Here is a 247,811-nt window from a genome sequence, read left to right on the forward strand (position 1 = left end):
GTAGGATCCACTGTGCATTATGGGGCACAGTCAAGGTCAAGGTCATGTCAGCATTTTTTAAGGATTTCAAGACAGTAGATAATGTTACTTGGCCTTGTTCTATTAAGTCCCGTGGCCGCCCTCCCCCTCCAAAAGTGCCGCCTGAGGCAGCCGCCTCACCTCGCCCCATTAGAGGTGTGGCCCTGATCACACTCCACAAGGATAACTATATGAAGGGAAGGAAGGCAAGTATAACTGTTAGTTAAATTTCTAAACCTCCCTTGGCTCTCCACCTATTATACTCGGAAAAGGCCCCGGAGTATAATTTCACTTCCTGTTTGTGGGTGGCAAACTCCCAAAGTTTTGGGTTTAGGTGAAACTAAAAACATTTTCAAAATTCAGGTCAAATCTGGTTTTCTCTTCTCTAGTTATAAGACTATACCCATTACCCCGTAGAGACCATTTTACAGTTTCCAAATATCTCTCTGTTATTCAGTTTCGGAGCCCCATACTGTTTTATTCATATGTAAATGAGGGGAAATTTTGCATTTATCAGATCAGAGAATCTTGTTTCTCACAGCCCGAGAGTCCTTTAGGTTCTGTTTTGCAAACTCTAGGCCAACGTTCATGTGTCTTACAATGAGGAGACACTATCCTTCTGGCCACTGCCATACAGTCCTGATTGGTGGAGTGTTGCAGAGTTGGTTGACCTTCTGGACGTTTCTCCTATCTGCACATAGGACCTTTGTAGTTGAGCCAGAGTGACCATTGGGTTCTTGGTAGCCTCTTCTTCCCCGATTATCTAGTTTGGTGGAAAAAATCCTGGTTGTTCCAAACCTCTTCCAAGAATTTTGGAGGCCTTTGTGATGCTGACCAAGCTAAAGGGGTGTAAACCTGTATCATGAGATTTGTAGAGAGCAAGTTACTTCTTTACTTGGTTGTAGAGAACAGCGATTGGATGATGGTCACAAGAACGGTGCCCCTCCCTTAGGGAGCGCTATATAACGGAACAAATTCCTATCTGGCGAATAGAAGTAACATTGTTATTGGCTGTTCTGTGCAAGATATATATACAAGTGCATCTTCACATGCGATAAGACATTTGTCCTCAACCACAGTGACACATTGTGACCATATAAGTTTTATCTGCCGAGTACACATTGACGGAACATTTTATAACTGCTGCAATAATATCACAACCGCTCAATGTTATTAAAGAGAACATTTCACCACCTCCACCAACTCCATCTCTGCACCATTTAATAGGCGCTGCTCCACTGATTCTGGCACAGTTGGGATTTTTTCTCTACCCCCTGGTGCCTGGTATGATAATTAGGCTCTCTACCGTCAGGTGGGCGGTGTCAGGCAGGAGCAGGCAAGGGGGCGTGATTTACACTATCCCAGCGGTGCAGCAGATTATTTGGACTGGCGCCCTACATGCCAGACTTAGTAACTCAGATCCTAAGTTAAAGGGCTTATTTTGGTCCAGAAATTTGCTCCAATTTTTTGGTGCATTTTGGATCACATAGTTGCATCTTAAAGGACCCAGTAGCCCCAAAACACCATGGCAGCCAAACTAAACACCCAGGCTCTAGGCCCCAGCACCACAGGAAGGGCAGACACCATGCAGCACCGCATCATCGAAAGAGCTCTGAAAAAGGTCACCTTACCATATGGGCTCAGTCAGAAAACTGAGAACTAGTAGTAGGCGCCCTTAGGGTACGTTCACACGGCGGAATTTGCATTCCGCGTGTGAACTATACACGTGACTAGCCGTGACAGGATGACGGTGCAGTGCTCCGGCATCCTGTTGCAGCATTCCATTTCGGATTAGGCCCAAATGAATGGGCCTAATTGGGAGGGAGCCTCGCACCACGGCTGACTCAGTCTCGAAATCTGTGGCAAGAAGGGTCATCTCGCTTCTTTTTTCCGCCACTAGCTAGTGGAAAAAAGAAGCGAGCGGCTCCCATTGAAGTCAATGGGAACCGGTTTTGGCAGTGGATTTTGAGGTGGATTCCGCGTCAAAATCCGCAGCTAAAAAACGCTGTGTGTCCTTATTTAGTCTTCAGCTACTTAAAAACACCTGGGCCTGACACAGAGAAGCGATAGTGACTTATACAGCTCGATCAATATGTAAACTAGAACCTTGTGCTCATTTTTGTAGATATTGCTGAGAAGGATAAGATCAATGTACAATATTGGGATGAGCTCATGTCTGGTTTTATTCTCCAAAATGTTACATGACAATTCTGTCTGCTTGTTGTGTCTTGGTACTGGCGATCCTCCCTTTCTGTCCAGATGTCTTTAATTAACAGGTATCTGCACAAAGAATCCATCTACTGACTCCAGTCCACCGACTTGCCCCCAGTGGCGTAACTAGAAATGACAGGGCCCCGTGGCGAACATTTGACATGCCCAACCGACACCGACGCTGAAGACCTCGACCGACCCCTTCCTCTGCAAAGACCCCCGAGTATAATGATAGTATTTGTGGGGCCCGCAGTGTCACTTACTGATCCCGGCCCAGCCAGGATCGGCAAGTAAATAGGGCCCGTAATGGCCTATTAAAAAAAAAACACACTGGTAGCGGCTGTCAGCGGGTCCCTAATGGCCCGGGCTCTGTGGCAGCTGCCTTCGCTGCCTCTGCGGTAGTTACGCCAATGCTTGCCCCTCTATTACGTCTGTGTTTGGTAATCCGTTCAGGAAAGTCTGCATAAAGACCCCCAAACAGAATACCAAACACATTGGCAAGCGGTGTGCAGTGAAAGTACACAGACCCTATAGATTATAATGGGGCCCATGTGCTCTTCGCACAGTGTCCGCATAGACCAGGTGGATAGCAAAGTACTATCAAAGTCACGTCCGCATGATTTGTGCAGACAGCACGCTGAAAGCACATGGACCTCATTATAGTCTATGGGGTCCATGTGCTTTCACTGCACACTGCTTGCCAGTGCATTCAGTAGACCATTTGGGGGGGTTCTCATGCGGACTCCCAGAAAGGATTACCAAACGCAGATGTGACTGAGGGGTGAGGCCATATGGTAAGCTGAACTTTTTGTGATCTGATCACATGGTGCGGTGTCTGCTGTTCCTGTGGTGGCGTGACCCAGAACCTTGGTGCTTAGTCTGGCAGCATGGCTGTTCCTGGGCAGCTCTCCTTACGGATACTGTGTTGCGGTGATGGTGGGCTTTGTGCAGCGCCGCACCCTGTATAGTAGGTACCCACAAAAAGAGGTTGCTGTGAAGTGAGTAGTGGGCTTATATACCTTGATCATTATATATGCTAAGAACCTCATGCTCATTTTCGGACATTTTGCTGAGCAGTAAATTTTGGTTTTTCATCTTTAAAATGTCTCTGTCTGAAGGTTCTTGTATAAATATAAACAATGACATTGCAAACTAATATTAATTAAAAAAAAATAATAAAAAAAAATCAACAAATTCTTAATTTTTAACATAAAAAAACTTAAAAAAAGCTAATTTTCTGGTGACATTCTCTTTAAATTCGACCTCAGTGATGTTGCCGGGGTTGTTTTTTTGCATTCTGGGATGTATTTTTATAGCCTCATTTTGTGGCACTTTAGAATTTAGCATTTTTTTATATTTTACAGTTTTCGTTGCATTAACGTCTCCCGTGTATAAAACTTTCCCATCTATAAATTACAACGTATGCCACATCTCGTCGCAACTTGACCCTAAACATAGTGTCCCCATGGATACATCGACGTATCTATAAATAATATACTGCGTCTATAATAATTCGCTCACGCACTCATCACGTCTGGCCACTGCGGCCATCCAGCTGTTCGCAGAACCCGGGCAGCTATTCTCTGGAAACCTCACTACATGGGCCGGATCTTATTAAGCAGGAAGCAGAACGTTTTTCTAGATACTGTCGACTCTGAAATAGAAAAGGAGGAAGTTGTTCTGAGCGCATTAAAGCAGCAGATTTCATTAGAGACAGAAGGACGGGATCCTGAGCCAGTTACGGGTCCACCCGGCTCTTGGTGACAGCTTTACATTTCTTTTTGATATCCCCCCGTGTCTCGCCCGCACATACAGCTTCTTAAAGGAAGAGCCTGCTACATCGTATTCTATTTTATAGCTGCTTACCATCATTGCTCATTGCTTAGGAGAAGATTTACAGACTACTATAGGAACTATTGGGAGATGTGAGTATTTTTGAAAATGGAATTTTTTGAAATTAAAATTCTAATGGATGGATTAATGATGGGGGTTAATTTAATAGAACCTGTCTTTGGTCATCTGACTCATTCTTTTATGGTGTTACCAACTGGGATTGATATCTGTGCCCCATGATGTGGACTTCTGGAGCTCACTGACCTCCAGTGATGAGAGCCATGTACGTATGTACGATTGGATACGAGCAGCTTGTCTTATAGCATTGTAGGTTCTTGGAGATTATGACAGGAGACAAATGGTGACTGTAGGGTGGAGCGCGACTGGTACAGGAAGAAATGAAAGCAATTGTCTAAGGGTTTACCGGGACTGTGAGAACAATTGTAACCTCAGATGATGAGATACTCGTAGAAATTTTCTACTTTGCTGCATTCAACCTACGACACTAGTCAGTGCATGTGGTCAAAAACGGTGATTTTAAGATCCCCCCCCACAAAATCACCGTTAACTAGCAAGACCACAAAGTTCTCACAAGATCCTATCATTGTTGGGTTTTCTTAGAAAGGCTTCTGATCGAAATGAAATGGCAAGTTCTGGTAGTTGTTCTGTATAAAAGGTAGAATCAAAATTTTTAACTTCTTAAGGACGTAATTCAGTTTAAGCTTCAGAACTGTTTTGCTGAATTCTGGGAGCTGTTATGTAACTGTTTAAAATTTTTTAATTCAAATATAACTGATTTAAATTTTTGAATTTTAAATGTAATTGTTTTCAATTTTTGAATTTGTTGTTATTGCACTTTGTTGTTGCTGAACATTGTCAGAGCATGATTTTATGGTTTCACGTGGTTATTTTTTTTTTACAATTTTTTTGCATGGAATGCAAAAAAAAATGTATTCATTTCATTTCTGACTATATGCTTTTTTTTTTTTTAAAAAAAAATTCTAATGCATGTGAAAACCTATTCAGATTCAGTGTGTCATAGCATGTGCATATAAATAGACAGCCATTTGGTAGGTTACACCTTTTACATGGGCAGATTTCCCTACTATTAGGCTGCATTCACACGGAGTAAACGCTGGCGTTTTTTGTGTGTTTTTTGCACATAGCGCCGCGTTTACGCCGCGTAGCGTCGCGTTAACGCCGCGTATACGCCGCGTTAACGCCGGGCAACGCCACCGCTAAATAGCGCGGCGTTAACGCGGCGTATACGCGGCGTTAACGCGACGCTACGCGGCGTAAACGCGGCGCTATGTGCAAAAAACACACAAAAAACGCCAGCGTTTACTCCGTGTGAATGCAGCCTTAATGTGCACCGAGATACAATATAACATTCCAACTGGTGGTTGTTAACTGGCATTTGCTGTTCATTGTTACGCTAGGTCACGCTATTGCTGGGCTCTTTGTTGTTCAGGTCCAAATGATTGAGGGCCAACAATGGTTACACACAGATATTATGTCTATGGGTCCACCGATTCAAAACTGGAAGCGACACACAAAAAAGTAAACCATGGAGGACTTTTAGCTCCGTTGATTATTGGTGGTCTATGTGACTGTCTTTAATGGAGGCACCAACGCATATATAAATCCAGCCTTAGCGTGGTGGTGAGTGACCTCTACCCCACTGTACCAGTCGGTCACTGTTATTATTATATCTACCTGTATATTTTGTGTATTGTATGTAACCCCCAAATGTAAAGCACCATGGAATTAATGGTGTTATATAATAGTTATTATGATTGTTTGACGTTTGACCCATACAACTTGCATTTGTTGGAAGGAATTTCCCTGATCACATGACAAGACATGCTGCCAACCAACGAGCATTTTTATGCCCACTTAAATAATCGGATCACATAAAAAATGAACGGTCATTTGTGAGATTATTAGGGTCACGTTTACCCCTGTAAGTTCTTTAGGTAAGTCATAACAGGTGCTATATTAGGAAAGCCCTGGAGCAATTGTTAGGTCCATGGCTGTCACTATTAAATGGACATCGTGATAATTGGAGTGACAAAGGAGAACGTCAGGGTATCCAATACCTAAGATCAGTTTTTATTGATCTTGACGCTTTCTGGTGACAGCTGTTAACCACAGACACCACCACCCATGTGATCATAGTGCCACAATTTCATGACATTGAATGTTAAAGAGAACTCTTCGCCGCCTCTTTGCATCATTTCATACACGCCTTGCCGCTCATTCTGGCACAGTTGGAATTTTTTCTGTAGCCCACACCATTCCTGAGCAATCACTTCAGTTAGGTTCAGCACCTGGTATGCTGACTAGGCATTCTACTCTCGGTAGGTGGTCTCAGACTCTATGGACCTCTTACCTGACAGTAGAGAGTCCAGTTAGCATATTGGGTGCTGAAACTAAGAGGATGGCATTCATATTCAATGTCTTCCAGTGGAAGGTATGTTATAGTCATAGGAAGGGGGATTTTGCTAAGCGGGTAAATGATTTGTATTCAGAAATTAGGAAGTACAAAAAAATAAACTAAATTTTTGATGACTAAATGGGACTTTTTGGATCAAGAATTACCATATATAATGTTTTTCAATGCTGCTCTGGTCATATTAAAAAATATTTTTAGATTTATATCTTGGGTATATTGGATAGATCTATGTAATTGTAAAATCCAGCACAACCCACAAGAAACAAGAAACCTTGAGTATCAAGAATCCAGTGTTTTTTTTCTGTATGGAGAAGTCATGATTTGAGGAGGCCACTTCTTTTAGGTATAGCTTTCTGAATTCATTTTCTATATGGCTCCTTTTTGGGCTGATAGGAACCAAAAGTATATACTGAATGTGTTACCCAAAGGAGGAAGCAACCTCAGAATTTTTCTGCACGAATGACTAACCTTCCATTTTACATATAGGACGTAAGGTCGAAGTATATTACTCAACCAAAACCAGCAAATTTCTCAATGACTTCTATAGTCATGAGGCCATATAAAAAAATTAGTTTCTTAGAGAAGCCCCAACCCTTCCTGCAAACTCCAAGATTACACTAACACCAATGTCTACATGATACATGGAATTCTCGTCATAAACAATATGTCATGCAGGGGCGTAACAACCGAGGTGGCAACAGTAGTTGCTGCCACTGGGCCTGGGACATTAGGGGGCCCGGGGGGCAGCCGCTACCACTGTGTTTTTTGTTTTTACCAGCAGGTAACAGGCCCTATTTACTTACCGATCCTGGCTCCTGATCATGGCCGCCTGCACCTACCTTTCTGCAGAGGCCGCTCTGAGCAGGAGCCGGGATCAGTAAGTAAGGCCGCGGGCCTGCAAACCCCACAAACACTATTATTATACTCGGCGGGGTCTTTTCAGACCCCTGAGTATATTGATCGGAGGGGTAGGAGAAGTGAGGGAACATAAAAAAACATTGTTACTTACCTGTCCTATGCTCTCGCAGGCTTTGGGCCTACTTGGTGATGTCACAAACATCACGTGGGTCAGGTCAGCATCATTATGCGTCGTGATGATGGCCTGAGCCCGTTCTTGATTATGGCCGGCATCATCTGGGAGTGCTCCGGAGCCAGGGAGAGGTAAGTAACATTGTTTTTTTATGTTTGTATCCTCCTCTGGGTCTCCAATTATTATACTCTGGGGTCTATGGCATAGTGGCCCCTGCACACAGTATTATGCCCCATAGTGGCCCCTGCACACAGTATTATGCCCCATAGTGGACCACCCATGAACAATTATTATACTCTCAGGTCTTTTCAGTTTCTGAGTATATAATTTTCTATTCTGTTTTCTGTACATTATTATAGGGCGGCCATCTTGCCTTAGCTTCTGCTCTGCTCTACTAACAGCAATTAGTGATATGCTTTATAGGATAGTCTTAGCCATAGGCAACAATAGACTGTATCCGATCCATTAAGGTAAATAGGAGAGGTTTTTTTTGGATACACTCTGTGCAGGGATGGGGAATAGATAAGCTGTAACATGATGCAATGATGGGTGTTATATGGCAATAAGTATAGAGCTGTTATTTTCCATTGTGATGCTTATACAGGTGTTATCTTCCATTGTGATGCTTATACAGGTGTTATCTTCCATTGTGATGCTTATACAGGTGTTATCTTCCATTGTGATGCTTAGAATGGTGTTATCTTCTATTGTTATACTATCTGTCTTCCCTGTGATGTCAATGAGGAGACTATGAAATGAAATGAAAACCCCCTACAGAATTAGCAAGTGTGAGTCTGTGAGTCTACTATTAGGCTTAGTGACCAAAGTAATAAATATAGTCCTTTACAAAGTACAGATCTTCACAGTCTTCTTCTTCTCTTATAGCTTTCTGGCTAGTAGGGCATCCCAGTTAGGAGACCACCTCTATACTGCCCACCATACCCTCATAATACTAGATGCAGTGCTCTCCATAAATGTATCATGTCTTCTTAATCTACTGTCGCTATAAATAAAGTATGACAATGTAAAATGCAAAATAATATTTTATAATCTAAGCCTTTTACGATACAGAAGACAATGCAGCATTGTTCTCAGTCACAGAATCTCTCGCAATAATCCAGAAATACCGCAGACCAGGAAACACATTTGCAAGAACTAAATGTGATCATTTGTCAGCGCTGCTCTCGATAAACCCAGAATATTTGCCGTGTGTACAGTAACTAATTCTACAATGTATTTTTGTGACCACCTCTAAACTGTTTGTGGTCATAATCCGGTATGCGTAGAAATTTATGGCCGTACTGTATTTCCAAATGCTTCTAAAACGGTCTCTAGCGTCACATTTCTATGATGCTTTTGGGACAATAAAGGAACTTTTTTCACACGATGATTTTGTATACATGAGTCTTTGTTGTTATCCTTATACTTTTTTTGGGTAGCATTAGGGGATCTCCTGTACTAGGACTCTATTCACACAAACGATAACAATATTAACGGCCGGAGCATGGCCACATCAAGATCAATTGATCTCAATTGTTCTATTCACGTGGCCGACTGTCAACAAATGACATGTTCTATTTTTGCTTGTTTTCACCGTTCCGTCAATACACTCAAGTCACCCCACAGAGTGTGGGCCCTGTACCCGCCCACACTCTCCTAAGCCACAAGCCCCGCCTTCCTAGCTCTTTAAACACTAACCTGGGAGGCGGCGGCAGCGAGGCGAGAAGAGCAGTGTGGAGCGGCAGCGAGGCGAAGAAGAACACCGGGACCGGAGCAGCCATCTCTGGAGGTAAGTAGCTACTAGAGATGTTAGTTTAGTCTCCCATTAGAATGAATGGAGGCAGCCGGCGCGCAGGGGGTTAAGGCTGTGTGCCGGCTGCTTCCATTCATTCCTATGGATCTGCAGTGGAGCCTTCACGCTGAATATACACTATATACTCAGTGTGAAGGCTAAGCAAAGCATTGTGGGAAATAGTACCGATCTCGATCCCACCTAAAAAGATTGTGTTCGGGATTCCGATCGCGATCGTGAATTTTTCTCGATCGCCGATCAGAATCCGTTTTTTTCCAAACATGATCGCTTAACCCTAGTGTTACTCCATTCTCCGTCGGTTCTTATCTCTATGTCTAAGGAGGAGAGCAGTATGGCATGGCCAAAGGATTATCTAATGGCTTTTCACTCACTGCTTTCAGTCTGAGAAGCAGAAGGAAAGGCTATGTCCAGCCTAAATGATATCCCAACTTCTTTCAATGAGGATACAGCAGAAGCTGTACTGTATTCTACTGAGCAGTTATGGCTGATAGAGCCTCACTAGAATGACATACATATGAAATATGTAACTCTGCTCAAGATTCAGTAAATTGTCGGAAACCTGGCGGACCCCATCATTGTCTATGTGGTCCCCGACTCAAAGGATGGAAACTGAGTGCTAGTGTGAACCCAGCTTTATAAAACTCCAAACAATTTGTGCATACAGTTTTATGCAGACCTGTATGACTACAAACTCTTCCGCAGTCATGTTTTACATCGTTCCCTTTCTGTGTAAGTTAGCAAGAAAAAGGGGATGTAGAAACCTATGACTACAGGGTTTGTAGTCTGCAGTACGGGACTCACGTCCTTAGCTGTTATAGGATTTTTATGCTCAGTACTATTAGTTTCTCCATTTATATGTCAGAGATACTCACCCTTTTGTTATACAGCGGTTTTTGTTTATTCTAAGTTGCTTCCTTAGAAGACTCTTATCATATTTACAAGGAAATGGTGACATCATTGCGGTTGCGGTTCTAGAGCTGAATACACGACTGTCTACAATATAATACATGTACTAGCTATAAATGAAGGCGTCTACTCTCTACAAGTGATTCTTGGCTGTGATCATAGATAGACCCCCACCAAAAGAGCATCATAAAACGCACTTTTCTCTGCTTGTCTGCCTTCTCTTTAAAGGGGCTTCTTAAGATTATAAAAATAGGTACCACCTCATTTGGGTTGTGTCTGCTATTACAGTTCAGCTACATTCACATGAATGAACAGGAGCTGCAATACCACCAGCAGCCTATGGAAAAGAGTGGCGCTGTTTATGTATAAGCAGATCACTGTGAAATGGGACACCTGCATTTGAGACCAACTAGAATAAAGCAAATTACCATTGTACCAGACATAGGGACCGCCTCCCCTATTCAAGGATTACCTATTCAGTGATGGGATTTTTTGGCTATGGCTGTAACGTTTCTTGGAAAAGTGAGATTTGGACATTGCCTCATTTGTCTGCAATTTTAATTTAGGTCAAGAACAGACACTGCAGCTATATAAATACTTTACCATCCACAGGGGAGATGGTCTGCTAGTAAATGGCATTGGCATAGAACAACTCCAAAAATGGCATAAACATCTTTATAGCTGTCGTTCCAGTCTGTATGGGACTGAACGATGATGCAAAGGGTTAAAATGTCGCTGAAATGAACATGTCATCAACTTCCCGAGAAACCTGGACATTTAGCATCTTATTACTTGGAAAGCCCCGCACCATGTTTGCTGTTTTCAATTTATAGTATAAAACCTTATAAATTTTGTTCTGGGAATTGATGTTTAGCGAAATAGCCGACGTAGAGTTAGTGTGGGCCAATGTATTGTGGTATCAGTGCTGCCAACTAGTGGCTGGTTTCTTTCTTACTACTTTCCGAACATATAGTAGGGGTCCTTGCACAAGAAATTGTCCCATGATGAGACGCAGTATAATGGTATGGACTACAATAGTCATTTGTGTCTTCCAGAGATGTCAGTCCAGGGAATTCCCTTCACATGGTGTTACCCAAGCAGGGCGTGGTGATAAAATGAGAAATGCCTCGAAATATATTCAGATCTCCTTACATTATATCAGGCCCCAAACCAAAACCTTTAAATATTTAGATCCCTATATTATCATACCCAAACCTGAAACTTAAATATATTCAGACCCAGCCCCTATATTAATATCAGTCCACAGACCATACCGCCTAAATATATTCAGACCCCACTCCACATCCTTAACTATAATAGGTGAACAGATTTGACCCCCTAAATATATGCAGACCATCCAAATTAGTATCGGCCTCCCAGACCAGACCCTTATAATAATAGGTATAGTCAGACCCCAATTGAGACGCTATAATAAAATAAGTTCACAGAATAGATCCCCTAAGTCTAAGCGATACTCATACCCCCAGGGCCTCTAAATTGATATTGGCCTCTCATACAAGACCCCTATATTAATATCGGTCCACAGACTAGACCTCAGCGCAGCACCTCCCATGAGGTGACCTGAAGCAATGTCAGGCGCTATGTCAGGGCCCCGGGGAGGGCGGCATTTTTGCTTACCTAAGCCAGTCCAGCACAAGCTGTCCTGGACTGGCTTAGCATCCCCGTCACTGAGCGGTGGATTGGGGAGGCCACTGAAGCAGCGCTACTCTAGCGGCCTCCCCTCCCGCTCAGGCAGAGAACAGGTCCTCTCCGTGCCTGCTCTCTGCCTGCTAACGCCACTCCGCCACGCCCCCTTCGCTCCACCCCACCCCCCTTCGCTCCGCTCCTTCCGCTCCGCCCCCTCCCGGGCAGGGGGGGGGGGCTTTCTGTCGTCCGCCTCGGGCGGTGAAGTCCACAGAATAGACCCTCTAAGTATTGTTCGAACCCAAACCCCCATTATTAATATTAGTCTCCCAAACCCCTATATTAATATCAGCCTCCCAGAACCCTATATTAATATCAGTCCACCAACCCTACCACCGAAATATATTCAGACTCAAGATGATAAAATACATCCAGAGACTAGACCCTCTAAAGATATTCAGATCCCATACCCCTGATATTAATATAAGTCCACTCTGACAATAGGGCACGCTAGGACTTGGTGGACCTCTTGGCCCCCATTGGTTTTGGATTCATTGTCTATGGAGTGAGCAGGACTAATAGAATGACTAGAATGGGATAGTCTAAACTTGGCCACCGTTCCTCCACCACTCCCATTCCCCTGCTTCTTGGTTCCCTGCTGGGCCTCCGTACTCCATGTTTTAGTGATGATGTCTACTCTCGACATGGAGATGTAACCATAGAAGCCAGTCATATGTTGGTCAATGTTGGAACATCAAGTTCAGAGACTTATTAGAGAATTGGAAGTTTTACAAGCAACACAATGGGGAAACTGTTTTTTGTCAATTATAAGCCATTTTCAAAAATTTTACAAATCAACGCCTTTAATTAAAGGTAATTGTTTCACGGTCCTTTCTACTTCCTTGCAATAATGAAGCCATGTCTGTGTAGCTTGATGAATGTCCCGGTTATCATATTGTGTAATGCTTGTGTAAACACTGAATCATAAATATGTCATCGTTACTGTGCCGGGGTGATTAATTCTCTTAGGAAATTGTATGTTTATAGGAATTATGAGAGGAGATAGAGGTGAAGAATTACAAGTTCATCTTGGTTCAACTGATAAGGAATTAATGAGCTCCGAGGGACAGATGGAGCTGGAATAATATTTCCTTTTGAGTTGCCATACTCTTTAGGGTTTTTCCATTCCTTCCAAGACATTGGATCTTGTCACGAGGCTCCTTTTAAATTTTGTTGCTCTAGCGTCCACTCCTTATAGACTTGTAGCAAAACTGAGCAGATAAGGTAAAGTAGAAATTACTTGAAGAACATAGTTGAAGACGTATAACACATAGGCCTTCTTCAGTGGCATAACTAGGGATGGCAGGGCTCCAAGGTGAACATTTGACGTGTCTCTACCCCCCCCCCCCTTCCCGAGACGCATAAGGACGCAAGCCCTGGCCCACATTGCTTCTGGGATGTCACCAAGTAGGCCTGAAACCTTACAGAGCCAGGAGAGGTAGGTAACAGTGTTTTTATGTTCCCTCACCTCTCCTAGCCCTCCAATCATTATACTCGGGGGTCTGAGTATAACGATAGCAGTGTTTGTGGGGTTCAAGGGCTAAAGTCCCTGATCAAAGCTGCCTCCACAGAACGGGAAGCACCGGCTGCCGTGAGCAGGAGCAAGGATCGGTATGTAACTAGGGCCTGTTACCTGATGAAGTTACTTCAGCAGGTAACAGCCTATTAAAAAACAATATCAGGGGCCCGCCGGGCCTCCTAATGTCCCGGGCCCTGTGGCAGCCGCTACCACTGCTACCCCCCTGATACCCCCATGGCCTTCTTGATTCAACAACAACAAGCTAAAAGGTCTTCTGGAAATGGACCACACCCACTTGTAGAATGATGGGTCATACTACATACTCTAAGGGTAGGTTCGCACAGGGTTTTTTTGATCGGAACCTGAGGCGGAGGCCAATCCAAAGACCAGGTAGCCACGACTGAAAGCCGATGCACTAATGGACCTAGTCCGGAGGAAGGTGTGTCTTCAGGCCGAATTGCGAGGCGAAACGGCCTGAAGAATGAGCATCTCGCTTCTTTTTTCCTGAGCGTCTCCTATTGATTTCAATGGAAGCTGTCTTTTTGGTCAGGATTTTGAGGTGGATACAGCCTCAAAATCCTGACCAAAAATCTCCATATGAACTTACTCTAATAGATAATAAAGACAATAAACTCCGACTTCGGAGCCATCTTGTTGCTACATTCTTATCTTTAGGTTGCTTGTAGAGACTGGAAGACTTCCTGAACCTTTCCCCGAACATAAAACACTTCATCAGACTGGTCATTACAAAGTTACCTTAAAAAAACTAATGTCATAACTCAATCTTATTTCTACTGAAGTAAAATTGCGAGATACCGTAGATCCTATATAGTGATGTAACTGAGGGATATGGCTACAGAAATAAAATTGTCCAACACTTCCCCCTTTATTCAGTCATCAGATTTAGACACCCAAAAGTGAACTCAGACCTTATGCTTAGATATATCTGATGGTTCTTCTTCATTGCACTTGTCGGGGGAAACACCCCTGGGAGCACATGCTGTCGGTTCCAAATTAAAAATAAAATGATTGCCCGCATGGGGAGAACACAAAGCCACACATACTCAGATGTATATCTAAATGTTCTGACATTTATTACATTACACTGTACATGTTACTTAGCTTTTATAGAGGAATAATGGCTGTATGCTAATTTAGGCGTAACAAACTACATCACATAGAAACATGAATTGGTCAGAGTACAAAATGGGCGTTTACAAATGATAAATACGTGTATAAGCAATACATGAGTTAACACATGGTTGTCCGTGTAATTCATTTTAGTTCTAATCTTGCTAGCACAGTGTTCTAAGATGGACGGTATGTCCTTGATCCTTAGAACTAGTTTAGACTATTCTCATATCTAATGGACATTCTGTGTCTTGTTAAGGAACGTGAGAAACTGAGTAATAGTTATGAAAAACTCAGAAATATTGCAACCTTTTCCCTAAATGTGATAAGAAAGCACAATTGTAAGTCTCTCATAGTAGCTGCGTGAGAGAGGACATGACATTTGTGAGAGCAATATGGAATATACGCAGACAAGATGGCGGAATGCTAGTCTCTCTCTTTACACAGGTATTTGTCCCCTCACACACTCTTCGGTGAAGGTTATCCAGTCCTCTCAGTCATTGACCACCGCACATGGCTCATAAGAGGATGCACCCAAATGAGGGGAGGGATAGGTTTATTTTGTGCTTGGTATAGGATCAGTGACTGCCAAAGGGGAAGAATGTAGACATCTTTACCTCTGGCCCTGTGACCTTCCAGGGATGTGTCAGCTTGCTTCCTAGGTGGAATGACCAATATGAGTGTCCATACTTGCAAAATAGGTGGAAAACTACAGGAGAACGGAAGGTCTGGCCTTTTTATATAAGGAAACTTTTGGGCTAATTTACATTCTTGTACACCTTGTCCATGGGAATATAAAAATGACAAGATGGCCCTGACGGGCTCAGACTGAGGTCAAGCTGTGGTGGGTCAATGTTTGTAAGGGGCCTTCAAGATTTAGGAGATCACACTAAGGTTGGTGTAAGAAGCTTCAAGGTGCATACAAGACTCTTGAAATGTTTTTTTTTTTTTTTTTTTTTTGGGGGGAGGAGGTTATTGTTTTTTTTACTATTCCCTACATGCTATGCAAATGTTTTAGGCAGGCGTGAAAAAATGCTGCAAAGTAAGAACGCTTTCAGAATAGAAGTATGAGTTTTTTTTTTTGTCAATTAATAAAATGAAGTAAATGAGGAAAAGTGAAAAAATCCCATCAATATTTGGTGCAACCTTTGCCCTTTGGAGGAGGAGTCTTGGAAGTGATGATATGGTCCCCACAGGCTCTTCTATATACTACATACAGTATACAATTTCATGCTAAAAATCTAATTTATTTTTAATGTGTTGCAGATTATAGACAATCCATAAAGAGAATATGAAGAAAAGCATCATCTTGTGGTGTGTGACCTGTTGTCTTCTTTCTGCATTTCAAGGAAATGAAGGTTTGAATTCTTCTGTATTCTTCATTCTTACAAGACGAAAGCTTCTTATGAACAAAATGTGGCTGCTTACATAATCTATTGCTACTGTGTAGATGATATCTGTGAGCTGGCGGTCTGTCACAATCTCTTGTAGAAGCAGGAAAACACTTGCAGACAAGTGCGTCTGATAAAAAGAATATTTACTTGTATGCCAATATAAAAAATGTCTTCAAAAGTTTCAAAAATTATGGCCAATGTTCAAAGTTTCTAAAACTACCACCAATTACCAACAAAACTGAAATGGCCCTTACTTTGACTTTGGCTGAAATTTACACACTCGAAGAAATGGAGACCCTGTGGCTATTTTATACATTCATTACTTTAGATGGATGAACCAATTTGTACCAAGCCAAGTTCATCCCGAATATTCCAAATTGTTTGTTTTTTACAAAAAAGGAGTCTAGTTTCCTAGGTGACCTAAGAGTATTCTACACTATGTTTTATAGAGAGGTTCCTAGGAGCCCTGACAGTGTTCTACACTATGTTTTATAGATAGGTTCCTAGGAGCCCTCACAGTGTTCTACACTATGTTTTATAGATAGGTTCCTAGGAGCCCTGACAGTGTCATACACTATGTTTTATAGATAGTTTCCTAGGAGCCCTGACAGTGTCATACACTATGTTTTATAGATAGGTTCTTAGGAGCCCTGACAGTGTTCTACACTATATTTTATAGATAGGTTCCTATGAGCCCTGACAGTATTCTACACTATGTTTTATAGATAGGTTCCTAGGAGTCCTGACAGTGTTCTACACTATGTTTTATAGATAGGTTCCTAGGAGCCCTGACAGTATTCTGCACTATGTTTCATAGATAGGTTCCTAGGGGTCCTGATAGTGTTCTACACTATGTTTTATAGATAGGTTCCTAGGAGCCCTGACAGTGTCATACACTATGTTTTATAGATAGGTTCTTAGGAGCCCTGACAGTGTTCTACACTATATTTTATAGAGAGGTTCCTATGAGCCCTGACAGTATTCTACACTATGTTTTATAGATAGGTTCCTAGGAGTCCTGACAGTGTTCTACACTATGTTTTATAGATAGGTTCCTAGGAGCCCTGACAGTGTTCTACACTATGTTTTATAGATAGGTTCCTAGGAGCCCTGACAGTATTCTGCACTATGTTTCATAGATAGGTTCCTAGGAGCCCTGACAGTGTTCTACACTATGTTTTATAGATAGGTTCCTAGGAGTCCTGACAGTGTTCTACACTATGTTTTATAGATAGGTTCCTAGGAGTCCTGACAGTGTTCTACACTATGTTTTATAGGTAGGTTCCTAGGAGCCCTGACATTGTTCTTTTTTAAATCAGATAATTTTTATTAACAAATTTTTCTTAACATAAAATCAAACAATCGACAAAACAACAGCAACACAATAACAATTCAAAGTAAATATGGAGACACAATCCGACACATAAAGAGGGAGGGGGGGAAGTCCATTAGGACCCCCCGCTAAATCTCCCAAACCTCCTTTGATTTCCATGTAAAGAATAGCATTCAGGGGATCAAGGAAACAGAGAAAGTTGAAGTGAGAGATCTGTTCCTAATCAGAGACGGGGAGGGAAGGCCAGGTGTGTCCAACCATGCTCCCCAAATTTTTTCAAATTTAGTTTGGGCCTTTCTCTGTATATATACTCCCCTCTCCAGCCTAATAGTATTATTAACTCTAGATATCAATTCCACTAGAGAAGGAGAACTCGAATCCAACCAATGATAATGAATCAATTTTCTTGCCTGGTATAAAACCCTGGACAACCCTATAAAATCCGGGCTCTCCGTGTCCACACCCTCCCCCAAAAGACCTAGGAGGCAAACTAATGGTGATTGCAGAAGTGCAATAGAATACACCCGGCCAAGCAAGGACAGTACCTGACTCCAGTAATTGGCTAACTCCCGACATTCCCACATCATATGCAGGAGATGTGAGGGTTCCATACTACAGCGGGGGCATTTGGCATCAGAACGGATATGCATACGAACAGTCTCTGTGGAGTCCTATAGACCCTATGCAAGAGATGAATATGAGACAGTCTCTGTGCTTCACTAGGGGACAGTGTTGGGGTTAGGGCTAACACATCTCGCCAGGTTTCCTCATCCACCGCACCAACATCCCCCTCCCACCTTTCCCTAGTCTTGTCCGGGAAATCCTCCAAGTATGCCATTAATAACTGTCGGTACAGTGTAGATATCATTCCCTTAGTAATAGATCCCATAAGAGTATGTTGCAGAGCGGGGTGTAGTCCAACTGTCAGGGGGGTACGTCTAGTCTGAACATGGAAGGCATGACGAAGCTGAAGATACTGATAAAACCACACCTGGCTGGGGTATAGAAAAATCACTCTGAAGGTCTGCAAAGGTCTTAAATATCCCGTTATCTAGGATATGACTAAAGGACAGGATACCCTTATCCCTCCACCCCTCGAAGCCCGTTAGCACAGTAAATTCAATCAAGCGATTATTATGCCAGAGAGGAGTAAATGTAGTAAAGCCACAAGTGACACTGTTCTACACTATGTTTTATAGATAGGTTCCTAGGAGCCCTGACAGTATTCTACACTATGTTATATAGATAGGTTCCTAGGAGCCCTGACAGTATTCTACACTATGTTTTATAGATAGGTTCCTAGGAGCCCTGGCAGTGTTATACACTATGTTTTATAGATAGGTTCCTAGGAGCCCTGGCAGTGTTATACACTATGTTTTATAGATAGGTTCCTAGGAGTCCTGATAGTATTCTACACTATGTTTTATAGTTATGTTCCTAGGGTTCCTTGGAGCCCTAAGAATCTTCTACTGTATATTTTAAGCCATTTTAAGGTGTGGTTTGTGCCAAGCTTGTTCGTTCTGAAACTAATCTTGGACCTAAGCCACATGAACTAGAAACAAAATGAGTCCTGAAAGGTTTACCTAGCTCTATTCATTGCTCAGAAGGTTCCTGTATCATTTCCAATACAGTAGGTTCAATATTTTTTCTTGATAAGATATGTTACAAATTCCTTATAATCTCCTGTACTATTATGCAAAGTATGTTGTAAATTTTGTGACCATTAGAGTGTATATCATGGATGAAACCCTGAGATTAGGGCATTATTAGAAGACTATTCCATTGTACTAGCACGGTATATCGGTAGCTTATTCTACCTGCACATGGCTTAAAAAATGGTGAGTGGAAGGTTCCCATCTCACCGGCATCAATTCTATGAAAAGCAGAACCTGAGAACACAAACCCACAAAGATCTTAGATGAGGATTAGGTGAACGTCGTGAGGATTGATTCTGATAAAATAATAACTCGCTGTACTTCTATACACCCACAAAGAACAAAAACTCAAATATTTTGCTGTGTAAAACCACATCCGAGCACATTCAGAGTCACGATGTACGTTACTCAGCAGCAGCCATGTAAATCACATATGGAGTTTTCTTTTTTACAACGATACAATAGTCCGCTCCTTGGTGTCAGAAATACACAAAATAACAGAGGGACAAAAAGTATAAAGGCAAATTACAAACAACTTTTCTTTAAAGGAACCCATTGGTTGTTGTGCATGGGGCTATAACAGGATCCTGGGGCTGGTCCATGGTCTATCATACACTAGTCTACATGATCTCATCTGGTTTTCAGTGGTCCCTCAGATAGTAAGATGTGGTTACATGGGATAAGAGCAGTTTCATGTCTCATACTGATTGAAGAGATAAATTGAAGCTCGTAGGCTTCAGATTATGTTGGAAATTGACCATGTTTATGTTCCCAAAAATGTTGCGATAAGACATCAAATGAGGGTTCGCTTGTTTGCTAGCTGCTCAGAGAATTTTATTACTTTGGGTACAAGACTGTATGTAAGGTTGAAAGTTGGAAATAACCTCTGGACACCAGGTAATTGGCTACAAAACCAAAAGACCACTAAACCGTAGGACATCACAGGCTAGTAGGTCTCTAAGGCTAGGGTTATATGGCCGAAGAGCATTGTATTGCTATGTGACTTCTTCATTAATGTAGTGAATGGAGTTGCATTGCGACCTCAACTATGACTGCGACTTCAATTAGTGTTTGTTCTTTTTGGGACTATAAGACACAATCCTTGGGGTGACAATTCAACTCCATTCGCTAATATTGATGAAAGAGTCACATAGGAACACAACAATCATTTGGCACATAGCCCTAGCCTTATGGACCTGTCTTCTAGCTCTCAGGCCTTTCAGACCATTTGCTGAACTTTTTGAGATCTATTCACATGGTGTAATGCTGCAATGTTGCGGTGATGTACCTGTGGGGTGGTATGGTCCAGACTCTGGTGACTTAGCCTAGCACCAGTGGCCCTATCAGTTTACTGAGTTCAGGGCCTGCTCCAGGTTTTTATGGGCCCTTGGGCGACAGAGCCTCAGTGGGCCCCCTTGTAAAGGAGGCGGGAAGTCGAGACACTATGCGTCGCAGATGAAGCGAGTGACGTCACGCAGGAGTTTGGTGTCACCAACGCCATACCTCCCAACTTTTAAAGAGTAGAAAGAGGGGTAAAATGTGTGGCGCGCTCTGCGTGCCACAGCAAATTTAGCTCCACCCACTTTTATGTTGACTCCGCCCATTCTCATTCATTTATCATGTGCTCCCACACAGTATAATCCTCCTACAGTCACCCGTAAATTATATGCCCCTCCTCCATCTCTCCCCCAGTTTCATATACACCCTTCCTCTGCCCCCAGTTTCATGTCCCCCCTCCATCTCTGTCCCCAGTTTCATGCCGTTCTCCCCCTTCATCTGCCCACAGTTTTATTTCCCCCCGTCTCTGCCCCAGTGTCATGCTGTTCCACCCCCCCATCTGCCCCAGTGTCATGCCGTTCCCCCCTTCATCTTCCCCAGTGTCATGCCGTTCCCCCCTCCCCTTCATTTGCCCCCCAGTTTCATTGGGCCCCCTCCATCTCTGTCCCCAGTTTCATGCCATTCTCCCCCCTTCATCTGCCCAGTTTCATGCCGTTCTCCCCCCCCTCATCTGCCCCAGTCTCATGCCGTTCTCCCCCCCCTCAACTGCTCCAGTGTCATGCCGTTCTCTCCCCACCCCCTTCATCTTCCCCAGTGTCATGCCGTTCCCCCCTCCCCTTCATTTGCCCCCCAGTTTCATGGGCCCCCTTAATTATGTTCCACCTTAATATTTAATACAAAACAAACACACTCACCTTCCATCACTCCCCCGCAGTTCTCTCCACTCTCTCACTCCATTCACATAGTTGTAGGCGCGGTGACATCATCACATCGCGCCTACACACGCAAGCCGGGCTGCAGCGTTAAAGCAGGAGCTGAGCTCACAGCTCCTGCTTTAATCGCCTATGTATTCAGCTCATCGGCGTCCGCAATTGCCCGACTATGCTGTGCGCTGACGCCAGCCCTGACTGAGTTTCTCCCCCTCCGCGCCCAGTAGAGGTCGATGTGAAGTAGCTTGTAGGCTTGATCAAAATGTATACTAAGAACCTCATGTTCATTTTTGTAGATTTTGGTGGGAAGGACTGGCCTGGTACCTGTTTGGTGTCAGTGATGAAACACGTATTGTCTATCAGTGCCTTTACTAGATCAGGAATACAGAAAGATTAGTACATGCTGCCATTTTCTTTTCAGGTTCCAAGGTAAATGACAGTCTGAACTGTGTCATGGAGTATCCAGAAGACATTCTAAACTGCTCGTGGTCAGAAAAACGAAGTTCTCGACAGTTTGTAAACATGACTTTGATGGAAGAAGGTACAAGGTAAGTCCTGCCATTCACTAGTTTTTCTATAATACTTTTTCTATGTTTACAATAATAATTCTACATGTTATTAAATGTTATATATCCTATCATTTATATTTTTAGCCTGGAACTCTACCAACCTTTTCTTAGAAGCTGATACACAATAGAGAATAGAGCAGGAAGCAGACAGCTCTGTTCTCTGAGTAGTGGTCAGACCAGGTACTGCAGATCAGTTCCCATTTACTTGAATAGAGGCTATTCTTCAGTGACTCACAACATAAAGAATGGAGTTGTCTGCTTCCTGCTCCATTCTCTTTGTATCAGCTGCTGATCTATGGGGTTTCCTGGAGTCAGACCCCCTCCCATCTGATTTTGATAGACTATTCCATACTTGCCAACTTGGTTGGAAACCCCTGAGAAGCTCCTTAAAAACAGGGGCAACCTCCCAGACTCCATAAAAAGAAGGGAAATCTGCTAGGAAAGTAATCATATTACATGTGACTTGGACAATTAATGTCCCAGCCACGTCCAAAAAAAGGTGCATGACCAGTACAGTTATTGTCCAAAGGGGCTATAGTAATATATAAAAGGGTGACATCCTTAAGGGACATAGCTTCACCTTTCGTTACCTCTTTTGGGCTTTCTTGTGGCACCCGACGCTCTCCTGTGACATCTCCTGTGACCTAGGGATACTGTAATTTGACCATCAGTGGTCACATGGGTGCACTGAGCATCATAACCTCATTAGAGACTCCTATTCTTGTAATAGTTGGCGCCACCCAGATCAGACCCCTTTAAGAGTATGTTCATACGGTGGAATTTGGAGAGTAATTTGAGGTCTTCTATCATGGATTCTTCTCCAAATGCTGGCCCTGTGTTACCCTGGGCTATTGTGGGTTTTTTCCCCTCAGACACAGTGGAGCTAAAGCAGCCTTGTGCCACGGGTTCTGCCACAGAATCCAAAGGGAATTGAGCAGGGTGCTTCTTTTGGAAGGGCGGCAATTTTCTCAGAGAAGTGAGGAGTCAAAGATGTCTGTGTTGCAAACTTTACAGAGACTAGTCACAGCTGGAAAAAGTGGTCATGGTGGCCCCAAGGGAGGAGACGGGAAATGTGAGCAGACGTCTCATATAAGTCCCAAAATGTTACTGCACTTTATGCAATGTAATGTTACCACTAGCACCCCCTCTCCCTCCGGTATTCAGTGTATTTCAATTGTCCGCCTCAGGCAGCAGACAGGCTAGGTTCACCACTGAGACCACCACAGACTCCCATTAGATTCCGGACGGATTTGGAGTTGAATTTGTCGTGGAAATAAAATGGATAAATGAAATGATAGTTTGGGAGAACAGAACAGAAGAATGACCCCTCTAAAGATATGCTACAAAATATGTTAGAAAATGTCAACCCAGTCTCACCACCCATTCACACAACCGAGTTCCAGCCTGTGAATTTGAGTTTTTTTCTATTTTTCAGGCCTTGGTGCGTAAAGATAGAACGGCAGGTTACACCAACTCATGTAATCTCGACCTGTCAGAAAAGTTTAAAAACCTATAGCCTTTACTACGGACTGAAATTCATATTCTTACCAGAGAGGAGTCTGGAGAGTTACCTTAATGTGTCCAGTGAAGGTAAGAGTCAAGAACATAGCGGCGTATTTTCTACAGGTCATGGGATTTAAAGAGGTTGTCCAAGAGATTTCAGAACCCCACTAATCTGATACTTAGAACCCTATCCTAAAGATAGGCCATCAAGGTCATCTCTTTGACAACCTCAATGTTATCCAGTAGAGATGAGCGAACACTAAAATGTCCGAGGTTCGAAATCCGATTCGAACAGCCGCTCACTGTTTGACTGTTCGAACGGATTTCTAACCCCATTATAGTTTATGGGGGGAAATGCTCGTTTCAGGGGTAGGCAAAATCGATAAAATTATACTTACCAAGTCCACGAGTGACGGTCGGGCTGGATTCTTCTCCCTGCGCAGTGTCCCTGCGTCTTCTTCCGGCTGGAATTCACTCTGCCTAGGCATCGAGGCCTAGGCAGAGCCGACTGCGCATGCGCGGTCGGCTCTGCCCGGCCTGACGCCTGAGCAGAGCCGACTGCGAATGCGAGGGCATGCCCGCACATGCGCAGTCGGCTCTGCCTAGGCCGGATGCCTAGGCAGAGTGAATTCCACCCGGAAGAAGACGCGGGGACGCAGCGTGGAGAAGACTTCGGAAAGGTAAGAGAAGAACCAGCGTTGATTGGCAGAATGTATAGCATTCGGCCAATCAACGCTGGTTCTGCATCGGACCTTAAACTTCGAACAGCTAGTAGTGTTCGATCGAGTACGAGTATTTAGAATACCGTAGTATTCGATCGAACATCTACTCGATCGAACACTACTCGCTCATCTATATTATCCAGCGTTCACCATAGTCCTTCATGCCAGGACTGCTACTTTTATCCAGGTTCTTCCTTGTTTTATGTGGGAACATTGACCTACAAAGGTTCCTTGAATGTTCTTCTAGGATATTTTGTGATATTATGGAGTTGATACTGTAATGATGTGCTCTTAGGGTGCATCAGGTGAACATTTTAGACCTCACAGAGACAAATTGGTTTGATTCACTGAGCTCACCTCAAAAATTTGATTCACCTGAAAATTTCACTGAGCATTGGATTTCTGGGATCCAATTCGGAGCCCTCTTTAATTTGCCTTTCTATAGCTATAAGGAATAGACTAATCTTGCTGTCCTCAGAAGATCTTCCCTTCTTTTCTACTTCCCGTCTGATCTTGCACTAGGATAATTTTTGGAGGGTTATTGATAACTTTTGTTTCCACCACTGGACCAAGGTCTCATATAATTCTGTATTATTCTGCCTGGCCGCAAAGACAAAGGGCACATTTATGAAGCCACTTGCACCTTTTTTAGTCTAACTGTCCACTTTTTTCATAAATTTTTCTGACTTGTACCAAATTTCCTATTCATTTGTGGCTGTTTTCTCAGCAAAATCACTCCCCTCAATTTTTTGTGGTACTCTCCAGTAAACAGGCAGCATAACCAAGCCCATCGTGTCGGGCAGCTGGGGAATCTCCTTCTGTAGTTTCCTTCTCATTTTCTTACTTTTAAGGGGATTCAATCATTGGAATCACATTTTTTCTCCCTAACACATAGGAATAGCTTTAAAGGGGTTGTCCCATCACAAGGATCCTATCTATACTGTTTGTTAATGTGAATGTAAGACAATGTAAAGCAATGTAAGCAATGTAAATACATTGCTTCAGCAAAACTGCTTTGTTTGTCCACTATCTTACTTTATTCATTTTTATGGGACACATCCCTTGACTTATCTGGTCATAAGTCAAGTGATGTATCTGCTGCTCTGAAGGGGGAGGGAGGAGGGGCTAAGTGCACGGGAGCGAGCCTGGAGGGGTGGGGGTAGTTTACTCTTTGGGGGGAAGGGGCCACCAATACAGACCCGGCATCCGCCATAATAGAGAGGCGGATGCCGGGGATGGTTAGATGCCAGCACAGATGCCAGCAACATCGCTATGCTTCTGCCCTGCATGAAGCCAGCAGCTGCAGGAGCGATGCTGCTATTCCAGGGAGGGGGGGGGGGGGGCGGAGGAGCGGAATAACAGCATCGCTTCTGCCGCTGCTGGCTTCATGCAGGGCGGAAGCATAGCGATGTTGCTGGCATCTTTACTGGCGTCTGTGCATCTGTGCCGGCGTCTACACTCCCCGGAATCCGCCTCTCTATTACAGCAGATGCCGGGTCTTTATTCACATATGCAAAGCCAAGCGGCGAGATGCCGCTGGCCCTGCGTGCACGCTCATAGATGGTGAGACCAGTCTAGCCTTCACAATGCGAATACAGACCCAGCGCCCGCTGTAATAGAGAGAGGCGGATGTCGGGTCTGTATTCGCATTGTGAAGGCTAGACTGGTCTATGAGCGCGCACGCAGGGCCAGCGGCATCTCGCCGCTTGGCTTTGCATATGTGACCCTGCCCACCAATGACGCAACAAAGCCGGAAGAAAGAAGATTTTACAACAACGAAGACTGGTGAGTATGCGACGTGGGACAACCCCTTTAAGAAAGGCGGAGGGGGCGGGGCGGAGCAGAGCGAGCGTCGTTAGCAGGCAGAGAGCAGGCAGGGAGAGGAGGACCTTCTCTCTGCTAAGCGTGAGGGGCGGCCGCTGGAGCAGCGCTGCATCCACAGGGCCGCCCCAATCCACCACTCGCTTCCCGTGCCGGGCTGCCGAGACGGTGACGCTAAGCCAGTCCAGGAAAGCTTGTTCTGGACTGGCTTAGGTCAGCAAAAATGCCGCCCTCCCCCGGGGCCCCGGCATAGCGCCGCCTGAAGCGGTCGCTTCAGGTCGCCTCATGGGAGGTGCGGCGCTGGTCTGAACGTTGCCTTAGGTTCAGTCTTTTATGCTACGATAAACTACAGCTCCATGAGTGCTGCACAAGTATATCTCAGAGCAATATAAGGTCTTTTTACGCCTGTACATCTGAACACCGCTGAGCCCAGCCCAGACTATTTCTGCTTAAAGCAGCAGAGTCTTTGTACGCTCATCCATCCATTTTGTGCTGAGCAGAATGCGGGGTATTACCACAAAGCTTTTATACTGGTATATTCACACACTGCTGAGCGCAGAGTAACAAAGAACCTTCTTACACTTCTATGTCCACTGAGCACGGTACAGAGTAAGGCTGGGTTCACATCAAATTTGGAGTCTGTGGAGACTCACAGTGACTGTTGACTGTGACTGTTGACAATGGGTCTGTCCGGCATCATTGGTGTCCGTGGTTTTAGTAGTCTGTTACCTGTCTCCAACAGATAAACAAACCCAAACCATTGGGGGACCACCGCCCTGTGGCAGCTGCTACCGCAGTAGTTACACCCCTGTGTATGACAGCGCAAAGTTGCTATATGGTTCCATACTGGAACGTAGTCACCCTTTGACTGTTGTCAGAGACATTGCTCATGTTAACATCCACGTTAGATCAGCAAGGACCTGACCTCCGCTGTTCTTCTAAGCCCATTTTTTTTCTAACAACCTAGAATGTGAGTGAATAGTAAAGCCACATGACAGATAAGAGTCCTTTCCTCCAACATACCGTGTTATGACTTAGCATAGTCATTATCAGTGTCTTGCAGACGTCTTGCTGCTCCCATTATCCCTGACAAGTTACCACATGGACTGTCTGACAACACGGTGGTTGTTTAGATGGTTTGTGTCAGTTCCATGCATCAATTTACCAAGATGTGCCCCCTGAATATTATGTTGTTATTTTTGTGGTGGGAACAATATTGTGGAATTTACTTGGACTGACGTCTGATGTCAGCGGACTAACCCTTGCAAACTGTTGGTTGTGCTAGATAGGTGACGTGTAAGCCAGATATAACATGGTCATACTAGGCATATATGTGAGACGTTGTATGACTGGTCTCTCTCAGAAGCATTGAAATCACTTTTCTTCATATATACATTGAAACTACAGATGTTATTGGTTTCAAAATTATGTACAGTATTGTGCAAAGGTTTCAGGCAGGCGGAGAAAAATGCTACAAAGTAAGAATGTTATCAGAAATAGTAGGGTTAATTGTTTATTTTTGCCAATTAACCAAATGAAGAAAATAGAAATGTAAATCCCATCAATATTTGGTGTGACCTTTGCCCTTTGCCTTCCATCAATTCTTATCGGAACACTTGCAGACAGTGTTTGAAGGAACTCAGCCGCCATCTTGGAAAACTAAGCACATATCTTCTTACTCCAATCCTTCTGTCTCTTCATATCATCCCAGACAGACTGGACAATGTTGAGATCTTTGGGGCCATATCATCCCTTCCAGGGCTCCTCCTCCAAAGGGGAAAGGTGACACCAAATATTGATGGGATTTACATTTCTCTTTTCTTCTTAATATATAAATATAAACTATTAACCCTTCTATTTATGAAAACATTACTTTGCAACATTTTCCCACACTTACCTATAAGGTTTGCACCATACTGTATATGGCAGGTCAGGACTGTTAGTTAAACAAAGACGTCTATTGCAACATTGTCGTTGCTATTTTTGTTTCTTACACTCCTTATCTACATTTGTAGGAGATGAGGCTAAACCAAAAAACTTGCAATGTCAAGTGTCTGATCATCGAATGATAAGTTGTTCCTGGGAGGTGAGACCAGAAGTCGCTGACTCTGTAGACTTCGCTCTGTATTACCAGAATAGTTCTCAAAGGTAAGTTTCAAAAACTATCCCATATGGTACAGGGCAAATGGGAATTTTTTTGCAAGGTTTCAATTCAACTATATCCTGGCATTTGTAGGATTTTAATATTGATTACCTACCTTTCGGATCAATGTTGAATTGAGATTCCTCGGGTCCACCATTTAGCATAATTCTAGGAGCCCACCCTCCAACAACGCCAAGGAAATAGACCATAGTACTCTTCGAGTCTTCTGCTGGCCCATTATTGAGTTAGAGCCTGGGTCCAATAAGGAGATGTCACCCATGAGGTGCACAGCCAGAACTTTTGGGAAACAAATATGCAAATACTCCTTGGTGGAAATGGAGAATTAGCTCTAGTGCAACCTTTGGAAGGGAGTTCCCTATAGGTCAATGCCTGGTTTTCCTCAAACCTAGTAGAATAATTTGAAAATAAATCCAAGAATACCCATCCGCTGACAGCTGTTTCAAGGTTGTCTCCCACCACTGTGAAGCATGGGACTGACTGGCTGGTTGAGAGGTCCAGATTATGCTACTAGGTTTCAGGAAAACAAGGCAGCTACCTTTCAAAAGGTGGCGCTAGAGCAAGGAATTATCTGCATATTTTGCTCCCAGAATTCTTAGCAAGGCATGCATGGCCTAATAAGTCCCTGTACATCTCATAGAGACAATGGTAGTATGTGACCCAGTGGCGTAACTACCGCCGTAGCAGCAGAGGCAGCTGCCACAGGGCCCGGGACATTAGGGGCCCGGCGACAGCCGCTACCGCTGTTTGTTTTTTTTTTAATAGGCTGTTACCGGCTGGAGTTACTCCATCCGGTAACGAACCCTATATACTTACCGATCCTGGCAGGGGCCGGGATCGGTAAGTGACGGTGCGGGCCCCACAAGCACTATTATACTCAGGGGTCTTTTTGGACCCCTGAGTATAATGATCGGAGGCTGGGGAGAGGTAAGATAACTTAAAAAACTGTGTTACTTACCTCTCCAGGCTCCGGGCAGGCTTTGGCCTACTTGCATGATGTCATATGACCCACGGCGCAGGGCCCCGGTCACATGATGTCCTGGAAGATGGCCGACAGTGACGGAGAGTGCAGGGGAGTCGGGATATAGGTAAGTAACAGTAGTTTGTTGTTTGTATCCCTCTGTGTCTCCAATTATTATACTCTGGGGTCTGAAAAGAGTATAATAATTGTTCATGTGTGTCCACAATGGGACATAATACTGTGTACTAGGGCCAGTATGGGGACATAATACTGTGTACTGGGGCCAGTATGGGGACATAATACTGTGTACTAGGGCCAGTATGGGGACATAATACTGTGTACTGGGGCCACTATGGGGACATAATACTGTGTACTGGCGCCACTATGGGGACATAATACTGTGTACTGGTGCCAGTATGGGGACATAATACTGTGTACTGGGGCCACTATGGGGACATAATACTGTGTACTGGCGCCACTATGGGGACATAATACTGTGTACTGGGGCCACTATGGGGACACAATACTGTGTGCAGGGGCCAATATAGGATATTATAGTGTGCGCAGAAATGCACGTGTCAAAAGTTTGCCACAGGGCCCCACCATTCCTAGTTACGCCACTGATGTGACCTTATTCTCAGTGTGTGATCTGTGGTAGCCCAACACCTGGACCCCACACAGAAGAAATGTTCTAGTAGCCTCTGAGTCCCGGAAGCTTTTAGTGGATAGGAAGCATGGACGGCACTGCTGCTATTCAAGTTATAGGAATGGCACAGCAGCCCTGTCCACTGCATCATGGCGAATTGCAGTGCCAATCCTATTACTTGAATAGAAGTGAGGCTACCTGAGCTTCCCACCCACTGCAGAAGTTTCCACAACTACTGATCTGTGTGGGGTCTAGGTGTCGCACTCTGACAGATTATAATATGCTGATTACCTATCCTGTGGAAACAGCATCAATATGAAAAATCAGTTTTGGTCCAGAAAACCCCTTTAACCTGAAATATTACGCCTTCTGTCCCATATCTAGTCCCTTACAAGAAGCTTGATGAAAGGCAATATCCTTGAGACAGCTGTCTGCAGATGGGACCCTCTTCTTTTTGTAGGAGATACTCCGGTTTGGCTTTATTCCCAGATTATGTCACTAGGTTTTAGGAAAACCAGGCATTGATCTATAGGGAGCTACCTTCCAAAAGGTGGCGCTAGAGCAAGTTTTCCTTTCCCACCAAAACATATTTTTTTCTCTGTATGGCTTGTCATGAAATATTTTAGATTTACTATCATTTCAATTTCTTCAGAGAGCAAGTTTGTCAGCCAAGATGTCAGCAGGGGAACTCTATGTACCTGTTCTGTTCCTGCAACTTCACAGCCAGTGATCCCAAAAATCCCATCCAGTTGCGCAATATCAGCGTTGGACCAGCAGACGTAAAAACCTCCTTTAAAATTTGCAAACACAGTAAGTTATAAAGTCAATTTGCTGATTTACATCATTCATTGAGTTTGTACAGGAAAGTATCATCAGAAGAAAATATTTTTTAAAAAAATATTTGCTGATTTTTTTTTATTATTTTGCATGTTACCATCTTTCCAAACGAAATGTTGTAATTTGCCCTCTGACCATGAGAGTATTCACAACAGTGTTTATTGACTTGAGGAATCACAAATAGTTCTCATGGGCTACTCAGATCCTACAAACATTCACTGATGTTAGGGTCACACTTGCGCTTTGGATTCGATTCTTTGGGGACCCGAAAATTGGAAACCCAATCCGCTTAAAAAGCGGCTATCTTTGGAAACCCTTGGCCATCATAGAATGTGGGTCGGATTTCCACCCAGTTTCCACCAGTAAAAAAACGGAATAGGGAATGGAATCCCTGAATGGAAACTGGGTGAATCCAACCACAATGAGAGAAAAAGATCTCTAACCCAGTATCCCACTATCGCTTAGATCTTGTTCTATTCACCAGCTAGACTATGAAGTCTTAGGGTAAGTTCACAAGGGTTTTTTTGGACCGGAACCTGAGGTCGCCTCAGGTTCAGGTACAAAATATGGGTGCAGTGGCTCGGCATCCAGTCATGCACTCCGCTCCGGGCCTAGTCGGGCCTAGTCAGGCCTACCCGGGAGGGAGTGTCTTCAGGTGGATGTCGCGAGGCGAATCTGTCTCAAAGAATGAGCATGTCGCTTCTTTTTTTTCCAGGAGAACTGACCGGTTTCCATTGATTTCAATGGGAGCCATCTTTTTAGTCAGGACCAAAAACTCGTGTGAACTTACCCTTAGACTATAAGGGTAAGTTCACATGCGGGGCAGTATAGCGGGTTTTTTCACCGAGAGTGACGCAGGGAGCTGCGCCACTCTCGGGTCAAAACCTGCCTGCCACGACTGTCGCGGTTGTGTCTTCTCCCCCGGTGTCGGCTCAAATGAACGGCTCAAATGAATGGGCCGAGTCCAGGGGTTGCTGCCGCCAGAAAGGGCAGCCCACTTTTTTTTTCCGTGAGTGGCAAAAAAGTAGCTTGGTAGTCTCCATAGACCACCATTGTGAGGGGGCGGACTATGATGTGGATTACGCGCCATAATCTGCCCCCTCAACTTAATATCAGCGGTAAAGAGAGATCCTATCTGCTGCAAATATGGGATCAAATTTATCCAAGAAGGACTAACAGCTCTCTATAGATATAGTTTACATATATTATATAATGGTCCATATATACATTTCCTCTTTCTCCTCAGTTAAACTGGGGCCCAGGATCCTCACTGTAGAAGAGACGAGTAAAGGAGATGCTTTTTTAATCAGCTGGAAAAATGAGACAAATGGAAAACCTGGATTTAACTATCACTATCAGCTGTGTTACTGGCGGGCGGAGGACCTGAAGCCAGAGAAGGTGGGTGTTGTAGACCTGAGAGTATGGCAGATGTGTATGGTATGGTTGCTCTTAGTGTTGGGTAGACCTCTTGGTTTTCACCAGTTCAGTCCCAAGATTTGTTTAGGTCAGAATAAATTTATTTTGAATCTAAAGCCCTAATACATTTTAGGGCCCCTATATTGTATCTGTATAGTGTGAGCACAATCCGCCCTAAGTATCACCGTATTGAAGTCCAAATTAATAAAGTTGGTTATTTTAAGCCAGGCTTAGAGAGACACACAAATGCACTCAGCTATGGTGTATATAGTGGGTTCTGCTTTAATGGAGGGAACGAGGTCGTTTTAATACATTGCATAGACAAACAACAGGTTGGACTAGTAGAATTAGCATAACAAAGTTGGCAAAGTTGCAAAATAGTTCTGGCACATGGCTACCGGAGAAGAAACTGGAGAGGAGTCCTATTCTATTAAGAGGAGTGTAAAATGGCTGCAGGCATGGCACCACATGGCCCTGGAATCCAAAATGGAAGTTACACAAGCTGACATCTTCCTCAATAGCAACCCTAATGAACATTTATTAGGGCCCCTTCACACGGCGTGAGCGCTCGGCTCATTCCGAGCCGTACACGCGAGCGCTTCTAAACACTTCCATTCACTTCAATGGGAGTGCTCGTAAAGCCGGCTTTAGGCAGCTGAGACTACTGCCCCCGTGGCCTATGTTCTACCATTCCGCTTTTTTAAAACACATTATATAATGCTACCATTGTGGGCCATCATGCCTCAAATTTCGGCACCCTGTACCTGAGGATCAGCTGTGGAAAGTATTCACCACCAACTCCTCAGGAGTCCTGCATTTCCATCAATTGCTGGTTGATAACCAAGAAGGGGTTAGTCATGGTCTTGATATGACTGCCATTAACCCTTTGGGCTAGGTTCACTTCTGCGCACAGGTCTCCGGAGAGCTGGATTGCTAAAACAGTGGTTAGTCATGGATTCAGGGAGGAGGAGAAGGCCTCTGGAACCAAGTGGATCTGGTTTGCCCCAAACAAATCTCGAAAGCCTTGGGTTAATTGGAAACAGAAGCATTTGAGGAATTCAGGACAAGTCCAGTTTGTAAGGAACCAGTTTGCTCATGTCTTGTCATTGTGAGATATTGAACACCAATCTTCATACCTCTGGCGCTGGTGGAAGAGCCACCATATTTATGACATGGCACATGCTTGTAGCTGGCATAGATTTCAGCGATCACCATTTTTATTCACTAACAGGTTCCTTTTGACTGCCCAGGTGTTAACAAAACACTGTCACCAAACCATGACCCCCGAGTGTACCTCACATTGGAAAATGGGCTCAGACCTAGTAGTATCTACTCTGTGAAGGTGCGAGTACGGTTGGGTGAAACAAATCCAGACTCCTGCTACAAGGGGCCCTGGAGTGAATGGAGCAATGTGGAAACCTTTCACACCAGATCAGGTACGGGCATTACGGCAATTTTTTCCTGATAGTATTCTTCATAGACACCCTTGACTTAAAGAATAATGTACTAGGACAAATTACTGGTGCAGAAAGAACAAACATGTATTGTATCATTATTGGCTTGACTATTGGGGTATTTTGCACCCCAGTTTTAAATGGAATGAGTGGTCAGACCGCTCCATTAATTTGAGATAGCAAAGTGCGTGCTCGATTCTCTGCCTCCTTCAAAAATGGTGCAAAACCCCAGTTCTCAAGATTTATGGCCATTCTTGCTTTGGAACAGTGGCGTAACTACAGGGGTAGTAGGAGTAGCGGCTGCCACAGGGCCCGGGACATCAGTTACTCCAGTCGGTAACGGGCCCTATTTACTTACCGATTTTGGCAAGGGCCGGGATCGGTAAGTGACACCGCGGGCCCCACAAACACTATCATTACTGTATACTCTGGGGTCTTTTCAGACATTCACGGAACCCTTCTTTAGTGATAAATCAAATATGATTTTTTTCCAAATTCAAGACATAGGTATATGTTTTTTTACTGGTACACAAAATGAACTGTGCATATGGCCTAGGGTTCGATCGAACCCTGGTTAAGAACCACTGCTATAGAGTATAATAATTGTTCATGGGTGTTCATTATGGGGCATAATACCGTGTGCAGGGACCACTATGGAGCATAGTACTGTGTACTGGGGCCACTATGGGTATAACATTGTGTGTAGGGGCCACTATGGAGCATAATACTGGATACAGGGGCCACAGTGGGCCATAATACTGTGTTCTGGGGCCACTATGGGGCATAATACTGTGTACTGGGGCCACTATGGGGCATAATACTGTGTGCAGGGGCTACTATGGGGCATAATACTGTGTGCAGGGGCCACTATGGGGCACAATAGAGCACGAAGAAATGCGGCGGGGGGGTCGGTCAAGATCTTCGGTGTCAGTCAGGAAGGGGGGAGGCCCAAGTCAAAAGTTCCCCACGGAACCCCGTCATTCCTAGTTACGCCACAGCTTTGGAACATCCACTGATCAGCAAATTACCCCATATACTGTGGTTAGGAGTAACTTGCCACAGCTGAACAACCCCTTTTAGGCCACCTAATGATCAATTTGGATGTCCTAGTGAAACTGGTGGACCACATCTTAGCTTTTGATAATTTTGTTTATATAAAATGATTTTGTCATTTTATAACTTCTGTTTCAGTCATTTTCATGATTTCTTTTTTATTTTCCAGTCCCGAATATTCTATTACTCTGCATTCTGGTTCTATCGGCTGTGGTTGTTCTTACAATTTGCTTGGTATGTGGATATAGAGCTTTAGTAAGGTGGGTGCATTTCATGAGCGATAACGCTCATCTTGCCATAATCCTAATTCCTGCACTTTCTTCTTCCGTCTATATCGTCTGTGTATTGTTTCCTATTAGTTACCCTGGCCATATTACAATGAAGGCTTTCAGTTCAGTTTATCTCTTCTTTCCCATGATAGGTATACGAAGCAATGGGATGATAGGATCCCAAGCCCCAGCAAAAGTTCCATCATTAAAAGTTTACATAAGGCAAAGGTAAGCAAATCCGTTTATGCACTGCAATGTGCTATGATGTTGACTCCTATCTAAATAGAAGCACATATTAAATGAGGATTTTCCATTAGAAATGAGCGAACATCGCAACATTCGTTTTGTGAACGTTCGCCCACCAATTTAACGTTGAATCAAAATTGTCTGGTCCAAATTGGAAGCGCCATTATTAGTCTGGAGCCTCTTCAGAGCACAGAGCATAATAAGCACAGGTCCCAGGGGGTGTTGAAACATAAAAAACCGTGATACTCACCTTCCCTTACCTCTCTTGTGCTTCTTGCGGTGGCCAGCGCTCCATCGCAGTCTTCTTTATTTGTCTTGGGTGACATCACAGGCCTGGGGAACAACTGAGGCATGTGATTGGACCTAAACTGTAACATGAGGAGTGCCAAGTGTCATAACATTGCACTCGTCACATTCCAACTGTTGAGGTCCAATCAAAGGCCTCAGAAGTCCTCAAGGGTCTGTGACATCATCCAGGAGGCCAGAAGAGGCCAGAAGTATACTGAAGAAGACTGCAGTGGAGCACTGTATACTGTGAAGGAGCCCAGGAAAGATGAGAGGAGAGTATTCACGTTTATTATGTTTCTGTACCTCCACTAAGGCTCTGCTTATTATACTGTGGGGTCTGAAGAGACCCCAGAATATAATAGAGACTCTTGAATGGCCAACCCTAAAATCTAAGATTTTTGGAAAATCTATATTGAACCCACCTTGTTATAAACTGGATTGCTCCTCTCAAGTGATTTCATAGTACTAGGGAAGCGGTGGGGATTTCACTTCCAATGGATCTGACCATAAATACGGGAACTTTCTTAAGTCAGAAACTCAGCCATGGTTTCCTTATTATGGCCCGATTATCTTCTCCCACATGTAGTGTCCCTGCCTATAAACCTGTCCACAAGAAGGAAATCATGGCTGACAAGTCCCAGACCATAGCAGGTTCTTGCGTTCATGGTTGTATCCATTGGCAAGTGATCCAGACAACAGACTGTCACCACTAAGATGGTTAAGGGAAATCTTAAAAATTCTAAAAATTTTGAATTGTTTATATTGGCAAAAATCTTTAACTTTTATTTGCCTACAAATTTAAATAGATTTATTTTTATCGTAAAATCCTTTTAAATAGAATTTCATTAATTGCTATTATACGGTCACATTTTTAATTCAATATGCATAAGGTTTTTTTTAATATGTGATATGTACAGTGTATAATACATTGCATAAATGTAAAAATTCTTAGATAATATAAATAATATAATTGAATAGTTAACGTAATAATATTCGTAAATTCACGGCACTTAAATAGAAGACTAAAGATGAGCAAGTAGTATTCGATCGAGTAGGTATTCGATCGAATGCTATGGTATTCGAAATACTCGTACTCGATTGAGTACCACTCGCTATTCGAATGGAAAAGTTTGATGCAGAACCAGCGTTGATTGGCAGAATGCTATACAGTCGGCCAATCAACGCTGGTTCTTCTCCTACCTTTAGAAGTCTTCTCCTTGCAGCTTCCCCGCGGCGTCTTCCGGCTCTGAATTCACTCTGCCAGGCATCGGGCCTGGGCAGAGCAGACTGTGCATGTCCGCTTGTAGTGGGGGCATGCGCAGTCGGCTCTGCCCAGGCCTGATGCCTGGCAGAGTGAATTCAGAGCCGGAAGATGCCGCGGGGACGCTAAACGGAGAAGACTTCTCGAAGGATCCAGCCCGACCCTCACTCGTGGACTTGGTAAGTATAATTTGATCGAATGTTGCCTACCCCTGAAATGAGCATTTTCCCCCCATAGACTATAATAGGGTTCGATATTCGATTCGAGTAGTCGAATATTGAGGGGCTACTCGAAACAAATATCGAATCTCGAACATTTTACTGTTTGCTCATCTCTATAGAAGACCTATCTCACAAAAGGTCATCAATTAAAGACCCATGGAGTTGACACCCGGGACCCCCACAGATTAGCTGTTTAAAGTGGCCAGGGTCCCCGCGTGCCAGACCCCAGATGATTTTTAAGGATAGGTCATCAATTTATTTAGCTTGGTAAACCCCTTTAAAGAGAATGCTCCCCCATAATTACAAGATTTTTTTGTGATGATTTCTTATTCCAACAGTTTTCTTATAGCTATTGGTGTGTCCATTAATAACATTATCTATGTACAGGACAGGTTAGTGATTCGCTATCTAACTTTACAGAATGGACCAAGTTTCCCTTGTGAAGAACATCTGTATGTGGAGCCCTGTAATAACGTAATGATGTAAGTATGCCATTGAATAATAACGCTACAGGCAGTAGTATAGTGGCGGCGGTGTGCATACCGCTCTAGTCATGTCAGAAATAGCCAAAGCACAGCATTCCCATTGAGGTGAATGGAGTGGCACACATTTCAACAAAGCTCCCCAACACTTCTGATCAGTGGGGGTCTGAGTAATCATACTCTCACCAATCTGCAAGTTATCCACTATCCTATGGATAAGGAAAAACTTGCTTAGATGGGAAATCCTTTCAGCGATCTCTTTAGACCAACGCCTTTAACCTTGACAAGGAGCATCCACTATGTGTAGAGGTATAGCCATAGGTGGAGGTTCTTTACGGTAAGAGCGGTGAGATCATGGAACTTGTTGCCACAGGATATGATGATGGCTGATATCTTGTAGAAGAGAGCCCTGGGTGCCTTTCTTGAAATTAAGAATGTCATAGCTATTGGGAGCCAGACATTTTTGGGATATGATGTTGGTCCAATCGCCATATTTAGAGTTGAAAAGGAATTTTCTCCTCTGATGGGACAATTTGTATCAAATAGATCAACTTGGTAGGTTTATCAACTTGGTTAGGCTCGATGGCCTTGTGTCTTTGTCCAAACTGATCTACTATGGAAAAGAGTTCTTGTAATGGAAATTTGTTTTCAAGGCTACTTCTAGGGAAATAACATTGGATAACACAGATCTACAGATGTGTTCCTTACCTTTCCACTTGGTTAGAGATTCTTCTGTATCTTCTAGAGATACATTCTTCTGCCTGGTGTTCCGTAGTGTTCTCAGTTGGGTGTTCAGTGACGCTGAAGCAAAATTCTTTTTCATAGCTGGTCATGTAGCATCTACCTTTTTGGTATTTTTTGAACCAAGACGAAATGTTGACTGATCTATCAAGTGGCTTTGTGGTCTGGCTTCCAAACATTCTATATTTTGTATCCTCTATCACAATTTTCCTATTTTCCTTAGGTGGGGATCATCAAAAAAAGATACAAACTTCATGAAACAAGATGTAGAGGAGTTTACCCGGCCATCTAGTGAATTGCTTCAAGATGATGATACCCAGTGTCTAGTTCTCTTCAACATGACCACCGAAGAGTACCCAACAGCGTACCCGACAGCTTCTGTAACAGATGGATACAAACCATTTGCGGAGCTAATCGACGAACAGGAGAATGAAAATATGGAGGACTCTCAATTCACAGTTTGTGCCTTTGATGGACCTTACTTGCTCTCTTGAAGTAATTCTCTTGCCGACAGCATATGGACTGAAATGTAATTTCTCAACAATTTCATAATGAGGAGTTATTTCTGAAGTTTATGGAAACACTAGACAACTGCAATGGGTGGCCATAATAGGTTTTGAAGGGGACATTACTAAAGGAATGCCTGTATGAAACATGTATTAGAACTGGGTTATGGATGGCTCAAACTGTGGACTACAGAAGATCTCATTTTTCCATGCATGTAATATCATCTGCATACTCTATGTTGGATGTCTCACCTGCTTGTCTTGGAGTGTTCGGATTCATTTCATACAACTGCCAAGCTTGGATGGTTCTGAGCTCTGACTATATGCTGCTGAAGGAATTGTCAGCCCTATAAATGAGGGTTAGCAATAGGACTGATGTCATCATCAGGCAAACATTGGCATCGGGCAGTGCCCACTGGGCTTAGGTGGGCCTAATGCAAACCATGTACGAATGCACTGTACTTGTAAAACTTAGGGTTGGCAGGACATTAAGTCCACGCGGACTCTGTAGCTCATGGATCCTCATACACCTTGAGATGGACGCTGTTTGACAGAGACCATTCAGTAAGGTTGACCTCTCGGTTGGAAGTGAATATATTATACCAACTATACAAATAGTTTGGACTGTGATAGAGAACAAAAGACAACATTTAGTGGCAACCATAGCACATAAATCTGTCCTGTTGGTTTTACTTGAGAATCATAACTAACTTCTTAATGGCCAAGTCATTGTTTATGTTTTTCTGTCGAGAGCAATAACTTTATTAACCAGTCCTGCAAAAAACAAACCCCCTTAAAGTTACACTGTCAGTGTAACTTTAAGAGGGCTTGTTTTTTGCAGGACAAGTCGTAATATTCAATGCCACCGGTTTTGATTACTTATATCTTATTGATACATTTATAATTAACTCTTTCTGGGAGGAAATTAAAAAAGACATCCATTCTACCATTGTCTTTTTACCATTTTCCTACCAATAGAATTGTGTGAGGGCTTTTTTTTGTGTGGGGTGACCTGAAGTATTTATTGGTGACATTTTGGGGATTGCTTTTATAAATTTTTTGGTGATGGATGGAGAACCCCCCCCCCCCCCTTCCCAGCAATTTAGGCATTTGAGTCTTTGAGGTCGTTTTATACGGTGCTCACTTTGTGGATGAATAATATATTGTACTAGCTGGTACCCGCGACTTCGTCTGTGGTGATTGTGAAAGTGGGTATATACAGGCGCGGGTAAGGTTTTCATATTGTGTATAAGGTATGGGATATGAAATGTAACTTTGAATCTTGTTTTCGCTGTAATTCTGAGAATACGTGAGACTTTTGTGATGAATGTAATTTGTATTTCAGCTGCTATACGGTGTTGGTATAAACTGTACATTGTGTCTTTGGGACAGAGGGATTTCAAGTGAATATACTTGGATATACGACATTGTATGATTTGTTATTTTCCGACAGTACATGTACATTTTGGGCACAGGATACTCTTGAGCAAGCAACATAAAGTCTGGCCCTGTGCATGACAGTTTACTAACTCCATGCGCCTCTTATTAATAGCAATTAACCCCATCATGTCCCTGACATTAACCCTTGTGTAAGAGTTACTGATATGTGAGAGACTTGGAGGTAATAATTAAGTATCTTCATTATTGAGGTCTTTTATTATTACCTCCATATGTCTCACATAGTAGTAACCTTTATATGAGGCACACAGGGGTTAATATGAGGGACATGATGGGGTTTATTCCTATTAATGTGAGGCACACAGGGGTTAATATGAGGGACATGATGGGGTTTATTCCTATTAATGTGAGGCACACAGGGGTTAATATGAGGGACATGATGGGGTTTATTCCTATTAATGTGAGGCACACAGGGGTTAATATGAGGGGCATGATGGGGTTTATTCCTATTAATGTGAGGCACATGGAGTTACTAAGACTAAACTAATAACCCCAAATGCCTGACATTAATGAGAACAGTAATCCTATGTACCTGTGTGTTTTTCAGTGTCACTTTGCTAGCAGCTTCCTCTCCTCCTCAGGGAATCTTTGCAGGATGCAGACCACTATAGCAGGCACAGACCTGAGCGATTAAGCTCCACCCCCTGAGTTTCCTACACCCCTCTCAAAGGGGAGTGGCCTTATGCCTCAGCTCTAGCAGCCCACTGAAGAGACTCGGACTTCATTTAACTCTTGCAGGTCCTGTGCTGCTGGTGTGCCAGTGAAATATGGCAGGAGTGCCACTCTTGGCATGCTGACCTCTGCTGTAGAGGGTAATATGAATTTTGTGGCTTGCTATGGTCCAAAGTGTGTGAGATTGCAGAGATAGTGATGTGAGTTTGGGTTTTGTGGGGGTCCTGGGAAAAACGTATGTGCGCTATTGTGACGAAAAGTAGCCTATTGCGCAATCGAGTGTAGTGACTATGTTTGTGGAAAATTTCAGCCAAATCGGTCGAGCGGGTTTTGCGTGATTGAGGAACAAACATCTAAACATCCAAACATCCAAACACACAAACCCACAAACATCCAAACTCACAAACTTTCACCTTTATAATATTAATAAGATTGGTCGGGTCTCTATGGATGAAGCAATATCCAATATTTGTATTTTTTCATTTTACCATTGTAACTTGTTTTTTTTTTTGTATTAAACTTTATTTAATTTTTTTTACACTATTTTAGTTCCCCTAGGGATCAGGATCTTGTGATATTTTAATCACTTACGTAATACATTGCACTGCTCATGTAGCGCACTGTATTACACTGTCAATACAAAATGGACAGTCAACGTATTACCAACTGATCTGTAATAGCATCATCACCTTATGATTGCATTTGTGGAAGTGCCAATGCCAGACAGATGGCGCCCCCTTCCTCTAAGACAATTTAAATGTCATCAAGGCATAAAAAGGGTTAAAGACTCAGGATCACAGCTTTAATGATCCTGGACATTAAGAGCAGGTACCTGGATGTGAGTACAGAGACAAGTACCAGCTAGACGTGACATGGAACTCCCGAGCTGGGCTCCAATACTTATATGACAAAATGGAGTATGTATCCGAAAAAGGCGTATTGATGGTCGCTAAGGGGTTATATATATATATATATATATATAATATATATATATATATATAGTATATATATATATATATATATATATATATATATACATACTATATATATATATATATATATATATATATATATATATATATATATATATATAGTATTCACTAAAATGTAGTATGTGTAAATAATAAAAAAAAATTATAAGTTATTCTTTACATATTGTCAAGAATGTGTGTGTCTCTAGTACTCATATTTGCAGCATCAGACGATGAAACTCAATGAATTTTTTAAGTTGACTTTGATATTTCTTTTGGGATCTTACTTGCTTAGGTCTAGTTCACATCTGCGTTCGGTATTCCGTTCAGGGAATCCGCATGGGAAACCCCCCAAATGGAATGCCGAATGCATTGACAAGTGGTGAGCATGGAAAGCAAAGGGACCCCATACACTATAATGGGGTCCGTGTGTTTTTCGAGCGGTCTCTGCACGAGTCATTTGGAGAGGAAAGTAGTTCATGAAGTACTTATCTCTCTGCACAGAAAACACATGGACCCCATTAAAGGGATGCTACTATTAATTTTTTTTTTTCTAGTTGACACGTTGGAATAGCCTTAAAGAGGACCTTTCATCAGATTGGGCACAGGCAGTTCTATAAACTGCTGGAAAGCCGACAGTGTGCTGAATTCAGCGCAATATCGGCTTTCCCGATCTATGTCCGGGTAAAGTGCTATCAGTCCCATACCGTAGGGCTTTACAGTCAGAAGGGCGTTTCTGGCAGTCAGTCAGGTACGTCCTTCACAGCAGCGCCTATCACGCTGTACAGTGTGAGTGGGGAGGAATGCCCCCTCCCTCTGCGCACAGTGCTCATCCATAGACGAGTATTATCAGGAGAGGAGGGGGCGTTCCTCCCCACTCACATTGTACAGCGCTATAGGCGCTGCTCTGTAGAAGGACATTCCTGACTGACTGTCAGAAACGTCCTTTCGACTGTAAAGCGCTACTGTACCGGGACCGATAGCACTTTACCCGGGGCACATATCGGGAAAGCCGATTTCAGCTCACTGTCGGCATTCCAGCAGTATATAGAACTGCCTGTGCCCAATCTGATGAAAGGTCCTCTTTAAGAGAGGCTATTGTTCTCCAACCGTTACATGTTTTCTTCGCCCCGCCATTCAGTTAAAAATCCGTTTCTCGTTGGTATGCAAATGAGTTCTCTCACAGCACTGGGGATGGGCCCAAGCGCTGAAACAGCACTGGAGACGTCCCCAAGGCTGCGAGAGAACTATCTCCAGTGCCGCCTCCATCTTCGTCAGCAATGGCCTCTCTATCTTCTTCTTCCTGTGCTGGGATCACAGTTGTACGACTGCGCAGTCGGCTCTGTCATCAGGGCGCAGGCAGAGCCAAGTGCACATGCCCGCGGCCATTTTTTGTGGTCGCTTACGCGAGCATGTGAAGTACGCTCTGTACTCCATAGAACTACAGGAGTGTACTGCGTACCAGCCACATCTCGGCTATGGAGGCTCCAATTCACAAGTGGGAAAAGATTGTCTGATTGAGGTGACCTGAACCTATCTCTCCTTGGAGCTAGGCTGAGAGGTTGGCTTCTGAGAGGTGACCGACTGCTCTTCCCCATGGTTGAAGAATCTTCTTGGATTTGCAGGAAGTAGACAAGAAATTTCATCTCCCGCCTGATTTTATCTTCCCTTTGCTTTGGATGGCTCCTATCTGCAACGTGGTGGATCCGCCTGTTGTAAAAAAGTGTAGTGAGACAAAAAGAAACCTCACATGAATTCCAGATGGTATGAATATACCTAGTCTCTGACCGGTTTCCATTTGCTTTCCAAGAAATGGAAGGCACTTATGGCAAGGGTACCTTGTTTCAGGTCTTACAGCGGTTCAGAACTGAGAGGCAGGGTTACCAGCCACGGCTTCAGCAGGGCCAGTGGCGCAATGGATAATGCGTCTGACTACAGATCAGAAGATTGTAGGTTCGACTCCTACCTGGCTCGGGAGTGTTGCCGTGATCGTATAGTGGTTAGTACTCTGCGTTGTGGCTGCAGCAACCCCGGTTCGAATCCGGATCCCGGCATCTTTTCTTTGCTTCCGTTTTGAACGGTTCTTTCCCAAGGTGGAAGAAAGTTTTTGGATTTGCAGGAAATAGACAAGAAATGTCATCTCCAGCGTGGTTTCGTCTTCTCCTTGCCTTCGATGGCCCCTGGCTGCAAAGTCATGGTTTCGCCTGTTGTAAAAATGTGTTGTGAGACAGATAGAAGCCTGACACGAGTTCCGGAACATCGTATGAAGATGTTTAGTTTCTGGCTGGTTCTCATTCGGTTGGCAAGAAATGGAACTTGTGGCCATTTCACCCTGTTGCAGGTTTTCCAGGGCTTAAGAAATGTGGGGCAGGATTAGCGGAGGCTGACTCGGCAGGGCCAGTGTCGCAATGGATAACGCGTCTGACTACGGATCAGAAGATTGTAGGTTCGACTCCTACCTGGCTCAGCAGCGTTGCCGTGATCGTGTAGTGGTTAGTACTCTGCGTTGTGGCCGCAGCAACCCCGGTTCAAATCCGGGTCACGGCATTTTCATTGTTAAAGGGAGTCTGTCAGCGGAACGCAGCATATCCGCCTGTTTCAAAGGGTGTGTTTTCCCCTTGTGGGTTTGATGCCAAGGTCCTGGTGGGGTTTGGTCAACGAGGGCCTCGCTCTTGCTCCAAAGAGCTAAGCGGCAACTCCATGGTTGATCCAAAAAGCTCATTTACACATTGATAAAAGCAGCCACATCTCGGCTATGGAGGCTCCGATTCACAAGTGGGAAAAGATTGTCTGATTGAGGTGACCTGAGCCTATCTCTCCTTGGAGCTAGGCTGAGAGGTTGGCTTCTGAGAGGTGACCGACTGCTCTTCCCCAAGGTTGAAGAATCTTCTTGGATTTGCAGGAAGTAGACAAGAAATTTCATCTCCCACCTGATTTTATCTTCCCTTTGCTTTGGATGGCTCCTATCTGAAACGTGGTGGATCCGCCTGTTGTAAAAAAGTGTAGTGAGACAAAAAGAAACCTCACATGAATTCCAGATGGTATGAATATACCTAGTCTCTGGCCGGTTTCCATTTGCTTTCCAAGAAATGGAAGGCACTTATGGCAAGGGTACCTTGTTTCAGGTCTTACAGCGGTTCAGAACTGAGAGGCAGGGTTACCAGCCTCGGCTTCAGCAGGGCCAGTGGCGCAATGGATAACGCGTCTGACTACGGATGCGTAGTATAACGCGTTGCCGTGATCGTATAGTGGTTAGTACTCTGCGTTGTGGCCGCAGCAACCCCTGATCGAATCCGGGTCACGGCATTTTCATTGTTAAAGGGAGTCTGTCACCGGAACTCAGCATATCCGCCTGTTTCAAAGGGTGTGTTTTCCCCTTGTGGGTTTGTTGCCAAGGTCCTGGTGGGGTTTGGTCAACGAGGGCCTCGCTCTTGCTCCAAAGAGCTAAGCGGCAACTCCATGGTTGATCCAAAAAGCTCATTTACACATTGACAAAAGCAGCCACACCTCGGCTATGGAGGCTCCGATTCACAAGTGGGAAAAGATTGTCTGATTGAGGTGACCTGAGCCTATCTCTCCTTGGAGCTACGCTGAGAGGTTGGCTTCTGAGAGGTGACCGACTGGTCTTCCCCAAGGTTGAAGAATCTTCTTGGATTTGCAGAAAGTAGACAAGAAATTTCATCTCCCGCCTGATTTTATCTTCCCTTTGCTTTGGATGGCTCCTATCTGAAACGTGGTGGATCCGCCTGTTGTAAAAAAGTGTAGTGAGACAAAAAGAAACCTCACATGAATTCCAGATGGTATGAATATACCTAGTCTCTGGCCGGTTTCCATTTGCTTTCCAAGAAATGGAAGGCACTTATGGCAAGGGTACCTTGTTTCAGGTCTTACAGCGGTTCAGAACTGAGAGGCAGGGTTACCAGCCGCGGCTTCAGCAGGGCCAGTGGCGCAATGGATAACGCGTCTGACTACGGATCAGAAGATTGTAGGTTCGACTCCTACCTGGCTCGGGAGTGTTTCCGTGATCGTATAGTGGTTAGTACTCTGCGTTGTGGCCGCAGCAACCCCGGTTCGAATCCGGGTCCTGGCATCTTTTCTTTGCTTCCGTTTTGAACGGTTCTTTCCCAAGGTGGAAGAAAGTTTTTGGATTTGCAGGAAATAGACAAGAAATGTCATCTCCAGCGTGATTTCGTCTTCTCCTTGCCTTCGATGGCCCCTGGCTGCAAAGTCATGGTTTCGCCTGTTGTAAAAATGTGTTGTGAGACAGATAGAAGCCTGACACGAGTTCCGGATCATCGTATGAAGATGTTTAGTTTCTGGCTGGTTCTCATTCGGTTGGCAAGAAATGGAAGGCACTTGTGGCCATTTCACCCTGTTGCAGGTTTTCCAGGGCTTAAGAAATGTAGGGCAGGATTAGCGGAGGCTGACTCGGCAGGGCCAGTGGCGCAATGGATAACGCGTCTGACTACGGATCAGAAGTTTGTAGGTTAAACTCCTACCTGGTTCGGCAGTGTTGCCAAGATCGTATAGTGGTTAGTACTCTGCGTTGTGGCCGCAGCTACCCCGGTTTGAATCCGGGTCACGGCATTTTCATTGTTAAAGGGAGTCTGTCACCGGAACTCAGCATATCTGCCTGTTTCAAAGGGTGTGTTTTCCCCTTGTGGGTTTGTTGCCAAGGTCCTGGTGGGGTTTGGTCAACGAGGGCCTCGCTCTTGCTCCAAAGAGCTAAGCGGCAACTCCATGGTTGATCCAAAAAGCTCATTTACTCATTGACAAAAGCAGCCACATCTCGGCTATGGAGGCTCCGATTCACAAGTGGGAAAAGATTGTCTGATTGAGGTGACCTGAGCCTATCTCTCCTTGGAGCTACGCTGAGAGGTTGGCTTCTGAGAGGTGACCGACTGGTCTTCCCCAAGGTTGAAGAATCTTCTTGGATTTGCAGGAAGTAGACAAGAAATTTCATCTCCTGCCTGATTTTATCTTCCCTTTGCTTTGGATGGCTCCTATCTGAAATGTGGTGGATCCGCCTGTTGTAAAAAAGTGTAGTGAGACAAAAAGAAACCTCACATGAATTCCAGATGGTATGAATATACCTAGTCTCTGGCCGGTTCCATTTGCTTTCCAGGAAATGGAAGGCACTTATGGCAAGGGTACCTTGTTTCAGGTCTTACAGCGGTTCAGAACTGAGAGGCAGGGTTACCAGCCGCGGCTTCAGCAGGGCCAGTGGCGCATTGGATAACGCGTCTGACTACGGATCAGAAGATTGTAGGTTCGACTCCTACTTGGCTCGGGAGTGTAGCCGTGATCGTATAGTGGTTAGTACTCTGCGTTGTGGCCGCAGCAACCCCGGTTCAAATCCGGGTCACGGCATCTTTTCTTTGCTTCCGTTTTGAACGGTTCTTTCCCAAGGTGGAAGAAAGTTTTTGGATTTGCAGGAAATAGACAAGAAATGTCATCTCCAGCGTGATTTCGTCTTCTCCTTGCCTTCGATGGCCCCTGGCTGCAAAGTCATGGTTTCGCCTGTTGTAAAAATGTGTTGTGAGACAGATAGAAGCCTGACACGAGTTCCGGATCATCATATGAAGATGTTTAGTTTCTGGCTGGTTCTCATTCGGTTGGCAAGAAATGGAAGGCACTTGTGGCCATTTCACCCTGTTGCAGGTTTTCCAGGGCTTAAGAAATGTGGGGCAGGATTAGCGGAGGCTGACTCGGCAGGGCCAGTGGCGCAATGGATAACGCGTCTGACTACGGATCAGAAGATTGTAGGTTCGACTCCTACCTGGCTCGGCAGCGCTGCTGTGATCGTATAGTGGTTAGTACTCTGCGTTGTGACCGCAGTTACCCCGGTTTGAATCCGGGTCATGGCATTTTCATTGTTAAAGGGAGTCTGTCACCGGAACTCAGCATATCCGCCTGTTTCAAAGGGTGTGTTTTCCCCTTGTGGGTTTGTTGCCAAGGTCCTGGTGGGGTTTGGTCAACGAGGGCCTCGCTCTTGCTCCAAAGAGCTAAGCGGCAACTCCATGGTTGATCCAAAAAGCTCATTTACACATTGACAAAAGCAGCCACATCTCGGCTATGGAGGCTCCGATTCACAAGTGGGAAAAGATTGTCTGATTGAGGTTACCTGAGCCTATCTCTCCTTGGAGCTAGGCTGAGAGGTTGGCTTCTGAGAGGTGACCGACTGCTCTTCCCCAAGGTTGAAGAATCTTCTTGGATTTGCAGGAAGTAGACAAGAAATTTCATCTCCCGCCTGATTTTATCTTCCCTTTGCTTTGGATGGCTCCTATCTGAAACGTGGTGGATCCGCCTGTTGTAAAAAAGTGTAGTGAGACAAAAAGAAACCTCACATGAATTCCAGATGGTATGAATATACCTAGTCTCTGGCCGGTTTCCATTTGCTTTCCAAGAAATGGAAGGCACTTATGGCAAGGGTACCTTATTTCAGGTCTTACAGCGGTTCAGAACTAAGAGGCAGGGTTACCGGCCACGGCTTCAGCAGGGCCAGTGGCGCAATGGATAACGCGTTTGACTACGGATCAGAAGATTGTAGGTTCGACTCCTACCTGGCTCGGGAGTGTTGCCGTGATCGTATAGTGGTTAGTACTCTGCGTTGTGGCCGCAGCAACCCCGGTTCAAATCCGGGTCACGGCATCTTTTCTTTGCTTCCGTTTTGAACGGTTCTTTCCCAAGGTGGAAGAAAGTTTTTGGATTTGCAGGAAATAGACAAGAAATGTCATCTCCAGCGTGATTTCGTCTTCTCCTTGCCTTCGATGGCCCCTGGCAGCAAAGTCATGGTTTCGCCTCTTGTAAAAATGTGTTGTGAGACAGATAGAAGCCTGACACGAGTTCCGGATCATCGTATGAAGATGTTTAGTTTCTGGCTGGTTCTCATTCGGTTGGCAAGAAATGGAAGGCACTTGTGGCCATTTCACCCTGTTGCAGGTTTTCCAGGGCTTAAGAAATGTGGGGCAGGATTAGCGGAGGCTGACTCGGCAGGGCCAGTGGCGCAATGGATAACGCGTCTGACTACGGATCAGAAGATTGTAGGTTCGACTCCTACCTGGCTCGGCAGCGTTGCCGTGATCGTATAGTGGTTAGTACTCTGCGTTGTGGCCGCAGCTACCCCGGTTTGAATCCGGGTCACGGCATTTTCATTGTTAAAGGGAGTCTGTCACCGGAACTCAGCATATCCGCCTGTTTCAAAGGGTGTGTTTTCCCCTTGTGGGTTTGTTGCCAAGGTCCTGGTGGGGTTTGGTCAACGAGGGCCTCGCTCTTGCTCCAAAGAGCTAAGCGGCAACTCCATGGTTGATCCAAAAAGCTCATTTACCCATTGACAAAAGCAGCCACATCTCGACTATGGAGGCTCCGATTCACAAGTGGGAAAAGATTGTCTGATTGAGGTGACCTGAGCCTATCTCTCCTTGGAGCTACGCTGAGAGGTTGGCTTCTGAGAGGTGACCGACTGGTCTTCCCCAAGGTTGAAGAATCTTCTTGGATTTGCAGGAAGTAGACAAGAAATTTCATCTCCTGCCTGATTTTATCTTCCCTTTGCTTTGGATGGCTCCTATCTGAAACGTGGTGGATCCGCCTGTTGTAAAAAAGTGTAGTGAGACAAAAAGAAACCTCACGTGAATTCCAGATGGTATGAATATACCTAGACTCTGGCCGGTTTCCATTTGCTTTCCAAGAAATGGAAGGCACTTATGGCAAGGGTACCTTGTTTCAGGTCTTACAGCTGTTCAGAACTGAGAGGCAGGGTTACCAGCCGCAGCTTCAGCAGGGCCAGTGGCGCAATGGATAACGCGTCTGACTACGGATCAGAAGATTGTAGGTTCGACTCCTACCTGGTTCGGGAGTGTTGCCATGATCGTATAGTGGTTAGTACTCTGCGTTGTGGCCGCAGCAACCCCTGTTCGAATCCGGGTCACGGCATCTTTTCTTTGCTTCCGTTTTGAACGGTTCTTTCCCAATGTAGAAGAAAGTTTTTGGATTTGCAGGAAATAGACAAGAAATGTCATCTCCAGCGTGATTTAGTCTTCTCCTTGCCTTCGATGGCCCCTGGCTGCAAAGTAATGGTTTCGCCTGTTGTAAAAATGTGTTGTGAGACAGATAGAAGCCTGACACGAGTTCCGGATCATCATATGAAGATGTTTAGTTTCTGGCTGGTTCTCATTCGGTTGGCAAGAAATGGAAGGCACTTGTGGCCATTTCACCCTGTTGCAGGTTTTCCAGGGCTTAAGAAATGTGGGGCAGGATTAGCGGAGGCTGACTCGGCAGGGCCAGTGGCGCAATGGATAACGCGTCTGACTACGGATCAGAAGATTGTAGGTTCGACTCCTACCTGGCTCGGCAGCGCTGCTGTGATCGTATAGTGGTTAGTACTCTGCGTTGTGACCGCAGTTACCCCGGTTTGAATCCGGGTCATGGCATTTTCATTGTTAAAGGGAGTCTGTCACCGGAACTCAGCATATCCGCCTGTTTCAAAGGGTGTGTTTTCCCCTTGTGGGTTTGTTGCCAAGGTCCTGGTGGGGTTTGGTCAACGAGGGCCTCGCTCTTGCTCCAAAGAGCTAAGCGGCAACTCCATGGTTGATCCAAAAAGCTCATTTACACATTGACAAAAGCAGCCACATCTCGGCTATGGAGGCTCCGATTCACAAGTGGGAAAAGATTGTCTGATTGAGGTGACCTGAGCCTATCTCTCCTTGGAGCTACGCTGAGAGGTTGGCTTCTGAGAGGTGACCGACTGCTCTTCCCCAAGGTTGAAGAATCTTCTTGGATTTGCAGGAAGTAGACAAGAAATTTCATCTCCCGCCTGATTTTATCTTCCCTTTGCTTTGGATGGCTCCTATCTGAAACGTGGTGGATCCGCCTGTTGTAAAAAAGTGTAGTGAGACAAAAAGAAACCTCACATGAATTCCAGATGGTATGAATATACCTAGTCTCTGGCCGGTTTCCATTTGCTTTCCAAGAAATGGAAGGCACTTATGGCAAGGGTACCTTATTTCAGGTCTTACAGCGGTTCAGAACTAAGAGGCAGGGTTACCGGCCACGGCTTCAGCAGGGCCAGTGGCGCAATGGATAACGCGTCTGACTACGGATCAGAAGATTGTAGGTTCGACTCCTACCTGGCTCGGGAGTGTTGCCGTGATCGTATAGTGGTTAGTACTCTGCGTTGTGGCCGCAGCAACCCCGGTTCGAATCCGGGTCACGGCATCTTTTCTTTGCTTCCGTTTTGAACGGTTCTTTCCCAAGGTGGAAGAAAGTTTTTGGATTTGCAGGAAATAGACAAAAAATGTCATCTCCAGCGTGATTTCGTCTTCTCCTTGCCTTCGATGGCCCCTGGCAGCAAAGTCATGGTTTCGCCTCTTGTAAAAATGTGTTGTGAGACAGATAGAAGCCTGACACGAGTTCCGGATCATCGTATGAAGATGTTTAGTTTCTGGCTGGTTCTCATTCGGTTGGCAAGAAATGGAAGGCACTTGTGGCCATTTCACCCTGTTGCAGGTTTTCCAGGGCTTAAGAAATGTGGGGCAGGATTAGCGGAGGCTGACTCGGCAGGGCCAGTGGCGCAATGGATAACGCGTCTGACTACGGATCAGAAGATTGTAGGTTCGACTCCTACCTGGCTCGGCAGCGTTGCCGTGATCGTATAGTGGTTAGTACTCTGCGTTGTGGCCGCAGCTACCCCGTTTTGAATCCGGGTCACGGCATTTTCATTGTTAAAGGGAGTCTGTCACCGGAACTCAGCATATCCGCCTGTTTCAAAGGGTGTGTTTTCCCCTTGTGGGTTTGTTGCCAAGGTCCTGGTGGGGTTTGGTCAACGAGGGCCTCGCTCTTGCTCCAAAGAGCTAAGCGGCAACTCCATGGTTGATCCAAAAAGCTCATTTACCCATTGACAAAAGCAGCCACATCTCGACTATGGAGGCTCCGATTCACAAGTGGGAAAAGATTGTCTGATTGAGGTGACCTGAGCCTATCTCTCCTTGGAGCTACGCTGAGAGGTTGGCTTCTGAGAGGTGACCGACTGGTCTTCCCCAAGGTTGAAGAATCTTCTTGGATTTGCAGGAAGTAGACAAGAAATTTCATCTCCCGCCTGATTTTATCTTCCCTTTGCTTTGGATGGCTCCTATCTGAAACGTGGTGGATCCGCCTGTTGTAAAAAAGTGTAGTGAGACAAAAAGAAACCTCACGTGAATTCCAGATGGTATGAATATATCTAGACTCTGGCCGGTTTCCATTTGCTTTCCAAGAAATGGAAGGCACTTATGGCAAGGGTACCTTGTTTCAGGTCTTACAGCTGTTCAGAACTGAGAGGCAGGGTTACCAGCCGCAGCTTCAGCAGGGCCAGTGGCGCAATGGATAACGCGTCTGACTACGGATCAGAAGATTGTAGGTTCGACTCCTACCTGGCTCGGGAGTGTTGCCGTGATCGTATAGTGGTTAGTACTCTGCGTTGTGGCCGCAGCAACCCCTGTTCGAATCCGGGTCACGGCATCTTTTCTTTGCTTCCGTTTTGAACGGTTCTTTCCCAATGTGGAAGAAAGTTTTTGGATTTGCAGGAAATAGACAAGAAATGTCATCTCCAGCGTGATTTCGTCTTCTCCTTGCCTTCGATGGCCCCTGGCTGCAAAGTCATGGTTTCGCCTGTTGTAAAAATGTGTTGTGAGACAGATAGAAGCCTGACACGAGTTCCGGATCATCGTATGAAGATGTTTAGTTTCTGGCTGGTTCTCATTCGGTTGGCAAGAAATGGAAGGCACTTGTGGCCATTTCACCCTGTTGCAGGTTTTCCAGGGCTTAAGAAATGTAGGGCAGGATTAGCGGAGGCTGACTCGGCAGGGCCAGTGGCGCAATGGATAACGCGTCTGACTACGGATCAGAAAATTGTAGGTTCGACTCCTACCTGGCTCGGCAGCGTTGCCGTGATCGTATAGTGGTTAGTACTCTGCGTTGTGGCCGCAGCTACCCCGGTTTGAACCCGGGTCACGGCATTTTCATTGTTAAAGGGAGTCTGTCACCGGAACTCAGCATATCCGCCTGTTTCAAAGGGTGTGTTTTCCCCTTGTGGGTTTGTTGCCAAGGTCCTGGTGGGGTTTGATCAACGAGGGCCTCGCTCTTGCTCCAAAGAGCTAAGCGGCAACTCCATGGTTGATCCAAAAAGCTCATTTACACATTGACAAAAGCAGCCACATCTCGGCTATGGAGGCTCCGATTCACAAGTGGGAAAAGATTGTCTGATTGAGGTGACCTGAGCCTATCTCTCCTTGGAGCTACGCTGAGAGGTTGGCTTCTGAGAGGTGACCGACTGGTCTTCCCCAAGGTTGAAGAATCTTCTTGGATTTGCAGGAAGTAGACAAGAAATTTCATCTCCTGCCTGATTTTATCTTCCCTTTGCTTTGGATGGCTCCTATCTGAAACGTGGTGGATCCGCCTGTTGTAAAAAAGTGTAGTGAGACAAAAAGAAACCTCACGTGAATTCCAGATGGTATGAATATACCTAGTCTCTGGCCGGTTTCCATTTGCTTTCCAAGAAATGGAAGGCACTTATGGCAAGGGTACCTTGTTTCAGGTCTTACAGCGGTTCAGAACTGAGAGGCAGGGTTACCAGCCACAGCTTCAGCAGGGCCAGTGGCGCAATGGATAACGTGTCTGACTACGGATCAGAAGATTGTAGGTTCGACTCCTACCTGGCTCGGGAGTGTTGCCGTGATCATATAGTGGTTAGTACTCTGCGTTGTGGCCGCAGCAACCCCTGTTCGAATCCGGGTCCTGGCATCTTTTCTTTGCTTCCGTTTTGAACGGTTCTTTCCCAATGTGGAAGAAAGTTTTTGGATTTGCAGGAAATAGACAAGAAATGTCATCTCCAGCGTGATTTCGTCTTCTCCTTGCCTTCGATGGCCCCTGGCTGCAAAGTCATGGTTTCGCCTGTTGTAAAAATGTGTTGTGAGACAGATAGAAGCCTGACACGAGTTCCGGATCATCGTATGAAGATGTTTAGTTTCTGGCTGGTTCTCATTCGGTTGGCAAGAAATGGAAGGCACTTGTGGCCATTTCACCCTGTTGCAGGTTTTCCAGGGCTTAAGAAATGTAGGGCAGGATTAGCGGAGGCTGACTCGGCAGGGCCAGTGGCGCAATGGATAACGCGTCTGACTACGGATCAGAAAATTGTAGGTTCGACTCCTACCTGGCTCGGCAGCGTTGCCGTGATCGTATAGTGGTTAGTACTCTGCGTTGTGGCCGCAGCTACCCCGGTTTGAACCCGGGTCACGGCATTTTCATTGTTAAAGGGAGTCTGTCACCGGAACTCAGCATATCCGCCTGTTTCAAAGGGTGTGTTTTCCCCTTGTGGGTTTGTTGCCAAGGTCCTGGTGGGGTTTGATCAACGAGGGCCTCGCTCTTGCTCCAAAGAGCTAAGCGGCAACTCCATGGTTGATCCAAAAAGCTCATTTACACATTGACAAAAGCAGCCACATCTCGGCTATGGAGGCTCCGATTCACAAGTGGGAAAAGATTGTCTGATTGAGGTGACCTGAGCCTATCTCTCCTTGGAGCTACGCTGAGAGGTTGGCTTCTGAGAGGTGACCGACTGATCTTCCCCAAGGTTGAAGAATCTTCTTGGATTTGCAGGAAGTAGACAAGAAATTTCATCTCCTGCCTGATTTTATCTTCCCTTTGCTTTGGATGGCTCCTATCTGAAACGTGGTGGATCCGCCTGTTGTAAAAAAGTGTAGTGAGACAAAAAGAAACCCCACATGAATTCCAGATGGTATGAATATACCTAGTCTCTGGCCGGTTTCCATTTGCTTTCCAAGAAATGGAAGGCACTTATGGCAAGGGTACCTTGTTTCAGGTCTTACAGCGGTTCAGAACTGAGAGGCAGGGTTACCAGCCACGGCTTCAGCAGGGCCAGTGGCGCAATGGATAACGCATCTGACTACGGATCAGAAGATTGTAGGTTCGACTCCTACCTGGCTCGGGAGTGTTGCCGTGATCGTATAGTGGTTAGTACTCTGCGTTGTGGCCGCAGCAACCCCGGTTCGAATCCGGGTCACGGCATCTTTTCTTTGCTTCCGTTTTGAACGGTTCTTTCCCAAGGTGGAAGAAAGTTTTTGGATTTGCAGGAAATAGACAAGAAATGTCATCTCCAGCGTGATTTCGTCTTCTCCTTGCCTTCGATGGCCCCTGGCAGCAAAGTCATGGTTTCGCCTCTTGTAAAAATGTGTTGTGAGACAGATAGAAGCCTGACACGAGTTCCGGATCATCGTATGAAGATGTTTAGTTTCTGGCTGGTTCTCATTCGGTTGGCAAGAAATGGAAGGCACTTGTGGCCATTTCACCCTGTTGCAGGTTTTCCAGGGCTTAAGAAATGTAGGGCAGGATAAGCAGAGACTGACTCGGCAGGGCCAGTGGCGCAATGGATAACGCGTCTGACTACGGATCAGAAGATTGTAGGTTCGACTCCTACCTGGCTCGGCAGCGTTGCCGTGATCGTATAGTGGTTAGTACTCTGCGTTGTGGCCGCAGCTACCCCGGTTTGAATCCGGGTCATGGCATTTTCATTGTTAAAGGGAGTCTGTCACCGAAACTCAGCATATCCGCCTGTTTCAAAGGGTGTGTTTTCCCCTTGTGGGTTTGTTGCCAAGGTCCTGGTGGGGTTTGGTCAACGAGGGCCTCGCTCTTGCTCCAAAGAGCTAAGCGGCAACTCCATGGTTGATCCAAAAAGCTCATTTACACATTGACAAAAGCAGCCACATCTCGGCTATGGAGGCTCCGATTCACAAGTGGGAAAAGATTGTCTGATTGAGGTGACCTGAGCCTATCTCTCCTTGGAGCTACGCTGAGAGGTTGGCTTCTGAGAGGTGACCGACTGCTCTTCCCCAAGGTTGAAGAATCTTCTTGGATTTGCAGGAAGTAGACAAGAAATTTCATCTCCCGCCTGATTTTATCTTCCCTTTGCTTTGGATGGCTCCTATCTGAAACGTGGTGGATCCGCCTGTTGTAAAAAAGTGTAGTGAGACAAAAAGAAACCTCACATGAATTCCAGATGGTATGAATATACCTAGTCTCTGGCCGGTTTCCATTTGCTTTCCAAGAAATGGAAGGCACTTATGGCAAGGGTACCTTGTTTCAGGTCTTACAGCGGTTCAGAACTGAGAGGCAGGGTTACCAGCCGCGGCTTCAGCGGGGCCAGTGGCGCATTGGATAACGCATCTGACTACAGATCAGAAGATTGTAGGTTCGACTCCTACCTGACTCGGGAGTGTTGCCGTGATCGTATAGTGGTTAGTACTCTGCGTTGTGGCCGCAGCAACCCTGGTTCGAATCCGGGTCACAGTATCTTTTCTTTGCTTCCGTTTTGAACGGTTCTTTCCCAAGGTGGAAGAAAGTTTTTGGATTTGCAGGAAATAGACAAGAAATGTCATCTCCAGCGTGATTTCGTCTTCTCCTTGCCTTCGATGGCCCCTGGCTGCAAAGTCATGGTTTCGCCTGTTGTAAAAATGTGTTGTGAGACAGATAGAAGCCTGACACGGGTTCCGGATCATCGTATGAAGATGTTTAGTTTCTGGCTGGTTCTCATTCGGTTGGCAAGAAATGGAAGGCACTTATGGCCATTTCACCCTGTTGCAGGTTTTCCAGGGCTTAAGAAATGTGGGGCAGGATTAGCGGAGGCTGACTCGGCAGGGCCAGTGGCTCAATGGATAACGCATCTGACTACGGATCAGAAGATTGTAGGTTTGACTGCTACCTGGCTCGGCAGCGTTGCTGTGATCGTATAGTGGTTAGTACTCTGCGTTGTGGCCGCAGCAACCCCGGTTCTAATCCGGGTCACGGCATTTTCATTGTTAAAGGGAGTCTGTCACCGGAACTCAGCATATCCGCCTGTTTCAAAGGGTGTGTTTTCCCCTTGTGGGTTTGTTGCCAAGGTCCTGGTGGGGTTTGGTCAACGAGGGCCTCGCTCTTGCTCCAAAGAGCTAAGCGGCAACTCCATGGTTGATCCAAAAAGCTCATTTACACATTGACAAAAGCAGCCACATCTCGGCTATGGAGGCTCCGATTCACAAGTGGGAAAAGATTGTCTGATTGAGGTGACCTGAGCCTATCTCTCCTTGGAGCTACGCTGAGAGGTTGGCTTCTGAGAGGTGACCGACTGCTCTTCCCCAAGGTTGAAGAATCTTCTTGGATTTGCAGGAAGTAGACAAGAAATTTCATCTCCCGCCTGATTTTATCTTCCCTTTGCTTTGGATGGCTCCTATCTGAAACGTGGTGGATCCGCCTGTTGTAAAAAAGTGTAGTGAGACAAAAAGAAACCCCACATGAATTCCAGATGGTATGAATATACCTAGTCTCTGGCCGGTTTCCATTTGCTTTCCAAGAAATGGAAGGCACTTATGGCAAGGGTACCTTGTTTCAGGTCTTACAGCGGTTCAGAACTGAGAGGCAGGGTTACCAGCCGCGGCTTCAGCAGGGCCAGTGGCGCAATGGATAACGCATCTGACTACGGATCAGAAGATTGTAGGTTCGACTCCTACCTTGCTCGGGAGTGTTGCCGTGATCGTATAGTGGTTAGTACTCTGCGTTGTGGCCGCAGCAACCCCGGTTCGAATCCGGGTCACGGCATCTTTTCTTTGCTTCCGTTTTGAACGGTTCTTTCCCAAGGTGGAAGAAAGTTTTTGGATTTGCAGGAAATAGACAAGAAATGTCATCTCCAGCGTGATTTCGTCTTCTCCTTGCCTATGAGGGCCCGTGGCAGCAAAGTCATGGTTTCGCCTCTTGTAAAAATGTGTTGTGAGACAGATAGAAGCCTGACACGAGTTCCGGATCATCGTATGAAGATGTTTAGTTTCTGGCTGGTTCTCATTCGGTTGGCAAGAAATGGAAGGCACTTGTGGCCATTTCACCCTGTTGCAGGTTTTCCAGGGCTTAAGAAATGTGGGGCAGGATAAGCAGAGACTGACTCGGCAGGGCCAGTGGCGCAATGGATAACGCGTCTGACTACGGATCAGAAGATTGTAGGTTCGACTCCTACCTGGCTCGGCAGCGTTGCCGTGATCATATAGTGGTTAGTACTCTGCGTTGTGGCCGCAGCTACCCCGGTTTGAATCCGGGTCATGGCATTTTCATTGTTAAAGGGAGTCTGTCACCGAAACTCAGCATATCCGCCTGTTTCAAAGGGTGTGTTTTCCCCTTGTGGGTTTGTTGCCAAGGTCCTGGTGGGGTTTGGTCAACGAGGGCCTCGCTCTTGCTCCAAAGAGCTAAGCGGCAACTCCATGGTTGATCCAAAAAGCTCATTTACACATTGACAAAAGCAGCCACAACTCGGCTATGGAGGCTCCGATTCACAAGTGGGAAAAGATTGTCTGATTGAGGTGACCTGAGCCTATCTCTCCTTGGAGCTACGCTGAGAGGTTGGCTTCTGAGAGGTGACCGACTGCTCTTCCCCAAGGTTGAAGAATCTTCTTGGATTTGCAGGAAGTAGACAAGAAATTTCATCTCCCGCCTGATTTTATCTTCCCTTTGCTTTGGATGGCTCCTATCTGAAACGTGGTGGATCCGCCTGTTGTAAAAAAGTGTAGTGAGACAAAAAGAAACCTCACATGAATTCCAGATGGTATGAATATACCTAGTCTCTGGCCGGTTTCCATTTGCTTTCCAAGAAATGGAAGGCACTTATGGCAAGGGTACCTTGTTTCAGGTCTTACAGCGGTTCAGAACTGAGAGGCAGGGTTACCAGCCACGGCTTCAGCAGGGCCAGTGGCGCATTGGATAACGCGTCTGACTACAGATCAGAAGATTGTAGGTTCGACTCCTACCTGGCTCGGGAGTGTAGCCGTGATCGTATAGTGGTTAGTACTCTGCGTTGTGGCCGCAGCAACCCCGGTTCGAATCCGGGTCACGGCATGCTTTCTTTGCTTCCGTTTTGAACGGTTCTTTCCCAATGTGGAAGAAAGTTTTTGGATTTGCAGGAAATAGACAAGAAATGTCATCTCCAGCGTGATTTCGTCTTCTCCTTGCCTTCGATGGCCCCTGGCTGCAAAGTCATGGTTTCGCCTCTTGTAAAAATGTGTTGTGAGACAGATAGAAGCCTGACACGAGTTCCGGATCATCATATGAAGATGTTTAGTTTCTGGCTGGTTCTCATTCGGTTGGCAAGAAATGGAAGGCACTTGTGGCCATTTCACCCTGTTGCAGGTTTTCCAGGGCTTAAGAAATGTGGGGCAGGATTAGCAGAGGCTGACTCAGCAGGGCCAGTGGCGCAATGGATAACGCGTCTGACTACGGATCAGAAGATTGTAGGTTCGACTCCTACCTGGCTCGGGAGTGTTTCCGTGATCGTATATTGGTTAGTACTTTGCGTTGTGGCCGCAGCAACCCCGGTTCGAATCCGGGTCACGGCATCTTTTCTTTGCTTCCGTTTTGAACGGTTCTTTCCCAAGGTGGAAGAAAGTTTTTGGATTTGCAGGAAATAGACAAGAAATGTCATCTCCAGCGTGATTTCGTCTTCTCCTTGCCTTCGATGGCCCCTGGCTGCAAAGTCATGGTTTCGCCTGTTGTAAAAATGTGTTGTGAGACAGATAGAAGCCTGACACGAGTTCCGGAACATCGTATGAAGATGTTTAGTTTCTGGCTGGTTCTCATTCGGTTGGCAAGAAATGGAAGGCACTTGTGGCCATTTCACCCTGTTGCAGGTTTTCCAGGGCTTAAGAAATGTGGGGCAGGATTAGCGGAGGCTGACTCGGCAGGGCCAGTGTCGCAATGGATAACGCGTCTGATTACGGATCAGAAGATTGTAAGTTCGACTCCTACCTGGCTCGGCAGCATTGCCGTGATCGTATAGTGGTTAGTACTCTGTGTTGTGGCCGCAGCAACCCCGGTTCGAATCCGGGTCACGGCATTTTCATTGTTAAAGGGAGTCTGTCACCGGAACGCAGCATATCCGCCTGTTTCAAAGGGTGTGTTTTCCCCTTGTGGGTTTGATGCCAAGGTCCTGGTGGGGTTTGGTCAACGAGGGCCTCGCTCTTGCTCCAAAGAGCTAAGCGGCAACTCCATGGTTGATCCAAAAAGCTCATTTACACATTGATAAAAGCAGCCACATCTCGGCTATGGAGGCTCCGATTCACAAGTGGGAAAAGATTGTCTGATTGAGGTGACCTGAGCCTATCTCTCCTTGGAGGTAGGCTGAGAGGTTGGCTTCTGAGAGGTGACCGACTGCTCTTCCCCAAGGTTGAAGAATCTTCTTGGATTTGCAGGAAGTAGACAAGAAATTTCATCTCCCGCCTGATTTTATCTTCCCTTTGCTTTGGATGGCTCCTATCTGAAACGTGGTGGATCCGCCTGTTGTAAAAAACGTGTAGTGAGACAAAAAGAAACCTCACATGAATTCCAGATGGTATGAATATACCTAGTCTCTGGCCGGTTTCCATTTGCTTTCCAAGAAATGAAAGGCACTTATGGCAAGGGTACCTTGTTTCAGGTCTTACAGCGGTTCAGAACTGAGAGGCAGGGTTACCAGCCGCAGCTTCAGCAGGGCCAGTGGCGCAATGGATAACGCGTCTGACTACGGATCAGAAGATTGTAGGTTCGACTCCTACCTGGCTCGGGAGTGTTGCCGTGATCGTATAGTGGTTAGTACTCTGCGTTGTGGCCGCAGCAACCCTGGTTCGAATCCGGGTCACGGCATCTTTTCTTTGCTTCCGTTTTGAATGGTTCTTTCCCAAGGTGGAAGAAAGTTTTTGGATTTGCAGGAAATAGACAAGAAATGTCATCTCCAGCGTGATTTCGTCTTCTCCTTGCCTTCGATGGCCCCTGGCTGCAAAGTCATGGTTTCGCCTGTTGTAAAAATATGTTATGAGACAGATAGAAGCCTGACACGAGTTCTGGATCATCATATGAAGATGTTTAGTTTCTGGCTGGTTCTCATTCGGTTGGAAAGAAATGGAAGGCACTTGTGGCCATTTCACCCTGTTGCAGGTTTTCCAGGGCTTAAGAAATGTGGGGCAGGATTAGCGGAGACTGACTCGGCAGGGCCAGTGGCGCAATGGATAACGCGTCTGACTACTGATCAGAAGTTTGTAGGTTCGACTCCTACCTGGCTCGGCAGCGTTGCTGTGATCGTATAATGGTTAGTACTCTGCGTTATGGCCGCAGTAACCCCGGTTTGAATCCGGGTCACGGCATTTTCATTGTTAAAGGGAGTCTGTCACCGGAACTCAGCATATCCGCCTGTTTCAAAGGGTGTGTTTTCCCCTTGTGGGTTTGTTGCCAAGGTCCTGGTGGGGTTTGGTCAACGAGGGCCTCGCTCTTGCTCCAAAGAGCTAAGCGGCAACTCCATGGTTGATCCAAAAAGCTCATTTACCCATTGACAAAAGCAGCCACATCTCGACTATGGAGGCTCCGATTCACAAGTGGGAAAAGATTGTCTGATTGAGGTGACCTGAGCCTATCTCTCCTTGGAGCTACGCTGAGAGGTTGGCTTCTGAGAGGTGACCGACTGGTCTTCCCCAAGGTTGAAGAATCTTCTTGGATTTGCAGGAAGTAGACAAGAAATTTCATCTCCTGCCTGATTTTATCTTCCCTTTGCTTTGGATGGCTCCTATCTGAAACGTGGTGGATCCGCCTGTTGTAAAAAAGTGTAGTGAGACAAAAAGAAACCTCACGTGAATTCCAGATGGTATGAATATACCTAGACTCTGGCCGGTTTCCATTTGCTTTCCAAGAAATGGAAGGCACTTATGGCAAGGGTACCTTGTTTCAGGTCTTACAGCTGTTCAGAACTGAGAGGCAGGGTTACCAGCCGCAGCTTCAGCAGGGCCAGTGGCGCAATGGATAACGCGTCTGACTACGGATCAGAAGATTGTAGGTTCGACTCCTACCTGGTTCGGGAGTGTTGCCGTGATCGTATAGTGGTTAGTACTCTGCGTTGTGGCCGCAGCAACCCCGGTTCGAATCCGGGTCACGGCATCTTTTCTTTGCTTCCGTTTTGAACGGTTCTTTCCCAATGTGGAAGAAAGTTTTTGGATTTGCAGGAAATAGACAAGAAATGTCATCTCCAGCGTGATTTCGTCTTCTCCTTGCCTTCGATGGCCCCTGGCTGCAAAGTCATGGTTTCGCCTGTTGTAAAAATGTGTTGTGAGACAGATAGAAGCCTGACACGAGTTCCGGATCATCGTATGAAGATGTTTAGTTTCTGGCTGGTTCTCATTCGGTTGGCAAGAAATGGAAGGCACTTGTGGCCATTTCACCCTGTTGCAGGTTTTCCAGGGCTTAAGAAATGTAGGGCAGGATTAGCGGAGGCTGACTCGGCAGGGCCAGTGGCGCAATGGATAACGCGTCTGACTACGGATCAGAAGATTGTAGGTTCGACTCCTACCTGGCTCGGGAGTGTTGCCGTGATCGTATAGTGGTTAGTACTCTGCGTTGTGGCCGCAGCAACCCCGGTTCGAATCCGGGTCACGGCATCTTTTCTTTGCTTCCGTTTTGAACGGTTCTTTCCCAAGGTGGAAGAAAGTTTTTGGATTTGCAGGAAATAGACAAGAAATGTCATCTCCAGCGTGATTTCGTCTTCTCCTTGCCTTCGATGGCCCCTGGCAGCAAAGTCATGGTTTCGCCTCTTGTAAAAATGTGTTGTGAGACAGATAGAAGCCTGACACGAGTTCTGGATCATCGTATGAAGATGTTTAGTTTCTGGCTGGTTCTCATTCGGTTGGCAAGAAATGGAAGGCACTTGTGGCCATTTCACCCTGTTGCAGGTTTTCCAGGGCTTAAGAAATGTGGGGCAGGATTAGCGGAGGCTGACTCGGCAGGGCCAGTGGCGCAATGGATAACGCGTCTGACTACGGATCAGAAGATTGTAGGTTCGACTCCTACCTGGCTCGGCAGCGTTGCCGTGATCGTATAGTGGTTAGTACTCTGCGTTGTGGCCGCAGCTACCCCGGTTTGAATCCGGGTCACGGCATTTTCATTGTTAAAGGGAGTCTGTCACCGGAACTCAGCATATCCGCCTGTTTCAAAGGGTGTGTTTTCCCCTTGTGGGTTTGTTGCCAAGGTCCTGGTGGGGTTTGGTCAACGAGGGCCTCGCTCTTGCTCCAAAGAGCTAAGCGGCTACTCCATGGTTGATCCAAAAAGCTCATTTACCCATTGACAAAAGCAGCCACATCTCGACTATGGAGGCTCCGATTCACAAGTGGGAAAAGATTGTCTGATTGAGGTGACCTGAGCCTATCTCTCCTTGGAGCTACGCTGAGAGGTTGGCTTCTGAGAGGTGACCGACTGGTCTTCCCCAAGGTTGAAGAATCTTCTTGGATTTGCAGGAAGTAGACAAGAAATTTCATCTCCTGCCTGATTTTATCTTCCCTTTGCTTTGGATGGCTCCTATCTGAAACGTGGTGGATCCGCCTGTTGTAAAAAAGTGTAGTGAGACAAAAAGAAACCTCACGTGAATTCCAGATGGTATGAATATATCTAGACTCTGGCCGGTTTCCATTTGCTTTCCAAGAAATGGAAGGCACTTATGGCAAGGGTACCTTGTTTCAGGTCTTACAGCGGTTCAGAACTGAGAGGCAGGGTTACCAGCCGCAGCTTCAGCAGGGCCAGTGGCGCAATGGATAACGCGTCTGACTACGGATCAGAAGATTGTAGGTTCGACTCCTACCTGGCTCGGGAGTGTTGCCGTGATCGTATAGTGGTTAGTACTCTGCGTTGTGGCCGCAGCAACCCCTGTTCGAATCCGGGTCACGGCATCTTTTCTTTGCTTCCGTTTTGAACGGTTCTTTCCCAATGTGGAAGAAAGTTTTTGGATTTGCAGGAAATAGACAAGAAATGTCATCTCCAGCGTGATTTCGTCTTCTCCTTGCCTTCGATGGCCCCTGGCTGCAAAGTCATGGTTTCGCCTGTTGTAAAAATGTGTTGTGAGACAGATAGAAGCCTGACACGAGTTCCGGATCATCGTATGAAGATGTTTAGTTTCTGGCTGGTTCTCATTCGGTTGGCAAGAAATGGAAGGCACTTGTGGCCATTTCACCCTGTTGCAGGTTTTCCAGGGCTTAAGAAATGTAGGGCAGGATTAGCGGAGGCTGACTCGGCAGGGCCAGTGGCGCAATGGATAACGCGTCTGACTACGGATCAGAAAATTGTAGGTTCGACTCCTACCTGGCTCGGCAGCGTTGCCGTGATCGTATAGTGGTTAGTACTCTGCGTTGTGGCCGCAGCTACCCCGGTTTGAACCCGGGTCACGGCATTTTCATTGTTAAAGGGAGTCTGTCACCGGAACTCAGCATATCCGCCTGTTTCAAAGGGTGTGTTTTCCCCTTGTGGGTTTGTTGCCAAGGTCCTGGTGGGGTTTGATCAACGAGGGCCTCGCTCTTGCTCCAAAGAGCTAAGCGGCAACTCCATGGTTGATCCAAAAAGCTCATTTACACATTGACAAAAGCAGCCACATCTCGGCTATGGAGGCTCCGATTCACAAGTGGGAAAAGATTGTCTGATTGAGGTGACCTGAGCCTATCTCTCCTTGGAGCTACGCTGAGAGGTTGGCTTCTGAGAGGTGACCGACTGGTCTTCCCCAAGGTTGAAGAATCTTCTTGGATTTGCAGGAAGTAGACAAGAAATTTCATCTCCTGCCTGATTTTATCTTCCCTTTGCTTTGGATGGCTCCTATCTGAAACGTGGTGGATCCGCCTGTTGTAAAAAAGTGTAGTGAGACAAAAAGAAACCTCACGTGAATTCCAGATGGTATGAATATACCTAGTCTCTGGCCGGTTTCCATTTGCTTTCCAAGAAATGGAAGGCACTTATGGCAAGGGTACCTTGTTTCAGGTCTTACAGCGGTTCAGAACTGAGAGGCAGGGTTACCAGCCGCAGCTTCAGCAGGGCCAGTGGCGCAATGGATAACGCGTCTGACTACGGATCAGAAGATTGTAGGTTCGACTCCTACCTGGCTCGGGAGTGTTGCCGTGATCATATAGTGGTTAGTACTCTGCGTTGTGGCCGCAGCAACCCCTGTTCGAATCCGGGTCACGGCATCTTTTCTTTGCTTCCGTTTTGAACGGTTCTTTCCCAATGTGGAAGAAAGTTTTTGGATTTGCAGGAAATAGACAAGAAATGTCATCTCCAGCGTGATTTCGTCTTCTCCTTGCCTTCGATGGCCCCTGGCTGCAAAGTCATGGTTTCGCCTGTTGTAAAAATGTGTTGTGAGACAGATAGAAGCCTGACACGAGTTCCGGATCATCGTATGAAGATGTTTAGTTTCTGGCTGGTTCTCATTCGGTTGGCAAGAAATGGAAGGCACTTGTGGCCATTTCACCCTGTTGCAGGTTTTCCAGGGCTTAAGAAATGTAGGGCAGGATTAGCGGAGGCTGACTCGGCAGGGCCAGTGGCGCAATGGATAACGCGTCTGACTACGGATCAGAAAATTGTAGGTTCGACTCCTACCTGGCTCGGCAGCGTTGCCGTGATCGTATAGTGGTTAGTACTCTGCGTTGTGGCCGCAGCTACCCCGGTTTGAACCCGGGTCACGGCATTTTCATTGTTAAAGGGAGTCTGTCACCGGAACTCAGCATATCCGCCTGTTTCAAAGGGTGTGTTTTCCCCTTGTGGGTTTGTTGCCAAGGTCCTGGTGGGGTTTGGTCAACGAGGGCCTCGCTCTTGCTCCAAAGAGCTAAGCGGCAACTCCATGGTTGATCCAAAAAGCTCATTTACACATTGACAAAAGCAGCCACATCTCGGCTATGGAGGCTCCGATTCACAAGTGGGAAAAGATTGTCTGATTGAGGTGACCTGAGCCTATCTCTCCTTGGAGCTACGCTGAGAGGTTGGCTTCTGAGAGGTGACCGACTGCTCTTCCCCAAGGTTGAAGAATCTTCTTGGATTTGCAGGAAGTAGACAAGAAATTTCATCTCCCGCCTGATTTTATCTTCCCTTTGCTTTGGATGGCTCCTATCTGAAACGTGGTGGATCCGCCTGTTGTAAAAAAGTGTAGTGAGACAAAAAGAAACCCCACATGAATTCCAGATGGTATGAATATACCTAGTCTCTGGCCGGTTTCCATTTGCTTTCCAAGAAATGGAAGGCACTTATGGCAAGGGTACCTTGTTTCAGGTCTTACAGCGGTTCAGAACTGAGAGGCAGGGTTACCAGCCACGGCTTCAGCAGGGCCAGTGGCGCAATGGATAACGCATCTGACTACGGATCAGAAGATTGTAGGTTCGACTCCTACCTGGCTCGGGAGTGTTGCCGTGATCGTATAGTGGTTAGTACTCTGCGTTGTGGCCGCAGCAACCCCGGTTCGAATCCGGGTCACGGCATCTTTTCTTTGCTTCCGTTTTGAACGGTTCTTTCCCAAGGTGGAAGAAAGTTTTTGGATTTGCAGGAAATAGACAAGAAATGTCATCTCCAGCGTGATTTCGTCTTCTCCTTGCCTTCGATGGCCCCTGGCAGCAAAGTCATGGTTTCGCCTCTTGTAAAAATGTGTTGTGAGACAGATAGAAGCCTGACACGAGTTCCGGATCATCGTATGAAGATGTTTAGTTTCTGGCTGGTTCTCATTCGGTTGGCAAGAAATGGAAGGCACTTGTGGCCATTTCACCCTGTTGCAGGTTTTCCAGGGCTTAAGAAATGTAGGGCAGGATAAGCAGAGACTGACTCGGCAGGGCCAGTGGCGCAATGGATAACGCGTCTGACTACGGATCAGAAGATTGTAGGTTCGACTCCTACCTGGCTCGGCAGCGTTGCCGTGATCGTATAGTGGTTAGTACTCTGCGTTGTGGCCGCAGCTACCCCGGTTTGAATCCGGGTCATGGCATTTTCATTGTTAAAGGGAGTCTGTCACCGAAACTCAGCATATCCGCCTGTTTCAAAGGGTGTGTTTTCCCCTTGTGGGTTTGTTGCCAAGGTCCTGGTGGGGTTTGGTCAACGAGGGCCTCGCTCTTGCTCCAAAGAGCTAAGCGGCAACTCCATGGTTGATCCAAAAAGCTCATTTACACATTGACAAAAGCAGCCACATCTCGGCTATGGAGGCTCCGATTCACAAGTGGGAAAAGATTGTCTGATTGAGGTGACCTGAGCCTATCTCTCCTTGGAGCTACGCTGAGAGGTTGGCTTCTGAGAGGTGACCGACTGCTCTTCCCCAAGGTTGAAGAATCTTCTTGGATTTGCAGGAAGTAGACAAGAAATTTCATCTCCCGCCTGATTTTATCTTCCCTTTGCTTTGGATGGCTCCTATCTGAAACGTGGTGGATCCGCCTGTTGTAAAAAAGTGTAGTGAGACAAAAAGAAACCTCACATGAATTCCAGATGGTATGAATATACCTAGTCTCTGGCCGGTTTCCATTTGCTTTCCAAGAAATGGAAGGCACTTATGGCAAGGGTACCTTGTTTCAGGTCTTACAGCGGTTCAGAACTGAGAGGCAGGGTTACCAGCCGCGGCTTCAGCGGGGCCAGTGGCGCATTGGATAACGCATCTGACTACAGATCAGAAGATTGTAGGTTCGACTCCTACCTGACTCGGGAGTGTTGCCGTGATCGTATAGTGGTTAGTACTCTGCGTTGTGGCCGCAGCAACCCTGGTTCGAATCCGGGTCACAGCATCTTTTCTTTGCTTCCGTTTTGAACGGTTCTTTCCCAAGGTGGAAGAAAGTTTTTGGATTTGCAGGAAATAGACAAGAAATGTCATCTCCAGCGTGATTTCGTCTTCTCCTTGCCTTCGATGGCCCCTGGCTGCAAAGTCATGGTTTCGCCTGTTGTAAAAATGTGTTGTGAGACAGATAGAAGCCTGACACGGGTTCCGGATCATCGTATGAAGATGTATAGTTTCTGGCTGGTTCTCATTCGGTTGGCAAGAAATGGAAGGCACTTATGGCCATTTCACCCTGTTGCAGGTTTTCCAGGGCTTAAGAAATGTGGGGCAGGATTAGCGGAGGCTGACTCGGCAGGGCCAGTGGCTCAATGGATAACGCGTCTGACTACGGATCAGAAGATTGTAGGTTTGACTGCTACCTGGCTCGGCAGCGTTGCTGTGATCGTATAGTGGTTAGTACTCTGCGTTGTGGCCGCAGCAACCCCGGTTCTAATCCGGGTCACGGCATTTTCATTGTTAAAGGGAGTCTGTCACCGGAACTCAGCATATCCGCCTGTTTCAAAGGGTGTGTTTTCCCCTTGTGGGTTTGTTGCCAAGGTCCTGGTGGGGTTTGGTCAACGAGGGCCTCGCTCTTGCTCCAAAGAGCTAAGCGGCAACTCCATGGTTGATCCAAAAAGCTCATTTACACATTGACAAAAGCAGCCACATCTCGGCTATGGAGGCTCCGATTCACAAGTGGGAAAAGATTGTCTGATTGAGGTGACCTGAGCCTATCTCTCCTTGGAGCTACGCTGAGAGGTTGGCTTCTGAGAGGTGACCGACTGCTCTTCCCCAAGGTTGAAGAATCTTCTTGGATTTGCAGGAAGTAGACAAGAAATTTAATCTCCCGCCTGATTTTATCTTCCCTTTGCTTTGGATGGCTCCTATCTGAAACGTGGTGGATCCGCCTGTTGTAAAAAAGTGTAGTGAGACAAAAAGAAACCCCACATGAATTCCAGATGGTATGAATATACCTAGTCTCTGGCCGGTTTCCATTTGCTTTCCAAGAAATGGAAGGCACTTATGGCAAGGGTACCTTGTTTCAGGTCTTACAGCGGTTCAGAACTGAGAGGCAGGGTTACCAGCCGCGGTTTCAGCAGGGCCAGTGGCGCAATGGATAACGCATCTGACTACGGATCAGAAGATTGTAGGTTCGACTCCTACCTTGCTCGGGAGTGTTGCCGTGATCGTATAGTGGTTAGTACTCTGCGTTGTGGCCGCAGCAACCCCGGTTCGAATCCGGGTCACGGCATCTTTTCTTTGCTTCCGTTTTGATCGGTTCTTTCCCAAGGTGGAAGAAAGTTTTTGGATTTGCAGGAAATAGACAAGAAATGTCATCTCCAGCGTGATTTCGTCTTCTCCTTGCCTATGAGGGCCCCTGGCAGCAAAGTCATGGTTTCGCCTCTTGTAAAAATGTGTTGTGAGACAGATAGAAGCCTGACACGAGTTCCGGATCATCGTATGAAGATGTTTAGTTTCTGGCTGGTTCTCATTCGGTTGGCAAGAAATGGAAGGCACTTGTGGCCATTTCACCCTGTTGCAGGTTTTCCAGGGCTTAAGAAATGTGGGGCAGGATAAGCAGAGACTGACTCGGCAGGGCCAGTGGCGCAATGGATAACGCGTCTGACTACGGATCAGAAGATTGTAGGTTCGACTCCTACCTGGCTCGGCAGCGTTGCCGTGATCATATAGTGGTTAGTACTCTGCGTTGTGGCCGCAGCTACCCCGGTTTGAATCCGGGTCATGGCATTTTCATTGTTAAAGGGAGTCTGTCACCGAAACTCAGCATATCCGCCTGTTTCAAAGGGTGTGTTTTCCCCTTGTGGGTTTGATGCCAAGGTCCTGGTGGGGTTTGGTCAACGAGGGCCTCGCTCTTGCTCCAAAGAGCTAAGCGGCAACTCCATGGTTGATCCAAAAAGCTCATTTACACATTGATAAAAGCAGCCACATCTCGGCTATGGAGGCTCCGATTCACAAGTGGGAAAAGATTGTCTGATTGAGGTGACCTGAGCCTATCTCTCCTTGGAGCTAGGCTGAGAGGTTGGCTTCTGAGAGGTGACCGACTGCTCTTCCCCAAGGTTGAAGAATCTTCTTGGATTTGCAGGAAGTAGACAAGAAATTTCATCTCCCGCCTGATTTTATCTTCCCTTTGCTTTGGATGGCTCCTATCTGAAACGTGGTGGATCCGCCTGTTGTAAAAAAGTGTAGTGAGACAAAAAGAAACCTCACATGAATTCCAGATGGTATGAATATACCTAGTCTCTGGCCGGTTTCCATTTGCTTTCCAAGAAATGAAAGGCACTTATGGCAAGGGTACCTTGTTTCAGGTCTTACAGCGGTTCAGAACTGAGAGGCAGGGTTACCAGCCGCAGCTTCAGCAGGGCCAGTGGCGCAATGGATAACGCGTCTGACTACGGATCAGAAGATTGTAGGTTTGACTCCTACCTGGCTCGGGAGTGTTGCCGTGATCGTATAGTGGTTAGTACTCTGCGTTGTGGCCGCAGCAACCCTGGTTCGAATCCGGGTCACGGCATCTTTTCTTTGCTTCCGTTTTGAATGGTTCTTTCCCAAGGTGGAAGAAAGTTTTTGGATTTGCAGGAAATGGACAAGAAATGTCATCTCCAGCGTGATTTCGTCTTCTCCTTGCCTTCGATGGCCCCTGGCTGCAAAGTCATGGTTTCGCCTGTTGTAAAAATATGTTATGAGACAGATAGAAGCCTGACACGAGTTCTGGATCATCATATGAAGATGTTTAGTTTCTGGCTGGTTCTCATTCGGTTGGCAAGAAATGGAAGGCACTTGTGGCCATTTCACCCTGTTGCAGGTTTTCCAGGGCTTAAGAAATGTGGGGCAGGATTAGCGGAGACTGACTCGGCAGGGCCAGTGGCGCAATGGATAACGCGTCTGACTACTGATCAGAAGATTGTAGGTTCGACTCCTACCTGGCTCGGCAACGTTGCCGTGATCGTATAGTGGTTAGTACTCTGCGTTGTGGCCGCAGTTACCCCGGTTTGAATCCGGGTCATGGCATTTTCATTGTTAAAGGGAGTCTGTCACCGGAACTCAGCATATCCGCCTGTTTCAAAGGGTGTGTTTTCCCCTTGTGGGTTTGTTGCCAAGGTCCTGGTGGGGTTTGGTCAACGAGGGCCTCGCTCTTGCTCCAAAGAGCTAAGCGGCAACTCCATGGTTGATCCAAAAAGCTCATTTACACATTGACAAAAGCAGCCACATCTCGGCTATGGAGGCTCCGATTCACAAGTGGGAAAAGATTGTCTGATTGAGGTGACCTGAGCCTATCTCTCCTTGGAGCTACGCTGAGAGGTTGGCTTCTGAGAGGTGACCGACTGGTCTTCCCCAAGGTTGAAGAATCTTCTTGGATTTGCAGGAAGTAGACAAGAAATTTCATCTCCCGCCTGATTTTATCTTCCCTTTGCTTTGGATGGCTCCTATCTGAAACGTGGCGGATCCGCCTGTTGTAAAAAAGTGTAGTGAGACAAAAAGAAACCTCACATGAATTCCAGATGGTATGAATATACCTAGTCTTTGGCCGGTTTCCATTTGCTTTCCAAGAAATGGAAGGCACTTATGGCAAGGGTACCTTGTTTCAGGTCTTACAGCGGTTCAGAACTGAGAGGCAGGGTTACCAGCCGCAGCTTCAGCAGGGCCAGTGGCGCAATGGATAACGCGTATGACTACGGATCAGAAGATTGTAGGTTTGACTCCTACCTGGCTCGGGAGTGTTGCCGTGATCGTATAGTGGTTAGTACTCTGCGTTGTGGCCGCAGCAACCCCGGTTCGAATCCGGGTCACGGCATCTTTTCTTTGCTTCCGTTTTGAACGGTTCTTTCCCAATGTGGAAGAAAGTTATTGGATTTGCAGGAAATAGACAAGAAATGTCATCTCCAGCGTGATTTCGTCTTCTCCTTGCCTTCGATGGCCCCTGGCAGCAAAGTCATGGTTTCGCCTCTTGTAAAAATGTGTTGTGAGACAGATAGAAGCCTGACACGAGTTCCGGATCATCATATGAAGATGTTTAGTTTCTGGCTGGTTCTCATTCGGTTGGCAAGAAATGGAAGGCACTTGTGGCCATTTCACCCTGTTGCAGGTTTTCCAGGGCTTAAGAAATGTAGGGCAGGATTAGCGGAGGCTGACTCGGCAGGGCCAGTGGTGCAATGGATAACGCGTCTGACTACGGATCAGAAGATTGTAGGTTCGACTCCTACCTGGCTCGGCAGCGTTGCCGTGATCGTATAGTGGTTAGTACTCTGCGTTGTGGCCACAGCTACCCCGGTTTGAATCCGGGTCATGGCATTTTCATTGTTAAAGGGAGTCTGTCACCGGAACTCAGCATATCCGCCTGTTTCAAAGGGTGTGTTTTCCCCTTGTGGGTTTGATGCCAAGGTCCTGGTGGGGTTTGGTCAACGAGGGCCTCGCTCTTGCTCCAAAGAGCTAAGCGGCAACTCCATGGTTGATCCAAAAAGCTCATTTACACATTGACAAAAGCAGCCACATCTCGGCTATGGAGGCTCCGATTCACAAGTGGGAAAAGATTGTCTGATTGAGGTGACCTGAGCCTATCTCTCCTTGGAGCTAGGCTGAGAGGTTGGCTTCTGAGAGGTGACCGACTGCTCTTCCCCAAGGTTGAAGAATCTTCTTGGATTTGCAGGAAGTAGACAAGAAATTTCATCTCCCGCCTGATTTTATCTTCCCTTTGCTTTGGATGGCTCCTATCTGAAACGTGGTGGATCCGCCTGTTGTAAAAAAGTGTAGTGAGACAAAAAGAAACCCCACATGAATTCCAGATGGTATGAATATACCTAGACTCTGGCCGGTTTCCATTTGCTTTCCAAGAAATGGAAGGCACTTATGGCAAGGGTACCTTGTTTCAGGTCTTACAGCGGTTCAGAACTGAGAGGCAGGGTTACCAGCCGCAGCTTCAGCAGGGCCAGTGGCGCAATGGGTAACGCGTCTGACTACGGATCAGAAGATTGTAGGTTCGACTCCTACCTGGCTCGGGAGTGTTGCCGTGATCGTATAGTGGTTAGTACTCTGCGTTGTGGCCACAGCAACCCCGGTTCGAATCCGGGTCACGGCATCTTTTCTTTGCTTCCGTTTTGAACGGTTCTTTCCCAAGGTGAAAGAAAGTTTTTGGATTTGCAGGAAATAGACAAGAAATGTCATCTCCAGCGTGATTTCGTCTTCTCCTTGCTTTCGATGGCCCCTGGCTGCAAAGTCATGGTTTCGCCTGTTGTAAAAATGTGTTGTGAGACAGATAGAAGCCTGACACGAGTTCCGGATCATCGTATGAAGATGTTTAGTTTCTGGCTGGTTCTCATTCGGTTGGCAAGAAATGGAAGGCACTTGTGGCCATTTCACCCTGTTGCAGGTTTTCCAGGGCTTAAGAAATGTGGGGCAGGATTAGCAGAAGCTGACTCATCAGGGCCAGTGGCGCAATGGATAACGCGTCTGACTACGGATCAGAAGATTGTAGGTTCGACTCCTACCTGGCTCGGCAGCGTTGCCGTGATCGTATAGTAGTTAGTACTCTGCGTTGTGGCCGCAGCAACCCCGGTTCGAATCCGGGTCACGGCATTTCACGGCATTTTCATTGTTAAAGGGAGTCTGTCACCGGAACTCAGCATATCCGCCTGTTTCAAAGGGTGTGTTTTCCCCTTGTGGGTTTGTTGCCAAGGTCCTGGTGGGGTTTGGTCAACGAGGGCCTCGCTCTTGCTCCAAAGAGCTAAGCGGCAACTCCATGGTTGATCCAAAAATCTCATTTACACATTGACAAAAGCAGCCACATCTCGGCTATGGAGGCTCCGATTCACAAGTGGGAAAAGATTGTCTGATTGAGGTGACCTGAGCCTATCTCTCCTTGGAGCTAGGTTGAGAGGTTGGCTTCTGAGAGGTGACCGACTGCTCTTCCCCAAGGTTGAAGAATCTTCTTGGATTTGCAGGATGTAGACAAGAAATTTCATCTCCCGCCTGATTTTATCTTCCCTTTGCTTTGGATGGCTCCTATCTGAAACGTGGTGGATCCGCCTGTTGTAAAAAAGTGTAGTGAGACAAAAAGAAACCTCACATGAATTCCAGATGGTATGAATATACCTAGTCTCTGGCCGGTTTCCATTTGCTTTCCAAGAAATGGAAGGCACTTATGGCAAGGGCACCTTGTTTCAGGTCTTACAGCGGTTTAGAACTGAGAGGCAGGGTTACCAGCCGCGGCTTCAGCAGGGCTAGTGGCGCAATGGATAACGCGTCTGACTACGGATCAGAAGATTGTAGGTTCGACTCCTACCTGGCTCGGGAGTGTTGCCGTGATCGTATAGCGGTTAGTATTCTGCGTTGTGGCCGCAGCAACCCCGGTTCGAATCCGGGTCCCGGCATCTTTTCTTTGCTTCCGTTTTGAACGGTTCTTTCCCAAGGTGGAAGAAAGTTTTTGGATTTGCAGGAAATAGACAAGAAATGTCATCTCCAGCGTGATTTCGTCTTCTCCTTGCCTTCGATGGCCCCTGGCTGCAAAGTCATGGTTTCGCCTGTTGTAAAAATGTGTTGTGAGACAGATAGAAGCCTGACACGAGTTCCGGAACATCGTATGAAGATGTTTAGTTTCTGGCTGGTTCTCATTCGGTTGGCAAGAAATGGAACTTGTGGCCATTTCACCCTGTTGCAGGTTTTCCAGGGCTTAAGAAATGTGGGGCAGGATTAGCGGAGGCTGACTCGGCAGGGCCAGTGTCGCAATGGATAACGCGTCTGACTACGGATCAGAAGATTGTAGGTTCGACTCCTACCTGGCTCGGCAGCGTTGCCGTGATCGTGTAGTGGTTAGTGTAGCGCCCCACAGAGTGGGTCACTACAAATGTCATCTTATGTGATCTATACTGTGTACTGTGAAGGTATAGTGAGATCCAGTCAACCTGTTAGCACACACAAAGTTCCACAGACACTGTCCCTTTAGGAAAAGGGGTGGAGCTACAGACTGAAAGAGGGTCTCTCTTTTTTTCAGTTCCAGTTCAGAGTGTGCAAGAGAGAGGAGCAGGTGTGTTGAGGTGCAGGGTATGCTGCAAGCCTCATGGTGTGATAGCACAGGAGGCCGGAGACCTGCAGAGGTGAGATGAGACCTCGCAGGCACGGAGCTGCAGTTATAGGACCATCAATTCCTAACTAGTGTGAGAAACACTAAGAACATTGAGAGACTCACTGGATCGAGGCCTAGTGATTGCAAGATTCCTGGAGGCTCAGTAACATACAGAGTTGGGGTGAGTGTCTGCATCCAGCATCCCAAAGAACTCGCGTTACCTGCTGTCCAGAAGGGGGATCTACCCAGTTGTAATTAACCTCTGAGCTCCTGGAACCCAGGACCAGAGGAAATCTATTAGAGAGTTTGAGCAGCAGTGGAAGGCTGAATCATACTGGTGGTAAAAGGGAAGACTGGCATCTCACTATACTGGAGCAAGGTGAATCCTCCTGTAACATCTGTTATCTCCTGCTGACTACAGAAGTAAACTGTAAGTGTTTGGTTAACCCCTGTCTGGACTGTATTCTTTCATCGATCCTCTGTTACTCCTCCTGGAAATCATCCCTTCCTCACCTATATCATCTGGCCCTGGGACCTGCCCTGGTTGGGGAGGGTATAACATCTGGCACTGCATCACCACCTATTCCCAGAGGCCCTATCTACAGTGCCCGGCTTCACCTCAAGCCGAAACCCCAACTGGCGTCACGACAAACTTTTATTTTTCTTTAATCCATTTTTGCTTAAAACTCCCCTTTTTCAAGGCGCGCCCCCCCCGGTGTCGGGCCTGCTCGCACCGTGAATCTACATAGGCCGAGCTGGGGCGACTCTCCTTTTTGGCGTCACGAACAGGATAGCGAAAGTGCGCAAAACTTTTATTTTTGTTGAAAAAGACTTGCATTTTTCAAAATTTGTCCTGCTTTCCAAAATAGCCACCAGCAGCAGTTGCATGATTCAAGTTACACTGAGCCGCAGGGTTGGTGTCTTTTTCTTGCAAGCCACACTGAGTGCAGAACATGTGACATGCCTGTGCAAGGAGCAGTGAAAGATACAGATTGCATCATCCTCAATTGCAGTCTACCCCTGACAACTGTAGGAGTCTCTGTAGCAGCCGGACCAGCATCCCCTGCAGTGATAAGTGATCCATCCATCCGTCCCTCCGGATCAACGCTTCACAGTATCAAGTCTGGTGAGTGTGGCCTTGCTGGGGTTAACAAGGGGGGGGTGATGTATCAAGCAAGTGGATCCTCATCCCCAGGCCCCTCTGAATCCCCCATAGACTCTAACCGTAGTCATAACCAAGTAACTATGGCACCTATATTACCGCTAACAATGCCGTACATTCCAGGTGCATCCTGGCTGCCCCAGTATACAGGCGAGTCCCATAGCCTCAGAGACTTTAAAGAAAAGCTGAGTAGCCTGTTTGACCTATACCCTATGACAGAGGAGCAAAAGGTTGGAATATTAATAAGTCAACTTGGTGGTGCAGCACAAAGGGAAGTTAAATCCTGGCCATTGAATGATAAAAGATCTGTAAAGGACATTTTTACCAAACTCAGGATCACCTTTGACACCCGCACCACATCAGAGATAAAGATGCGGTTTTTCAGCTGTAAGCAAAAACCGCAGGACACTGTGAGAGATTTTGCCCTTAATCTGCAAGAAGCCTTGTGGGTTATTAAACAAGTAGATCCAGATAGTATTCAGGATGAGGACAGGATGCTAAAAGAACAGTTTGTAGAAGGCCTATTGTCAGAATCCGGTAAGGCCCAACTGCGCATGATGGCCCTGCAGAATCCTGATATGAGCTTTATTGAATTCAAGGACAGATCCATCCGTATCCTGAGGGAACCTGTCTATCCATGCGGACAGACGGAGGAGCAACAAGTTGCTCTCCACAGGCAAACACCTGTGAGCCCTGCAAATGCTGCACCTTTTCCATCTACTGTACAGTGTGCACAGATCCAATCTGATGATGCTGCAGAGCTGCGGTTACAAATGACTGAGCTAACTAAACATGTAGCTGCATTAACCAAAACTGTTCAAGATCTCCAAGTTTCTTCTCCAGCAAAGATCCAGCTTGCTTCCAGCCCAGAGGATCTACCTTGGAGACGTTCAAGAAGAACATTGTTTCCTCAACAGCGACTGACGCGCAACGGCAGGAGGACCACTGACAAGTTTGACCCCTCTGGCCGACCCATCTGCAGACGGTGTGATAAGGTTGGTCATGTTGAGAGAGAGTGTCCTTTAAATGGGCAACTCCTGGAGTAGAGGACCAACCTTCAGGAGTAAGACGATTTGGTCCAACTAGCTGGAAAAGCAGGTATGTAGGTGGACGTCCTATAATTCCAGTTACAATTGATGGTGTCCCTTTCACAGCGCTACTGGACACTGGTTCACAGGTAACCACTATTCCTCAGACTTTGTTTCGCAGGTACTGGACTGATGCTGATATTACCCAGCATCCAAATGGGGACTTAGTACTAATTGCTAGTAATGGACAGCCCCTGTCCCAGGTGGGATATAAAGAGGTCACCCTGAGAGTAGGTGGCACGGATCTTAAATCCCAAGGTCTAATAATTGTTGATGTGGATGAAGGGGAATTTGCTAATGTGTTAACATTGGGGACTAATGTGTTGGAGAATTGTCTAGATGAGGTAATTGCCATCTTACAGGACGCATTGAGATCTACCCCCTACCAAGAAAGATATGCTCTGAATAAGGAGATTAAAGCCCTTGTCCAGCGTCAACAAGTGGAGTTAGCAGGTGGAGAGATTGGCAGTATGAGGGTAAGTGACCCCAATTCCATCATGCTTCCCCCCAGGAGTGAAATCATTGTCTGGTGCAGAGCAGCAATAGGCATCAAAGGGCAAGACTACCAGGCCCTGATGGAACCTGTCTATTCTGACTGTAGACCCACTGTTATGATAGCTAGAGGGATAGTTAATGTGAAGAAGGGCAGAGTACCAGTGCGCATATTGAACTGTGGGGAGGAGGAGGCTTGCTTACCCAGGTATGCCACAGTAGCTAAACTGTTCACTGTCAGTAACAATGACATCCAGCCAACAGAGCCCTTGACTTCCTCTGATCAGACAGATGTTAATGATTCCCCAAAACAGTTAGAGGACTGGTGTCAAGCAATACACATTGGCACTGACAGCACTCCTCAATACCAAAGGAATGGGGTTGTGCGGTTAGCACAAGAGTATGCAAGGGTATTCAGTAAGACTCCCTTGGACTTTGGGCAGGTGAAGGTAATACAACATACCATCCCCACAGGAGACCATCCACCAATTAAAGAAAGGTATAGGCCCATTCCACCCGCACATTATCAGTGTACTAAGGACATGATTAAGGACATGAAGAGTGCTGGGGTAATCAGGGAAAGCCATAGCCCCTGGGCAGCACCCTTAGTGTTAGTTCGCAAGAAAGATGGGACAATGCGCATGTGTGTGGATTATAGAAAAATTAATAATATCACGCACAAGGATGCTTACCCTTTGCCGCGCATAGAGGAGTCACTAGCAGCGCTCAGGACGGCTAAGTACTTTTCTACCCTGGACCTAACCAGCGGGTATTGGCAGGTTCCTGTAGCAGAGGCTGATAAGGAGAAGACTGCCTTTACGACTCCCATGGGTCTTTACGAATTTAATGTCATGCCCTTCGGCCTATGCAATGCGCCAGGAACCTTTCAAAGGCTGATGGAGTGCTGCCTAGGACACAAGAATTTTGAGACAGTCTTATTGTACCTAGACGATGTGATTGTTTATTCCGGAACATATGAGGATCACTTGCAACACCTGGCTGAAGTCTTTGAGGCCTTGTCCAACTTTGGCCTGAAGGTCAAGCCTTCCAAATGCCACCTCCTGAAACCAAAGGTACAGTACCTAGGACATGTGGTCAGTGCAGAAGGAGTTGCCCCAGACCCAGACAAGGTGACTGTGATCAAGGACTGGAAAGCCCCAACTACCATCAGAGAGATCCGCCAATTTCTAGGGTTAGTTGGCTACTACAGACGATTTATCAAGGACTTCACTACCCTAGCAGCCCCCTTGCAGGATCTCCTTGTCGGCCAATCCAACAAGTCTAAAGGCAAGAGCCCCCTAGTGGAGTGGAACCCCCAATTGGAAGACTCTTTCCAGAAGCTAAAGCAAGCCCTCACTGGAGAAGAGATCCTAGCCTATCCTGACTACAGTCAGCCCTTCATACTGTACACAGATGCAAGCAACAATGGACTTGGAGCTGTCCTCTCTCAAGAACAGCAAGGCAAAGAGAAAGTCATTGCTTATGCAAGTAGGAAGCTTTGTCCTTCTGAGAGGAATCCAGTCAACTATAGCTCCTTCAAGTTGGAACTTCTAGCAATAGTATGGGCAGTGACAGAGAGGTTCAAGCATTACCTGGCTTCTTCAAGATTCACAATCTACACCGATAACAATCCCTTGACACACCTGGACACTGCTAAGCTTGGAGCTCTGGAGCAGAGATGGCTTGCCCGCCTATCCAATTTTGAATTTGTCATCAAGTACCGAGCTGGCAAGAAGAACCTGAATGCAGATGCCTTGTCCCGCATGCCCAACCCTCCTGATCCAGAGGAATCTGATGACTTAGAGGAGGTAGAAATGCCAGCCTTCTACAACAATCGAATGGTCCATAACTCTGGCTGTATGACTGGAAGAAGTCTAGCAACTCAAGAGATCTCCCTGAATCCATTACCTCATCATGGCTGGGCCAAAACACAAGAGAGTGATCCAGCTGTGCACCTTGTCAAAGAACTTCTTGGAGTAGAAAACACCTCTTTACCTGTGGATGCACCACCAGAAGCTCAACAGCTCTGGAAAGAGAGGAAGAAGCTCTTTGTTTTTGAAGGGAAGTTGGTTCGAAGAGCTATCAATCCAAGAACCCATGAACTACTTTGGCAGATCGTAGTACCCCAAAAGGACATACCTATGGTGCTAGGAGCTTATCACAACCAAGCAGGACACTTCGGGTGGAAAAAACTAGAAGTGGTGATCCGAGACCGTTTCTTCTGGACGGGTATGAGAAAATCCATTGAGCAGTGGTGCAGAGAATGTGGTACGTGCAATCTCAGGAGAAAAGACACTACTACTCAAAAGGCCCCCCTGCAACCTATCCAGACAAAGCAACCCTTGGAGATAGTGGCCTTAGACCATGTGCAGCTGACTCCCAGTAGATCGGGATACACCTATGCCCTTACCATTGTGGATCATTACTCCCGCTTCCTGGTCGTTGTTCCAGTTAAAGACCAGACTGCAAAAACAGCTGCAAAAGCATTCCAAGAGCATTTCTGTCGGCCCCATGGTTATCCTGACCAAGTCTTGACTGACAGAGGTCCAGCATTTGAAGCGGAGGTATTCAAAGAGTTCTGCTTCCTCTATGGATGTAAGAAGATCAGAACAACCCCATACCACCCTCAAGGGAACGGACTTTGTGAGAAAATGAATCACCTGGTCATCAGTTTGTTGCAGACCTTGCCTTTGGAAGAGAGAAACCAATGGCCTGAAAACTTGCCTGACTTAATTGAAATGTACAACCATGTCCCGACTAGCTCCACAGGGTATTCTCCAGCATACCTAATGCGTGCCAGACCAGGTAAACTTCCTATTGACTTGGAGATGGGAGTCCTAAATCCTGAGGAAGTGCCCAACTCACCTCATCTTGATTGGATTGCTGAAAGACAGTTGCAGTATACAAAGGTTCAGCAGTGTGTAGAGCAAAGCCTTGACCAAGCTAGGCAAAGACAAGAGAAAAGCTACAACCAACATGCCCCAGCTTCCCCTTTACCAGTTGGTGAGCAAGTATTGAAAAGAAAGAGAAGGCACCACAAACTAGATGATCAATGGGAATCTGAACCCTATACTGTCCAACCATCTAATAGCGATAACAGCAAAGTATGTAAGATTTCCAAAGATGGCGGAAAGACTTGTATAACTGTATCCAGAGACAATCTGAAACTATGTCCGTCTCAATTACGTGAGGAAGCAGGAAACAAAGTGGAAGAAAATCCTCAACAATCAGGAAAATCTGAGACAGAAGTTCAGACCATACTTGGGCCGTTTCCTAGTTCTTGGCCGCAAATTGAAGGTGCTTTAGTAGTACCAGTAATGCTGTTCCCACAAACATCCTCTCAGGAGATAACGGATTCTCAAGAACAGCCAATCCCAGTTCCTGATGATGTACCAGCGCAAATTCCAGTAAGCCCGATTCCTAGTGAAAGTATGTCTACCGTTTCCCTGGTGACTCCAGTAAGTAGGAGAAGACTGCCAGGAATCCCATTTTTGCGTAGATCTCAGCGCAATACACAGGGACAACTCCCCATACGTTACAGGGACAATAAGTAGAGGCATACTAACCCAATATGTTTACAGATAGTTGTGTTGTATTTGTATATGTTCAATTCAGTTTATGCAATGTTAAAGGTTTAATTTAAGTGCTGGCTCCCTAACGGATTGCACTAATAGGTGAGTCAGAAATATGAACTGTGCATTAATACTTACTCTCCTGAGCATGGCTGTACCAAGAGAGAATGGACTAAAGGAACTGTGCCAGTGTTTAACATGTTTAGTTTTTCAGGGTTCCTGCCACAATAACTTTCTTGTGGTACTGAAACTTTTAAAACTTCCATTTGCCTACCAACCTCTTCAAGTGCATGGAATGCAATTTATGCAGGTGCACCAACGCTCCCGGGGGTTGGGGGATGTTTCAAATATGGCGGCCTGTCGGATAGGAGCCATCAAAACAGCCTGTGCAGTGAAGAATTTTGAATGTTCCAAAATACTCCGCAGCTGCACTCGGAGTTAAGGAGGTGGACTAAGCGGTTTGGGGCTGTAATCCGCAAGGAAAGCAACCGTGAATGTTGCTGGGTTGTAAGGAATACACAACCAGAGACTGTTACAGAAATTGTGTTTCCTTGAACATTTTTGTGACAGTTTAAAATGGTCTTAAATAAGTTGCACTTTTCTCCTTAGGGAATTTACTTACATATGAAGTTTACACTTGTATGTAATGTTCTTCAAACACTATGGTGTTCATGTTACCGTCTACCAACCCTCTTCTTAGTTCATCGGAAGGGTAGCCCGAGACGTGCTACTTTTAACAAGGGGGGAATGTAGCGCCCCACAGAGTGGGTCACTACAAATGTCATCTTATGTGATCTATACTGTGTACTGTGAAGGTATAGTGAGATCCAGTCAACCTGTTAGCACACACAAAGTTCCACAGACACTGTCCCTTTAGGAAAAGGGGTGGAGCTACAGACTGAAAGAGGGTCTCTCTTTTTTTCAGTTCCAGTTCAGAGTGTGCAAGAGAGAGGAGCAGGTGTGTTGAGGTGCAGGGTATGCTGCAGCCTCATGGTATGATAGCACAGGAGGCCGGAGACCTGCAGAGGTGAGATGAGACCTCGCAGGCACGGAGCTGCAGTTATAGGACCATCAATTCCTAACTAGTGTGAGAAACACTAAGAACATTGAGAGACTCACTGGATCGAGGCCTAGTGATTGCAAGATTCCTGGAGGCTCAGTAACATACAGAGTTGGGGTGAGTGTCTGCATCCAGCATCCCAAAGAACTCGCGTTACCTGCTGTCCAGAAGGGGGATCTACCCAGTTGTAATTAACCTCTGAGCTCCTGGAACCCAGGACCAGAGGAAATCTATTAGAGAGTTTGAGCAGCAGTGGAAGGCTGAATCATACTGGTGGTAAAAGGGAAGACTGGCATCTCACTATACTGGAGCAAGGTGAATCCTCCTGTAACATCTGTTATCTCCTGCTGACTACAGAAGTAAACTGTAAGTGTTTGGTTAACCCCTGTCTGGACTGTATTCTTTCATCGATCCTCTGTTACTCCTCCTGGAAATCATCCCTTCCTCACCTATATCATCTGGCCCTGGGACCTGCCCTGGTTGGGGAGGGTATAACATCTGGCACTGCATCACCACCTATTCCCAGAGGCCCTATCTACAGTGCCCGGCTTCACCTCAAGCCGAAACCCCAACTGGCGTCACGACAAACTTTTATTTTTCTTTAATCCATTTTTGCTTAAAACTCCCCTTTTTCAAGGCGCGGCCCCCCCGGTGTCGGGCCTGCTCGCACCGTGAATCTACATAGGCCGAGCTGGGGCGACTCATTAGTACTCTGCGTTGTGGCCGCAGCAACCCCGGTTCGAATCCGGGTCACGGCATTTTCATTGTTAAAGGGAGTCTGTCAGCGGAACGCAGCATATCCGCCTGTTTCAAAGGGTGTGTTTTCCCCTTGTGGGTTTGATGCCAAGGTCCTGGTGGGGTTTGGTCAACGAGGGCCTCGCTCTTGCTCCAAAGAGCTAAGCGGCAACTCCATGGTTGATCCAAAAAGCTCATTTACACATTGATAAAAGCAGCCACATCTCGGCTATGGAGGCTCCGATTCACAAGTGGGAAAAGATTGTCTGATTGACGTGACCTGAGCCTATCTCTCCTTGGAGCTACGCTGAGAGGTTGGCTTCTGAGAGGTGACCGACTGCTCTACCCCAAGGTTGAAGAATCTTCTTGGATTTGCAGGAAGTAGACAAGAAATTTCATCTCCCGCCTGATTTTATCTTCCCTTTGCTTTGGATGGCTCCTATCTGAAACGTGGTGGATCCGCCTGTTGTAAAAAAGTGTAGTGAGACAAAAAGAAACCTCACATGAATTCCAGATGGTATGAATATACCTAGTCTCTGGCCGGTTTCCATTTGCTTTCCAAGAAATGGAAGGCACTTATGGCAAGGGTACCTTGTTTCAGGTCTTACAGCGGTTCAGAACTGAGAAGCAGGGTTACCAACCGCGGCTTCAGCAGCGCCAGTGGCGCAATGGATAACGCGTCTGACTACGGATCAGAAGATTGTAGGTTTGACTCCTAACTGGCTCGGGAGTGTTGCCGTGATCGTATAGTGGTTAGTACTCTGCGTTGTGGCCGCAGCAACCCCGTTTCGAATCGGGGTCACGGCATCATTTCTTTGCTTCCGTTTTGAACGGTTCTTTCCCAAGGTGGAAGAAAGTTTTTGGATTTGCAGGAAATAGACAAGAAATGTCATCTCCAGCGTGATTTCGTCTTCTCCTTGCCTTCGATGGCCCCTGGCTGCAAAGTCATGGTTTCGCCTGTTGTAAAAATGTGTTGTGAGACAGATAGAAGCCTGACACGAGTTCCAGATCATCGTATGAAGATGTTTAGTTTCTGGCTGGTTCTCATTCGGTTGGCAAGAAATGGAAGGCACTTGTGGCCATTTCACCCTGTTGCAGGTTTTCCAGGGCTTAAGAAATGTAGGGCAGGATTAGCGGAGGCTGACTCGGCAGGGCCAGTGGCGCAATGGATAACGCGTCTGACTACGGATCAGAAGTTTGTAGATTCGACTCCTACCTGGCTCGGCAGCGTTGCCGTGATCGTATAGTGGTTAGTACTCTGCGTTGTGGCCGCAGCTACCCCGGTTTGAATCCGGGTCACGGCATTTTCATTGTTAAAGGGAGTCTGTCACCGGAACTCAGCATATCCGCCTGTTTCAAAGGGTGTGTTTTCCCCTTGTGGGTTTGTTGCCAAGGTCCTGGTGGGGTTTGGTCAACGAGGGCCTCGCTCTTGCTCCAAAGAGCTAAGCGGCAACTCCATGGTTGATCCAAAAAGCTCATTTACTCATTGACAAAAGCAGCCACATCTCGGCTATGGAGGCTCCGATTCACAAGTGGGAAAAGATTGTCTGATTGAGGTGACCTGAGCCTATCTCTCCTTGGAGCTACACTGAGAGGTTGGCTTCTGAGAGGTGACCGACTGGTCTTCCCCAAGGTTGAAGAATATTCTTGGATTTGCAGGAAGTAGACAAGAAATTTCATCTCCTGCCTGATTTTATCTTCCCTTTGCTTTGGATGGCTCCTATCTGAAACGTGGTGGATCCGCCTGTTGTAAAAAAGTGTAGTGAGACAAAAAGAAACCTCACATGAATTCCAGATGGTATGAATATACCTAGTCTCTGGCCGGTTTCCATTTGCTTTCCAAGAAATGGAAGGCACTTATGGCAAGGGTACCTTGTTTCAGGTCTTACAGCGGTTCAGAACTGAGAGGCAGGGTTACCAGCTGCGGCTTCAGCAGGGCCAGTGGCGCATTGGATAACGCGTCTGACTACGGATCAGACGATTGTAGGTTCGACTCCTACTTGGCTCGGGAGTGTAGCCGTGATCGTATAGTGGTTAGTACTCTGCGTTGTGGCCGCAGCAACCCCGGTTCGAATCCGGGTCACGGCATCTTTTCTTTGCTTCCGTTTTGAACGGTTCTTTCCCAATGTAGAAGAAAGTTTTTGGATTTGCAGGAAATAGACAAGAAATGTCATCTCCAGCGTGATTTAGTCTTCTCCTTGCCTTCGATGGCCCCTGGCTGCAAAGTCATGGTTTCGCCTGTTGTAAAAATGTGTTGTGAGACAGATAGAAGCCTGACACGAGTTCCGGATCATCATATGAAGATGTTTAGTTTCTGGCTGGTTCTCATTCGGTTGGCAAGAAATGGAAGGCACTTGTGGCCATTTCACCCTGTTGCAGGTTTTCCAGGGCTTAAGAAATGTGGGGCAGGATTAGCGGAGGCTGACTCGGCAGGGCCAGTGGCGCAATGGATAACGCGTCTGACTACGGATCAGAAGATTGTAGGTTCGACTCCTACCTTGCTCGGCAGCGCTGCTGTGATCGTATAGTGGTTAGTACTCTGCGTTGTGACCGCAGTTACCCCGGTTTGAATCCGGGTCATGGCATTTTCATTGTTAAAGGGAGTCTGTCACCGGAACTCAGCATATCCGCCTGTTTCAAAGGGTGTGTTTTCCCCTTGTGGGTTTGTTGCCAAGGTCCTGGTGGGGTTTGGTCAACGAGGGCCTCGCTCTTGCTCCAAAGAGCTAAGCGGCAACTCCATGGTTGATCCAAAAAGCTCATTTACACATTGACAAAAGCAGCCACATCTCGGCTATGGAGGTTCCGATTCACAAGTGGGAAAAGATTGTCTGATTGAGGTGACCTGAGCCTATCTCTCCTTGGAGCTACGCTGAGAGGTTGGCTTCTGAGAGGTGACCGACTGCTCTTCCCCAAGGTTGAAGAATCTTCTTGGATTTGCAGGAAGTAGACAAGAAATTTCATCTCCCGCCTGATTTTATCTTCCCTTTGCTTTGGATGGCTCCTATCTGAAACGTGGTGGATCCGCCTGTTGTAAAAAAGTGTAGTGAGACAAAAAGAAACCTCACATGAATTCCAGATGGTATGAATATACCTAGTCTCTGGCCGGTTTCCATTTGCTTTCCAAGAAATGGAAGGCACTTATGGCAAGGGTACCTTATTTCAGGTCTTACAGCGGTTCAGAACTAAGAGGCAGGGTTACCGGCCACGGCTTCAGCAGGGCCAGTGGAGCAATGGATAACGCGTCTGACTACGGATCAGAAGATTGTAGGTTCGACTCCTACCTGGCTCGGGAGTGTTGCCGTGATCGTATAGTGGTTAGTACTCTGCGTTGTGGCCGCAGCAACCCCGGGTCACGGCATCTTTTCTTTGCTTCCGTTTTGAACGGTTCTTTCCCAAGGTGGAAGAAAGTTTTTGGATTTGCAGGAAATAGACAAGAAATGTCATCTCCAGCGTGATTTCGTCTTCTCCTTGCCTTCGATGGCCCCTGGCAGCAAAGTCATGGTTTCGCCTGTTGTAAAAATGTGTTGTGAGACAGATAGAAGCCTGACACGAGTTCCGGATCATCGTATGAAGATGTTTAGTTTCTGGCTGGTTCTCATTCGGTTGGCAAGAAATGGAAGGCACTTGTGGCCATTTCACCCTGTTGCAGGTTTTCCAGGGCTTAAGAAAAGTGGGGCAGGATTAGCGGAGGCTGACTCGGCAGGGCCAGTGGCGCAATGGATAACGCGTCTGATTACGGACGCGTAGTATAACGCGTTGCCGTGATCGTATAGTGGTTAGTACTCTGCGTTGTGGCCGCAGCAACCCCTGATCGAATCCGGGTCACGGCATTTTCATTGTTAAAGGGAGTCTGTCACCGGAACTCAGCATATCCGCCTGTTTCAAAGGGTGTGTTTTCCCCTTGTGGGTTTGTTGCCAAGGTCCTGGTGGGGTTTGGTCAACGAGGGCCTCGCTCTTGCTCCAAAGAGCTAAGCGGCAACTCCATGGTTGATCCAAAAAGCTCATTTACCCATTGACAAAAGCAGCCACATCTCGGCTATGGAGGCTCCGATTCACAAGTGGGAAAAGATTGTCTGATTGAGGTGACCTGAGCCTATCTCTCCTTGGAGCTAGGCTGAGAGGTTGGCTTCTGAGAGGTGACCGACTGCTCTTCCCCAAGGTTGAAGAATCTTCTTGGATTTGCAGGAAGTAGACAAGAAATTTCATCTCCCGCCTGATTTTATCTTCCCTTTGCTTTGGATGGCTCCTATCTGAAACGTGGTGGATCCGCCTGTTGTAAAAAAGTGTAGTGAGACAAAAAGAAACCTCACATGAATTCCAGATGGTATGAATATACCTAGTCTCTGGCCGGTTTCCATTTGCTTTCCAAGAAATGGAAGGCACTTATGGCAAGGGTACCTTATTTCAGGTCTTACAGCGGTTCAGAACTAAGAGGCAGGGTTACCGGCCGCGGCTTCAGCAGGGCCAGTGGCGCAATGGATAATGCGTCTGACTACGGATCAGAAGATTGTAGGTTCGACTTCTACCTGGCTCGGGAGTGTTGCCGTGATCGTATAGTGGTTAGTACTCTTCGTTGTGGCCGCAGCAATCCCGGTTCGAATCCGGGTCACGGCATCTTTTCTTTGCTTCCGTTTTGAACGGTTCTTTCCCAAGGTGGAAGAAAGTTTTTGGATTTGCAGGAAATAGACAAGAAATGTCATCTCCAGCGTGATTTCGTCTTCTCCTTGCCTTCGATGGCCCCTGGCAGCAAAGTCATGGTTTCGCCTCTTGTAAAAATGTGTTGTGAGACAGATAGAAGCCTGACACGAGTTCCGGATCATCATATGAAGATGTTTAGTTTCTGGCTGGTTCTCATTCGGTTGGCAAGAAATGGAAGGCACTTGTGGCCATTTCACCCTGTTGCAGGTTTTCCAGGGCTTAAGAAATGTGGGGCAGGATTAGCGGAGGCTGACTCGGCAGGGCCAGTGGCGCAATGGATAACGCGTCTGACTACGGACGCGTAGTATAACGTGTTGCCGTGATCGTATACTGGTTAGTACTCTGCGTTGTGGCCGCAGCAACCTCTGATCGAATCCGGGTCACGGCATTTTCATTGTTAAAGGGAGTCTGTCACCGGAACTCAGCATATCCGCCTGTTTCAAAGGGTGTGTTTTCCCCTTGTGGGTTTGTTGCCAAGGTCCTGGTGGGGTTTGGTCAACGAGGGCCTCGCTCTTGCTCCAAAGAGCTAAGCGGCAACTCCATGGTTGATCCAAAAAGCTCATTTACACATTGACAAAAGCAGCCACATCTCGGCTATGGAGGCTCCGATTCACAAGTGGGAAAAGATTGTCTGATTGAGGTGACCTGAGCCTATCTCTCCTTGGAGCTACGCTGAGAGGTTGGCTTCTGAGAGGTGACCGACTGGTCTTCCCCAAGGTTGAAGAATCTTCTTGGATTTGCAGGAAGTAGACAAGAAATTTCATCTCCCGCCTGATTTTATCTTCCCTTTGCTTTGGATGGCTCCTATCTGAAACGTGGTGGATCCGCCTGTTGTAAAAAATTGTAGTGAGACAAAAAGAAACCTCACATGAATTCCAGATGGTATGAATATACCTAGTCTCTGGCCGGTTTCCATTTGCTTTCCAAGAAATGGAAGGCACTTATGGCAAGGGTACCTTGTTTCAGGTCTTACAGCGGTTCAGAACTGAGAGGCAGGGTTACCAGCCGCGGCTTCAGCAGGGCCAGTGGCGCAATGGATAACGCGTCTGTACTACGGATCAGAAGATTGTAGGTTCGACTCCTACCTGGTTCGGGAGTGTTGCTGTGATCGTATAGTGGTTATTACTCTGCGTTGTGGCCGCAGCAACCCCGGTTCGAATCCGGGTCACGGCATCTTTTCTTTGCTTCCGTTTTGAACGGTTCTTTCCCAATGTGGAAGAAAGTTTTTGGATTTGCAGGAAATAGACAAGAAATGTCATCTCCAGCATGATTTCGTCTTCTCCTTGCCTTCGATGGCCCCTGGCTGCAAAGTCATGGTTTCGCCTGTTGTAAAAATGTGTTGTGAGACAGATAGAAGCCTGACACGAGTTCCGGATCATCGTATGAAGATGTTTAGTTTCTGGCTGGTTCTCATTCGGTTGGCAAGAAATGGAAGGCACTTGTGGAAAATTTCACCCTGTTGCAGGTTTTCCAGGGCTTAAGAAATGTAGGGCAGGATTAGCGGAGGCTGACTCGGCAGGGCCAGTGGCGCAATGGGTAACGCGTCTGACTACGGATCAGAAGATTGTAGGTTTGACTCCTACCTGGCTCGGCAGCGCTGCCGTGATCGTATAGTGGTTAGTACTCTGCGTTGTGGCCGCAGCTACCCCGGTTTGAATCCGGGTCACGGCATTTTCATTGTTAAAGGGAGTCTGTCACCGGAACTCAGCATATCCGCCTGTTTCAAAGGGTGTGTTTTCCCCTTGTGGGTTTGTTGCCAAGGTCCTGGTGGGGTTTGGTTAACGAGGGCCTCGCTCTTGCTCCAAAGAGCTAAGCGGCAACTCCATGGTTGATCCAAAAAGCTCATTTACCCATTGACAAAAGCAGCCACATCTCGGCTATGGAGGCTCCGATTCACAAGTGGGAAAAGATTGTCTGATTGAGGTGACCTGAGCCTATCTCTCCTTGGAGCTACGCTGAGAGGTTGGCTTCTGAGAGGTGACCGACTGGTCTTCCCCAAGGTTGAAGAATCTTCTTGGATTTGCAGGAAGTAGACAAGAAATTTCATCTCCTGCCTGATTTTATCTTCCCTTTGCTTTGGATGGCTCCTATCTGAAACGTGGTGGATCCGCCTGTTGTAAAAAAGTGTAGTGAGACAAAAATAAACCTCACGTGAATTCCAGATGGTATGAATATACCTAGTCTCTGGCCGGTTTCCATTTGCTTTCCAAGAAATGGAAGGCACTTATGGCAAGGGTACCTTGTTTCAGGTCTTACAGCGGTTCAGAACTGAGAGGCAGGGTTACCAGCCGCGGCTTCAGCAGGGCCAGTGGCGCAATGGATAACGCGTCTGACTACGGATCAGAAGATTGTAGGTTCGACTCCTACCTGGCTCGGGAGTGTTTCCGTGATCGTATAGTGGTTAGTACTCTGCGTTGTGGCCGCAGCAACCCCGGTTCAAATCCGGGTCACAGCATCTTTTCTTTGCTTCCGTTTTGAACGGTTCTTTCCCAATGTGGAAGAAAGTTTTTGGATTTGCAGGAAATAGACAAGAAATGTCATCTCCAGCGTGATTTCGTCTTCTCCTTGCCTTCGATGGCCCCTGGCTGCAAAGTCATGGTTTCGCCTGTTGTAAAAATGTGTTGTGAGACAGAGAGAAGCCTGACACGAGTTCCGGATCATCGTATGAAGATGTTTAGTTTCTGGCTGGTTCTCATTCGGTTGGCAAGAAATGGAAGGCACTTGTGGCCATTTCACCCTGTTGCAGGTTTTCCAGGGCTTAAGAAATGTGGGGCAGTATTAGCAGTGGCTGACTCGGCAGGGCCAGTGGCGCAATGGATAACGCGTGTGACTACAGATCAGAAGATTGTAAGTTCGACTCCTACCTGGCTCGGCAGCGTTGCCGCGATCGTATAGTGGTTAGTACTCTGCGTTGTGGCTGCAGTAACCCCTGTTCGAATCCGGGTCACGGCATTTTCATTGTTAAAGGGAGTCTGTCACCGGAACGCAGCATATCCGCCTGTTTCAAAGGGTGTGTTTTCCCCTTGTGGGTTTGTTGCCAAGGTCCTGGTGGGGTTTGGTCAACGAGGGCCTCGCTCTTGCTCCAAAGAGCTAAGCGGCAACTCCATGGTTGATCCAAAAAGCTCATTTACACATTGACAAAAGCAGCCACATCTCGGCTATGGAGGCTCCGATTCACAAGTGGGAAAAGATTGTCTGATTGAGGTGACCTGAGCCTATCTCTCCTTGGAGCTACGCTGAGAGGTTGGCTTCTGAGAGGTGACCGACTGGTCTTCCCCAAGGTTGAAGAATCTTCTTGGATTTGCAGGAAGTAGACAAGAAATTTCATCTCCCGCCTGATTTTATCTTCCCTTTGCTTTGGATGGCTCCTATCTGAAACGTGGTGGATCCGCCTGTTGTAAAAAAGTGTAGTGAGAAAAAAAGAAACCTCACATGAATTCCAGATGGTATGAATATACCTAGTCTCTGGCCGGTTTCCATTTGCTTTCCAAGAAATGGAAGGCACTTATGGCAAGGGTACCTTGTTTCAGGTCTTACAGCGGTTCAGAACTAAGAGACAGGGTTACCAGCCACAGCTTCAGCAGGGCCAGTGGCGCAATGGATAACGCGTCTGACTACGGATCAGAAGATTGTAGGTTCGACTCCTACCTGGCTCGGGAGTGTTGCCGTGATCGTATAGTGGTTAGTACTCTGCGTTGTGGCCGCAGCAACCCCGGTTCAAATCCGGGTCACGGCATCTTTTCTTTGCTTCCGTTTTGAACGGTTCTTTCCCAATGTGGAAGAAAGTTTTTGGATTTGCAGGAAATAGACAAGAAATGTCATCTCCAGCGTGATTTCGTCTTCTCCTTGCCTTCGATGGCCCCTGGCTGCAAAGTCATGGTTTCGCCTGTTGTAAAAATGTGTTGTGAGACAGAGAGAAGCCTGACACGAGTTCCGGATCATCGTATGAAGATGTTTAGTTTCTGGCTGGTTGTCATTCGGTTGGCAAGAAATGGAAGGCACTTGTGGCCATTTCACCCTGTTGCAGGTTTTCCAGGGCTTAAGAAATGTGGGGCAGTATTAGCGGTGGCTGACTCGGCAGGGCCAGTGGCGCAATGGATAACGCGTCTGACTACGGATCAGAAGATTGTAAGTTCAACTCCTACCTGGCTCGGCAGCGTTGCCGCGATCGTATAGTGGTTAGTACTCTGCGTTGTGGCTGCAGCAACCCCTGTTCGAATCCGGGTCACGGCATTTTCATTGTTAAAGGGAGTCTGTCACCGGAACTCAGCATATCCGCCTGTTTCAAAGGGTGTGTTTTCCCCTTGTGGGTTTGTTGCCAAGGTCCTGGTGGGGTTTGGTCAACGAGGGCCTCGCTCTTGCTCCAAAGAGCTAAGCGGCAACTCCATGGTTGATCCAAAAAGCTCATTTACACATTGACAAAAGCAGCCACATCTCGGCTATGGAGGCTCCGATTCACAAGTGGGAAAAGATTGTCTGATTGAGGTGACCTGAGCCTATCTCTCCTTGGAGCTACGCTGAGAGGTTGGCTTCTGAGAGGTGACCGACTGGTCTTCCCCAAGGTTGAAGAATCTTCTTGGATTTGCAGGAAGTAGACAAGAAATTTCATCTCCCGCCTGATTTTATCTTCCCTTTGCTTTGGATGGCTCCTATCTGAAACGTGGTGGATCCGCCTGTTGTAAAAAAGTGTAGTGAGACAAAAAGAAACCTCACATGAATTCCAGATGGTATGAATATACCTAGTCTCTGGCCGGTTCCATTTGCTTTCCAGGAAATGGAAGGCACTTATGGCAAGGGTACCTTGTTTCAGGTCTTACAGCGGTTCAGAACTGAGAGGCAGGGTTACCAGCCGCGGCTTCAGCAGGGCCAGTGGCGCATTGGATAACGCGTCTGACTACGGATCAGAAGATTGTAGGTTCGACTCCTACTTGGCTCGGGAGTGTAGCCGTGATCGTATAGTGGTTAGTACTCTGCGTTGTGGCCGCAGCAACCCCTGTTCGAATCCGGGTCACGGCATCTTTTCTTTGCTTCCGTTTTGAACGGTTCTTTCCCAAGGTGGAAGAAAGTTTTTGGATTTGCAGGAAATAGACAAGAAATGTCATCTCCAGCGTGATTTCGTCTTCTCCTTGCCTTCGATGGCCCCTGGCTGCAAAGTCATGGTTTCGCCTGTTGTAAAAATGTGTTGTGAGACAGATAGAAGCCTGACACGAGTTCCGGATCATCGTATGAAGATGTTTAGTTTCTGGCTGGTTCTCATTCGATTGGCAAGAAATGGAAGGCACTTGTGGCCATTTCACCCTGTTGCACGTTTTCCAGGGCTTAAGAAATGTGGGGCAGGATTAGCGGAGACTGACTCGGCAGGGCCAGTGGCGCAATGGATAACGCGTCTGACTACGGATCAGAAGATTGTAGGTTCGACTCCTACCTGGCTCGGCAGCGTTGCCGTGATCGTATAGTGGTTAGTACTCTGCGTTGTGGCCGCAGCTACCCCGGTTTGAATCCGGGTCATGGCATTTTCATTGTTAAAGGGAGTCTGTCACCGGAACTCAGCATATCCGCCTGTTTCAAAGGGTGTGTTTTCCCCTTGTGGGTTTGTTGCCAAGGTCCTGGTGGGGTTTGGTCAACGAGGGCCTCGCTCTTGCTCCAAAGAGCTAAGCGGCAACTCCATGGTTGATCCAAAAAGCTCATTTACACATTGACAAAAGCAGCCACATCTCGGCTATGGAGGCTCCGATTCACAAGTGGGAAAAGATTGTCTGATTGAGGTGACCTGAGCCTATCTCTCCTTAGAGCTACGCTGAGAGGTTGGCTTCTGAGAGGTGACCGACTGGTCTTCCCCAAGGTTGAAGAATCTTCTTGGATTTGCAGGAAGTAGACAAGAAATTTCATCTCCCGCCTGATTTTATCTTCCCTTTGCTTTGGATGGCTCCTATCTGAAACGTGGTGGATCCGCCTGTTGTAAAAAAGTGTAGTGAGACAAAAAGAAACCTCACATGAATTCCAGATGGTATGAATATACCTAGTCTCTGGCCGGTTTCCATTTGCTTTCCAAGAAATGGAAGGCACTTATGGCAAGGGTACCTTGTTTCAGGTCTTACAGCGGTTCAGAACTGAGAGGCAGGGTTACCAGCCACGGCTTCAGCAGGGCCAGTGGCGCATTGGATAACGCGTCTGACTACGGATCAGAAGATTGTAGGTTCGACTCCTACCTGGCTAGGGAGTGTAGCCGTGATCGTATAGTGGTTAGTACTCTGCGTTGTGGCCGCAGCAACCCCGGTTCGAATCCGGCTCACGGCATCCTTTCTTTGCTTCCGTTTTGAACGGTTCTTTCCCAAGGTGGAAGAAAGTTTTTGGATTTGCAGGAAATAGACAAGAAATGTCATCTCCAGCGTGATTTCGTCTTCTCCTTGCCTTCGATGGCCCCTGGCTGCAAAGTCATGGTTTCGCCTCTTGTAAAAATGTGTTGTGAGACAGATAGAAGCCTGACACGAGTTCTGGATCATCATATGAAGATGTTTAGTTTCTGGCTGGTTCTCATTCGGTTGGCAAGAAATGGAAGGCACTTGTGGCCATTTCACCCTGTTGCAGGTTTTCCAGGGCTTAAGAAATGTGGGGCAGGATTAGCGGAGGCTGACTCGGCAGGGCCAGTGGCGCAATGGATAATGCGTCTGACTACAGATCTGAAGATTGTAGGTTCGACTCCTACCTGACTTGGCAGCGCTGCCGTGATCGTATAGTGGTTAGTACTCTGCGTTGTGGCCGCAGTTACCCCGGTTTGAATCCGGGTCATGGCATTTTCATTGTTAAAGGGAGTCTATCACCGGAACTCAGCATATCCGCCTGTTTCAAAGGGTGTGTTTTCCCCTTGTGGGTTTGTTGCCAAGGTCCTGGTGGGGTTTGGTCAACGAGGGCCTCGCTCTTGCTCCAAAGAGCTAAGCGGCAACTCCATGGTTGATCCAAAAAGCTCATTTACACATTGACAAAAGCAGCCACATCTTGGCTATGGAGGCTCCGATTCACAAGTGGGAAAAGATTGTCTGATTGAGGTGACCTGAGCCTATCTCTCCTTGGAGCTACGCTGAGAGGTTGGCTTCTGAGAGGTGACCGACTGCTCTTCCCCAAGGTTGAAGAATCTTCTTGGATTTGCAGGAAGTAGACAAGAAATTTCATCTCCCGCCTGATTTTATCTTCCCTTTGCTTTGGATGGCTCCTATCTGAAACGTGGCGGATCCGCCTGTTGTAAAAAAGTGTAGTGAGACAAAAAGAAACCTCACATGAATTCCAGATGGTATGAATATACCTAGTCTCTGGCCGGTTTCCATTTGCTTTCCAAGAAATGGAAGGCACTTATGGCAAGGGTACCTTGTTTCAGGTCTTACAGCGGTTCAGAACTGAGAGGCAGGGTTACCAGCCGCAGCTTCAGCAGGGCCAGTGGCGCAATGGATAACGCGTCTGACTACGGATCAGAAGATTGTAGGTTCGACTCCTACCTGGCTCGGGAGTGTTGCCGTGATCGTATAGTGGTTAGTACTCTGCATTGTGGCCGCAGCAACCCTGGTTCGAATCCGGGTCACGGCATCTTTTCTTTGCTTCCGTTTTGAACGGTTCTTTCCCAAGGTGGAAGAAAGTTTTTGGATTTGCAGGAAATAGACAAGAAATGTCATCTCCAGCGTGATTTCGTCTTCTCCTTGCCTTCGATGGCCCCTGGCTGCAAAGTCATGGTTTCGCCTGTTGTAAAAATGTGTTGTGAGACAGATAGAAGCCTGACACGAGTTCCGGATCATCGTATGAAGATGTTTAGTTTCTGGCTGGTTCTCATTCGGTTGGCAAGAAATGGAAGGCACTTGTGGCCATTTCACCCTGTTGCAGGTTTTCCAGGGCTTAAGAAATGTAGGGCAGGATTAGCGGAGACTGACTCGGCAGGGCCAGTGGTGCAATGGATAACGCGTCTGACTACGGATCAGAAGATTGTAGGTTCGACTCCTACCTGGCTCGGGAGTGTTGCCGTGATCGTATAGTGGTTAGTACTCTGCGTTGTGGCCGCAGCAACCCCGGTTCGAATCCGGGTCACGGCATCTTTTCTTTGCTTCCGTTTTGAACGGTTCTTTCCCAATGTGGAAGAAAGTTTTTGGATTTGCAGGAAATAGACAAGAAATGTCATCTCCAGCGTGATTTCGTCTTCTCCTTGCCTTCGATGGCCCCTGGCTGCAAAGTCATGGTTTCGCCTGTTGTAAAAATGTGTTGTGAGACAGATAGAAGCCTGACACGAGTTCCGGATCATCGTATGAAGATGTTTAGTTTCTGGCTGGTTCTCATTCGGTTGGCAAGAAATGGAAGGCACTTGTGGCCATTTCACCCTGTTGCAGGTTTTCCAGGGCTTAAGAAATGTGGGGCAGGATTAGCAGAGACTGACTCGGCAGGGCCAGTGGCGCAATGGATAACGCCTCTGACTACGGATCAGAAGTTTGTAGGTTCGACTCCTACCTGGCTCGGCAGCGTTACCGTGATAGTATAGTGGTTAGTACTCTGCGTTGTGGCCGCAGCAACCCCGGTTTGAATCCGGGTCACGGCATTTTCATTGTTAAAGGGAGTCTGTCACCGGAACTCAGCATATCCGCCTGTTTCAAAGGGTGTGTTTTCCCCTTGTGGGTTTGTTGCCAAGGTCCTGGTGGGGTTTGGTCAACGAGGGCCTCGCTCTTGCTCCAAAGAGCTAAGCGGCAACTCCATGGTTGATCCAAAAAGCTCATTTACACATTGACAAAAGCAGCCACATCTCGGCTATGGAGGCTCCGATTCACAAGTGGGAAAAGATTGTCTGATTGAGGTGACCTGAGCCTATCTCTCCTTGGAGCTACGCTGAGAGGTTGGCTTCTGAGAGGTGACCGACTGCTCTTCCCCAAGGTTGAAGAATCTTCTTGGATTTGCAGGAAGTAGACAAGAAATTTCATCTCCCGCCTGATTTTATCTTCCCTTTGCTTTGGATGGCTCCTATCTGAAACGTGGTGGATCCGCCTGTTGTAAAAAAGTGTAGTGAGACAAAAAGAAACCTCACATGAATTCCAGATGGTATGAATATACCTAGTCTCTGGCCGGTTTCCATTTGCTTTCCAAGAAATGGAAGGCACTTATGGCAAGGGTACCTTGTTTCAGGTCTTACAGCGGTTCAGAACTGAGAGGCAGGGTTACCAGCCGCGGCTTCAGCAGGGCCATTGGCGCATTGGATAACGCGTCTGACTACGGATCAGAAGATTGTAGGTTCGACTTCTACCTGGCTCGGGAGTGTAGCCGTGATCGTATAGTGGTTAGTACTCTGCGTTGTGGCCGCAGAAACCCCGGTTCGAATCCGGGTCACGGCATCCTTTCTTTGCTTCCGTTTTGAACGGTTCTTTCCCAATGTGGAAGAAAGTTTTTGGATTTGCAGGAAATAGACAAGAAATGTCATCTCCAGCGTGATTTCGTCTTCTCCTTGCCTTCGATGGCCCCTGGCAGCAAAGTCATGGTTTCGCCTGTTGTAAAAATGTGTTGTGAGACAGATAGAAGCCTGACACGAGTTCCGGATCATCATATGAAGATGTTTAGTTTCTGGCTGGTTCTCATTCGGTTGGCAAGAAATGGAAGGCACTTGTGGCCATTTCACCCTGTTGCAGGTTTTCCAGGGCTTAAGAAATGTGGGGCAGGATTAGCAGAGGCTGACTCAGCAGGGCCAGTGGCGCAATGGATAACGCGTCTGACTACGGATCAGAAGATTGTAGGTTCGACTCCTACCTGGCTCGGCAGCGCTGCCGTGATCGTATAGTGGCTAGTACTCTGCGTTGTGGCCGCAGTTACCCCGGGTTGAATCCGGGTCATGGCATTTTCATTGTTAAAGGGAGTCTGTCACCGGAACTCAGCATATCCGCCGGTTTCAAAGGGTGTGTTTTCCCCTTGTGGGTTTGTTGCCAAGGTCCTGGTGGGGTTTGGTCAACGAGGGCCTCGCTCTTGCTCCAAAGAGCTAAGCGGCAACTCCATGGTTGATCCAAAAAGCTCATTTACACATTGACAAAAGCAGCCACATCTCGGCTATGGAGGCTCCGATTCACAAGTGGGAAAAGATTGTCTGATTGAGGTGACCTGAGCCTATCTCTCCTTGGAGCTACGCTGAGAGGTTGGCTTCTGAGAGGTGACCGACTGCTCTTCCCCAAGGTTGAAGAATCTTCTTGGATTTGCAGGAAGTAGACAAGAAATTTCATCTCCCGCCTGATTTTATCTTCCCTTTGCTTTGGATGGCTCCTATCTGAAACGTGGTGGATCCGCCTGTTGTAAAAAAGTGTAGTGAGACAAAAAGAAACCTCACGTGAATTCCAGATGGTATGAATATACCTAGTCTCTGGCCGGTTTCCATTTGCTTTCCAAGAAATGGAAGGCACTTATGGCAAGGGTACCTTGTTTCAGGTCTTACAGCGGTTCAGAACTGAGAGGCAGGGTTACCAGCCGCAGCTTCAGCAGGGCCAATGGCGCAATGGATAACGCGTCTGACTACGGATCAGAAGATTGTAGGTTCAACTCCTACCTGGCTCGGGAGTGTTGCCGTGATCGTATAGTGGTTAGTACTCTGCGTTGTGGCCGCAGCAACCCCGATTCGACTCCGGGTCACGGCATCTTTTCTTTGCTTCCGTTTTGAACGGTTCTTTCCCAATGTGGAAGAAAGTTTTTGGATTTGCAGGAAATAGACAAGAAATGTCATCTCCAGCGTGATTTCGTCTTCTCCTTGCCTTCGATGGCCCCTGGCTGCAAAGTCATGGTTTCGCCTGTTGTAAAAATGTGTTGTGAGACAGATAGAAGCCTGACACGAGTTCCGGATCATCGTATGAAGATGTTTAGTTTCTGGCTGGTTCTCATTCGGTTGGCAAGAAATGGAAGGCACTTGTGGCCATTTCACCCTGTTGCAGGTTTTCCAGGGCTTAAGAAATGTGGGGCAGGATTAGCAGAGACTGACTCGGCAGGGCCAGTGGCGCAATGGATAACGCGTCTGACTACGGATCAGAAGATTGTAGGTTCGACTCCTACCTGGCTCGGCAGCGTTGCCGTGATCGTATAGTGCTTAGCACTCTGCGTTGTGGCCGCAGCTACCCCGGTTTGAATCCGGGTCATGGCATTTTCATTGTTAAAGGGAGTCTGTCACCGGAACTCAGCATATCCGCCTGTTTCAAAGGGTGTGTTTTCCCCTTGTGGGTTTGTTGCCAAGGTCCTGGTGGGGTTTGGTCAACGAGGGCCTCGCTCTTGCTCCAAAGAGCTAAGCGGCAACTCCATGGTTGATCCAAAAAGCTCAATTACACATTGACAAAAGCAGCCACATCTCGGCTATGGAGGCTCCGATTCACAAGTGGGAAAAGATTGTCTGATTGAGGTGACCTGAGCCTATCTCTCCTTGGAGCTACGCTGAGAGGTTGGCTTCTGAGAGGTGACCGACTGCTCTTCCCCAAGGTTGAAGAATCTTCTTGGATTTGCAGGAAGTAGACAAGAAATTTCATCTCCCGCTTAATTTTATCTTCCTTTTGCTTTGGATGGCTCCTATCTGAAACGTGGTGGATCCGCCTGTTGTAAAAAAGTGTAGTGAGACAAAAAGAAACCTCACATGAATTCCAGATGGTATGAATATACCTAGACTCTGGCCGGTTTCCATTTGCTTTCCAAGAAATGGAAGGCACTTATGGCAAGGGTACCTTGTTTCAGGTCTTACAGCGGTTCAGAACTGAGAGGCAGGGTTACCAGCCGAAGCTTCAGCAGGGCCAGTGGCGCAATGGATAACGCGTCTGACTACGGATCAGAAGATTGTAGGTTCGACTCCTACCTGGCTCGGAAGTGTTGCCGTGATCGTATAGTGGTTAGTACTCTGCGTTGTGGCCGCAGCAACCCCGGTTCGAATCCGGGTCACGGCATCTTTTCTTTGCTTCCGTTTTGAACGGTTCTTTCCCAAGGTGGAAGAAAGTTTTTGGATTTGCAGGAAATAGACAAGAAATGTCATCTCCAGCGTGATTTCGTCTTCTCCTTGCCTTCGATGGCCCCTGGCTGCAAAGTCATGGTTTCGCCTGTTGTAAAAATGTGTTGTGAGACAGATAGAAGCCTGACACGAGTTCCGGATCATCAAATGAAGATGTTTAGTTTCTGGCTGGTTCTCATTCGGTTGGCAAGAAATGGAAGGCACTTGTGGCCATTTCACCCTGTTGCACGTTTTCCAGGGCTTAAGAAATGTGGGGCAGGATTAGCGGAGGCTAACTCGGCAAGGCCAGTGGCGCAATGGATAACGCGTCTGACTACGGATCAGAAGATTGTAGGTTCGACTCCTACCTGGTTCGGCAGTGTTGCCGTGATTGTATAGTGGTTAGTACTCTGCGTTGTGGCCGCAGCAACCCCGGTTCGAATCCGGGTCACGGCATTTTCATTGTTAAAGGGAGTCTGTCACCGGAACTCAGCATATCCGCCTGTTTCAAAGGGTGTGTTTTCCCCTTGTGGGTTTGTTGCCAAGGTCCTGGTGGGGTTTGGTCAACGAGGGCCTTGCTCTTGCTCCAAAGAGCTAAGCGGCAACTCCATGGTTGATCCAAAAAGCTCATTTACACATTGACAAAAGCAGCCACATCTCGGCTATGGAGGCTCCGATTCACAAGTGGGAAAAGATTGTCTGATTGAGGTGACCTGAGCCTATCTCTCCTTGGAGCTAGGCTGAGAGGTTGGCTTCTGAGAGGTGACCGACTGCTCTTCCCCAAGGTTGAAGAATCTTCTTGGATTTGCAGGAAGTAGACAAGAAATTTTATCTCCCGCCTGATTTTATCTTCCCTTTGCTTTGGATGGCTCCTATCTGAAACATGGTGGATCCGCCTGTTGTAAAAAAGTGTAGTGAGACAAAAAGAAACCTCACATGAATTCCAGATGGTATGAATATACCTAGTCTCTGGCCGGTTTCCATTTGCTTTCCAAGAAATGGAAGGCACTTATGGCAAGGGTACCTTGTTTCAGGTCTTACAGCGGTTCAGAACTGAGAGGCAGGGTTACCAACCGCGGCTTCAGCAGGGCCAGTGGTGCAATGGATAAAGCGTCTGACTACGGATCAGAAGATTGTAGGTTCGACTCCTACCTGGCTCGGGAGTATTTCCGTGATCGTATAGTGGTTAGTACTCTGCATTGTGGCCGCAGCAACCCCGGTTCGAATCCGGGTCACGGCATTTTCCTTGTTAAAGGGAGTCTGTCACCGGAACTCAGCATATCCGCCTTTTTCAAATGGTGTGTTTTCCCCTTGTGGGTTTGTTGCCAAGGTCCTGGTGGGATTTGGTCAACGAGGGCCTCGCTCTTGCTCCAAAGAGCTAAGCGGCAACTCCATGGTTGATCCAAAAAGCTCATTTACACATTGACAAAAGCAGCCACACCTCGGCTATGGAGGCTCCGATTCACAAGTGGGAAAAGATTGTCTGATTGAGGTGACCTGAGCCTATCTCTCCTTGGAGCTAGGCTGAGAGGTTGGCTTCTGAGAGGTGACCGACTGCTCTTCCCCAAGGTTGAAGAATCTTCTTGGATTTGCAGGAAGTAGACAAGAAATTTCATCTCCCGCCTGATTTTATCTTCCCTTTGCTTTGGATGGCTCCTATCTGAAACGTGGTGGATCCGCCTGTTGTAAAAAAGTGTAGTGAGACAAAAAGAAACCTCACATGAATTCCAGATGGTATGAATATACCTAGACTCTGGCCGGTTTCCATTTGCTTTCCAAGAAATGGAAGGCACTTATGGCAAGGGTACCTTGTTTCAGGTCTTACAGCGGTTCAGACCTGAGAGGCAGGGTTACCAGCCGCAGCTTCAGCAGGGCCAGTGGCGCAATGGATAACGCGTCTGACTACGGATCAGAAGATTGTGGGTTCGACTCCTACCTGGCTCGGAAGTGTTGCTGTGATCGTATAGTGGTTAGTACTCTGCGTTGTGGCCGCAGCAACCCCGGTTCGAATCCGGGTCACGGCATCTTTTCTTTGCTTCCGTTTTGAACGGTTCTTTCCCAAGGTGGAAGAAAGTTTTTGGATTTGCAGGAAATAGACAAGAAATGTCATCTCCAGCGTGATTTCGTCTTCTCCTTGCCTTCGATGGCCCCTGGCTGCAAAGTCATGGTTTCGCCTGTTGTAAAAATGTGTTGTGAGACAGATAGAAGCCTGACACGAGTTCCGGATCATCGTATGAAGATGTTTAGTTTCTGGCTGGTTCTCATTCGGTTGGCAAGAAATGGAAGGCACTTGTGGCCATTTCACCCTGTTGCACGTTTTCCAGGGCTTAAGAAATGTGGGGCAGGATTAGCGGAGGCTATCTCGGCAAGGCCAGTGGCGCAATGGATAACGCGTCTGACTACGGATCAGAAGATTGTAGGTTCGACTCCTACCTGGTTTGGCAGTGTTGCCGTGATCGTATAGTGGTTAGTACTCTGCGTTGTGGCCGCAGCTTCCCCGGTTTGAATCCGGGTCACGGCATTTTCATTGTTAAAGGGAGTCTGTCACCGGAACTCAGCATATCCGCCTGTTTCAAAGGGTGTGTTTTCCCCTTGTGGGTTTGTTGCCAAGGTCCTGGTGGGGTTTGGTCAACGAGGGCCTCGCTCTTGCTCCAAAGAGCTAAGCGGCAACTCCATGGTTGATCCAAAAAGCTCATTTACACATTGACAAAAGCAGCCACAACTCGGCTATGGAGGCTCCGATTCACAAGTGGGAAAAGATTGTCTGATTGAGGTGACCTGAGCCTATCTCTCCTTGGAGCTAGGCTGAGAGGTTGGCTTCTGAGAGGTGACCGACTGCTCTTCCCCAAGGTTGAAGAATCTTCTTGGATTTGCAGGAAGTAGACAAGAAATTTCATCTCCCGCCTGATTTTATCTTCCCTTTGCTTTGGATGGCTCCTATCTGAAACGTGGTGGATCCGCCTGTTGTAAAAAAGTGTAGTGAGACAAAAAGAAACCTCACATGAATTCCAGATGGTATGAATATACCTAGACTCTGGCCGGTTTCCATTTGCTTTCCAAGAAATGGAAGGCACTTATGGCAAGGGTACCTTGTTTCAGGTCTTACAGCGGTTCAGAACTGAGAGGCAGGGTTACAGCTTCAGCAGGGCCAGTGGCGCAATGGATAACGCGTCTGACTACGGATCAGAAGATTGTAGGTTCGACTCCTACCTGGCTCGGAAGTGTTGCCGTGATCGTATAGTGGTTAGTACTCTGCGTTGTGGCCGCAGCAACCCCGGTTCGAATCCGGGTCACGGCATCTTTTCTTTGCTTCCGTTTTGAACGGTTCTTTCCCAAGGTGGAAGAAAGTTTTTGGATTTGCAGGAAATAGACAAGAAATGTCATCTCCAGCGTGATTTCGTCTTCTCCTTGCCTTCGATGGCCCCTGGCTGCAAAGTCATGGTTTCGCCTGTTGTAAAAATGTGTTGTGAGACAGATAGAAGCCTGACACGAGTTCCGGATCATCAAATGAAGATGTTTAGTTTCTGGCTGGTTCTCATTCGGTTGGCAAGAAATGGAAGGCACTTGTGGCCATTTCACCCTGTTGCACGTTTTCCAGGGCTTAAGAAATGTGGGGCAGGATTAGCGGAGGCTAACTCGGCAAGGCCAGTGGCGCAATGGATAACGCGTCTGACTACGGATCAGAAGATTGTAGGTTCGACTCCTACCTGGTTTGGCAGTGTTGCCGTGATCGTATAGTGGTTAGTACTCTGCGTTGTGGCCGCAGCAACCCCGGTTCGAATCCGGGTCACGGCATTTTCATTGTTAAAGGGAGTCTGTCACCGGAACTCACCATATCCGCCTGTTTCAAAGGGTGTGTTTTCCCCTTGTGGGTTTGTTGCCAAGGTCCTGGTGGGGTTTGGTCAACGAGGGCCTCGCTCTTGCTCCAAAGAGCTAAGCGGCAACTCCATGGTTGATCCAAAAAGCTCATTTACACATTGACAAAAGCAGCCACATCTCGGCTATGGAGGCTCCGATTCACAAGTGGGAAAAGATTGTCTGATTGAGGTGACCTGAGCCTATCTCTCCTTGGAGCTAGGCTGAGAGGTTGGCTTCTGAGAGGTGACCGACTGCTCTTCCCCAAGGTTGAAGAATCTTCTTGGATTTGCAGGAAGTAGACAAGAAATTTCATCTCCCGCCTGATTTTATCTTCCCTTTGCTTTGGATGGCTCCTATCTGAAACGTGGTGGATCCGCCTGTTGTAAAAAAGTGTAGTGAGACAAAAAGAAACCTCACATGAATTCCAGATGGTATGAATATACCTAGACTCTGGCCGGTTTCCATTTGCTTTCCAAGAAATGGAAGGCACTTATGGCAAGGGTACCTTGTTTCAGGTCTTACAGCGGTTCAGAACTGAGAGGCAGGGTTACCAGCCACGGCTTCAGCAGGGCCAGTGGCGCAATGGATAACGCGTCTGACTACGGATCAGAAGATTGTAGGTTCGACTCCTACCTGGCTCGGAAGTGTTGCCGTGATCGTATAGTGGTTAGTACTCTGCGTTGTGGCCGCAGCAACCCCGGTTCGAATCCGGGTCACGGCATCTTTTCTTTGCTTCCGTTTTGAACGGTTCTTTCCCAAGGTGGAAGAAAGTTTTTGGATTTGCAGGAAATAGACAAGAAATGTCATCTCCAGCGTGATTTCGTCTTCTCCTTGCCTTCGATGGCCCCTGGCTGCAAAGTCATGGTTTCGCCTGTTGTAAAAATGTGTTGTGAGACAGAGAAGCCTGACACGAGTTCCGGATCATCAAATGAAGATGTTTAGTTTCTGGCTGGTTCTCATTCGGTTGGCAAGAAATGGAAGGCACTTGTGGCCATTTCACCCTGTTGCACGTTTTCCAGGGCTTAAGAAATGTGGGGCAGGATTAGCGGAGGCTAACTTGGCAAGGCCAGTGGCGCAATGGATAACGCGTCTGACTATGGATCAGAAGATTGTAGGTTCGACTCCTACCTGGTTTGGCAGTGTTGCCGTGATCGTATAGTGGTTAGTACTCTGCGTTGTGGCCGCAGCAACCCCGGTTTGAATCCGGGTCACGGCATTTTCATTGTTAAAGGGAGTCTGTCACCGGAACTCAGCATATCCGGCTGTTTCAAAGGGTGTGTTTTCCCCTTGTGGGTTTGTTGCCAAGGTCCTGGTGGGGTTTGGTCAACGAGGGCCTCGCTCTTGCTCCAAAGAGCTAAGCGGCAACTCCATGGTTGATCCAAAAAGCTCATTTACACATTGACAAAAGCAGCCACAACTCGGCTATGGAGGCTCCGATTCACAAGTGGGAAAAGATTGTCTGATTGAGGTGACCTGAGCCTATCTCTCCTTGGAGCTAGGCTGAGAGGTTGGCTTCTGAGAGGTGACCGACTGCTCTTCCCCAAGGTTGAAGAATCTTCTTGGATTTGCAGGAAGTAGACAAGAAATTTCATCTCCCGCCTGATTTTATCTTCCCTTTGCTTTGCATGGCTCCTATCTGAAACGTGGTGGATCCGCCTGTTGTAAAAAAGTGTAGTGAGACAAAAAGAAACCTCACATGAATTCCAGATGGTATGAATATACCTAGTCTCTGGCCGGTTTCCATTTGCTTTCCAAGAAATGGAAGGCACTTATGGCAAGGGTACCTTGTTTCAGGTCTTACAGCGGTTCAGAACTGAGAGGCAGGGTTACCAGCCGCAGCTTCAGCAGGGCCAGTGGCGCAATGGATAACGCGTCTGACTACGGATCAGAAGATTGTAGGTTCGACTCCTACCTGGCTCGGGAGTGTTGCCGTGATCGTATAGTGGTTAGTACTCTGCATTGTGGCCGCAGCAACCCCGGTTCAAATCCGGGTCACGGCATTTTCCTTGTTAAAGGGAGTCTGTCACCGGAACTCAGCATATCCGCCTGTTTCAAATGGTGTGTTTTCCCCTTGTGGGTTTGTTGCCAAGGTCCTGGTGGGATTTGGTCAACGAGGGCCTCGCTCTTGCTCCAAAGAGCTAAGCGGCAACTCCATGGTTGATCCAAAAAGCTCATTTACACATTGACAAAAGCAGCCACAACTCGGCTATGGAGGCTCCGATTCACAAGTGGGAAAAGATTGTCTGATTGAGGTGACCTGAGCCTATCTCTCCTTGGAGCTAGGCTGAGAGGTTGGCTTCTGAGAGGTGACCGACTGCTCTTCCCCAAGGTTGAAGAATCTTCTTGGATTTGCAGGAAGTAGACAAGAAATTTCATCTCCCGCCTGATTTTATCTTCCCTTTGCTTTGGATGGCTCCTATCTGAAACGTGGTGGATCCGCCTGTTGTAAAAAAGTGTAGTGAGACAAAAAGAAACCTCACATGAATTCCAGATGGTATGAATATACCTAGACTCTGGCCGGTTTCCATTTGCTTTCCAAGAAATGGAAGGCACTTATGGCAAGGGTACCTTATTTCAGGTCTTACAGCGGTTCAGAACTGAGAGGCAGGGTTACCAGCCGCAGCTTCAGCAGGGCCAGTGGCGCAATGGATAACGCGTCTGACTACGGATCAGAAGATTGTAGGTTCGACTCCTACCTGGCTCGGAAGTGTTGCCGTGATCGTATAGTGGTTAGTACTCTGCGTTGTGGCCGCAGCAACCCCGGTTCGAATCCGGGTCACGGCATCTTTTCTTTGCTTCCGTTTTGAACGGTTCTTTCCCAAGGTGGAAGAAAGTTTTTGGATTTGCAGGAAATAGACAAGAAATGTCATCTCCAGCGTGATTTCGTCTTCTCCTTGCCTTCGATGGCCCCTGGCTGCAAAGTCATGGTTTCGCCTGTTGTAAAAATGTGTTGTGAGACAGATAGAAGCCTGACACGAGTTCCGGATCATCAAATGAAGATGTTTAGTTTCTGGCTGGTTCTCATTCGGTTGGCAAGAAATGGAAGGCACTTGTGGCCATTTCACCCTGTTGCACGTTTTCCAGGGCTTAAGAAATGTGGGGCAGGATTAGCGGAGGCTAACTCGGCAAGGCCAGTGGCGCAATGGATAACGCGTCTGACTACGGATCAGAAGATTGTAGGTTCAACTCCTACCTGGTTTGGCAGTGTTGCCGTGATCGTATAGTGGTTAGTACTCTGCGTTGTGGCCGTAGCAACCCCGGTTCGAATCCGGGTCACGGCATTTTCATTGTTAAAGGGAGTCTGTCACCGGAACTCACCATATCCGCCTGTTTCAAAGGGTGTGTTTTCCCCTTGTGGGTTTGTTGCCAAGGTCCTGGTGGGGTTTGGTCAACGAGGGCCTCGCTCTTGCTCCAAAGAGCTAAGCGGCAACTCCATGGTTGATCCAAAAAGCTCATTTACACATTGACAAAAGCAGCCACAACTCGGCTATGGAGGCTCCGATTCACAAGTGGGAAAAGATTGTCTGATTGAGGTGACCTGAGCCTATCTCTCCTTGGAGCTAGGCTGAGAGGTTGGCTTCTGAGAGGTGACCGACTGCTCTTCCCCAAGGTTGAAGAATCTTCTTGGATTTGCAGGAAGTAGACAAGAAATTTCATCTCCCGCCTGATTTTATCTTCCCTTTGCTTTGGATGGCTCCTATCTGAAACGTGGTGGATCCGCCTGTTGTAAAAAAGTGTAGTGAGACAAAAAGAAACCTCACATGAATTCCAGATGGTATGAATATACCTAGACTCTGGCCGGTTTCCATTTGCTTTCCAAGAAATGGAAGGCACTTATGGCAAGGGTACCTTGTTTCAGGTCTTACAGCGGTTCAGAACTGAGAGGCAGGGTTACCAGCTGCAGCTTCAGCAGGGCCAGTGGCGCAATGGATAACGCGTCTGACTACGGATCAGAAGATTGTAGGTTCGACTCCTACCTGGCTCGGAAGTGTTGCCGTGATCGTATAGTGGTTAGTACTCTGCGTTGTGGCCGCAGCAACCCCGGTTCGAATCCGGGTCACGGCATCTTTTCTTTGCTTCCGTTTTGAACGGTTCTTTCCCAATGTGGAAGAAAGTTTTTGGATTTGCAGGAAATAGACAAGAAATGTCATCTCCAGCGTGATTTCGTCTTCTCCTTGCCTTCGATGGCCCCTGGCTGCAAAGTCATGGTTTCGCCTGTTGTAAAAATGTGTTGTGAGACAGATAGAAGCCTGACACGAGTTCCGGATCATCGTATGAAGATGTTTAGTTTCTGGCTGGTTCTCATTCGGTTGGCAAGAAATGGAAGGCACTTGTGGCCATTTCACCCTGTTGCAGGTTTTCCAGGGCTTAAGAAATGTAGGGCAGGATTAGCGGAGGCTGAGTCGGCAGGGCCAGTGGCGCAATGGATAACGCGTCTGACTACGGATCAGAAGATTGTAGGTTCGACTCCTACCTGGTTTGGCAGTGTTGCCGTGATCGTATAGTGGTTAGTACTCTGCGTTGTGGCCGCAGCAACCCCGGTTTGAATCCGGGTCACGGCATTTTCATTGTTAAAGCGAGTCTGTCACCGGAACTCAGCATATCCGGCTGTTTCAAAGGGTGTGTTTTCCCCTTGTGGGTTTGTTGCCAAGGTCCTGGTGGGGTTTGGTCAACGAGGGCCTCGCTCTTGCTCCAAAGAGCTAAGCGGCAACTCCATGGTTGATCCAAAAAGCTCATTTACACATTGACAAAAGCAGCCACACCTTGGCTATGGAGGCTCCGATTCACAAGTGGGAAAAGATTGTCTGATTGAGGTGACCTGAGCCTATCTCTCCTTGGAGCTAGGCTGAGAGGTTGGCTTCTGAGAGGTGACCGACTGCTCTTCCCCAAGGTTGAAGAATCTTCTTGGATTTGCAGGAAGTAGACAAGAAATTTCATCTCCCGCCTGATTTTATCTTCCCTTTGCTTTGGATGGCTCCTATCTGAAACGTGGTGGATCCGCCTGTTGTAAAAAAGTGTAGTGAGACAAAAAGAAACCTCACATGAATTCCAGATGGTATGAATATACCTAGACTCTGGCCGGTTTCCATTTGCTTTCCAAGAAATGGAAGGCACTTATGGCAAGGGTACCTTGTTTCAGGTCTTACAGCGGTTCAGAACTGAGAGGCAGGGTTACCAGCCGCAGCTTCAGCAGGGCCAGTGGCGCAATGGATAACGCGTCTGACTACGGATCAGAAGATTGTAGGTTCGACTCCTACCTGGCTCGGAAGTGTTGCCGTGATCGTATAGTGGTTAGTACTCTGCGTTGTGGCCGCAGCAACCCCGGTTCGAATCCGGGTCACGGCATCTTTTCTTTGCTTCCGTTTTGAACGGTTCTTTCCCAATGTGGAAGAAAGTTTTTGGATTTGCAGGAAATAGACAAGAAATGTCATCTCCAGCGTGATTTCGTCTTCTCCTTGCCTTCGATGGCCCCTGGCTGCAAAGTCATGGTTTCGCCTGTTGTAAAAATGTGTTGTGAGACAGATAGAAGCCTGACACGAGTTCCGGATCATCGTATGAAGATGTTTAGTTTCTGGCTGGTTCTCATTCGGTTGGCAAGAAATGGAAGGCACTTGTGGCCATTTCACCCTGTTGCAGGTTTTCCAGGGCTTAAGAAATGTAGGGCAGGATTAGCGGAGGCTGAGTCGGCAGGGCCAGTGGCGCAATGGATAACGCGTCTGACTACGGATCAGAAGATTGTAGGTTCGACTCCTACCTGGTTTGGCAGTGTTGCCGTGATCGTATAGTGGTTAGTACTCTGCGTTGTGGCCGCAGCAACCCCGGTTTGAATCCGGGTCACGGCATTTTCATTGTTAAAGGGAGTCTGTCACCGGAACTCAGCATATCCGGCTGTTTCAAAGGGTGTGTTTTCCCCTTGTGGGTTTGTTGCCAAGGTCCTGGTGGGGTTTGGTCAACGAGGGCCTCGCTCTTGCTCCAAAGAGCTAAGCGGCAACTCCATGGTTGATCCAAAAAGCTCATTTACACATTGACAAAAGCAGCCACAACTCGGCTATGGAGGCTCCGATTCACAAGTGGGAAAAGATTGTCTGATTGAGGTGACCTGAGCCTATCTCTCCTTGGAGCTAGGCTGAGAGGTTGGCTTCTGAGAGGTGACCGACTGCTCTTCCCCAAGGTTGAAGAATCTTCTTGGATTTGCAGGAAGTAGACAAGAAATTTCATCTCCCGCCTGATTTTATCTTCCCTTTGCTTTGGATGGCTCCTATCTGAAACGTGGTGGATCCGCCTGTTGTAAAAAAGTGTAGTGAGACAAAAAGAAACCTCACATGAATTCCAGATGGTATGAATATACCTAGACTCTGGCCGGTTTCCATTTGCTTTCCAAGAAATGGAAGGCACTTATGGCAAGGGTACCTTGTTTCAGGTCTTACAGCGGTTCAGAACTGAGAGGCAGGGTTACCAGCCGCAGCTTCAGCAGGGCCAGTGGCGCAATGGATAACGCGTCTGACTACGGATCAGAAGATTGTAGGTTCGACTCCTACCTGGCTCGGAAGTGTTGCCGTGATCGTATAGTGGTTAGTACTCTGCGTTGTGGCCGCAGCAACCCCGGTTCGAATCCGGGTCACGGCATCTTTTCTTTGCTTCCGTTTTGAACGGTTCTTTCCCAATGTGGAAGAAAGTTTTTGGATTTGCAGGAAATAGACAAGAAATGTCATCTCCAGCGTGATTTCGTCTTCTCCTTGCCTTCGATGGCCCCTGGCTGCAAAGTCATGGTTTCGCCTGTTGTAAAAATGTGTTGTGAGACAGATAGAAGCCTGACACGAGTTCCGGATCATCGTATGAAGATGTTTAGTTTCTGGCTGGTTCTCATTCGGTTGGCAAGAAATGGAAGGCACTTGTGGCCATTTCACCCTGTTGCAGGTTTTCCAGGGCTTAAGAAATGTAGGGCAGGATTAGCGGAGGCTGAGTCGGCAGGGCCAGTGGCGCAATGGATAACGCGTCTGACTACGGATCAGAAGATTGTAGGTTCGACTCCTACCTGGTTTGGCAGTGTTGCCGTGATCGTATAGTGGTTAGTACTCTGCGTTGTGGCCGCAGCAACCCCGGTTTGAATCCGGGTCACGGCATTTTCATTGTTAAAGGGAGTCTGTCACCGGAACTCAGCATATCCGGCTGTTTCAAAGGGTGTGTTTTCCCCTTGTGGGTTTGTTGCCAAGGTCCTGGTGGGGTTTGGTCAACGAGGGCCTCGCTCTTGCTCCAAAGAGCTAAGCGGCAACTCCATGGTTGATCCAAAAAGCTCATTTACACATTGACAAAAGCAGCCACAACTCGGCTATGGAGGCTCCGATTCACAAGTGGGAAAAGATTGTCTGATTGAGGTGACCTGAGCCTATCTCTCCTTGGAGCTAGGCTGAGAGGTTGGCTTCTGAGAGGTGACCGACTGCTCTTCCCCAAGGTTGAAGAATCTTCTTGGATTTGCAGGAAGTAGACAAGAAATTTCATCTCCCGCCTGATTTTATCTTCCCTTTGCTTTGGATGGCTCCTATCTGAAACGTGGTGGATCCGCCTGTTGTAAAAAAGTGTAGTGAGACAAAAAGAAACCTCACATGAATTCCAGATGGTATGAATATACCTAGACTCTGGCCGGTTTCCATTTGCTTTCCAAGAAATGGAAGGCACTTATGGCAAGGGTACCTTGTTTCAGGTCTTACAGCGGTTCAGAACTGAGAGGCAGGGTTACCAGCCGCAGCTTCAGCAGGGCCAGTGGCGCAATGGATAACGCGTCTGACTACGGATCAGAAGATTGTAGGTTCGACTCCTACCTGGCTCGGAAGTGTTGCCGTGATCGTATAGTGGTTAGTACTCTGCGTTGTGGCCGCAGCAACCCCGGTTCGAATCCGGGTCACGGCATCTTTTCTTTGCTTCCGTTTTGAACGGTTCTTTCCCAATGTGGAAGAAAGTTTTTGGATTTGCAGGAAATAGACAAGAAATGTCATCTCCAGCGTGATTTCGTCTTCTCCTTGCCTTCGATGGCCCCTGGCTGCAAAGTCATGGTTTCGCCTGTTGTAAAAATGTGTTGTGAGACAGATAGAAGCCTGACACGAGTTCCGGATCATCGTATGAAGATGTTTAGTTTCTGGCTGGTTCTCATTCGGTTGGCAAGAAATGGAAGGCACTTGTGGCCATTTCACCCTGTTGCAGGTTTTCCAGGGCTTAAGAAATGTAGGGCAGGATTAGCGGAGGCTGAGTCGGCAGGGCCAGTGGCGCAATGGATAACGCGTCTGACTACGGATCAGAAGATTGTAGGTTCGACTCCTACCTGGTTTGTCAGTGTTGCCGTGATCGTATAGTGGTTAGTACTCTGCGTTGTGGCCGCAGCAACCCCGGTTTGAATCCGGGTCACGGCATTTTCATTGTTAAAGGGAGTCTGTCACCGGAACTCAGCATATCCGGCTGTTTCAAAGGGTGTGTTTTCCCCTTGTGGGTTTGTTGCCAAGGTCCTGGTGGGGTTTGGTCAACGAGGGCCTCGCTCTTGCTCCAAAGAGCTAAGCGGCAACTCCATGGTTGATCCAAAAAGCTCATTTACACATTGACAAAAGCAGCCACAACTCGGCTATGGAGGCTCCGATTCACAAGTGGGAAAAGATTGTCTGATTGAGGTGACCTGAGCCTATCTCTCCTTGGAGCTAGGCTGAGAGGTTGGCTTCTGAGAGGTGACCGACTGCTCTTCCCCAAGGTTGAAGAATCTTCTTGGATTTGCAGGAAGTAGACAAGAAATTTCATCTCCCGCCTGATTTTATCTTCCCTTTGCTTTGGATGGCTCCTATCTGAAACGTGGTGGATCCGCCTGTTGTAAAAAAGTGTAGTGAGACAAAAAGAAACCTCACATGAATTCCAGATGGTATGAATATACCTAGACTCTGGCCGGTTTCCATTTGCTTTCCAAGAAATGGAAGGCACTTATGGCAAGGGTACCTTGTTTCAGGTCTTACAGCGGTTCAGAACTGAGAGGCAGGGTTACCGGCCGCAGCTTCAGCAGGGCCAGTGGCGCAATGGATAACGCGTCTGACTACGGATCAGAAGATTGTAGGTTCGACTCCTACCTGGCTCGGAAGTGTTGCCGTGATCGTATAGTGGTTAGTACTCTGCGTTGTGGCTGCAGCAACCCCGGTTCGAATCCGGGTCACGGCATCTTTTCTTTGCTTCCGTTTTGAACGGTTCTTTCCCAATGTGGAAGAAAGTTTTTGGATTTGCAGGAAATAGACAAGAAATGTCATCTCCAGCGTGATTTCGTCTTCTCCTTGCCTTCGATGGCCCCTGGCTGCAAAGTCATGGTTTCGCCTGTTGTAAAAATGTGTTGTGAGACAGATAGAAGCCTGACACGAGTTCCGGATCATCGTATGAAGATGTTTAGTTTCTGGCTGGTTCTCATTCGGTTGGCAAGAAATGGAAGGCACTTGTGGCCATTTCACCCTGTTGCAGGTTTTCCAGGGCTTAAGAAATGTGGGGCAGGATTAGCGGAGGCTATCTTGGCAAGGCCAGTGGCGCAATGGATAACGCGTCTGACTATGGATCAGAAGATTGTAGGTTCGACTCCTACCTGGTTTGGCAGTGTTGCCGTGATCGTATAGTGGTTAGTACTCTGCGTTGTGGCCGCAGCAACCCCGGTTTGAATCCGGGTCACGGCATTTTCATTGTTAAAGGGAGTCTGTCACCGGAACTCAGCATATCCGGCTGTTTCAAAGGGTGTGTTTTCCCCTTGTGGGTTTGTTGCCAAGGTCCTGGTGGGGTTTGGTCAACGAGGGCCTCGCTCTTGCTCCAAAGAGCTAAGCGGCAACTCCATGGTTGATCCAAAAAGCTCATTTACACATTGACAAAAGCAGCCACAACTCGGCTATGGAGGCTCCGATTCACAAGTGGGAAAAGATTGTCTGATTGAGGTGACCTGAGCCTATCTCTCCTTGGAGCTACGCTGAGAGGTTGGCTTCTGAGAGGTGACCGACTGCTCTTCCCCAAGGTTGAAGAATCTTCTTGGATTTGCAGGAAGTAGACAAGAAATTTCATCTCCCGCCTGATTTTATCTTCCCTTTGCTTTGGATGGCTCCTATCTGAAACGTGGTGGATCCGCCTGTTGTAAAAAAGTGTAGTGAGACAAAAAGAAACCTCACATGAATTCCAGATGGTATGAATATACCTAGTCTCTGGCCGGTTTCCATTTGCTTTCCAAGAAATGGAAGGCACTTATGGCAAGGGTACCTTGTTTCAGGTCTTACAGCGGTTCAGAACTGAGAGGCAGGGTTACCAGCCGCGGCTTCAGCAGGGCCAGTGGCGCAATGGATAACGCGTCTGACTACGGATCAGAAGATTGTAGGTTCGACTCCTACCTGGCTCGGGAGTGTTGCCGTGATCGTATAGTGGTTAGTACTCTGCATTGTGGCCGCAGCAACCCCGGTTCAAATCCGGGTCACGGCATTTTCCTTGTTAAAGGGAGTCTGTCACCGGAACTCAGCATATCCGGCTGTTTCAAAGGGTGTGTTTTCCCCTTGTGGGTTTGTTGCCAAGGTCCTGGTGGGGTTTGGTCAACGAGGGCCTCGCTCTTGCTCCAAAGAGCTAAGCGGCAACTCCATGGTTGATCCAAAAAGCTCATTTACACATTGACAAAAGCAGCCACAACTCGGCTATGGAGGCTCCGATTCACAAGTGGGAAAAGATTGTCTGATTGAGGTGACCTGAGCCTATCTCTCCTTGGAGCTAGGCTGAGAGGTTGGCTTCTGAGAGGTGACCGACTGCTCTTCCCCAAGGTTGAAGAATCTTCTTGGATTTGCAGGAAGTAGACAAGAAATTTCATCTCCCGCCTGATTTTATCTTCCCTTTGCTTTGGATGGCTCCTATCTGAAACGTGGTGGATCCGCCTGTTGTAAAAAAGTGTAGTGAGACAAAAAGAAACCTCACATGAATTCCAGATGGTATGAATATACCTAGACTCTGGCCGGTTTCCATTTGCTTTCCAAGAAATGGAAGGCACTTATGGCAAGGGTACCTTGTTTCAGGTCTTACAGCGGTTCAGAACTGAGAGGCAGGGTTACCAGCCGCAGCTTCAGCAGGGCCAGTGGCGCAATGGATAACGCGTCTGACTACGGATCAGAAGATTGTAGGTTCGACTCCTACCTGGCTCGGAAGTGTTGCCGTGATCGTATAGTGGTTAGTACTCTGCGTTGTGGCCGCAGCAACCCCGGTTCGAATCCGGGTCACGGCATCTTTTCTTTGCTTCCGTTTTGAACGGTTCTTTCCCAAGGTGGAAGAAAGTTTTTGGATTTGCAGGAAATAGACAAGAAATGTCATCTCCAGCGTGATTTCGTCTTCTCCTTGCCTTCGATGGCCCCTGGCTGCAAAGTCATGGTTTCGCCTGTTGTAAAAATGTGTTGTGAGACAGATAGAAGCCTGACACGAGTTTCGGATCATCAAATGAAGATGTTTAGTTTCTGGCTGGTTCTCATTCGGTTGGCAAGAAATGGAAGGCACTTGTGGCCATTTCACCCTGTTGCACGTTTTCCAGGGCTTAAGAAATGTGGGGCAGGATTAGCGGAGGCTAACTCGGCAAGGCCAGTGGCGCAATGGATAACGCGTCTGACTACGGATCAGAAGATTGTAGGTTCAACTCCTACCTGGTTTGGCAGTGTTGCCGTGATCGTATAGTGGTTAGTACTCTGCGTTGTGGCTGCAGCAACCCCGGTTCGAATCCGGGTCACGGCATTTTCATTGTTAAAGGGAGTCTGTCACCGGAACTCACCATATCCGCCTGTTTCAAAGGGTGTGTTTTCCCCTTGTGGGTTTGTTGCCAAGGTCCTGGTGGGGTTTGGTCAACGAGGGCCTCGCTCTTGCTCCAAAGAGCTAAGCGGCAACTCCATGGTTGATCCAAAAAGCTCATTTACACATTGACAAAAGCAGCCACATCTCGGCTATGGAGGCTCCGATTCACAAGTGGGAAAAGATTGTCTGATTGAGGTGACCTGAGCCTATCTCTCCTTGGAGCTAGGCTGAGAGGTTGGCTTCTGAGAGGTGACCGACTGCTCTTCCCCAAGGTTGAAGAATCTTCTTGGATTTGCAGGAAGTAGACAAGAAATTTCATCTCCCGCCTGATTTTATCTTCCCTTTGCTTTGGATGGCTCCTATCTGAAACGTGGTGGATCCGCCTGTTGTAAAAAAGTGTAGTGAGACAAAAAGAAACCTCACATGAATTCCAGATGGTATGAATATACCTAGACTCTGGCCGGTTTCCATTTGCTTTCCAAGAAATGGAAGGCACTTATGGCAAGGGTACCTTGTTTCAGGTCTTACAGCGGTTCAGACCTGAGAGGCAGGGTTACCAGCCACGGCTTCAGCAGGGCCAGTGGCGCAATGGATAACGCGTCTGACTACGGATCAGAAGATTGTAGATTCGACTCGTACCTGGCTCAGGTGTGTTGCCGTGATCGTATAGTGGTTAGTACTCTGCGTTGTGGCTGCAGCAACCCCGGTTCGAATCCGGGTCACGGCATTTTCCTTGTTAAAGGGAGTCTGTCACCGGAACTCAGCATATCCACCTGTTTCAAATGGTGTGTTTTCCCCTTGTGGGTTTGTTGCCAAGGTCCTGGTGGGATTTGGTCAACGAGGGCCTCGCTCTTGCTCCAAAGAGCTAAGCGGCAACTCCATGGTTGATCCAAAAAGCTCATTTACACATTGACAAAAGCAGCCACACCTCGGCTATGGAGGCTCCGATTCACAAGTGGGAAAAGATTGTCTGATTGAGGTGACCTGAGCCTATCTCTCCTTGGAGCTAGGCTGAGAGGTTGGCTTCTGAGAGGTGACCGACTGCTCTTCCCCAAGGTTGAAGAATCTTCTTGGATTTGCAGGAAGTAGACAAGAAATTTCATCTCCCGCCTGATTTTATCTTCCCTTTGCTTTGGATGGCTCCTATCTGAAACGTGGTGGATCCGCCTGTTGTAAAAAAGTGTAGTGAGACAAAAAGAAACCTCACATGAATTCCAGATGGTATGAATATACCTAGACTCTGGCCGGTTTCCATTTGCTTTCCAAGAAATAGAAGGCACTTATGGCAAGGGTACCTTGTTTCAGGTCTTACAGCGGTTCAGACCTGAGAGGCAGGGTTACCAGCCGCAGCTTCAGCAGGGCCAGTGGCGCAAAGGATAACGCGTCTGACTACGGATCAGAAGATTGTAGGTTCGACTCCTACCTGGCTCGGAAGTGTTGCCGTGATCGTATAGTGGTTAGTACTCTGCGTTGTGGCCGCAGCAACCCCGGTTCGAATCCGGGTCACGGCATCTTTTCTTTGCTTCCGTTTTGAACGGTTCTTTCCCAAGGTGGAAGAAAGTTTTTGGATTTGCAGGAAATAGACAAGAAATGTCATCTCCAGCGTGATTTCGTCTTCTCCTTGCCTTCGATGGCCCCTGGCTGCAAAGTCATGGTTTCGCCTGTTGTAAAAATGTGTTGTGAGACAGATAGAAGCCTGACACGAGTTCCGGATCATCAAATGAAGATGTTTAGTTTCTGGCTGGTTCTCATTCGGTTGGCAAGAAATGGAAGGCACTTGTGGCCATTTCACCCTGTTGCACGTTTTCCAGGGCTTAAGAAATGTGGGGCAGGATTAGCGGAGGCTAACTCGGCAAGGCCAGTGGCGCAATGGATAACGCGTCTGACTACGGATCAGAAGATTGTAGGTTCAACTCCTACCTGGTTTGGCAGTGTTGCCGTGATCGTATAGTGGTTAGTACTCTGCGTTGTGGCTGCAGCAACCCCGGTTCGAATCCGGGTCACGGCATTTTCATTGTTAAAGGGAGTCTGTCACCGGAACTCACCATATCCGCCTGTTTCAAAGGGTGTGTTTTCCCCTTGTGGGTTTGTTGCCAAGGTCCTGGTGGGGTTTGGTCAACGAGGGCCTCGCTCTTGCTCCAAAGAGCTAAGCGGCAACTCCATGGTTGATCCAAAAAGCTCATTTACACATTGACAAAAGCAGCCACATCTCGGCTATGGAGGCTCCGATTCACAAGTGGGAAAAGATTGTCTGATTGAGGTGACCTGAGCCTATCTCTCCTTGGAGCTAGGCTGAGAGGTTGGCTTCTGAGAGGTGACCGACTGCTCTTCCCCAAGGTTGAAGAATCTTCTTGGATTTGCAGGAAGTAGACAAGAAATTTCATCTCCCGCCTGATTTTATCTTCCCTTTGCTTTGGATGGCTCCTATCTGAAACGTGGTGGATCCGCCTGTTGTAAAAAAGTGTAGTGAGACAAAAAGAAACCTCACATGAATTCCAGATGGTATGAATATACCTAGACTCTGGCCGGTTTCCATTTGCTTTCCAAGAAATGGAAGGCACTTATGGCAAGGGTACCTTGTTTCAGGTCTTACAGCGGTTCAGAACTGAGAGGCAGGGTTACCAGCCACGGCTTCAGCAGGGCCAGTGGCGCAATGGATAACGCGTCTGACTACGGATCAGAAGATTGTAGATTCGACTCGTACCTGGCTCAGGTGTGTTGCCGTGATCGTATAGTGGTTAGTACTCTGCGTTGTGGCTGCAGCAACCCCGGTTCGAATCCGGGTCACGGCATTTTCCTTGTTAAAGGGAGTCTGTCACCGGAACTCAGCATATCCACCTGTTTCAAATGGTGTGTTTTCCCCTTGTGGGTTTGTTGCCAAGGTCCTGGTGGGATTTGGTCAACGAGGGCCTCGCTCTTGCTCCAAAGAGCTAAGCGGCAACTCCATGGTTGATCCAAAAAGCTCATTTACACATTGACAAAAGCAGCCACACCTCGGCTATGGAGGCTCCGATTCACAAGTGGGAAAAGATTGTCTGATTGAGGTGACCTGAGCCTATCTCTCCTTGGAGCTAGGCTGAGAGGTTGGCTTCTGAGAGGTGACCGACTGCTCTTCCCCAAGGTTGAAGAATCTTCTTGGATTTGCAGGAAGTAGACAAGAAATTTCATCTCCCGCCTGATTTTATCTTCCCTTTGCTTTGGATGGCTCCTATCTGAAACGTGGTGGATCCGCCTGTTGTAAAAAAGTGTAGTGAGACAAAAAGAAACCTCACATGAATTCCAGATGGTATGAATATACCTAGACTCTGGCCGGTTTCCATTTGCTTTCCAAGAAATGGAAGGCACTTATGGCAAGGGTACCTTGTTTCAGGTCTTACAGCGGTTCAGACCTGAGAGGCAGGGTTACCAGCCGCAGCTTCAGCAGGGCCAGTGGCGCAAAGGATAACGCGTCTGACTACGGATCAGAAGATTGTAGGTTCGACTCCTACCTGGCTCGGAAGTGTTGCCGTGATCGTATAGTGGTTAGTACTCTGCGTTGTGGCCGCAGCAACCCCGGTTCGAATCCGGGTCACGGCATCTTTTCTTTGCTTCCGTTTTGAACGGTTCTTTCCCAAGGTGGAAGAAAGTTTTTGGATTTGCAGGAAATAGACAAGAAATGTCATCTCCAGCGTGATTTCGTCTTCTCCTTGCCTTCGATGGCCCCTGGCTGCAAAGTCATGGTTTGCCTGTTGTAAAAATGTGTTGTGAGACAGATAGAAGCCTGACACGAGTTCCGGATCATCAAATGAAGATGTTTAGTTTCTGGCTGGTTCTCATTCGGTTGGCAAGAAATGGAAGGCACTTGTGGCCATTTCACCCTGTTGCACGTTTTCCAGGGCTTAAGAAATGTGGGGCAGGATTAGCGGAGGCTAACTTGGCAAGGCCAGTGGCGCAATGGATAACGCGTCTGACTATGGATCAGAAGATTGTAGGTTCGACTCCTACCTGGTTTGGCAGTGTTGCCGTGATCGTATAGTGGTTAGTACTCTGCGTTGTGGCCGCAGCAACCCCGGTTTGAATCCGGGTCACGGCATTTTCATTGTTAAAGGGAGTCTGTCACCGGAACTCAGCATATCCGGCTGTTTCAAAGGGTGTGTTTTCCCCTTGTGGGTTTGTTGCCAAGGTCCTGGTGGGGTTTGGTCAACGAGGGCCTCGCTCTTGCTCCAAAGAGCTAAGCGGCAACTCCATGGTTGATCCAAAAAGCTCATTTACACATTGACAAAAGCAGCCACAACTCGGCTATGGAGGCTCCGATTCACAAGTGGGAAAAGATTGTCTGATTGAGGTGACCTGAGCCTATCTCTCCTTGGAGCTACGCTGAGAGGTTGGCTTCTGAGAGGTGACCGACTGCTCTTCCCCAAGGTTGAAGAATCTTCTTGGATTTGCAGGAAGTAGACAAGAAATTTCATCTCCCGCCTGATTTTATCTTCCCTTTGCTTTGCATGGCTCCTATCTGAAACGTGGTGGATCCGCCTGTTGTAAAAAAGTGTAGTGAGACAAAAAGAAACCTCACATGAATTCCAGATGGTATGAATATACCTAGTCTCTGGCCGGTTTCCATTTGCTTTCCAAGAAATGGAAGGCACTTATGGCAAGGGTACCTTGTTTCAGGTCTTACAGCGGTTCAGAACTGAGAGGCAGGGTTACCAGCCGCAGCTTCAGCAGGGCCAGTGGCGCAATGGATAACGCGTCTGACTACGGATCAGAAGATTGTAGGTTCGACTCCTACCTGGCTCGGGAGTGTTGCCGTGATCGTATAGTGGTTAGTACTCTGCATTGTGGCCGCAGCAACCCCGGTTCAAATCCGGGTCACGGCATTTTCCTTGTTAAAGGGAGTCTGTCACCGGAACTCAGCATATCCGCCTGTTTCAAATGGTGTGTTTTCCCCTTGTGGGTTTGTTGCCAAGGTCCTGGTGGGATTTGGTCAACGAGGGCCTCGCTCTTGCTCCAAAGAGCTAAGCGGCAACTCCATGGTTGATCCAAAAAGCTCATTTACACATTGACAAAAGCAGCCACACCTCGGCTATGGAGGCTCCGATTCACAAGTGGGAAAAGATTGTCTGATTGAGGTGACCTGAGCCTATCTCTCCTTGGAGCTACGCTGAGAGGTTGGCTTCTGAGAGGTGACCGACTGCTCTTCCCCAAGGTTGAAGAATCTTCTTGGATTTGCAGGAAGTAGACAAGAAATTTCATCTCCCGCCTGATTTTATCTTCCCTTTGCTTTGGATGGCTCCTATCTGAAACGTGGTGGATCCGCCTGTTGTAAAAAAGTGTAGTGAGACAAAAAGAAACCTCACATGAATTCCAGATGGTATGAATATACCTAGACTCTGGCCGGTTTCCATTTGCTTTCCAAGAAATGGAAGGCACTTATGGCAAGGGTACCTTGTTTCAGGTCTTACAGCGGTTCAGAACTGAGAGGCAGGGTTACCAGCCGCAGCTTCAGCAGGGCCAGTGGCGCAATGGATAACGCGTCTGACTACGGATCAGAAGATTGTAGGTTCGACTCCTACCTGGCTCGGAAGTGTTGCCGTGATCGTATAGTGGTTAGTACTCTGCGTTGTGGCCGCAGCAACCCCGGTTCGAATCCGGGTCACGGCATCTTTTCTTTGCTTCCGTTTTGAACGGTTCTTTCCCAATGTGGAAGAAAGTTTTTGGATTTGCAGGAAATAGACAAGAAATGTCATCTCCAGCGTGATTTCGTCTTCTCCTTGCCTTCGATGGCCCCTGGCTGCAAAGTCATGGTTTCGCCTGTTGTAAAAATGTGTTGTGAGACAGATAGAAGCCTGACACGAGTTCCGGATCATCGTATGAAGATGTTTAGTTTCTGGCTGGTTCTCATTCGGTTGGCAAGAAATGGAAGGCACTTGTGGCCATTTCACCCTGTTGCAGGTTTTCCAGGGCTTAAGAAATGTAGGGCAGGATTAGCGGAGGCTGAGTCGGCAGGGCCAGTGGCGCAATGGATAACGCGTCTGACTACGGATCAGAAGATTGTAGGTTTGACTCCTACCTGGTTTGGCAGTGTTGCCGTGATCGTATAGTGGTTAGTACTCTGCATTGTGGCCGCAGCAACCCCGGTTTGAATCCGGGTCACGGCATTTTCATTGTTAAAGGGAGTCTGTCACCGGAACTCAGCATATCCGGCTGTTTCAAAGGGTGTGTTTTCCCCTTGTGGGTTTGTTGCCAAGGTCCTGGTGGGGTTTGGTCAACGAGGGCCTCGCTCTTGCTCCAAAGAGCTAAGCGGCAACTCCATGGTTGATCCAAAAAGCTCATTTACACATTGACAAAAGCAGCCACATCTCGGCTATGGAGGCTCCGATTCACAAGTGGGAAAAGATTGTCTGATTGAGGTGACCTGAGCCTATCTCTCCTTGGAGCTAGGCTGAGAGGTTGGCTTCTGAGAGGTGACCGACTGCTCTTCCCCAAGGTTGAAGAATCTTCTTGGATTTGCAGGAAGTAGACAAGAAATTTCATCTCCCGCCTGATTTTATCTTCCCTTTGCTTTGGATGGCTCCTATCTGAAACGTGGTGGATCCGCCTGTTGTAAAAAAGTGTAGTGAGACAAAAAGAAACCTCACATGAATTCCAGATGGTATGAATATACCTAGACTCTGGCCGGTTTCCATTTGCTTTCCAAGAAATGGAAGGCACTTATGGCAAGGGTACCTTGTTTCAGGTCTTACAGCGGTTCAGAACTGAGAGGCAGGGTTACCAGCCACGGCTTCAGCAGGGCCAGTGGCGCAATGGATAACGCGTCTGACTACGGATCAGAAGATTGTAGGTTCGACTCATACCTGGCTCGGGAGTGTTGCCGTGATCGTATAGTGGTTAGTACTCTGCGTTGTGGCCGCAGCAACCCCGGTTCGAATCCGGGTCACGGCATCTTTTCTTTGCTTCCGTTTTGAACGGTTCTTTCCCAAGGTGGAAGAAAGTTTTTGGATTTGCAGGAAATAGACAAGAAATGTCATCTCCAGCGTGATTTCGTCTTCTCCTTGCCTTCGATGGCCCCTGGCTGCAAAGTCATGGTTTCGCCTGTTGTAAAAATGTGTTGTGAGACAGATAGAAGCCTGACACGAGTTCCGGATCATCGTATGAAGATGTTTAGTTTCTGGCTGGTTCTCATTCGGTTGGCAAGAAATGGAAGGCACTTGTGGCCATTTCACCCTGTTGCAGGTTTTCCAGGGCTTAAGAAATGTAGGGCAGGATTAGCGGAGGCTGACTCGGCAGGGCCAGTGGCGCAATGGATAACGTGTCTGACTACGGATCAGAAGATTGTAGGTTCGACTCCTACCTGGCTCGGCAGCGTTGCCGTGATCGTATAGTGGTTAGTACTCTGCGTTGTGGCTGCAGCTACCACGGTTTGAATCCGGGTCATGGCAAATTCATTGTTAAATGTAGTCTGTCACCGGAACTCAGCATATCCGGCTGTTTCAAAGGGTGTGTTTTCCCCTTGTGGGTTTGTTGCCAAGGTCCTGGTGGGGTTTGGTCAACGAGGGCCTCGCTCTTGCTCCAAAGAGCTAAGCGGCAACTCCATGGTTGATCCAAAAAGCTCATTTACACATTGACAAAAGCAGCCACATCTCGGCTATGGAGGCTCCGATTCACAAGTGGGAAAAGATTGTCTGATTGAGGTGACCTGAGCCTATCTCTCCTTGGAGCTAGGCTGAGAGGTTGGCTTCTGAGAGGTGACCGACTGCTCTTCCCCAAGGTTGAAGAATCTTCTTGGATTTGCAGGAAGTAGACAAGAAATTTCATCTCCCGCCTGATTTTATCTTCCCTTTGCTTCGGATGGCTCCTATCTGAAACGTGGTGGATCCGCCTGTTGTAAAAAAGTGTAGTGAGACAAAAAGAAACCTCACATGAATTCCAGATGGTATGAATATACCTAGACTCTGGCCGGTTTCCATTTGCTTTCCAAGAAATGGAAGGCACTTATGGCAAGGGTACCTTGTTTCAGGTCTTACAGCGGTTCAGAACTGAGAGGCAGGGTTACCAGCCGCAGCTTCAGCAGGGCCAGTGGCGCAATGGATAACGCGTCTGACTACGGATCAGAAGATTGTAGGTTCGACTCGTACCTGGCTCAGGTGTGTTGCCGTGATCGTATAGTGGTTAGTACTCTGCGTTGTGGCTGCAGCAACCCCGGTTCGAATCCGGGTCACGGCATTTTCCTTGTTAAAGGGAGTCTGTCACCGGAACTCAGCATATCTACCTGTTTCAAATGGTGTGTTTTCCCCTTGTGGGTTTGTTGCCAAGGTCCTGGTGGGATTTGGTCAACGAGGGCCTCGCTCTTGCTCCAAAGAGCTAAGCGGCAACTCCATGGTTGATCCAAAAAGCTCATTTACACATTGACAAAAGCAGCCACACCTCGGCTATGGAGGCTCCGATTCACAAGTGGGAAAAGATTGTCTGATTGAGGTGACCTGAGCCTATCTCTCCTTGGAGCTAGGCTGAGAGGTTGGCTTCTGAGAGGTGACCGACTGCTCTTCCCCAAGGTTGAAGAATCTTCTTGGATTTGCAGGAAGTAGACAAGAAATTTCATCTCCCGCCTGATTTTATCTTCCCTTTGCTTTGGATGGCTCCTATCTGAAACGTGGTGGATCCGCCTGTTGTAAAAAAGTGTAGTGAGACAAAAAGAAACCTCACATGAATTCCAGATGGTATGAATATACCTAGACTCTGGCCGGTTTCCATTTGCTTTCCAAGAAATGGAAGGCACTTATGGCAAGGGTACCTTGTTTCAGGTCTTACAGCGGTTCAGACCTGAGAGGCAGGGTTACCAGCCGCAGCTTCAGCAGGGCCAGTGGCGCAATGGATAACGCGTCTGACTACGGATCAGAAGATTGTAGGTTCGACTCCTACCTGGCTCGGAAGTGTTGCCGTGATCGTATAGTGGTTAGTACTCTGCGTTGTGGCCGCAGCAACCCCGGTTCGAATCCGGGTCACGGCATCTTTTCTTTGCTTCCGTTTTGAACGGTTCTTTCCCAAGGTGGAAGAAAGTTTTTGGATTTGCAGGAAATAGACAAGAAATGTCATCTCCAGCGTGATTTCGTCTTCTCCTTGCCTTCGATGGCCCCTGGCTGCAAAGTCATGGTTTCGCCTGTTGTAAAAATGTGTTGTGAGACAGATAGAAGCCTGACACGAGTTCCGGATCATCAAATGAAGATGTTTAGTTTCTGGCTGGTTCTCATTCGGTTGGCAAGAAATGGAAGGCACTTGTGGCCATTTCACCCTGTTGCACGTTTTCCAGGGCTTAAGAAATGTGGGGCAGGATTAGCAGAGGCTAACTTGGCAAGGCCAGTGGCGCAATGGATAACGTGTCTGACTACGGATCAGAAGATTGTAGGTTCGACTCCTACCTGGCTCGGCAGTGTTGCCGTGATCGTATAGTGGTTAGTACTCTGCGTTGTGGCCGCAGCAACCCCGGTTTGAATCCGGGTCACGGCATTTTCATTGTTAAAGAGAGTCTGTCACCGGAACTCAGCATATCCGGCTGTTTCAAAGGGTGTGTTTTCCCCTTGTGGGTTTGTTGCCAAGGTCCTGGTGGGGTTTGGTCAACGAGGGCCTCGCTCTTGCTCCAAAGAGCTAAGCGGCAACTCCATGGTTGATCCAAAAAGCTCATTTACACATTGACAAAAGCAGCCACAACTCGGCTATGGAGGCTCCGATTCACAAGTGGGAAAAGATTGTCTGATTGAGGTGACCTGAGCCTATCTCTCCTTGGAGCTAGGCTGAGAGGTTGGCTTCTGAGAGGTGACCGACTGCTCTTCCCCAAGGTTGAAGAATCTTCTTGGATTTGCAGGAAGTAGACAAGAAATTTCATCTCCCGCCTGATTTTATCTTCCCTTTGCTTTGGATGGCTCCTATCTGAAACGTGGTGGATCCGCCTGTTGTAAAAAAGTGTAGTGAGACAAAAAGAAACCTCACATGAATTCCAGATGGTATGAATATACCTAGACTCTGGCCGGTTTCCATTTGCTTTCCAAGAAATGGAAGGCACTTATGGCAAGGGTACCTTGTTTCAGGTCTTACAGCGGTTCAGAACTGAGAGGCAGGGTTACCAGCCGCAGCTTCAGCAGGGCCAGTGGCGCAATGGATAACGCGTCTGACTACGGATCAGAAGATTGTAGGTTCGACTCCTACCTGGCTCGGAAGTGTTGCCGTGATTGTATAGTGGTTAGTACTCTGCGTTGTGGCCGCAGCAACCCCGGTTCGAATCCGGGTCACGGCATCTTTTCTTTGCTTCCGTTTTGAACGGTTCTTTCCCAAGGTGGAAGAAAGTTTTTGGATTTGCAGGAAATAGACAAGAAATGTCATCTCCAGCGTGATTTCGTCTTCTCCTTGCCTTCGATGGCCCCTGGCTGCAAAGTCATGGTTTCGCCTGTTGTAAAAATGTGTTGTGAGACAGGTAGAAGCCTGACACGAGTTCCGGATCATCGTATGAAGATGTTTAGTTTCTGGCTGGTTCTCATTCGGTTGGCAAGAAATGGAAGGCACTTGTGGCCATTTCACCCTGTTGCAGGTTTTCCAGGGCTTAAGAAATGTAGGGCAGGATTAGCGGAGGCTGAGTCGGCAGGGCCAGTGGCGCAATGGATAACGCGTCTGACTACGGATCAGAAGATTGTAGGTTCGACTCCTACCTGGTTTGGCAGTGTTGCCGTGATCGTATAGTGGTTAGTACTCTGCGTTGTGGCCGCAGCAACCCCGGTTTGAATCCGGGTCACGGCATTTTCATTGTTAAAGGGAGTCTGTCACCGGAACTCAGCATATCCGGCTGTTTCAAAGGGTGTGTTTTCCCCTTGTGGGTTTGTTGCCAAGGTCCTGGTGGGGTTTGGTCAACGAGGGCCTCGCTCTTGCTCCAAAGAGCTAAGCGGCAACTCCATGGTTGATCCAAAAAGCTCATTTACACATTGACAAAAGCAGCCACAACTCGGCTATGGAGGCTCCGATTCACAAGTGGGAAAAGATTGTCTGATTGAGGTGACCTGAGCCTATCTCTCCTTGGAGCTAGGCTGAGAGGTTGGCTTCTGAGAGGTGACCGACTGCTCTTCCCCAAGGTTGAAGAATCTTCTTGGATTTGCAGGAAGTAGACAAGAAATTTCATCTCCCGCCTGATTTTATCTTCCCTTTGCTTTGGATGGCTCCTATCTGAAACGTGGTGGATCCGCCTGTTGTAAAAAAGTGTAGTGAGACAAAAAGAAACCTCACATGAATTCCAGATGGTATGAATATACCTAGACTCTGGCCGGTTTCCATTTGCTTTCCAAGAAATGGAAGGCACTTATGGCAAGGGTACCTTGTTTCAGGTCTTACAGCGGTTCAGAACTGAGAGGCAGGGTTACCAGCCGCAGCTTCAGCAGGGCCAGTGGCGCAATGGATAACGCGTCTGACTACGGATCAGAAGATTGTAGGTTCGACTCCTACCTGGCTCGGAAGTGTTGCCGTGATCGTATAGTGGTTAGTACTCTGCGTTGTGGCCGCAGCAACCCCGGTTCGAATCCGGGTCACGGCATCTTTTCTTTGCTTCCGTTTTGAACGGTTCTTTCCCAAGGTGGAAGAAAGTTTTTGGATTTGCAGGAAATAGACAAGAAATGTCATCTCCAGCGTGATTTCGTCTTCTCCTTGCCTTCGATGGCCCCTGGCTGCAAAGTCATGGTTTCGCCTGTTGTAAAAATGTGTTGTGAGACAGATAGAAGCCTGACACGAGTTCCGGATCATCAAATGAAGATGTTTAGTTTCTGGCTGGTTCTCATTCGGTTGGCAAGAAATGGAAGGCACTTGTGGCCATTTCACCCTGTTGCACGTTTTCCAGGGCTTAAGAAATGTGGGGCAGGATTAGCGGAGGCTAACTCGGCAAGGCCAGTGGCGCAATGGATAACGCATCTGACTACGGATCAGAAGATTGTAGGTTCAACTCCTACCTGGTTTGGCAGTGTTGCCGTGATCGTATAGTGGTTAGTACTCTGCGTTGTGGCCGCGGCAACCCCGGTTCGAATCCGGGTCACGGCATTTTCATTGTTAAAGGGAGTCTGTCACCGGAACTCAGCATATCCGCCTGTTTCAAAGGGTGTGTTTTCCCCTTGTGGGTTTGTTGCCAAGGTCCTGGTGGGGTTTGGTCAACGAGGGCCTCGCTCTTGCTCCAAAGAGCTAAGCGGCAACTCCATGGTTGATCCAAAAAGCTCATTTACACATTGACAAAAGCAGCCACATCTCGGCTATGGAGGCTCCGATTCACAAGTGGGAAAAGATTGTCTGATTGAGGTGACCTGAGCCTATCTCTCCTTGGAGCTAGGCTGAGAGGTTGGCTTCTGAGAGGTGACCGACTGCTCTTCCCCAAGGTTGAAGAATCTTCTTGGATTTGCAGGAAGTAGACAAGAAATTTCATCTTCCGCCTGATTTTATCTTCCCTTTGCTTTGGATGGCTCCTATCTGAAACGTGGTGGATCCGCCTGTTGTAAAAAAGTGTAGTGAGACAAAAAGAAACCTCACATGAATTCCAGATGGTATGAATATACCTAGACTCTGGCCGGTTTCCATTTGCTTTCCAAGAAATGGAAGGCACTTATGGCAAGGGTACCTTGTTTCAGGTCTTACAGCGGTTCAGAACTGAGAGGCAGGGTTACCAGCCACAGCTTCAGCAGGGCCAGTGGCGCAATGGATAACGCGTCTGACTACGGAGCAGAAGATTGTAGGTTCGACTCGTACCTGGCTCAGGAGTATTGCCGTGATCGTATAGTGGTTAGTACTCTGCGTTGTGGCCGCAGCAACCCCGGTTCGAATCCGGGTCACAGCATCTTTTCTTTGCTTCCGTTTTGAACGGTTCTTTCCCAAGGTGGAAGAAAGTTTTTGGATTTGCAGGAAATAGACAAGAAATGTCATCTCCAGCGTGATTTCGTCTTCTCCTTGCCTTCGATGGCCCCTGGCTGCAAAGTCATGGTTTCGCCTGTTGTAAAAATGTGTTGTGAGACAGATAGAAGCCTGACACGAGTTCCGGATCATCAAATGAAGATGTTTAGTTTCTGGCTGGTTCTCATTCGGTTGGCAAGAAATGGAAGGCACTTGTGGCCATTTCACCCTGTTGCACGTTTTCCAGGGCTTAAGAAATGTGGGGCAGGATTAGCGGAGGCTAACTCGGCAAGGCCAGTGGCGCAATGGATAACGCGTCTGACTACGGATCAGAAGATTATAGGTTCGACTCCTACCTGGCTCGGGAGTGTTGCCGTGATCGTGTAGTGGTTAGTACTCTGCATTGTGGCCGCAGCAACCCCGGTTCGAATCCGGGTCACGGCATTTTCCTTGTTAAAGGGAGTCTGTCACCGGAACTCAGCATATCCGCCTGTTTTAAATGGTGTGTTTTCCCCTTGTGGGTTTGTTGCCAAGGTCCTGGTGGGATTTGGTCAACGAGGGCCTCGCTCTTGCTCCAAAGAGCTAAGCGGCAACTCCATGGTTGATCCAAAAAGCTCATTTACACATTGACAAAAGCAGCCACACCTCGGCTATGGAGGCTCCGATTCACAAGTGGGAAAAGATTGTCTGATTGAGGTGACCTGAGCCTATCTCTCCTTGGAGCTAGGCTGAGAGGTTGGCTTCTGAGAGGTGACCGACTGCTCTTCCCCAAGGTTGAAGAATCTTCTTGGATTTGCAGGAAGTAGACAAGAAATTTCATCTCCCGCCTGATTTTATCTTCCCTTTGCTTTGGATGGCTCCTATCTGAAACGTGGTGGATCCGCCTGTTGTAAAAAAGTGTAGTGAGACAAAAAGAAACCTCACATGAATTCCAGATGGTATGAATATACCTAGACTCTGGCCGGTTTCCATTTGCTTTCCAAGAAATGGAAGGCACTTATGGCAAGGGTACCTTGTTTCAGGTCTTACAGCGGTTCAGAACTGAGAGGCAGGGTTACCAGCCGCAGCTTCAGCAGGGCCAGTGGCGCAATGGATAACGCGTCTGACTACGGATCAGAAGATTGTAGGTTCGACTCCTACCTGGCTCGGAAGTGTTGCCGTGATCGTATAATGGTTAGTACTCTGCGTTGTGGCCGCAGCAACCCCGGTTCGAATCCGGGTCACGGCATCTTTTCTTTGCTTCCGTTTTGAACGGTTCTTTCCCAATGTGGAAGAAAGTTTTTGGATTTGCAGGAAATAGACAAGAAATGTCATCTCCAGCGTGATTTCGTCTTCTCCTTGCCTTCGATGGCCCCTGGCTGCAAAGTCATGGTTTCGCCTGTTGTAAAAATGTGTTGTGAGACAGATAGAAGCCTGACACGAGTTCCGGATCATCGTATGAAGATGTTTAGTTTCTGGCTGGTTCTCATTCGGTTGGCAAGAAATGGAAGGCACTTGTGGCCATTTCACCCTGTTGCAGGTTTTCCAGGGCTTAAGAAATGTAGGGCAGGATTAGCGGAGGCTGACTCGGCAGGGCCAGTGGCGCAATGGATAACTCGTCTGACTACGGATCAGAAGATTGTAGGTTCGACTCCTACCTGGCTCGGCAGCGTTGCCGTGATCGTATAGTGGTTAGTACTCTGCGTTGTGGCCGCAGTAACCCCGGTTTGAATCCGGGTCACGGTATTTTCATTGTTAAAGGGAGTCTGTCACCGGAACTCAGCATATCCGCCTGTTTCAAAGGGTGTGTTTTCCCCTTGTGGGTTTGTTGCCAAGGTCCTGGTGGGGTTTGGTCAACGAGGGCCTCGCTCTTGCTCCAAAGAGCTAAGCGGCAACTCCATGGTTGATCCAAAAAGCTCATTTACACATTGACAAAAGCAGCCACAACTCGGCTATGGAGGCTCCGATTCACAAGTGGGAAAAGATTGTCTGATTGAGGTGACCTGAGCCTATCTCTCCTTGGAGCTACGCTGAGAGGTTGGCTTCTGAGAGGTGACCGACTGCTCTTCCCCAAGGTTGAAGAATCTTCTTGGATTTGCAGGAAGTAGACAAGAAATTTCATCTCCCGCCTGATTTTATCTTCCCTTTGCTTTGGATGGCTCCTATCTGAAACGTGGTGGATCCGTCTGTTGTAAAAAAGTGTAGTGAGACAAAAAGAAACCCCACATGAAGTCCAGATCATATGAATATACCTAGTCTCTTGCCGGTTTCCATTTGCTTTCCAAGAAATGGAAGGCACTTATGGCAAGGGCACCTTGTTTCAGGTCTTACAGCGGTTCAAAACTGAGAGGCAGGGTTACCAGCCACAGCTTCAGCAGGGCCAGAGGCGCAATGGATAACGCGTCTGACTACGGATCAGATGATTGTAGGTTCGACTCCTACCTGGCTCGGGAGTGTTTCCGTGATCGTATAGTGGTTAGTACTCTGCGTTGTGGCTGCAGCAACCCCGGTTCGAATCCGGGTCACGGCATCTTTTCATTGCTTCCGTTTTGAACGGTTCTTTCCCAAGGTGAAAGAAAGTTTTTGGATTTGCAGGAAATAGACAAGAAATGTCATCTCCAGCGTGATTTCGTCTTCTCCTTGCCTTCGATGGCCCCTGGCTGCAAAGTCATGGTTTCGCCTGTTGTAAAAATGTGTTGTGAGACAGATAGAAGCCTGACACGAGTTCCGGATCATCGTATGAAGATGTTTAGTTTCTGGCTGGTTCTCATTCGGTTGGCAAGAAATGGAAGGCACTTGTGGCCATTTCACCCTGTTGCAGGTTTTCCAGGGCTTAAGAAATGTGGGGCAGGATTAGCGGAGGCTGACTCAGCAGGGCCAGTGGCGCAATGGATAACGCGTCTGACTACGGATCAGAAGATTATAGGTTCGACTCCTACCTGGCTCGGTAGAGTTGCCGTGATAGTATAGTGGTTAGTACTCTGCGTTGTGGCCGTAGCAACCCCTGTTCGAATCCGGGTCATGGCATTTTCATTGTTAAAGGGAGTCTGTCACCGGAACTCAGCATATCCGCCTGTTTCAAAGGGTGTGTTTTCCCCTTGTGGGTTTGTTGCCAAGGTCCTGGTGGGGTTTGGTCAACGAGGGCCTCGCTCTTGCTCCAAAGAGCTAAGCGGCAACTCCATGGTTGATCCAAAAAGCTCATTTACACATTGACAAAAGCAGCCACATCTCGGCAATGCAGGCTCCGATTCACAAGTGGGAAAAGATTGTCTGATTGAGGTGACCTGAGCCTATCTCTCCTTGGAGCTACGCTGAGAGGTTGGCTTCTGAGAGGTGACCAACTGGTCTTCCCCAAGGTTGAAAAATCTTCTTGGATTTGCAGGAAATAGACAAGAAATTTCATCTCCTGCCTGATTTTATCTTCCCTTTGCTTTGGATGGCTCCTATCTGAAACGTGGTGGATCCGCCTGTTGTAAAAAAGTGTAGTGAGACAAAAAGAAACCTCACGTGAATTCCAGATGGTATGAATATACCTAGTCTCTGGCCGGTTTCCATTTGCTTTCCAAGAAATGGAAGGCACTTATGGCAAGGGTACCTTGTTTCAGGTCTTACAGCGGTTCAGAACTGAGAGGCAGGGTTACCAGCCGCGGCTTCAGCAGGGCCAGTGGCGCAATGGATAACGCGTCTGACTACGGATCAGAAGATTGTAGGTTCGACTCCTACCTGGCTCGGGAGTGTTGCCGTGATCGTATAGTGGTTAGTACTCTGCGTTGTGGCCGCAGCAACCCCGGTTCGAATCCGGGTCACGGCATCTTTTCTTTGCTTCCGTTTTGAACGGTTCTTTCCCAATGTGGAAGAAAGTTTTTGGATTTGCAGGAAATAGACAAGAAATGTCATCTCCAGCGTGATTTCGTCTTCTCCTTGCCTTCGATGGCCCCTGGCTGCAAAGTCATGGTTTCGCCTGTTGTAAAAATGTGTTGTGAGACAGATAGAAGCCTGACACGAGTTCCGGATCATCGTATGAAGATGTTTAGTTTCTGGCTGGTTCTCATTCGGTTGGCAAGAAATGGAAGGCACTTGTGGCCATTTCACCCTGTTGCAGGTTTTCCAGGGCTTAAGAAATGTGGGGCAGGATTAGCGGAGGCTGACTCGGCAGGGCCAGTGGCGCAATGGATAACGCGTCTGACTACGGATCAGAAGATTGTAGGTTCGACTCCTACCTGGCTCGGAAGTGTTGCCGTGATCGTATAGTGGTTAGTACTCTGCGTTGTGGCCGCAGCAACCCCGGTTCGAATTCGGGTCACGGCATCTTTTCTTTGCTTCCGTTTTGAACGGTTCTTTCCCAAGGTGGAAGAAAGTTTTTGGATTTGCAGGAAATAGACAAGAAATGTCATCTCCAGCGTGATTTCGTCTTCTCCTTGCCTTCGATGGCCCCTGGCTGCAAAGTCATGGTTTCGCCTGTTGTAAAAATGTGTTGTGAGACAGATAGAAGCCTGACACGAGTTCCGGATCATCAAATGAAGATGTTTAGTTTCTGGCTGGTTCTCATTCGGTTGGCAAGAAATGGAAGGCACTTGTGGCCATTTCACCCTGTTGCAGGTTTTCCAGGGCTTAAGAAATGTGGGGTAGGATTAGCGGAGGCTAACTCGGCAAGGCCAGTGGCGCAATGGATAACGCGTCTGACTACGGATCAGAAGATTGTAGGTTCGACTCCTACCTGGTTTGGCAGTGTTGCCGTGATCGTATAGTGGTTAGTACTCTGCGTTGTGGCCGCAGCAACCCCGGTTTGAATCCGGGTCACGGCATTTTCATTGTTAAAGGGAGTCTGTCACCGGAACTCAGCATATCCGCCTGTTTCAAAGGGTGTGTTTTCCCCTTGTGGGTTTGTTGCCAAGGTCCTGGTGGGGTTTGGTCAACGAGGGCCTCGCTCTTGCTCCAAAGAGCTAAGCGGCAACTCCATGGTTGTTCCAAAAAGCTCATTTACACATTGACAAAAGCAGCCACAACTCGGCTATGGAGGCTCCGATTCACAAGTGGGAAAAGATTGTCTGATTGAGGTGACCTGAGCCTATCTCTCCTTGGAGCTACGCTGAGAGGTTGGCTTCTGAGAGGTGACCAACTGGTCTTCCCCAAGGTTGAAGAATCTTCTTGGATTTGCAGGAAATAGACAAGAAATTTCATCTCCTGCCTGATTTTATCTTCCCTTTGCTTTGGATGGCTCCTATCTGAAACGTGGTGGATCCGCCTGTTGTAAAAAAGTGTAGTGAGACAAAAAGAAACCTCACGTGAATTCCAGATGGTATGAATATACCTAGTCTCTGGCCGGTTTCCATTTGCTTTCCAAGAAATGGAAGGCACTTATGGCAAGGGTACCTTGTTTCAGGTCTTACAGCGGTTCAGAACTGAGAGGCAGGGTTACCAGCCGCGGCTTCAGCAGGGCCAGTGGCGCAATGGATAACGCGTCTGACTACGGATCAGAAGATTGTAGGTTCGACTCCTACCTGGCTCGGGAGTGTTGCCGTGATCGTATAGTGGTTAGTACTCTGCATTGTGGCCGCAGCAACCCCGGTTCGAATCCGGGTCACGGCATCTTTTCTTTGCTTCCGTTTTGAACGGTTCTTTCCCAATGTGGAAGAAAGTTTTTGGATTTGCAGGAAATAGACAAGAAATGTCATCTCCAGCGTGATTTCGTCTTCTCCTTGCCTTCGATGGCCCCTGGCTGCAAAGTCATGGTTTCGCCTGTTGTAAAAATGTGTTGTGAGACAGATAGAAGCCTGACACGAGTTCCGGATCATCGTATGAAGATGTTTAGTTTCTGGCTGGTTCTCATTCGGTTGGCAAGAAATGGAAGGCACTTGTGGCCATTTCACCCTGTTGCAGGTTTTCCAGGGCTTAAGAAATGTGGGGCAGGATTAGCGGAGGCTGACTCGGCAGGGCCAGTGGCGCAATGGATAACGCGTCTGACTACGGATCAGAAGATTGTAGGTTCGACTCCTACCTGGCTCGGCAGCGTTGCCGTGATCGTATAGTGGTTAGTACTCTGCGTTGTGGCCGCAGTAACCCTGGTTTGAATCCAGGTCACGACATTTTCATTGTTAAAGGGAGTCTGTCACTGGAACTCAGCATATCCGCCTGTTTCAAAGGGTGTGTTTTCCCCTTGTGGGTTTGTTGCCAAGGTCCTGGTGGAGTTTGGTCAACGAGGGCCTCGCTCTTGCTCCAAAGAGCTAAGCGGCAACTCCATGGTTGATCCAAAAAGCTCATTTACACATTGACAAAAGCAGCCACATCTCGGCTATGGAGGCTCCGATTCACAAGTGGGAAAAGATTGTCTGATTGAGGTGACCTGAGCCTATCTCTCCTTGGAGCTACGCTGAGAGGTTGGCTTCTGAGAGGTGACCGACTGCTCTTCCCCAAGGTTGAAGAATCTTCTTGGATTTGCAGGAAGTAGACAAGAAATTTCATCTCCTGCCTGATTTTATCTTCCCTTTGCTTTGGATGGCTCCTATCTGAAACGTGGTGGATCCGCCTGTTGTAAAAAAGTGTAGTGAGACAAAAAGAAACCTCACGTGAATTCCAGATGGTATGAATATACCTAGTCTCTGGCCGGTTTCCATTTGCTTTCCAAGAAATGGAAGGCACTTATGGCAAGGGTACCTTGTTTCAGGTCTTACAGCGGTTCAGAACTGAGAGGCAGGGTTACCAGCCGCAGCTTCAGCAGGGCCAGTGGCGCAATGGATAATGCGTCTGACTACGGATCAGAAGATTGTAGGTTCGACTCCTACCTGGCTCGGGAGTGTTGCCGTGATCGTATAGTGGTTAGTACTCTGCGTTGTGGCTGCAGCAACCTCGCTTCGAATCCGGGTCACGGCATCTTTTCTTTGCTTCCGTTTTGAACGGTTCTTTCCCAAGGTGGAAGAAAGTTTTTGGATTTGCAGGAAATAGACAAGAAATGTCATCTCCAGCGTGATTTCGTCTTCTCCTTGCCTTCGATGGCCCCTGGCTGCAAAGTCATGGTTTCGCCTGTTGTAAAAATGTGTTGTGAGACAGATAGAAGCCTGACACGAGTTCCGGATCATCGTATGAAGATGTTTAGTTTGTGTCTGGTTCTCATTCGGTTGGCAAGAAATGGAAGGCACTTGTGGCCATTTCACCCTGTTGCAGGTTTTCCAGGGCTTAAGAAATGTGGGGCAGGATTAGCGGTGGCTGATTCGGCAGGGCCAGTGGCGCAATGGATAACGCGTCTGACTACGGATCAGAAGATTGTAGGTTCGACTCCTACCTGGCTCGGCAGCGTTGCCGTGATCGTATAGTGGTTAGTACTCTGCGTTGTGGCCGCAGCAACCCCTGTTCGAATCCGGGTCACGGCATTTTCCTTGTTAAAGGGAGTCTGTCACCGGAACTCAGCATATCCGCCTGTTTCAAATGGTGTGTTTTCCCCTTGTGGGTTTGTTGCCAAGGTCCTGGTGGGATTTGGTCAACGAGGGCCTCGCTCTTGCTCCAAAGAGCTAAGCGGCAACTCCATGGTTGATCCAAAAAGCTCATTTACACATTGACAAAAGCAGCCACACCTCGGCTATGGAGGCTCCGATTCACAAGTGGGAAAAGATTGTCTGATTGAGGTGACCTGAGCCTATCTCTCCTTGGAGCTAGGCTGAGAGGTTGGCTTCTGAGAGGTGACCGACTGCTCTTCCCCAAGGTTGAAGAATCTTCTTGGATTTGCAGGAAGTAGACAAGAAATTTCATCTCCCGCCTGATTTTATCTTCCCTTTGCTTTGGATGGCTCCTATCTGAAACGTGGTGGATCCGCCTGTTGTAAAAAAGTGTAGTGAGACAAAAAGAAACCTCACATGAATTCCAAATGGTATGAATATACCTAGACTCTGGCCGGTTTCCATTTGCTTTCCAAGAAATGGAAGGCACTTATGGCAAGGGTACCTTGTTTCAGGTCTTACAGCGGTTCAGACCTGAGAGGCAGGGTTACCAGCCGCGGCTTCAGCAGGGCCAGTGGCGCAATGGATAACGCGTCTGACTACGGATCAGAAGATTGTAGGTTCGACTCCTACCTGGCTCGGGAGTGTTCTCGTGATCGTATAGTGGTTAGTACTCTGCGTTGTGGCCGCAGCAACCCTGGTTCGAATCCGCGTCACGGCATCTTTTCTTTGCTTCCGTTTTGAACGGTTCTTTCCCAAGGTGGAAGAAAGTTTTTGGATTTGCAGGAAATAAACAAGAAATGTCATCTCCAGCATGATTTCGTCTTCTCCTTGCCTTCGATGGCCCCTGGCTGCAAAGTCATGGTTTCGCCTGTTGTAAAAATGTGTTGTGAGACAGATAGAAGCCTGACACGAGTTCCGGATCATCAAATGAAGATGTTTAGTTTCTGGCTGGTTCTCATTCGGTTGGCAAGAAATGGAAGGCACTTGTGGCCATTTCACCCTGTTGCAGGTTTTCCAGGGCTTAAGAAATGTGGGGCAGGATTAGCGGAGGCTGACTCGGCAGGGCCAGTGGCGCAATGGATAACGCGTCTGACTACGGATCAGAAGATTGTAGGTTCGACTCCTACCTGGCTCGGCAGCGTTGCCGTGATCGTATAGTGGTTAGTACTCTGCGTTGTGGCCGCAGCTACCCCGGTTTGAATCCGGGTCATGGCATTTTCATTGTTAAAGGGAGTCTGTCACCGGAACTCAGCATATCCGCCTGTTTCAAAGGGTGTGTTTTCCCCTTGTGGGTTTGTTGCCAAGGTCCTGGTGGGGTTTGGTCAACGAGGGCCTCGCTCTTGCTCCAAAGAGCTAAGCGGCAACTCCATGGTTGATCCAAAAAGCTCATTTACACATTGACAAAAGCAGCCACAACTCGGCTATGGAGGCTCCGATTCACAAGTGGGAAAAGATTGTCTGATTGAGGTGACCTGAGCCTATCTCTCCTTGGAGCTACGCTGAGAGGTTGGCTTCTGAGAGGTGACCAACTGGTCTTCCCCAAGGTTGAAGAATCTTCTTGGATTTGCAGGAAGTAGACAAGAAATTTCATCTCCTGCCTGATTTTATCTTCCCTTTGCTTTGGATGGCTCCTATCTGAAAAGTGGTGGATCCGCCTGTTGTAAAAAAGTGTAGTGAGACAAAAAGAAACCTCACGTGAATTCCAGATGGTATGAATATACCTAGTCTCTGGCCGGTTTCCATTTGCTTTCCAAGAAATGGAAGGCACTTATGGCAAGGGTACCTTGTTTCAGGTCTTACAGCGGTTCAGAACTGAGAGGCAGGGTTACCAACCGCAGCTTCAGCAGGGCCAGTGGCGCAATGGATAACGCGTCTGACTACGGATCAGAAGATTGTAGGTTCGACTCCTACCTGGCTCGGGAGTGTTGCCGTGATCGTATAGTGGTTAGTACTCTGCGTTGTGGCCGCAGCAACCCCGGTTCGAATCCGGATCACGGCATCTTTTCTTTGCTTCCGTTTTGAACGGTTCTTTCCCAATGTGGAAGAAAGTTTTTGGACTTGCAGGAAATAGACAAGAAATGTCATCTCCAGCGTGATTTCGTCTTCTCCTTGCCTTCGATGGCCCCTGGCTGCAAAGTCATGGTTTCGCCTGTTGTAAAAATGTGTTGTGAGACAGATAGAAGCCTGACACGAGTTCCGGATCATCGTATTATCATGTTTAGTTTCTGGCTGGTTCTCATTCGGTTGGCAAGAAATGGAAGGCACTTGTGGCCATTTCACCCTGTTGCAGGTTTTCCAGGGCTTAAGAAATGTGGGGCAGGATTAGCAGAGACTGACTCGGCAGGGCCAGTGGCGCAATGGATAACGCGTCTGACTACGGATCAGAAGATTGTAGGTTCGACTCCTACCTGGTTTGGCAGTGTTGCCGTGATCGTATAGTGGTTAGTACTCTGCGTTGTGGCCGCAGCAACCCCGGTTTGAATCCGGGTCACGGCATTTTCATTGTTAAAGGGAGTCTGTCACCGGAACTCAGCATATCCGCCTGTTTCAAAGGGTGTGTTTTCCCCTTGTGGGTTTGTTGCCAAGGTCCTGGTGGGGTTTGGTCAACGAGGGCCTCGCTCTTGCTCCAAAGAGCTAAGCGGCAACTCCATGGTTGATCCAAAAAGCTCATTTACACATTGACAAAAGCAGCCACATCTCGGCTATGGAGGCTCCGATTCACAAGTGGGAAAAGATTGTCTGATTGAGGTGACCTGAGCCTATCTCTCCTTGGAGCTAGGCTGAGAGGTTGGCTTCTGAGAGGTGACCGACTGCTCTTCCCCAAGGTTGAAGAATCTTCTTGGATTTGCAGGAAGTAGACAAGAAATTTCATCTCCCGCCTGATTTTATCTTCCCTTTGCTTTGGATGGCTCCTATCTGAAACGTGGTGGATCCGCCTGTTGTAAAAAAGTGTAGTGAGACAAAAAGAAACCTCACATGAATTCCAGATGGTATGAATATACCTAGTCTCTGGCCGGTTTCCATTTGCTTTCCAAGAAATGGAAGGCACTTATGGCAAGGGTACCTTGTTTCAGGTCTTACAGCGGTTCAGAACTGAGAGGCAGGGTTACCAGCCGCGGCTTCAGCAGGGCCATTGGCGCATTGGATAACGCATCTGACTACGGATCAGAAGATTGTAGGTTCGACTCCTACCTGGCTCGGGAGTGTAGCCGTGATCGTATAGTGGTTAGTACTCTGCGTTGTGGCCGCAGCATCCCCGGTTCGAATCCGGGTCACGGCATCCTTTCTTTGCTTCCGTTTTGAACGGTTCTTTCCCAATGTGGAAGAAAGTTTTTGGATTTGCAGGAAATAGACAAGAAATGTCATCTCCAGCGTGATTTCGTCTTCTCCTTGCCTTCGATGGCCCCTGGCTGCAAAGTCATGGTTTCGCCTGTTGTAAAAATGTGTTGTGAGACAGATAGAAGCCTGACACGAGTTCCGGATCATCATATGAAGATGTTTAGTTTCTGGCTGGTTCTCATTCGGTTGGCAAGAAATGGAAGGCACTTGTGGCCATTTCACCCTGTTGCAGGTTTTCCAGGGCTTAAGAAATGTGGGGCAGGATTAGCGGAGGCTGACTCAGCAGGGCCAGTGGCGCAATGGATAACGCGTCTGACTACGGATCAGAAGATTGTAGGTTCGACTCCTACCTGGCTCGGCAGCGCTGCCGTGATCGTATAGTGGTTAGTACTCTGCGTTGTGGCCGCAGTTACCCCGGTTTGAATCCGGGTCATGGCATTTTCATTGTTAAAGGGAGTCTGTCACCGGAACTCAGCATATCCGCCTGTTTCAAAGGGTGTGTTTTCCCCTTGTGGGTTTGTTGCCAAGGTCCTGGTGGGGTTTGGTCAACGAGGGCCTCGCTCTTGCTCCAAAGAGCTAAGCGGCAACTCCATGGTTGATCCAAAAAGCTCATTTACACATTGACAAAAGCAGCCACATCTCGGCTATGGAGGCTCCGATTCACAAGTGGGAAAAGATTGTCTGATTGAGGTGACCTGAGCCTATCTCTCCTTGGAGCTACGCTGAGAGGTTGGCTTCTGAGAGGTGACCGACTGCTCTTCCCCAAGGTTGAAGAATCTTCTTGGATTTGCAGGAAGTAGACAAGAAATTTCATCTCCCGCCTGATTTTATCTTCCCTTTGCTTTGGATGGCTCCTATCTGAAACGTGGTGGATCCGCCTGTTGTAAAAAAGTGTAGTGAGACAAAAAGAAACCTCACATGAATTCCAGATGGTATGAATATACCTAGTCTCTGGCCGGTTTCCATTTGCTTTCCAAGAAATGGAAGGCACTTATGGCAAGGGTACCTTGTTTCAGATCTTACAGCGGTTCAGAACTGAGAGGCAGGGTTACCAGCCACGGCTTCAGCAGGGCCAGTGGCGCATTGGATAACGCGTCTGACTACGGATCAGAAGATTGTAGGTTCGACTCCTACCTGGCTCGGGAGTGTAGCCGTGATCGTATAGTGGTTAGTACTCTGCGTTGTGGCCGCGGCAACCCCGGTTCGAATCCGGGTCACGGCATCTTTTCTTTGCTTCCGTTTTGAACGGTTCTTTCCCAATGTGGAAGAAAGTTTTTGGATTTGCAGGAAATAGACAAGAAATGTCATCTCCAGCGTGATTTAGTCTTCTCCTTGCCTTCGATGGCCCCTGGCTGCAAAGTCATGGTTTCGCCTGTTGTAAAAATGTGTTGTGAGACAGATAGAAGCCTGACACGAGTTCCGGATCATCGTATGAAGATATTTAGTTTCTGGCTGGTTCTCATTCGGTTGGCAAGAAATGGAAGGCACTTGTGGCCATTTCACCCTGTTGCAGGTTTTCCAGGGCTTAAGAAATGTGGGGCAGGATTAGCAGAGACTGACTCGGCAGGGCCAGTGGTGCAATGGATAACGCGTCTGACTACGGATCAGAAGATTGTAGGTTCGACTCCTACCTGGCTCGGCAGCGTTGCCGTGATCGTATAGTGCTTAGTACTCTGCGTTGTGGCCGCAGCTACCCCGGTTTGAATCCGGGTCATGGCATTTTCATTGTTAAAGGGAGTCTGTCACCGGAACTCAGCATATCCGCCTGTTTCAAAGGGTGTGTTTTCCCCTTGTGGGTTTGTTGCCAAGGTCCTGGTGGGGTTTGGTCAACGAGGGCCTCGCTCTTGCTCCAAAGAGCTAAGCGGCAACTCCATGGTTGATCCAAAAAGCTCATTTACACATTGACAAAAGCAGCCACATCTCGGCTATGGAGGCTCCGATTCACAAGTGGGAAAAGATTGTTTGATTGAGGTGACCTGAGCCTATCTCTCCTTGGAGCTACGCTGAGAGGTTGGCTTCTGAGAGGTGACTGACTGCTCTTCCCCAAGGTTGAAGAATCTTCTTGGATTTGCAGGAAGTAGACAAGAAATTTCATCTCCCGCCTGATTTTATCTTCCCTTTGCTTTGGATGGCTCCTATCTGAAACGTGGTGGATCCGCCTGTTGTAAAAAAGTGTAGTGAGACAAAAAGAAACCCCACATGAATTCCAGATGGTATGAATATACCTAGTCTCTGGCCGGTTTCCATTTGCTTTCCAAGAAATGGAAAGCACTTATGGCAAGGGTACCTTGTTTCAGGTCTTACAGCGGTTCAGAACTGAGAGGCAGGGTTACCAGCCGCGGCTTCAGCAGGGCCAGTGGCGCATTGGATAACCCATCTGACTACGGATCAGAAGATTGTAGGTTCGACTCCTACCTGGCTCGGGAGTGTAGCCGTGATCGTATAGTGGTTAGTACTCTGCGTTGTGGCCGCAGCAACCCCGGTTCGAATCCGGGTCACGGCATCTTTTCTTTGCTTCCCTTTTGAACGGTTCTTTCCCAATGTGGAAGAAAGTTTTTGGATTTGCAGGAAATAGACAAGAAATGTCATCTCCAGCGTGATTTAGTCTTCTCCTTGCCTTCGATGGCCCCTGGCTGCAAAGTCATGGTTTCGCCTGTTGTAAAAATGTGTTGTGAGACAGATAGAAGCCTGACACGAGTTCCGGATCATCATATGAAGATGTTTAGTTTCTGGCTGGTTCTCATTCGGTTGGCAAGAAATGGAAGGCACTTGTGGCCATTTCACCCTGTTGCAGGTTTTCCAGGGCTTAAGAAATGTGGGGCAGGATTAGCGGAGGCTGACTCGGCAGGGCCAGTGGCGCAATGGATAATGCGTCTGACTACGGATCAGAAGTTTGTAGGTTCGACTCCTACCTGGCTCGGCAGCGCTGCCGTGATCGTATAGTGGTTAGTACTCTGCGTTGTGGCCGCAGTTACCCCGGTTTGAATCCGGGTCATCGCATTTTCATTGTTAAAGGGAGTCTGTCACCGGAACTCAGCATATCCGCCTGTTTCAAAGGGTGTGTTTTCCCCTTGTGGGTTTGTTGCCAAGGTCCTGGTGGGGTTTGATCAACGAGGGCCTCGCTCTTGCTCCAAAGAGCTAAGCGGCAACTCCATGGTTGATCCAAAAAGCTCATTTACACATTGACAAAAGCAGCCACATCTCGGCTATGGAGGCTCCGATTCACAAGTGGGAAAAGATTGTCTGATTGAGGTGACCTGAGCCTATCTCTCCTTGGAGCTATGCTGAGAGGTTGGCTTCTGAGAGGTGACCGACTGCTCTTCCCCAAGGTTGAAGAATCTTCTTGGATTTGCAGGAAGTAGACAAGAAATTTCATCTCCCGCCTGATTTTATCTTCCCTTTGCTTTGGATGGCTCCTATCTGAAACGTGGTGGATCCGCCTGTTGTAAAAAAGTGTAGTGAGACAAAAAGAAACCTCACATGAATTCCAGATGGTATGAATATACCTAGTCTCTGGCCGGTTTCCATTTGCTTTCCAAGAAATGGAAAGCACTTATGGCAAGGGTACCTTATTTCAGGTCTTACAGCGGTTCAGAACTAAGAGGCAGGGTTACCGGCCGCGGCTTCAGCAGGGCCAGTGGCGCAATGGATAACGCGTCTGACTACGGATCAGAAGATTGTAGGTTCCACTCCTACCTGGCTCGGGAGTGTAGCCGTGATCGTATAGTGGTTAGTACTCTGCGTTGTGGCCGCAGCAACCCCGGTTCGAATCCGGGTCACGGCATCTTTTCTTTGCTTCCGTTTTGAACGGTTCTTTCCCAATGTGGAAGAAAGTTTTTGGATTTGCAGGAAATAGACAAGAAATGTCATCTCCAGCGTGATTTAGTCTTCTCCTTGCCTTCGATGGCCCCTGGCTGCAAAGTCATGGTTTCGCCTGTTGTAAAAATGTGTTGTGAGACAGATAGAAGCCTGACACGAGTTCCGGATCATCATATGAAGATGTTTAGTTTCTGGCTGGTTCTCATTCGGTTGGCAAGAAATGGAAGGCACTTGTGGCCATTTCACCCTGTTGCAGGTTTTCCAGGGCTTAAGAAATGTGGGGCAGGATTAGCGGAGGCTGACTCGGCAGGGCCAGTGGCGCAATGGATAATGCGTCTGACTACGGATCAGAAGATTGTAGGTTCGACTCCTACCTGGCTCGGCAGCGCTGCCGTGATCGTATAGTGGTTAGTACTCTGCGTTGTGGCCGCAGTTACCCCGGTTTGAATCCGGGTCATGGCATTTTCATTGTTAAAGGGAGTCTGTCACCGGAACTCAGCATATCCGCCTGTTTCAAAGGGTGTGTTTTCCGCTTGTGGGTTTGTTGCCAAGGTCCTGGTGGGGTTTGATCAACGAGGGCCTCGCTCTTGCTCCAAAGAGCTAAGCGGCAACTCCATGGTTGATCCAAAAAGCTCATTTACACATTGACAAAAGCAGCCACATCTCGGCTATGGAGGCTCCGATTCACAAGTGGGAAAAGATTGTCTGATTGAGGGGACCTGAGCCTATCTCTCCTTGGAGCTATGCTGAGAGGTTGGCTTCTGAGAGGTGACCGACTGCTCTTCCCCAAGGTTGAAGAACCTTCTTGGATTTGCAGGAAGTAGACAAGAAATTTCATCTCCCGCCTGATTTTATCTTCCCTTTGCTTTGGATGGCTCCTATCTGAAACGTGGTGGATCCGCCTGTTGTAAAAAAGTGTAGTGAGACAAAAAGAAACCTCACATGAATTCCAGATGGTATGAATATACCTAGACTCTGGCCGGTTTCCATTTGCTTTCCAAGAAATGGAAGGCACTTATGGCAAGGGTACCTTGTTTCAGGTCTTACAGCGGTTCAGAACTGAGAGGCAGGGTTACCAGCCGCAGCTTCAGCAGGGCCAGTGGCGCAATGGATAACGCGTCTGACTACGGATCAGAAGATTGTAGGTTCGACTCCTACCTGGCTCGGAAGTGTTGCCGTGATCGTATAGTGGTTAGTACTCTGCGTTGTGGCCGCAGCAACCCCGGTTCGAATCCGGGTCACGGCATCTTTTCTTTGCTTCCGTTTTGAACAGTTCTTTCCCAAGGTGGAAGAAAGTTTTTGGATTTGCAGGAAATAGACAAGAAATGTCATCTCCAGCGTGATTTCGTCTTCTCCTTGCCTTCGATGGCCCCTGGCTGCAAAGTCATGGTTTCGCCTGTTGTAAAAATGTGTTGTGAGACAGATAGAAGCCTGACACGAGTTCCGGATCATCAAATGAAGATGTTTAGTTTCTGGCTGGTTCTCATTCGGTTGGCAAGAAATGGAAGGCACTTGTGGCCATTTCACCCTGTTGCAGGTTTTCCAGGGCTTAAGAAATGTGGGGCAGGATTAGCGGAGGCTAACTCGGCAAGGCCAGTGGCGCAATGGATAACGCGTCTGACTACGGATCAGAAGATTGTAGGTTCGACTCCTACCTGGTTCGGCAGTGTTGCTGTGATTGTATAGTGGTTAGTACTCTGCGTTGTGGCCGCAGCAACCCCGGTTCGAATCCGGGTCACGGCATTTTCATTGTTAAAGGGAGTCTGTCACCGGAACTCAGCATATCCGCCTGTTTCAAAGGGTGTGTTTTCCCCTTGTGGGTTTGTTGCCAAGGTCCTGGTGGGGTTTGGTCAACGAGGGCCTTGCTCTTGCTCCAAAGAGCTAAGCGGCAACTCCATGGTTGATCCAAAAAGCTCATTTACACATTGACAAAAGCAGCCACATCTCGGCTATGGAGGCTCCGATTCACAAGTGGGAAAAGATTGTCTGATTGAGGTGACCTGAGCCTATCTCTCCTTGGAGCTTGGCTGAGAGGTTGGCTTCTGAGAGGTGACCGACTGCTCTTCCCCAAGGTTGAAGAATCTTCTTGGATTTGCAGGAAGTAGACAAGAAATTTCATCTCCCGCCTGATTTTATCTTCCCTTTGCTTTGGATGGCTCCTATCTGAAACGTGGTGGATCCGCCTGTTGTAAAAAAGTGTAGTGAGACAAAAAGAAACCTCACATGAATTCCAGATGGTATGAATATACCTAGTCTCTGGCCGGTTTCCATTTGCTTTCCAAGAAATGGAAGGCACTTATGGCAAGGGTACCTTGTTTCAGGTCTTACAGCGGTTCAGAACTGAGAGGCAGGGTTACCAGCCGCGGCTTCAGCAGGGCCAGTGGCACAATGGATAACGCGTCTGACTACGGATCAGAAGATTGTAGGTTCGACTCCTACCTGGCTCGGGAGTGTTTCCGTGATCGTATAGTGGTTAGTACTCTGCATTGTGGCCGCAGCAACCCCGGTTCGAATCCGGGTCACGGCATTTTCCTTGTTAAAGGGAGTCTGTCACCGGAACTCAGCATATCCGCCTGTTTCAAATGGTGTGTTTTCCCCTTGTGGGTTTGTTGCCAAGGTCCTGGTGGGATTTGGTCAACGAGGGCCTCGCTCTTGCTCCAAAGAGCTAAGCGGCAACTCCATGGTTGATCCAAAAAGCTCATTTACACATTGACAAAAGCAGCCACACCTCGGCTATGGAGGCTCCGATTCACAAGTGGGAAAAGATTGTCTGATTGAGGTGACCTGAGCCTATCTCTCCTTGGAGCTAGGCTGAGAGGTTGGCTTCTGAGAGGTGACCGACTGCTCTTCCCCAAGGTTGAAGAATCTTCTTGGATTTGCAGGAAGTAGACAAGAAATTTCATCTCCCGCCTGATTTTATCTTCCCTTTGCTTTGGATGGCTCCTATCTGAAACGTGGTGGATCCGCCTGTTGTAAAAAAGTGTAGTGAGACAAAAAGAAACCTCACATGAATTCCAGATGGTATGAATATACCTAGACTCTGGCCGGTTTCCATTTGCTTTCCAAGAAATGGAAGGCACTTATGGCAAGGGTACCTTGTTTCAGGTCTTACAGCGGTTCAGACCTGAGAGGCAGGGTTACCAGCCGCAGCTTCAGCAGGGCCAGTGGCGCAATGGATAACGCGTCTGACTACGGATCAGAAGATTGTAGGTTCGACTCCTACCTGGCTCGGAAGTGTTGCTGTGATCGTATAGTGGTTAGTACTCTGCGTTGTGGCCGCAGCAACCCCGGTTCGAATCCGGGTCACGGCATCTTTTCTTTGCTTCCGCTTTGAACGGTTCTTTCCCAAGGTGGAAGAAAGTTATTGGATTTGCAGGAAATAGACAAGAAATGTCATCTCCAGCGTGATTTCGTCTTCTCCTTGCCTTCGATGGCCCCTGGCTGCAAAGTCATGGTTTCGCCTGTTGTAAAAATGTGTTGTGAGACAGATAGAAGCCTGACACGAGTTCCGGATCATCAAATGAAGATGTTTAGTTTCTGGCTGGTTCTCATTCGGTTGGCAAGAAATGGAAGGCACTTGTGGCCATTTCACCCTGTTGCACGTTTTCCAGGGCTTAAGAAATGTGGGGCAGGATTAGCGGAGGCTAACTCGGCAAGGCCAGTGGCGCAATGGATAACGCGTCTGACTACGGATCAGAAGATTGTAGGTTCGACTCCTACCTGGTTTGGCAGTGTTGCCGTGATCGTATAGTGGTTAGTACTCTGCGTTGTGGCCGCAGCAACCCCGGTTCGAATCCGGGTCAAGGCATTTTCATTGTTAAAGGGAGTCTGTCACCGGAACTCACCATATCCGCCTGTTTCAAAGGGTGTGTTTTCCCCTTGTGGGTTTGTTGCCAAGGTCCTGGTGGGGTTTGGTCAACGAGGGCCTCGCTCTTGCTCCAAAGAGCTAAGCGGCAACTCCATGGTTGATCCAAAAAGCTCATTTACACATTGACAAAAGCAGCCACATCTCGGCTATGGAGGCTCCTGATAAGGAAGTCCTTAAGTCAGACTAATAGGTATATTGGGTGGATTCCAAATTACGTCGCACTCCGGAGCGTCAGTGATGCAATGACACAGAAACAAGTTGAATCTGAGCAAAAGCATACTTTATTGAACAAATCATCTCTTCTTATACCCACAGAAGTGGGCGTACATCTGAATAAGCAATTTTAATATCCAATGACAATTCTGGAAATAGGTAAATTCCCATCACACCACATGAAATAATTTAGCTGAAATCATCATGTTACAAGGCAAAGTCCCAATGACTTGCTGCAGGTAATTTTATCTGAACTGTATTAATAGAAGTTTATGACTTTATTATGATCTGGTTTATTATAGGGTGCAGCAATATGTCTGCACATAGTCCACTTTATTATGGACGATGGGTCAAGCTGACCCAGCTTAAGTCATTGGAAAGCAAGTATAAAGTATATGTATAAATGCATATTCATTTCCCTATCATAGAAATGAATATTCTGACTACTGTTCCTACTGAATATGGTTGATCCGGCGTATATTAGTCACCCAACCGTGTGTTATATCAAGGTTTATTCAATGTTATATTTTTCCCATCTCCCAGCATCTCATATCTAATCACCCGCTTATCAATTTTATTCCAGTCACTTTATTACTCTGATTCAGCTAAATGGGTCCATGGGTCATGGAAAACTTTAGAAAACAACAAGTTAGAGATTTTAGTATTTCAAGAAGGAAACTTATATTTCTAGCTTAAAGGGACAGGGCAGATGAATATACCTTAACATATATGGATTTCATATTGATTTCCTTATCAATCCCCCCTTTTGAGAACAGATATGAGTCTTCCCCCTCTATCCTCAAGTACTTCAATAGCCAGACACTATTGTCGGGATACCCCGAATTCCCTGAGAGTATAGAAAGGGTCATATCTTTTCCTCAATCTTATATCAAATTAAGATAATCATCCTGATGAGGCCTTAAATCAATGTATGCAGTTCTAGAAATAGCAGTGTCAATCAGTTTTTGCAAAAGTCCTCGGAGGCATGGAACCAAACAGCATCCACAGACGACCAGAATTGCTGCTGCAACGGCAAAGGCGATGAGGAAGTTTGATGCAAGGACACTCCATTTCCCGAACCAAGTTTGTAACCAATCAGTGAAGGGGTTGGTGACACCAGCGTTATCGGCCATCTCTTCGGATAAGGATGTAAGCCCCTCTAGAGCCCTGGTGACACTTCCATCTGGGGCTGTATTATTTGGGATAAAAGTACAACAGTAAGTGCCAAACATTTTACACACGCCCCCCTTTTCAGCTAGAATCATATCCAAAGCCAACCTGTTTTGCCATGCCATTAAAGAAGTAGGCCCCAATTGCTCAGCAATTCCCTTGATTGCATCCCTAGTGTAATTTATAAATCTCTGTTGATTATAGTAAATGTAATTTATCCAATCTACATTTTTATTTACTGTAACCCACCAGAACAACAATGATTCAAACCCAGCGGCTATCTGATTTCTTGCTTTGAATTCATCTGGCACTCCCCTTGGGACCCCAATGTCATCTATGTAGACCCTGGAGTCAAAGGATCCACTCGGGGTTTCCCTCTTTTCCCTGTGTCTGGTAGGACCACTCCGTCTTGTTGTCAGTAAACTGAGAGTCTGGGGCGTGCTCATTCCCTCTGCAGAAACTATCTGAAAGGGCATGAGTACCTGTATTAGGGTGCAGCTCCCACTCCAGCTTATGGGTAACCTGGGTCTTAGTTTCATGTCCCCACATAACCACCATATATCAGTCCGGGCCACACTCTGGTTCTGGAACCATCCTGCCTTATACCCATCCTTGTCTTCATTCACAAGGATTTCCTGTTTGCAGAATTCTGAAGTTAGGTTTTCCAGGACCCTCCCACCTGCTATCCTTTTGAAACAAGTGTAATTCCCCGGATATGTGGCTACTCTAGGGGGCAACTGATCTACTTTTACCGGAGGATACCGTTGAGATAAGGCATGACATGGGTCATCTGCTGTAGGCTCATATGACACATTATACAGGGCTACTAAGCATTTCAAATCCTCATGCTCTTTTCCTGAGAACCTAAATGGAATAGTTCCCAGACTGGGCCTAGCAGTGGCACAGGCAATACAATCAACTTTACTGTTTTGCTGTGCTGTGTATCTCATCCAATTGAGCCACTCATTCCTCTCAGTGTACCCAGTTTCTATAGCTATTTTCTCCTCATAACTGGTGTCCTTTTCACTAACTAGTTCCGGTTGTAGAGTAACCAATGAAGTTTCCCCAGTATCTCTTACAGGGAGATTAGGTTCTGGAATAGGCCGTAACCAAAAATTTCCTTGTTGGACGTTGCGACCTGGGAAATATAGTCCCAAGACGTAAAGGCCCTCATCCCCAAGTGATGGCTCATGAATGGTTATAACAACGGGATTACATGTCCGTACCCATACTAGAGTGCTTGGCTCACAGTCTATTCTGGGAGTTGTTTTTAAGACGGACATCCTTTTAAGGAGTGGCCTCCCTGACTTGCTAACCCGTTCCCTGGCTTCGTATGGACTATATCCCCATGGGTTCCCCGTATTCCATGCTGCGTCTGACCAAGAATTACAATTTTCATTCCCCTGTCTGGTCACACAGATGTATACAACAGCTGCTTTTCCCCTTATCACTGAGTTACCACTGAATTCTCGATACGGTTCATTATCCCACTGGCAATCCACAACTCTACAAAAGTCAAATTTAAACGTTACAAAGGGTGCTGTGGCATTGTACCACAGAACTGCCAGTTCATCATCAGACCTGTAGGACATCCAACTTCTGGCCTGGTGTTGGAGGGATATTACCAATATTACCAGAGGTAGAATCATTTTTCCCCTCCACAGCCTTGCAATGGCTGGCATGGATCCAATTGGGTTTTCCTTCTAATTTCACCGAGGTTGCCGTAGTCAGGAGAACCTGGAATGGACCATCAAATCTTGGCTCTAGCGGTTTCCTGGTATGCATTTTTACCACCACCCAGTCTCCTGGTTGGAGGGAATGAGTCCCTTCTCGGCTCTCTGGATCTGGAATGGAATCATAGACTTGTTTATGCACCTTTGAGAGTTTCTTTTGGAGACTCTGGACATAGCCAGTGAGGCTATCACATTGCAATTGTAGAGTTTGTGGAAAATACAGGCCCAGCCTAGGTGCTGATCCAAACAGAATCTCATAAGGGGACAGTTTTGTTTTCTGATTGGGCGTATACCTAACAGAGAATAGAGCCAAAGGCAAGCACTCTGTCCAGGGCTTCCCTAACTCTTCACTTGCTTTCTGAATTTTCAATTTCAGGGTACCATTTAGCCTCTCTACTTTCCCACTAGCCTGGGGATGGTAAGGTGTATGAAAAGCCTGTGTGACTCCCAGCATTTGCATTGCGTGTTGCATTACTTCTCCTGTGAAATGAGTACCTCTGTCAGACTCAATGACCTCAGGTATTCCAAACCTGCAAAAAACTTCTGACATCAGTTTTTTAGCGGTGGCACGAGCCGTCGCGTTACATATTGCGAAACATTCAGGCCAACCTGAAAAGACGTCCACACATACAAGGACATATTCATACACGCCCACCTTTGGTAGTTGTATGAAGTCAATCTGCAGTCGTTGAAATGGGTAGAGGGGCCTTGGTGTGTGTTTCTGAGGCACTTTAACTACATGACCTGGGTTGTGTTGTGCACAGGTAAGGCATGCTTGTGTGTATCTAGCAGCAGCCATTGTAAAGCCAGGAGCAAACCATTGCTTATCTACCACAGCGCACATGGCATTTTTAGACAGATGAGTCGGACCGTGAGCAGCTTGGGCCATCATGGGGTACAAGGATCTTGGCAGGCACACCCGCAGTCCCACCTTCCACAGACCTTCGTGTTCCTGAGCTCCAGCCTTCGTCCAGCTCCTTTTCTCCTCCTCAGCAGATTGCTGAGTTAGAGTTTTTAGGATGCCAAGATCCAGCTGGTTACACCCAGTACTCACCATAATCAGCGGAGGTGTTCCTGGGGCCTCCTCCTTTCTTGGTTTCCTTGCTGCCTCCTTTGCTGTTTTATCTGCCTTGTGGTTGCCCTGTGCCTCCCTGGTGTCAAGCTTGGCGTGCCCCTTTACCTTCACTATGGCTACTTCTGTTGGAAGCATCAAGGCCTCCATTAATTGTTTAACAAGATTCCCATGTTTGATAGGGGTACCAGCTGATGTAAGGAAATCCCTTGCCCGCCATATGGGACCATAGTCATGTGTCACCCCAAAAGCATACCTGGAGTCAGTGTATATGTTGCAACGTTTACCTTCAGACCCTCTAAGCGATTCAATGAGTGCCACCAGCTCCGCCTCTTGTGCAGACATATGAGGAGGGAGTGGTTCTGCTTTTACTACCTCGTGTTGTGTGACCACTGCATACCCAGTACAGAACCGTCCATCTTCGCCAATGCTCCTCGAACCATCTACAAAAAACTCAACATCTGGATTAGGGAGAGGTACATCAAACACATGAGAGAATCCTGCTGTTTCCTGGGCCATGAGTGCCACGCAGTCATGTTTACCCAGTATTTCCTCATTTGTCATGCTCTGGAGACACAATGGCTTTTCCTGCTGGTCCCCACCCCCTCCCCCTTCCCCTCCCCCCTTTTGATCCAGCTCGTCAATGGGAATCAAAGTAGCTGGATTCAAAGTTGTACATCTTTTTAGGGTCACATTCGGTGGCATTAGCAATGTACATTGAAGCCTAATTTGTCTGGCCACCGAGATGTGCTTAGCTTTTACCTGGGAGAGGATGCTGTGCAAGTCATGGGGAGTATACACTGTGATTGGATAGTCCAGAGCTATTTCTGATGCTTTGTGGAGCAGGAGAGAGACAGCTGCCACTGCCCGGACACATGATGGGGCACCTCTAGCCACTGCGTCTAATCTGGCTGAATAGTATGCCACAGGCCTGTTTTGTTGACCATGTTTTTGAGCTAGAACTCCTGTAGCATGTCCTTTCATCTCTGTGCAATACAGAAGAAACAGTTTTGTGTAATCTGGGGTGCCTAGAGCTGGTGCGGAGACAATAGCCAGTCTGAGTGAGTAGAAGCTATCCAAGGCTTCTTGAGTCAGTTGGAAAGGCTGTGTGCCCAAGCAGTCATACAATGGTTGCATGAGCATGGACGCAGAGCGGATCCAAGGCCTGCAGTAGGACACCAACCCCAAAAAGGTTCGGAGTTGTTGAATCCCTGTAGGTGGGTTTAGGGATTCAATTGCCTTTTTCCTGTCCTCAGTCAGATGGCGTGCTCCAGCTGATATGCAGTGACCCAGAAACACAACTTTCAGTTGACAAAACTGCAGCTTCTCCTTGGACACTTTACACCCTTTCTCAGCAAGGTGTATGAGTAAAGAGACAGTGGCTTCACAGCACACATCTCTAGTTGGGGCACAGAGGAGTAGATCATCCACATACTGTAGTAGGACAACCTCAGCATGCGAGATGATCCAGTCCTGCAAGACAAACTGAAGGGCAGCAGTATACAAGGTTGGAGAGTTGTGGGCCCCTTGTGGCAGTACGGTCCATGTATACTGCTGACCTTTGAAGGTGAAAGCAAACAAATATTGACATTTGGGGTCAATTTTTACTGAAAAATAGGCATTTGCAATGTCTATGAGTGAAAAATAATTTGCTGTTACCGGGATTTGTGCCAGGATGGTGTGTGGATTGGGTACCACAGGTGTAAGCATTTCAGTGACTGCATTCACTGCCCTTAAGTCATGCACCATCCTGTAAGTAACTGGTTCTCCTTTTTTGCCTTTCTTTTTAATAGGAAACAAAGGAGTGTTGGCCACTGATTTGGTGGGCTTCAGTGCCTTTGCAGCCACCAAAGCTGTGACATTCTTCCCAATGGCTTCCTCCTGCGCTGTACTGAGTGGATATTGCTTAACACGAGGGGGCTGGGCACCTGGTTTAAGGTGTATCATCGCTGGAGGAACTGGCATACACCCAACGTCTGTTTTGGACTTTGCCCACAGTATGTCTGGGACTTGGGCCAATGCTGGATCAATTGAAGAAGAAGTAGAATCAGATATTTGCAAACATGCCAGTATTTTGCACAAATCGGACTCTGGAATCCCAGCTGTCAATTTAACTGTTCCATCAGGCATATACATTATATGTGCTTCGATTGCTTTCAGTATATCTGACCCCAGCAGATTAACAGGGGTCCTGTCACTAACTAGTAGTCTAGTTACACATGTATGATCAGCCAGTTGGAGCGTCAAAGGTTTTGTCAGTTGGCATTCTTGAATTAACCCTTCAAACCCTTGGGTGTACTGAGTGTCATCTGACATGTCTAAAGGATTAATATGTCTCCCCTTAATCACACTTTTGGCAGCCCCTGTGTCTAATAAGAAGTCAATTTTGTTACCGTCAGGGAGGCGTACTGGAACCACCCCTTGGGGACCTTGCTGTGAAGATACCATCAAAGGGTAGATCCCTACAGGGTTGCCTATTTCCTATTGTGAGTCTTGGGGAGGTGGTCGTTCCGTCTTTTCCTGACCATCCTGTCTCCTTGGCTCTTTGCAATGAACCCGCAGATGTCCTATTCTCCCACAATTGTAACATTTCCTCTTTTCTTGGCGAGCTAGCTTGGGGTTTTCAGGGTTTCTAGCAACATATTGTATCTGTATGGGTTTTGCCTTTTGGTCTAACTCCACCCCTTTTGCAACACGCACCAAGTCCTCAATTGTACAAGTCCTCCAATCAGGTCTTGCTGTCTGAACCTTCTGTCTGAGTTGTGGCTTAAGTCCCGTCATGAATGCCCCATGAAACAACTTACTCCCCACGTCCCCCATCTCCTCATAACCCAAATCCATGTATCTCAGTTTTAGATTACCCCAAAATTGGTCAACTGTATCTTTTGGTCCCTGAGTCACATCTAAAAGGGAGAGAGTGGATTCTCTTACCTTTTCCTGGCACCATGCCTGCAGCCCCTTTAAGAAATGGATTCCTGACTCTACAGTGCGCACATACTGATTCCCTAGCTGCATAGCTGAATAATAGGACCTGCCTACTTTTGTTATTGTATCCATTACAGACTGCATCCTAGCTTCCCCAATTTTCCCCCTCAGGACCCCTTCTAGATCTGTCCACGTACAGTTGTAGGTGTCATTTAACCCTGCCATCCATCTATAATAAGCCATCGGAAGTTCATGCGGATCTGGCGCATCTTTTAATAGCGCCATGTGGTCATTTGGGGACCATGGTCTGTATTGGGATATGGTGGCTCCAGGTGTTGCTGGGAATCTGGGAGTAGAGGAACCCCCACTAGGAGCCCCTGTTGCCCCTCCTGTCTGGAAAGTGGAAGGAAAGGAACCTTCATCCAAGGTAATTAAAGTATCACTATCTTCGGGTTTCATCTGGGGTTCAGCTGGCCTAGTCTGGGAGTACACCACAGGATACAATCCCGTGACTCTGTGTGGCTTTGGTCTCCCACAAGCCGCACATTGTTCCCGCCAGTCTGGATTTTGCTGTCCACACACACAAGTCCACACTCCTGGCTCAGTTACAACTGTAGCCATGAGATGGGGTTGATATGGTGGAGGAATTTTCTCTTTCTTCCTGTATCTAATCCCATTTGGGGTCTCTTCCTTAATCCAGTCCCCCTCCTTCTTCATATCACGGGCCACCTCAGACCATGCTCTTGCCTGTCTTACCAATTTATTGTCAGTGATCCAACCTGCACTGGTCACCAGGGCAGACTGCCAAAGTGAGTCATCCAGTGGATCATTAACCATTCCTAATCCTTCCAACAACTTACGTGAATCCTTCACTGCCAACTTTCCTTTCCTTTTTATCACTATCTCACAAGCCTTAACCCCTTCAGGTTCCTGCTGGCTAGGTACATTTCCCATGTTTGCAATTTCCCCTATGCCCACCTCTGGTCGAAATGTAAACCTCTATGTCTCCCAGTACTGTATACTACTACCGTACTCAATAGGATGCCACAGATACTGTACCCTCCTGATCCAACTCCCACTCCAGGCCTTTTCTCCCACCCAGTAGCTCACAAAGTGCTTGCTGGGCCCGAGAACAGTTCAGCGACCCCTTTGGCCAAAATCGTGACTTCCTAAATTTCAGTCACCTTCCAGTCGCTGATCACCGCCAGGGGAGTTAGATACGGTACAGATATCAGGCTACCTTTCGCATAACAATAGATTCTATAGATCAACCAGAGGGTGAAGCAAACTAATGCTAAACAAATAAGAATGACCCAAACCCTTTCAAATTCTCCTGAAATCACGTGAGATAGTTCTACTGCGTGTCCTGGATCACCAATCTTGCAGACAGACAAAAACCAGACTTTTGTTTGTACACTGTAACAGTCTCCCAGAGGAGGTATCTGGTATGCAAGGCCAACCGTCAGGGGCGCTCCTCCCTGATCCACCGGACACGCCAGTCTGATCGCAGGAAGAGTTAGTCTTTACGGCAGACCCCAACAGACCATTCCATACCCTCTAAGTAGAATCACACACAATCACACACCACTCACTTCACATACAACAATAATAGCAGCATAGAAATATCCAACCCAATATACTCTCCAGAATCATGAATGATATACTACAGTTCTTTGCCACAAAAATGGACCAGATATGCAAAAAAGACAGTCTATAACGTACCCTCCAGACCCGGAAGTTAACAGAGGACAGCGGAAGCACAGAGGTCAAAGGTCGTAAGAATCGAATCGTTCTTACCGTTTATACACCGGTGTTTTAGACGTCTGTGGTTCCTCCTGTCTGCTGTCTGCGGTGCCGGATCTGCAGGTACTGGCGTCCTTCTGCGTTATCTTGGCCCCACGTTGGGCGCCACTTGATAAGGAAGTCCTTAAGTCAGACTAATAGGTATATTGGGTGGATTCCAAATTACGTCGCACTCCGGAGCGTCAGTGATGCAATGACACAGAAACAAGTTGAATCTGAGCAAAAGCATACTTTATTGAACAAATCATCTCTTCTTATACCCACAGAAGTGGGCGTACATCTGAATAAGCAATTTTAATATCCAATGACAATTCTGGAAATAGGTAAATTCCCATCACACCACATGAAATAATTTAGCTGAAATCATCATGTTACAAGGCAAAGTCCCAATGACTTGCTGCAGGTAATTTTATCTGAACTGTATTAATAGAAGTTTATGACTTTATTATGATCTGGTTTATTATAGGGTGCAGCAATATGTCTGCACATAGTCCACTTTATTATGGACGATGGGTCAAGCTGACCCAGCTTAAGTCATTGGAAAGCAAGTATAAAGTATATGTATAAATGCATATTCATTTCCCTATCATAGAAATGAATATTCTGACTACTGTTCCTACTGAATATGGTTGATCCGGCGTATATTAGTCACCCAACCGTGTGTTATATCAAGGTTTATTCAATGTTATATTTTTCCCATCTCCCAGCAGTATTTACTCCTAATCATATCTAATCACCCGCTTATCAATTTTATTCCAGTCACTTTATTACTCTGATTCAGCTAAATGGGTCCATGGGTCATGGAAAACTTTAGAAAACAACAAGTTAGAGATTTTAGTATTTCAAGAAGGAAACTTATATTTCTAGCTTAAAGGGACAGGGCAGATGAATATACCTTAACATATATGGATTTCATATTGATTTCCTTATCACTCCGATTCACAAGTGGGAAAAGATTGTCTGATTGAGGTGACCTGAGCCTATCTCTCCTTGGAGCTAGGCTGAGAGGTTGGCTTCTGAGAGGTGACCGACTGCTCTTCCCCAAGGTTGAAGAATCTTCTTGGATTTGCAGGAAGTAGACAAGAAATTTCATCTCCCGCCTGATTTTATCTTCCCTTTGCTTTGGATGGCTCCTATCTGAAACGTGGTGGATCCGCCTGTTGTAAAAAAGTGTAGTGAGACAAAAAGAAACCTCACATGAATTCCAGATGGTATGAATATACCTAGACTCTGGCCGGTTTCCATTTGCTTTCCAAGAAATGGAAGGCACTTATGGCAAGGGTACCTTGTTTCAGGTCTTACAGCGGTTCAGACCTGAGAGGCAGGGTTACCAACCACGGCTTCAGCAGGGCCAGTGGCGCAATGGATAACGCGTCTGACTACGGATCAGAAGATTGTAGGTTCGACTCCTACCTGGCTCGGAAGTGTTGCCGTGATCGTATAGTGGTTAGTACTCTGCGTTGTGGCTGCAGCAACCCCGGTTCGAATCCGGGTCACGGCATCTTTTCTTTGCTTCCGTTTTGAACGGTTCTTTCCCAAGGTGGAAGAAAGTTTTTGGATTTGCAGGAAATAGACAAGAAATGTCATCTCCAGCGTGATTTCGTCTTCTCCTTGCCTTCGATGGCCCCTGGCTGCAAAGTCATGGTTTCGCCTGTTGTAAAAATGTGTTGTGAGACAGATAGAAGCCTGACACGAGTTCCGGATCATCAAATGAAGATGTTTAGTTTCTGGCTGGTTCTCATTCGGTTGGCAAGAAATGGAAGGCACTTGTGGCCATTTCACCCTGTTGCACGTTTTCCAGGGCTTAAGAAATGTGGGGCAGGATTAGCGGAGGCTAACTCAGCAAGGCCAGTGGCGCAATGGATAACGCGTCAGACTACGGATCAGAAGATTGTAGGTTCGACTCCTACCTGGTTTGGCAGTGTTGCCGTGATCGTATAGTGGTTAGTACTCTGCGTTGTGGCCGCAGCAACCCCGGTTCGAATCCGGGTCACGGCATTTTCATTGTTAAAGGGAGTCTGTCACCGGAACTCAGCATATCCGCCTGTTTCAAAGGGTGTGTTTTCCCCTTGTGGGTTTGTTGCCAAGGTCCTGGTGGGGTTTGGTCAACGAGGGCCTCGCTCTTGCTCCAAAGAGCTAAGCGGCAACTCCATGGTTGATCCAAAAAGCTCATTTACACATTGACAAAAGCAGCCACAACTCGGCTATGGAGGCTCCGATTCACAAGTGGGAAAAGATTGTCTGATTGAGGTGACCTGAGCCTATCTCTCCTTGGAGCTAGGCTGAGAGGTTGGCTTCTGAGAGGTGACCGACTGCTCTTCCCCAAGGTTGAAGAATCTTCTTGGATTTGCAGGAAGTAGACAAGAAATTTCATCTCCCGCCTGATTTTATCTTCCCTTTGCTTTGGATGGCTCCTATCTGAAACGTGGTGGATCCGCCTGTTGTAAAAAAGTGTAGTGAGACAAAAAGAAACCTCACATGAATTCCAGATGGTATGAATATACCTAGACTCTGGCCGGTTTCCATTTGCTTTCCAAGAAATGGAAGGCACTTATGGCAAGGGTACCTTGTTTCAGGTCTTACAGCGGTTCAGAACTGAGAGGCAGGGTTACCAGCCGCAGCTTCAGCAGGGCCAGTGGCGCAATGGATAACGCGTCTGACTACGGATCAGATGATTGTAGGTTCGACTCCTACCTGGCTCGGAAGTGTTGCCGTGATCGTATAGTGGTTAGTACTCTGCGTTGTGGCCGCAGCAACCCCGGTTCGAATCCGGGTCACGGCATCTTTTCTTTGCTTCCGTTTTGAACGGTTCTTTCCCAAGGTGGAAGAAAGTTTTTGGATTTGCAGGAAATAGACAAGAAATGTCATCTCCAGCGTGATTTCGTCTTTTCCTTGCCTTCGATGGCCCCTGGCTGCAAAGTCATGGTTTCGCCTGTTGTAAAAATGTGTTGTGAGACAGATAGAAGACTGACACGAGTTCCGGATCATCGTATGAAGATGTTTAGTTTGTGGCTGGTTCTCATTCGGTTGGCAAGAAATGGAAGGCACTTGTGGCCATTTCACCCTGTTGCATGTTTTCCAGGGCTTAAGAAATGTGGGGCAGGATTAGCGGAGGCTGACTCGGCAGGGCCAGTGGCGCAATGGATAACGCGTCTGACTACGGATCGGAAGATTGTAGGTTCAACTCCTACCTGGCTCGGCAGCGTTGCCGTGATCGTATAGTGGTTAGTACTCTGCGTTGTGGCTGCAGCTACCACGGTTTGAATCCGGGTCATGGCAAATTCATTGTTAAATGTAGTCTGTCACCGGAACTCAGCATATCTGCCTGTTTCAAAGGGTGTGTTTTCCCCTTGTGGGTTTGTTGCCAAGGTCCTGGTGGGGTTTGGTCAACGAGGGCCTCGCTCTTGCTCCAAAGAGCTAAGCGGCAACTCCATGGTTGATCCAAAAAGCTCATTTACACATTGACAAAAGCAGCCACATCTCGGCTATGGAGGCTCCGATTCACAAGTGGGAAAAGATTGTCTGATTGAGGTGACCTGAGCCTATCTCTCCTTGGAGCTAGGCTGAGAGGTTGGCTTCTGAGAGGTGACCGACTGCTCTTCCCCAAGGTTGAAGAATCTTCTTGGATTTGCAGGAAGTAGACAAGAAATTTCATCTCCCGCCTGATTTTATCTTCCCTTTGCTTTGGATGGCTCCTATCTGAAACGTGGTGGATCCGCCTGTTGTAAAAAAGTGTAGTGAGACAAAAAGAAACCCCACATGAAGTCCAGATGGTATGAATATACCTAGTCTCTGGCCGGTTTCCATTTGCTTTCCAAGAAATGGAAGGCACTTATGGCAAGGGTACCTTGTTTCAGGTCTTACAGCGGTTCAGAACTGAGAGGCAGGGTTACCAGCCACGGCTTCAGCAGGGCCAGTGGCGCAATGGATAACGCGTCTGACTACGGATCAGAAGATTGTAGATTCGACTCGTACCTGGCTCAGGTGTGTTGCCGTGATCGTATAGTGGTTAGTACTCTGCGTTGTGGCCGCAGCAACCCCGGTTCGAATCCGGGTCACGGCATCTTTTCTTTGCTTCCGTTTTGAACGGTTCTTTCCCAAGGTGGAAGAAAGTTTTTGGATTTGCAGGAAATAGACAAGAAATGTCATCTCCAGCGTGATTTCGTCTTCTCCTTGCCTTCGATGGCCCCTGGCTGCAAAGTCATGGTTTCGCCTGTTGTAGAAATGTGTTGTGAGACAGATAGAAGCCTGACACAAGTTCCGGATCATCAAATGAAGATGTTTAGTTTCTGGCTGGTTCTCATTCGGTTGGCAAGAAATGGAAGGCACTTGTGGCCATTTCACCCTGTTGCACGTTTTCCAGGGCTTAAGAAATGTGGGGCAGGATTAGCGGAGGCTAACTCGGCAAGGCCAGTGGCGCAATGGATAACGCGTCTGACTACGTATCAGAAGATTATAGGTTTGACTCCTACCTGGTTTGGCAGTGTTGCCGTGATCGTATAGTGGTTAGTACTCTGCTTTGTGGCCGCAGCAACCCCGGTTCGAATCCGGGTCACGGCATTTTCCTTGTTAAAGGGAGTCTGTCACCGGAACTCAGCATATCCGCCTGTTTCAAATGGTGTGTTTTCCCCTTGTGGGTTTGTTGCCAAGGTCCTGGTGGGATTTGGTCAACGAGGGCCTCGCTCTTGCTCCAAAGAGCTAAGCGGCAACTCCATGGTTGATCCAAAAAGCTCATTTACACATTGACAAAAGCAGCCACAACTCGGCTATGGAGGCTCCGATTCACAAGTGGGAAAAGATTGTCTGATTGAGGTGACCTGAGCCTATCTCTCCTTGGAGCTAGGCTGAGAGGTTGGCTTCTGAGAGGTGACCGACTGCTCTTCCCCAAGGTTGAAGAATCTTCTTGGATTTGCAGGAAGTAGACAAGAAATTTCATCTCCCGCCTGATTTTATCTTCCCTTTGCTTTGGATGGCTCCTATCTGAAACGTGGTGGATCCGCCTGTTGTAAAAAAGTGTAGTGAGACAAAAAGAAACCTCACATGAATTCCAGATGGTATGAATATACCTAGACTCTGGCCGGTTTCCATTTGCTTTCCAAGAAATGGAAGGCACTTATGGCAAGGGTACCTTGTTTCAGGTCTTACAGCGGTTCAGAACTGAGAGGCAGGGTTACCAGCCGTAGCTTCAGCAGGGCCAGTGGCGCAATGGATAACGCGTCTGACTACGGATCAGAAGATTGTAGGTTCGACTCCTACCTGGCTCGGAAGTGTTGCCGTGATCGTATAGTGGTTAGTACTCTGCGTTGTGGCCGCAGCAACCCCGGTTCGAATCCGGGTCACGGCATCTTTTCTTTGCTTCCGTTTTGAACGGTTCTTTCCCAAGGTGGAAGAAAGTTTTTGGATTTGCAGGAAATAGACAAGAAATGTCATCTCCAGCGTGATTTCGTCTTCTCCTTGCCTTCGATGGCCCCTGGCTGCAAAGTCATGGTTTCGCCTGTTGTAAAAATGTGTTGTGAGACAGATAGAAGCCTGACACGAGTTCCGGATCATCAAATGAAGATGTTTAGTTTCTGGCTGGTTCTCATTCGGTTGGCAAGAAATGGAAGGCACTTGTGGCCATTTCACCCTGTTGCACGTTTTCCAGGGCTTAAGAAATGTGGGGCAGGATTAGCGGAGGCTAACTCGGCAAGGCCAGTGGCGCAATGGATAACGCGTCTGACTACGGATCAGAAGATTGTAGGTTCAACTCCTACCTGGTTTGGCAGTGTTGCCGTGATCGTATAGTGGTTAGTACTCTGCGTTGTCGCCGCAGCAACCCCGGTTCGAATCCGGGTCACGGCATTTTCATTGTTAAAGGGAGTCTGTCACCGGAACTCACCATATCCGCCTGTTTCAAAGGGTGTGTTTTCCCCTTGTGGGTTTGTTGCCAAGGTCCTGGTGGGGTTTGGTCAACGAGGGCCTCGCTCTTGCTCCAAAGAGCTAAGCGGCAACTCCATGGTTGATCCAAAAAGCTCATTTACACATTGACAAAAGCAGCCACAACTCGGCTATGGAGGCTCCGATTCACAAGTGGGAAAAGATTGTCTGATTGAGGTGACCTGAGCCTATCTCTCCTTGGAGCTAGGCTGAGAGGTTGGCTTCTGAGAGGTGACCGACTGCTCTTCCCCAAGGTTGAAGAATCTTCTTGGATTTGCAGGAAGTAGACAAGAAATTTCATCTCCCGCCTGATTTTATCTTCCCTTTGCTTTGGATGGCTCCTATCTGAAACGTGGTGGATCCGCCTGTTGTAAAAAAGTGTAGTGAGACAAAAAGAAACCTCACATGAATTCCAGATGGTATGAATATACCTAGACTCTGGCCGGTTTCCATTTGCTTTCCAAGAAATGGAAGGCACTTATGGCAAGGGTACCTTGTTTCAGGTCTTACAGCGGTTCAGAACTGAGAGGCAGGGTTACCAGCCGCAGCTTCAGCAGGGCCAGTGGCGCAATGGATAACGCGTCTGACTACGGATCAGAAGATTGTAGGTTCGACTCCTACCTGGCTCGGGAGTGTTGCCGTGATCGTATAGTGGTTAGTACTCTGCATTGTGGCCGCAGCAACCCCGGTTCAAATCCGGGTCACGGCATTTTCCTTGTTAAAGGGAGTCTGTCACCGGAACTCAGCATATCCGCCTGTTTCAAATGGTGTGTTTTCCCCTTGTGGGTTTGTTGCCAAGGTCCTGGTGGGATTTGGTCAACGAGGGCCTCGCTCTTGCTCCAAAGAGCTAAGCGGCAACTCCATGGTTGATCCAAAAAGCTCATTTACACATTGACAAAAGCAGCCACACCTCGGCTATGGAGGCTCCGATTCACAAGTGGGAAAAGATTGTCTGATTGAGGTGACCTGAGCCTATCTCTCCTTGGAGCTAGGCTGAGAGGTTGGCTTCTGAGAGGTGACCGACTGCTCTTCCCCAAGGTTGAAGAATCTTCTTGGATTTGCAGGAAGTAGACAAGAAATTTCATCTTCCGCCTGATTTTATCTTCCCTTTGCTTTGGATGGCTCCTATCTGAAACGTGGTGGATCCGCCTGTTGTAAAAAAGTGTAGTGAGACAAAAAGAAACCCCACATGAAGTCCAGATGGTATGAATATACCTAGTCTCTGGCCGGTTTCCATTTGCTTTCCAAGAAATGGAAGGCACTTATGGCAAGGGTACCTTGTTTCAGGTCTTACAGCGGTTCAGAACTGAGAGGCAGGGTTACCAGCCACGGCTTCAGCAGGGCCAGTGGCGCAATGGATAACGCGTCTGACTACGGATCAGAAGATTGTAGATTCGACTCGTACCTGGCTCAGGTGTGTTGCCGTGATCGTATAGTGGTTAGTACTCTGCGTTGTGGCCGCAGCAACCCCGGTTCGAATCCGGGTCACAGCATCTTTTCTTTGCTTCCGTTTTGAACGGTTCTTTCCCAAGGTGGAAGAAAGTTTTTGGATTTGCAGGAAATAGACAAGAAATGTCATCTCCAGCGTGATTTCGTCTTCTCCTTGCCTTCGATGGCCCCTGGCTGCAAAGTCATGGTTTCGCCTGTTGTAGAAATGTGTTGTGAGACAGATAGAAGCCTGACACAAGTTCCGGATCATCAAATGAAGATGTTTAGTTTCTGGCTGGTTCTCATTCGGTTGGCAAGAAATGGAAGGCACTTGTGGCCATTTCACCCTGTTGCACGTTTTCCAGGGCTTAAGAAATGTGGGGCAGGATTAGCAGAGGCTAACTCGGCAAGGCCAGTGGCGCAATGGATAACGCGTCTGACTACGTATCAGAAGATTGTAGGTTTGACTCCTACCTGGTTTGGCAGTGTTGCTGTGATCGTATAGTGGTTAGTACTCTGCGTTGTGGCCGCAGCAACCCCGGTTCGAATCCGGGTCACGGCATTTTCATTGTTAAAGGGAGTCTGTCACCGGAACTCAGCATATCCGCCTGTTTCAAAGGGTGTGTTTTCCCCTTGTGGGTTTGTTGCCAAGGTCCTGGTGGGGTTTGGTCAACGAGGGCCTCGCTCTTGCTCCAAAGAGCTAAGCGGCAACTCCATGGTTGATCCAAAAAGCTCATTTACACATTGACAAAAGCAGCCACATCTCGGCTATGGAGGCTCCGATTCACAAGTGGGAAAAGATTGTCTGATTGAGGTGACCTGAGCCTATCTCTCCTTGGAGCTAGGCTGAGAGGTTGGCTTCTGAGAGGTGACCGACTGCTCTTCCCCAAGGTTGAAGAATCTTCTTGGATTTGCAGGAAGTAGACAAGAAATTTCATCTCCCGCCTGATTTTATCTTCCCTTTGCTTTGGATGGCTCCTATCTGAAACGTGGTGGATCCGCCTGTTGTAAAAAAGTGTAGTGAGACAAAAAGAAACCTCACATGAATTCCAGATGGTATGAATATACCTAGTCTCTGGCCGGTTTCCATTTGCTTTCCAAGAAATGGAAGGCACTTATGGCAAGGGTACCTTGTTTCAGGTCTTACAGCGGTTCAGAACTGAGAGGCAGGGTTACCAGCCGCGGCTTCAGCAGGGCCAGTGGCGCAATGGATAACGCGTCTGACTACGGATCAGAAGATTGTAGGTTCGACTCCTACCTGGCTCGGGAGTGTTGCCGTGATCGTATAGTGGTTAGTACTCTGCTTTGTGGCCGCAGCAACCCCGGTTCGAACCCGGGTCACTGCATTTTCCTTGTTAAAGGGAGTCTGTCACCGGAACTCAGCATATCCGCCTGTTTCAAATGGTGTGTTTTCCCCTTGTGGGTTTGTTGCCAAGGTCCTGGTGGGATTTGGTCAACGAGGGCCTCGCTCTTGCTCCAAAGAGCTAAGCGGCAACTCCATGGTTGATCCAAAAAGCTCATTTACACATTGACAAAAGCAGCCACACCTCGGCTATGGAGGCTCCGATTCACAAGTGGGAAAAGATTGTCTGATTGAGGTGACCTGAGCCTATCTCTCCTTGGAGCTAGGCTGAGAGGTTGGCTTCTGAGAGGTGACCGACTGCTCTTCCCCAAGGTTGAAGAATCTTCTTGGATTTGCAGGAAGTAGACAAGAAATTTCATCTCCCGCCTGATTTTATCTTCCCTTTGCTTTGGATGGCTCCTATCTGAAACGTGGTGGATCCGCCTGTTGTAAAAAAGTGTAGTGAGACAAAAAGAAACCTCACATGAATTCCAGATGGTATGAATATACCTAGTCTCTGGCCGGTTTCCATTTGCTTTCCAAGAAATGGAAGGCACTTATGGCAAGGGTACCTTGTTTCAGGTCTTACAGCGGTTCAGAACTGAGAGGCAGGGTTACCAGCCGCGGCTTCAGCAGGGCCAGTGGCGCAATGGATAACGCGTCTGACTACGGATCAGAAGATTGTAGGTTCGACTCCTACCTGGCTCGGGAGTGTTGCCGTGATCGTATAGTGGTTAGTACTCTGCATTGTGGCCGCAGCAACCCCGGTTCAAATCCGGGTCACGGCATTTTCCTTGTTAAAGGGAGTCTGTCACCGGAACTCAGCATATCCGCCTGTTTCAAATGGTGTGTTTTCCCCTTGTGGGTTTGTTGCCAAGGTCCTGGTGGGATTTGGTCAACGAGGGCCTCGCTCTTGCTCCAAAGAGCTAAGCGGCAACTCCATGGTTGATCCAAAAAGCTCATTTACACATTGACAAAAGCAGCCACACCTCGGCTATGGAGGCTCCGATTCACAAGTGGGAAAAGATTGTCTGATTGAGGTGACCTGAGCCTATCTCTCCTTGGAGCTAGGCTGAGAGGTTGGCTTCTGAGAGGTGACCGACTGCTCTTCCCCAAGGTTGAAGAATCTTCTTGGATTTGCAGGAAGTAGACAAGAAATTTCATCTTCCGCCTGATTTTATCTTCCCTTTGCTTTGGATGGCTCCTATCTGAAACGTGGTGGATCCGCCTGTTGTAAAAAAGTGTAGTGAGACAAAAAGAAACCCCACATGAAGTCCAGATGGTATGAATATACCTAGTCTCTGGCCGGTTTCCATTTGCTTTCCAAGAAATGGAAGGCACTTATGGCAAGGGTACCTTGTTTCAGGTCTTACAGCGGTTCAGAACTGAGAGGCAGGGTTACCAGCCACGGCTTCAGCAGGTCCAGTGGCGCAATGGATAACGCGTCTGACTACGGATCAGAAGATTGTAGATTCGACTCGTACCTGGCTCAGGTGTGTTGCCGTGATCGTATAGTGGTTAGTACTCTGCGTTGTGGCCGCAGCAACCCCGGTTCGAATCCGGGTCACGGCATCTTTTCTTTGCTTCCGTTTTGAACGGTTCTTTCCCAAGGTGGAAGAAAGTTTTTGGATTTGCAGGAAATAGACAAGAAATGTCATCTCCAGCGTGATTTCGTCTTCTCCTTGCCTTCGATGGCCCCTGGCTGCAAAGTCATGGTTTCGCCTGTTGTAGAAATGTGTTGTGAGACAGATAGAAGCCTGACACAAGTTCCGGATCATCAAATGAAGATGTTTAGTTTCTGGCTGGTTCTCATTCGGTTGGCAAGAAATGGAAGGCACTTGTGGCCATTTCACCCTGTTGCACGTTTTCCAGGGCTTAAGAAATGTGGGGCAGGATTAGCAGAGGCTAACTCGGCAAGGCCAGTGGCGCAATGGATAACGCGTCTGACTACGTATCAGAAGATTGTAGGTTTGACTCCTACCTGGTTTGGCAGTGTTGCTGTGATCGTATAGTGGTTAGTACTCTGCGTTGTGGCCGCAGCAACCCCGGTTCGAATCCGGGTCACGGCATTTTCATTGTTAAAGGGAGTCTGTCACCGGAACTCAGCATATCCGCCTGTTTCAAAGGGTGTGTTTTCCCCTTGTGGGTTTGTTGCCAAGGTCCTGGTGGGGTTTGGTCAACGAGGGCCTCGCTCTTGCTCCAAAGAGCTAAGCGGCAACTCCATGGTTGATCCAAAAAGCTCATTTACACATTGACAAAAGCAGCCACATCTCGGCTATGGAGGCTCCGATTCACAAGTGGGAAAAGATTGTCTGATTGAGGTGACCTGAGCCTATCTCTCCTTGGAGCTAGGCTGAGAGGTTGGCTTCTGAGAGGTGACCGACTGCTCTTCCCCAAGGTTGAAGAATCTTCTTGGATTTGCAGGAAGTAGACAAGAAATTTCATCTCCCGCCTGATTTTATCTTCCCTTTGCTTTGGATGGCTCCTATCTGAAACGTGGTGGATCCGCCTGTTGTAAAAAAGTGTAGTGAGACAAAAAGAAACCTCACATGAATTCCAGATGGTATGAATATACCTAGTCTCTGGCCGGTTTCCATTTGCTTTCCAAGAAATGGAAGGCACTTATGGCAAGGGTACCTTGTTTCAGGTCTTACAGCGGTTCAGAACTGAGAGGCAGGGTTACCAGCCGCAGCTTCAGCAGGGCCAGTGGCGCAATGGATAACGCGTCTGACTACGGATCAGAAGATTGTAGGTTCGACTCCTACCTGGCTCGGAAGTGTTGCCGTGATCGTATAGTGGTTAGTACTCTGCGTTGTGGCCGCAGCAACCCCGGTTCGAATCCGGGTCACGGCATCTTTTCTTTGCTTCCGTTTTGAACGGTTCTTTCCCAAGGTGGAAGAAAGTTTTTGGATTTGCAGGAAATAGACAAGAAATGTCATCTCCAGCGTGATTTCGTCTTCTCCTTGCCTTCGATGGCCCCTGGCTGCAAAGTCATGGTTTCGCCTGTTGTAAAAATGTGTTGTGAGACAGATAGAAGCCTGACACGAGTTCCGGATCATCAAATGAAGATGTTTAGTTTCTGGCTGGTTCTCATTCGGTTGGCAAGAAATGGAAGGCACTTGTGGCCATTTCACCCTGTTGCACGTTTTCCAGGGCTTAAGAAATGTGGGGCAGGATTAGCGGAGGCTAACTCGGCAAGGCCAGTGGCGCAATGGATAACGCGTCTGACTACGGATCAGAAGATTGTAGATTCAACTCCTAGCTGGTTTGGCAGTGTTGCCGTGATCGTATAGTGGTTAGTACTCTGCGTTGTGGCCGCAGCAACCCCGGTTCGAATCCGGGTCACGGCATTTTCATTGTTAAAGGGAGTCTGTCACCGGAACTCACCATATCCGCCTGTTTCAAAGGGTGTGTTTTCCCCTTGTGGGTTTGTTGCCAAGGTCCTGGTGGGGTTTGGTCAACGAGGGCCTCGCTCTTGCTCCAAAGAGCTAAGCGGCAACTCCATGGTTGATCCAAAAAGCTCATTTACACATTGACAAAAGCAGCCACAACTCGGCTATGGAGGCTCCGATTCACAAGTGGGAAAAGATTGTCTGATTGAGGTCACCTGAGCCTATCTCTCCTTGGAGCTACGCTGAGAGGTTGGCTTCTGCGAGGTGACCGACTGCTCTTCCCCAAGGTTGAAGAATCTTCTTGGATTTGCAGGAAGTAGACAAGAAATTTCATCTCCCGCCTGATTTTATCTTCCCTTTGCTTTGGATGGCTCCTATCTGAAACGTGGTGGATCCGCCTGTTGTAAAAAAGTGTAGTGAGACAAAAAGAAACCTCACATGAATTCCAGATGGTATGAATATACCTAGTCTCTGGCCGGTTTCCATTTGCTTTCCAAGAAATGGAAGGCACTTATGGCAAGGGTACCTTGTTTCAGGTCTTACAGCGGTTCAGAACTGAGAGGCAGGGTTACCAGCCACGGCTTCAGCAGGGCCAGTGGCGCAATGGATAACGCGTCTGACTACGGATCAGAAGATTGTAGATTCGACTCGTACCTGGCTCAGGTGTGTTGCCGTGATCGTATAGTGGTTAGTACTCTGCGTTGTGGCCGCAGCAACCCCGGTTCGAATCCGGGTCACGGCATCTTTTCTTTGCTTCCGTTTTGAACGGTTCTTTCCCAAGGTGGAAGAAAGTTTTTGGATTTGCAGGAAATAGACAAGAAATGTCATCTCCAGCGTGATTTCGTCTTCTCCTTGCCTTCGATGGCCCCTGGCTGCAAAGTCATGGTTTCGCCTGTTGTAGAAATGTGTTGTGAGACAGATAGAAGCCTGACACAAGTTCCGGATCATCAAATGAAGATGTTTAGTTTCTGGCTGGTTCTCATTCGGTTGGCAAGAAATGGAAGGCACTTGTGGCCATTTCACCCTGTTGCACGTTTTCCAGGGCTTAAGAAATGTGGGGCAGGATTAGCGGAGGCTAACTCGGCAAGGCCAGTGGCGCAATGGATAACGCGTCTGACTACGTATCAGAAGATTATAGGTTTGACTCCTACCTGGTTTGGCAGTGTTGCCGTGATCGCATAGTGGTTAGTACTCTGCGTTGTGGCCGCAGCAACCCCGGTTCGAATCCGGGTCACGGCATTTTCATTGTTAAAGGGAGTCTGTCACCGGAACTCAGCATATCCGCCTGTTTCAAAGGGTGTGTTTTCCCCTTGTGGGTTTGTTGCCAAGGTCCTGGTGGGGTTTGGTCAACGAGGGCCTCGCTCTTGCTCCAAAGAGCTAAGCGGCAACTCCATGGTTGATCTAAAAAGCTCATTTACACATTGACAAAAGCAGCCACATCTCGGCTATGGAGGCTCCGATTCACAAGTGGGAAAAGATTGTCTGATTGAGGTGACCTGAGCCTATCTCTCCTTGGAGCTAGGCTGAGAGGTTGGCTTCTGAGAGGTGACCGACTGCTCTTCCCCAAGGTTGAAGAATCTTCTTGGATTTGCAGGAAGTAGACAAGAAATTTCATCTCCCGCCTGATTTTATCTTCCCTTTGCTTTGGATGGCTCCTATCTGAAACGTGGTGGATCCGCCTGTTGTAAAAAAGTGTAGTGAGACAAAAAGAAACCTCACATGAATTCCAGATGTTATGAATATACCTAGTCTCTGGCCGGTTTCCATTTGCTTTCCAAGAAATGGAAGGCACTTATGGCAAGGGTACCTTGTTTCAGGTCTTACAGCGGTTCAGAACTAAGAGGCAGGGTTACCGGCCACGGCTTCAGCAGGGCCAGTGGCGCAATGGATAACGCGTCTGACTACGGATCAGAAGATTGTAGGTTCAACTCCTACCTGGCTCGGGAGTGTTGCCGTGATCGTATAGTGGTTAGTACTCTGCTTTGTGGCCGCAGCAACCCCGGTTCGAATCCGGGTCACGGCATTTTCCTTGTTAAAGGGAGTCTGTCACCGGAACTCAGCATATCCGCCTGTTTCAAATGGTGTGTTTTCCCCTTGTGGGTTTGTTGCCAAGGTCCTGGTGGGATTTGGTCAACGAGGGCCTCGCTCTTGCTCCAAAGAGCTAAGCGGCAACTCCATGGTTGATCCAAAAAGCTCATTTACACATTGACAAAAGCAGCCACAACTCGGCTATGGAGGCTCCGATTCACAAGTGGGAAAAGATTGTCTGATTGAGGTGACCTGAGCCTATCTCTCCTTGGAGCTAGGCTGAGAGGTTGGCTTCTGAGAGGTGACCGACTGCTCTTCCCCAAGGTTGAAGAATCTTCTTGGATTTGCAGGAAGTAGACAAGAAATTTCATCTCCCGCCTGATTTTATCTTCCCTTTGCTTTGGATGGCTCCTATCTGAAACGTGGTGGATCCGCCTGTTGTAAAAAAGTGTAGTGAGACAAAAAGAAACCTCACATGAATTCCAGATGGTATGAATATACCTAGACTCTGGCCGGTTTCCATTTGCTTTCCAAGAAATGGAAGGCACTTATGGCAAGGGTACCTTGTTTCAGGTCTTACAGCGGTTCAGAACTGAGAGGCAGGGTTACCAGCCGTAGCTTCAGCAGGGCCAGTGGCGCAATGGATAACGCGTCTGACTACGGATCAGAAGATTGTAGGTTCGACTCCTACCTGGCTCGGAAGTGTTGCCGTGATCGTATAGTGGTTAGTACTCTGCGTTGTGGCCGCAGCAACCCCGGTTCGAATCCGGGTCACGGCATCTTTTCTTTGCTTCCGTTTTGAACGGTTCTTTCCCAAGGTGGAAGAAAGTTTTTGGATTTGCAGGAAATAGACAAGAAATGTCATCTCCAGCGTGATTTCGTCTTCTCCTTGCCTTCGATGGCCCCTGGCTGCAAAGTCATGGTTTCGTCTGTTGTAAAAATGTGTTGTGAGACAGATAGAAGCCTGACACGAGTTCCGGATCATCAAATGAAGAGGTTTAGTTTCTGGCTGGTTCTCATTCGGTTGGCAAGAAATGGAAGGCACTTGTGGCCATTTCACCCTGTTGCACGTTTTCCAGGGCTTAAGAAATGTGGGGCAGGATTAGCGGAGGCTAACTCGGCAAGGCCAGTGGCGCAATGGATAACGCGTCTGACTACGGATCAGAAGATTGTAGGTTCAACTCCTACCTGGGTTGGCAGTGTTGCCGTGATCGTATAGTGGTTAGTACTCTGCGTTGTCGCCGCAGCAACCCCGGTTCGAATCCGGGTCACGGCATTTTCCTTGTTAAAGGGAGTCTGTCACCGGAACTCAGCATTTCCGCCTGTTTCAAAGGGTGTGTTTTCCCCTTGTGGGTTTGTTGCCAAGGTCCTGGTGGGATTTGGTCAACGAGGGCCTCGCTCTTGCTCCAAAGAGCTAAGCGGCAACTCCATGGTTGATCCAAAAAGCTCATTTACACATTGACAAAAGCAGCCACACCTCGGCTATGGAGGCTCCGATTCACAAGTGGGAAAAGATTGTCTGATTGAGGTGACCTGAGCCTATCTCTCCTTGGAGCTAGGCTGAGAGGTTGGCTTCTGAGAGGTGACCGACTGCTCTTCCCCAAGGTTGAAGAATCTTCTTGGATTTGCAGGAAGTAGACAAGAAATTTCATCTCCCGCCTGATTTTATCTTCCCTTTGCTTTGGATGGCTCCTATCTGAAACGTGGTGGATCCGCCTGTTGTAAAAAAGTGTAGTGAGACAAAAAGAAACCTCACATGAATTCCAGATGGTATGAATATACCTAGTCTCTGGCCGGTTTCCATTTGCTTTCCAAGAAATGGAAGGCACTTATGGCAAGGGTACCTTGTTTCAGGTCTTACAGCGGTTCAGAACTGAGAGGCAGGGTTACCAGCCGCGGCTTCAGCAGGGCCAGTGGCGCAATGGATAACGCGTCTGACTACGGATCAGAAGATTGTAGGTTCGACTCCTACCTGGCTCGGGAGTGTTGCCGTGATCGTATAGTGGTTAGTACTCTGCATTGTGGCCGCAGCAACCCCGGTTCAAATCCGGGTCACGGCATTTTCCTTGTTAAAGGGAGTCTGTCACCGGAACTTAGCATATCCGCCTGTTTCAAATGGTGTGTTTTCCCCTTGTGGGTTTGTTGCCAAGGTCCTGGTGGGATTTGGTCAACGAGGGCCTCGCTCTTGCTCCAAAGAGCTAAGCGGCAACTCCATGGTTGATCCAAAAAGCTCATTTACACATTGACAAAAGCAGCCACACCTCGGCTATGGAGGCTCCGATTCACAAGTGGGAAAAGATTGTCTGATTGAGGTGACCTGAGCCTATCTCTCCTTGGAGCTAGGCTGAGAGGTTGGCTTCTGAGAGGTGACCGACTGCTCTTCCCCAAGGTTGAAGAATCTTCTTGGATTTGCAGGAAGTAGACAAGAAATTTCATCTTCCGCCTGATTTTATCTTCCCTTTGCTTTGGATGGCTCCTATCTGAAACGTGGTGGATCCGCCTGTTGTAAAAAAGTGTAGTGAGACAAAAAGAAACCCCACATGAAGTCCAGATGGTATGAATATACCTAGTCTCTGGCCGGTTTCCATTTGCTTTCCAAGAAATGGAAGGCACTTATGGCAAGGGTACCTTGTTTCAGGTCTTACAGCGGTTCAGAACTGAGAGGCAGGGTTACCAGCCACGGCTTCAGCAGGGCCAGTGGCGCAATGGATAACGCGTCTGACTACGGATCAGAAGATTGTAGATTCGACTCGTACCTGGCTCAGGTGTGTTGCCGTGATCGTATAGTGGTTAGTACTCTGCGTTGTGGCCGCAGCAACCCCGGTTCGAATCCGGGTCACGGCATCTTTTCTTTGCTTCCGTTTTGAACGGTTCTTTCCCAAGGTGGAAGAAAGTTTTTGGATTTGCAGGAAATAGACAAGAAATGTCATCTCCAGCGTGATTTCGTCTTCTCCTTGCCTTCGATGGCCCCTGGCTGCAAAGTCATGGTTTCGCCTGTTGTAGAAATGTGTTGTGAGACAGATAGAAGCCTGACACAAGTTCCGGATCATCAAATGAAGATGTTTAGTTTCTGGCTGGTTCTCATTCGGTTGGCAAGAAATGGAAGGCACTTGTGGCCATTTCACCCTGTTGCACGTTTTCCAGGGCTTAAGAAATGTGGGGCAGGATTAGCAGAGGCTAACTCGGCAAGGCCAGTGGCGCAATGGATAACGCGTCTGACTACGTATCAGAAGATTGTAGGTTTGACTCCTACCTGGTTTGGCAGTTTTGCTGTGATCGTATAGTGGTTAGTACTCTGCGTTGTGGCCGCAGCAACCCCAGTTCGAATCCGGGTCACGGCATTTTCATTGTTAAAGGGAGTCTGTCACCGGAACTCAGCATATCCGCCTGTTTCAAAGGGTGTGTTTTCCCCTTGTGGGTTTGTTGCCAAGGTCCTGGTGGGGTTTGGTCAACGAGGGCCTCGCTCTTGCTCCAAAGAGCTAAGCGGCAACTCCATGGTTGATCCAAAAAGCTCATTTACACATTGACAAAAGCAGCCACATCTCGGCTATGGAGGCTCCGATTCACAAGTGGGAAAAGATTGTCTGATTGAGGTGACCTGAGCCTATCTCTCCTTGGAGCTAGGCTGAGAGGTTGGCTTCTGAGAGGTGACCGACTGCTCTTCCCCAAGGTTGAAGAATCTTCTTGGATTTGCAGGAAGTAGACAAGAAATTTCATCTCCCGCCTGATTTTATCTTCCCTTTGCTTTGGATGGCTCCTATCTGAAACGTGGTGGATCCGCCTGTTGTAAAAAAGTGTAGTGAGACAAAAAGAAACCTCACATGAATTCCAGATGGTATGAATATACCTAGTCTCTGGCCGGTTTCCATTTGCTTTCCAAGAAATGGAAGGCACTTATGGCAAGGGTACCTTGTTTCAGGTCTTACAGCGGTTCAGAACTGAGAGGCAGGGTTACCAGCCACAGCTTCAGCAGGGCCAGTGGCGCAATGGATAACGCGTCTGACTACGGATCAGAAGATTGTAGGTTCGACTCCTACCTGGCTCGGAAGTGTTGCCGTGATCGTATAGTGGTTAGTACTCTGCGTTGTGGCCGCAGCAACCCCGGTTCGAATCCGGGTCACGGCATCTTTTCTTTGCTTCCGTTTTGAACGGTTCTTTCCCAAGGTGGAAGAAAGTTTTTGGATTTGCAGGAAATAGACAAGAAATGTCATCTCCAGCGTGATTTCGTCTTCTCCTTGCCTTCGATGGCCCCTGGCTGCAAAGTCATGGTTTCGCCTGTTGTAAAAATGTGTTGTGAGACAGATAGAAGCCTGACACGAGTTCCGGATCATCAAATGAAGATGTTTAGTTTCTGGCTGGTTCTCATTCGGTTGGCAAGAAATGGAAGGCACTTATGGCCATTTCACCCTGTTGCACGTTTTCCAGGGCTTAAGAAATGTGGGGCAGGATTAGCGGAGGCTAACTCGGCAAGGCCAGTGGCGCAATGGATAACGCGTCTGACTACGGATCAGAAGATTGTAGATTCAACTCCTACCTGGTTTGGCAGTGTTGCCGTGATCGTATAGTGGTTAGTACTCTGCGTTGTGGCCGCAGCAACCCCGGTTCGAATCCGGGTCACGGCATTTTCATTGTTAAAGGGAGTCTGTCACCGGAACTCACCATATCCGCCTGTTTCAAAGGGTGTGTTTTCCCCTTGTGGGTTTGTTGCCAAGGTCCTGGTGGGGTTTGGTCAACGAGGGCCTCGCTCTTGCTCCAAAGAGCTAAGCGGCAACTCCATGGTTGATCCAAAAAGCTCATTTACACATTGACAAAAGCAGCCACAACTCGGCTATGGAGGCTCCGATTCACAAGTGGGAAAAGATTGTCTGATTGAGGTCACCTGAGCCTATCTCTCCTTGGAGCTACGCTGAGAGGTTGGCTTCTGAGAGGTGACCGACTGCTCTTCCCCAAGGTTGAAGAATCTTCTTGGATTTGCAGGAAGTAGACAAGAAATTTCATCTCCCGCCTGATTTTATCTTCCCTTTGCTTTGGATGGCTCCTATCTGAAACGTGGTGGATCCGCCTGTTGTAAAAAAGTGTAGTGAGACAAAAAGAAACCTCACATGAATTCCAGATGGTATGAATATACCTAGTCTCTGGCCGGTTTCCATTTGCTTTCCAAGAAATGGAAGGCACTTATGGCAAGGGTACCTTGTTTCAGGTCTTACAGCGGTTCAGAACTGAGAGGCAGGGTTACCAGCCACGGCTTCAGCAGGGCCAGTGGCGCAATGGATAACGCGTCTGACTACGGATCAGAAGATTGTAGGTTCGACTCCTACCTGGCTCGGGAGTGTTGCCGTGATCGTATAGTGGTTAGTACTCTGCATTGTGGCCGCAGCAACCCCGGTTCAAATCCGGGTCACGGCATTTTCCTTGTTAAAGGGAGTCTGTCACCGGAACTCAGCATATCCGCCTGTTTCAAATGGTGTGTTTTCCCCTTGTGGGTTTGTTGCCAAGGTCCTGGTGGGATTTGGTCAACGAGGGCCTCGCTCTTGCTCCAAAGAGCTAAGCGGCAACTCCATGGTTGATCCAAAAAGCTCATTTACACATTGACAAAAGCAGCCACACCTCGGCTATGGAGGCTCCGATTCACAAGTGGGAAAAGATTGTCTGATTGAGGTGACCTGAGCCTATCTCTCCTTGGAGCTAGGCTGAGAGGTTGGCTTCTGAGAGGTGACCGACTGCTCTTCCCCAAGGTTGAAGAATCTTCTTGGATTTGCAGGAAGTAGACAAGAAATTTCATCTCCCGCCTGATTTTATCTTCCCTTTGCTTTGGATGGCTCCTATCTGAAACGTGGTGGATCCGCCTGTTGTAAAAAAGTGTAGTGAGACAAAAAGAAACCTCACATGAATTCCAGATGGTATGAATATACCTAGACTCTGGCCGGTTTCCATTTGCTTTCCAAGAAATGGAAGGCACTTATGGCAAGGGTACCTTGTTTCAGGTCTTACAGCGGTTCAGAACTGAGAGGCAGGGTTACCAGCCGCAGCTTCAGCAGGGCCAGTGGCGCAATGGATAACGCGTCTGACTACGGATCAGAAGATTGTAGGTTCGACTCCTACCTGGCTCGGAAGTGTTGCCGTGATCGTATAGTGGTTAGTACTCTGCGTTGTGGCCGCAGCAACCCCGGTTCGAATCCGTGTCACGGCATCTTTTCTTTGCTTCCGTTTTGAACGGTTCTTTCCCAAGGTGGAAGAAAGTTTTTGGATTTGCAGGAAATAGACAAGAAATGTCATCTCCAGCGTGATTTCGTCTTCTCCTTGCCTTCGATGGCCCCTGGCTGCAAAGTCATGGTTTCGCCTGTTGTAAAAATGTGTTGTGAGACAGATAGAAGCCTGACACGAGTTCCGGATCATCAAATGAAGATGTTTAGTTTCTGGCTGGTTCTCATTCGGTTGGCAAGAAATGGAAGGCACTTGTGGCCATTTCACCCTGTTGCACGTTTTCCAGGGCTTAAGAAATGTGGGGCATGATTAGCGGAGGCTAACTCGGCAAGGCCAGTGGCGCAATGGATAACGCGTCTGACTACGGATCAGAAGATTGTAGGTTCGACTCCTACCTGGTTTGGCAGTGTTTCTGTGATCGTATAGTGGTTAGTACTCTGCGTTGTGGCCGCAGCAACCCCGGTTTGAATCCGGGTCACGGCATTTTCATTGTTAAAGGGAGTCTGTCACCGGAACTCAGCATATCCGGCTGTTTCAAAGGGTGTGTTTTCCCCTTGTGGGTTTGTTGCCAAGGTCCTGGTGGGGTTTGGTCAACGAGGGCCTCGCTCTTGCTCCAAAGAGCTAAGCGGCAACTCCATGGTTGATCCAAAAAGCTCATTTACACATTGACAAAAGCAGCCACATCTCGGCAATGGAGGCTCCGATTCACAAGTGGGAAAAGATTGTCTGATTGAGGTGACCTGAGCCTATCTCTCCTTGGAGCTACGCTGAGAGGTTGGCTTCTGAGAGGTGACCAACTGGTCTTCCCCAAGGTTGAAGAATCTTCTTGGATTTGCAGGAAATAGACAAGAAATTTCATCTCCTGCCTGATTTTATCTTCCCTTTGCTTTGGATGGCTCCTATCTGAAACGTGGTGGATCCGCCTGTTGTAAAAAAGTGTAGTGAGACAAAAAGAAACCTCACGTGAATTCCAGATGGTATGAATATACCTAGTCTCTGGCCGGTTTCCATTTGCTTTCCAAGAAATGGAAGGCACTTATGGCAAGGGTACCTTGTTTCAGGTCTTACAGCGGTTCAGAACTGAGAGGCAAAGTTACCAGCCGCAGCTTCAGCAGGGCCAGTGGCGCAATGCATAACGCGTCTGACTACGGATCAGAAGATTGTAGGTTCGACTCCTACCTGGCTCGGGAGTGTTGCCGTGATCGTATAGTGGTTAGTACTCTGCGTTGTGGCCGCAGCAACCCCGGTTCGAATCCGGGTCACGGCATCTTTTCTTTGCTTCCGTTTTGAACGGTTCTTTCCCAAGGTGGAAGAAAGTTTTTGGATTTGCAGGAAATAGACAAGAAATGTCATCTCCAGCGTGATTTCGTCTTCTCCTTGCCTTCGATGGCCCCTGGCTGCAAAGTCATGGTTTCGCCTGTTGTAAAAATGTGTTGTGAGACAGATAGAAGCCTGACACGAGTTCCGGATCATCAAATGAAGATGTTTAGTTTCTGGCTGGTTCTCATTCGGTTGGCAAGAAATGGAAGGCACTTGTGGCCATTTCACCCTGTTGCACGTTTTCCAGGGCTTAAGAAATGTGGGGCAGGATTAGCGGAGGCTAACTCAGTAAGGCCAGTGGCGCAATGGATAACGCGTCTGACTACGGGTCAGAAGATTGTAGGTTCGACTCGTACCTGGTTCGGCAGTGTTGCCGAGATCGTATAGTGGTTAGTACTCTGCGTTGTGGCCGCAGCAACCCCGGTTTGAATCCGGGTCACGGCATTTTCATTGTTAAAGGGAGTCTGTCACCGGAACTCAGCATATCCGCCTGTTTCAAAGGGTGTGTTTTCCCCTTGTGGGTTTGTTGCCAAGGTCCTGGTGGGGTTTGGTCAACGAGGGCCTCGCTCTTGCTCCAAAGAGCTAAGCGGCAACTCCATGGTTGATCCAAAAAGCTCATTTACACATTGACAAAAGCAGCCACAACTCGGCTATGGAGGCTCCGATTCACAAGTGGGAAAAGATTGTCTGATTGAGGTGACCTGAGCCTATCTCTCCTTGGAGCTAGGCTGAGAGGTTGGCTTCTGAGAGGTGACCGACTGCTCTTCCCCAAGGTTGAAGAATCTTCTTGGATTTGCAGGAAGTAGACAAGAAATTTCATCTCCCGCCTGATTTTATCTTCCCTTTGCTTTGGATGGCTCCTATCTGAAACGTGGTGGATCCGCCTGTTGTAAAAAAGTGTAGTGAGACAAAAAGAAACCTCACATGAATTCCAGATGGTATGAATATACCTAGACTCTGGCCGGTTTCCATTTGCTTTCCAAGAAATGGAAGGCACTTATGGCAAGGGTACCTTGTTTCAGGTCTTACAGCGGTTCAGAACTGAGAGGCAGGGTTACCAGCCGCAGCTTCAGCAGGGCCAGTGGCGCAATGGATAACGCGTCTGACTACGGATCAGAAGATTGTAGGTTCGACTCCTACCTGGCTCGGAAGTGTTGCCGTGATCGTATAGTGGTTAGTACTCTGCGTTGTGGCCGCAGCAACCCCGGTTCGAATCCGGGTCACGGCATCTTTTCTTTGCTTCCGTTTTGAACGGTTCTTTCCCAAGGTGGAAGAAAGTTTTTGGATTTGCAGGAAATAGACAAGAAATGTCATCTCCAGCGTGATTTCGTCTTCTCCTTGCCTTCGATGGCCCCTGGCTGCAAAGTCATGGTTTCGCCTGTTGTAAAAATGTGTTGTGAGACAGATAGAAGCCTGACACGAGTTCCGGATCATCAAATGAAGATGTTTAGTTTCTGGCTGGTTCTCATTCGGTTGGCAAGAAATGGAAGGCACTTGTGGCCATTTCACCCTGTTGCACGTTTTCCAGGGCTTAAAAAATGTGGGGCAGGATTAGCGGAGGCTGACTCGGCAAGGCCAGTGGCGCAATGGATAACGCGTCTGACTACGGATCAGAAGATTGTAGGTTCGACTCCTACCTGGTTTGGCAGTGTTGCCGTGATCGTATAGTGGTTAGTACTCTGCGTTGTGGCCGCAGCAACCCCGGTTCGAATCCGGGTCACGGCATTTTCATTGTTAAAGGGAGTCTGTCACCGGAACTCACCATATCCGCCTGTTTCAAAGGGTGTGTTTTCCCCTTGTGGGTTTGTTGCCAAGGTCCTGGTGGGGTTTGGTCAACGAGGGCCTCGCTCTTGCTCCAAAGAGCTAAGCGGCAACTCGATGGTTGATCCAAAAAGCTCATTTACACATTGACAAAAGCAGCCACATCTCGGCTATGGAGGCTCCGATTCACAAGTGGGAAAAGATTGTCTGATTGAGGTGACCTGAGCCTATCTCTCCTTGGAGCTAGGCTGAGAGGTTGGCTTCTGAGAGGTGACCGACTGCTCTTCCCCAAGGTTGAAGAATCTTCTTGGATTTGCAGGAAGTAGACAAGAAATTTCATCTCCCGCCTGATTTTATCTTCCCTTTGCTTTGGATGGCTCCTATCTGAAACGTGGTGGATCCGCCTGTTGTAAAAAAGTGTAGTGAGACAAAAAGAAACCTCACATGAATTCCAGATGGTATGAATATACCTAGACTCTGGCCGGTTTCCATTTGCTTTCCAAGAAATGGAAGGCACTTATGGCAAGGGTACCTTGTTTCAGGTCTTACAGCGGTTCAGAACTGAGAGGCAGGGTTACCAGCCGCGGCTTCAGCAGGGCCAGTGGCGCAATGGATAACGCGTCTGACTACGGATCAGAAGATTGTAGGTTCGACTCCTACCTGACTCGGAAGTGTTGCCGTGATCGTATAGTGGTTAGTACTCTGCGTTGTGGCCGCAGCAACCCCGGGTCGAATCCGGGTCACGGCATCTTTTCTTTGCTTCCGTTTTGAACGGTTCTTTCCCAAGGTGGAAGAAAGTTTTTGGATTTGCAGGAAATAGACAAGAAATGTCATCTCCAGCGTGATTTCGTCTTCTCCTTGCCTTCGATGGCCCCTGGCTGCAAAGTCATGGTTTCGCCTGTTGTAAAAATGTGTTGTGAGACAGACAGAAGCCTGACACGAGTTCCGGATCATCAAATGAAGATGTTTAGTTTCTGGCTGGTTCTCATTCGGTTGGCAAGAAATGGAAGGCACTTGTGGCCATTTCACCCTGTTGCACGTTTTCCAGGGCTTAAGAAATGTGGGGCAGGATTAGCGGAGGCTAACTCAGTAAGGCCAGTGGCGCAATGGATAACGCGACTGACTACGGGTCAGAAGATTGTAGGTTCGACTCGTACCTGGTTCGGCAGTGTTGCCGAGATCGTATAGTGGTTAGTACTCTGCGTTGTGGCCGCAGCAACCCCGGTTTGAATCCGGGTCATGGCATTTTCATTGTTAAAGGGAGTCTGTCACCGGAACTCAGCATATCCGCCTGTTTCAAAGGGTGTGTTTTCCCCTTGTGGGTTTGTTGCCAAGGTCCTGGTGGGGTTTGGTCAACGAGGGCCTCGCTCTTGCTCCAAAGAGCTAAGCGGCAACTCCATGGTTGATCCAAAAAGCTCATTTACACATTGACAAAAGCAGCCACATCTCGGCTATGGAGGCTCCGATTCACAAGTGGGAAAAGATTGTCTGATTGAGGTGACCTGAGCCTATCTCTCCTTGGAGCTATGCTGAGAGGTTGGCTTCTGAGAGGTGACCGACTGCTCTTCCCCAAGGTTGAAGAATCTTCTTGTATTTGCAGGAAGTAGACAAGAAATTTCATCTCCCGCCTGATTTTATCTTCCCTTTGCTTTGGATGGCTCCTATCTGAAACGTGGTGGATCCGCCTGTTGTAAAAAAGTGTAGTGAGACAAAAAGAAACCTCACATGAATTCCAGATGGTATGAATATACCTAGACTCTGGCCGGTTTCCATTTGCTTTCCAAGAAATGGAAAGCACTTATGGCAAGGGTACCTTATTTCAGGTCTTACAGCGGTTCAGAACTAAGAGGCAGGGTTACCGGCCGCGGCTTCAGCAGGGCCAGTGGCGCAATGGATAACGCGTCTGACTACGGATCAGAAGATTGTAGGTTCGACTCCTACCTGGCTCGGGAGTGTTGCCGTGATCGTATAGTGGTTAGTACTCTGCGTTGTGGCCGCAGCAACCCCGGTTCGAATCCGGGTCACGGCATCTTTTCTTTGCTTCCGTTTTGAACGGTTCTTTCCCAATGTGGAAGAAAGTTTTTGGATTTGCAGGAAATAGACAAGAAATGTCATCTCCAGCGTGATTTCGTCTTCTCCTTGCCTTCGATGTCCCCTGGCTGCAAAGTCATGGTTTCGCCTGTTGTAAAAATGTGTTGTGAGACAGATAGAAGCCTGACACGAGTTCCGGATCATCGTATGAAGATGTTTAGTTTCTGGCTGGTTCTCATTCAGTTGGCAAGAAATGGAAGGCACTTGTGGCCATTTCACCCTGTTGCAGGTTTTCTAGGGCTTAAGAAATGTAGGGCAGGATTAGCGGAGGCTGACTCAGCAGGGCCAGTGGCGCAATGGATAACGCGTCTGACTACGGATCAGAAGGTTGTTGGTTCGACTCCTACCTGGCTCGGCAGCGTTGCCGTGATCGTATAGTGGTTAGTACTCAGCGTTGTGGCCGCAGTAACCCCGGTTTGAATCCGGGTCACGGCATTTTCATTGTTAAAGGGAGTCTGTCACCGGAACTCAGCATATCCGCCTGCTTCAAAGGGTGTGTTTTCCCAGTGTGGGTTTGTTGCCAAGGTCCTGGTGGGGTTTGGTCAACGAGGGCCTCGCTCTTGCTCCAAAGAGCTAAGCGGCAACTCCATGGTTGATCCAAAAAGCTCATTTACACATTGACAAAAGCAGCCACATCTCGGCAATGGAGGCTCCGATTCACAAGTGGGAAAAGATTGTCTGATTGAGGTGACCTGAGCCTATCTCTCCTTGGAGCTACGCTGAGAGGTTGGCTTCTGAGAGGTGACAGACTGGTCTTCCCCAAGGTTGAAGAATCTTCTTGGATTTGCAGGAAGTAGACAAGAAATTTCATCTCCTGCCTGATTTTATCTTCCCTTTGCTTTGGATGGCTCCTATCTGAAACGTGGTGGATCCGCCTGTTGTAAAAAAGTGTAGTGAGACAAAAAGAAACCTCACGTGAATTCCAGATGGTATGAATATACCTAGTCTCTGGCCGGTTTCCATTTGCTTTCCAAGAAATGGAAGGCACTTATGGCAAGGGTACCTTGTTTCAGGTCTTACAGCGGTTCAGAACTGAGAGGCAGGGTTACCAGCCGCAGCTTCAGCAGGGCCAGTGGCGCAATGGATAATGCGTCTGACTACGGATCAGAAGATTGTAGGTTCGACTCCTACCTGGCTCGGGAGTGTTGCCGTGATCGTATAGTGGTTAGTACTCTGCGTTGTGGCTGCAGCAACCCCGCTTCGAATCCAGGTCACGGCATCTTTTCTTTGCTTCCATTTTGAACGGTTCTTTCCCAAGGTGGAAGAAAGTTTTTGGATTTGCAGGAAATAGACAAGAAATGTCATCTCCAGCGTGATTTCGTCTTCTCCTTGCCTTCGATGGCCCCTGGCTGCAAAGTCATGGTTTCGCCTGTTGTAAAAATGTGTTGTGAGACAGATAGAAGCCTGACACGAGTTCCGGATCATCGTATGAAGATGTTTAGTTTGTGTCTGGTTCTCATTCGGTTGGCAAGAAATGGAAGGCACTTGTGGCCATTTCACCCTGTTGCAGGTTTTCCAGGGCTTAAGAAATGTGGGGCAGGATTAGCGGTGGCTGATTCGGCAGGGCCAGTGGCGCAATGGATAACGCGTCTGACTACGGATCAGAAGATAGTAGGTTCGACTCCTACCTGGCTCGGCAGCGTTGCCGTGATCGTATAGTGGTTAGTACTCTGCGTTGTGGCTGCAGCAACCCCTGTTCGAATCTGGGTCACGGCATTTTCATTGTTAAAGGGAGTCTGTCACCGGAACTCAGCATATCCGCCTGTTTCAAAGGGTGTGTTTTCCCCTTGTGGGTTTGTTGCCAAGGTCCTGGTGGGGTTTGGTCAACGAGGGCCTCGCTCTTGCTCCAAAGAGCTAAGCGGCAACTCCATGGTTGATCCAAAAAGCTCATTTACACATTGACAAAAGCAGCCACATCTCGGCTATGGAGGCTCCGATTCACAAGTGGGAAAAGATTGTCTGATTGAGGTGACCTGAGCCTATCTCTCCTTGGAGCTACGCTGAGAGGTTGGCTTCTGAGAGGTGACCGACTGCTCTTCCCCAAGGTTGAAGAATCTTCTTGGATTTGCAGGAAGTAGACAAGAAATTTCATCTCCCGCCTGATTTTATCTTCCCTTTGCTTTGGATGGCTCCTATCTGAAACGTGGTGGATCCGCCTGTTGTAAAAAAGTGTAGTGAGACAAAAAGAAACCTCACATGAATTCCAGATGGTATGAATATACCTAGTCTATGGCCGGTTTCCATTTGCTTTCCAAGAAATGGAAGGCACTTATGGCAAGGGTACCTTGTTTCAGGTCTTACAGCGGTTCAGAACTGAGAGGCAGGGTTACCAGCCGCGGCTTCAGCAGGGCCAGAGGCGCAATGGATAACGCGTCTGACTACGGATCAGAAGATTGTAGGTTCGACTCCTACCTGGCTTGGGAGTGTTGCCGTGATCGTATAGGGGTTAGTACTCTGCGTTGTGGCCGCAGCAACCCCGGTTCGAATCCGGGTCACGGCATCTTTTCTTTGCTTCCGTTTTGAACGGTTCTTTCCCAAGGTGGAAGAAAGTTTTTGGATTTGCAGGAAATAGACAAGAAATGTCATCTCCAGCGTGATTTCGTCTTCTCCTTGCCTTCGATGGCCCCTGGCTGCAAAGTCATGGTTTCGCCTGTTGTAAAAATGTGTTGTGAGACAGATAGAAGCCTGACACGAGTTCCGGATCATCGTATGAAGATGTTTAGTTTCTGGCTGGTTCTCATTCGGTTGGCAAGAAATGGAAGGCACTTGTGGCCATTTCACCCTGTTGCAGGTTTTCCAGGGCTTAAGAAATGTGGGGCAGGATTAGCGGAGACTGACTTGGCAGGGCCAGTGGTGCAATGGATAACGCGTCTGACTTACAGATCAGAAAATTGTGGGTTTGACTCCTACCTGGCTCGGCAGCGTTGCCGTGATCGTATAGTGGTTAGTACTCTGCGTTGTGGCCGCAGCTACCCCGGTTTGAATCCGGGTCATGGCATTTTCATTGTTAAAGGGAGTCTGTCACCGGAACTCAGCATATCCGCCTGTTTCAAAGGGTGTGTTTTCCCCTTGTGGGTTTGTTGCCAAGGTCCTGGTGGGGTTTGGTCAATGAGGGCCTCGCTCTTGCTCCAAAGAGCTAAGCGGCAACTCCATGGTTGATCCAAAAAGCTCATTTACACATTGACAAAAGCAGCCACAACTCGGCTATGGAGGCTCCGATTCACAAGTGGGAAAAGATTGTCTGATTGAGGTGACCTGAGCCTATCTCTCCTTGGAGCTAGGCTGAGAGGTTGGCTTCTGAGAGGTGACCGACTGCTCTTCCCCAAGGTTGAAGAATCTTCTTGGATTTGCAGGAAGTAGACAAGAAATTTCATCTCCCGCCTGATTTTATCTTCCCTTTGCTTTGGATGGCTCCTATCTGAAACGTGGTGGATCCGCCTGTTGTAAAAAAGTGTAGTGAGACAAAAAGAAACCTCACATGAATTCCAGATGGTATGAATATACCTAGACTCTGGCCGGTTTCCATTTGCTTTCCAAGAAATGGAAGGCACTTATGGCAAGGGTACCTTGTTTCAGGTCTTACAGCGGTTCAGAACTGAGAGGCAGGGTTACCAGCCGCAGCTTCAGCAGGGCCAGTGGCGCAATGGATAACGCGTCTGACTACGGATCAGAAGATTGTAGGTTCGACTCCTACCTGGCTTGGAAGTGTTGCCGTGATCGTATAGTGGTTAGTACTCTGCGTTGTGGCCGCAGCAACCCCGGTTCGAATCCGGGTCACGGCATCTTTTCTTTGCTTCCGTTTTGAACGGTTCTTTCCCAAGGTGGAAGAAAGTTTTTGGATTTGCAGGAAATAGACAAGAAATGTCATCTCCAGCGTGATTTCGTCTTCTCCTTGCCTTCGATGGCCCCTGGCTGCAAAGTCATGGTTTCGCCTGTTGTAAAAATGTGTTGTGAGACAGATAGAAGCCTGACACGAGTTCCGGATCATCAAATGAAGATGTTTAGTTTCTGGCTGGTTCTCATTCGGTTGGCAAGAAATGGAAGGCACTTGTGGCCATTTCACCCTGTTGCACGTTTTCCAGGGATTAAGAAATGTGGGGCAGGATTAGCGGAGGCTGAGTCGGCAGGGCCAGTGGCGCAGTGGATAACACGTCTGACTACGGATCAGAAGATTGTAGGTTCGATTCCTACCTGGTTTGGCAGTGTTGCCGTGATCGTATAGTGGTTAGTACTCTGCGTTGTGGCCGCAGCAACCCCGGTTCGAATCCGGGTCACGGCATTTTCATTGTTAAAGGGAGTCTGTCACCGGAACTCAGCATATCCGCCTGTTTCAAAGGGTGTGTTTTCCCCTTGTGGGTTTGTTGCCAAGGTCCTGGTGGGGTTTGGTCAACGAGGGCCTCGCTCTTGCTCCAAAGAGCTAAGCGGCAACTCCATGGTTGATCCAAAAAGCTCATTTACACATTGACAAAAGCAGCCACAACTCGGCTATGGAGGCTCCGATTCACAAGTGGGAAAATATTGTCTGATTGAGGTGACCTGAGCCTATCTCTCCTTGGAGCTAGGCTGAGAGGTTGGCTTCTGAGAGGTGACCGACTGCTCTTCCCCAAGGTTGAAGAATCTTCTTGGATTTGCAGGAAGTAGACAAGAAATTTCATCTCCCGCCTGATTTTATCTTCCCTTTGCTTTGGATGGCTCCTATCTGAAACGTGGTGGATCCGCCTGTTGTAAAAAAGTGTAGTGAGACAAAAAGAAACCTCACATGAATTCCAGATGGTATGAATATACCTAGTCTATGGCCGGTTTCCATTTGCTTTCCAAGAAATGGAAGGCACTTATGGCAAGGGTACCTTGTTTCAGGTCTTACAGCGGTTCAGAACTGAGAGGCAGGGTTACCAGCCGCGGCTTCAGCAGGGCCAGAGGCGCAATGGATAACGCGTCTGACTACGGATCAGAAGATTGTAGGTTCGACTCCTACCTGGCTTGGGAGTGTTGCCGTGATCGTATAGGGGTTAGTACTCTGCGTTGTGGCCGCAGCAACCCCGGTTCGAATCCGGGTCACGGCATCTTTTCTTTGCTTCCGTTTTGAACGGTTCTTTCCCAAGGTGGAAGAAAGTTTTTGGATTTGCAGGAAATAGACAAGAAATGTCATCTCCAGCGTGATTTCGTCTTCTCCTTGCCTTCGATGGCCCCTGGCTGCAAAGTCATGGTTTCGCCTGTTGTAAAAATGTGTTGTGAGACAGATAGAAGCCTGACACGAGTTCCGGATCATCGTATGAAGATGTTTAGTTTCTGGCTGGTTCTCATTCGGTTGGCAAGAAATGGAAGGCACTTGTGGCCATTTCACCCTGTTGCAGGTTTTCCAGGGCTTAAGAAATGTGGGGCAGGATTAGCGGAGACTGACTTGGCAGGGCCAGTGGTGCAATGGATAACGCGTCTGACTTACAGATCAGAAAATTGTGGGTTTGACTCCTACCTGGCTCGGCAGCGTTGCCGTGATCGTATAGTGGTTAGTACTCTGCGTTGTGGCCGCAGCTACCCCGGTTTGAATCCGGGTCATGGCATTTTCATTGTTAAAGGGAGTCTGTCACCGGAACTCAGCATATCCGCCTGTTTCAAAGGGTGTGTTTTCCCCTTGTGGGTTTGTTGCCAAGGTCCTGGTGGGGTTTGGTCAATGAGGGCCTCGCTCTTGCTCCAAAGAGCTAAGCGGCAACTCCATGGTTGATCCAAAAAGCTCATTTACACATTGACAAAAGCAGCCACAACTCGGCTATGGAGGCTCCGATTCACAAGTGGGAAAAGATTGTCTGATTGAGGTGACCTGAGCCTATCTCTCCTTGGAGCTAGGCTGAGAGGTTGGCTTCTGAGAGGTGACCGACTGCTCTTCCCCAAGGTTGAAGAATCTTCTTGGATTTGCAGGAAGTAGACAAGAAATTTCATCTCCCGCCTGATTTTATCTTCCCTTTGCTTTGGATGGCTCCTATCTGAAACGTGGTGGATCCGCCTGTTGTAAAAAAGTGTAGTGAGACAAAAAGAAACCTCACATGAATTCCAGATGGTATGAATATACCTAGTCTCTGGCCGGTTTCCATTTGCTTTCCAAGAAATGGAAGGCACTTATGGCAAGGGTACCTTGTTTCAGGTCTTACAGCGGTTCAGAACTGAGAGGCAGGGTTACCAGCCGCAGCTTCAGCAGGGCCAGTGGCGCAATGGATAACGCGTCTGACTACGGATCAGAAGATTGTAGGTTCGACTCCTACCTGGCTTGGAAGTGTTGCCGTGATCGTATAGTGGTTAGTACTCTGCGTTGTGGCCGCAGCAACCCCGGTTCGAATCCGGGTCACGGCATCTTTTCTTTGCTTCCGTTTTGAACGGTTCTTTCCCAAGGTGGAAGAAAGTTTTTGGATTTGCAGGAAATAGACAAGAAATGTCATCTCCAGCGTGATTTCGTCTTCTCCTTGCCTTCGATGGCCCCTGGCTGCAAAGTCATGGTTTCGCCTGTTGTAAAAATGTGTTGTGAGACAGATAGAAGCCTGACACGAGTTCCGGATCATCAAATGAAGATGTTTAGTTTCTGGCTGGTTCTCATTCGGTTGGCAAGAAATGGAAGGCACTTGTGGCCATTTCACCCTGTTGCACGTTTTCCAGGGATTAAGAAATGTGGGGCAGGATTAGCGGAGGCTGAGTCGGCAGGGCCAGTGGCGCAGTGGATAACACGTCTGACTACGGATCAGAAGATTGTAGGTTCGATTCCTACCTGGTTTGGCAGTGTTGCCGTGATCGTATAGTGGTTAGTACTCTGCGTTGTGGCCGCAGCAACCCCGGTTCGAATCCGGGTCACGGCATTTTCATTGTTAAAGGGAGTCTGTCACCGGAACTCAGCATATCCGCCTGTTTCAAAGGGTGTGTTTTCCCCTTGTGGGTTTGTTGCCAAGGTCCTGGTGGGGTTTGGTCAACGAGGGCCTCGCTCTTGCTCCAAAGAGCTAAGCGGCAACTCCATGGTTGATCCAAAAAGCTCATTTACACATTGACAAAAGCAGCCACAACTCGGCTATGGAGGCTCCGATTCACAAGTGGGAAAATATTGTCTGATTGAGGTGACCTGAGCCTATCTCTCCTTGGAGCTAGGCTGAGAGGTTGGCTTCTGAGAGGTGACCGACTGCTCTTCCCCAAGGTTGAAGAATCTTCTTGGATTTGCAGGAAGTAGACAAGAAATTTCATCTCCCGCCTGATTTTATCTTCCCTTTGCTTTGGATGGCTCCTATCTGAAACGTGGTGGATCCGCCTGTTGTAAAAAAGTGTAGTGAGACAAAAAGAAACCTCACATGAATTCCAGATGGTATGAATATACCTAGTCTATGGCCGGTTTCCATTTGCTTTCCAAGAAATGGAAGGCACTTATGGCAAGGGTACCTTGTTTCAGGTCTTACAGCGGTTCAGAACTGAGAGGCAGGGTTACCAGCCGCGGCTTCAGCAGGGCCAGAGGCGCAATGGATAACGCGTCTGACTACGGATCAGAAGATTGTAGGTTCGACTCCTACCTGGTTTGGCAGTGTTGCCGTGATCGTATAGTGGTTAGTACTCTGCGTTGTGGCCGCAGCAACCCCGGTTCGAATCCGGGTCACGGCATTTTCATTGTTAAAGGGAGTCTGTCACCGGAACTCAGCATATCCGCCTGTTTCAAAGGGTGTGTTTTCCCCTTGTGGGTTTGTTGCCAAGGTCCTGGTGGGGTTTGGTCAACGAGGGCCTCGCTTTTGCTCCAAAGAGCTAAGCGGCAACTCCATGGTTGATCCAAAAAGCTCATTTACACATTGACAAAAGCAGCCACATCTCGGCTATGGAGGCTCCGATTCACAAGTGGGAAAAGATTGTCTGATTGAGGTGACCTGAGCCTATCTCTCCTTGGAGCTACGCTGAGAGGTTGGCTTCTGAGAGGTGACCGACTGCTCTTCCCCAAGGTTGAAGAATCTTCTTGGATTTGCAGGAAGTAGACAAGAATTTTCATCTCCCGCCTGATTTTATCTTCCCTTTGCTTTGGATGGCTCCTATCTGAAACGTGGTGGATCCGCCTGTTGTAAAAAAGTGTAGTGAGACAAAAAGAAACCTCACATGAATTCCAGATGGTATGAATATACCTAGTCTCTGGCCGGTTTCCATTTGCTTTCCAAGAAATGGAAGGCACTTATGGCAAGGGTACCTTGTTTCAGGTCTTACAGCGGTTCAGAACTGAGAGGCAGGGTTACCAGCCGCGGCTTCGGCAGGGCCAGTGGCGCAATGGATAACGCGTCTGACTACGGATCAGAAGATTGTAGGTTCGACTCCTACCTGGCTCGGAAGTGTTGCCGTGATCGTATAGTGGTTAGTACTCTGCGTTGTGGCCGCAGCAACCCTGGTTCGAATCCGGGTCACAGCATCTTTTCTTTGCTTCCGTTTTGAACGGTTCTTTCCCAAGGTGGAAGAAAGTTTTTGGATTTGCAGGAAATAGACAAGAAATGTCATCTCCAGCGTGATTTCGTCTTCTCCTTGCCTTCGATGGCCCCTGGCTGCAAAGTCATGGTTTCGCCTGTTGTAAAAATGTGTTGTGAGACAGATAGAAGCCTGACACGAGTTCCGGATCATCAAATGAAGATGTTTAGTTTCTGGCTGGTTCTCATTCGGTTGGCAAGAAATGGAAGGCACTTGTGGCCATTTCACCCTGTTGCACGTTTTCCAGGGCTTAAGAAATGTGGGGCAGGATTAGCGGAGGCTAACTCGGCAAGGCCAGTGGCGCAATGGATAACGCGTCTGACTACGGATCAGAAGATTGTAGGTTCGACTCCTACCTGGCTCGGCAGCGTTGCCGTGATCGTATAGTGGTTAGTACTCTGCGTTGTGGCCGCAGTAACCCCGGTTTGAATCCGGGTCACGGCATTTTCATTGTTAAAGGGAGTCTGTCACCGGAACTCAGCATATCCGCCTGTTTCAAAGGGTGTGTTTTCCCCTTGTGGATTTGTTGCCAAGGTCCTGGTGGGGTTTGGTCAACGAGTGCCTCGCTCTTGCTCCAAAGAGCTAAGCGGCAACTCCATGGTTGATCCAAAAAGCTCCTTTACACATTGACAAAAGCAGCCACATCTCGGCTATGGAGGCTCCGATTCACAAGTGGGAAAAGATTGTCTGATTGAGGTGACCTGAGCCTATCTCTCCTTGGAGCTACGCTGAGAGGTTGGCTTCTGAGATTTGACCGACTGCTCTTCCCCAAGGTTGAAGAATCTTCTTGGATTTGCAGGAAGTAGACAAGAAATTTCATCTCCCGCCTGATTTTATCTTCCCTTTGCTTTGGATGGCTCCTATCTGAAACGTGGTGGATCCGTCTGTTGTAAAAAAGTGTAGTGAGACAAAAAGAAACCCCACATGAAGTCCAGATCATATGAATATACCTAGTCTCTTGCCGGTTTCCATTTGCTTTCCAAGAAATGGAAGGCACTTATGGCAAGGGTACCTTGTTTCAGGTCTTACAGCGGTTCAAAACTGAGAGGCAGGGTTACCAGCCACAGCTTCAGCAGGGCCAGAGGCGCAATGGATAACGCGTCTGACTACGGATCAGAAGATTGTAGGTTCGACTCCTACCTGGCTCGGAAGTGTTGCCGTGATCGTATAGTGGTTAGTACTCTGCGTTGTGGCCGCAGCAACCCCGGTTCGAATCCGGGTCACGGCATCTTTTCTTTGCTTCCGTTTTGAACGGTTCTTTCCCAAGGTGGAAGAAAGTTTTTGGATTTGCAGGAAATAGACAAGAAATGTCATCTCCAGCGTGATTTCGTCTTCTCCTTGCCTTCGATGGCCCCTGGCTGCAAAGTCATGGTTTCGCCTGTTGTAAAAATGTGTTGTGAGACAGATAGAAGCCTGACACGAGTTCCGGATCATCAAATGAAGATGTTTAGTTTCTGGCTGGTTCTCATTCGGTTGGCAAGAAATGGAAGGCACTTGTGGCCATTTCACCCTGTTGCACGTTTTCCAGGGCTTAAGAAATGTGGGGCAGGATTAGCGGAGGCTAACTCGGCAAGGCCAGTGGCGCAATGGATAACACGTCTGACTACGGATCAGAAGATTGTAGGTTCGATTCCTACCTGGTTTGGCAGTGTTGCCGTGATCGTATAGTGGTTAGTACTCTGCGTTGTGGCCGCAGCAACCCCGGTTCGAATCCGGGTCACGGCATTTTCATTGTTAAAGGGAGTCTGTCACCGGAACTCAGCATATCCGCCTGTTTCAAAGGGTGTGTTTTCCCCTTGTGGGTTTGTTGCCAAGGTCCTGGTGGGGTTTGGTCAACGAGGGCCTCGCTCTTGCTCCAAAGTGCTAAGCTGCAACTCCATGGTTGATCCAAAAAGCTCATTTACACATTGACAAAAGCAGCCACATCTCGGCTATGGAGGCTCCGATTCACAAGTGGGAAAACATTGTCTGATTGAGGTGACCTGAGCCTATCTCTCCTTGGAGCTAGGCTGAGAGATTGGCTTCTGAGAGGTGACCGACTGCTCTTCCCCAAGGTTGAAGAATCTTCTTGGATTTGCAGGAAGTAGACAAGAAATTTCATCTCCCGCCTGATTTTATCTTCCCTTTGCTTTGGATGGCTCCTATCTGAAACGTGGTGGATACGCCTGTTGTAAAAAAGTGTAGTGAGACAAAAAGAAACCTCACATGAATTCCAGATGGTATGAATATACCTAGTCTCTGGCCGGTTTCCATTTGCTTTCCAAGAAATGGAAGGCACTTATGGCAAGGGTACCTTGTTTCAGGTCTTACAGCGGTTCAGAACTGAGAGGCAGGGTTACCAGCTGCGGCTTCAGCAGGGCCAGTGGCGCAATGGATAACGCGTCTGACTACGGATCAGAAGATTGTAGGTTCGACTCCTACCTGGTTTGGCAGTGTTGCCGTGATCGTATAGTGGTTAGTACTCTGCGTTGTGGCCGCAGCAACCCCGGTTTGAATCCGGGTCACGGCATTTTCATTGTTAAAGGGAGTCTGTCACCGGAACTCAGCATATCCGCCTGTTTCAAAGGGTGTGTTTTCCCCTTGTGGGTTTGTTGCCAAGGTCCTGGTGGGGTTTGGTCAACGAGGGCCTCGCTCTTGCTCCAAAGAGCTAAGCGGCAACTCCATGGTTGATCCAAAAAGCTCATTTACACATTGACAAAAGCAGCCACAACTCGGCTATGGAGGCTCCGATTCACAAGTGGGAAAAGATTGTCTGATTGAGGTGACCTGAGCCTATCTCTCCTTGGAGCTAGGCTGAGAGGTTGGCTTCTGAGAGGTGACCGACTGCTCTTCCCCAAGGTTGAAGAATCTTCTTGGATTTGCAGGAAGTAGACAAGAAATTTCATCTCCCGCCTGATTTTATCTTCCCTTTGCTTTGGATGGCTCCTATCTGAAACGTGGTGGATCCGCCTGTTGTAAAAAAGTGTAGTGAGACAAAAAGAAACCTCACATGAATTCCAGATGGTATGAATATACCTAGACTCTGGCCGGTTTCCATTTGCTTTCCAAGAAATGGAAGGCACTTATGGCAAGGGTACCTTGTTTCAGGTCTTACAGCGGTTCAGAACTGAGAGGCAGGGTTACCAGCCGCAGCTTCAGCAGGGCCAGTGGCGCAATGGATAACGCGTCTGACTACGGATCAGAAGATTGTATGTTCGACTCCTACCTGGCTCGGAAGTGTTTCCGTGATCGTATAGTGGTTAGTACTCTGCGTTGTGGCCGCAGCAACCCCGGTTCGAATCCGGGTCACGGCATCTTTTCTTTGCTTCCGTTTTGAACGGTTCTTTCCAAAGGTGGAAGAAAGTTTTTGGATTTGCAGGAAATAGACAAGAAATGTCATCTCCAGCGTGATTTCGTCTTCTCCTTGCCTTCGATGGCCCCTGGCTGCAAAGTCATGGTTTCGCCTGTTGTAAAAATGTGTTGTGAGACAGATAGAAGCCTGACACGAGTTCCGGATCATCAAATGAAGATGTTTAGTTTCTGGCTGGTTCTCATTCGGTTGGCAAGAAATGGAAGGCACTTGTGGCCATTTCACCCTGTTGCACGTTTTCCAGGGCTTAAGAAATGTGGGGCAGGATTAGCGGAGGCTAACTCGGCAAGGCCAGTGGCGCAATGGATAAGGCGTCTGACTACGGATCAGAAGATTGTAGGTTCGACTCCTACCTTGTTTGGCAGTGTTGCTGTGATCGTATAGTGGTTAGTACTCTGCGTTGTGGCCTCAGCAACCCCGGTTCGAATCCGGGTCACGGCATTTTCATTGTTAAAGGGAGTCTGTCACCGGAACTCACCATATCCGCCTGTTTCAAAGGGTGTGTTTTCCCCTTGTGGGTTTGTTGCCAAGGTCCTGGTGGGGTTTGGTCAACGAGGGCCTCGCTCTTGCTCCAAAGAGCTAAGCGGCAACTCCATGGTTGATCCAAAAAGCTCATTTACACATTGACAAAAGCAGCCACATCTCGGCTATGGAGGCTCCGATTCACAAGTGGGAAAAGATTGTCTGATTGAGGTGACCTGAGCCTATCTCTCCTTGGAGCTAGGCTGAGAGGTTGGCTTCTGAGAGGTGACCGACTGCTCTTCCCCAAGGTTGAAGAATCTTCTTGGATTTGCAGGAAGTAGACAAGAAATTTCATCTCCCGCCTGATTTTATCTTCCCTTTGCTTTGGATGGCTCCTATCTGAAACGTGGTGGATCCGCCTGTTGTAAAAAAGTGTAGTGAGACAAAAAGAAACCTCACATGAATTCCAGATGGTATGAATATACATAGACTCTGGCCGGTTTCCATTTGCTTTCCAAGAAATGGAAGGCACTTATGGCAAGGGTACCTTGTTTCAGGTCTTACAGCGGTTCAGAACTGAGAGGCAGGGTTACCAGCCACGGCTTCAGCAGGGCCAGTGGCGCAATGGATAACGCGTCTGACTACGGATCAGAAGATTGTAGGTTCGACTCGTACCTGGCTCAGGAGTGTTGCCGTGATCGTATAGTGGTTAGTACTCTGCGTTGTGGCCGCAGCAACCCCGGTTCGAATCCGGGTCACGGCATCTTTTCTTTGCTTCCGTTTTGAACGGTTCTTTCCCAAGGTGGAAGAAAGTTTTTGGATTTGCAGGAAATAGACAAGAAATGTCATCTCCAGCGTGATTTCGTCTTCTCCTTGCCTTCGATGGCCCCTGGCTGCAAAGTCATGGTTTCGCCTGTTGTAAAAATGTGTTGTGAGACAGATAGAAGCCTGACACGAGTTCCGGATCATCAAATGAAGATGTTTAGTTTCTGGCTGGTTCTCATTCGGTTGGCAAGAAATGGAAGGCACTTGTGGCCATTTCACCCTGTTGCACGTTTTCCAGGGCTTAAGAAATGTGGGGCAGGATTAGAGGAGGCTAACTCGGCAAGGCCAGTGGCGCAATGGATAACGCGTCTGACTACGGATCAGAAGATTGTAGGTTCGACTCCTACCTGGCTCGGGAGTGTTGCCGTGATCGTATAGTGGTTAGTACTCTGCATTGTGGCCGCAGCAACCCCGGTTCGAATCCGGGTCACGGCATTTTCCTTGTTAAAGGGAGTCTGTCACCGGAACTCAGCATATCCGCTTGTTTCAAATGGTGTGTTTTCCCCTTGTGGGTTTGTTGCCAAGGTCCTGGTGGGATTTGGTCAACGAGGGCCTCGCTCTTGCTCCAAAGAGCTAAGCGGCAACTCCATGGTTGATCCAAAAAGCTCATTTACACATTGACAAAAGCAGCCACACCTCGGCTATGGAGGCTCCGATTCACAAGTGGGAAAAGATTGTCTGATTGAGGTGACCTGAGCCTATCTCTCCTTGGAGCTAGGCTGAGAGGTTGGCTTCTGAGAGGTGACCGACTGCTCTTCCCCAAGGTTGAAGAATCTTCTTGGATTTGCAGGAAGTAGACAAGAAATTTCATCTCCCGCCTGATTTTATCTTCCCTTTGCTTTGGATGGCTCCTATCTGAAACGTGGTGGATCCGCCTGTTGTAAAAAAGTGTAGTGAGACAAAAAGAAACCTCACATGAATTCCAGATGGTATGAATATACCTAGACTCTGGCCGGTTTCCATTTGCTTTCCAAGAAATGGAAGGCACTTATGGCAAGGGTACCTTGTTTCAGGTCTTACAGCGGTTCAGACCTGAGAGGCAGGGTTACCAGCCACAGCTTCAGCAGGGCCAGTGGCGCAATGGATAACGCGTCTGACTACGGATCAGAAGATTGTAGGTTCGACTCCTACCTGGCTCGGAAGTGTTGCTGTGATCGTATAGTGGTTAGTACTCTGCGTTGTGGCCGCAGCAACCCCGGTTCGAATCCGGGTCACGGCATCTTTTCTTTGCTTCCGTTTTGAACGGTTCTTTCCCAAGGTGGAAGAAAGTTTTTGGATTTGCAGGAAATAGACAAGAAATGTCATCTCCAGCGTGATTTCGTCTTCTCCTTGCCTTCGATGGCCCCTGGCTGCAAAGTCATGGTTTCGCCTGTTGTAAAAATGTGTTGTGAGACAGATAGAAGCCTGACACGAGTTCCGGATCATCAAATGAAGATGTTTAGTTTCTGGCTGGTTCTCATTCGGTTGGCAAGAAATGGAAGGCACTTGTGGCCATTTCACCCTGTTGCACGTTTTCCAGGGCTTAAGAAATGTGGGGCAGGATTAGCGGAGGCTAACTCGGCAAGGCCAGTGGCGCAATGGATAACGCGTCTGGCTACGGATCAGAAGATTGTAGGTTCGACTCCTACCTGGTTTGGCAGTATTGCCGTGATCGTATAGTGGTTAATACTCTGCGTTGTGGCCGCAGCAACCCCGGTTTGAATCCGGGTCACGGCATTTTCATTGTTAAAGGGAGTCTGTCACCGGAACTCAGCTTATCCGCCTGTTTCAAATGGTGTGTTTTCCCCTTGTGGGTTTGTTGCCAAGGTCCTGGTGGGATTTGGTCAACGAGGGCCTCGCTCTTGCTCCAAAGAGCTAAGCGGCAACTCCATGGTTGATCCAAAAAGCTCATTTACACATTGACAAAAGCAGCCACACCTCGGCTATGGAGGCTCCGATTCACAAGTGGGAAAAGATTGTCTGATTGAGGTGACCTGAGCCTATCTCTCCTTGGAGCTAGGCTGAGAGGTTGGCTTCTGAGAGGTGACCGACTGCTCTTCCCCAAGGTTGAAGAATCTTCTTGGATTTGCAGGAAGTAGACAAGAAATTTCATCTCCCGCCTGATTTTATCTTCCCTTTGCTTTGGATGGCTCCTATCTGAAACGTGGTGGATCCGCCTGTTGTAAAAAAGTGTAGTGAGACAAAAAGAAACCTCACATGAATTCCAGATGGTATGAATATACCTAGACTCTGGCCGGTTTCCATTTGCTTTCCAAGAAATGGAAGGCACTTATGGCAAGGGTACCTTGTTTCAGGTCTTACAGCGGTTCAGACCTGAGAGGCAGGGTTACCAGCCGCGGCTTCAGCAGGGCCAGTGGCGCAATGGATAACGCGTCTGACTACGGATCAGAAGATTGTAGGTTCGACTCCTACCTGACTCGGAAGTGTTGCCGTGATCGTATAGTGGTTAGTACTCTGCGTTGTGGCCGCAGCAACCCCGGTTCGAATCCGGGTCACGGCATCTTTTCTTTGCTTCCGTTTTGAACGGTTCTTTCCCAAGGTGGAAGAAAGTTTTTGGATTTGCAGGAAATAGACAAGAAATGTCATCTCCAGCGTGATTTCGTCTTCTCCTTGCCTTCGATGGCCCCTGGCTGCAAAGTCATGGTTTCGCCTGTTGTAAAAATGTGTTGTGAGACAGATAGAAGCCTGACACGAGTTCCGGATCATCAAATGAAGATGTTTAGTTTCTGGCTGGTTCTCATTCGGTTGGCAAGAAATGGAAGGCACTTGTGGCCATTTCACCCTGTTGCACGTTTTCCAGGGCTTAAGAAATGTGGGGCATGATTAGCGGAGGCTAACTCGGCAAGGCCAGTGGTGCAATGGATAACGCGTCTGACTACGGATCAGAAGATTGTAGGTTTGATTCCTACCCGGTTCGGCAGTGTTGCCGTGATCGTATAGTGGTTAGTACTCTGCGTTGTGGCCGCAGCAACCCCGGTTCGAATCCGGGTCACGGCATTTTCATTGTTAAAGGGAGTCTGTCACCGGAACTCAGCATATCCGCCTGTTTCAAAGGGTGTGTTTTCCCCTTGTGGGTTTGTTGCCAAGGTCCTGGTGGGGTTTGGTCAACGAGGGCCTCGCTCTTGCTCCAAAGAGCTAAGCGGCAACTCCATGGTTGATCCAAAAAGCTCATTTACACATTGACAAAAGCAGCCACATCTCGGCTATGGAGGCTCCGATTCACAAGTGGGAAAAGATTGTCTGATTGAGGTGACCTGAGCCTATCTCTCCTTGGAGCTAGGCTGAGAGGTTGGCTTCTGAGAGGTGACTGACTGCTCTTCCCCAAGGTTGAAGAATCTTCTTGGATTTGCAGGAAGTAGACAAGAAATTTCATCTCCCGCCTGATTTTATCTTCCCTTTGCTTTGGATGGCTCCTATCTGAAACGTGGTGGATCCGCCTGTTGTAAAAAAGTGTAGTGAGACAAAAAGAAACCTCACATGAATTCCAGATGGTATGAATATACCTAGTCTCTGGCCGGTTTCCATTTGCTTTCCAAGAAATGGAAGGCACTTATGGCAAGGGTACCTTGTTTCAGGTCTTACAGCGGTTCAGAACGGAGAGGCAGGGTTACCAGCCGCGGCTTCAGCAGGGCCAGTGGCGCAATGGATAACGCGTCTGACTACGGATCAGAAGATTGTAGGTTCGACTCCTACCTGGCTCGGGAGTGTTGCCGTGATCGTATAGTGGTTAGTACTCTGCATTGTGGCCGCAGCAACCCCGGTTCGAATCCGGGTCATGGCTTTTTCCTTGTTAAAGGGAGTCTGTCACCGGAACTCAGCATATCCGCCTGTTTCAAATGGTGTGTTTTTCCCTTGTGGGTTTGTTGCCAAGGTCCTGGTGGGATTTGGTCAACGAGGGCCTCGCTCTTGCTCCAAAGAGCTAAGCGGCAACTCCATGGTTGATCCAAAAAGCTCATTTACACATTGACAAAAGCAGCCACACCTCGGCTATGGAGGCTCCGATTCACAAGTGGGAAAAGATTGTCTGATTGAGGTGACCTGAGCCTATCTCTCCTTGGAGCTAGGCTGAGAGGTTGGCTTCTGAGAGGTGACCGACTGCTCTTCCCCAAGGTTGAAGAATCTTCTTGGATTTGCAGGAAGTAGACAAGAAATTTCATCTCCCGCCTGATTTTATCTTCCCTTTGCTTTGGATGGCTCCTATCTGAAACGTGGTGGATCCGCCTGTTGTAAAAAAGTGTAGTGAGACAAAAAGAAACCTCACATGAATTCCAGATGGTATGAATATACCTAGTCTCTGGCCGGTTTCCATTTGCTTTCCAAGAAATGGAAGGCACTTATGGCAAGGGTACCTTGTTTCAGGTCTTACAGCGGTTCAGAACTGAGAGGCAGGGTTACCAGCCGCGGCTTCAGCAGGGCCAGTGGCGCAATGGATAACGCGTCTGACTACGGATCAGAAGATTGTAGGTTCGACTCCTACCTGGCTCGGGAGTGTTGCCGTGATCATATAGTGGTTAGTACTGTGCATTGTGGCCGCAGCAACCCCGGTTCGAATCCGGGTCACGGCATTTTCCTTGTTAAAGGGAGTCTGTCATCGGAACTCAGCATATCCGCCTGTTTCAAATGGTGTGTTTTCCCCTTGTGGGTTTGTTGCCAAGGTCCTGGTGGGATTTGGTCAACGAGGGCCTCGCTCTTGCTCCAAAGAGCTAAGCGGCAACTCCATGGTTGATCCAAAAAGCTCATTTACACATTGACAAAAGCAGCCACACCTCGGCTATGGAGGCTCCGATTCACAAGTGGGAAAAGATTGTCTGATCGAGGTGACCTGAGCCTATCTCTCCTTGGAGCTAGGCTGAGAGGTTGGCTTCTGAGAGGTGACCGACTGCTCTTCCCCAAGGTTGAAGAATCTTCTTGGATTTGCAGGAAGTAGACAAGAAATTTCATCTCCCGCCTGATTTTATCTTCCCTTTGCTTTGGATGGCTCCTATCTGAAACGTGGTGGATCCGCCTGTTGTAAAAAAGTGTAGTGAGACAAAAAGAAACCTCACATGAATTCCAGATGGTATGAATATACCTAGACTCTGGCCGGTTTCCATTTGCTTTCCAAGAAATGGAAGGCACTTATGGCAAGGGTACCTTGTTTCAGGTCTTACAGCGGTTCAGACCTGAGAGGCAGGGTTACCAGCCGCGGCTTGAGCAGGGCCAGTGGCGCAATGGATAACGCGTCTGACTACGGATCAGAAGATTGTAGGTTCGACTCCTACCTGACTCGGAAGTGTTGCCGTGATCGTATAGTGGTTAGTACTCTGCGTTGTGGCCGCAGCAACCCCGGTTCGAATCCGGGTCACGGCATCTTTTCTTTGCTTCCGTTTTGAACGGTTCTTTCCCAAGGTGGAAGAAAGTTTTTGGATTTGCAGGAAATAGACAAGAAATGTCATCTCCAGCGTGATTTCGTCTTCTCCTTGCCTTCGATGGCCCCTGGCTGCAAAGTCATGGTTTCGCCTGTTGTAAAAATGTGTTGTGAGACAGATAGAAGCCTGACACGAGTTCCGGATCATCAAATGAAGATGTTTAGTTTCTGGCTGGTTCTCATTCGGTTGGCAAGAAATGGAAGGCACTTGTGGCCATTTCACCCTGTTGCACGTTTTCCAGGGCTTAAGAAATGTGGGGCATGATTAGCGGAGGCTAACTCGGCAAGGCCAGTGGCGCAATGGATAACGCGTCTGACTACGGATCAGAAGATTGTAGGTTTGATTCCTACCCGGTTCGGCAGTGTTGCCGTGATCGTATAGTGGTTAGTACTCTGCGTTGTGGCCGCAGCAACCCCGGTTCGAATCCGGGTCACGGCATTTTCATTGTTAAAGGGAGTCTGTCACCGGAACTCAGCATATCCGCCTGTTTCAAAGGGTGTGTTTTCCCCTTGTGGGTTTGTTGCCAAGGTCCTGGTGGGGTTTGGTCAACGAGGGCCTCGCTCTTGCTCCAAAGAGCTAAGCGGCAACTCCATGGTTGATCCAAAAAGCTCATTTACACATTGACAAAAGCAGCCACATCTCGGCTATGGAGGCTCCGATTCACAAGTGGGAAAAGATTGTCTGATTGAGGTGACCTGAGCCTATCTCTCCTTGGAGCTAGGCTGAGAGGTTGGCTTCTGAGAGGTGACTGACTGCTCTTCCCCAAGGTTGAAGAATCTTCTTGGATTTGCAGGAAGTAGACAAGAAATTTCATCTCCCGCCTGATTTTATCTTCCCTTTGCTTTGGATGGCTCCTATCTGAAACGTGGTGGATCCGCCTGTTGTAAAAAAGTGTAGTGAGACAAAAAGAAACCTCACATGAATTCCAGATGGTATGAATATACCTAGTCTCTGGCCGGTTTCCATTTGCTTTCCAAGAAATGGAAGGCACTTATGGCAAGGGTACCTTGTTTCAGGTCTTACAGCGGTTCAGAACTGAGAGGCAGGGTTACCAGCCGCGGCTTCAGCAGGGCCAGTGGCGCAATGGATAACGCGTCTGACTACGGATCAGAAGATTGTAGGTTCGACTCCTACCTGGCTCGGGAGTGTTGCCGTGATCGTATAGTGGTTAGTACTCTGCATTGTGGCCGCAGCAACCCCGGTTCGAATCCGGGTCATGGCTTTTTCCTTGTTAAAGGGAGTCTGTCACCGGAACTCAGCATATCCGCCTGTTTCAAATGGTGTGTTTTTCCCTTGTGGGTTTGTTGCCAAGGTCCTGGTGGGATTTGGTCAACGAGGGCCTCGCTCTTGCTCCAAAGAGCTAAGCGGCAACTCCATGGTTGATCCAAAAAGCTCATTTACACATTGACAAAAGCAGCCACACCTCGGCTATGGAGGCTCCGATTCACAAGTGGGAAAAGATTGTCTGATTGAGGTGACCTGAGCCTATCTCTCCTTGGAGCTAGGCTGAGAGGTTGGCTTCTGAGAGGTGACCGACTGCTCTTCCCCAAGGTTGAAGAATCTTCTTGGATTTGCAGGAAGTAGACAAGAAATTTCATCTCCCGCCTGATTTTATCTTCCCTTTGCTTTGGATGGCTCCTATCTGAAACGTGGTGGATCCGCCTGTTGTAAAAAAGTGTAGTGAGACAAAAAGAAACCTCACATGAATTCCAGATGGTATGAATATACCTAGACTCTGGCCGGTTTCCATTTGCTTTCCAAGAAATGGAAGGCACTTATGGCAAGGGTACCTTGTTTCAGGTCTTACAGCGGTTCAGACCTGAGAGGCAGGGTTACCAGCCGCGGCTTCAGCAGGGCCAGTGGCACAATGGATAACACGTCTGACTACGGATCAGAAGATTGTAGGTTCGACTCCTACCTGACTCGGAAGTGTTGCCGTGATCGTATAGTGGTTAGTACTCTGCGTTGTGGCCGCAGCAACCCCGGTTCGAATCCGGGTCACGGCATCTTTTCTTTGCTTCCGTTTTGAACGGTTCTTTCCCAAGGTGGAAGAAAGTTTTTGGATTTGCAGGAAATAGACAAGAAATGTTATCTCCAGCGTGATTTCGTCTTCTCCTTGCCTTCGATGGCCCCTGGCTGCAAAGTCATGGTTTCGCCTGTTGTAAAAATGTGTTGTGAGACAGATAGAAGCCTGACACGAGTTCCGGATCATCAAATGAAGATGTTTAGTTTCTGGCTGGTTCTCATTCGGTTGGCAAGAAATGGAAGGCACTTGTGGCCATTTCACCCTGTTGCACGTTTTCCAGGGCTTAAGAAATGTGGGGCAGGATTAGCGGAGGCTAACTCGGCAAGGCCAGTGGCGCAATGGATAACGCGTCTGACTACGGATCAGAAGATTGTAGGTTCGACTCCTACCTGGTTTGGCAGTGTTGCCGTGATCGTATAGTGGTTAGTACTCTGCGTTGTGGCCGCAGCAACCCCGGTTTGAATCCGGGTCATGGCATTTTCATTGTTAAAGGGAGTCTGTCACCGGAACTCAGCATATCCGCCTGTTTCAAAGGGTGTGTTTTCCCCTTGTGGGTTTGTTGCCAAGGTCCTGGTGGGGTTTGGTCAACGAGGGCCTCGCTCTTGCTCCAAAGAGCTAAGCGGCAACTCCATGGTTGATCCAAAAAGCTCATTTACACATTGACAAAAGCAGCCACATCTCGGCTATGGAGGCTCCGATTCACAAGTGGGAAAAGATTGTCTGATTGAGGTGACCTGAGCCTATCTCTCCTTGGAGCTAGGCTGAGAGGTTGGCTTCTGAGAGGTGACCGACTGCTCTTCCCCAAGGTTGAAGAATCTTCTTGGATTTACAGGAAGTAGACAAGAAATTTCATCTCCCGCCTGATTTTATCTTCCCTTTGCTTTGGATGGCTCCTATCTGAAACGTGGTGGATCCGCCTGTTGTAAAAAAGTGTAGTGAGACAAAAAGAAACCTCACATGAATTCCAGATGGTATGAATATACCTAGACTCTGGCCGGTTTCCATTTGCTTTCCAAGAAATGGAAGGCACTTATGGCAAGGGTACCTTGTTTCAGGTCTTACAGCGGTTCAGAACTGAGAGGCAGGGTTACCAGCCGCGGCTTCAGCAGGGCCAGTGGCGCAATGGATAACGCGTCTGACTACGGATCAGAAGATTGTAGGTTCGACTCCTACCTGACTCGGAAGTGTTGCAGTGATCGTATAGTGGTTAGTACTCTGCGTTGTGGCCGCAGCAACCCCGGTTCGAATCCGCGTCACAGCATCTTTTCTTTGCTTCCGTTTTGAACGGTTCTTTCCCAAGGTGGAAGAAAGTTTTTGGATTTGCAGGAAATAGACAAGAAATGTAATCTCCAGCGTGATTTCGTCTTCTCCTTGCCTTCGATGGCCCCTGGCTGCAAAGTCATGGTTTCGCCTGTTGTAAAAATGTGTTGTGAGACAGATAGAAGCCTGACACGAGTTCCGGATCATCAAATGAAGATGTTTAGTTTCTGGCTGGTTCTCATTCGGTTGGCAAGAAATGGAAGGCACTTGTGGCCATTTCACCCTGTTGCACGTTTTCCAGGGCTTAAGAAATGTGGGGCAGGATTAGCGGAGGCTAACTCGGCAAGGCCAGTGGCGCAATGGGTAACGCGTCTGACTACGAATCAGAAGATTGTAGGTTTGATTCCTACCCGGTTCGGCAGTGTTGCCGTGATCGTATAGTGGTTAGTACTCTGCGTTGTGGCCGCAGCAACCCCGGTTTGAATCCGGGTCACGGCATTTTCATTGTTAAAGGGAGTCTGTCACCGGAACTCAGCATATCCGCCTGTTTCAAAGGGTGTGTTTTCCCCTTGTGGGTTTGTTGCCAAGGTCCTGGTGGGGTTTGGTCAACGAGGGCCTCGCTCTTGCTCCAAAGAGCTAAGCGGCAACTCCATGGTTGATCCAAAAAGCTCATTTACACATTGACAAAAGCAGCCACATCTCGGCTATGGAGGCTCCGATTCACAAGTGGGAAAAGATTGTCTGATTGAGGTGACCTGAGCCTATCTCTCCTTGGAGCTAGGCTGAGAGGTTGGCTTCTTAAAGGTGACCGACTGCTCTTCCCCAAGGTTGAAGAATCTTCTTGGATTTGCAGGAAGTAGACAAGAAATTTCATCTCCCGCCTGATTTTATCTTCCCTTTGCTTTGGATGGCTCCTATCTGAAACGTGGTGGATCCGCCTGTTGTAAAAAAGTGTAGTGAGACAAAAAGAAACCTCACATGAATTCCAGATGGTATGAATATACCTAGTCTCTGGCCGGTTTCCATTTGCTTTCCAAGAAATGGAAGGCACTTATGGCAAGGGTACCTTGTTTCATGTCTTACAGCGGTTCAGAACTGAGAGGCAGGGTTACCAGCCGCAGCTTCAGCAGGGCCAGTGGCGCAATGGATAATGCGTCTGACTACGGATCAGAAGATTGTAGGTTCGACTCCTACCTGGCTCGGGAGTGTTCCCGTGATCGTATAGTGGTTAGTACTCTGCGTTGTGGCCGCAGCAACCCCGGTTCGAATCCGGGTCACGGCATCTTTTCTTTGCTTCCGTTTTGAACGGTTCTTTCCCAAGGTGGAAGAAAGTTTTTGGATTTGCAGGAAATAGACAAGAAATGTCATCTCCAGCGTGATTTCGTCTTCTCCTTGCCTTCGATGGCCCCTGGCTGCAAAGTCATGGTTTCGCCTGTTGTAAAAATGTGTTGTGAGACACATAGAAGCCTGACACGAGTTCCGGATCATCGTATGAAGATGTTTAGTTTCTGGCTGGTTCTCATTCGGTTGGCAAGAAATGGAAGGCACTTGTGGCCATTTCACCCTGTTGCAGGTTTTCCAGGGCTTAAGAAATGTGGGGCAGGATTAGCGGAGGCTGACTCGGCAGGGCCAGTGGCGCAATGGATAACGCGTCTGACTACGGATCAGAAGATTGTAGGTTCGACTCCTACCTGGCTCAGCAGCATTGCTGTGATCGTATAGTGGTTAGTACTCTGCGTTGTGGCCGCAGCAACCCCGGTTCGAATCCGGGTCACGGCCTTTTCATTGTTAAAGGGAGTCTGTCACCGGAACTCAGCATATCCGCCTGTTTCAAATGGTGTGTTTTCCCGTTGTGGGTTTGTTGCCAAGGTCCTGGTGGGGTTTGGTCAACGAGGGCCTCGCTCTTGCTCCAAAGAGCTAAGCGGCAACTCCATGGTTGATCCAAAAAGCTCATTTACACATTGACAAAAGCAGCCACATCTCGGCTATGGAGGCTCCGATTCACAAGTGGGAAAAGATTGTCTGATTGTGGTGACCTGAGCCTATCTCTCCTTGGAGCTAGGCTGAGAGGTTGGCTTCTGAGAGGTGACCGATTGCTCTTCCCCAAGGTTGAAGAATCTTCTTGGATTTGCAGGAAGTAGACAAGAAATTTCATCTCCCGCCTGATTTTATCTTCCCTTTGCTTTGGATGGCTCCTATCTGAAACGTGGTGGATTCGCCTGTTGTAAAAAAGTGTAGTGAGACAAAAAAAAACCTCACATGAATTCCAGATGGTATGAATATACCTAGTCTCTGGCCAGTTTCCATTTGCTTTCCAAGAAATGGAAGGCACTTATGGCAAAGGTACCTTGTTTCAGGTCTTACAGCGGTTCAGAACTGAGAGGCAGGGTTACCAGCCGCAGCTTCAGCAGGGCCAGTGGCGCAATGGATAAAACATCTGACTACGGATCAGAAGATTGTAGGTTCGACTCCTACCTGGCTCGGCAGCGTTGCCGTGATCGTATAGTGGTTAGTACTCTGCGTTGTGGCCGCAGCAACCCCGGTTCGAATCCGGGTCACGGCATTTTCATTGTTAAAGGGAGTCTGTCACCGGAACTCAGCATATCCGCCTGTTTCAAAGGGTGTGTTTTAACCATTGTGGGTATGTTGCCAAGGTCCTGGTGGGGTTTGGTCAACGAGGGCCTCGCTCTTGCTCCAAAATGCTAAGCGGCAACTCCATGGTTGATCCAAAAAGCTCATTTACACATTGACAAAAGCAGCCACATCTCGGCTATGGAGGCTCCGATTCACAAGTGGGAAAAGATTGTCTGATTGAGGTTACCTGAGCCTATCTCTCCTTGGAGCTAGGCTGAGAGGTTGGCTTCTGAGAGGTGACCGACTGCTCTTCCCCAAGGTTGAAGAATCTTCTTGGATTTGCAGGAAGTAGACAAGAAATTTCATCTCCCGCCTGATTTTATCTTCCCTTTGCTTTGGATGGCTTCTATCTGAAACGTGGTGGATCCGCCTGTTGTAAAAAAGTGCAGTGATAGAAAAAGAAACCTCACATGAATTCCAGATGGTATGAATATACCTAGTCTCTGGCCGGTTTCCATTTGCTTTCCAAGAAATGGAAGGCACTTATGGCAAGGGTACCTTGTTTCAGGTCTTACAGCGGTTCAGAACTGAGAGGCAGGGTTACCAGCCACGGCTTCAGCAGGGCCAGTGGCGCAATGGATAACGCGTGTGATTACAGATCAGAAGATTGTAGGTTCGATTCCTACCTGGCTCGGGAGTGTTGCCGTGATCGTATAGTGGTTAGTACTCTGCGTTGTTGCCGCAGCAACCCCGGTTCGAATCCGGGTCACGGCATCTTTTCTTTGCTTCTTTTTTGAACGGTTCTTTCCCAAGGTGGAAGAAAGTTTTTGGATTTGCAGGAAATAGACAAGAATTGCCATCTCCAGCGTGATTTCGTCTTCTCCTTGCCTTCGATGGCCCCTGGCTGCAAAGTCATGGTTTCGCCTGTTGTAAAAATATGTTGTGAGACAGATAGAAGCCTGACACGAGTTCCGGATCATCGTATGAAGATGTTTAGTTTCTGGCTGGTTCTCATTCGGTTGGCAAGAAATGGAAGGCACTTGTGGCCATTTCACCCTGTTGCAGGTTTTCCAGGGCTTAAGAAATGTGGGGCAGGATTAGCGGAGGCTGACTCGGCAGGGCCAGTGGCGCAATGGATAACGCGTCTGACTACGGATCAGAAGATTGTAGGTTCGACTCCTACCTGGCTCGGCAGCGTTGCCGTGATCGTATAGTGGTTAGTACTCTGCGTTGTGGCCGCAGCAACCCCGGTTCAAATCCGGGTCATAGCATTTTCATTGTTAAAAGGAGTCTGTCACCGGAACTCAGCATATCCGCCTGTTTCAAACGGTGTGTTTTCCCCTTGTGGGTTTGTTGCCAAGGTCCTGGTGGGGTTTGGTCAACGAGGGCCTCGCTCTTGCTCCAAAGAGCTAAGCGGCAACTCCATGGTTGATCCTAAAAGCTCATTTACACATTGAGAAAAGCAGCCACATCTCAGCTATGGAGGCTCCGATTCACAAGTGGGAAAAGATTGTCTGATTGAGGTGACCTGAGCCTATCTCTCCTTGGAGCTAGGCTGAGAGGTTGGCTTCTGAGAGGTGACCGACTGCTCTTCCCCAAGGTTGAAGAATCTTCTTGGATTTGCAGGAAGTAGACAAGAAATTTCATCTCCCGCCTGATTTTATCTTCCCTTTGCTTTGGATGGCTCCTATCTGAAACGTGGTGGAGCCGCCTGTTGTAAAAAAGTGTAGTGAGACAAAAAGAAACCTCACATGAATTCCAGATGGTATGCATATACCTAGTCTCTGGCCGGTTTCCATTTGCTTTCCAAGAAATGGAAGGCACTTATGGCAAGGGTACCTTGTTTCAGGTCTTACAGCGGTTCAGAACTGAGAGGCAGGGTTACCAGCCGCGGCTTCAGCAGGGCCAGTGGCGCAATGGATAACGCGTCTAACTACGGATCAGAAGATTGTAGGTTCGACTCCTATCTGTCTCGGGAGTGTTGCCGTGATTGTATAGTGGTTAGTACTCTGCGTTGTGGCCGCAGCAACCCCGATTCGAATCCGGGTCACGGCATCTTTTCTTTGCTTCCGTTTTGAACGGTTCTTTCCCAAGGTGGAAGAAAGTTTTTGGATTTGCAGGAAATAGACAAGAAATGTCATCTCCAGCGTGATTTCGTCTTCTCCTTGCCTTCGATGGCCCCTGGCTGCAAAGTCATGGTTTCGCCTGTTGTAAAAATGTGTTGTGAGACAGATAGAAGCCTGACACGAGTTCCGGATCATCATATGAAGATGTTTAGTTTCTGGCTGGTTCTCATTCGGTTGGCAAGAAATGGAAGGCACTTGTGGCCATTTCACCCTGTTGCAGGTTTTCCAGGGCTTAAGAAATGTGGGGCAGGATTAGCGGAGGCTGACTCGGCAGGGCCAGTGGCGCAATGGATTACGCGTCTGACTACGGATCAGAAGATTGTAGGTTTGACTCTTACCTGGCTCGGCAGTGTTGTCGTGATCGTATAGTGGTTAGTACTCTGCGTCGTGGCCGCAGCAACCCCGGTTCGAATTCGGGTCACAGCATTTTCATTCTTAAAGGGAGTCTGTCACCGGAACTCAGCATATCCGCCTGTTTCAAAGGGTGTGTTTTAACCCTTGTGGGTTTGTTGCCAAGGTCCTGGTGGGGTTTGGTCAACGAGGGCCTCGCTCTTGCTCCAAAGAGCTAAGCGGCAACTCCATGGTTGATCCAAAAAGCTCATTTACACATTGACAAAAGCAGCCACATCTCGGCTATGGAGGCTCCGATTCACAAGTGGGAAAAGATTGTCTGATTGAGGTGACCTGAGCCTATCTCTCCTTGGAGCTAGGCTGAGAGGTTGGCTTCTGAGAGGTGACCGATTGCCCTTCCCCAAGGTTGAAGAATCTTCTTGGATTTGCAGGAAGTAGACAAGAAATTTCATCTCCCGCCTGATTTTATCTTCCCTTTGCTTTGGATGGCTCCTATCTGAAACGTGGTGGATCCGCCTGTTGTAAAAAAGTGTAGTTAGACAAAAAGAAACCTCACATGAATTCCAGATGGTATGAATATACCTAGTTTCTGGCCGGTTTCCATTTGCTTTCCAAGAAATGGAAGGCACTTATGGCAAGGGTACCTTGTTTCAGGTCTTACAGCGGTTCAGAACTGAGAGGCAGGGTTACCAGCTGCGGCTTCAGCAGGGCCAGTGGCGCAATGGATAACGCGTCTGACTACGGATCAGAAGATTGTAGGTTCCACTCCTACCTGGCTCGGGAGTGTTGCCGTGATCGTATAGTGGTTAGTACTCTGCGTTGTGGCCGCAGCAACCCCGGTTCGAATCCAGGTCATGGCATCTTTTCTTTGCTTCCGCTTTGAACGGTTCTTTCCCAAGGTGGAAGAAAGTTTTTGGATTTGCAGGAAATAGACAAGAAATGTCATCTCCAGCGTGATTTCGTCTTCTCCTTGCCTTCGATGGCCCCTGGCTGCAATGTCATGGTTTTGCCTGTTGTAAAAATGTGTTGTGAGACAGATAGAAGCCTGACACGAGTTCCGGATCATCGTATGAAGATGTTTAGTTTCTGGCTGGTTCTCATTCGGTTGGCAAGAAATGGAAGGCACTTTTGGCCATTTCACCCTGTTGCAGGTTTTCCAGGGCTTAAGAAATGTGGGGCAGGATTAGCAGAGGCTGACTTGGCAGGGCCAGTGGCGCAATGGATAACGCGTCTGACTACGGATCAGAAGATTGTAGGTTCAACTCCTACCTGGCTCGGCAGCGTTGCCGTGATCGTATAGTGGTTAGTACTCTGCGTTGTGGCCGCAGCAACCCCGGTTCGAATCCGGGTCACGGCATTTTCATTGTTAAAGGGAGTCTGTCATCGGAACTCAGCATATCCGCCTGTTTCAAAGGGTGTGTTTTCCCCTTGTGGGTTTGTTGCCAAGCTCCTGGTGGGGTTTGGTCAATGAGGGCCTCGCTCTTGCTCCAAAGAGCTAAGCGGCAACTCCATGGTTGATCCAAAAAGCTCATTTACACATTGACAAAAGCAGCCACATCTCGGCTATGGAGGCTCCGATTCACAAGTGGGAAAAGATTGTCTGATTGAGGTGACCTGAGCCTATCTCTCCTTGGATTTCATCTCCCGCCTGATTTTATCTTCCCTTTGCTTTGGATGGCTCCTATCTGAAACGTGGTGGATCCGCCTGTTGTAAAAAAGTGTAGTGAGACAAAAAGAAACCTCACATGAATTCCAGATGGTATGAATATACCTAGTCTCTGGCCGGTTTCCATTTGCTTTCCAAGAAATGGAGGGCACTTATGGCAAGGGTACCTTGTTTCAGGTCTTACAGCGGTTCAGAACTGAGAGGCAGGGTTACCAGCTGCGGCTTCAGCAGGGCCAGTGGTGCAATGGATAACGCCTCTGACTACGGATCAGAAGATTGTAGGTTCGACTCCTACTTGGCTCGGGAGTGTTGCCGTGATCGTATAGTGGTTAGTACTCTGCGTTGTGGCCGCAGCAACCCCGGTTCGAATCCGGGTCACGGCACCTTTTCTTTGCTTCCGTTTTGAACGGTTCTTTCCCAAGGTGGAAGAAAGTTTTTGGATTTGCAGGAAATAGACAAGAAATGTCATCTCCAGCGTGATTACGTCTTCTCCTTGCCTTCGATGGCCCCTGGCTGCATAATCCAATAGGCAGCCCTATCCTCAGTGAGATATATATATCTCACACACAGACACACACCTTAGCCAAGAAGGTATACGTCCACTCCTGACCAACCAGTGGCTGTTATAGTCCAATAGGCAGTCCTGTCACAGTATGTTCGGGATAATGCATCCGCATTTCCCTGGAGTCGGCCGGCTCTATGCTCAATCGTGAACCTGTACTCTTGTACAGTCAAAAACTAGCGGGTGACTCTGGCATTTCTTTCTTTATTGTGAGCCATCCAAGTTAGGGGGGAATGGTCCGTAACCAACGTGAAGTGTCGTCTCAGGAGATAGTATCTTAAGGCTTCAAGAGCCCACTTGATTGCCAGGCACTCTCGCTCAACGATACTATAGTTCTTCTCAGCGGGCGTCAGTTCTCTACTTAAATAGACCACCGGATGTTCTTCTCCGCGGCCTTCTTGTGATAGTACTGCCCCCAGTCCTACCTCCGAGGCGTCTGTTTGGACAACGAATTCCTTTTTGAAGTCCGGAGTGATCAGTACTGGCTGAGAACATAGGGCAACCTTTAGATCCTGGAAGGCCTTTTCAGCTTCAGCGGTCCAGACAACAGAACCAGATTTACTTCCTTTTACCAAGTCTGTCAGTGGGGCAGCAATGCTGGCAAAATTTGGAATAAACCGTCGGTAGTACCCGACGAGTCCGAGAAAGGCTCTCACCTGTTTCTTGGTGACAGGCTGGGGCCACTTCCAGATTGCTTCCACCTTATTGAGTGTGGCCTTATCACACCTCTGCCAATCACGTACCCCAGGTAACGGGCTTCCTCAAGCCCAATGGCACATTTCTTTGGGTTCGCAGTTAGTCCTGCGGCTCTGAGGGAGTCTAGAACGGCTTGCACTTTTGCGAGGTGACTCTCCCAGTCCTCACTAAAAATCACGATGTCGTCCAGATAGGCAGACGCATATTTTAAGTGTGGTTTTAGGACAATGTCCATTAGGGGTTGGAAAGTTGCTGGGGCTCCATGCAGCCCGAACGGCATGTCCCGGTACTGGAATAAGCCTTCTGGGGTAATGCACGCTGTCTTCTCTTTGGCTGTTGGAGACGGTATTTGCCAATATCCCTTTGTGAGGTCCGTCCTAACTTCTCAATTAGTTCATCCACGCGTGACATTGGATATGCGTCAAACTTGGATACCTCATTTAGGCGTCGAAAGTCATTGCAAAACCGGAGGGTCCCATCCAGTTTCATACAATCAGATGTATGCGCCCCGCTACTGCTGAGAACACATCAGTATTACACTGAACCAACTCTCGTGACTCCTGCTTTTGCCTTTGCGCGAGAGCTTCGGAGATTTGTAGCTCTGTCTCTGGAGTAGGAAGTGGGTTTCTCCTCTCAACATGGGCTTCAGCACTTGTCACCACTGGAACATTCTCTGCCCCGAGTGCTTCACGTTCAATCCAAGGTTTTAACAGGTTGACGTGGTATATTTGCTCAGTCTTCCGTCTTCTTGGAACACCTTGTAGTTCACCTCTCCGACTCGGGAGACTATCTCATAGGGCCCTTGCCACTTTGCCAGGAACTTGCTCTCCACCGTTGGTATGAGCACTAGTATTCGATCCCCTGGTTTAAAAGAGCGCAACTTGGCAGATGGATTATAGACCCTACTTTGAGCTCTCTCCAGATTTTCCCGGACCAGGGGCAAGACTGCTGCCATTCTATCCTGCATGCTGGCAAGATGCTCGATTACACTTCGGTATGGAGTGTTTTCCTGTTCCCAAGTCTCCTTTGCAATGTCAAGCAGACCTCTAAGCTGACGTCCGTAAACCAGCTCAAAAGGTGAAAATCCAGTAGAAGACTGTGGGACCTCTCGTATAGCAAACAACAGGTATGGCAACAGGCAGTCCCAGTCTTTATCGTCTTTGCCGACAACTTTCTTGAGCATCCCTTTTAGTGTTTTGTTGAAGCGTTCAACAAGACCATCGGTTTGTGGATGATACACCGAAGTCCGTATGTGTTGGATTTTCAGCATTTTGCACAACTCCTTCATGACCCTTGACATAAACGGAGTTCCCTGGTCTGTTAATATTTCTTTTGGGATGCCAGTCCGAGTGAACATCAGAAAGAGTTCCCGAGGGGGCGGAGCTTGGCGGCGGAGCGGAATGGACGTGTGAGCTCTGAGCTCCGTGAACACAGCCCGTAACTAGTGACAATACAGCAACTTACCCGAATCCACTGGCTTATAAACAGACAGGAACACCATCCTACTAAGGCAGGATGCCGAAGAGAAAGAATACCGGGACCAAACCTCGTAAACTAACAGATTTTTACTTCGCACCAGCCGTTGAGCTGAGTCAAGATGGCGCTAAATCCCATTCCGGCTCAGGCTCTAAGGCCTCCTCACCTACGAGCCGATCCCCGGAACAGCTAGCGCTGCTACAGTCTGCCCAAAGGGCCTTATCAGTATCAGCCACCTCACAGTCACCGAGTCCTACACCTGGAGGACAGATATCCGATGCCCCAGCTGGGGATACCGCTTGCAGGAGACAATCAGTCTCACAAAATGGCGACTCTCCTTCCTCTCACACTACAGGGCCGACAATGTCTCCGTCTACCAGCCCTCTTAAGAGATGTCCAAAAACCACTATTTCTCAGGCAACTGGCTCAGAGTAGGACACTCCTATTGATGGCACACAAGAGGATGTTTTGGCTGAATTCCCAGCTTCTACTAATTTACTTACTGAAGCTTCTATGAAATTAATGCTTACGGCGTTTTGTACATCTTTGAAGACAGACATGTCTCGTATGGTCACACCACTAGATAAAGAAGTTGGTGAGATGAAGCAACGTCCTGCACATGTTGAATCCAAAATTGGCTGAATTTGCTGCCTCACATAATGATCTGATTGATGCTCACTATAGTATGGAGAAAGAGGTACTCTTCCTTAAAGCTAAAGTGGCAGACTTAGAGGATAGGTCCCGCAGAAATAATTTAAAATTCAGGGGCATCCCTGAATGTATATCTCCTAAGGAATTGACTCCTTTCTTACAAAAATTAATGACTGCTTTAATCCCGGGCCCGGTGGATGTTACCATCGACAGGGCGCATAGAATACCCAAACCGCCACAACTACCGGATTCTGTTCCTAGGGATGTACTGGCTCAAATACATTTCTACCGTACGAAGGAACTGGTTCTTATGGCCTCTCGCAACTTGGAGACTCTACCTGACCCCTTTGGAACTGTATCCATTTTTTCAGACCTCTCTGCTTCTACCCTTCAATTGAGACGCCGGGTTGAACTCTCCTCAGAAACGAGCCAATTTGTGGCGAGAGGCCCGAGCTCAACACTGTGACATTCTCGCAGTCCAGGAGACTCATTTGCTTGCACATGATGCTACCCGATTTCACCATCCTTCCTACCCACGTTTTTCATGCCCATCATTCTACAAAGAGCAGAGGAGTTTTACTGTCTATTGGAGATACGGTGGCTTTTCAATTTCTAAATACTTACGCAGACCCCAATGGCAGGTTTGTGATAGTGGTATGCCAACTGAATAATGTCACTTATACTTTAGTATCGGTTTATGCTCCAAACCAGCATCAACATGCTTTCTTTAATAAGCTTATGAGAATTATTGAGAATAGGAAACAAGGATGTGTTTTATTAATGGGAGACTTTAATGTGGCTCCGGATCCACTTATTGATACTTCTTCCCAAAAACCATCTCATCACCCTGATTTTACACAATCCCTGTGGCGTTATGGCTTGTTTGATGTATGGCATATACTTCACACCACGGAAAGGGACTATACATATTTTACCTCTAAATACAAAAATAGAAAAAGATATAAAGTAGCTCACCCTTGTAGTCGTTCAAATGATGATTGTTGGTGCACGACCCTATTCTCCTTGACTCATTGGAGTAAATAAATGGAAGTATAATCTTGTCAAACCGAAGGTTCGATATATTGGGTCCGCGACTCACAGCTTGTAAAAACTTTTCTTTTTATTTCATCCTTTTAAAATTTCTGTTTGCCACCATAGGCTGGAGTATACATTTAAACACAAAAAAACATAGTGTAGACAAGGTAGACACTGGACATGGTGAGTTAAAAACCGCTAGAAAACTGACGCGTTTCGGGACTATTGAGGCGTCCCTTACTCATAGTGAAACTAGCCTGAACATTGTAAGCAGTGTGAACTTAATATACACTCTGAGATGACTAAAACTGGGAGGATCCAAAACCTTTCTACATCATCAGCTGATCATAAAACCTTCCTGGCAAGTTTGTAGATCTCACTTAGTTTTGTTTTAAACTTGTTTATTCGAGATTATTCTGTTGCACGAGCATAAAAGAATAAATATCTCAACTCTAACTAAAGTTGATATCAAAAAGTTAGCTACTTTCAATACTAAACTGAAGCAGATTACCGCAGTACCTCCCTCCATGTGAATTTAGTCCTACAAAGGTACAACAAGCCTGACCACTCCCAAGGTAATTAACTTGCAGAGTTAAGGGCTGAAATCTAATCTCACAGGTAAACTGACATGTAACACTGTTCTCACTAACTTTAACCAAGCATCTAAGATAGACATCAGATTCGCTGATACAGATACCTTAATTCTCAAAACTTTTCAACACATCCCTTAACATATCTAAAAGTTTTTTATATGTTTTTTATATAACACTGAGATAAATAATGATATAAAATAAAACACGTTAATTTAGTAAGGTTAGAAATGAAAAGTTTGTTAGTCAAAAAATAAAAGCCAGGTCTGACTTAGCATTCATACCCTCCGGTTGCCGACAGCCAAACCGGAGGATCCATAATGCTTCTTTTTTAAGTAAGATCTTTTTTTTTTTATTGCCTCCTCTGATGTTATCATTGACTGTTTCAATTCCCCAGAAAGAGAAATTATCTGTCTCTCCACCATGTTTACTCAAGAAATGTTTTGATGCACCAGAAATACCATCCGTACCCTGCTTCTTACTGTCTCTGATATGTTCGGCTATTCTTACCTTCAATGGCCTGGTGGTACTGCCTACATAGTCCATTCTACAAGCTGAACATTTGATGCAGTATACAGTATATCTGGTGGTGCAGTTAATGCTGGAATTAAACTTTACTTTGAAATTTGTTTTAAAACTGCTTAATTCTACCGTATTGTCAGTAAAGGGACAGCTCTTACATTTAGGTCTGCCACACCTAAATGATCCCTTTCTATCTGGTATTAAACTAATGTTGGGGGATTTTAAGAAACTAGGGGACAAATCATTCCCCAAAGATACACCTCTCCTAGGGACAAAGTGAAACCCATTTTTAAGGATTTTTTTAACTGTATCATCAAGCTCCAGGATAGGTAAATTGTTTTTGATTATTTTCTTTATTAAATTGAACTGTGGACTATAATTTGTTGAGAACACTGTGGCGTGTTCTAGATTGGTATTAATTTCAGTTTTTTCCTCCAATAATTTTTCTCTATCCCTCGATTGTACTTTCTCAAATGCCTGATTCAATATTTTCTTAGAGTAACCTCTGCTTTGGAGTCTGTTGATTACCTCCTGACTTTCTTGTACAAAATCCTCCTCATGATTGCAAGCACGTTTTGCTCGGATTAATTCCCCCACGGGGATCCCTCTAATAGTAGCCGCCGGATGGCAGCTATCTGCCTTCAAAATAGCGTTACCAGCCGTAGGTTTGCGATATAATTTAGTGATAACCCTATTTGAGTCCACACACCCCAGCAATGTAATATCCAAAAAGTTTATTGTCGAAAAACTGTGTTGAAATGTAAAACCTAAACCATATTCGTTTTTGTTCAAAAAAGAAATAAAATCCGGTATGGGCGCCACATCTCCGACCCACACTATGAGTAGGTCATCGATGTAGCGCCCATACCAGAAAACAGAATCAACAAACGGATTGGCAGGAGAGAAAATGAATTTCTCTTCCCAAAACGATAAAAATAAATTTGCAAGTGAAGGTGAGAAGGGGGCTCCCATAGGAGCCCCCTTAATCTGCAAATAAAAAGTGTTCAAAAAAACACACAGATATACTGTATACTGCATCAAATGTTCAGCTTGTAGAATGGACTATGTAGGCAGTACCACCAGGCCATTGAAGGTAAGAATAGCCGAACATATCAGAGACAGTAAGAAGCAGGGTACGGATGGTATTTCTGGTGCATCAAAACATTTCTTGAGTAAACATGGTGGAGAGACAGATAATTTCTCTTTCTGGGGAATTGAAACAGTCAATGATAACATCAGAGGAGGCAATAAAAAAAAGATCTTACTTAAAAAAGAAGCATTATGGATCCTCCGGTTTGGCTGTCGGCAACCGGAGGGTATGAATGCTAAGTCAGACCTGGCTTTTATTTTTTGACTAACAAACTTTTCATTTCTAACCTTACTAAATTAACGTGTTTTATTTTATATCATTATTTATCTCAGTGTTATATAAAAAACATATAAAAAACTTTTAGATATGTTAAGGGATGTGTTGAAAAGTTTTGAGAATTAAGGTATCTGTATCAGCGAATCTGATGTCTATCTTAGATGCTTGGTTAAAGTTAGTGAGAACAGTGTTACATGTCAGTTTACCTGTGAGATTAGATTTCAGCCCTTAACTCTGCAAGTTAATTACCTTGGGAGTGGTCAGGCTTGTTGTACCTTTGTAGGACTAAATTCACATGGAGGGAGGTACTGCGGTAATCTGCTTCAGTTTAGTATTGAAAGTAGCTAACTTTTTGATATCAACTTTAGTTAGAGTTGAGATATTTATTCTTTTATGCTCGTGCAACAGAATAATCTCGAATAAACAAGTTTAAAACAAAACTAAGTGAGATCTACAAACTTGCCAGGAAGGTTTTATGATCAGCTGATGATGTAGAAAGGTTTTGGATCCTCCCAGTTTTAGTCATCTCAGAGTGTATATTAAGTTCACACTGCTTACAATGTTCAGGCTAGTTTCACTATGAGTAAGGGACGCCTCAAAAGTCCCGAAACGCGTCAGTTTTCTAGCGGTTTTTAACTCACCATGTCCAGTGTCTACCTTGTCTACACTATGTTTTTTTGTGTTTAAATGTATACTCCAGCCTATGGTGGCAAACAGATATTTTACCTCTGTACATAATAGCTACTCACGCATAGATTTATTCCTCACAGACCAGGCCACGCTCCCTCTAGTAATGCGATCTGATATCTCACAGATTACTTGGTCTGATCATGCTGCCATTACACTTGTTTTAGCGGAACGTTATGAAGGACGGAGAGATTATATATGGAGATGTAGCGACTATCTTTTATCTAATCCACGTACTAGGAAAGTAGTGGAGAGCGACTTGGAGGAATTCTTTACAATTAATACCCACTCTGTTTCCGATCCTGCTATCTTGTGGAATGCTCACAAAACATTCATAAGAGGCACATTAATTCGCATAGGCCATATAGAAAAGAAAAATAGATTAGCTGAAATAGAACGTTTAACGCGACAAATTAAAATTCGCGATGACATCAACAAACGTATCCCCTCTTCTGACAACACGTCTGAATTATTGTCCCTCCGGAAACAACTTAGAGATTGTCTCTTGCATCAATACGAGAAAAATCTACGTAAAACGAGAGCTACTTATTACTCACAATCTAATAAAGCTGGCAAGATACTGGCCTCTAAGCTCAAAACTAAACATAATAAATCAAGGATTCCATTCCTATTTAATGATGCAAATTCTGGCAAAATCTACGATCCCAAAGGCATTGCTAACAGGTTTAAAGATTTTTATAAAGAATTGTATAATTTGGCTACGGATCCATCCCAATGTCCTCCCACGCAAGCCGCTATTGACTCGTTTCTTAACCGCGTTAAACTACCCACCTTATCTTCCAAACAATTGGATAGTCTTAATGCCCCTATCACTCTCACTGAATTGGCTGCGACTCTTAAAACCCTACCCTCGCGCAAATCGCCGGGACCTGATGGGTTGACCAACGAATATTATAAATAATTTTTCCCGCTTTTGTCTAACCCTTTGCTATCCTTTTTGACATATGCTATCGAATCGAAGAAATTCCCTAGGGAAAACCAAGAGGCTTTGATAGTTACTTTACCTAAACCAGGGAAAGATCCATCTACCCCCCAAAACTTTAGGCCATATCTTTGTTAAACGTGGATCTAAAAATTTACGCTAAATTGATAGCTACAAGACTTGCAGCTTGCCTTCCTGACTTGATTGACTATGATCAGGTAGGTTTTGTAAAGGGGAGACAATCATATGAAAATACCCGTAGAGTTATAAATCTAGTTCACCGAGTTGAGATGAGAAAATTGAAGACGATTATGCTGGCACTGGACGCCGAGAAGGCGTTTGACCGCATTTGCTGGTCTTACGCCTTCTCGGTACTGCGTGGCATGGGTTTCTCTGGAGCCATACTGGGAGCTATTGGAGCCCTGTATACGGATCCTTCGGCGAAAGTATTCACTAATGGCACCCTTTCAGATCCTTTCAATATAACAAATGGAACTCGTCAGGGGTGTCCCTTATCCCCCTTGATATTTATCCTCTCAATGAAACCACTAGCTCAAGCAATTAGGGAAGACCCTGGTATCAGAGGGATTACTGTGAAGGGACGATCCCATCTGATATCCCTTTATGCAGATGATATTATTTTGACACTAACCGACCCTCATATTTCCCTCCCACGTCTTATGCAACTGATTGACCACTTTGGAAGCTTGTCCTTTTATAAACTTAACCTCTTTAAATCTCAAGCTCTCTCTTTCAATCTTTCTTCCGCCTCCCTCCAAGACTTACGATCACGTTATGGCTTTGACTGGCGGCAAGATTCCCTTCAATACTTTGGCATTCGAATACCATCCTCTTCCAAGTCGCAGTCCGATTTCGAGTCTATCCAAAGACTGATTTCTAGGTATATATGGAACGGGAGGAGGCCTCGGATATGTAGGGGACCTTTATTTAAACATAAATTGGCTGGTGGGTTGGGAGTCCCTATTATTCGTAACTACTACTTAGCTACCTTAGCAGCTCAATGTTCTGGATGGTGGAATGCGAATATTGGTATTCCGTGGGTTCAAATTGAACAATCATACATTTTTCCGGGTAAACTCAAAGATTTATTATTGCTCCCATTTTGGGGTGTTTCACCGCCAGCGTCGTTATCTCCACCTATGCTGGCCTCGCTTCAGGCGTGGTCTCTTGTGCATGCCGGGGCCTCCTCTCATACTTATTGGCTGACATCGAATACCCCTGTATCTTATGGTAGAGTTGGAAGGGACCTCAAGGGCCATCGGGTCCAACCCCCTGCGAGTGCAGGTTTTCCTAAATCATCCCAGCTATATGTTTATCCAGATTCCGCTTGAAGATTTCCATTCATGGAGCGCCCACCACCTCCCGTGGCAGCCTATTCCACTCTCTCACTACCCTCACTGTCAGAAAGTTTTTCCTAATGTCTAATCTGTATCTCTTTCCCTTTAGTTTCATCCCATTGCTTCTTGTACTTCCTTGTGCTAATGAGAATAGGGTAGATCCCTCTGCACTGACTACCTTTCAGATATTTGTAGACTGCTATTAAATCTCCCCTCAGCCTTCTCTTCTGCAAACTAAACAATCCCAGTTCTTTTAGCCGCTCCTCATAGGACATGGTTTGCAGACCTTCCACCATTTTGGTTGCTCTTCTCTGGACTTGCTCCAATATATCGATGTCTTTCTTGAATTGAGGCGCCCAGAACTTTACACAGTATTCCAGGTGTGGTCTGACCAGGGAAGAGTACAGTGGAATAATGACCTCTCTTGATCTAGATTCAATGCTTGTCTTAAAGGGGTTGTCCCATCACAAGGATCCTATCTATACTGCTGGTTAATGTGGATGTAAGACTTTTCCTAAATACATTGCTTCAGTAAAGCTGCTTTGTTTGTCCAGTATCTTACTTTATTCAATTCTTTGTGGCCACAGCCCTGACCTAGCTGCCCCTGAGTCAAATGATGTATCTGCTGCTGTCAGGGGGGGAGGGAGGAGGGGCTAAGTGCAGGGAGCGAGCCTGTGTATCTAGCTAATCCTGTGTCTACACCATGTGACCTAGGTCCTGCACTCACATAGGGGAGAGGAGCTGCTTTCATTTCTTCTGTTCTCCCAGTTATCAGGCTAGCTAATCCAGTTGTGTTCATTATGGCAGAGACAGACAGTCTCTGTATGTAACACAGAATGGAGTTGCTGCTGCCTGTACTTCATAGTCCAATATGGGTGGGCGGAGCTACACACAAATTTGGGGCGGAGCTAAACGGCAGGTTGCCTGTGAAACCCCGCCCACCAAATGATGCAAGCAACCAGGAAGAAAGAAGATTTTACAAGAGTGAAGACTGCTGAGTATGTGAGGTGGGAATACCCCTTTAATACATCCCAGAATTTTATTAGCCTTTTTTGCAGCAGCACCGCACTGTTGGCTCATGTTGAATTTGTGATCTACTATTATGCCCAAGTCCTTTTCCCCTATGCTATCACTTAGTTCTATTCCTCCCATACTATATATGTTTTTTACATTTCTGTTACCCAGATGTAGAACTTTGCATTTGTCCCTGTTAAATACCATTTTGTTCGCCTCAGCCCATTGTTCCAGTGTCTCTAAGTCCTTTTGAATACACTCTCTCTCCTCTCTAGTGTTGGCTATTCCTCCTATCTTCGTATCATCTGCAAATTTTATGAGTTCCCCAATAATTCCATCGTCCAGATCATTTATAAAGATATTAAAAAGTACTGGGCCCAGGACAGAGCCCTGCGGCACCCCGCTTTTGACTTTCTTCCAGTTCGATGTGTAGCCATTTAGTATTACTCGTTGTGCCCGATCATTAAGCCAGTTGTGAATCCACCTAACTGATTTTTTGTCAAAGCCATACTTAATCATTTTTTCAATAAGAAGGTTATGTGATACTTTATCAAATGCCTTACTGAAGTCAAGATATACTATGTCCACGGCATTCCCTTGGTCCAACCATTCAGTGATTTTGTTGTAGAAGGAAATCAGGTTAGTCTGACAAGATTTATTGGTCATAAAGCCGTGCTGGCTCTGGTTAATTAATGCCTTCCCATCCAGGTACCGAAGTAAATGTTCCTTGACAATTTGCTCAAAGATTTTTCCTGCTATCGAGGTCAGACTTACCGGCCTGTAATTTCCTGGATCGTCCCTTTTCCCCTTTTTGTAGATGGGAACATTTGCCCTTTTCCAATCTAAAGGGACCACTCCTGTTTCCCATGACTTACCGAAGATTATAGCAAGGGGTTCTGTTATTTCCTCTGCTATCTCCTTCAGGACTCTAGGGTGTAAATCATCTGGTCCTGGGGACTTGGTTTCCTGTAACTTGGCTAAGTGCTCTCTTACCAGACTTTTGCTTATAGTCAGCTTGGAGTCCTCCTTCCCCTCATCTCCATCACCATTAATGTCGATATTTCCATTAGTTTCTTGGGAGAAGAAGGATACAAAATATGAATTTAGTAGCTCCACCTGCTGTTCCACCATGTTAACTGTTTCTCCTTTGTCATTCTTCAGGACTCCAATGGTCTCCTTCACTTTTCTTTTGCTTTTAACATATCCCCAAAATCCTTTTACCTTACTCTTTGCCTCTTTTGCAAGCTTCAATTCGTGTTCAGCCTTAGCTCCTTTGATGCTTGTCTTGCAGAGTCTGCAGACTGCTGTGTACTCTTCCTTAGGTATATTTCCCATCTTCCACTTTTTGTATGTTTCCTTTTTCCTTTTTAGCAGGTTATGTAATTTTTTGGTCATCCATCCTGATATTTTTAGGTGCTTCCCATTTTTCTTCCTTCTAGGTATTGTTAGTTCCTGTGCTTTAATGATTTCCCTACGGAAGATTTCCCACCCTTCATGTGCATTTTTGTGCTTAAGAATTTTGCACCATGGAATTCTGCTAACCCTTGCCTTCAGGCTCTTGAAGTCTGCCCTGCTAAAGTCGAGCCTTGAAATCTGTGTCTTCTCAGGTCTTCTTCTTCTTGCAACCCCAAACTCAAGTACAGCATGATCGCTGAATCCCAGTGTCCCTGCTACCCGTAGTCCCTTAACCATGTGCTCTTTGTTGGTTAGGACTAGGTCCAAAATGGATGTTCCTCTTGTGTTTTCTTCTACTAGCTGGGCAATGAAGTTGTCTGCTAGAGAGGATAAAAATTTGATGGAGCCTTTACTCTTGGCTGTGTGGGTTTCCCAATGAATGTCAGGGTAATTGAAGTCTCCCATGATCACTATTTCATGTTTCTTTGAGAGCGTGGTCATTTGCTGTGAAAAAATCTCATCCATGTCTTCTGTCTGTCCTGGTGGTCTGTAATAAACGCCTAGTATGATGTCCTTATCATTGTTTTTCCCTTGAATTACTACCCAAATAATTTCCAGTAGATTATCATTCTGTAAAACTGTAATTTCTGTGGAGATGTGTTCTTTTTTAACATACAATGCAACTCCACCCCCTCTTTTATTAGTTCTATTCTTTTTGAATAAGTTGTATCCTTCCATCTGTATGTTCCAATCATGCATGTCGTTCCACCAGGTTTCTGTGATGCCGATGACGTCATAGTTTTCCTTGTGTATCATCAGCTCTAGTTCTCCTTGTTTGTTTCCCATACTTTGTGCGTTTGTGTAAAAACATTTCAGATTGTGCTCTGTTGTATCCTTTTTCGTAATTTCCTTCTGAGTATCCTGTCTTGGGTCCTCTTTACCACATCTAGTAACCTTGTCTTTCTTTTTTCTTCCCATCCCCTCTTCTTCTAGTTTAAAGCCCTTCTGATGAGTGTGGCAAGTCTTCTGGCAAATATGTTTTTCCCAGGTTTTGTGAGATGTATCCCGTCTCTAGCAAGGAGTCCATCGTAGAGGTAATTCACGCCATGGTCCAAAAATCCAAATCCTTGCTCTCGGCACCACTGTCGAAGCCAGGTGTTTACCTCTAGTATTCTATTCCATCTCCTGATGCCATGACCATCAACTGGGAGGATTGATGAGAATACTACCTGTGCATCCAGTTCCTTCACTGTCTTCCCCAAATTTTCAAAGTCTTTATAGATAGTTGGTAAATCATTTTTTGCCGTGTCGTTTGTACCCACATGTATCAGTAGGAATGGGTAGTCGTCCTTGGAGCTGAGGAGGCTTGGTATCCTATCGGCCACATCCTTGATTTTTGCTCCTGGGAGGCAGCATACTTCTCGTGCGGTTAAGTCTGGCCTGCAGACAGCTGCCTCTGTGCCTCTTAGCAGTGAGTCACCCATAACCACTACTCTTCTTTTCTTCCTTGCAACACCATTTCTTGTTGCTCCTGATTGTCTCTGGGTGACTTTTGTTTCTTCTTTTGCTGATAGGTTATTTTTGTCATTTTCATCCGCCTGCATGAGAGTTTCATATCGGTTACTTAGCTGTGTGAGTGGTGATGGCCTTGTGATCCATTTGCATCTCTTGGTCACATGTGTCCAGTTTTCTGCCTCTGTAGGTTCTCTCAAGTATTCTTCCCTTACTGTATTCGGGGGACTTGCATCAGTCTCTGCAACTGTAGGCTCTCTAGCACTTTCATCCCCTACTGTGTTCTGGAGGCTTGCTTCAGCTTCATCAATGAAGACCTCACTTTCTTTGATGCTTCTCAACGTCACTATTCTTTCTTCCAACCTCTGCACTTTTTCTTCTAAAAGGGCCACTAGTTTACATTTCATACAGGTGAAGTTGGCTTTATCTGTAAACATATAGCAAGTGTTGCAGCTCACCATGTGGGTTTTCTCCTCTTCCATGTTGCTCATTAAATTTGGATGAATGATCTTGTATGTTTTTTTTTTTTTCCTCGTCTGACGCCGTCTACGAAGTGAAACTAACGCCTAACGGCGCGCGGTTTTGCGATGTCCTCTAACCAGCGAGACCCAGCAATTCCCAGCAATCGATAAGATTAAGGCGACTCTTCTCCTCTTCCCAGAATGCACCAGAAATATTCAGATGAGCTTCCAATCCCAGGTTTTGCAATGTCCTCTAACCAGCGAGACCCAGCAATTCCCAGCAATCGATAAGATTAAGGCGACTCTTCTCCTCTTCCCTATCAATTCTGTCTTGGCTAATAAAGGACCTGGAAATCTCCTCCTGGGAGAAGTCTGGGATTGTTTTTCTCTCTCACTCGTATGATGAAAATAAGAAATTGTTAAGCTTCTCGGAGCTGCAACGCAAGTTTGAATTGCCTCTACACCATTACTATAAATACTTGCAAATTTCCCATTTCCTGTCTAAGATCCCGTTACCCCCCGTACCTTACTGTAGTAGAGTAATAGCATATCTTTCGACAAACATGAAAGGCCTACGCTTTTTATACAACTTGTTAGACGGGGTTTTGGACTTCCATAGAACTGCCTCCTATAGGTACTGGGAAAAAGACCTCCGGAAAACTTTTTCTGCAGATGAATGGTGTCAATCCTTCCGTTTATTATATAAATCTTTACTTTGTAGCTCACATATCGAAACTGCGATTAAGGTACATTTACGCTGGTATTATACCCCATCGTCTTTGCAGAAGATGTACCCTTCCACCTCTATGTCATGTTGGAGAAACTGTGGTGATTCAGGGACCTTTTTTCACATGATTTGGCAATGCCCAGTTATCGCTCCTTATTGGAGTGCAGTATTTACATTACTATCTGACCTCTTTCACTGTAAGTTGAACCCTTCACCATCGTCGGGGATCTTATTATTGGACGTACCAGCTGTTATTAATCCACACAAACGTCTTTTCTGTAAAATTTTGACGATGGCAAAAATCTTAATATTTCAAAAATGGAAATCAAATTCAATCCCAACGATTGCAGCTTTAATTGATATGGTAGATACCACATACAAATACGAGAAAACAATTGCACTTGGGAATTTTTCTTAAAACTCCTTTTCACGTATAAGGGAACTGTGGTCTAAATCCAAATACTGTATATAAACAATTTAAAAAAAAAACAAAAAAAAAACATGCCACCAAAATCAAAAATTAAAAGGACCCAACAGTCGTGCTCTGGCCAGTGCTCAACCACCTGCCATGAAAGGCAAAAAACAGACGTCAGCATTGCGTGTGTGTGGCGAATCCGGTATTCTGAATGCTGATAAGCCAGTCCACAGACAACTAATTACTTCATATATTGAAGCATCTTCTTCTGGAATGACTTCCTCCTCATATTCCACTGAATGAAGCTTTGGGTCATCTGCTGTGCCAAATATTCAATGGGGATCCAGTTCTCCCCCTTCTAAATTAACCTGTCCAACAAATTTGGCAGAAGCTGAGGGATCTTCTGCATTATTTGATCATTCAATGTCCAAGTTCATAGACATACTGCTGTCATCTGACGATGATGAAACACAAATTCCAGATGCGGCTGCCTTCACCATCATCCAGGCCAGTCCATGTGTTAGTGTGGAAGATTGTTCAGAAGAGCCAGTGGATGATGACTATGTTGACAAAACTTGGTCTCCAAGTGAAGAGGATCAGGGAACTAGTTCTGATGATGAGGTTCAAGTTCGTTTGCCAGTGCCACCAAAACGTCCTCCAATTAATGCACGAATCCCAGTTATAACATGAACACCAGTAAACGCTTCTCCTGCTGGCACTCTGCGACCCAAAGCGCCTAAACGTGCTAACCTGAAAAAGAAAGGCTCCAAACAAACTGTGTGGTTAGATTTCACCAAAGATGAAAATGACCCAACGAGGGTGATATGCAAGACTTGCAAACAGTCACTTAGCCGAGGAAAGGACACTAGGCACCTCAATACAAATGCTATGCCTAGGCATTTGAAATCTGTACACCCATAACTTTTTAAAATATTTAATCAACAAGAAAGTGAAGAGAGGGATGTGCCTGTGAACGTTGGCCCACCACAAGCTTTGGCTAGTTCTTCAACCTACTTGTCCAATGCCAGTGCCACGTACACACCAACTTCATGTGCGCCAGGCAGCAGTGCTGGGCAACAGTCAAGCAATTTGTATAAAAGAATTACAGGAACCACTGGCCAAAGAGCCACATCTGAATTCCGCATGCCAATTGCTCCAACATGTTCCTCTCTTTCTGGCACTAATATTCAGCCCACCCTCCAACAAGTATTGGAAAGGAAAAAACCTATCTAGCCACACATGAGCGTGCTAAGCTGCTTACCTCCAGTATTTCAAAACTACTGGCCTTGGAAATGGTCCCTTTCCACTTTGTGGAATCAAAGGCTTTTCGCTCCCTCATGGCCCATGCTGTGCCCCAATATGTTGTACCCAGCCGCCATTACTTTTCACAAAAGGCAGTCACTGACTTGCAGGAACATGTCGAGCAACAGATAAAGAATGCCCTAAAGCAATCGGTTAGAGCATGTGTGCATTTGACAACAGACACGTGGACAAGCCAGCATGGGAAGTGTGGGCATAATGGCTAGTGCTTGGCTGTCTTTGTTGAGGCCTACTACACCAACATTAAATGTAGAAGTATCAGACCGGAGACAGCATTTTTTGTTGCAGGTGCAAGACTATATGAAAACGCACATAGACATCTTACCAAAAGAGTCTTTCCTGCTGGACTACTGGGTAGCAAGTGGAAAATGGTTTCCTCACGTCTGGTAAACAGTCTCTATTTTTGTTCTCTCAAAAAAACAGCGCACTGATATGCGCTCTACATCTTTACCCTCCATGTTGAGGACGTCTCCTGCCCATCCGAGGATGAGCAGTTGAGTATTTCCAGCAGACCCATTTTTCATTGGGATAAAACATCCAAAATGGTCTAGGGACCAGGATGTAGATGGGGAAGCCTCCGCGTCCACCTCTGGAGGGCGAAGGGCCTTCCATGTAGACGCTGCTCTGATTAAAATCATGGAGCAAGAATGGAAGTTTCCGGAAAAGTGGGCCTGGCGGTAGCAAAGTTGTCCCGACGCACTATCGTGCCCATGGAAGACTGATCTAACCTACAAGACCTGTTGGATAGGAGGGTTGATTCCACCTTAAAGAAAGCCTACTCCACAGCATCAGCGCAGTCGGCAGTAGCCATCTCAACGGATGAAGTTTCTGATTTCCTTCGCTCCTACTTGGCACGGTTGAGCATGACATCGATGCTGGCGTGGGTAGGGATGATATTCCTGCCTCCATGAATTCCATCCATCTGGCGGCCGACTTCCTGGGTGAGGCGTCTAGGTAACAGCTCAAGCTGTCTTCAGACCATGGAGAGCCAACCTTCCATCAAAATATGCGCTCTGTGGTTCCCTTTCAGCCCCAGAGAGTTTTTGGTTGCAGATTAGATGACCTGATGGAAGGCCTCGCAGAAGACAAAGGAAGATCTTTGCCTTAGGCCTCTAGAGGTAGAAGACCACCCCCAGCTAGGGGTCGTGGAGCCTCTTCCTATCCTAGAGCTCAGCCTCAAAGACGAACCAGATTATGCTCTAGAGGCGCGAGTCGGGGTCGCACTAGGGAGGAGCCAAAGAAAAAGTCATCCTTTTGAAGGTGCGCCGCTCTCTGTGGCTGAACGACCAGTGGTGGACCACCTTACCCACTTTGTTACTGTGTGGAAACATCTCATAGAAGATCCTTGGGTTTTGCAGGTGATAACTCATGGCTACACCATAGAGTTCAATCAATATCCCCACGACCGGCGGATGGAATCCATAGACTCCGTAATGGCCTTCCTTCAACAGGACGAGGTAATGATAACCCTGGATCTAAAGGACGCTTATCTTCATGTCCTCATCTATTATCCACACAGAAGATATCTAAGGATCGCCATCCAGATGTCTGGCCACAGAGAGCACTTTCAGTTCCTCAGTTTCATTCTGGATTCCCAGAAAATGCAGATCTCTCTCACCAGCCCAAGGAGATTGAAGATAGAGGATGCCGCCCGTTTCCTCCTCAAAACTTGGCGCATTACCATCCGGACCGTCATGAGGTCATCCTCGGCCAGGGCGGTCCCTTGGGGTTTATGGCATTTGCGTCCCTTCCAGATGGAAGTGTTGAGTGCCTGGAATAGGTCTCCATGGGGATTGCAAATGAAGATCGGCCTTTCTCCCAGTACCTGTCTTTCCCTCAGATGGTGGATACACCTGAAATACGGAAGGTCCACGGTTCCACCGGAATGGATCCTGCTAACTACAGATGCATCCCAGTGGGGATGGGGAGCCCATTTGTACGACAAGACTATACAGGGATGTTAGAAACGACCAGAAGAAGGAACCTCCAATCTGAAGGAGCTTAAAGCGGTGTACCTTGCCTTGTGTCACTTTGCCCCTCTCCTCAGGGGAGGGCGTCAAAGTCTGGTCGGACAATATGACCACGATGATATACATCAACATGCAAGGGGGCACTAGGTCTCCACCCCTCTTGAGAACTACAAACTTAATATTCACTTGGGCAGAGAAAAACCTGTCCTATCTATCCGCTGTTCACATCAAGGGCTCCCTGAACATAGTAGCAGATCAGTTGAATCGGGGTATTACCGTATCCGGAGAATGGTCTCTACATCCAGACATGCTTCAACAGATCGTCCAAAGAAGAGATCTCCCAGAGGTCGATCTTATGGCGACCCGACCTCAATGCCAAGGTGGAAACCTTCTGCTCTCTCTACCAGGAGGCCAATTCCTTGGCAGTGGATGCGCTGAACATCCCATGGAGGTTCAGGCTGGTATGTATTTTCCCTCCAGTTCCCATCATACCCAGGATATTTATGAAGATAAGACAGGACCAAGTCTCGGGAATCGCCATAATCCCGTTCTGGCCGAAAAGGACTTGGTTTGCCCAGCTCATGAGGATGAGTCAAGGCGTTTACTGGAGCCTTCCCCCCCTCTCAGTCCTGGTAACTAAAGGAAAGCTGACCTGCCAGGATCTGAGGAGATTCAACCTGACAGCCTGGAGGTTGACCAGTCCCTATTAAAAAAAACAAAAGAACTTGATAGTCTTCAGTAGTTGATACCTTTTTAATGGCTAACTCATAATGATGACAAATTACGACATTTCGGAACGCTTCGGCTCCTTTCTCAAGTAAATTTAAAACATTTCTGAAGGATGCATATTTATATACAGAAAAGAGCACATAGGGTGTTAGAATTACAGGAGGAAGGGGGGGTTGTTAGTAATTGGTAGAGACAATGTAAACACTTACAGGTCCTTATCAGTTCACAGGTTTCTGTAAAGTGACATAAAACCATGTGACAAATTTAAACCCCTCTCCAGTGTTTGAAACAGGGTCATAAATTTACACTCATAATTACTAACACCCCCCCCTTCCTCCTGTAATTCTAACACCCTATGTGCTCTTTTCTGTATATAAATATGCATCCTTCAGAAATGTTTTAAATTTACTTGAGAAAGGAGCCGAAACGTTCCGAAATGTCGTAATTTGTCATCATTATGAGTTAGCCATTAAAAAGGTATCAACTACTGAAGACTATCAAGTTCTTTTGTTTTTTTATATTTCCAACCCACTGGCTAACATGGTACAAGAATGAACATTTTCCTTATACAGTCCCTATTAAGGAATAGTGGACTCTCAAGAGCCGTCCTGAAGACGCTTATATGTGCCCGGGCGGAATCAACTAACAAAAATTACCGCAGGATCGGTAATATATTTAAGTCCTAGTGCCAGGAACGTGAGGTGGACTCCTTGGATCCCCCAGTTGAGGCGATCCTGGACTTCCTTCAGGACGGGCTAGACAAAGGGCTCTATGTTGAAGGTACACGTAGTCGCTTTGTCCACCTATCATTAGATCAGAATCAGCGGAGCATATACTCAGTGTGAAGGCTAACATTGTTAGCTTTTCCCATAATGCTTGGCCACTAAGAAAAGCATTGTGGGAAATAATCATCGATCTCGATCCCACCTAAAAAGATCGTGTTCGGAATTCCGATTGCAAAATTTTCTTGATTGCCGATCGCTCAACCCTAGTAGTTACTATAAGTAGATCCTCCATACAACTCTTCTTCCTCACATCCTCCATGATACAGTACAGTGTAAATTCATCTCTCTCCTCCCTTCAACCTGCCCCAGCATACAGTACCATGTAAAAAAAAAAAAAAAAAAAACATCACTCCTCTCCCCACTGCTCTTTCTGTCATGCAGACTTATGTACAGCTGAGGCTCCACGTTGCAGAAATACAAATGTTTTTGTTGCATATTTTGCTGTGGTTTTTTGACTCAAAGCCAGCTACCTATATATTTCTCATTCCTTTTGTAGTCATTCATGATTTTGGCTCAAAAAACTGCAGCAAAATCTGCAACCAAAAAAAGCTGAGTTTCTGCAATATGGGGCCTTACCTTAAAAGCATCACTCCCCCTTTGACCCTTCTATCACACAGTCCCACGTAAAAGTGAAGATAATTTGTGTGGTTTCTGTACACTTTAAAATATAACTTTTATTGTTAGTTCTAAAAAGTTATCAAATATAGTGAATAAAATCAAAAACGCAATACCAATGTGGCATGGATATACCTTAGGATAGCTGGAATGCTCACATTACCAGATCCAAACTGATTGGAAAAAGGGGCTAAACACCTAATTACTTCCCACCCTCTCTCCCAGTAGGGGAATAGTCTGTATTTAGACCAGCTGATACATTGTTTGCTGGCTAACTCCCAACCAGGAATATGGAAACAATTGTATCAGTATCAGAATCTGTCAAAGCAGGAATATTGCCAAAACTAATGTAGAGACTTGCAGGCTAAAACATCTATAACAATATCACGTTTACACACACCTAATAGCAATGTGATTCTACACTGGGGGTGAGAAAACTAGCTAGGGCTAGCTAACATCTTGCGTAATCAGGAACCCATGCACACACAAAGTCGTAAGTCCTTCTAACGCGTTTCTACTGTCTGCCTAGACAGACAGCTTCATCGTAGGTACGACAATGTTAGCAAACAAGTTGCAGGAGCAGAGTAATAGGCTTTGCCTGCGCCCAGTTGGTCTAAGTATTATCCGCATCTTCCGCTTCAAAGGAGCAGCTATTTAAACAAAAAAAACCGCCCACTGCTTGCGACGTCATCGGGGGTGTGACCAATTGTTCGACAACCCCACCCCCATGACGACCGGATGTCGCGCCCTTCACATGAGGATGCAAGGCGTGTATCAACAGACGCTGTCAGCGTGTCTAAGCAGCAATCCAGACCACACATTGCGGTGAAAATAGCTCATCCCGCACTACACAAAGCAAAGGAAGTACAGGTAAGTATGAAGCCAAACCCAAGAACAGATGGCATTACAGTTAAATAACAACTGCTAATATATGGACAAGAATCAATATATACAAACTCGGCACAGGCACGGCTCTGTCATTGTTACGATGTGAACCAGAATAAATGTATAACAATCCTGTATATAAGCTCTGCAGTAGTACGTCTCTATCATTATTAATACGGACACAGCTATATCATTGATGTAATGACATATGAATGGCATCACCAGATGTTATCAGAATTACCACCTTAAAAAGTCAATCAAAGGGGTGTACAGATATAGCCAACACGGGTCCTAGCCTGATGAAGCAAATATACGTATAAAAATCCCATATATAAGCTCTGCAGAGACACAGCCATGTCATTGTTCACACAGACACAGCTATATCATTGAAATAATAACATGTAAACGGTATCACCTGATATTATCAGAATAGTCCTAATCATCACCTAAGAAAATAAAAGGGGTGTACAAACATAGCAGACACGGGTCATAATTTGATGAAACAACCATTATAACTCCCAGATAACCAAAGGGACAAAGGACATAACACCTCAGGAGATAGTACGTCTGCAGTGAAGTGCAAGAGAAACATGGTAACACATTTAAAGAGAGGGGAGGTTCATCATATACAGAGATATTACAAGAAACATGCATAGGATATACATTTATTTAACACTTTGGGCTGAACTGAATCAATAAAAAAAGATCCATCTGGTCTCTCTGTGGACAACTTTTCTATCAAAGTCACCGCCCCTCACAGAGTACAGCACTAAAATGCCTTGAAATTTGAGGACATTAGGGTCCCCTGCATGCATCTCCCTGACATGACGGGCGATAGATGTCATTTCCTCCCTGACAATGTCATTGATGTGCTCACGAATCCTCCTGCAGAACTCCCTCGTTGTTTAGCCAACTGTGAATGAAGGGTGTGGTCTGGGAGGACAGGTATATTCCAGCCAGGCACCTAAAGGGTGTTTGGTAAAGACCCACACCAGGGAGGTCAGCTGGGTAATCAAGGCCTGATATTAGTCTGTGAGTGAGGACTGGGAAGTGTGGCACCACACTGACAAAGCTGACCTGTCCAAATCGAATCTACAAAGCAGGTACTGTGCCACCCATTGTTGTTGCCAAGGTGGGAGTCTGGTAGCCAGGATTCTGTATAGTCAGGGAACAGTTTTCCTATGTTTAGTGAGTTCTCAGCCGAGAAGGTTTTTGTTTTGGTTATTTGTGCCTTTGAAAAGGCAGGGTAAGCACTACAAGCGGATAAAGCCTGAACTTGTGTGCAATCCAGTGTCTGTGTCCCTGTTTCCTGCACTGCTACAAGCATCTATCTGCGCGATTCTCCACACAACGTACTGGAGTCCGTAGGAGCATGTGACCAGCTATATCACTGCGCTAATTCTACAATTAATAAAGTCACGGATGCGATATTCCTTTTTCGTGCTAGTGGATGTGAACCTATCCCGTCTCCTAATGAATCTACAATCTCCACAAGGAAATATGCCTTTGGATTAGCCAGCAATGTATCAGCTGGTCTAACTACAGACTATTCCCCTACTGGGAGAGATTGTGGGAAGTAATTAGGTTTTTAGCCCCTGTTGCCAATCAGTTTGGATCTGGTAATGCGAGCATGCCAGCTAAACTAAGGTATATCCATGCCACATTGGTATTGCATTTTTTATTTTATTCACTATATTTGAAAACTTTTTAGAACTAACAATAAAAGTTATATTTTAAAGTGTACAGAAATCCCACAAATTATCTTCACTTTTGGTATTAAATATTGTGTACACGTACCCTATTTATCCTTTTCAATCTATGTAGTCCCACGTAACAGCATCTATCCTCTCTCCAATCCCATTCCATTTCACAGTCCCATGTAAAAACATCCCTCTTTCTCCACTGGACCTTCCATCATACTGTTCTATGTTAGGCTGCCTTCACACGGAGTTTACGCTCCTCCGCTCATTCTGAACGTAAACTCGTTCAGAGTGAGTGGCGTAAAAGAGATCCCATTGACTTGAATGGGTGACGGCTTACGCGCGCGCTACCCATTGAAATCAATGGGAGGCTTTTTTTAAAGAGGACCTTTCATCAGATTGGGCACAGGCAGGTCTATATACTGCTGGAAAGCTGACAGTGAGCTGAATTCAGCGCACTGTCGGCTTTCCCGATCTGTGTCCCGGGTAAATCGCTATCGGTTCCGTAGCGCTTTACAGTCAGAAGGGCGTTTCTGACAGTTAGCCAGGGACGCCCTTCTACCCAGCAGCGCCTATCGCGCTGCACAGTGTGAGCGGGGAGGAACGCTCCCTCCCTCTGCTCACACAGCTCGTCCATAGACGAGTATTATCAGGAGGGGAGGGGGCGTTCCTCCCCGCTCCACTATACAGCGCGATATGTACTGCCGGGCAGAAGGGCGTCCCTGGCTAACTGTCAGAAACGCTCTTCTGACTGTAAAGTGCTACGGTACGATAGCGCTTTACCCAGGGCACAGATCGGGAAAGCAGACAGTGCGCTGAATTCAGCGCACTGTCAGCTTTCCAGCAGTATATAGAACTGCCTGTGCCCAATCTGATGAAAGGTCCTCTTTAACTATTGCTTTCAAAGTGATATGCGCGTATCACATTGAGAGCAATAGTTAAAAAAGCCTCCCATTGATTTCAATGGGTAGCGCGCATAAGCCGTCACCCATTCAAGTCAATGGGATCTGTTTTACGCCGCTCACTCTGAACAAGTTTACGTTTAGAATGAGCGGAGGAGCATTAACTCCGTGTGAAGGCAACCTTAAAGGGGTATTCCCACCTCACATACTCATCAGTCTTTACTGCTGTAAAATCTTCTTTCTTCCTGGTTTCTTGCATCATTTGGTGGGCGGGGTTTCTCATGCAACCTGTCGTTTAGCTCCGCCCACCCATATTGGACTATGAAGTACAGGCAGCAGCAACTCCATTCTGTGTTACATACAGAGACTGCCTGTCTCTGCCATAATGAACACAACTGAATTAGCTAGCCTGATAACTGGGAGAACAGGAGAAATGAAAGCAGCTCCTCTCCTCTATCTGCTAACAGGAAGCTAGGTCACGTGGTGTAGACACAGGAATAGCTAGATACACAGGCTCGCTCCCTGCACTTAGCCCCTCCTCCCTCCCCCTGAGAGCAGCAGATACATAACTTGACTCATGAGCAGCTAGATCAGGGCTGTGGCCACAAAGAATTGAATAAATTAAGATAGTGGACAAACAAAGCAGTTTTGCTGAAGCAGTGTATTTAGGAAAAGTCTTACATCCACATTAACAAGCAGTATAGATAGGATCCTTGTGATCGGACAACCCCTTTAAAGTTTCACTATTCTCCTCCTTCCATCAAGCATTCCCATTTAAAAGCATCACTCGTCTCTACTTTGGCCTTTCCACCATCCAGTCCCATATAAAAGTACCACTCTTCTGCCCACTGTCCCTTCCATCACAGTGTCCCATGTAAGAACATAATTTCTCTCCCCTTTCTATCATGGAGTTCCACGCTACTGGGGTATTTCTGTGTTCAGGAGAAATTGTGTAATGTGGTGTGTTTTTCTTCTTTAACCCCTTATAAAAAAAATTAAAAAATACAGTGCTACATGGAAAGTTTATTAAAAAAAATTTTTTTAATTTTTACGTCACAATGCTAATAAAATCTGTGAAACAGTTGTAGGGTCAAAATGCTTATCATAGTCCCCCTTAAAAAGTGTAGTTTTCGAAAATTGGGTCACTTTTTGGGGCTTTCCATTGTATTGGTACTTTAAAGGGGTTGTCCCATCACAAGGATCCTATCTATACTGCTTGTTAATGTGGATGTTAGACTTTTCCTAAATACACTGCTTCAGCAAAACTGCTTTGTTTGTCCATGTCACGGAGCAAAGGTATACGTCTTCCTCCGGAGGATATCTTGAATCAACATGGACGCAAGAGGTCGGGAGACAACAGCAATTTATTGTAATCCACAAAGTTAGTAGCCGGCGGCGGTCACATCAACCGTAATAACAATAAGTCCACAGAAGTCACAATCCAATGATAACTTTGGTTCCTTGGTCCTGTAACTAAATTCTGGCTCTCTGCAGAGCTGTGCACAGGCCGGCTAACACATACTAACTCCAGCTACAACTATATACTAAGACTGTTACACCTATATCTGTGGGTGGGAAGGGCTGAGTCACAGATCCTTCCCCCCTCACCTATACCAAGGAGAGCAGACTCCCTGTCTACTATGGACAATGCACAGTCCAACATCTTCTTGCAGACACTGATCAGATTATCTCCACCCATTGTCCTCACTAGTTAGAGGTATTTGCATACAATGTGCTAACACACTAGACCCTAATCAGCCAACTACACATTGATGTATATAACAGGTTAGAGAATACATTCCACATGAAATATATATTACACATTGCCTATAGTATAGACTCTAACCATCCCGTGACAACCCCTCCCCCTCTCAAAACATGTGCATGACACAATTGGCCTACACAGGTAAATTGGGGAATGCACATCAGTCTCTATAGCTCATATGTCCTCCTGCCGGGATAACCCATCTGCGTTCTGGTGTTGGTTCCCTCGGCGGTACTGAATGGTAAAGTTGTAGGGTTGAAGGGCTGGCATCTGGCAGAAAATCCGGTGGATCCATGTTGGCGTCTCTCTGAGCTTGGCTTCGGGTCACTGCTCCCACAAAGTGGCACTGTAGATTTCCAACATCGTTGCCTAACAGAACATCGGCCGGCAGCCCGCTCATCACACCAATTGTGCATCGTTTTGGTCCATAACCATAGTCGAGTTCCACGGTAGCTTTAGGAATACGTTTCCGAGTACCTCCTGCCAACTCGATAGAAAGGCCAGGGCCCTCCTCTAGGGCCTCGGGTCGAACCACTCGGGGGTCCGCTACCGTTAGGAAAGCTCCCGAGTCCCGGAATCCAACAACTGTTCGGCCATTCAGTAGGACTTCCTGCAAGTGCTTCCGCTGAAGGTTTGCGGGATGTGTGGCGGAAGGCTGAATCCCATAGACCCCTGGAGGTGGAACAGATGGGTCATTCATGGAGTCATCTGGAAATAGGGCCAAACTTTCAGTCCTAGGGGTGGTTCCCAGGTAGTGAATAGGCCGGGATGCCACGGTGGCCCGTGCCCCCATGTTAACAGGGCAACTAGCTTGCAAATGTCCAGGCCGCCCGCACCCAAAACATCTGCGCTCTAGCATTCTTCCAGTAGGTCGTTGTCTAGGGACAGGGTTGTTCATAGCTGGAGGCCGATGGGCTGGGGCAGGGGTAGAGGGGGAATTGTAATCCTGAGGCCGGGCACGAAAGGTGGGTGGCTGGATGAAGGGTGTCTGGCGGACTGTGGTAGTTTTCCGCTCCTCTGCAAACAACCTCTTCCACTGCGGCTTGATGGTCAGGCCCTCATCTGCAAGGGAAGCAGCTTGCTCCACTGTGGCTGGGTTCCGTTCCAGCACCCACTCACGGATCTCAGCGGGGCACTGGGAAAAGAACTGTTCCTTAAGTATGACTTGGAGGATCTTATCGACTGTGACAGCCTCCTCTCCTTCTAGCCAGCGCTTGCATGCTTGCTTCAACTTGTGGGCGAACATGTGGAAGGAGCTTCCCCCATTGTAAGACAAAGAGCGGAACCGAACTCGGTAGGTCTCTGGAGTGACTGCATAATACTTCTGCACCGCTCTTTTAATGGCCTCATAGTCCCGCTAATCACTAGGGTCCATGGCTCTGAGAGCTTCCGCAGCCCCATCTCGTAGGTGTCCCACCAGATACCGGACCCAATCCTTCTCTGGGACTTCCATCAGGCGGCACTGGTGTTCGAAGTCCTGAAAATATCCATCAACATCCCCAGCCGCTTCCTCAAAGGTCTTGAAGTGTTTATGGGAGACATATGGTGGTTCTCTCACTGTTGGGCTGGGGGTCGACGTTTGATTATAATTCCTCATAGTTATCTCAGCCATTCGCATTTCATGCGCCATTCTTTCCTTTTCATGCGCCATTCTCTGTTCCTCCTTCTCCGTTTCCTGAGCCCTCTGTAATGCTCTACTCCTTTGCTCTGCAGTTGCTTCTAGCCCCAGCACTGCCAATTCCTCCTCATACAAAACAACCCATCTGCTCTTTTGGGTCTGTACCTGCCACTCCTGTATCTCTCCAGTCTCCTGGGGGCAGCCCTCCTCATGGTCGCTTTGCAGGGTCATCTCCTCCAGTGCCTCGATCAGTTGCTCTTTCGTTCTTCCCTGGTAACTCAGGTTTAGTTCCCGGGCCCTTAATTTTAGACTTGCCATAGTCCAGTTCCTGTATTCTGAGGTTGTGGCTCCATTAATCGCTGGGCTGCTGTAGTCCATCTCGCTGTCCGCTGTTGATCCCACCGCTGCCAACCAGTTGTCACGGTGCAAAGGTATACGTCTTCCTCCGGAGGATATCTTGAATCAACATGGACGCAAAAGGTCGGGAGACAACAGCAATTTATTGTAATCCACAAAGTTAGTAGCCGGCGGCGGTCACATCAACCGTAATAACAATAAGTCCACAGAAGTCACAATCCAATGATAACTTTGGTTCCTTGGTCCTGTAACTAAATTCTGGCTCTCTGCAGAGCTGTGCACAGGCTGGCTAACACATACTAACTCCAGCTACAACTATATACTAAGACTGTTACACCTATATCTGTGGGTGGGAAGGGCTGAGTCACAGATCCTTCCCCCCTCACCTATACCAAGGAGAGCAGACTCCCTGTCTACTATGGACAATGCACAGTCCAACATCTTCTTGCAGACACTGATCAGATTATCTCCACCCATTGTCCTCACTAGTTAGAGGTATTTGCATACAATGTGCTAACACACTAGACCCTAATCAGCCAACTACACATTGATGTATATAACAGGTTAGAGAATACATTCCACATGAAATATATATTACACATTGCCTATAGTATAGACTCTAACCATCCCGTGACAGTCCACTATCTTACTTTATTCATTTTTTTTTTTTTGACACATCCCTTGTCTTATCTAGTCATAAGTCAAGTGATGTATCTGCTGCTCTCAGGGGGGATGGAGGAGGGGCTAAGTGCAGGGGAGCGAGCCTGTGTATCTAGCTATTCCTGTGTCTACACCATGTGACCTAGCTTCCTGCACTCAGATAGGGGAGAGGAGCTGCATTCATTTCTGAACTGTCTTCTGTCTCCCAGTTATCAGGCTAGCTAACTCATTTGTGTTCATTATGGCAGAGACAGGCAGTCTCTGTATGTAACACAGAATGGAGTTGCTGCTGCCTGTACTTCATAGTCCAATATGGGTGGGCGGAGCTACACACAAATTTGGGGCAGAGCTAAACGACAGGTTGCATGTGAAACCCCGCCCACCAAATGATGCAAGAAACCAGGAAGAAAGAAGATTTTACAGGAGTGAAGACTGGTGAGTATGCAACGTGGGAATACCCCTTTAAGTGCCCTGTAAATGCTATATAGCATCTTAAACTACTCCGGCAAAATCTGCCTTCCAAGAGCCAAATAGCACTCTTTCCATTCTTAGGCTGGGTTCACACTGGGTTTTTTGGACCGAATTTTGACACAGGAATCCGTCTCAGAATCCAGTCCAAAAGACGCCTCACACAGCTAGCCATGACTATCGCGGCATTCTGACAGTTGCAACATTCCACTCTGGATTAGGCCCAAATGAATGGGCCTAGTCGGGAGGGAGTGTTGCAACATGGACGTCCTTGGCTGATTCAGCTGCGGAATCTGCGGCAAGAAAGGGCAGCTCGCTTCCTATCAGAAAAAGGAAGTGAACAGCTCTCAATGCGAGGCGGTTTTTTGAGCCAGATTCTGAGGCGGATTCCACGTCAAAATCTGGTCCAAAAAAAAACCGTGTGAATTCAGCCCAAGCCCTGCCATGTACCCATGCAGCAGTTTACAACACATGGGGGGTATTTCCGTGTTCAGAAGAAATTGTGTAACAAACTTTGGGGAACTTTTTCTCATTTATCCTCTTGTGAAAATTAAAAAATTGGGGCTAAATTGACGGTCTCTTGGGAAAAAAAAAAAAAAAAGAAATTTTTCATTTTCACTTCCCAATGGTAATAAAATCTGTAAAACAGCTGTATGGACAAAATGCTCTTTATGTCCCTTGATATGTTCTGTGAGAGGTATAGTTTCCAAAATACGGTAACTTTTTTTTTTTTTTTGGGGGGGGGGTTCATTCTATCGGTACTCTAGGGGCTCTGCAAATGAGGTATGGTACCTGGAAACTATTCCAGCAAAATCTGCTTTTCAAATGTCCAGTGTCACTCCCTTCCATCCGTGCACTGCCGTGTGCCCAAACATTTACACCCACTTGTGGGGTATTTTTGGGCTATGGAGAAATTTATGGGGGGTTTCTAATATATAGGTTCTTATAATCCCTTCAGAATAGAAGAGGTCCTTAAATACTGTAAATAGTTTGGAAAATTATGAGGGACAGTGTGAGCAGGTAGGAACGCCCCCTCCCCTCCTGATAATACTTGTCTATGGACGAGCACTGTGGGCAGAGGAAGGGGGCGTTCCTCCCTGCTCACACAGCACAGCACGATAGGTGCTGCTGGGCAGAAGGACGTTCCTGACAGAGTGTCAGGAACGCCCTTCTGACTGTAAAGCGCTATGGTACCGGGACCGATAGCGCTTTATCCAGGGCACAGATTGGGAATCATTGGTATAAAGAAAGGTCACTGTACTCTTAAGCACCACAGCTTCTTCAGATCAGTGCTGATCAGTGGAGGTACTGGTCACTGGATGTGAAAAGTTTGGATGTTTGTTCCTCAATCACGTCTAAACGGCAGCACAGATTTGTTTGAAATTTCACTCATACCTAGCATGACACCTGGAATAGAACACAGGCTAATTACAATCCCCGTCCAGCATTGGGCATCCCAACCGCGAGCAAAAGCGTCATGTTCGGTGTAGGCTAAAGACCTGATATATCATCTCAGGTCCCTCAGCCACGGTCCGATAGGGTCCCGCTATACTGTGGGCAGAGTGAAATGGCGTTTCCTCGGCGGCCCACAAACAAACAGGCTCGCTTTTCGGCTCTGACGTGAGGATGCAGGAGGGAGGGGGACCTGGGGCAAACATCGACAACCTACGAGTCGCGCGGTGGTGGACGGTACATCATCACATTCAGTGCTGTAGCCGAGCAGCACAGCATAGGCACACATGTACACGATTGTGCATGGGGAGGCCTACAGCTTGGGTTGCAGGGGCATGTGGGATGGGAGTTTGGGTCCAGAGCAATGCGGTGGGTGGGGAGGGGGTTCCGGGACCATGGGCAATGGAGAGGAGTGTGGGGGGCGCAGGGGTAAAGGCCCAGGGCTGCAGGGGGCAAACAGTAGGTAGGGGGCCCCCGGGCGAAAGCGGGTGGGAAAGGGGGGCGGGGGCACCCAGTGGGACGGCACGGGGGCACACGCCGCCAGGCATACACAACACCAATTGCCTATCTGTGGCTCAGCACCAACACCCATCTGCAAACGAAGCCATGGGCAGATGCTAGTTGACTACAATGGGGCCCGCAGTTTCCAAACTTAAATTGTGGGAGAGAAATGTTCTCAGTGCAGGACTTTTAGCCTGACATGCCCAGGTGTTGGACCGCCACATATGGATCACCGTGTCAAATCCATCTAGGGCAGGAAAACCTTTAAACGCAACTGCCCTACTACTGTCTGAACGAGAGCTTATCTTTCCTTGTAGGCTGGACAAATGATTTAGGTGACAAACGCTGTAATGTGTACCACGGCGAACCCAGCGCTCTGTAAGTTCCAGCTATCAGGTCACACTGTGCGTCTCTTCGTTTATTCATCACCTCAGCTGATACGTTAATGCCGTTTCATGTCCCCTTCTTAAAAAGCGCGCCAGATCGCCCGACCAATCACATCACTTGTCTTTCTCTGCCTCGGCGCTGAGGCGGGTCAGAGCTGTATCGCTATTGGTCGGTTGATTAAACGGCTGCTATTGGCTGCGAGTCGGCGGCGCGCTGTAGTTTCTTACATCCGGGTAAACGGAGCGTTACCGGCTCCGGTGAGGGGTATGTATTATACCAACTTGCTGAGGAGCTGCGGTTTTTTGTTGTTGGACTGTTGCTCTGGAAGCGTTTATGAAGCATTCTGACTTTTAGGGCCTCAGAGCGGTGACCACCCCCCCTCCCCTCTCATGGTATGGTCCAGTGGTTTATAAGCTGTTGCTCTGCAGCTTCTGTATTACTAGTGTAACTCCTACTGGAGATGTTGGGCGTTGTAGTCTTGCAGCAGATGAAGAGAGTCTAAAATAGAAGGATGATTGTAATGGTTTCCAATCTGTTGCTGGCCAGCTGCTGCAGAACTACAAGTCCCAGTGTGTGTCTATCAGAGCATGCTGGGAGTTGTAGTGTTTCAGTACAGTTCAGAGACCATGGGCATGCTTCTTTTAAGGTTTAATATGCATTGGCGAGTATACAGGCTGAGCCAATACACTTGGGTGACCTCCGAGTGCCCTCCATCCCCCATTGATTTCAATGGGAGGTTCTGCTTAAATATAGCGGGGGGGGGGGGGAGGAGAGACCCGCCCTGTTATCAATGGAATGGAGCATCGGACCCCTTATCGGAAGAGTCTCGGCCTGCACACTTAGGCTTGATTCACATCTGCGCATGGGTTTCCATTGGTGTGGTCCGCTTAAACCTAATCCGCATAAAAAAAAAAAAAAAACTGTCACCTTAGGAAACCCGTGGACTAGAGATGAGCGAGTAATATTTGATCACATACCTCTCCTGCATAGTTTTTGGTGTAATCTGTCGCATACCACATGGTAAACGCAGTAAGAATTTGATGCCCCTCCCTGGTGCTTTTTTACACTATGCAGGGGAGGTATTCGATCGAATACTACTCGCTCATCTCTACCGTGGACCCCTAGATTATAATGAGGTTTGTGTGGTTTCCGTACGAAAAACGTGGACAGAAAAGTACTGTTTGCATTGCTTTTCTCACTGTATTTTTCATGTGGAAAGGGGAACGGAATCCCCAAATGCAGATGTGAACCAAGCTTTAGTCTTGCACATGAGGCCTAGGCTTAATAGAGGTGCTGAGGGGGCTACAAAAATACAAACTCTACTCATTTGTCTCTGGGCTTCCGTTTCTAGCAGCAGCAAGTCCAGGCTGTCCGCGTTAGACGACTGCTGCAGTCATCACAGACCTCAATGGTGACCACAGCAGTCACATGCTGTTTGTGAAGAGGTCACCACTGTGGTCGGCTGCTGCCGTCAACTGTTACAAACAGGACATCACTTCATGTTGCCTTTTTTCAAAGCTCATCAGATCATCCACCTGACCAGTCAGTCCAGGGACCTGTGTACAGAAGACAGGAGCTGCTGCCGCTGGAATTTAGGGCGAGGGAAGTTTTTTTTAAGTTTATTCCCCCTCAGCAGCCTTAAAGGGGTTATCCAGATTCCAAAAAATGATCTGCAAATACATTCAGAGCAGTGCTAAACACTTACTATTCCCTTCTGCATCCTGATTTTGAGGCAGATTCCTGACCAAAAAACTCAGTGTGAAGGCTAGGGCCCCACTATGTGAAAACAGTGAAGCATGTCAATCAAACCTGCGGAGTGGAAACGCTGGTGTTTTTCATATAGGTATTACCCTCCCCACGGTCTTTTCCACTGTGCTTTGTGGTGGCGGCTTGCTACGGGATGCCTTAGCCTATATGTAGTTTGTCCACAGATTCACTTCATATAAATATCAGTGATACAAGGAGCAGCAAGTAAAATAAAGCCAGTCAAAGGCTGCACAAGGAATCAGTGAGTATTTAGTACTGCTGTGAATGTATTTGCTGATAATTTTTGGGAGCTGGATAACCCCTTTAAATTAAAGAAAAACCCTCTTGAATGAGTCCAGACCTCAAAACACCAGGAATAGGTCCTCTCCTGAGTTTGCGTCTGGGCACAGAATAGAATTGGTCATATACTATCCGTTAAAATAATAGCACACTTCTCAAAAGTATGTTCGTGTGCATTGGGCCTTATGTAGGGTCCCATCTACATCGGAGGCTCCAAGGAGTCTGTCTAACCCCTCGTTCACATTTGCATTGTTATTTTGTCCGGGGGAGTCCGCATGGGGATCCCCTGAATGGAATACCAAATGCATTTGCAAGCGGTGTGCAATGAAAGCACACGGACCCCATAGACTATAATGTTCTATGCGGAGCTCTGGCGGCAAGCACACGGACCCCATTATAGTCTATGGAGATCTGTGTGCTTTTACTGCACAGCGCTTGCAATTGCGTTTCTGTTCCATTCGCGGGGGGTCCAAATGCGGACTCCCCCTGAACGGAATACCAACGCAGATGTGAACCAACCTTAAAATGCAGACAAAAAAGTCCCGTGTAATGACAGTACCATAATGGACATTAGTAGAACCCCATTATAGTCAATGGGGTTAGTTGGACTCCATTGGTCTCCATCATTAATTGACCAGTCTTTCCATTTTTCTGTTCCTACAAGAGAACAGAAAGAACAATGCAGATCTGAGTTTACCCTTCCACATACTCCAGTTCTGTATATGCTGGTTATTTTTATTTTGGACACATTTCTGTACCGGTGATGCTACGTTCACACTAGCATTTGGGTCTCCGTCCTTCGGGTCCACTTGGGGACCTGAAACATGGAAGCCCTGTGCGCTTAAAAAGGGGTTACACACAGAAACCCGCGACCCCATAGACTATTATAGTGTGTGCCAGGTTTCCGCTGAAAATAGCAGAGAGAAAAGTCCTTCTTGCAGTAAACAAGGACAGTAAGCTTACTATGTAGCTGCGTCGTGTCTCCCCACACGATGTTTTTAATGATTGCCCCCTGCGCATCCCAGTTCAACACTTACAGTTTAGTATTTGTCCACTGAATGATGTGATCTATTATAGGTAAAGAGCGAGAATGGAGAGCACTCATAATATCACCCCCACTAGATCAAGCCCTAGAAAGAAGAACACATCTCCTCCTCATGCTGCTGCCGCCGCAAGCCTTAGCCCATCAAAGAGACAGAAAAAAAGTCCAGGCAACTTGTCGTTTAAAGAGAGTTCCCCCAGCCCTCGGCAGAGAAGACAATCTTTAAGAAGATCTGTTGGCAAGAAACATCGTAGGACATTGCCACCAATTTACCACAATGCCACAGGTTAGGACTGTTTTAACCATAATTTTCTGTTTTAACAGTATGGCTGGAGCCTTGAAGCTATTCAGATTTTCAGGATTTACATAGTGTTGGCCTATCTTTAGAATAGCTCATTAATATGTGATGGTTTGGGGTCCAACAACCAGGGCCGCCACAGATCAGCTGGTTGAGGTTGCAGTATTCGAGTGATCACTGCAGCTTCTTCACTGAATACAAAGCGTAACGCCTTACACATTGTAGAGCCTATGCTTGCACTGTGGGTCAGCCCCATTCACTTGGATGGCACTGAGATGCTTCTGTGCTTCTGTACCATGACATCATTGGTATAAAGAAAGATCACTGTACTCTTAAAGGGGTTGTCCCATCACAAGGATCCTATCTATACTGCTTGTTAATGTGGATGTTTTCCTAAATACACTGCTTCAGCAAAACTGCTTTGTTTGTCCACTATCTTACTTTATTCATTTCTCTGTTGACACAGCCCTTGACTTATCTGGTCATAAGTCAAGTGATGTATCTGCTGCACTGAGGGGGGAGGGAGGAGGGGCTAAGTGCACAGGAGCGAGCCTGGAGGGGGGGGGGGGTAGTTTACACTTTGGGGGGGGGGAGGGGCCGCCAATACAGACCTGGCATCCGCTGTAATAGGGAGGCGGACGCCGGCACAGGAGCGATGCTGCTATTTCGAAGAAGGGGGGGGGGGGGCGGAGGAGCGGAATAGCAGCATCGCTCCTGCCGCTGCTGGCTTCACCTGTGTCGGCGTCTACACTCCCCGGCATCCGCCTCTCTATTACAGCGGATGCCGGGTCTGTATTGCATTGTGAAGGCGGTACGTCCGATGCCTAACTACATCGGGAGCGCACACGCAGGGCCAGCGGCATAGAAGCGTTGACTTCTCGCCGCTGGCTTTGCGTATGTAACGCCACCCACCAATGACGCAACAAAGCCGGAAGAAAGAAGAAGAATTTACAGCAGCGAAAACTGGCGAGTATGCGAAGTGGGAATACCCCTTTAAGCACCACAGCTTCTTTAGATAGCTGATCAGTGGAGGTACTGGTCACTGCCCCCAATATCCTATGCCCCATTTTGATGACCTATGCTAAGGGTAAGCGATCTTAAAAACTGGTGGCTCCCACTCCTCTTCTCCCCCCCTCCTTTTTTACATCTCCCCTACCTCCCATCTATTATTTGTTATACCCTCTTTAATTCTACTTCTGTATTTGTTTCGTGCTCTTGTATTTTGCTGCTTGTTTTAGTATGATTCTTATTGTATATTTTATTATATAACGTTAAAAAAAATGTAAAAAAGTTTTTTCAAAAAATGGCAGCTGAGAGGCCTGAACACTGTCAAGGCACAGTATAGCTGTTTATGTGTGTGATTAGCAAAAGTGTCAAAAGTTGCGGTTTCTGATCTCGGGCCCGGTTCACATCTGCACATGGGTTTCCGCTCAGGAAGTCTGCTTGGGGACCCCCAAACGGAAACTTAGTCCGCATGTGAAGGTGGTTACCTTAGGAAACCTGCGGAACCAATAGACTATAACGGGCTCAGCGTGGTTTCCACTTGGTTTCTGCATGAAAAATGAGGAGAGGGGAATGTAATGACCCGAATGCAGATGTGAACTGGTTCTCAGGCTTCAAGTCAGTGTGAAAAGGCTGCAAGAAACCCAAAATATCTGCGATATTGTACCAAGATAATCTTCTAATATAAAGCGCTGCTACCAGATAGGACTTATCTGTTATATACTGTATATAATAGTCATGTGTGACCAGACATTTCTGCATGGACAGCCAAGTCTGCCAGAGCAGAAGAACCTCTTATAGGCTAAGGCCCCATATAGTGAGCCACAGCCAAAAACTGTACGAGAGCTGTACATCTTGGGGTATGTTCACACGGCGGAATGCTTTTGCAGTGCATCTGCATTCCGTCGCGGATTCCCGTTCCTGATTAGACCCGACCGAATGGGCCTGATTGGGAGAGAGTCTCGAGCCGCAGAAGACATGGCTGTCTCAGCCACGGAATCTGCGGCAAGATTAGGCATGTCTCTTCTTTTTTCTGCTAGCTAGCTAGCGGGGAAAAAAAAGCGAGCGGCTTCCATTGACGTCAATGGGAGTCTTTTTTTGCAGGCGGATTCCTCGTCAAAAACTCTGTGTGAACTAGCCCTTGCTGTTCCTACGTTATCCCTCTTGGAAATGACTAAATTGACAACTGAAGTTTTTAATAAAATAAATGCGGTAGGAGAGCTGAGGTACCTCTATGAGTGAGGATGCACGCTACATTACGTTGATATTTGCATTATCATGTGACTAATTCTAATTTTTCTCTTACAAGCGCTCAGTGAAGCCATCAGTTTGGAATTACCAGAAAGCGACCGATTGTCTGAACTTCTGCAGTCCTGCTTTGAGGTATGTAATGGATGTTAGAACATTGCACAAACGTGATGTGTGAGGCTCTTTAGCAGAGTGCTCATTGAGAAGATACACCAGCTAAAGCCCCTAGGGGTAGATTTGCCCACCTGGCTATATATTCAGATGATTCCGGTCAGCGGAGGGACCAATTTTACTAATGAGTGTGTATAGAATTGCGCACAGTGCACTTCTGTAATGTATTAGCCTGTGTATCTGTACCCGAAACTCCAATCTGTCAAAGCCATATAACCCCTCTGGAAGATACTTAACATAAGCTGGTCCATAGAACTTTCCTCTATGGAAATGTACTTAGTTACTAGAGATGAGCGAGTACTATTGGAAACTGCCGTTTCGAATTGCACGCTCACATAGGAATGAATGGACGCAGCCGGCACGCAGCCTGCGCCGGTGTCCGGCCGCTTAACCCCCTGCGCGCCGGCTGCATCCATTCATTCCTATGGGAGCGTGCTATTCGAAACAGCAGTTTCGAATAGTACTCGCTCATCTCTATTAGTTACTTCAGCTTTATTTCCACTGAGGTAATCTATATGATGAGCATATGTGTGCTAGTACATGTATAAAATACATTTTAGAGGGAGTCTCCCGCCACCAGAATCCTCCTGAACCACTTATATCCAGTTATTGGGCAGTTAGCGACATAGTGAACATAGCTTATTATTCTTGCTGCAGAAGAAACAAAAACAACTTTAATCTATATGAAAGTAAGCTGTTCCGTCCACCCAGGGCATAGCCTTGTCCACTAGAGCACTGTTTCCCAAACTGTGTGTCCTGACTCCCTTGTGAACATCTCCAGAGATCTCGGGACAAGTTGAAAAGTTTCCTACACACTGCAAGACTGCAAAATACTGACAATACAAGGGCCAGTCACATGCAGGGGTAGAGCTTATAAAACAGCTTCTTGCCTGCAAGCTGTCCATGGTAGTAGCAGAATCTGCTATGAATGTGTGTGTGGGGACAAATTCGAATGTAGTAGAGCTGAGTTTGCTTGGGGCAGGGCAAATGTGGAAGTAGCAGGGCTGAGTTTGTGTGGGAAAGGAAATGTGGATGTAGCAGAGCTGAGGTTTTTGGGGGGGAGCAAAAGTGAAATATACAGAAAATATGTCTATACGATATTCACTGAATTCTTTTAGTTTTATGTCATTTTTGTCCCCCCTTCTTATCTGCTTATAAAGTTCTCCATTCGCAACTTGGAAAACGCTCTGTCCCATTCAGATGGTTTCAGTGCAGAATTATTTAACAATAGTGGTGAGTATTACTTTTACTGTTCTCTGAGCAGGACCTATTACAGACTGTTATCTAGATACTAGCCTAGTTTGCAAATAATTAATGATGACATTTTATCTTTTAGTTATGTCTGTAAAAGAGAAGTTTACGCGTTTCATAGAGCGATTATCCCGCGATGGAACTTTTCAGAGATGTACAGAGAAGTTGAACAGGTGAATATTGTGTGCGTGGACAATTTATAGGCAGAGTCATTTTCTGGAAGTGTTTATTAAGCCATTAGTAAACATTTACTTACCTGGCCCAGGTATTGCTGATGATGGACCTAGGGGTTTACGACTGGGTCATGCGATCCAAAGCAATGTCCCCAATCTCACTGGTAATTAATGACCTGTTCTATGGGGGCTGACTGAGTATAATAAAGCCAGTCCCTATAGCAATATAAATTATCTGTGAG

The 247,811-nt window shown here is 47.3% G+C and overlaps 2 protein-coding genes and 290 non-coding genes across 292 annotated transcripts in view; all 292 read left to right on the forward strand.

Moving 5' to 3' along the window:
• Positions 1-7,601: 7,601 nt before the first annotated feature.
• Positions 7,602-39,368, forward strand: LOC142202719 (uncharacterized). The gene is made up of 13 exons (XM_075272995.1): positions 7,602-7,678; positions 14,880-14,883; positions 15,894-15,978; positions 21,631-21,757; positions 23,214-23,368; positions 27,840-27,972; positions 30,245-30,402; positions 31,676-31,827; positions 33,077-33,281; positions 34,522-34,612; positions 34,774-34,849; positions 37,025-37,119; positions 38,084-39,368. The coding sequence occupies exons 1-13, from the start codon at positions 7,602-7,604 to the stop codon at positions 38,352-38,354; spliced, it is 1,629 nt and encodes a 542-aa protein (XP_075129096.1). The 3' UTR covers positions 38,355-39,368.
• Positions 39,369-43,368: 4,000 nt separating this feature from the next.
• On the forward strand, positions 43,369-43,441 carry TRNAC-ACA (transfer RNA cysteine (anticodon ACA)). The gene has a single exon. It is a non-coding gene; the product is annotated as a tRNA-Cys (tRNA).
• A 420-nt stretch (positions 43,442-43,861) lies between these two features.
• Positions 43,862-43,934, forward strand: TRNAR-ACG (transfer RNA arginine (anticodon ACG)). The gene has a single exon. It is a non-coding gene; the product is annotated as a tRNA-Arg (tRNA).
• An 8-nt stretch (positions 43,935-43,942) lies between these two features.
• Positions 43,943-44,014, forward strand: TRNAH-GUG (transfer RNA histidin (anticodon GUG)). The gene has a single exon. It is a non-coding gene; the product is annotated as a tRNA-His (tRNA).
• Positions 44,015-45,404: 1,390 nt separating this feature from the next.
• On the forward strand, positions 45,405-45,477 carry TRNAR-ACG (transfer RNA arginine (anticodon ACG)). Its single transcript has one exon. It is a non-coding gene; the product is annotated as a tRNA-Arg (tRNA).
• A 424-nt stretch (positions 45,478-45,901) lies between these two features.
• On the forward strand, positions 45,902-45,974 carry TRNAR-ACG (transfer RNA arginine (anticodon ACG)). Its single transcript has one exon. It is a non-coding gene; the product is annotated as a tRNA-Arg (tRNA).
• Positions 45,975-46,684: 710 nt separating this feature from the next.
• TRNAR-ACG (transfer RNA arginine (anticodon ACG)) lies at positions 46,685-46,757 on the forward strand. The gene has a single exon. It is a non-coding gene; the product is annotated as a tRNA-Arg (tRNA).
• Positions 46,758-46,765: 8 nt separating this feature from the next.
• TRNAH-GUG (transfer RNA histidin (anticodon GUG)) lies at positions 46,766-46,837 on the forward strand. Its single transcript has one exon. It is a non-coding gene; the product is annotated as a tRNA-His (tRNA).
• A 344-nt stretch (positions 46,838-47,181) lies between these two features.
• On the forward strand, positions 47,182-47,254 carry TRNAR-ACG (transfer RNA arginine (anticodon ACG)). The gene has a single exon. It is a non-coding gene; the product is annotated as a tRNA-Arg (tRNA).
• Positions 47,255-47,965: 711 nt separating this feature from the next.
• Positions 47,966-48,038, forward strand: TRNAR-ACG (transfer RNA arginine (anticodon ACG)). Its single transcript has one exon. It is a non-coding gene; the product is annotated as a tRNA-Arg (tRNA).
• An 8-nt stretch (positions 48,039-48,046) lies between these two features.
• On the forward strand, positions 48,047-48,118 carry TRNAH-GUG (transfer RNA histidin (anticodon GUG)). Its single transcript has one exon. It is a non-coding gene; the product is annotated as a tRNA-His (tRNA).
• A 344-nt stretch (positions 48,119-48,462) lies between these two features.
• TRNAR-ACG (transfer RNA arginine (anticodon ACG)) lies at positions 48,463-48,535 on the forward strand. The gene has a single exon. It is a non-coding gene; the product is annotated as a tRNA-Arg (tRNA).
• Positions 48,536-49,246: 711 nt separating this feature from the next.
• TRNAR-ACG (transfer RNA arginine (anticodon ACG)) lies at positions 49,247-49,319 on the forward strand. Its single transcript has one exon. It is a non-coding gene; the product is annotated as a tRNA-Arg (tRNA).
• Positions 49,320-49,743: 424 nt separating this feature from the next.
• Positions 49,744-49,816, forward strand: TRNAR-ACG (transfer RNA arginine (anticodon ACG)). The gene has a single exon. It is a non-coding gene; the product is annotated as a tRNA-Arg (tRNA).
• Positions 49,817-50,527: 711 nt separating this feature from the next.
• Positions 50,528-50,600, forward strand: TRNAR-ACG (transfer RNA arginine (anticodon ACG)). Its single transcript has one exon. It is a non-coding gene; the product is annotated as a tRNA-Arg (tRNA).
• Positions 50,601-50,608: 8 nt separating this feature from the next.
• Positions 50,609-50,680, forward strand: TRNAH-GUG (transfer RNA histidin (anticodon GUG)). The gene has a single exon. It is a non-coding gene; the product is annotated as a tRNA-His (tRNA).
• Positions 50,681-51,024: 344 nt separating this feature from the next.
• TRNAR-ACG (transfer RNA arginine (anticodon ACG)) lies at positions 51,025-51,097 on the forward strand. Its single transcript has one exon. It is a non-coding gene; the product is annotated as a tRNA-Arg (tRNA).
• Positions 51,098-51,808: 711 nt separating this feature from the next.
• TRNAR-ACG (transfer RNA arginine (anticodon ACG)) lies at positions 51,809-51,881 on the forward strand. The gene has a single exon. It is a non-coding gene; the product is annotated as a tRNA-Arg (tRNA).
• A 424-nt stretch (positions 51,882-52,305) lies between these two features.
• Positions 52,306-52,378, forward strand: TRNAR-ACG (transfer RNA arginine (anticodon ACG)). Its single transcript has one exon. It is a non-coding gene; the product is annotated as a tRNA-Arg (tRNA).
• Positions 52,379-53,089: 711 nt separating this feature from the next.
• Positions 53,090-53,162, forward strand: TRNAR-ACG (transfer RNA arginine (anticodon ACG)). Its single transcript has one exon. It is a non-coding gene; the product is annotated as a tRNA-Arg (tRNA).
• Positions 53,163-53,586: 424 nt separating this feature from the next.
• On the forward strand, positions 53,587-53,659 carry TRNAR-ACG (transfer RNA arginine (anticodon ACG)). Its single transcript has one exon. It is a non-coding gene; the product is annotated as a tRNA-Arg (tRNA).
• A 711-nt stretch (positions 53,660-54,370) lies between these two features.
• Positions 54,371-54,443, forward strand: TRNAR-ACG (transfer RNA arginine (anticodon ACG)). The gene has a single exon. It is a non-coding gene; the product is annotated as a tRNA-Arg (tRNA).
• Positions 54,444-54,451: 8 nt separating this feature from the next.
• TRNAH-GUG (transfer RNA histidin (anticodon GUG)) lies at positions 54,452-54,523 on the forward strand. The gene has a single exon. It is a non-coding gene; the product is annotated as a tRNA-His (tRNA).
• Positions 54,524-54,867: 344 nt separating this feature from the next.
• TRNAR-ACG (transfer RNA arginine (anticodon ACG)) lies at positions 54,868-54,940 on the forward strand. The gene has a single exon. It is a non-coding gene; the product is annotated as a tRNA-Arg (tRNA).
• Positions 54,941-55,651: 711 nt separating this feature from the next.
• Positions 55,652-55,724, forward strand: TRNAC-ACA (transfer RNA cysteine (anticodon ACA)). Its single transcript has one exon. It is a non-coding gene; the product is annotated as a tRNA-Cys (tRNA).
• A 1,208-nt stretch (positions 55,725-56,932) lies between these two features.
• Positions 56,933-57,005, forward strand: TRNAR-ACG (transfer RNA arginine (anticodon ACG)). Its single transcript has one exon. It is a non-coding gene; the product is annotated as a tRNA-Arg (tRNA).
• Positions 57,006-57,013: 8 nt separating this feature from the next.
• Positions 57,014-57,085, forward strand: TRNAH-GUG (transfer RNA histidin (anticodon GUG)). Its single transcript has one exon. It is a non-coding gene; the product is annotated as a tRNA-His (tRNA).
• Positions 57,086-57,429: 344 nt separating this feature from the next.
• Positions 57,430-57,502, forward strand: TRNAR-ACG (transfer RNA arginine (anticodon ACG)). Its single transcript has one exon. It is a non-coding gene; the product is annotated as a tRNA-Arg (tRNA).
• Positions 57,503-58,213: 711 nt separating this feature from the next.
• TRNAC-ACA (transfer RNA cysteine (anticodon ACA)) lies at positions 58,214-58,286 on the forward strand. Its single transcript has one exon. It is a non-coding gene; the product is annotated as a tRNA-Cys (tRNA).
• Positions 58,287-58,294: 8 nt separating this feature from the next.
• Positions 58,295-58,366, forward strand: TRNAH-GUG (transfer RNA histidin (anticodon GUG)). The gene has a single exon. It is a non-coding gene; the product is annotated as a tRNA-His (tRNA).
• Positions 58,367-58,710: 344 nt separating this feature from the next.
• Positions 58,711-58,783, forward strand: TRNAR-ACG (transfer RNA arginine (anticodon ACG)). Its single transcript has one exon. It is a non-coding gene; the product is annotated as a tRNA-Arg (tRNA).
• Positions 58,784-59,288: 505 nt separating this feature from the next.
• On the forward strand, positions 59,289-59,360 carry TRNAH-GUG (transfer RNA histidin (anticodon GUG)). The gene has a single exon. It is a non-coding gene; the product is annotated as a tRNA-His (tRNA).
• A 632-nt stretch (positions 59,361-59,992) lies between these two features.
• On the forward strand, positions 59,993-60,065 carry TRNAR-ACG (transfer RNA arginine (anticodon ACG)). The gene has a single exon. It is a non-coding gene; the product is annotated as a tRNA-Arg (tRNA).
• An 8-nt stretch (positions 60,066-60,073) lies between these two features.
• On the forward strand, positions 60,074-60,145 carry TRNAH-GUG (transfer RNA histidin (anticodon GUG)). The gene has a single exon. It is a non-coding gene; the product is annotated as a tRNA-His (tRNA).
• Positions 60,146-60,489: 344 nt separating this feature from the next.
• On the forward strand, positions 60,490-60,562 carry TRNAS-ACU (transfer RNA serine (anticodon ACU)). The gene has a single exon. It is a non-coding gene; the product is annotated as a tRNA-Ser (tRNA).
• Positions 60,563-61,273: 711 nt separating this feature from the next.
• On the forward strand, positions 61,274-61,346 carry TRNAR-ACG (transfer RNA arginine (anticodon ACG)). Its single transcript has one exon. It is a non-coding gene; the product is annotated as a tRNA-Arg (tRNA).
• An 8-nt stretch (positions 61,347-61,354) lies between these two features.
• TRNAH-GUG (transfer RNA histidin (anticodon GUG)) lies at positions 61,355-61,426 on the forward strand. Its single transcript has one exon. It is a non-coding gene; the product is annotated as a tRNA-His (tRNA).
• A 344-nt stretch (positions 61,427-61,770) lies between these two features.
• On the forward strand, positions 61,771-61,843 carry TRNAR-ACG (transfer RNA arginine (anticodon ACG)). The gene has a single exon. It is a non-coding gene; the product is annotated as a tRNA-Arg (tRNA).
• An 8-nt stretch (positions 61,844-61,851) lies between these two features.
• Positions 61,852-61,923, forward strand: TRNAH-GUG (transfer RNA histidin (anticodon GUG)). The gene has a single exon. It is a non-coding gene; the product is annotated as a tRNA-His (tRNA).
• A 344-nt stretch (positions 61,924-62,267) lies between these two features.
• TRNAR-ACG (transfer RNA arginine (anticodon ACG)) lies at positions 62,268-62,340 on the forward strand. The gene has a single exon. It is a non-coding gene; the product is annotated as a tRNA-Arg (tRNA).
• A 711-nt stretch (positions 62,341-63,051) lies between these two features.
• Positions 63,052-63,124, forward strand: TRNAR-ACG (transfer RNA arginine (anticodon ACG)). Its single transcript has one exon. It is a non-coding gene; the product is annotated as a tRNA-Arg (tRNA).
• Positions 63,125-63,548: 424 nt separating this feature from the next.
• Positions 63,549-63,621, forward strand: TRNAR-ACG (transfer RNA arginine (anticodon ACG)). Its single transcript has one exon. It is a non-coding gene; the product is annotated as a tRNA-Arg (tRNA).
• A 711-nt stretch (positions 63,622-64,332) lies between these two features.
• Positions 64,333-64,405, forward strand: TRNAR-ACG (transfer RNA arginine (anticodon ACG)). Its single transcript has one exon. It is a non-coding gene; the product is annotated as a tRNA-Arg (tRNA).
• Positions 64,406-64,829: 424 nt separating this feature from the next.
• Positions 64,830-64,902, forward strand: TRNAR-ACG (transfer RNA arginine (anticodon ACG)). The gene has a single exon. It is a non-coding gene; the product is annotated as a tRNA-Arg (tRNA).
• A 711-nt stretch (positions 64,903-65,613) lies between these two features.
• On the forward strand, positions 65,614-65,686 carry TRNAR-ACG (transfer RNA arginine (anticodon ACG)). The gene has a single exon. It is a non-coding gene; the product is annotated as a tRNA-Arg (tRNA).
• Positions 65,687-65,694: 8 nt separating this feature from the next.
• Positions 65,695-65,766, forward strand: TRNAH-GUG (transfer RNA histidin (anticodon GUG)). Its single transcript has one exon. It is a non-coding gene; the product is annotated as a tRNA-His (tRNA).
• Positions 65,767-66,110: 344 nt separating this feature from the next.
• Positions 66,111-66,183, forward strand: TRNAR-ACG (transfer RNA arginine (anticodon ACG)). The gene has a single exon. It is a non-coding gene; the product is annotated as a tRNA-Arg (tRNA).
• A 711-nt stretch (positions 66,184-66,894) lies between these two features.
• TRNAC-ACA (transfer RNA cysteine (anticodon ACA)) lies at positions 66,895-66,967 on the forward strand. The gene has a single exon. It is a non-coding gene; the product is annotated as a tRNA-Cys (tRNA).
• A 1,208-nt stretch (positions 66,968-68,175) lies between these two features.
• On the forward strand, positions 68,176-68,248 carry TRNAR-ACG (transfer RNA arginine (anticodon ACG)). Its single transcript has one exon. It is a non-coding gene; the product is annotated as a tRNA-Arg (tRNA).
• An 8-nt stretch (positions 68,249-68,256) lies between these two features.
• On the forward strand, positions 68,257-68,328 carry TRNAH-GUG (transfer RNA histidin (anticodon GUG)). Its single transcript has one exon. It is a non-coding gene; the product is annotated as a tRNA-His (tRNA).
• A 344-nt stretch (positions 68,329-68,672) lies between these two features.
• Positions 68,673-68,745, forward strand: TRNAR-ACG (transfer RNA arginine (anticodon ACG)). Its single transcript has one exon. It is a non-coding gene; the product is annotated as a tRNA-Arg (tRNA).
• A 711-nt stretch (positions 68,746-69,456) lies between these two features.
• Positions 69,457-69,529, forward strand: TRNAR-ACG (transfer RNA arginine (anticodon ACG)). Its single transcript has one exon. It is a non-coding gene; the product is annotated as a tRNA-Arg (tRNA).
• An 8-nt stretch (positions 69,530-69,537) lies between these two features.
• Positions 69,538-69,609, forward strand: TRNAH-GUG (transfer RNA histidin (anticodon GUG)). The gene has a single exon. It is a non-coding gene; the product is annotated as a tRNA-His (tRNA).
• A 344-nt stretch (positions 69,610-69,953) lies between these two features.
• Positions 69,954-70,026, forward strand: TRNAS-ACU (transfer RNA serine (anticodon ACU)). The gene has a single exon. It is a non-coding gene; the product is annotated as a tRNA-Ser (tRNA).
• Positions 70,027-70,818: 792 nt separating this feature from the next.
• On the forward strand, positions 70,819-70,890 carry TRNAH-GUG (transfer RNA histidin (anticodon GUG)). The gene has a single exon. It is a non-coding gene; the product is annotated as a tRNA-His (tRNA).
• A 344-nt stretch (positions 70,891-71,234) lies between these two features.
• Positions 71,235-71,307, forward strand: TRNAR-ACG (transfer RNA arginine (anticodon ACG)). Its single transcript has one exon. It is a non-coding gene; the product is annotated as a tRNA-Arg (tRNA).
• A 711-nt stretch (positions 71,308-72,018) lies between these two features.
• TRNAR-ACG (transfer RNA arginine (anticodon ACG)) lies at positions 72,019-72,091 on the forward strand. Its single transcript has one exon. It is a non-coding gene; the product is annotated as a tRNA-Arg (tRNA).
• A 424-nt stretch (positions 72,092-72,515) lies between these two features.
• TRNAR-ACG (transfer RNA arginine (anticodon ACG)) lies at positions 72,516-72,588 on the forward strand. The gene has a single exon. It is a non-coding gene; the product is annotated as a tRNA-Arg (tRNA).
• Positions 72,589-73,309: 721 nt separating this feature from the next.
• TRNAR-ACG (transfer RNA arginine (anticodon ACG)) lies at positions 73,310-73,382 on the forward strand. The gene has a single exon. It is a non-coding gene; the product is annotated as a tRNA-Arg (tRNA).
• A 420-nt stretch (positions 73,383-73,802) lies between these two features.
• TRNAR-ACG (transfer RNA arginine (anticodon ACG)) lies at positions 73,803-73,875 on the forward strand. The gene has a single exon. It is a non-coding gene; the product is annotated as a tRNA-Arg (tRNA).
• A 9,539-nt stretch (positions 73,876-83,414) lies between these two features.
• Positions 83,415-83,487, forward strand: TRNAR-ACG (transfer RNA arginine (anticodon ACG)). The gene has a single exon. It is a non-coding gene; the product is annotated as a tRNA-Arg (tRNA).
• Positions 83,488-84,198: 711 nt separating this feature from the next.
• Positions 84,199-84,271, forward strand: TRNAR-ACG (transfer RNA arginine (anticodon ACG)). The gene has a single exon. It is a non-coding gene; the product is annotated as a tRNA-Arg (tRNA).
• An 8-nt stretch (positions 84,272-84,279) lies between these two features.
• Positions 84,280-84,351, forward strand: TRNAH-GUG (transfer RNA histidin (anticodon GUG)). The gene has a single exon. It is a non-coding gene; the product is annotated as a tRNA-His (tRNA).
• Positions 84,352-84,695: 344 nt separating this feature from the next.
• TRNAR-ACG (transfer RNA arginine (anticodon ACG)) lies at positions 84,696-84,768 on the forward strand. Its single transcript has one exon. It is a non-coding gene; the product is annotated as a tRNA-Arg (tRNA).
• A 711-nt stretch (positions 84,769-85,479) lies between these two features.
• Positions 85,480-85,552, forward strand: TRNAR-ACG (transfer RNA arginine (anticodon ACG)). Its single transcript has one exon. It is a non-coding gene; the product is annotated as a tRNA-Arg (tRNA).
• A 2,428-nt stretch (positions 85,553-87,980) lies between these two features.
• Positions 87,981-88,054, forward strand: TRNAR-ACG (transfer RNA arginine (anticodon ACG)). The gene has a single exon. It is a non-coding gene; the product is annotated as a tRNA-Arg (tRNA).
• Positions 88,055-88,062: 8 nt separating this feature from the next.
• TRNAH-GUG (transfer RNA histidin (anticodon GUG)) lies at positions 88,063-88,134 on the forward strand. Its single transcript has one exon. It is a non-coding gene; the product is annotated as a tRNA-His (tRNA).
• A 345-nt stretch (positions 88,135-88,479) lies between these two features.
• On the forward strand, positions 88,480-88,552 carry TRNAR-ACG (transfer RNA arginine (anticodon ACG)). The gene has a single exon. It is a non-coding gene; the product is annotated as a tRNA-Arg (tRNA).
• Positions 88,553-89,263: 711 nt separating this feature from the next.
• On the forward strand, positions 89,264-89,336 carry TRNAR-ACG (transfer RNA arginine (anticodon ACG)). Its single transcript has one exon. It is a non-coding gene; the product is annotated as a tRNA-Arg (tRNA).
• Positions 89,337-90,544: 1,208 nt separating this feature from the next.
• TRNAR-ACG (transfer RNA arginine (anticodon ACG)) lies at positions 90,545-90,617 on the forward strand. Its single transcript has one exon. It is a non-coding gene; the product is annotated as a tRNA-Arg (tRNA).
• An 8-nt stretch (positions 90,618-90,625) lies between these two features.
• On the forward strand, positions 90,626-90,697 carry TRNAH-GUG (transfer RNA histidin (anticodon GUG)). Its single transcript has one exon. It is a non-coding gene; the product is annotated as a tRNA-His (tRNA).
• A 344-nt stretch (positions 90,698-91,041) lies between these two features.
• TRNAR-ACG (transfer RNA arginine (anticodon ACG)) lies at positions 91,042-91,114 on the forward strand. Its single transcript has one exon. It is a non-coding gene; the product is annotated as a tRNA-Arg (tRNA).
• Positions 91,115-91,824: 710 nt separating this feature from the next.
• On the forward strand, positions 91,825-91,897 carry TRNAR-ACG (transfer RNA arginine (anticodon ACG)). The gene has a single exon. It is a non-coding gene; the product is annotated as a tRNA-Arg (tRNA).
• Positions 91,898-92,321: 424 nt separating this feature from the next.
• Positions 92,322-92,394, forward strand: TRNAR-ACG (transfer RNA arginine (anticodon ACG)). Its single transcript has one exon. It is a non-coding gene; the product is annotated as a tRNA-Arg (tRNA).
• A 1,992-nt stretch (positions 92,395-94,386) lies between these two features.
• On the forward strand, positions 94,387-94,459 carry TRNAR-ACG (transfer RNA arginine (anticodon ACG)). Its single transcript has one exon. It is a non-coding gene; the product is annotated as a tRNA-Arg (tRNA).
• A 424-nt stretch (positions 94,460-94,883) lies between these two features.
• On the forward strand, positions 94,884-94,956 carry TRNAR-ACG (transfer RNA arginine (anticodon ACG)). The gene has a single exon. It is a non-coding gene; the product is annotated as a tRNA-Arg (tRNA).
• Positions 94,957-94,964: 8 nt separating this feature from the next.
• Positions 94,965-95,036, forward strand: TRNAH-GUG (transfer RNA histidin (anticodon GUG)). The gene has a single exon. It is a non-coding gene; the product is annotated as a tRNA-His (tRNA).
• Positions 95,037-95,380: 344 nt separating this feature from the next.
• Positions 95,381-95,453, forward strand: TRNAR-ACG (transfer RNA arginine (anticodon ACG)). The gene has a single exon. It is a non-coding gene; the product is annotated as a tRNA-Arg (tRNA).
• Positions 95,454-95,461: 8 nt separating this feature from the next.
• TRNAH-GUG (transfer RNA histidin (anticodon GUG)) lies at positions 95,462-95,533 on the forward strand. Its single transcript has one exon. It is a non-coding gene; the product is annotated as a tRNA-His (tRNA).
• A 712-nt stretch (positions 95,534-96,245) lies between these two features.
• On the forward strand, positions 96,246-96,317 carry TRNAH-GUG (transfer RNA histidin (anticodon GUG)). Its single transcript has one exon. It is a non-coding gene; the product is annotated as a tRNA-His (tRNA).
• A 344-nt stretch (positions 96,318-96,661) lies between these two features.
• TRNAR-ACG (transfer RNA arginine (anticodon ACG)) lies at positions 96,662-96,734 on the forward strand. The gene has a single exon. It is a non-coding gene; the product is annotated as a tRNA-Arg (tRNA).
• A 711-nt stretch (positions 96,735-97,445) lies between these two features.
• Positions 97,446-97,518, forward strand: TRNAR-ACG (transfer RNA arginine (anticodon ACG)). Its single transcript has one exon. It is a non-coding gene; the product is annotated as a tRNA-Arg (tRNA).
• Positions 97,519-97,942: 424 nt separating this feature from the next.
• Positions 97,943-98,015, forward strand: TRNAR-ACG (transfer RNA arginine (anticodon ACG)). The gene has a single exon. It is a non-coding gene; the product is annotated as a tRNA-Arg (tRNA).
• Positions 98,016-98,726: 711 nt separating this feature from the next.
• TRNAR-ACG (transfer RNA arginine (anticodon ACG)) lies at positions 98,727-98,799 on the forward strand. The gene has a single exon. It is a non-coding gene; the product is annotated as a tRNA-Arg (tRNA).
• Positions 98,800-98,807: 8 nt separating this feature from the next.
• Positions 98,808-98,879, forward strand: TRNAH-GUG (transfer RNA histidin (anticodon GUG)). Its single transcript has one exon. It is a non-coding gene; the product is annotated as a tRNA-His (tRNA).
• Positions 98,880-99,223: 344 nt separating this feature from the next.
• Positions 99,224-99,296, forward strand: TRNAR-ACG (transfer RNA arginine (anticodon ACG)). Its single transcript has one exon. It is a non-coding gene; the product is annotated as a tRNA-Arg (tRNA).
• Positions 99,297-99,304: 8 nt separating this feature from the next.
• On the forward strand, positions 99,305-99,376 carry TRNAH-GUG (transfer RNA histidin (anticodon GUG)). The gene has a single exon. It is a non-coding gene; the product is annotated as a tRNA-His (tRNA).
• A 1,415-nt stretch (positions 99,377-100,791) lies between these two features.
• TRNAR-ACG (transfer RNA arginine (anticodon ACG)) lies at positions 100,792-100,864 on the forward strand. The gene has a single exon. It is a non-coding gene; the product is annotated as a tRNA-Arg (tRNA).
• An 8-nt stretch (positions 100,865-100,872) lies between these two features.
• TRNAH-GUG (transfer RNA histidin (anticodon GUG)) lies at positions 100,873-100,944 on the forward strand. Its single transcript has one exon. It is a non-coding gene; the product is annotated as a tRNA-His (tRNA).
• Positions 100,945-101,288: 344 nt separating this feature from the next.
• On the forward strand, positions 101,289-101,361 carry TRNAR-ACG (transfer RNA arginine (anticodon ACG)). The gene has a single exon. It is a non-coding gene; the product is annotated as a tRNA-Arg (tRNA).
• A 704-nt stretch (positions 101,362-102,065) lies between these two features.
• On the forward strand, positions 102,066-102,138 carry TRNAR-ACG (transfer RNA arginine (anticodon ACG)). The gene has a single exon. It is a non-coding gene; the product is annotated as a tRNA-Arg (tRNA).
• Positions 102,139-102,146: 8 nt separating this feature from the next.
• Positions 102,147-102,218, forward strand: TRNAH-GUG (transfer RNA histidin (anticodon GUG)). The gene has a single exon. It is a non-coding gene; the product is annotated as a tRNA-His (tRNA).
• Positions 102,219-102,562: 344 nt separating this feature from the next.
• TRNAR-ACG (transfer RNA arginine (anticodon ACG)) lies at positions 102,563-102,635 on the forward strand. The gene has a single exon. It is a non-coding gene; the product is annotated as a tRNA-Arg (tRNA).
• An 8-nt stretch (positions 102,636-102,643) lies between these two features.
• TRNAH-GUG (transfer RNA histidin (anticodon GUG)) lies at positions 102,644-102,715 on the forward strand. The gene has a single exon. It is a non-coding gene; the product is annotated as a tRNA-His (tRNA).
• Positions 102,716-103,346: 631 nt separating this feature from the next.
• TRNAR-ACG (transfer RNA arginine (anticodon ACG)) lies at positions 103,347-103,419 on the forward strand. The gene has a single exon. It is a non-coding gene; the product is annotated as a tRNA-Arg (tRNA).
• Positions 103,420-103,427: 8 nt separating this feature from the next.
• On the forward strand, positions 103,428-103,499 carry TRNAH-GUG (transfer RNA histidin (anticodon GUG)). Its single transcript has one exon. It is a non-coding gene; the product is annotated as a tRNA-His (tRNA).
• Positions 103,500-103,841: 342 nt separating this feature from the next.
• Positions 103,842-103,914, forward strand: TRNAH-AUG (transfer RNA histidin (anticodon AUG)). The gene has a single exon. It is a non-coding gene; the product is annotated as a tRNA-His (tRNA).
• An 8-nt stretch (positions 103,915-103,922) lies between these two features.
• Positions 103,923-103,994, forward strand: TRNAH-GUG (transfer RNA histidin (anticodon GUG)). Its single transcript has one exon. It is a non-coding gene; the product is annotated as a tRNA-His (tRNA).
• A 631-nt stretch (positions 103,995-104,625) lies between these two features.
• TRNAR-ACG (transfer RNA arginine (anticodon ACG)) lies at positions 104,626-104,698 on the forward strand. The gene has a single exon. It is a non-coding gene; the product is annotated as a tRNA-Arg (tRNA).
• Positions 104,699-105,409: 711 nt separating this feature from the next.
• On the forward strand, positions 105,410-105,482 carry TRNAR-ACG (transfer RNA arginine (anticodon ACG)). Its single transcript has one exon. It is a non-coding gene; the product is annotated as a tRNA-Arg (tRNA).
• An 8-nt stretch (positions 105,483-105,490) lies between these two features.
• Positions 105,491-105,562, forward strand: TRNAH-GUG (transfer RNA histidin (anticodon GUG)). The gene has a single exon. It is a non-coding gene; the product is annotated as a tRNA-His (tRNA).
• A 344-nt stretch (positions 105,563-105,906) lies between these two features.
• On the forward strand, positions 105,907-105,979 carry TRNAR-ACG (transfer RNA arginine (anticodon ACG)). Its single transcript has one exon. It is a non-coding gene; the product is annotated as a tRNA-Arg (tRNA).
• Positions 105,980-106,690: 711 nt separating this feature from the next.
• TRNAR-ACG (transfer RNA arginine (anticodon ACG)) lies at positions 106,691-106,763 on the forward strand. Its single transcript has one exon. It is a non-coding gene; the product is annotated as a tRNA-Arg (tRNA).
• Positions 106,764-106,771: 8 nt separating this feature from the next.
• Positions 106,772-106,843, forward strand: TRNAH-GUG (transfer RNA histidin (anticodon GUG)). The gene has a single exon. It is a non-coding gene; the product is annotated as a tRNA-His (tRNA).
• A 344-nt stretch (positions 106,844-107,187) lies between these two features.
• Positions 107,188-107,260, forward strand: TRNAR-ACG (transfer RNA arginine (anticodon ACG)). Its single transcript has one exon. It is a non-coding gene; the product is annotated as a tRNA-Arg (tRNA).
• Positions 107,261-107,268: 8 nt separating this feature from the next.
• Positions 107,269-107,340, forward strand: TRNAH-GUG (transfer RNA histidin (anticodon GUG)). Its single transcript has one exon. It is a non-coding gene; the product is annotated as a tRNA-His (tRNA).
• Positions 107,341-107,971: 631 nt separating this feature from the next.
• Positions 107,972-108,044, forward strand: TRNAR-ACG (transfer RNA arginine (anticodon ACG)). Its single transcript has one exon. It is a non-coding gene; the product is annotated as a tRNA-Arg (tRNA).
• Positions 108,045-108,052: 8 nt separating this feature from the next.
• On the forward strand, positions 108,053-108,124 carry TRNAH-GUG (transfer RNA histidin (anticodon GUG)). The gene has a single exon. It is a non-coding gene; the product is annotated as a tRNA-His (tRNA).
• A 344-nt stretch (positions 108,125-108,468) lies between these two features.
• Positions 108,469-108,541, forward strand: TRNAR-ACG (transfer RNA arginine (anticodon ACG)). The gene has a single exon. It is a non-coding gene; the product is annotated as a tRNA-Arg (tRNA).
• An 8-nt stretch (positions 108,542-108,549) lies between these two features.
• Positions 108,550-108,621, forward strand: TRNAH-GUG (transfer RNA histidin (anticodon GUG)). Its single transcript has one exon. It is a non-coding gene; the product is annotated as a tRNA-His (tRNA).
• A 631-nt stretch (positions 108,622-109,252) lies between these two features.
• On the forward strand, positions 109,253-109,325 carry TRNAR-ACG (transfer RNA arginine (anticodon ACG)). Its single transcript has one exon. It is a non-coding gene; the product is annotated as a tRNA-Arg (tRNA).
• Positions 109,326-109,333: 8 nt separating this feature from the next.
• On the forward strand, positions 109,334-109,405 carry TRNAH-GUG (transfer RNA histidin (anticodon GUG)). The gene has a single exon. It is a non-coding gene; the product is annotated as a tRNA-His (tRNA).
• Positions 109,406-109,749: 344 nt separating this feature from the next.
• On the forward strand, positions 109,750-109,822 carry TRNAR-ACG (transfer RNA arginine (anticodon ACG)). Its single transcript has one exon. It is a non-coding gene; the product is annotated as a tRNA-Arg (tRNA).
• An 8-nt stretch (positions 109,823-109,830) lies between these two features.
• TRNAH-GUG (transfer RNA histidin (anticodon GUG)) lies at positions 109,831-109,902 on the forward strand. Its single transcript has one exon. It is a non-coding gene; the product is annotated as a tRNA-His (tRNA).
• Positions 109,903-110,533: 631 nt separating this feature from the next.
• Positions 110,534-110,606, forward strand: TRNAR-ACG (transfer RNA arginine (anticodon ACG)). The gene has a single exon. It is a non-coding gene; the product is annotated as a tRNA-Arg (tRNA).
• An 8-nt stretch (positions 110,607-110,614) lies between these two features.
• Positions 110,615-110,686, forward strand: TRNAH-GUG (transfer RNA histidin (anticodon GUG)). Its single transcript has one exon. It is a non-coding gene; the product is annotated as a tRNA-His (tRNA).
• A 344-nt stretch (positions 110,687-111,030) lies between these two features.
• TRNAR-ACG (transfer RNA arginine (anticodon ACG)) lies at positions 111,031-111,103 on the forward strand. Its single transcript has one exon. It is a non-coding gene; the product is annotated as a tRNA-Arg (tRNA).
• Positions 111,104-111,111: 8 nt separating this feature from the next.
• On the forward strand, positions 111,112-111,183 carry TRNAH-GUG (transfer RNA histidin (anticodon GUG)). The gene has a single exon. It is a non-coding gene; the product is annotated as a tRNA-His (tRNA).
• A 631-nt stretch (positions 111,184-111,814) lies between these two features.
• Positions 111,815-111,887, forward strand: TRNAR-ACG (transfer RNA arginine (anticodon ACG)). The gene has a single exon. It is a non-coding gene; the product is annotated as a tRNA-Arg (tRNA).
• Positions 111,888-111,895: 8 nt separating this feature from the next.
• TRNAH-GUG (transfer RNA histidin (anticodon GUG)) lies at positions 111,896-111,967 on the forward strand. The gene has a single exon. It is a non-coding gene; the product is annotated as a tRNA-His (tRNA).
• Positions 111,968-112,311: 344 nt separating this feature from the next.
• On the forward strand, positions 112,312-112,384 carry TRNAH-AUG (transfer RNA histidin (anticodon AUG)). The gene has a single exon. It is a non-coding gene; the product is annotated as a tRNA-His (tRNA).
• An 8-nt stretch (positions 112,385-112,392) lies between these two features.
• TRNAH-GUG (transfer RNA histidin (anticodon GUG)) lies at positions 112,393-112,464 on the forward strand. The gene has a single exon. It is a non-coding gene; the product is annotated as a tRNA-His (tRNA).
• Positions 112,465-113,095: 631 nt separating this feature from the next.
• Positions 113,096-113,168, forward strand: TRNAR-ACG (transfer RNA arginine (anticodon ACG)). The gene has a single exon. It is a non-coding gene; the product is annotated as a tRNA-Arg (tRNA).
• Positions 113,169-113,879: 711 nt separating this feature from the next.
• TRNAR-ACG (transfer RNA arginine (anticodon ACG)) lies at positions 113,880-113,952 on the forward strand. Its single transcript has one exon. It is a non-coding gene; the product is annotated as a tRNA-Arg (tRNA).
• Positions 113,953-113,960: 8 nt separating this feature from the next.
• TRNAH-GUG (transfer RNA histidin (anticodon GUG)) lies at positions 113,961-114,032 on the forward strand. The gene has a single exon. It is a non-coding gene; the product is annotated as a tRNA-His (tRNA).
• A 344-nt stretch (positions 114,033-114,376) lies between these two features.
• TRNAR-ACG (transfer RNA arginine (anticodon ACG)) lies at positions 114,377-114,449 on the forward strand. The gene has a single exon. It is a non-coding gene; the product is annotated as a tRNA-Arg (tRNA).
• Positions 114,450-114,457: 8 nt separating this feature from the next.
• On the forward strand, positions 114,458-114,529 carry TRNAH-GUG (transfer RNA histidin (anticodon GUG)). The gene has a single exon. It is a non-coding gene; the product is annotated as a tRNA-His (tRNA).
• A 712-nt stretch (positions 114,530-115,241) lies between these two features.
• On the forward strand, positions 115,242-115,313 carry TRNAH-GUG (transfer RNA histidin (anticodon GUG)). The gene has a single exon. It is a non-coding gene; the product is annotated as a tRNA-His (tRNA).
• Positions 115,314-115,944: 631 nt separating this feature from the next.
• On the forward strand, positions 115,945-116,017 carry TRNAR-ACG (transfer RNA arginine (anticodon ACG)). Its single transcript has one exon. It is a non-coding gene; the product is annotated as a tRNA-Arg (tRNA).
• Positions 116,018-116,025: 8 nt separating this feature from the next.
• On the forward strand, positions 116,026-116,097 carry TRNAH-GUG (transfer RNA histidin (anticodon GUG)). The gene has a single exon. It is a non-coding gene; the product is annotated as a tRNA-His (tRNA).
• A 344-nt stretch (positions 116,098-116,441) lies between these two features.
• Positions 116,442-116,514, forward strand: TRNAR-ACG (transfer RNA arginine (anticodon ACG)). Its single transcript has one exon. It is a non-coding gene; the product is annotated as a tRNA-Arg (tRNA).
• Positions 116,515-116,522: 8 nt separating this feature from the next.
• TRNAH-GUG (transfer RNA histidin (anticodon GUG)) lies at positions 116,523-116,594 on the forward strand. Its single transcript has one exon. It is a non-coding gene; the product is annotated as a tRNA-His (tRNA).
• A 712-nt stretch (positions 116,595-117,306) lies between these two features.
• TRNAH-GUG (transfer RNA histidin (anticodon GUG)) lies at positions 117,307-117,378 on the forward strand. Its single transcript has one exon. It is a non-coding gene; the product is annotated as a tRNA-His (tRNA).
• A 631-nt stretch (positions 117,379-118,009) lies between these two features.
• Positions 118,010-118,082, forward strand: TRNAR-ACG (transfer RNA arginine (anticodon ACG)). Its single transcript has one exon. It is a non-coding gene; the product is annotated as a tRNA-Arg (tRNA).
• An 8-nt stretch (positions 118,083-118,090) lies between these two features.
• On the forward strand, positions 118,091-118,162 carry TRNAH-GUG (transfer RNA histidin (anticodon GUG)). Its single transcript has one exon. It is a non-coding gene; the product is annotated as a tRNA-His (tRNA).
• Positions 118,163-118,505: 343 nt separating this feature from the next.
• TRNAH-AUG (transfer RNA histidin (anticodon AUG)) lies at positions 118,506-118,578 on the forward strand. The gene has a single exon. It is a non-coding gene; the product is annotated as a tRNA-His (tRNA).
• An 8-nt stretch (positions 118,579-118,586) lies between these two features.
• TRNAH-GUG (transfer RNA histidin (anticodon GUG)) lies at positions 118,587-118,658 on the forward strand. The gene has a single exon. It is a non-coding gene; the product is annotated as a tRNA-His (tRNA).
• Positions 118,659-119,289: 631 nt separating this feature from the next.
• TRNAR-ACG (transfer RNA arginine (anticodon ACG)) lies at positions 119,290-119,362 on the forward strand. Its single transcript has one exon. It is a non-coding gene; the product is annotated as a tRNA-Arg (tRNA).
• A 711-nt stretch (positions 119,363-120,073) lies between these two features.
• On the forward strand, positions 120,074-120,146 carry TRNAR-ACG (transfer RNA arginine (anticodon ACG)). The gene has a single exon. It is a non-coding gene; the product is annotated as a tRNA-Arg (tRNA).
• Positions 120,147-120,154: 8 nt separating this feature from the next.
• On the forward strand, positions 120,155-120,226 carry TRNAH-GUG (transfer RNA histidin (anticodon GUG)). Its single transcript has one exon. It is a non-coding gene; the product is annotated as a tRNA-His (tRNA).
• A 344-nt stretch (positions 120,227-120,570) lies between these two features.
• On the forward strand, positions 120,571-120,643 carry TRNAR-ACG (transfer RNA arginine (anticodon ACG)). Its single transcript has one exon. It is a non-coding gene; the product is annotated as a tRNA-Arg (tRNA).
• Positions 120,644-121,354: 711 nt separating this feature from the next.
• TRNAR-ACG (transfer RNA arginine (anticodon ACG)) lies at positions 121,355-121,427 on the forward strand. The gene has a single exon. It is a non-coding gene; the product is annotated as a tRNA-Arg (tRNA).
• An 8-nt stretch (positions 121,428-121,435) lies between these two features.
• Positions 121,436-121,507, forward strand: TRNAH-GUG (transfer RNA histidin (anticodon GUG)). Its single transcript has one exon. It is a non-coding gene; the product is annotated as a tRNA-His (tRNA).
• A 344-nt stretch (positions 121,508-121,851) lies between these two features.
• Positions 121,852-121,924, forward strand: TRNAR-ACG (transfer RNA arginine (anticodon ACG)). The gene has a single exon. It is a non-coding gene; the product is annotated as a tRNA-Arg (tRNA).
• A 711-nt stretch (positions 121,925-122,635) lies between these two features.
• On the forward strand, positions 122,636-122,708 carry TRNAR-ACG (transfer RNA arginine (anticodon ACG)). The gene has a single exon. It is a non-coding gene; the product is annotated as a tRNA-Arg (tRNA).
• Positions 122,709-122,716: 8 nt separating this feature from the next.
• TRNAH-GUG (transfer RNA histidin (anticodon GUG)) lies at positions 122,717-122,788 on the forward strand. Its single transcript has one exon. It is a non-coding gene; the product is annotated as a tRNA-His (tRNA).
• Positions 122,789-123,419: 631 nt separating this feature from the next.
• TRNAR-ACG (transfer RNA arginine (anticodon ACG)) lies at positions 123,420-123,492 on the forward strand. Its single transcript has one exon. It is a non-coding gene; the product is annotated as a tRNA-Arg (tRNA).
• An 8-nt stretch (positions 123,493-123,500) lies between these two features.
• Positions 123,501-123,572, forward strand: TRNAH-GUG (transfer RNA histidin (anticodon GUG)). Its single transcript has one exon. It is a non-coding gene; the product is annotated as a tRNA-His (tRNA).
• Positions 123,573-123,916: 344 nt separating this feature from the next.
• Positions 123,917-123,989, forward strand: TRNAR-ACG (transfer RNA arginine (anticodon ACG)). Its single transcript has one exon. It is a non-coding gene; the product is annotated as a tRNA-Arg (tRNA).
• Positions 123,990-123,997: 8 nt separating this feature from the next.
• TRNAH-GUG (transfer RNA histidin (anticodon GUG)) lies at positions 123,998-124,069 on the forward strand. The gene has a single exon. It is a non-coding gene; the product is annotated as a tRNA-His (tRNA).
• A 631-nt stretch (positions 124,070-124,700) lies between these two features.
• On the forward strand, positions 124,701-124,773 carry TRNAR-ACG (transfer RNA arginine (anticodon ACG)). Its single transcript has one exon. It is a non-coding gene; the product is annotated as a tRNA-Arg (tRNA).
• An 8-nt stretch (positions 124,774-124,781) lies between these two features.
• On the forward strand, positions 124,782-124,853 carry TRNAH-GUG (transfer RNA histidin (anticodon GUG)). The gene has a single exon. It is a non-coding gene; the product is annotated as a tRNA-His (tRNA).
• A 344-nt stretch (positions 124,854-125,197) lies between these two features.
• Positions 125,198-125,270, forward strand: TRNAR-ACG (transfer RNA arginine (anticodon ACG)). The gene has a single exon. It is a non-coding gene; the product is annotated as a tRNA-Arg (tRNA).
• Positions 125,271-125,278: 8 nt separating this feature from the next.
• On the forward strand, positions 125,279-125,350 carry TRNAH-GUG (transfer RNA histidin (anticodon GUG)). Its single transcript has one exon. It is a non-coding gene; the product is annotated as a tRNA-His (tRNA).
• A 631-nt stretch (positions 125,351-125,981) lies between these two features.
• Positions 125,982-126,054, forward strand: TRNAR-ACG (transfer RNA arginine (anticodon ACG)). The gene has a single exon. It is a non-coding gene; the product is annotated as a tRNA-Arg (tRNA).
• An 8-nt stretch (positions 126,055-126,062) lies between these two features.
• On the forward strand, positions 126,063-126,134 carry TRNAH-GUG (transfer RNA histidin (anticodon GUG)). The gene has a single exon. It is a non-coding gene; the product is annotated as a tRNA-His (tRNA).
• A 344-nt stretch (positions 126,135-126,478) lies between these two features.
• TRNAR-ACG (transfer RNA arginine (anticodon ACG)) lies at positions 126,479-126,551 on the forward strand. The gene has a single exon. It is a non-coding gene; the product is annotated as a tRNA-Arg (tRNA).
• An 8-nt stretch (positions 126,552-126,559) lies between these two features.
• TRNAH-GUG (transfer RNA histidin (anticodon GUG)) lies at positions 126,560-126,631 on the forward strand. The gene has a single exon. It is a non-coding gene; the product is annotated as a tRNA-His (tRNA).
• Positions 126,632-127,759: 1,128 nt separating this feature from the next.
• On the forward strand, positions 127,760-127,832 carry TRNAR-ACG (transfer RNA arginine (anticodon ACG)). The gene has a single exon. It is a non-coding gene; the product is annotated as a tRNA-Arg (tRNA).
• A 711-nt stretch (positions 127,833-128,543) lies between these two features.
• TRNAR-ACG (transfer RNA arginine (anticodon ACG)) lies at positions 128,544-128,616 on the forward strand. Its single transcript has one exon. It is a non-coding gene; the product is annotated as a tRNA-Arg (tRNA).
• Positions 128,617-128,624: 8 nt separating this feature from the next.
• TRNAH-GUG (transfer RNA histidin (anticodon GUG)) lies at positions 128,625-128,696 on the forward strand. Its single transcript has one exon. It is a non-coding gene; the product is annotated as a tRNA-His (tRNA).
• A 344-nt stretch (positions 128,697-129,040) lies between these two features.
• On the forward strand, positions 129,041-129,113 carry TRNAR-ACG (transfer RNA arginine (anticodon ACG)). The gene has a single exon. It is a non-coding gene; the product is annotated as a tRNA-Arg (tRNA).
• Positions 129,114-129,824: 711 nt separating this feature from the next.
• TRNAR-ACG (transfer RNA arginine (anticodon ACG)) lies at positions 129,825-129,897 on the forward strand. The gene has a single exon. It is a non-coding gene; the product is annotated as a tRNA-Arg (tRNA).
• Positions 129,898-130,321: 424 nt separating this feature from the next.
• Positions 130,322-130,394, forward strand: TRNAR-ACG (transfer RNA arginine (anticodon ACG)). Its single transcript has one exon. It is a non-coding gene; the product is annotated as a tRNA-Arg (tRNA).
• A 711-nt stretch (positions 130,395-131,105) lies between these two features.
• Positions 131,106-131,178, forward strand: TRNAR-ACG (transfer RNA arginine (anticodon ACG)). Its single transcript has one exon. It is a non-coding gene; the product is annotated as a tRNA-Arg (tRNA).
• An 8-nt stretch (positions 131,179-131,186) lies between these two features.
• On the forward strand, positions 131,187-131,258 carry TRNAH-GUG (transfer RNA histidin (anticodon GUG)). Its single transcript has one exon. It is a non-coding gene; the product is annotated as a tRNA-His (tRNA).
• A 344-nt stretch (positions 131,259-131,602) lies between these two features.
• TRNAR-ACG (transfer RNA arginine (anticodon ACG)) lies at positions 131,603-131,675 on the forward strand. The gene has a single exon. It is a non-coding gene; the product is annotated as a tRNA-Arg (tRNA).
• Positions 131,676-132,099: 424 nt separating this feature from the next.
• TRNAR-ACG (transfer RNA arginine (anticodon ACG)) lies at positions 132,100-132,172 on the forward strand. The gene has a single exon. It is a non-coding gene; the product is annotated as a tRNA-Arg (tRNA).
• Positions 132,173-132,180: 8 nt separating this feature from the next.
• On the forward strand, positions 132,181-132,252 carry TRNAH-GUG (transfer RNA histidin (anticodon GUG)). Its single transcript has one exon. It is a non-coding gene; the product is annotated as a tRNA-His (tRNA).
• Positions 132,253-132,883: 631 nt separating this feature from the next.
• TRNAR-ACG (transfer RNA arginine (anticodon ACG)) lies at positions 132,884-132,956 on the forward strand. The gene has a single exon. It is a non-coding gene; the product is annotated as a tRNA-Arg (tRNA).
• A 424-nt stretch (positions 132,957-133,380) lies between these two features.
• TRNAR-ACG (transfer RNA arginine (anticodon ACG)) lies at positions 133,381-133,453 on the forward strand. Its single transcript has one exon. It is a non-coding gene; the product is annotated as a tRNA-Arg (tRNA).
• A 711-nt stretch (positions 133,454-134,164) lies between these two features.
• Positions 134,165-134,237, forward strand: TRNAR-ACG (transfer RNA arginine (anticodon ACG)). Its single transcript has one exon. It is a non-coding gene; the product is annotated as a tRNA-Arg (tRNA).
• Positions 134,238-134,661: 424 nt separating this feature from the next.
• TRNAR-ACG (transfer RNA arginine (anticodon ACG)) lies at positions 134,662-134,734 on the forward strand. The gene has a single exon. It is a non-coding gene; the product is annotated as a tRNA-Arg (tRNA).
• A 711-nt stretch (positions 134,735-135,445) lies between these two features.
• On the forward strand, positions 135,446-135,518 carry TRNAR-ACG (transfer RNA arginine (anticodon ACG)). The gene has a single exon. It is a non-coding gene; the product is annotated as a tRNA-Arg (tRNA).
• A 424-nt stretch (positions 135,519-135,942) lies between these two features.
• On the forward strand, positions 135,943-136,015 carry TRNAR-ACG (transfer RNA arginine (anticodon ACG)). The gene has a single exon. It is a non-coding gene; the product is annotated as a tRNA-Arg (tRNA).
• A 711-nt stretch (positions 136,016-136,726) lies between these two features.
• Positions 136,727-136,799, forward strand: TRNAR-ACG (transfer RNA arginine (anticodon ACG)). The gene has a single exon. It is a non-coding gene; the product is annotated as a tRNA-Arg (tRNA).
• A 424-nt stretch (positions 136,800-137,223) lies between these two features.
• TRNAR-ACG (transfer RNA arginine (anticodon ACG)) lies at positions 137,224-137,296 on the forward strand. The gene has a single exon. It is a non-coding gene; the product is annotated as a tRNA-Arg (tRNA).
• Positions 137,297-137,304: 8 nt separating this feature from the next.
• On the forward strand, positions 137,305-137,376 carry TRNAH-GUG (transfer RNA histidin (anticodon GUG)). Its single transcript has one exon. It is a non-coding gene; the product is annotated as a tRNA-His (tRNA).
• Positions 137,377-138,088: 712 nt separating this feature from the next.
• On the forward strand, positions 138,089-138,160 carry TRNAH-GUG (transfer RNA histidin (anticodon GUG)). Its single transcript has one exon. It is a non-coding gene; the product is annotated as a tRNA-His (tRNA).
• Positions 138,161-138,504: 344 nt separating this feature from the next.
• TRNAR-ACG (transfer RNA arginine (anticodon ACG)) lies at positions 138,505-138,577 on the forward strand. Its single transcript has one exon. It is a non-coding gene; the product is annotated as a tRNA-Arg (tRNA).
• Positions 138,578-139,288: 711 nt separating this feature from the next.
• Positions 139,289-139,361, forward strand: TRNAR-ACG (transfer RNA arginine (anticodon ACG)). Its single transcript has one exon. It is a non-coding gene; the product is annotated as a tRNA-Arg (tRNA).
• An 8-nt stretch (positions 139,362-139,369) lies between these two features.
• On the forward strand, positions 139,370-139,441 carry TRNAH-GUG (transfer RNA histidin (anticodon GUG)). Its single transcript has one exon. It is a non-coding gene; the product is annotated as a tRNA-His (tRNA).
• Positions 139,442-139,785: 344 nt separating this feature from the next.
• On the forward strand, positions 139,786-139,858 carry TRNAR-ACG (transfer RNA arginine (anticodon ACG)). The gene has a single exon. It is a non-coding gene; the product is annotated as a tRNA-Arg (tRNA).
• Positions 139,859-140,650: 792 nt separating this feature from the next.
• TRNAH-GUG (transfer RNA histidin (anticodon GUG)) lies at positions 140,651-140,722 on the forward strand. The gene has a single exon. It is a non-coding gene; the product is annotated as a tRNA-His (tRNA).
• A 344-nt stretch (positions 140,723-141,066) lies between these two features.
• TRNAR-ACG (transfer RNA arginine (anticodon ACG)) lies at positions 141,067-141,139 on the forward strand. The gene has a single exon. It is a non-coding gene; the product is annotated as a tRNA-Arg (tRNA).
• A 711-nt stretch (positions 141,140-141,850) lies between these two features.
• On the forward strand, positions 141,851-141,923 carry TRNAR-ACG (transfer RNA arginine (anticodon ACG)). The gene has a single exon. It is a non-coding gene; the product is annotated as a tRNA-Arg (tRNA).
• Positions 141,924-141,931: 8 nt separating this feature from the next.
• TRNAH-GUG (transfer RNA histidin (anticodon GUG)) lies at positions 141,932-142,003 on the forward strand. Its single transcript has one exon. It is a non-coding gene; the product is annotated as a tRNA-His (tRNA).
• Positions 142,004-142,347: 344 nt separating this feature from the next.
• TRNAR-ACG (transfer RNA arginine (anticodon ACG)) lies at positions 142,348-142,420 on the forward strand. The gene has a single exon. It is a non-coding gene; the product is annotated as a tRNA-Arg (tRNA).
• A 711-nt stretch (positions 142,421-143,131) lies between these two features.
• Positions 143,132-143,204, forward strand: TRNAR-ACG (transfer RNA arginine (anticodon ACG)). The gene has a single exon. It is a non-coding gene; the product is annotated as a tRNA-Arg (tRNA).
• An 8-nt stretch (positions 143,205-143,212) lies between these two features.
• TRNAH-GUG (transfer RNA histidin (anticodon GUG)) lies at positions 143,213-143,284 on the forward strand. The gene has a single exon. It is a non-coding gene; the product is annotated as a tRNA-His (tRNA).
• Positions 143,285-143,628: 344 nt separating this feature from the next.
• TRNAR-ACG (transfer RNA arginine (anticodon ACG)) lies at positions 143,629-143,701 on the forward strand. Its single transcript has one exon. It is a non-coding gene; the product is annotated as a tRNA-Arg (tRNA).
• An 8-nt stretch (positions 143,702-143,709) lies between these two features.
• TRNAH-GUG (transfer RNA histidin (anticodon GUG)) lies at positions 143,710-143,781 on the forward strand. The gene has a single exon. It is a non-coding gene; the product is annotated as a tRNA-His (tRNA).
• A 631-nt stretch (positions 143,782-144,412) lies between these two features.
• Positions 144,413-144,485, forward strand: TRNAR-ACG (transfer RNA arginine (anticodon ACG)). The gene has a single exon. It is a non-coding gene; the product is annotated as a tRNA-Arg (tRNA).
• Positions 144,486-145,196: 711 nt separating this feature from the next.
• Positions 145,197-145,269, forward strand: TRNAR-ACG (transfer RNA arginine (anticodon ACG)). Its single transcript has one exon. It is a non-coding gene; the product is annotated as a tRNA-Arg (tRNA).
• An 8-nt stretch (positions 145,270-145,277) lies between these two features.
• Positions 145,278-145,349, forward strand: TRNAH-GUG (transfer RNA histidin (anticodon GUG)). The gene has a single exon. It is a non-coding gene; the product is annotated as a tRNA-His (tRNA).
• Positions 145,350-145,693: 344 nt separating this feature from the next.
• Positions 145,694-145,766, forward strand: TRNAR-ACG (transfer RNA arginine (anticodon ACG)). The gene has a single exon. It is a non-coding gene; the product is annotated as a tRNA-Arg (tRNA).
• Positions 145,767-156,170: 10,404 nt separating this feature from the next.
• TRNAR-ACG (transfer RNA arginine (anticodon ACG)) lies at positions 156,171-156,243 on the forward strand. Its single transcript has one exon. It is a non-coding gene; the product is annotated as a tRNA-Arg (tRNA).
• An 8-nt stretch (positions 156,244-156,251) lies between these two features.
• On the forward strand, positions 156,252-156,323 carry TRNAH-GUG (transfer RNA histidin (anticodon GUG)). Its single transcript has one exon. It is a non-coding gene; the product is annotated as a tRNA-His (tRNA).
• A 425-nt stretch (positions 156,324-156,748) lies between these two features.
• Positions 156,749-156,820, forward strand: TRNAH-GUG (transfer RNA histidin (anticodon GUG)). The gene has a single exon. It is a non-coding gene; the product is annotated as a tRNA-His (tRNA).
• Positions 156,821-157,451: 631 nt separating this feature from the next.
• TRNAR-ACG (transfer RNA arginine (anticodon ACG)) lies at positions 157,452-157,524 on the forward strand. The gene has a single exon. It is a non-coding gene; the product is annotated as a tRNA-Arg (tRNA).
• An 8-nt stretch (positions 157,525-157,532) lies between these two features.
• TRNAH-GUG (transfer RNA histidin (anticodon GUG)) lies at positions 157,533-157,604 on the forward strand. Its single transcript has one exon. It is a non-coding gene; the product is annotated as a tRNA-His (tRNA).
• Positions 157,605-157,948: 344 nt separating this feature from the next.
• On the forward strand, positions 157,949-158,021 carry TRNAR-ACG (transfer RNA arginine (anticodon ACG)). Its single transcript has one exon. It is a non-coding gene; the product is annotated as a tRNA-Arg (tRNA).
• Positions 158,022-158,813: 792 nt separating this feature from the next.
• TRNAH-GUG (transfer RNA histidin (anticodon GUG)) lies at positions 158,814-158,885 on the forward strand. The gene has a single exon. It is a non-coding gene; the product is annotated as a tRNA-His (tRNA).
• A 1,128-nt stretch (positions 158,886-160,013) lies between these two features.
• Positions 160,014-160,086, forward strand: TRNAR-ACG (transfer RNA arginine (anticodon ACG)). The gene has a single exon. It is a non-coding gene; the product is annotated as a tRNA-Arg (tRNA).
• An 8-nt stretch (positions 160,087-160,094) lies between these two features.
• TRNAH-GUG (transfer RNA histidin (anticodon GUG)) lies at positions 160,095-160,166 on the forward strand. The gene has a single exon. It is a non-coding gene; the product is annotated as a tRNA-His (tRNA).
• Positions 160,167-160,510: 344 nt separating this feature from the next.
• On the forward strand, positions 160,511-160,583 carry TRNAR-ACG (transfer RNA arginine (anticodon ACG)). The gene has a single exon. It is a non-coding gene; the product is annotated as a tRNA-Arg (tRNA).
• A 711-nt stretch (positions 160,584-161,294) lies between these two features.
• Positions 161,295-161,367, forward strand: TRNAR-ACG (transfer RNA arginine (anticodon ACG)). The gene has a single exon. It is a non-coding gene; the product is annotated as a tRNA-Arg (tRNA).
• Positions 161,368-162,656: 1,289 nt separating this feature from the next.
• Positions 162,657-162,728, forward strand: TRNAH-GUG (transfer RNA histidin (anticodon GUG)). The gene has a single exon. It is a non-coding gene; the product is annotated as a tRNA-His (tRNA).
• A 631-nt stretch (positions 162,729-163,359) lies between these two features.
• TRNAR-ACG (transfer RNA arginine (anticodon ACG)) lies at positions 163,360-163,432 on the forward strand. Its single transcript has one exon. It is a non-coding gene; the product is annotated as a tRNA-Arg (tRNA).
• A 711-nt stretch (positions 163,433-164,143) lies between these two features.
• Positions 164,144-164,216, forward strand: TRNAR-ACG (transfer RNA arginine (anticodon ACG)). The gene has a single exon. It is a non-coding gene; the product is annotated as a tRNA-Arg (tRNA).
• Positions 164,217-165,008: 792 nt separating this feature from the next.
• TRNAH-GUG (transfer RNA histidin (anticodon GUG)) lies at positions 165,009-165,080 on the forward strand. The gene has a single exon. It is a non-coding gene; the product is annotated as a tRNA-His (tRNA).
• A 425-nt stretch (positions 165,081-165,505) lies between these two features.
• Positions 165,506-165,577, forward strand: TRNAH-GUG (transfer RNA histidin (anticodon GUG)). Its single transcript has one exon. It is a non-coding gene; the product is annotated as a tRNA-His (tRNA).
• Positions 165,578-166,208: 631 nt separating this feature from the next.
• On the forward strand, positions 166,209-166,281 carry TRNAR-ACG (transfer RNA arginine (anticodon ACG)). The gene has a single exon. It is a non-coding gene; the product is annotated as a tRNA-Arg (tRNA).
• Positions 166,282-166,289: 8 nt separating this feature from the next.
• TRNAH-GUG (transfer RNA histidin (anticodon GUG)) lies at positions 166,290-166,361 on the forward strand. The gene has a single exon. It is a non-coding gene; the product is annotated as a tRNA-His (tRNA).
• A 425-nt stretch (positions 166,362-166,786) lies between these two features.
• Positions 166,787-166,858, forward strand: TRNAH-GUG (transfer RNA histidin (anticodon GUG)). The gene has a single exon. It is a non-coding gene; the product is annotated as a tRNA-His (tRNA).
• Positions 166,859-167,570: 712 nt separating this feature from the next.
• On the forward strand, positions 167,571-167,642 carry TRNAH-GUG (transfer RNA histidin (anticodon GUG)). The gene has a single exon. It is a non-coding gene; the product is annotated as a tRNA-His (tRNA).
• A 425-nt stretch (positions 167,643-168,067) lies between these two features.
• Positions 168,068-168,139, forward strand: TRNAH-GUG (transfer RNA histidin (anticodon GUG)). The gene has a single exon. It is a non-coding gene; the product is annotated as a tRNA-His (tRNA).
• A 631-nt stretch (positions 168,140-168,770) lies between these two features.
• TRNAR-ACG (transfer RNA arginine (anticodon ACG)) lies at positions 168,771-168,843 on the forward strand. The gene has a single exon. It is a non-coding gene; the product is annotated as a tRNA-Arg (tRNA).
• A 711-nt stretch (positions 168,844-169,554) lies between these two features.
• On the forward strand, positions 169,555-169,627 carry TRNAR-ACG (transfer RNA arginine (anticodon ACG)). Its single transcript has one exon. It is a non-coding gene; the product is annotated as a tRNA-Arg (tRNA).
• Positions 169,628-169,635: 8 nt separating this feature from the next.
• Positions 169,636-169,707, forward strand: TRNAH-GUG (transfer RNA histidin (anticodon GUG)). The gene has a single exon. It is a non-coding gene; the product is annotated as a tRNA-His (tRNA).
• Positions 169,708-170,051: 344 nt separating this feature from the next.
• TRNAR-ACG (transfer RNA arginine (anticodon ACG)) lies at positions 170,052-170,124 on the forward strand. Its single transcript has one exon. It is a non-coding gene; the product is annotated as a tRNA-Arg (tRNA).
• A 711-nt stretch (positions 170,125-170,835) lies between these two features.
• TRNAR-ACG (transfer RNA arginine (anticodon ACG)) lies at positions 170,836-170,908 on the forward strand. Its single transcript has one exon. It is a non-coding gene; the product is annotated as a tRNA-Arg (tRNA).
• Positions 170,909-171,700: 792 nt separating this feature from the next.
• TRNAH-GUG (transfer RNA histidin (anticodon GUG)) lies at positions 171,701-171,772 on the forward strand. Its single transcript has one exon. It is a non-coding gene; the product is annotated as a tRNA-His (tRNA).
• A 1,128-nt stretch (positions 171,773-172,900) lies between these two features.
• TRNAR-ACG (transfer RNA arginine (anticodon ACG)) lies at positions 172,901-172,973 on the forward strand. The gene has a single exon. It is a non-coding gene; the product is annotated as a tRNA-Arg (tRNA).
• Positions 172,974-172,981: 8 nt separating this feature from the next.
• TRNAH-GUG (transfer RNA histidin (anticodon GUG)) lies at positions 172,982-173,053 on the forward strand. Its single transcript has one exon. It is a non-coding gene; the product is annotated as a tRNA-His (tRNA).
• A 425-nt stretch (positions 173,054-173,478) lies between these two features.
• Positions 173,479-173,550, forward strand: TRNAH-GUG (transfer RNA histidin (anticodon GUG)). The gene has a single exon. It is a non-coding gene; the product is annotated as a tRNA-His (tRNA).
• Positions 173,551-174,181: 631 nt separating this feature from the next.
• Positions 174,182-174,254, forward strand: TRNAR-ACG (transfer RNA arginine (anticodon ACG)). The gene has a single exon. It is a non-coding gene; the product is annotated as a tRNA-Arg (tRNA).
• A 711-nt stretch (positions 174,255-174,965) lies between these two features.
• TRNAR-ACG (transfer RNA arginine (anticodon ACG)) lies at positions 174,966-175,038 on the forward strand. The gene has a single exon. It is a non-coding gene; the product is annotated as a tRNA-Arg (tRNA).
• Positions 175,039-175,462: 424 nt separating this feature from the next.
• Positions 175,463-175,535, forward strand: TRNAR-ACG (transfer RNA arginine (anticodon ACG)). The gene has a single exon. It is a non-coding gene; the product is annotated as a tRNA-Arg (tRNA).
• Positions 175,536-176,246: 711 nt separating this feature from the next.
• On the forward strand, positions 176,247-176,319 carry TRNAR-ACG (transfer RNA arginine (anticodon ACG)). The gene has a single exon. It is a non-coding gene; the product is annotated as a tRNA-Arg (tRNA).
• Positions 176,320-176,327: 8 nt separating this feature from the next.
• TRNAH-GUG (transfer RNA histidin (anticodon GUG)) lies at positions 176,328-176,399 on the forward strand. The gene has a single exon. It is a non-coding gene; the product is annotated as a tRNA-His (tRNA).
• Positions 176,400-177,527: 1,128 nt separating this feature from the next.
• TRNAR-ACG (transfer RNA arginine (anticodon ACG)) lies at positions 177,528-177,600 on the forward strand. Its single transcript has one exon. It is a non-coding gene; the product is annotated as a tRNA-Arg (tRNA).
• Positions 177,601-177,608: 8 nt separating this feature from the next.
• On the forward strand, positions 177,609-177,680 carry TRNAH-GUG (transfer RNA histidin (anticodon GUG)). The gene has a single exon. It is a non-coding gene; the product is annotated as a tRNA-His (tRNA).
• A 344-nt stretch (positions 177,681-178,024) lies between these two features.
• On the forward strand, positions 178,025-178,097 carry TRNAR-ACG (transfer RNA arginine (anticodon ACG)). Its single transcript has one exon. It is a non-coding gene; the product is annotated as a tRNA-Arg (tRNA).
• Positions 178,098-178,105: 8 nt separating this feature from the next.
• TRNAH-GUG (transfer RNA histidin (anticodon GUG)) lies at positions 178,106-178,177 on the forward strand. Its single transcript has one exon. It is a non-coding gene; the product is annotated as a tRNA-His (tRNA).
• A 631-nt stretch (positions 178,178-178,808) lies between these two features.
• TRNAR-ACG (transfer RNA arginine (anticodon ACG)) lies at positions 178,809-178,881 on the forward strand. The gene has a single exon. It is a non-coding gene; the product is annotated as a tRNA-Arg (tRNA).
• A 1,208-nt stretch (positions 178,882-180,089) lies between these two features.
• On the forward strand, positions 180,090-180,162 carry TRNAR-ACG (transfer RNA arginine (anticodon ACG)). The gene has a single exon. It is a non-coding gene; the product is annotated as a tRNA-Arg (tRNA).
• An 8-nt stretch (positions 180,163-180,170) lies between these two features.
• Positions 180,171-180,242, forward strand: TRNAH-GUG (transfer RNA histidin (anticodon GUG)). Its single transcript has one exon. It is a non-coding gene; the product is annotated as a tRNA-His (tRNA).
• A 344-nt stretch (positions 180,243-180,586) lies between these two features.
• On the forward strand, positions 180,587-180,659 carry TRNAR-ACG (transfer RNA arginine (anticodon ACG)). The gene has a single exon. It is a non-coding gene; the product is annotated as a tRNA-Arg (tRNA).
• A 711-nt stretch (positions 180,660-181,370) lies between these two features.
• Positions 181,371-181,443, forward strand: TRNAR-ACG (transfer RNA arginine (anticodon ACG)). The gene has a single exon. It is a non-coding gene; the product is annotated as a tRNA-Arg (tRNA).
• A 424-nt stretch (positions 181,444-181,867) lies between these two features.
• TRNAR-ACG (transfer RNA arginine (anticodon ACG)) lies at positions 181,868-181,940 on the forward strand. Its single transcript has one exon. It is a non-coding gene; the product is annotated as a tRNA-Arg (tRNA).
• A 792-nt stretch (positions 181,941-182,732) lies between these two features.
• On the forward strand, positions 182,733-182,804 carry TRNAH-GUG (transfer RNA histidin (anticodon GUG)). Its single transcript has one exon. It is a non-coding gene; the product is annotated as a tRNA-His (tRNA).
• Positions 182,805-183,933: 1,129 nt separating this feature from the next.
• Positions 183,934-184,006, forward strand: TRNAR-ACG (transfer RNA arginine (anticodon ACG)). Its single transcript has one exon. It is a non-coding gene; the product is annotated as a tRNA-Arg (tRNA).
• Positions 184,007-184,014: 8 nt separating this feature from the next.
• TRNAH-GUG (transfer RNA histidin (anticodon GUG)) lies at positions 184,015-184,086 on the forward strand. The gene has a single exon. It is a non-coding gene; the product is annotated as a tRNA-His (tRNA).
• A 344-nt stretch (positions 184,087-184,430) lies between these two features.
• Positions 184,431-184,503, forward strand: TRNAR-ACG (transfer RNA arginine (anticodon ACG)). Its single transcript has one exon. It is a non-coding gene; the product is annotated as a tRNA-Arg (tRNA).
• Positions 184,504-184,511: 8 nt separating this feature from the next.
• TRNAH-GUG (transfer RNA histidin (anticodon GUG)) lies at positions 184,512-184,583 on the forward strand. The gene has a single exon. It is a non-coding gene; the product is annotated as a tRNA-His (tRNA).
• Positions 184,584-185,295: 712 nt separating this feature from the next.
• TRNAH-GUG (transfer RNA histidin (anticodon GUG)) lies at positions 185,296-185,367 on the forward strand. Its single transcript has one exon. It is a non-coding gene; the product is annotated as a tRNA-His (tRNA).
• Positions 185,368-186,496: 1,129 nt separating this feature from the next.
• Positions 186,497-186,569, forward strand: TRNAR-ACG (transfer RNA arginine (anticodon ACG)). Its single transcript has one exon. It is a non-coding gene; the product is annotated as a tRNA-Arg (tRNA).
• An 8-nt stretch (positions 186,570-186,577) lies between these two features.
• Positions 186,578-186,649, forward strand: TRNAH-GUG (transfer RNA histidin (anticodon GUG)). The gene has a single exon. It is a non-coding gene; the product is annotated as a tRNA-His (tRNA).
• Positions 186,650-186,993: 344 nt separating this feature from the next.
• On the forward strand, positions 186,994-187,066 carry TRNAR-ACG (transfer RNA arginine (anticodon ACG)). Its single transcript has one exon. It is a non-coding gene; the product is annotated as a tRNA-Arg (tRNA).
• Positions 187,067-187,074: 8 nt separating this feature from the next.
• On the forward strand, positions 187,075-187,146 carry TRNAH-GUG (transfer RNA histidin (anticodon GUG)). The gene has a single exon. It is a non-coding gene; the product is annotated as a tRNA-His (tRNA).
• Positions 187,147-187,858: 712 nt separating this feature from the next.
• On the forward strand, positions 187,859-187,930 carry TRNAH-GUG (transfer RNA histidin (anticodon GUG)). The gene has a single exon. It is a non-coding gene; the product is annotated as a tRNA-His (tRNA).
• Positions 187,931-188,561: 631 nt separating this feature from the next.
• Positions 188,562-188,634, forward strand: TRNAR-ACG (transfer RNA arginine (anticodon ACG)). Its single transcript has one exon. It is a non-coding gene; the product is annotated as a tRNA-Arg (tRNA).
• Positions 188,635-189,058: 424 nt separating this feature from the next.
• Positions 189,059-189,131, forward strand: TRNAR-ACG (transfer RNA arginine (anticodon ACG)). The gene has a single exon. It is a non-coding gene; the product is annotated as a tRNA-Arg (tRNA).
• Positions 189,132-189,139: 8 nt separating this feature from the next.
• On the forward strand, positions 189,140-189,211 carry TRNAH-GUG (transfer RNA histidin (anticodon GUG)). Its single transcript has one exon. It is a non-coding gene; the product is annotated as a tRNA-His (tRNA).
• A 631-nt stretch (positions 189,212-189,842) lies between these two features.
• TRNAR-ACG (transfer RNA arginine (anticodon ACG)) lies at positions 189,843-189,915 on the forward strand. The gene has a single exon. It is a non-coding gene; the product is annotated as a tRNA-Arg (tRNA).
• An 8-nt stretch (positions 189,916-189,923) lies between these two features.
• TRNAH-GUG (transfer RNA histidin (anticodon GUG)) lies at positions 189,924-189,995 on the forward strand. Its single transcript has one exon. It is a non-coding gene; the product is annotated as a tRNA-His (tRNA).
• Positions 189,996-190,339: 344 nt separating this feature from the next.
• On the forward strand, positions 190,340-190,412 carry TRNAR-ACG (transfer RNA arginine (anticodon ACG)). The gene has a single exon. It is a non-coding gene; the product is annotated as a tRNA-Arg (tRNA).
• An 8-nt stretch (positions 190,413-190,420) lies between these two features.
• TRNAH-GUG (transfer RNA histidin (anticodon GUG)) lies at positions 190,421-190,492 on the forward strand. Its single transcript has one exon. It is a non-coding gene; the product is annotated as a tRNA-His (tRNA).
• A 631-nt stretch (positions 190,493-191,123) lies between these two features.
• Positions 191,124-191,196, forward strand: TRNAR-ACG (transfer RNA arginine (anticodon ACG)). The gene has a single exon. It is a non-coding gene; the product is annotated as a tRNA-Arg (tRNA).
• An 8-nt stretch (positions 191,197-191,204) lies between these two features.
• On the forward strand, positions 191,205-191,276 carry TRNAH-GUG (transfer RNA histidin (anticodon GUG)). The gene has a single exon. It is a non-coding gene; the product is annotated as a tRNA-His (tRNA).
• Positions 191,277-191,907: 631 nt separating this feature from the next.
• TRNAR-ACG (transfer RNA arginine (anticodon ACG)) lies at positions 191,908-191,980 on the forward strand. The gene has a single exon. It is a non-coding gene; the product is annotated as a tRNA-Arg (tRNA).
• A 1,208-nt stretch (positions 191,981-193,188) lies between these two features.
• TRNAR-ACG (transfer RNA arginine (anticodon ACG)) lies at positions 193,189-193,261 on the forward strand. The gene has a single exon. It is a non-coding gene; the product is annotated as a tRNA-Arg (tRNA).
• An 8-nt stretch (positions 193,262-193,269) lies between these two features.
• On the forward strand, positions 193,270-193,341 carry TRNAH-GUG (transfer RNA histidin (anticodon GUG)). Its single transcript has one exon. It is a non-coding gene; the product is annotated as a tRNA-His (tRNA).
• Positions 193,342-193,685: 344 nt separating this feature from the next.
• TRNAR-ACG (transfer RNA arginine (anticodon ACG)) lies at positions 193,686-193,758 on the forward strand. Its single transcript has one exon. It is a non-coding gene; the product is annotated as a tRNA-Arg (tRNA).
• A 711-nt stretch (positions 193,759-194,469) lies between these two features.
• TRNAR-ACG (transfer RNA arginine (anticodon ACG)) lies at positions 194,470-194,542 on the forward strand. Its single transcript has one exon. It is a non-coding gene; the product is annotated as a tRNA-Arg (tRNA).
• An 8-nt stretch (positions 194,543-194,550) lies between these two features.
• TRNAH-GUG (transfer RNA histidin (anticodon GUG)) lies at positions 194,551-194,622 on the forward strand. Its single transcript has one exon. It is a non-coding gene; the product is annotated as a tRNA-His (tRNA).
• A 344-nt stretch (positions 194,623-194,966) lies between these two features.
• TRNAR-ACG (transfer RNA arginine (anticodon ACG)) lies at positions 194,967-195,039 on the forward strand. The gene has a single exon. It is a non-coding gene; the product is annotated as a tRNA-Arg (tRNA).
• Positions 195,040-195,750: 711 nt separating this feature from the next.
• Positions 195,751-195,823, forward strand: TRNAR-ACG (transfer RNA arginine (anticodon ACG)). The gene has a single exon. It is a non-coding gene; the product is annotated as a tRNA-Arg (tRNA).
• An 8-nt stretch (positions 195,824-195,831) lies between these two features.
• TRNAH-GUG (transfer RNA histidin (anticodon GUG)) lies at positions 195,832-195,903 on the forward strand. The gene has a single exon. It is a non-coding gene; the product is annotated as a tRNA-His (tRNA).
• Positions 195,904-196,328: 425 nt separating this feature from the next.
• On the forward strand, positions 196,329-196,400 carry TRNAH-GUG (transfer RNA histidin (anticodon GUG)). The gene has a single exon. It is a non-coding gene; the product is annotated as a tRNA-His (tRNA).
• Positions 196,401-197,031: 631 nt separating this feature from the next.
• On the forward strand, positions 197,032-197,104 carry TRNAR-ACG (transfer RNA arginine (anticodon ACG)). The gene has a single exon. It is a non-coding gene; the product is annotated as a tRNA-Arg (tRNA).
• A 711-nt stretch (positions 197,105-197,815) lies between these two features.
• On the forward strand, positions 197,816-197,888 carry TRNAR-ACG (transfer RNA arginine (anticodon ACG)). Its single transcript has one exon. It is a non-coding gene; the product is annotated as a tRNA-Arg (tRNA).
• Positions 197,889-198,599: 711 nt separating this feature from the next.
• TRNAR-ACG (transfer RNA arginine (anticodon ACG)) lies at positions 198,600-198,672 on the forward strand. Its single transcript has one exon. It is a non-coding gene; the product is annotated as a tRNA-Arg (tRNA).
• An 8-nt stretch (positions 198,673-198,680) lies between these two features.
• On the forward strand, positions 198,681-198,752 carry TRNAH-GUG (transfer RNA histidin (anticodon GUG)). Its single transcript has one exon. It is a non-coding gene; the product is annotated as a tRNA-His (tRNA).
• Positions 198,753-199,177: 425 nt separating this feature from the next.
• Positions 199,178-199,249, forward strand: TRNAH-GUG (transfer RNA histidin (anticodon GUG)). The gene has a single exon. It is a non-coding gene; the product is annotated as a tRNA-His (tRNA).
• A 631-nt stretch (positions 199,250-199,880) lies between these two features.
• TRNAR-ACG (transfer RNA arginine (anticodon ACG)) lies at positions 199,881-199,953 on the forward strand. Its single transcript has one exon. It is a non-coding gene; the product is annotated as a tRNA-Arg (tRNA).
• A 792-nt stretch (positions 199,954-200,745) lies between these two features.
• TRNAH-GUG (transfer RNA histidin (anticodon GUG)) lies at positions 200,746-200,817 on the forward strand. The gene has a single exon. It is a non-coding gene; the product is annotated as a tRNA-His (tRNA).
• Positions 200,818-201,161: 344 nt separating this feature from the next.
• On the forward strand, positions 201,162-201,234 carry TRNAR-ACG (transfer RNA arginine (anticodon ACG)). Its single transcript has one exon. It is a non-coding gene; the product is annotated as a tRNA-Arg (tRNA).
• Positions 201,235-201,945: 711 nt separating this feature from the next.
• TRNAR-ACG (transfer RNA arginine (anticodon ACG)) lies at positions 201,946-202,018 on the forward strand. Its single transcript has one exon. It is a non-coding gene; the product is annotated as a tRNA-Arg (tRNA).
• Positions 202,019-202,523: 505 nt separating this feature from the next.
• On the forward strand, positions 202,524-202,595 carry TRNAH-GUG (transfer RNA histidin (anticodon GUG)). Its single transcript has one exon. It is a non-coding gene; the product is annotated as a tRNA-His (tRNA).
• A 631-nt stretch (positions 202,596-203,226) lies between these two features.
• Positions 203,227-203,299, forward strand: TRNAR-ACG (transfer RNA arginine (anticodon ACG)). The gene has a single exon. It is a non-coding gene; the product is annotated as a tRNA-Arg (tRNA).
• Positions 203,300-203,723: 424 nt separating this feature from the next.
• Positions 203,724-203,796, forward strand: TRNAR-ACG (transfer RNA arginine (anticodon ACG)). The gene has a single exon. It is a non-coding gene; the product is annotated as a tRNA-Arg (tRNA).
• A 792-nt stretch (positions 203,797-204,588) lies between these two features.
• On the forward strand, positions 204,589-204,660 carry TRNAH-GUG (transfer RNA histidin (anticodon GUG)). Its single transcript has one exon. It is a non-coding gene; the product is annotated as a tRNA-His (tRNA).
• Positions 204,661-205,292: 632 nt separating this feature from the next.
• Positions 205,293-205,365, forward strand: TRNAC-ACA (transfer RNA cysteine (anticodon ACA)). Its single transcript has one exon. It is a non-coding gene; the product is annotated as a tRNA-Cys (tRNA).
• An 8-nt stretch (positions 205,366-205,373) lies between these two features.
• TRNAN-GUU (transfer RNA asparagine (anticodon GUU)) lies at positions 205,374-205,445 on the forward strand. Its single transcript has one exon. It is a non-coding gene; the product is annotated as a tRNA-Asn (tRNA).
• A 344-nt stretch (positions 205,446-205,789) lies between these two features.
• Positions 205,790-205,862, forward strand: TRNAR-ACG (transfer RNA arginine (anticodon ACG)). The gene has a single exon. It is a non-coding gene; the product is annotated as a tRNA-Arg (tRNA).
• Positions 205,863-207,855: 1,993 nt separating this feature from the next.
• Positions 207,856-207,928, forward strand: TRNAR-ACG (transfer RNA arginine (anticodon ACG)). Its single transcript has one exon. It is a non-coding gene; the product is annotated as a tRNA-Arg (tRNA).
• Positions 207,929-208,352: 424 nt separating this feature from the next.
• Positions 208,353-208,425, forward strand: TRNAR-ACG (transfer RNA arginine (anticodon ACG)). Its single transcript has one exon. It is a non-coding gene; the product is annotated as a tRNA-Arg (tRNA).
• An 8-nt stretch (positions 208,426-208,433) lies between these two features.
• On the forward strand, positions 208,434-208,505 carry TRNAH-GUG (transfer RNA histidin (anticodon GUG)). Its single transcript has one exon. It is a non-coding gene; the product is annotated as a tRNA-His (tRNA).
• Positions 208,506-209,125: 620 nt separating this feature from the next.
• TRNAH-GUG (transfer RNA histidin (anticodon GUG)) lies at positions 209,126-209,197 on the forward strand. Its single transcript has one exon. It is a non-coding gene; the product is annotated as a tRNA-His (tRNA).
• Positions 209,198-240,576: 31,379 nt separating this feature from the next.
• Positions 240,577-247,811, forward strand: part of DSN1 (DSN1 component of MIS12 kinetochore complex) — a 22,179-nt gene continuing 14,944 nt past the window's right edge. The window contains exons 1-5 of the mRNA XM_075276091.1: positions 240,577-240,602; positions 243,462-243,712; positions 246,036-246,109; positions 247,306-247,378; positions 247,482-247,569. Of these exons, the coding sequence (XP_075132192.1) occupies positions 243,475-243,712; positions 246,036-246,109; positions 247,306-247,378; positions 247,482-247,569 (473 nt within the window). The 5' untranslated portion in view covers positions 240,577-240,602; positions 243,462-243,474. The remainder of the gene's footprint in view (positions 240,603-243,461; positions 243,713-246,035; positions 246,110-247,305; positions 247,379-247,481; positions 247,570-247,811) is intronic.

This window comes from Leptodactylus fuscus, chromosome 5, assembly GCF_031893055.1.
Source record: "Leptodactylus fuscus isolate aLepFus1 chromosome 5, aLepFus1.hap2, whole genome shotgun sequence".
Lineage (NCBI taxonomy): Eukaryota > Metazoa > Chordata > Amphibia > Anura > Leptodactylidae > Leptodactylus > Leptodactylus fuscus.

Excerpts from the sequence above, each read along its gene's own strand:
- LOC142202719 (XM_075272995.1), top strand. The coding sequence starts at position 7,602 with ATGCGTCGTGATGATGGCCTGAGCCCGTTCTTGATTATGGCCGGCATC. Across the intron at positions 23,369-27,839 it reads CCTTAATGTGTCCAGTGAAG|GAGATGAGGCTAAACCAAAA; the intron begins GTAAGAGTCAAG and ends CTACATTTGTAG. Across the intron at positions 30,403-31,675 it reads CTTTAAAATTTGCAAACACA|TTAAACTGGGGCCCAGGATC; the intron begins GTAAGTTATAAA and ends CTTTCTCCTCAG.